Genomic DNA, 288,358 nt, shown 5'->3' with positions numbered 1-288,358 from the left:
CATATTCCAAGGCCAAATTTGCCTGTTACCCTAGGTGTTTCTTGACTTCCTACTTTTCCATTCCAGTCCCCTGTAATGAAAAGGACATCTTTTTTGGGTGTTAGTTCTAAAAGGTCTTGTAGGTCTTCACAGAACCATTCAACTTCAGCTTCTTCAGCGTTGCTGGTTGGGGCACAGGCTTGGATTACTGTGATATTGAATGGTTTGCCTTGGAAACGAACAGAGATCACTCTGTCATTTTTGAGATTGCATCCAAGTACTGCATTTCGAACTCTTTTGTTGACCATGATGTCTACTCCATTTCTTCTAAGGGATTCCTGCCCACGGTAGTAGATATAATGGTCATCTGAGTTAAATTCACCCATTCCAGTCCATTTTAGTTCGCTGATTCCTAGAATGTCAATGTTCACTCTTGCCATCCCGTTTGACCACTTTCAATTTCCCTTGATTCATGGACCTAACATTCCAGATTCCTATGCAGTATTGCTCTTTACAGCATCAGACTTTGCTTCTATCACCAGTCATACCCACAACTGGGTGTTGTTTTTGCTTTGGCTCCATCTCTTCAGTCTTTCTGGAGTTATTAGAGTTCCAAAGAATAGAAAGGAGAGATAAGAAAGACTTCCTCAGTGATCAGTGCAAAGAAATAGAGGAAAACAATAGAATGGGAAAGACTAGAGATCTCTTCAAGAAAATTAGAGATACCAAGGGAACATTTCATGCAAAGATGGGCACAATAAAGGACAGAAATGGTATGGACCTAACAGAAGCAGAAGATATTAAGAAGAGGTGGCAACAATACACAGAAGAACTGTACAAAAAAGATCTTCACGACCAAGATAATCATGATGGTGTGATCACTCACCTAGAGCCTGACATCCTGGAATGTGAAGTCAAGTGGGCCTTAGGAAGCATCACTATGAACAAAGCTAGTGGAGGTGATGGAATTCCAGTTGAGCTATATCAAATCCCAGAAGATGATGTTGTGAAAGTGCTACATTCAATATGTCAGCAAATTTGGAAAACTTAAATTTGGTCATAGGACTGGAAAAGGTCAGTTTTCATTCCAATGCCAAAGAATGTTCAAACTACTGCACAATTGCACTCATCTCACACGCTAGTAAAGTAATGCTCAAAATTCTCCAAGCCAGGCTTCAACAGTACGTGAACCATGAACTTCCAGATGTCCAAGCTGGTTTTAGAAAAGGCAGAGGAACCAGAGATCAAATTGCCAACATCTGTTGGATTTTTGAAAAAGCAAGATAGTTCCAGAAAAACATATATTTCTGCTTTATTGACTATGCCAATGCCTTTGACTGTGTGGATCACCAAAAACTATGCAAAATTCTTCAAGAGATGGGAATACCAGACCACCTGACCTGCCTCTTGTGAAATCTGTATGCAGGTCAAGAAGCAACAGTTAGAACTGGACATGGAACAACAGACTGGTTCCAAATTGAGAAAGGAGTACGTCAAGGCTGTATATTGTCACCCTGCTTATTTAACCTACATGCAGAGTACATCATGAGAAACGCTGGGCTGGATGAAGCACAAGCTGGAATCAAGACTGCCAGGAGAAATATCAATAACCTCAGATGACACCACCCTTATGGCAGAAAGTGAAGAAGAACTAAAGAGCCTCTTGATGAAAGTGAAAGAGGAGAGTGAAAAAGTTGGCTTAAAGCTCAACATTCAGAAAACTAAGATTATGGCATCTGGTCCCATCACTTCATGGCAAATGGGGAAACAGTGGAAACAGTGTCAGACTTTATTTTTTTGGGCTCCCAAATCACTGCAGATGGTGATTGCAGCCATGAAATTAAAAGATGCTTACTCCTTGGAAGAAAAGTTATGACCAACCTAGACAGCATATTAAAAAGAAGAGACATTACTTTGTCAACAAAGATCCATCTAGTCAAGGCTATGGTTTTTCCATTCATCATGTATGGATGTGAGAGTTGGACTATAAAGAAAGCTGAGCACCAAAGAATTGATTGGTTTTAACTGTGGTGTTGGAGAAGACTCTTGAGAGTCCCTTAGACTGCAAGGATATCCAACCAGTCCATCCTAAAGGAAATCAGTCCTGAATATTCACTGCAAGGACTGATATTGAAGCTGAAACTCCAATACTTTGGCCACCTGATGTGAAGAATTGACTCATTTGAAAAGACCCTGATGCTGGGAAAGATTGAAGGCGGGACGAGAAGGGGATGACAGTGGATGAGATGGTTGGATGGCATCACTGACTCAGTGGACATGAGTTTGAGTAAACTCTGGGAGTTGGTAATGGACAGGGAGGGCTGGCATGCTACAGTCCATGGGGTCGCAAAGAGTAAGACATGACTGAGAGACTGAAGTGAACTGAACTGAACTGCCTGTAAGACAAGGTTCAGATTACTTAACCTGGCAGTCAAGTCCCTTTGCAATCCAGTCCTACCTAGACTGAACTCCATCTCCTTCCTGTATACTAACCTTCTGTTTCCAGAAAGCTGGTCCCCTTCCTCCTCCAAAGAGCTCTATCCCTTTCCAGTGCTTCTCCTCCTTGACTGCTGGATCCCTTCCTTGCAGCTTAGCTCCAGCTCTTTCTATCCCACCCAGCATGTCCAACTCTAGTTCATCTCTGAAACTCAAGCCATTCATCACATCCCTACCAAAATATGGACAGTGAAATGTAGCTTGCTTTATGATACTTTTGTTTTGATATTTAACTTTTCACATATGTATTTATATTTCTCTTTCCATTAAGGCTATTGCTTCCCAACATACGCTGCATAGACATTTGTCCATCCAGCTGTTCAAACCTAAAAGCTAATTGTGTTCAAATAATTTTAGGAAATCTGCCTACTATGTTCCTCTTTAGAAAATTCACACTGCATGTGAGCATATTAAGAGATTTTAAAATACCTGTGCCAATGAAACTTTGCTTAATTTCTGATTAATTTGTTTGCTTAATTTTCTGGTTGATAATTATCAAGAAAAAAATTTCTGGCTTATAACAATGCTAATATTTCTTAGAAGAATTTAGTGCTCCTTGGAGGAGACTCTGGAAAGTGTGGAATTGGATTATAACCTCCTTACCCATCATGGTAACCCTACTATGGTACCTAGTCTACTGACTTAGCACTTAGTAGGGGCTCAAGAAGTATTTGGAGATTTGACAAATAATCATTAAACTTTAAAAACTTTTTATTTTATATTGGAGTATAGCTGATTTACAATGTTGTGTTAAAAGAATTGTTCATGTTTTACTCACTCACTGACCTAAATTCTAAGAGTTTCTTTCTGCACAGTCTTAAGAATGCTGTAAAACAAATAAATAACCTTGCTTCCATTTCTTATTAAATTTATTGGCAGTAGACTCTGAAACTAATGGGATTTCTAAGTACTTCTGTGTCTGCCTGAGAAAGACTGTCTGTGCTTATACACAGTGTAAACCCAAACAGTGCACAGAGTTTTCCACTTATATTATAGTATAGCAGACCCAGGCTTCACTTGTTGTCATTGAAATGTCTGCCTTCCCATTTTATTTCACGTAGAGGATAATTCAGGAAGAAGCTGAGAAGTTTAGACCCCTGCAAAGAAACTGACCCAGAACTTCTACACAGAGGAGTCCCACTTCTAAGCCTCATTTTTCACATTTGTGGGTTTGGATTTACTTTCACTAGCATGTGGGATGGAAAAGCTAATGATTCTAAGATAGCAAAGGAAAAATAATAATTATTTCAATAGCCAAAGCTGTGGTAGAGTTACTGGGACTTAGAAGCCATTTTAATCTTGGGACTCAAAAATAACAGAGGACTTTAAAGATGATTGAGAATAAATGGTTTTTTAAGTTAGCAGGCCTTTTAAAAAATTTTGCTTTTACTAGGTAATATAAATATAAGTATTAGCTCAGACGGTCTGCCTGCAATGCGGAGACCTGGGTTCAATCCCCGGGTCGGGAAGATCCCCTGGAGAAGGAAATGGCAATCCACTCCAGTACTCTTGCCTGAAAAATTCCATGGATGGAGGAGCCTGGTAGGCTACAGTTCACGGGATCGCAAACAGGTGTACACGACTGAGTAACTTCACTTACTGATTTCCTGTGAAAGTGAAAGTGTTAGTCTCTCACAGTCGTGTCTGACTCTTTGCAGCCTCATGACTGTAACCCGCCAGGCTCCTCTGCCCATGGACTTCTCCAGGCAAGAATACTGGAGTAGGTTGCCACTTCCTACTCCAGAGGATCCTCCTGACCCAGGGTTCAAACCTGCATCCCTTGTGTCTCCTGCACTGGCAAGTGGATTCTTTATTTCTAGAAAGCACCACTTGGGAAGCCCCTGCGATAGCTCTTCATTGTGGTACATGGTATCTTCAATCTTTCTTGTGGCATGTGGGTTCTGACATGTGGGATCTTAAGCTGTGGCACACCAGCTCTTAGTTGCAGCCATATGGAATCCAGTTCCCTGACCAGGGATCAAACCCAGGCCCTTGCAGTGGGAGCCTGGAGTCTCAGACATTGGATTACCACGGATGTCCCAAGGCATCCCTTCTTGAAAGATGCTTTTCAAACCTTCTCGAGCCATTCTATACATATATGAGGATATATTTATGCAATCTTTAAATGTTATTATACAATTTATACTTCTTACCCTTACTTCTTTCACTTAATATATATTGGAGATGTATCCATTGCAGTACATATAGAGCTGCTTCTTTCTAATGGCTTCAGTATATTGCATTGTTTGAGAGTACCATGATTTATTTTATTGTCACATTAGTGGGCATTTAGTTCATCGCAAAACTCTTTGCTATTATAAGTGATGCTAATAAATATATGTGTATTTCCTTTCACAAGTGTGTGAATAAAACCGTGTAAATAATTACTTCTTATATTCAGAAATTTGATGGTCAAGAAGTACACATACTTCTAGATTCTAACGGATCCTGCTAATTTGCTCTCCTTAGCAGCCATGTCAATTTTTAATTTCACCACCAAGGTATGATAGAGCCATTTCCCAACACCTTTGTCTACATAACTGATTATGCAACTTTTAAATTTTTTTCAATATTATAGGTGAAAACCATTGTTTATAATTTAGATTTTTTTATACAATGAGTGAAGTAAATCAAAACATTTTTATATGTGAAAAGCCTATAATATTTCCTTTTCTGTGAACTGTGCATGTTCTTTTTCCATGTTCTGTTACGGTATCATCTTATTATTGATTCCTGGGAACTCTTTATGCCCTGTCTGTGATATATATGAAAATAATGGACTTTCATCACCAGTGCTAGCTCCTGAAAGAGACTCAGACCATGATTTTCAAGAGTGTTGTTATCTTTAACCCTGGCTTCTTAAAGATATGACAGGGACTACTTCAGAGAAGATTGATTTCCTTCCTTCTGCTTTGGCTTTATAAACTTTTTCCCACCAAAATAAGACCACACTTACATATCAGTGCATTCTGTATCTTCTTTTTAAAATTAGCCAGTAGATTTAATGATTTTTTTTCTTTTCTTTTTTCTTTTTGGAAACATCCTTTCATGCCTTATGTTCTGGCAGAAGTGGGCTGCAAATCTGCCATAGCTAGAGGGATTTATTTATCTATTTATTAACAGTATCCCTAGAGCAGAGGTTACAGATTAGCCACCCAAGGGCCAAATATAGCCAACGTGTTTTTTAAAAAAAAAATTAATTAAGTGACTGGCTGTGCCAGGCCTTAGTTGCAGCATGCAGGATCTTCCATCTTCGTTGTGGCATGCAAATTCTTAGTTGTGGCATGTGGGATCTAGTTCTGTGACCAGGGGTTGAACCTGGGTCCCCTGCATCGGGAACATCTCTTGAAAAGTTACAAGATCTGGCAACATCGCGTTTCCATGTGACAAGTGGCTGGAGCTTGTGGGTGTCTGCCCCTTTCATAGGCCACGTGCTTCCACGTTCTTAACCAAGTCTGCTTCACACATCTATTCACGTCACCTGCCTGGTTCTGGATGCGTTCGCCTTCATAACCTCTGACCACCATTTGTTTCCAGATTTTCCTCTCTCTCCTCTTTAGGAGAAAGGAAAAAAATCAATCTCGCTCCGCCCCTCCCCCCACCCCGCCGCCGCCCCCCAGTGTCTTATCTCACTCAGACTCAGGTCTTTTACAGTTCTGCATTCCAGCTCCCCTCCCCTTTATTCTGTGAAAAGTTGTCTCCTTGCAGCCCGTGGAGTATTTCCTTGCACTTTGCATCCTCACATTGCCCTTTCAGCATTTCCCTCAGCTCTCAGGGCTGTTTCCTGGGAGGCCTTCCAGATGGATTTGGAATGATAAAAGACTGCTCTACTAGGGCATGAATTTTAAGACACAGTTCAACAGATTTTAGCAAAGTTTTGAGAAAGATGAACGAAAGCATATTTTCCCAGGCTTCCCCTGGGAACTAACAGATGCTTTAACCTGAACATGTGAACATGTTTTCTTGGATGGCGTCTATGACCCAGGATTGGCTTGTTCCTCTCCATTCCTACTACTTCTCAGTTCTGGATGTGTTCGCCTTCATAACCTCTGACCACCATTTGTTCCCAGATTTTCCTCTCTCTCCTCTTTAGACAAAAGGAAAAAAAAGAATCCTGTTCCGCCGCCCCTTGAACTTCAAAGTCTTTTCATCAGCATCAACTACTGCCCCAACTTCAATACTGGTCTCTGCTGCCAGTCTCTATTTTTCAGTTTTATTCTCCAGAAATAATCTTCTTAAATGTGGATCTTACTCCATCAGCCTCCATATCCTTCAAAAGCCTTCGGTGAGTGCCTGTTGCTTAGATGCGTCGCTGTCAACAAAGCTTCTGAGGTCCCTTATGACCCAGGCTTAGGGCTTCATCTCCCACCAGCTCACTTACTCATAGCCTAGGACTCTTGGCTCGTCCCTGAACACGTCTGGAGCACGGTGTTCCCATCTGATACAAATAGTGCTCTCCTTCATTGAAACACTGAATCCCTGCTCTTTTATAGCCAATGCTCTGTCCTCATCCTTCAGGATCCAAGACACTATTACTTCCTCTATATCTTCCATTTTCTTCTACTTGGTCTCTCTCTCTTGTCTATTTCTATGGTACTTAACACACAATTATCTTAAAGACTCTTTCTCCCCCATGAGATGTTAAAGTCTTTGAAGGTATGAAACATCTTATTTATCTTTATTTCCAAGATCAAACATGGTGTTTGATATATCATGGGTATTCACTAAATGTTTGGTGAATGAAAGAAGGAACCATTCATACCTTAACTTGTGTTAATTAGCCAGTCATTTGGTAGCTTCTAGAAAATGTTTTTCTCCCTTTTCAGCCAGTAGTAATTCCTGTCTATAAACTTGAGCCAGTCACTATTTTCAGTGGTTTTCAAGTGAACTCATGATAAGGAAAGTCTCACACTGTTCTCCAGTACTGTGTACCTCACTGCCCATCCAGCTTTAGCTGTTGTTATGCTCCATCTCTTCTCCAGCATCATGGAAACACTTCAGTGTCCTAAAAGAACCCTGCTGTTTAGATATGGATCTTAGCTCCTCACTCAGCTTGGGAAATCTTCCCCTACTTCTTCCTCTTCTTCATGGCAAGGCATGAGGACAGTTTGGAGGAGGTTTCCCTGACTTCACCCACCTTGGACTATGTTAGATACCCACCCCCTACTCTGCGTGCTCCCGTGTCCATGTCCTTCAGTCACTCAGTCGAGTCCGATCTTTGCAACCCCATGAGCTGCAGCACACCAGGCTTCCCTATCCATCACCTTTCCCTGAGCTTGCTCAAACTCAAGTCCATTGAGTCAGTGATGCCATCTAAGCTCCCGTGTTGATGTTGTTGTTTAGTCACTAAGTTGTGTCAGACTCTTCTGTGGCCGCATGGACTATAGCCCACCAGGCTCCTCTGTCCATGGGATTTCCCAGGCAAGAATACACGAGTGGGTTGCTCTTACCTTCTCCAGGGGATCTTCCTGACCTGTGTTGGGAAGACCAAACCTGTGTCTCCTGCATCGGCAGGTGCATTCTTTACCACTGAGCCACTATGGAAACCTTGTGTGCTCCCACAGGTCTTATCGTACTGTGATCTTTGTCTCTTCTGATGTCCCAGCCCCACCCTGACTCTAAGCTCCTCAAGGATAAGAATTGTCTTTTTCATCCTTTTACCAATGGTGGGAGCATAGGCTCTGGTCCAAACTAGATGTTCAATAAATGTTTGATGAATAAAAAGAAATCATGATAAAGAGAAAGGAATCTGACATATATAATTCTCATGACTATGTGAATGTTTAACTCTATCATTTGTATTTAAAGAGATACTTTTAAAATTCATATTTGTATAGACAGGAAAATCATTTCAGTTCAGTTGCTCAGTTGTGGCTGACTCCTTGCGACCCCATGGACTGTAGCACACCAGGCTTCCCTGTACATCACCAACTCCTGGAGCTTCCTCAAACTCATATCAATGAGTCAGTGATGCCATCCAACCATCTCATTCTCTGTCGTCCCCTTCTCCTCATGCCTTCAATCTTTCCCAGCATCAGGGTCTTTTCAAATGAGTCTGTTCTTCGCATCAGGTGGCCAAAGTGTTGAAGTTTCAGCTTCAACATCAGTCCTTCCAATGAATATTCAGAACTGGTTTCCTTTAGAATGAACTGGTTGGATCTCCTTGCAGTCCAATGGACTCTCAAGAGTCTTCTCCAACACCACAGTTCAAAAGCATCAATTCTTCAGCAGTCAGCTTTCTTTATAGTCCAACTCTCATATCCATACATGATGACTGGAAAAACCATAGCTTTTACTAGACAGAACTTTGTTGGCAAAGTAATGTTTCTGCTTTTTAATATGCTGTCTAGGTTGGTCATAGCTTTTCTTCCAAGGAGCAAATGTCTTTTAATTTTATGGCTGCAGTTACCATCTGCACTGATTTTGGAGCCCCCCAAAATAAAGTCTCTCACCGTTTCCATTGTTTCCCCATCCATTTGCCATGAAGTGATGGGGCCAGATACCATGATCTTAGTTTACTGAATGTTGAGTTTTAAGCCAACTTTTTCACTTTCCTCTTTCACTTTCATCAAGAGGCTATTTAATTCCTCTTCACTTTCTGCCATAAGGGTGGTGTCATCTGCATATCTGATATTATTGATATTTCTCTCTGCAATCTTGATTTCTTCCAGCTTGTGCTTCATCCAGCCTGGCATTTCTCATGATATACTCTGCATATAAGTTAAATAACCAGGGTGACAACATACAGCCTTGACGTACTCCTTTCCCAATTTGGAACCAGTCTGTTGTTCCATGTCCAGTCCTAACTGTTGCTTCTTGACCTGCATACAAATTTCTCAGGAGGTAGGTTAGGTGGTCTGTTATTCCCAACTCTTTCAGAATTTTCCACAATTTGTTGTAATCCCCACAGTCAAAGGCTTTGGCATAGTCAATAAAGCAGAAATATATGTTTTTCTGGAACTGTGTTGCTTTTTTGGTGATCCAACGGATGTTGGCAATTTGATCTCTGGTTCCTCTACCTTTTCTAAATCCAGCTTGAACATCTGGAATTTCATGGTTCACATACTGTTAAAGCCTGGCTTGGAAAATTTTGAGCTTTACTTTACTAGCATGTGAGATGAGTGCAATTGTGTGGTAATTTGAGCATTCTTTGGCATTGCCTTTCTTGGGATTGGAATGAAAACTGACCTTTTCCAGTCCTGTGGCCACTGCTGAGTTTTCCAAATTTGCTGGCATACTGAGTGTAGCACTTTCACAGCATCGTCTTTCAGGATTTGAAATAACTCGACTGGAATTCCATCACCTCCACTAGCTTTGTTCATAGTGATGCTTCTTAATGCCCACTTGACTTTGCATTTCAGGATGTCTGGCTCTAGGTGAGTGATAACATCATCATAGTTATCTAGGTCATGAAGATCTTTTTTTGTATATCTCTTCTATGTATTCTTGCCACCTCTTCTTTATATTTTCTGCTTCTGTTAGGTCCATACCATTTCTGTCCTTTATTGTGCCCATCTTTGCACGAAATGTTCCCTTGGTATTTCTAATTTTATTGAAGAGATCTCTAGCCTTTTCCATTCTATTGTTTTCTCTATTTCTTTGCATTGATCACTGAGGAAGGCTCTCTTATCTCTCCTTGCTATTCTTTGGGACTCTGCATTCAAATGGGTGTATCTTTCCTTTTCTCCTTTGCTTTTCACTTCTCTTCTTTTCTCAGCTGTTTGTAAGGCCTCCTCAGACAACCATTTTGCCTTTTTGTATTTCTTTTTCTTGGGGATGGTCTTGATCACTGCCTCCTGTACAATGTCACAAACCTCCATCCATAGTTCTTCAGGCACTCTGTCTATCAGATCTAATCCCTTGAATCTATTTGTCACTTCCACTGTATAATCATAAAGGATTGATTTAGGTCATACCTGAATGGCCTAGTGGTTTTCCCTACTTTCCTCAATTTAAGTCTGAATTTGGCAATAAGGAGTTCATTCTCTGAGCCACAGTCATCTCCTAGTCTTGTTTTTGCTGACTGTATAGAGCTTCTCCATCTTTGGCTGCAAAGAATATAATCAATCTGATTATATAGTATATAATCAATATAATTATATATTAATTACAATTATTATATACAATAATATATAATTATATAATATAATCAATCAACCTGGTGATGTTCATTTGTAGAGTCTTCTCTTGTGTTGTTAAAGAGAGTATTTGCTATGACCAGTGCATTCTCTTGGCAAAACTCTGTTAGCCTTTGCCCTGCTTCATTTTGTACTCCAAGGCCAAATTTACCTGTTACTCCAGGTATCTCTTGACTTCCTACTTTTTCATGGCAAATAGATAGGGACACAATGGAAACAGTGACAGAATTTATTTTGGGGGGCCACCAAATCACTGCAGATGGTGACTGCAGCCATGAAATTAAAAGACGCTTACTCCTTGGAAGAAAAGTTATGACCAACCTAGATAGCATATTAAAAAGCAGAGACATTACTTTGCCAACAAAGGTCCATCTAGTCAAAGCTATAGTTTTTCCAGTCTTCATGTATGGATGTGAGAGTTGGGCTATGAAGAAAGCTGAGCACCAAAGGACTGATGTTTTGAACTGTGGTGTTGGAGAAGACTCTTGAGAGTCCCTTGGACTGCAAGGAGATCCAAGCAGTCCATGCTAAAGGAAATCAGTTCTGAATATTCATTGGAAGGACTGATGCTGAAACTCCAATAATCTGGCCATCTGATATGAAGACCTAACTTATTAGAAAGGACCCTGATGCTGGGAAAGATTGAAGATGGGAGGAGAAGGGGACAACAGAGAATGAGATGGTTGGATGGCATCACTGACTCAATGGACATGAGTTTGAGTAAACTCCGGGAGTTGGTGATGGATAGGGGGGCCTGGCGTGCTGCAATCCATGGGGTCACAAGGAGTTGGACATGACTGAGTGACTGAACTGAATTGAACCAGGTATCTCGTGACTTCCTACTCTTTCATTCCAGTCCCCTATAATGAAAAGGACATCCTTTTTGGGTGTTAGTTCTAGAAGGTCTTATAGGTCTTCAAAGAACCATTCAACTTCAGCTTCTTCAACATTACTTGTTGGGGCATAGACTTGGATTACTGTGGTATTGAGTGGTTTGCCTTGGGAATGAGCAGATCATTCTGTTGTTTTTGAAACTGCATCCAAGAACTGCATTTCAGACTCTTTTGTTGACTATGAGGGCTACAGAAACCAGGATAGGCATTTTGAACAGAGGTGTATTAATATGCGGAATTGTTTCACAGATGTTGTAAGGCTGGAAGAACAAAACAGAAGTTGAGGTAACCAAGTTATTAATCATTATTGGAAGAAGCTGTTGATCCCAGGATAGGGGTAAACCAGCTATCTGCCTCGGGACTGGGCAAAAAGGGGAAAATGTGGACTCAGAATGAAGAAAGGAAAGAAAATCAACTGTATTAAAGACATATGTGTGTCATATTTTAGGTCCCACATATAAGTGATATCATATAGTATTTATCTTTCTCTGTCTTATTTACTTCACTTAGTATGATGATCTCTAGATCCATCTATGTTGCTGCAAATGGCATTATTTCATTCTTTTTATGGCTGAGTGACATTTCATTGTATATATAGCCCACATTTTCTTTATCCATTCATCTGTTGAATGGCAACCCACTCCACTATTCTTTTCTGGAGAATCCCATGGATAGAGGAGCTTGGCGGGCTACAGTCCATGGGGTCACAAGTGTCAGATACAACTTAACGACTAAACTACCAACCACCAGTATTCCATTGTATATATATATTTATACCACATATTCTTTATCCAGGTCTTCCCACGTGGCATAGCAGTAAATAATTCGCCTGTAATGCAGGCAACGCTGGTTCAATCCCTGGGAGGAAGATCCCCTGGAGGAGGGCATGGCAACTCACTCCAGTGTTCTTGCCTGGAGAATCCCATGGACAGAGGAGCCTGGTGGGCTACAGTCTATACTGTTGCAAAGAGTTGAACACGATTGAAATGACTGAGTACAAACGCATTCTTCACCCATTCATCTGTTGATGAATATTTAGGTTGTTTATATGCCTTGGCTATTGTAAATAGTTCTGCTGTGAACATGGAATACAGCATGTATTTTCTGAACTATGGTTCCTTCTGCATATATATGCCCAGGAGTGGGAATGCTGGATCATATAGCAATTCCATTTTTAGTTTATTTTAGGAACCTCCATACTGTTTTCACAAGTGAACTTGTCTATGAAGCAGAAACAGACTCACAGATAGAGAACGGGCTTGTGGTTGCCAAGTGGCAGGGGGGAGGGATGGATTGGGAGTTGGGGATTAGCAGATACAAACTATTATATATAAAGTGGATAAACAATGGGTCCTACTGTATAGCAGGGAACTATATTCAATATTCTGTAATGAAACATAATGGAAAAGAAAAAAAAAAGACACACCTGATTGCAAAATGCATCCTAAAGTTGAAAATGTCAAAATGCGAAGAAATAAAGAGACATGATATAAGATCTCTAATTGACAGACTGTGGAGAATGTGAAAGAAATCCAGAGTGGCTAAAGAGATTGGTTACATTTAACTGGTCTCTCTCAATGAGAATTCAGACCATGTTATCAGACAGTGTATGTGCCCAATTAAACGAGTCTATGATTCAAAGGGTCGATGTGTCTAAAACTCATATTTGGTAATGAACCTGTGTCCAGAGAAATCCACTTCTAGCCATGATGATGAGATTTAAAAAAAAAAGAGAGAGAGAGTTTGGGGCAAAGGACATCTCCAACCACCCACTGGTGCTACATCAGATTGAAAAACAGACTTCAGATCTTGCCTGGGTAGGAAGGGTAAATCCAGGGAGTGCTAACTTTGGCTAAAGATAATGCGGGGCTTTCTCTAGAGGAGGTGGGTAAACGTTAGCTAAGACAAAGAGTCAGCAAGGAGGGGCTAAAGTCTGAGGGCCAGTGAGCTGAGTCAATGTGAGAGAATCAGGGGAAGGACCTCATCCTAGAGAGAGATCCAAGTCTTCAGGTTCCTTCCTGTGAAACTCAAGAAACTTAAGTTGATGGGCCCTTTTACCTCACCAAATGCAGGGATCAGTGTTAGAAGGGAATTCGAATGAAGGAGGGGATGCTTAGCTGTGATTCCCTCCTGGAAGTGACTCACTGTTCAGTATACTTATGTGTTCATGTCTGCCTGAAGTGGAGACTGAAAAGGCAGAAAATGGAATACTGCCCACCGGTATCCTCACTGGATCCAGAAGAGATGGTGCCTATCTTCCCATCTCCTTTTCCAAAGGATTCTGGCTGGAAGTCCTGAATGAACTGGGCATTTGGAAAAGAGATGCCTGGCAGAGCTGGTAGAAAGAGCAGTCCAGAGCAGGCAAACTCGAGAAAGGTGTCAAATCAAATCTTTTTCTTACCCCATAGTTTGGACAAGCTGCCTCCTGAAAGACGACTGGGGAGGCTGGACCTCCTGGTAACAACTGACTGCCTTGTCTCTAAGGTGGCATCCCCGACCCGCACAGACAGATGTCTGAAAGTACGGAACACACAATCCCAAAGACATGGGGCTTCAGGAAACAGCTCATCTCTCATCTTCAGTGACGAACCAGTTGGTCAGTATCCCTAGCTATCTCTCAGTATACTCAGAGCAGGAAGACACCTCTGTCAAGGTACATAACAAGAAGACATTAGCTACTCTGGGACACCTGCCCACAGGCCTTGTGGTTGGTATCCGTTTTGTTTTTAATTAGTGACTTTCCCTGCGGCAGTCCCCTTGAGAGATTCCGGAATCTGCTCATTTTTTAACTACTTTCCCTCCAACCCCCACTGCGTTGCTAGATAAAATCCAGGACACTCTATTAACTTGGAAGTTCAGATAAACAATGAATAACTTTTTAGTATGAGTGTCCAAAAACTCACAGATTATCTGTGCATCCTATATTCGCTAAATCCTACCCCCAAGGGATTCCCTGAGGCAGCAGATATCTAATTCTGGCCCTGTGGGCAGTGAGTTTTGGTCCTTTCTCCTACACTGAGATTGCTCAGTGAGCACTGATTTTATTACATATGAAAACTTCCTGTGTGATCTTTAAGGAGGTGAGAGATAAAAGAAGTGACTATTTCTCAATGCTGTGGGCATACTTTTGTTTGCCGAGCACAGCAGTCCAGTATGGAAACCGGGAACAGAAATGTAGGATGACTGGGTCTCTGTGAAGCCCCCCAAGTCTTAAGTACACAGTGCTGGGGTGTAAACTGGAGGCACGCAGGGAGAGCACAGAGGTGACCAAGTCCCTGTGAGCTGAAACTGTCAAGAGGATTGTTTGACAACACCCCCTCCAAAGATGCCTTGGTCGATTAGTTGTGAGTGGGTTTTTTTTTTTTTTTAAAGCAGTGCTACTGTACTCTGGTTTTGAGAAAGCAACTTGCCCTGAGCCAGAGTGAGAATTAGATAAATGACTCCCCTCACATCAGATTTTTAATGACTGAAACTGCCTGAAGATTTTTGAAACTTTGATGAGTATAAACTGGAAAAACAGTCATTTAGCGCGACAATTTTCTACTTCATAGGAAGTAAAGATTTCGATCATCCTTTCACAGCAGAATCTTTCTTTATTAGACCCTGTCAACAGCCCCCTTTATTTCACACAAATGTAAAGCCAGTATAGACCCATTGCTTCTTGCTGAAAAGTGTAAAGTTACCATTAATCTGAAGGCCATTTAGACTGGAAGCTAATTGTTCCATTTGGAAATAAAAATTCTTGTTTGCCCAAATCAGAGCTGCCTCTGTGTACACTTTCTTTGGTTCTGGGCATTGCTTGCAGAAACTGAGGATACTGGGTAGAGAAAACAGAAGAAAAACTTGAGATCCAGATCTTATGCTAGAGGAATTCAATGGAGTTTGGCACAGATCAGCCCATCCATACTGGGCCATAGCTGTCGTACACACACTGTTATTTAAAACTGAGTTATACAGAACATACTGAGGTTGGGCTAAACTAACGAAGTAATTGTCATGTTGAGGCATATAGGGCAAGTTCACCCCCTAGTGGTAGGGGTTGGGATTGTTCCTTAAGGAATGAGAAATTCACTATGTCAATCATTCCAAGAAAGACCAAATATTAATATATCAGGATTAGGTTAAACCCCAATAATGTGTATCTTAATAATGTGTGTATCTTAAACACACAATGAGTTGTTTAATCTTTCTAAAAGAAAGGCTAGAAGTAGACAGAGCTATTAGAGTAGCTGCTCAGCAGTAATGAATGGCTTCCTCAGGGTCACAGGATGGCTGCTAGAGTGCCAGTCATCATATTCACATTGCAGCCTGGAAAGAAGCATAGTGGAAGAGGAAAAAATAGTGTGTGTAAGTGAATGTGTTTTAGAGTGAGGTCTCTGAGCTGATTCTCCTTTAAATAGCCTTTATAAAGTCTCCCAAACACTTCCAAAGCTGACTGAGGGGTTGAGGAATATTCTTTTACCTGGGCACTTTGCCACCCTCAATAAATGAGGGTGCTAGTACTGAGGCCAATATTTGGCTACCTGATGCAAAGAACTGGCTCACTGGAAAAGACCCTAATGCTGGGAAAGATTGAAGATAGTAGGAGAAGGGGATGACAGAGGATGAGATGGTTGGATGGCATCACTGACTTGATGGTCAGTGTCTTGTGGTTTGGCTGCTTTAGGAGATACCCCCTGAGCAGAAAAACAAAAGCAGGAAGGACAGACTCCCAGTCACTGTCAGGATGACCACCTTGGTTTGCCCTGGGCTGAGGACTTTCCGGGGCCATGAGACATTCAGTGCTAAAACGGGAAATTCTGGGCAACTGGGTGAGCCGGTCACCTTAATAACACACGTAAGAAAGCATCTTGTAGGGAACCTTAATTTGCCTGGGGACAGGGCTAATTGCCTGAGATGCAGCAACTGTAGGCCCAGAGTCCTGGGGCTTTTTAAAAAAAATTCTACAGAGGAGTTTTATGTTCACAGTCAAAATGTGAGAGGAAGGTAGGGAGATACCATACTGCTCCCCACATGTGCAGCACCTCCCCCATTTTCAACTCCCTGCAGACACAACATTTGTGACAACAGATGAACCTACCCTGACACAGCATCACCACCCAAAGCCCATAGTCAATATCAGGGTTCATTCTTGGTGTTGTACATTCTGTGAGTTTAGACAAATGTAGAATGACATGTAGCCACCGTGATAGTGTCACACAGAAGAGTTTCACTGCCCTAAGAATCCTCTGTGCTCTGCCTACTCATTCCTACCTCCCCAAACCTTGGCAACCACTGGTCATGGTTTCCTTTTTCCAGAATGTCATATAGTTGGAACCATACACTACACAGCCTTTTCAGATCGACTTCTTTCACTTGGTAATATGCATTTAAGTTTTCTCCATGCCTCCAATACTTTGGCCACCTGATGTGAAGGCCAACTTACTGGAAAAGACCCTGATGCAGGGAAAGTTTGAGGGCAGGAGGGTAAGAGGGTGACAGAGGATGAGATGGTTGGATGACGTCACTGACTCAATGGACATGAGTTTGAGCAAACTCTGGGAGATAGTGAAGGACAGGGAAGCCTGGTGTGCTGCCATCCATGGGGTCACAAAGAGTCGGACATGACTGAGAGAATTTAAGTGCTGAATAATACTCCACTGTTTGGATGTACCACTGGTCTTTTACTGGTGTGAACTGTAGGAAATTAGTTCTGATGATGCCTGAGGTTTATGATTCCACAAACTCTAGCCCTCAGAATAAAGCTGTATCTGCACTAGAGTACAAAAGAGAAATAATTAAACAGGTCAAAACAAACATGGCAATAAATGAAGGAAAAAATAAATCAGTTCAGTTCAGTTGCTCAGTCATGTCCTACTCTTTGCGATCCCATGAACTACAGCACGTGAGGCCTCCCTGTCCATCACCAACTCTGGCAGTCCATGCAAACCCATGTCCATTCTCTCGGCGATGCCATCCAACCATCTCATCCTCTGTTTTCCCCTTCTCCTCCCATCTTCAATCTTTCCCAGCATCAGGGTCTTTTCAAATGAGTCAGCTCTTCACATCAGGTGGCCAAAGTATTGGAGTTTCAGCTTCAACATCAATCCCTCCAAAGAACACCCAGGACTGATCTCCTTTAGAATGGACTGGTTGGATCTCCTTGCAATCCAAGGGACTCTCAAGAGTCTTCTCCAACACCACAATTCAAAAGCATCAATTCTTTGGTGCTTAGCTTTCTTCACAGTCCAACTCTCACATCCATACATGACCACAGGAAAAACCAACACGCCTTTGTTGGTAAAGTAATGTCTCTGCTTTTTAATATGCTGTCTAGGTTGGTCATAACTTTCCTTCCAAGGAGCAAGCGTCTTTTAATTTCATGGCTGCAATCACCATCCACAGTGATTTTGGAGCCCCAAAAATAAAGTCAGCCACTGTTTCCCCATCTATTTGCCATGAAGTGATGGCACTGGATGCCATGATCTTAGTTTTCTGAATGTTGAGCTTCAATGGAAAAGTCCAAATCGCACAGCACTGTGTATAGACTTCCTCACACAGTCTGTGCTTGCTCGCAGCACAGCCTCATCTCCCATCCATCGCTCCTGCTGCCATGCCCTGCCAGGTCACCTCTCAACTCTGTCGTGTCCTGAATCTATCGCTCTGCTTCCAATGTCTCTGCCTGGAATTCCTGCCCCCCACTTCATGTGCCTGGTGGACCCCAACTCTTCCTTCAAGTCATCTGTATGGCACCTTTGCTGACCCTCCACAGACAGAGCTGGGTACTCCCTCCCTGCAGCCACCTGCTCACCCTGGCATGTCTCTGCCATGCTAAACCCAGTGGCAGTTGAGTAACAGTTTGCTTCTCCCACTGACCAGTGAGCTCCCTGAGGCCAGTAAGCCCTTCTTATGTAGCAAAACTCAAGTACATGATACACAAAATAGATGCTTAATTAATGTTGGTTAATTAAAAGTGTTAATCAGCATATATTTATTCATTTTTTTCTATGTAGGGCATCAAAATATTGACTGCAATTTTCACTGGATCCTCTCTGTTCAGATTTATTTGTTAAAATACCTAAAGGATTTATTTCATGTGGGGACTTTATAAATACACACCAAAAAAAAGGTTCACTGGAAACATCACCATTGAGAATAAGTAAAATCTATAAATACAACAAAAGGATTTATTAGAAATACTATTTAATTGGAAATAACTAAATCTACAAAATGGGATAAACTATGTTATCCTTCCTTAACAACTTAAACAGACATAAAACTAGCAACAAATATTTATAGTGCGTTCAGATATTAATTCATGTTGCTTCTCCCTCTGGAATTAGACAAGTTTTGAAAAAATATAGCTAATGCATTAGATAAGACAGGGTAAGCCAGGGCTTGGTAAGAAAACATATCCACAAACCAAAACAAATCCGAAATCTCAGTGCTTTAACGCAGTGAAGGTTTATCTTCTACTCATGCAAGTCTCCTCTGTCTACACCACCTCTCACACATTGAACACCCCTGAAAGATCCCTGGGCTACCTCACTCTGCTCACCTCCCATTGGTCAGAACACAATCACATGACCCTGGTGTCTTCTGGGAATTGCAGAGAAAACCACAGCTTTTCCAGGGGAAAGTCCTGGGTCTACTGGGAGGGAGATTCTGAGGTGGACATTCGCACACAGAGCTTCTCTGAGGGAGTGCTCTTGGAGTCCACATCTATGAAAGGAGTTGGGCGGAGAGACAGATCAGGCCTCAATGTAGTCACCTCTGGAGTCTTGGCTGACTTTGTGAGGGGTTCTATAGACCAGATACCTTCAGGACTGTCCTGAGTTGGGGCAAAAGGGCTAGACTTCTGTATCCCTACATGAATACAGGCACTGGATCAGGTGTCCTGGGAAGGAGTGCGACCCTGAGCGAGGCCCCTCCGCCAAGGCAATTCCAGAGGACTGAGCCCTGAGGGCTATGTGCTGGCAGCTGGGAATAAGCCGGCTCACATCTCTGTCGGGACTCTGGGAGCCTCATTCATCACAGCCCTCAAACAGCGAGCTCAAGAGCCCCTTCCAAGCAGATGTCTCTGCATAGATGACATTTGAATCCTTTTTCGTCATCCTGGCTCTAAACCAATCATTGGCTTGACCTGTGAACCACACCAGTTGTCTCCCCTAGGAATTCCTCTAAGCTTAGGCATAAATTACATTCTTCATCCCTAACTGCTTTAGCTATCCCTGCTGGCTACTGCACAGGTTCGGGCACTGCTAACCCTCCCTCGCCCCCAAATGTTCTGCAAAATTCCTGCTGCCCACTTAACTAAAGAACAGCTTGTCCTCATCTGCACCAGCTCTTTGCCAAGATCACTATAAATCAGGGGTATCTGTCTCTCTTTGAGCTGCTTCTGGCTACCACAGGCCAGGACTCTTCTACAGTAAATAACCTCTTCCAGACTAGACTTCCTGTTTAGCATTATCAGACATCTATTCCTCCAGTAGTGGGAACCAGACTTGATTTTTCTGTTTAACCATTTGATGCCCACTATGCACTGATTACACGGAAAAGAGCACAGCCCTGTTGTGGAATGTGTGTGCAAATCCAGCATTTGTTTAATGGGTATCCTGTGGTAAAGCGTGTAGACCTGAACCCCCATGTTCCAGAGGATGCTTCTGGGACCCCACTTTACTGGATCTAACCACGTTTTTTCTGTGGAGACAATACTAATGACTGACATTTATTATAAAGTACTTTATACTTGATAATGCACTGAATTTTCACAACTAACCTACGTAGAGATACTATCATTTTTTCTGACTTACATATAAGGAAACCAAGGCACAGACTATTGTAGACACTTGCACAAGGTCATATGAGGCATAAATAGTGGAATCAGTATGGACTACCCTGGTAGGCCAACTGTGAAATTCAGGCTCGTTATCACTATGTCATACAGCTTGTCAATGCCCAGGGTCTGGGCCCATAAATCAGCAGGACATATTTCTTACCCTCTCATAAGAATCATTTAACCCACTGAAGTCCAAGGCCTACATGGAAAGTCCAATAGGGAATGAAGTCCTAGCTAGGTACTCCCTTGACAAGCCAGAAAAACGAATTAAAAGTGAGTCAAGTTAGGAAGAGGAATTCCTCATAAAAGCTTGGATCTAGTCAGTCAGTTCAGTCCCTCAGTTGTATCCAACTCTTTGTGACCCCATGGACTGCAGCACGCCAGGCCTCCCTGTCCATTACCAACTCCTGGAGTTTACTCAAACTCATGTCCATTGAGTCGCTGATGCCATCCAACCATCTCATCCTCTGTCATCCCCTTCTCCTCCTGCCTTCAATCTTTCCCAGCATCAGGGTCTTTTCAAATGAGCCAGTTCGTCACATCAGGTGGCCAAAGTACTAGACCTAGTAGTAAATTATAAATGTATGGACTTTGAGTCAGATATGCTAAGTGCTAAGTTGCTTCAGTTGTGTCCTACTGTGTGTGACCCTGTGGACTGTAGCCACCAGGCTCCTCTATCCGTGGGATTCTCCAGGCAAAAATACTGGAGTGGGTTGCCATGCCCTCCTCCAGGGGATCTTCCTGACCCAGGGATTGAACCTGCATCTCTTATGTCTAACCTTCATTGACAAGAAACGGCAACCCACTCCAGTACCCTTGCCTGGAAAATCCCATGGACAGAGGAGTGTGGTAGGCTGCAGTCCATGGGGTCACAAAGAGTCAGACACGACTGAGCCACTTCACTTTACCACCAGCACCATCATATGATATTGCTTATATGCAGAATCTTTACAAAATGATATAAATGAACTTATTTACAAAACAGAAACAAAATCACAGACTTAGAGAATGAATTTATGGTTACTGGGGGAAAGGGAGAGGGGGAAGGATAGATTGGGGTTTGGGATTGACAACTACACACTGCTATATTTAAAATAGATAGCCAACCAGGACCTACTGCATAGCACAGGGAACTCTGCCCAATATTCTGTAATAACCTAAATGGGAAAAGAATTTGAAAAAGAATAGAGACTTGGATATGTGTTACTGAATCACTTTGAAGTACACATGAAATGAACACAGCATTGTTAATTAATAATACTCCAATGCAAAACACAAATTTTTTAAATATATGAGCTTTGATGCTTTTAGTATGGGACAACTAATGAGTAGCTTTGTGAATCTGAATTGTGGCACCATGAAGCAGTAAGGTAGTAAGATACATTTAGATTTGGAGGAGAGATGGCAACCACAACTAGTGGGTATGCTCGGGCAGGGCTGGAAGAGCAAGCTGTCTCCTAAGACGTGGAGCCTTGTGTCTGTCCCTGAAGAGCCATGGCAGAGTGAAGAGCCATGTGACTACTGCCCCACCATTCTCACCCGCCTCTATTTGCACAGGAAGCCTGTCTCTAAGTTACAAGGTGGCCTCCTTTATATGAAATTGCCAGGTGAGAGTCAGGAGACGCCCTAGGAACATGATCTCAAAGCTGGACAGATCACTCCTTCTTCTTCAGGTATGATGACATGATAGAATCTGTCCACACTGCATCGCCTGGGAAATGGGGCTGGAAGGACGCTGGTGCTGGGGTTTCTTTGACAGGAATGCCAACCTGTCATGTCGGCTCCAGTGTCAGGATACAAATAGCTGTAATGAGGCCGTCAACCGAGCTTAGTGAGTCCTGCCCGGTGATGAAATGTGCTAGCAATAGGCAGGGTCTGAAGGTGATTTGGGCCTGACAGCTCAGTCTCCAAACCACATTTTCCATGTCTCAGGAAAATGAACACCATGTCCACTGCATATGGTTTTAGCAATTAGACCTTTACTAATACTGCAGAGCAGCTGGAACTAGAAATAGTCTCAAGTGCTCACATTCTTTCAACATACAAATTTCCAGAGTGGTGTCAGCTGCAGAAGCCAGGTTTATTCATCTTGGGCCAAAATTCTCATGCTCTTGACCCCAGGTTTTGGGGCCTGAACTTTGTGGCCCTGTGAAAATATGGCTGCAAAGTGCCGCTCTGGGGAATCAGATCTTCCTCATAAAAGTAAGTGTATTCTCCCCCCATGCCTTTGTTTCCCCCATTGTGAGTGGTTTGCCTTTTAGAAAGGAACTCCCCTTCCTGTGTTGGGGTTTCATTTCTCCCCCATAGGAGTGCTATTGCTCATAACGCTCTTCCTCTAGGCCTCACCCATACCCCACCAAGGTTTCTCCCTGGTGGGGAGAATTGGTCTAACCCAATAGCCTACCCAATGAGACCCTTCTGTGGTTCTGCCTCAATTTCCCCCAGGGATGCCCTTACCTGAGGGTGCAGAGATGATTTCCATTAGAGAACCACTCTGGGTACATGCAACTTCTTTCTTGAATGCCCTACATCTACTCACTTCCTTTGGTGCCATCTGTTATATCCCAATTTATATTCACTGCATGAAATAAAGGGCTTCCCTCAGATGATAAAGAACCCACCTGCCAACAGAGGAGAAGCAGGTTCAATCCCTGGATTGGGAAGATCTCCTGGAGAAGAGAATGGCAACCCACTCCAGTATTCTTGCCTGGAGAATCCCATGAACAGAGGACCCTGGTGAGCTACAGTCCATGGGGTCACAAAGAGTTACCTTCTGAGTGTCCTGGTCATTCCAGATCATTCTTTCCCCCATATTAATCCAAAGAAATAAAGGAGGGAGTTGTGAAATTAACTCTTCTTCCTGACAAAGAATGAAGACAACTTACACTTCAAGAATGAGATTCAATGTCACCTCCTCCAGAAAGTGTGTCCATTTATTTTCTCCTCTCCTGTGAAATCCTGTCATGTTAAGTACAGTTCTCCCTTGATATCCTCAGGGGATTGGTTCTAGGACCACTTCCCATACCCAAATCTGCAGATACTCAGTTCAGTTCAGTCATTCAGTGGTGTCTGACTCTTTGCGACCCCATGAACTGCAGCACGCCAGCCCTCCCTATCCATCAGCAACTGCCGGAGTCTACCCAAACCCATGTCCATTGAGTCGGTGATGCCATCCAACCATCTCATCCTCTGTCATCCCCTTCTCCTGCCGTCAATCTTTCCCAGCATCAGGGTCTTTTCCAATGAGTCAATTCTTCACATCAGGTAGCCAAAGTATTGGAGTTTCAGCTTCAACATCAGTCCTTCCAATGAACATCCAGGACTAATCTCCTTTAGAATAGACTGGTTGGATCTCCTTGCTGTCCAAGGGACTCTCAAGTATCTTCTCCAACACCACAGTTAAAAATCATCAATTTGACGCTCAGCTTTCTTTATAGTCCTACTCTCACATCCATACATGACCACTGGAAAAATCATGGCCTTGACTAGACGGACCTTGTTGACAAAGCAATGTCTCTGCTTTTTAATATGCTGTCTAGGTTGGTCATAATTTCTTCCAAGGAGTAGCATCTTTTAATTTCATGGCTGAAATCATCATTTGGGAGCCCCCCAAAATAAAAGTCAGCCACTGTTTCCCCATCTATTTGCCATGAAGTGATGGGACCGGATGCCATGATCTTTGTTTTCTGAATGTTGAGCTTTAAGCCAAATTTTTCACTCTCCTCTTTCACTTTCATCAAGAGGCTCTTTAATTCTTCTTCACTTTCTGCCATAAGGGTGGTGTCATCTGCGTATCTGAAGTTATTGATATTTCTCCTGGAAATCTTGATTCCAGCTTGTGCTTCATCCAGCCCAGTGTTTCTCATGATGTACTCTGCATAGAAGTTAAATAAGCAGGGTGACAATATACAGCCTTGATGTACTCCTTTTCCTATTTGGAACCAGTCTGTTGTTCCATGTCCAGTTCTAACTGTTGCTTCTTGACCTGCATACAGATTTCTCAGGAGGTAGGTAAGGTGGTCTGATATTCCCATCTCTTTCAGAATTTTCCACAGTTTATTGTGATCCACACAGTCAAAGGCTTTGGCATAGTCAATAAAGCAGAAATAGATGTTTTTCTGGAACTCTCTTGCTTTTTTCGATGATCCAGCGGATGTTGGCAATTTGATCTCTCTTACATAAAATGTCATAATTTGCATATAACCTTAAAACCTCCTGTATACTTTAAATCACCTCTAGATTACTTATAACACCTAAAGCAATGTAAATTTTGTGTAAATAGTTGAAAATACAATGTAAATACTATGTGAAATATTGCCAAAGTGCAGAAAATTCAAGTTTTGCTTTTTGGAATTTTCTGGATTCTTTTTTCGGAATATTTTTTACTGTGGTAGGTTGAATCTGTGAATATAGAACCCACTGGGTTACCATATTCAAATACTTCTCAAAAAGTGCGAGAGAGAGAGCGCCCTGGAAAAGCTTCTTTCCTCACAGACCTCTGAAGGAACCGACCCCACACAGACTTTAATCTCAGTCTTCTAGCCACCAAATCTGTGAGACCACAGATTCCTCCTGTGTAAGCCTCAGGCTTCCCAGTTTGTAGTCCTTCCTTACGGCACTTCTAGGAAACTAGTACAGGTGTACTAAGAGACCTTCTGTTTTCCACAATTTTTCCCTAAAATGTTTAAAATAGAAAAGTATAAAGAAGAAAATAAGCCAGAAGAAAAAAAAAATGGTTTTCAGTTACCCTGCACAGAAAACTCCTGCTGTGTATATATGTAGAATGCATTATCCCGTTGGCTTCCCTGGTGGCTCAGTTGGTAAAGAATCTGCCTGCAATGCAGGAGACCTGGGTTAGATCCCTGTGTTGGGAAGATCCCCTGGAGAAGGAAATGGCAACCCACTCCAGTATCCTTGTCTAGAAAATCCCATGGACAGAGGAACATGGCAGGCTCTAGTCTATGGGGTCATAAGAGTTAGACAAGATTCAGTGGACTAAATCACCACCACCATTCAGTTATATATATAATTTTCTGTTCTCTATATAATATAGATTATATATAACATGTATAATCCCAATATACTATATAGTACATATGTTATACATATGTATGCATACATACATACACATAAGTATATGACATTCATATATACATGTATGTATGGAATATTTCCCCACTCCAGTACTCTTGCCTGGAAAATCCCATGGATGGAGAAGCCTGGTGGGCTGCAGTCCATGGGGTTGCTAAGAGTCGGGCACGACTGAGCGACTTCACTTTCACTTTTTACTTTCACGCATTTGAGAAGGAAATGGCAACCCACTCCAGTGTTCTTGCCCGGAGAATCCCAGGGACGGGGGAGCCTGGTGGGCTGCCGTCTATGGGGTCACACAGAGCCGGACACGACTGAAGTGACTTAGCAGCAGCATCAGCATGGAATATTTGTTCTGAATTACCCAATTCAGATACTTCAAAATAGTTTCAAAAAAAAGAAAGAAGGAAAAAGAAAGGTTTTACTCCTTAGTCCCTTGTGCATGTCTGTTAATAACCACTGTGAACACTTAACCACCGATTCTCCCCATTCTCCAATTGTTTCTACTAACAACTATACATTGATCTATCTTCTTAAAATTTATGCAGAAGAAATATTTCACGCACCCTTCTTTCCCTTTCTGTTGTCTTTAAATGACGTGTTGGTTGTATATTTTTGAGATTAGTTGTTTGTCAGTTGCTTCATTTGCTATTATTTTCTGCCATTCTGAAGGCTGCCTTTTCACCTTGCTAATAGTTTCCTTTGATGTGCAGAAGCTTTTAAGTTTAATTAGGTCCCATTTGTTTATTTTTGCTTTTATTTCCAATATTCTGGGAGGTGGGTCATAGAGGATCCTGCTGTGATGTATGTCAGACAGTGTTTTGCCTATGTTCTCCTCTAGGAGTTTTATAGTTTCTGGTCTTACATTGAGATCTTTAATCCATTTTGAGTTTATTTTTGTGTATGGTGTTAGAAAGTGTTCTAGTTTCATTCTTTTACAAGTGGTTGACCAGATTTCCCAGCACCACTTGTTAAAGAGATTGTCTTTAATCCATTGTATATTCTTGCCTCCTTTGTCAAAGATAAGGTGTCCATATGTGCGTGGATTTATCTCTGGGCTTTCTATTTTGTTCCATTGATCTATATTTCTGTCTTTGTGCCAGTACCATACTGTCTTGATAACTGTGGCTTTGTAGTAGAGCCTGAAGTCAGGTAGGTTGATTCCTCCAGTTCCATTCTTCTTTCTCAAGATCGCTTTGGCTATTCGAGGTTTTTTGTATTTCCATACAAATTGTGAAATTATTTGTTCTAGCTCTGTGAAGAATACTGTTGGTAGCTTGATAGGGATTGCATTGAATCTATAAATTGCTTTGGGTAAAATATACAAGCAACTCCTACAGCTCAACTCCAGAAAAATAAATGACCCAATCAAAAAATGGGCCAAAGAACTAAAGAGACATTTCTCCAAAGAAGACATACAGATGGCTAACAAACACATGAAAAGATGCTCAACATCACTCATTATCAGAGAAATGCAAATCAAAACCACTATGAGGTACCATTTCACACCAGTCAGAATGGCTGCGATCCAAAAGTCTACAAGCAATAAATGCTGGAGAGGGTGTGGAGAAAAGGGAACTCTCTTACACTGTTGGTGGGAATGCAAACTAGTACAGCCACTATGGAGAACAGTGTGGAGATTCCTTAAAAAACTGGAAATAGAACTGCCTTATGATCCAGCAATCCCACTGCTGGGCATACACACCGAGGAAACCAGAAGGGAAAGAGACACGTGTACCCCAATGTTCATCGCAGCACTGTTTATAATAGCCAGGACATGGAAGCAACCTAGATGTCCATCAGCAGATGAATGGATAAGAAAGCAGTGGTACATATACACAATGGAGTATTACTCAGCCATTAAAAAGAATACATTTGAATCAGTTCTAATGAGGTGGATGAAACTGGAGCCTATTATACAGAGTGAAGTAAGCCAGAAAGAAAAACACCAATACAGTATACTAACGCATATATATGGAATTTAGAAAGATGCTAACAATAACCCTGTGTACGAGATAGCAAAAGAGACACTGATGTATAGAACAGTCTTATGGACTCTGTGGGAGAGGGAGAGGGTGGGAAGATTTGGGAGAATGGCATTGAAATATGTATAATATCATATACGAAATGAGTTGCCAGTCCAGGTTCGATGCACGATACTGGATGCTTGGGGCTAGTGCACTGGGACGGCCCAGAGGGATGGTATGGGGAGGGAGGAGGGAGGAGGGTTCAGGATGGGGAACACATGTATACCTGTGGTGGATTCATTTTGATATTTGGCAAAACTAATACAATTTGTAAAGTTTAAAAATAAAATAAAATTTAAATAAATAAATAAATAAATACCCACAAAAAAATAAATAAATGACATGTTGGAAACCCACTCATATCGGCACACACTGAACATCCTTATTTCTTTATGGCTGCACCATGTTCTGCCAAGTGGATGTGCATTGATTCGTGTAACCACAACTCCCAAGAGCCTGGACTTTCTGCTCTCCTAGGGTGGGTTAGGAATGTGTGGGAGTACCTTAGGAGCTGGTAGGACAAGGGAATGGTACAGAGAATGGAAGCGTGTTCCCTGAAGTGACACAGAGAACTAACAGAAATGGTTCTAGCTGTTAGGGCTGTCAAGACATTTTCTATAATTCTGTGATCATTTGTCACCAAAACAAGGTAAGGATGTCACTTCTGTAGGGGAAACACCTCATAGCTGTGCATTTACAAAAAAAGAACAAACACAAAATTTGGACACAGAAGTTCCTAACCTGTTTACAGCTCTTACAGATAAAGAGTTTTAGTGAGTTAAACACGTATGTTAAATGTACAAAAATGCAACAAGTTCCAAATAGTTGTAAAAGTAATTGATTGACATCAGGAGAACTAGAAATGTAACAACGGAATTTAAATAAAACTTTTACGTAATTGACAAATGGGAATAAAAAATGAGTATTTTGACTTAGTAAGAGCTACTACTGTTGCCCCCATTTGTATCCACAGGGGTCTAGATTTTTTGTTCTTGCTATTAGCTGTTATAATCCCTAAAACTAAGTTTCAAAATAAGCCAAACATGTAACCAGATCTTCCTATTGCTTTATTTTAGAGCATGTTAAATCAAGTGTCAATCAAGATATTTAAAACCAATGAAGCATATATTTATCCATACTTAATTACTTAAAGTATTATTAATTATAACTATTAATTTAGTAAAAGAAAAATGCTTTTTATATATTCGGACAAATTTAGCTTTTAAATTATTTCTTTCATGTATGCAGTCTGTTTGTATTTTATATATGTTGTATTTTGTACATGCTGCTGCTGCTGCTGCTAAGTCGCTTCAGTTGTGTCCAACTCTGTGCAACCCCATAGATGGCAGCCCACTAGGCTCCTCTGTCCCTGGGATTCTCCAGGCAAGAATACTGGAGTGGGTTGCCATTTCCTTCTCCAATGCATGAAAGTGAAAAGTGAAAGTGAAGTCGCTCAGTCATGCCCGACTCTTAGCGACCCCATGGACTGGAGCCTACCAGGCTCCTCCGTCCATGGGATTTTCCAGGCAAGAGTACTGGAGTGGGGTGCCATTGCCTTCTCCGATTTTGTACATACTAGTACATTAATACATATAAACTTACTAATATACACAGTAATATATGGGGCTTCTCCAGGGGCTCAGCAGTTAAAAAAGAATCCGCCTGCAATGCAGGAGATGTAGGGAACACAAGTTCAATCACTGGGTTGGGAAGATCCCCTGGAGGAGGAAATGGCAACCTATTTCAGTATGCTTGCCTGGAAAATGCCATGCACAGAGGAGCCTGGCAGTCTACAGTCCCTGGGGTCACAAACAATCAGACATGACTGAGGAGGACATTAATATATATTATGTGTATTTATATATTACACACACACTAGAGGGGTGGAATCAAAATTGGTTTTATTTATAAGGTTGCAAAATCAAAAACTGTTTGGGAAACCATAAAGTAAACTGCTGGCTAATTTATTAATAGCAATAACAGAAAACTAATAAAAAAATAACTTCAAAATGCTGAAGGAAAATAAATGACCCTTTAGAATTCTATTCTCAGCTAAACTAAAATTCAAGAGTGAAAGCAAACTAGACATCGTCAAGTAAGCAAAGGTTGAAATAATGGCCAGTTCACAGGCCCCCCGCTGAAAGAATTCTGAAATCCCTCCTTCTCTGAGAGAAATCATGGGAAGCCAGAGCTAAAGGCAAATGGAGTGACTGATAAATAACTGTGGAAGTCTAAATGAACAATGATCGCAAACCAACATAATGATGCTTTGCTTGGGGGATTATAAAAACTAAAATACTAGACAAAATATAATACTAGACAAAAGCATATAATACAAGAAAGAATGGTTAGAATGAAAGGAGGCAGGCAATGCTCAGGAGGCAGGTGAAGATACTGATTCACTTGAGGTTTCATTATGTTGAAATTCTGGTGTGAAGATGATAGCAAAAACTGGTGTTTTCTGCATCCCAAAGCATCAAGAAGAATGAAAACTAAAAGTTGACCTCCAGTTTTAGCAAAACAGGGAGACAGCTAAAAGTTGAGTCATAAAATAAGTGGAAATGCTCCCCCAAAGCTGTGGGCCGCAAGCAATGGGGTACATGAGTGGAATCATAAAGAGTATTAGTGGCTGCAAATCTCAATAAAAGTGAACAAAAGCTTCTCAGAGGTACAGTCTAAATCTTAATCCTAGAACAGTGGGAATGTGTATGGGCAATGATGGCAGAATCCTCTGGACTGGTTTAGTTCCCAGAGAAAGGAGTGGAAACAAAGGAAGAATTACTATACAGATAGGCCAAGAATTGTCCATCAGAAAGATCAAAATGTTCTGAAATTTGTTGACTTTTAAGATGATAGTCTCAAAATATATGAACTGGAAATGACCATAATGGCAAAAATAAAATCAAGAAATCCACAATCATGAGATATTTTAACACAATGCTCAATTTTAAATAGCTCAAGCAAACAAAATAATTAGTAAACTTACAATGCTTTTGAATTGTGCTGAAGAAGACTCTTAAGAGTCCCTCAGACTGCAGAGATCCAACCAGTCAATCCTAAAGGACATCAACCCTGAATATTCATTGGAAAGACTGATACTGAAGCTGAAGCGCCAATACTTTGGCCACCTGATGCAAAGAACCAACTTTTTGGAAAAGACCCTGATGCTGGAAAAGATTGAAAGCAGGAAGAGAAGAGTGTAGCAGAGGATGAGATGGTTAGATAGCATCATCAATCCAGTGAACATGAATTTGAGCAAACTCTGGGAGATAATGGAGGACAGAGTAGTCTGGGCTCCTACAGTCCATGGAGTTGCAGAGTTGAACACAACTTAGCAACTGAACAACAAAATAAAAAATTTAAACAACACATTTAATAACTTCAACATGACATTTCCTATATCTAACAATTAGAGGGTACAGATTGAATTTATTTTTAAATGACCACATGCTTGACCACAAAGCAAGTATCTAACAGTAATAAATGAATCAATATCATACGGAACACATTCCCTTTCAAAATACTACTAAACTGAAAGCAAATTACAAAAGTGTAACTACAAAAAATGGAAGCAGATGCTTGGAAAATTTCAAATACTTCTGAACTATTAATAGGTTAAAATAGAAGTCATAAAGAAAAATTTAAAGTATCTAGAGTTGCATGATCAGGGAAAAACTGCATATCAAAACTGTGAGATGTAGCTAAATAAGTGCAATGAGAGAGAACATTATGGATGTGGCACAGTGGTAAAGAACCTGCCTGCCAATGAAGGAGATACAAAAAGATGTGGATTTGAACACTGGGTCAGGAAGATCACCTGGAGTAGGAAATGGCTACCCACTCCAGTATTCTTGCCTGGATAATCCCATAGACAGAGGAACCTACTGGGTTATAGTCTATGGAGTGGAAAAGTCGGACACAACTGAGCAACCAACACTCTCTCTTACACTGCAGGTTGCTCAGTGGTAAAGAACCTGCCTGCCAATGCAAGAAGATACAGGAAACAGTGGGTTCAATTCCTGGGTTAGGAAGGTCCCTTGGAGAAGGAAATGGCAACCTACTCCAGTATTCTTGCCTGAAAAATCCCATGAACAGAGGAGCCTAGAGGACTATAGTCCATGGGGTCCAAAGAGTCAGAGACACACATATACACACATACTAAACCTGAAAAGAAGAAAGTTTGAGGAATAACGAACACATCTAATTAAAGAAGTCAGAAAAAAATTATGTGTGAATCCAAGAAAAGACAAAGGAGAGAAGATACAGATAAGGACAAAAATTAATGAAGTAGAAAAACAAACAACTGAGGCAGCCAATAAAGGCAAAAGATCAGGAGGAAAAGGAAGATGGTATAAATGAACCATTCTGGGAAAGAAAAAATAAAAAGATGTAACCATAGACATAATATATATTTGCCAAGGCATGGGACTACTATGTTTGACTTTATTATAATAATACTGATATTTTAGGTGAAATGGAAACACATCTAGAAAATATAACTCAAAAAAAAAAAAAAGAAAGAAAAGAAAAATGGAATGGACATATGGCCTTTTAAGTATTTAATCAGCAATTTAAAAATCTATCCCCCCCACCGCCCCGCCAAAAAAAGAGTTGACACCTCAGGTAGTTTTATGGGTAAATTTTTTCCCAACTTTCAAGGAAAATTGAATTACTATCTTTTGCAATCTATTCCAGAAAAAAAAAATAAAAAAGAGAGAGAGAGAAATGTTTTCCAACTCATTATGTGATAATAATATAAACTTGACAACAGAAATTGGAAGAAACATTACAAAGAAACACTAAATATAGGAGAATTTCATTTGTTAAAAAATATATACAATTTTGAAATCAAACATTAGCAAACTGAACCTAGCAGTGTTAAAATAATACATCATAATCACGTTGGGTTACTCAAAGAATGAAAACTTAAAAATAGACTACAATAGGAAAGCTATTCATGTAATTTGCTGCACACATGATGAATAAGAAATAACATGTGATCACCTCAAAAGATGCAAAAAATATATTAATAAAGTTCAATACCTATTTATAAGCAAATTCCCTTAGCATACTAGGAATAAAAAGAATAACCCAGTAAACTTCATCTACTATTAATCTATAGTGGAAATTTTACTCAACACATCTCTAAAATAATTTCACTCATGTTCAGGAAGGAGACAAGGATAACTATTCTCAAAAGTCCTTATTCACTGGTACTTTTAAAGTACTATCCGATGAAGTAATGACAATAAGAAGAAATAAAATTAATGAAGATTCACAGTGAAAAATGAGTATCATTATTTACGGATATTATCTTCAAAATTTCAAGAGAAGAGAATAGGCAACTCTTAGAAGAAATAAGGAAATTAACAAGTTATCTAATTTAAAATGGATTTTAAAAAATGGTTCCTGAATATCCGCAACAAATGTTTGTGTGTACAGTGTTAAGTCTTCAGTTGTTTCTGACGCTATGGACTGTAGCCTGCCAGGCCCCCCTGTCCCTGGGATTCTCTCGGCAAGAATACTGGAGTGGTTGCCATGCCCTCCTCCAAAGGATCTTCCTGGCCCAGGGATGGAACCCGCCTCTCAGTCTCCTGCATTGGCAGGTGGGTTCTTTACCACTAGCGCTGCCTGGGAAGCCCACAACAAATTTAGAAAACACAATTTTCAAAAAGATACTATTTATGGTATTCGTGAGCACTATAAAAACTCCACAATACAGCTAACAAAAATGTATACAGTCTTTATAGGGAAATGTATAAATCTATTAAATAATATAAACATATCATTTATCAAGAAGGCCTATGTAGAAAGATGTATTTCTGACTGGGAAGACTCCATTTTATACAAATGGCCGCATTTCCTCCTATTAATCTATCGTGATGCACTACTGTTATCGATTCCAATAGCATTTTTCATAGGAATCAAATAGCTAATCCTAAATATTGAAAGAATAATGACTAATGGAAGTCAAAACAAATTTGAGTCTATAATCAACAGTGTTGTATTATATATCTGAAATTGCTGAGAGTAAATCTTAAATACACACAAATGGTAGCTATGTGAGGTGATGGATGTGGTAACTAACATTATTGTGGTAATCATTTGACTATATGTGTATATACGCACACATATATATGTAATCATCATGTTGTACAACGTAAAAATATTATCAATTATATCTCAGTAAAGCTGGAAAACAAACAAAAAAAAAGACAAATTTGAGGACAAAGAGTGAGGGACTCACTATATCAACTGCTAAGTGTAGTTATTAGCTATAAAAATGTTAAAATTACTTTATAGCACAGGGATAAACAAATGGACCAAGAGAATGATACAGAGAGTCTAAGAACTGACCCATTTATGCACGGGAACTTGTATCTAACAGAAATGGCATTTCAAACACTGAGAAAGGCTGGACTATCCTTACGAAATGCTGAAACACTCAACTTTCTATTTGGAAAAAGATAAAATTAGATTCCTACTTCACCATATAAGCAAAAGTAAATTCCAGATGGACAAAAATTTAAATGCGAAGAGCAAAATTTTAGAATTTTAAAGAAACAATATGGGAGAATATCTTGGATGTAGAATCATGAACAGATTTATTAAATAAATAACAAATACCCCCAAATCTTTAAAAGATCTATGATTTTGATTACATTAAGTTTTAGAAATTATTTATAACAGAGGATATCATAAACAAAATAAAAAGGCTAGATACAGTTCAGGAGAAGATATTTGCAATTCAAATAATAACCAGAGTAAATAAAGGACAGTTATAAATGTATAAGAAAAGGATAAACCAGCATTTTCAAAGGAGCAAAAGATTAGAACTAGTCTCTCCCTTTCTCTCTCTCTCTCTCACTCACACACACACATACATGCAGACACATTCCTGGCTAGCAAACATATAAAAGTGCTTAAGCCTATATATAATCAGGGAAATGTAAATTAAGACAATAAAATGCCTTTACATCTGTCAGACTGGAAAAACTTAAGTCTCACAAAGGATGGTGAGGATGTAGGAAAATAGAAATTTGGAATCTGGTAGGAATGTGAATTGGTATAACCACTTGGGAGGCAATTTGTCAATATCAAGGAAAGGAAAGCATATATTCCCTGCTACTTACCAATTCCACTCCTGGGTATTGGCACTAAAGAAACTATGCACAGGTGCACAAAGATACATGCAGAGGCACGTTCACACCAACAAACACAGCAAAGCAACTGACTGTCCCTCGGAAGGAAAATGGAGAAATTGTGGTATGCTCAGCTGTGGTTGTGAACAGTATGAAAAGGCAAAATGATAGGACTCTGAAGGAGGAACTCCCCAGGTCAGTAGGTGCCCCATATGCTACTGGAGATCAGTGGAGAAATAACTCCAGAAAGAATGAAGGGATGGACCCAAAGCAAAAACAATACTCAGTTGTGGATGTGACTGGTGATAGAAGCAAGGTCCGATGCTGTAAAGAGCAATATTGCATAGGAACCTGGAATGTTGGGTCCATGAATCAAGGCAAAATGGAAGTGGTCAAACAAGAGATGGCAAGAGCAAATGTCGACATTCTAGGAATCAGCGAACTCAAATGGACTGGAATGGGTGAATTTAACTCAGATGACCATTATATCTACTACTGTGGGCAGGAATCCCTTAGAAGAAATGGAGTAGCCATCATGGTCAACAAAAGAATCTGAAATGCAGTACTTGGATGCAATCTCAAAAATGACAGAATGATCTCTGTTCGTTTCCAAGGCAAACCATTCAATATCACATTAATCCAAGCCTATGCCCCAACCGGTAACACTGAAAAAGCTGAAGTTGAACAGTTCTATGAAGACCTACAAGACCTTTTATAACTAACACCCAAAAAAGATGTCCTTTTCATTATAGGGGACTGGAATGCAAAAGTAGGAAGGCAAGAAACACCTAGGGTAACAGGCAAATTTGGCCTTGGAATATGGAATGTAGCAGGGCAAAGGCTAATAGAGTTTTGCCAAGAGAACACATTGGTCATAGCAAACACCCTCTTCCAACAACACAAGAGAAGACTCTACACATGGACATCACCAGATGGTCAACACCGAAGTCAGACTGATTATATTCTTTGCAGCCAAAGATGGAGAAGCCCTATACAGTCAGCAAAAACAAGACTGGGAGATGACTGTGGCTCAGATCATGAGCCCCTTATTGCCAAATCCAGACTTAAATTAAAGAAAGTGGGAAAACCACTAGACCATTCAGGTATGAGCTAAATCAAATCCCTTATGATTATACAGTGGAAGTGAGAAATAGATTTAAGGGCCTAGATCTGATAGATAGAGTGCCTGATGAACTACGGACAGAGGTTCATGACATTGTACGAGAGACAGAGATCAAGACCATTCCCATGGAAAAGAAATGCAAAAAAGCAAAATGGCTGTCTGGGGAGGCCTTACAAATAGCTGTGAAAAGAAGAGAAGCGAAAAGCAAAGGAGCAAAGGAAAGATATAAACATCTGAATGCAGAGTTCCAAAGAATAGCAAGGAGAGATAAGAAAGCCTTCCTCAGCGATCAATGCAAAGAAATAGAGGAAAACAACACAATGGGAAAGACTAGAGATCTCTTCAAGAAAATTAGAGATACCAAGAGAATATTTCATGCAAAGATGGGCTTGATAAAGGACAGAAATGGCATGGACCTAACAGAAGCAGAAGATATTAAGAAGAGGTGACAAGAATACACAGAAGAACTGTACAAAAAAGATCTTCATGACCAGGATAATCACAATGGTGTGATCACTCACCTAGAGCCAGACATCCTGGAATGTGAAGCCAAGTGGGCCTTAGAAAGCATCACTATGAACAAAGCTAGTGGAGGTGATGGAATTTCAGTTGAGCTATTTCAAACCCTGGAAGATGATGCTGTGAAAGTGCTGCACTCAATATGCCAGCAAATTTGGAAAACTCAGCAGTGGCCACAGGACTGGAAAAGGTCAGTTTTCATTCCAATCCCAAAGAAAGGCAATGCCAAAGAATGCTCAAACTACCACACAATTGCACTCATCTCACATGCTAGTAAAGTAATGCTCAAAATTCTCCAAGTCAGGCTTCAGCAATACGTGAACCGTGAACTTCCAGATGTTCAAGCTGGTTTTAGAAAAGGCAGAGGAACCAGAGATCAAATTGCCAACATCTGCTGAATCATCAAAAAAGCAAGAGTTCCAGAAAAACATCTATTTCTGCTTTATTGACTATGCCAAAGTCTTTGACTGTGTGGATCACAATAAACTGTGGAAAATTCTGGAAGAAATGGGAATACCAGACCACCTGACCTGCCTCTTGAGAAACCTATATCCAGATCAGGAAGCAACAGTTAGAACTGGACATGGAACAACAGACTGGTTCCAAATAGGGAAAGGAGTACGTCAAGGCTGTATATTGTCACCCTGCTTATTTAACTTCTATGCAGAGTACATCATGAGAAACTCTGGGCTGGAAGAAGCACAAGCTGGAATCAAGATTGTAGGGAGAAATATCAATAACCTTAGATATGAAGATGATACCACCCTTATGGCAGAAAGTAAAGAGGAACTAAAAAAATCTCTTGATGAAAGTGAAAGAGGAGAGTAAAAAAGTTGACTTAAAGCTCAGTATTCAGAAAACTAAGATCATGGCATCTGGTCCCATCACTTCATGGGAAATAGATGGGGAAACAGTGGAAACAGTGTCAGACTTTATTTTTTTGGGCTCCAAAATCACTGCAGATGGTGATTGCAGCCATGAAATTAAAAGACCCTTACTCCTTTAAGGAAAGTTATGACAAACGTAGATAGCATATTGAAAAGCAGAGACTAGTTTGCCAACAATGGTCCGTCTACTCAAGGCTATGGTTTTTCCGGTGGTCACGTATGGATGTGAAAGTTGGACTGTGAAGAAAGCTGAAAAAAAAAAAAAAGAAAGAAAGTTGAGCGCTGAAGAATTGATGGTTTTTAACTGTGGTGTTGGAGAAGACTCTTGAGAGTCCCTTGGACTGCAAGGAGATCCAACTAGTCCATCCTAAAGGAGATCAGTCCTGGGTCTTCTTTAGAAGGACTGATGCTAAAGCTGAAACTCCAATACTTTGGCCACCTCATGCAAAGAGTTGACCCATTGGAAAAGACTCTGATACTGGGAGGGATTGGGATCAGGAGGAGAAGGGGACCACAGAGGATGAGATGGCTGGATGGCATCACCGACTCGATGGACATGAGTTTGGGTGAACTCCAGGAGTTGGTGATGGACAGGGAGGCCTGGCGTCCTGTGATTCATGGGATTGCAAAGAGTCAGACACAACTAAGCGACTGAACTGAACTCAACTGAAGCTGTGGTTAGAATGAATGAATGAGGTATATACTGTATCCTTACAAGTTGACCAAATGTCTGAAATAAATCCTCAAGTAAGAAAAGCAAGATGCAAAAGAATACAGACAATATGATTCCATTTAAGTAAATTCTGAATGTACATAAAATGATAGTAATTGTTGTTTTGGACCTACAGATGCTTAGTAGAAGTCCAGAATCAAACACAGGATCAACATATATCAACTGGAGGCAGAGATACCTCTACAGAGGGAAGAAGGGAAGGGATAAGAGTGAAGGGGGAGTACAGACAGTGGGTAGTTACATATATTTTTTAATCTGGCTTCTGTTATAAGTGGTCTAAAGTAAATGGGAAAATGTTAAAAGCTATTTAATCTGGATGGAGGGCATATGGTGGTCTTTTTTTTTTTCTACCCTGTCAATATGTTTGAAATAGTTCTTAACTGTAAAAAATAAAATATAGAAACATTTTAAAAAATCTGAGAACCAGAATTCAAGTCTTTTCCCTCTGAATTTTCTTCAATACAATTTTATACAACAAACATTTATGCGTATTCCTGGGCTAAGTATAGGCAAGTCAGTTGTCAGAGACATGTAGTCCCAAAGTCAAAGACAACATGTCCTAATGAGGATAACAGTAATAATGATTCCTTAGCTTTTTTTTTTTGCTATTGTTTGGTACCTGCCACTGAGGGAAACAAATGTGGCTTTTCATTTGAGCTAAATATAAATGCAACAAGGAAAGGCCCATCTGAAGGGCTTTCCCCAGGGCCACACGCTTGGCTGTCAGGTCTACAGATGACAGTCACAAGCTCCCTCTGATTGCCGAGGTGTCACGGGATGGCAGCGCCTGTCTGTGCACGTGATGTAACCAGGGCCGCTGTGATTCCAGGCGGTTCACAGGCTTCCACGGAGGCCATGTACTCCCAGGATGACCCCAGATGATCGGTTTACTGGGAGAGAGAGGGAAAAAACGAGCTCACTATACACATAGTAAAAGGATCAGTGACTAACAAGGTTTCGGGGGACCGGGAGGAAGATAAACAGGCAGAGCACAGAGGGTTTTCTCGGGCAATGAAACTACTCTGTGATACTACGATGGTGGATACATGTCCGTTACACATACAAACCTATAGAATGCAGAGCAGCAAGAGTGAACCCTAATGCAGACTATGGACTCTGGGTGACCTAATTTATCAGTGTAGGTTCACTGATTGCAACAAATGTAGCACTCTAGTGGGGCATGTTGATTAAAGCTAGTGGAGGTGATGGAATTCCAGTTGAGCTATTCCAAATCCTGAAAGATGATGCTGTGAAAGTGCTGCACTCAATATGCCAGCAAATTTGGAAAACTCAGCAGTGGCCGCAGGACTGGAAAAGGTCAGTTTTCATTCCAATCCCAAAGAAAGGCAATGCCAAAGAATGCTCAAACTACTGCACAACTGCAGTCATCTCACACGCTAGTAAAGTAATGCTGAAAATTCTCCAAGCCAGGCTTCAGCAATATGTGAACTATGAACTTCCTGATGTTCAAGCTGGTTTTAGAAAAGGCAGAGGAACCAGAGATCAAATTGCCAACATCCGCTGGATCATAGAAAAAGCAAGAGAGTTCCAGGAAACCATCTATTTCTGCTTTATTGACTATGCCAAAGCCTTTGACTGTGTGGATCACAATAAACTATGGAAAATTCTGAAAGAGATGGGAATACCAGACCACCTGATCTGCCTCTTGAGAAATGTGTATGCAGGTCAGGAAGCAACAGTTAGAACTGGACATGGAACAACAGACTGGTTCCAAATAGGGAAATGAGTTCGTCAAGGCTGTGTATTGTCACCCTGTTTATTTAACTTATATGCAGAGTACATCATGAGAAACGCTGGACTGGAAGAAGCACAGGCTGGAATCAAGATTGCCGGGAGAAATATCAATAACCACAGATATGCAGATGACACCACCCTTATGGCAGAAAGTGAAGAGGAGTTCAAAAGCCTCTTGATGAAAGTGAAAGTGGAGAGTGAAAAAGTTGGCTTAAAGCGCAACATTCAGAAAACTAAGATCATGGCATCCGGTCCCACCACTTCATGGGAAATAGATGGGGAAACAGTGGAAACAGTGTCAGACTTTATTTTTCTGGGCTCCAAAATCACTGCAGATGGTGACTGCAGCCATGAAATTAAAAGACACTTGCTTACTCCTTGGAAGGAAAGTTATGACCAACCTAGATAGCATATTCAAAAGCAGAGACATTACTTTGCCAACAGAGGTTCGTCTAGTCAAGGCTATGGTTTTTCCCATGGTCATGTATGGATGTGCGAGTTGGACTGTGAAGAAGGTTGAGTGCCGAAGAATTGATGCTTTTGAACTGTGGTGTTGGAGAAGACTCTTAAGAGTCCCTTGGACTTCAAGGAGATCCAACGAGTCCCTTCTGAAGGAGATCAGCCCTGGGATTTCTTTGGAAGGAATGATGCTAAAGATGAAACGCCAGTACTTTGGCCACCTCATGCGAAGAGTTGACTCATTGGAAAAGACTCTGATGCTGGGAGGGGTTGGGGGCAGGAGGAGAAGGGGACGACAGAGGATGAGATGGCTGGATGGCATCACTGACTCGATGGATGTGAGTCTGAGTGAACTCCAGGAGTTGGTGATGGACAGGGAGGCCTGGCGTGCTGCAATTCATGGGGTTGCAAAGACTTGGACATGACTGAGCAACTGATCTGACCTGATCTGATACATGTGTGGGGGGTGCAGGGGATATATGGGAAATCTCTGTACCTTTCTCTCAGTTTTACTGTGACCCCCATAATGCTGTAAAAAAATAAACTCTTTAAAAAAAAGAAGCTCACAGTCTTCTTTTGGGGAAGATAAAAGATGGGGAAGATAAATATATAGACCAAGAAACATGGTCCATTAAAAAAAAAAAAAGGTAGAAAAAATATATTAAAAGAATTAGGGGCAGGGGAAGAAATGAGATTGCAGAGGATTTCTTGGAACTACCAAAATTTCAGATCAGCCTTCTTTCTGGTCAATGACCACATGAAGACTGATCTTCAAATCCCTCTCTGAAGGTTCATATAGTATCATCCCAAGTTGCTATTGAGTGAGGATGCTTTATAGAGGTGGCAGGAATCTGATAATTGGGCTTAAACGACTATTCCACTCCCCTCCCTTGCCCACTCTGTCCACACCCCAGGCCATAGCATGCCTAAGAATGTTATTCCAGCATAGAACAGACAACCACCAAGGTGACTGAAGACACATAATTTGGTGGGTTAGAGGGGTAGAAAGGAAGAGAGGGAGAGAGAATGAGTTCTCGCACTAGCAGGTAAGAATTACTGTTGTTTAATAATAAAAGCCAGAATTAAGAAGTAGGTTTCCCCAGAATTGAAAAAGACACATGTACCCCAGTTGTTGAGGTCCTTTAATGGACCAGAACCTGGTGGTCTGGAGTCGTTCGATAAGAAAGTAAAGGAGAGAGAAAGAGGCTGATATTCCTTGGTTTATGCAGAAAACCAATAAAGCCCCTGCATGGGGGTTGCTCTGGTTCATGAAGGCCTCAGGCGCCCTCTCAATGGGGTGAAGGTGCAGAGCACCTTCTCGAGAGGGTCTTAGAAGCCGGGTCAGGAAAGTGAACTCAGAGGGCCTCTGCTCCAGGGGATCAGCCTGAAAAAGAGGAGAGAGGGAGAGAGAGAGAGAGAGAGAGAGAGAGAGAGAGAGAGAAACACAGGGACCAGAGCTCTAATGGAGCAAAGGTGTTTTATTCAACATTGTGTGAGTATTTATACTGTCTTACAAGGCAGCTATTTTCAGCAGAGATAAAATCAAAACTTACAAGTTATCAAGGAACCATGAGGTCATCCATATGAAAGAGAGAGAGTTGTAAATAATCACTTTTACCATATAGTTCATAAAAAGGAAGAGGGTACTTATTACTGTATAGAAAAACTAATGAAGGAAATGCCTGGATTCCTCAGCCCCTGGGAGAGGCTTGCCTCTCCTCTTAATTCCTGGGTATTCAGGAATTAATCGGAGAAGGCAATGGCAACCCACTCTAGTACTCTTGCCTGGAAAATCCCATGGACAGAGGAGCCTGGTAGGCTACAGTCCATGGGGTCACTAAGGGTCAGACATGACTGAGTGACTTCACTTTCACTTTTCACTTTCATGCATTGGAGAAGGAAATGGCAACCCACTCTAGTGTTCTTGACTGGAGAATCCCAGGGATGGGGGAGCCTGGGGGGCTGCCGTCTATGGGGTCGTACAGGGTCGGACACAACTGAAGCGACTTAGCAGCAGCAGCAATTAATAAGAAACAGAGAATTCCTGAAGATCCAAAACAGCACACAGGAAGCCTCCTGTTAAATGCTTCCTGACACCCAGCGTTCACTGCAGCACTATTTACTACAGCTAGGACTATTGTAGCAATGGAATAATGTACAATGGAAGCAACCTAGATGTCCACTGACAGATGAATGGATAAGGAAGTTGTGGTACATATACACACAATGGAATATTACGCATCGATAAAAAGGAACACATTTGAGTCAGTTCTAATGAGGTAGATGAACCTAGAGCCAGAGTGAAGTAATAGCACTTCAGAGCCAGAGAAAGACAAATATCATATATTAACGCACACACCTGGAATCTAGAAAGATAGTAATGATCACCCTACTTGCAGGTTGGCAAAGGAGACACAGACATTTTGAACACAGTAGGGGAAGGAGGGGGTGGGATGATATGAGAGAATAGCATTGGAACACATACATTACCATATATAAAACTGATAGCCAGGGGGAGTTCCACGTATTCCACAGGGAACCCAAAGCCAGTGCTCTGTGACAACCTAGAGGGGTAGGATGGGAAGGAAGGTGGGAGGTGGGGTTCAAGAGAGAGGGGGCATATGTATACCTAATGCCAATTCATGTTGATGTATGGCAGAAACCATCACAATATTGTAAAGTAATTAATCTCTAATTTTTTAAAACGAAATAGTTTTCCCAGCTGAGACCAGGCTAATTGGAACAATAACAAATGGACTGCAAAAAGAAGATCTGGAGGCCGCCTCACTTTCAAGTAAACAACTATAAACTACACATCGAAATCAGAGTGTGTGTCCCCCAGGGTTTACTCAGTGATTCTGTGCAGGCTAAACAATGACCTACAAAGATATCCAGGTCTAATCCCCAGAATCTGTAAATGCTGCCGTGTATGGCAAGAGAGACTTTGCTGTGGGCTCAGATTTAGGCTCTTGATGGGAGATTATCTGGGATTATCCAGCTGGGCCCTAAATGCAGTCACAAGTGTCCTTATAAGAGGGAGACAGAGGGAGCTCTGACACAGAGGAGAAGGAATGTGACCACTGAAGCAAGATGCTCTGTGGCTGGCTTTTGAAATGGAGGAAGAGGCCTTGGGCCAAGGAATGCAAAGAATTCAGTTCTTGAAACTGAAAAAGGCGAGGAATGGATTCTCCCCCAAGAACTTCCAAAGGGAGCCCAGCCCTACCAACACCCTGCTTTTGGCCCAGTGAAGCTGATTTCCGGCTTCTGGCCCACCAAGTTCATTGTATTAATAATTTGTTACGGCAGTCATAGGAAACTAATGCAGATTTCTTTGGTTGTTTTGATCAAAAGAGATTTCTAGGCATTTTGATATGGCCTAGATGGTGACGGTCATTTGACAAGAGTCAAAATTCTGGCCCAGAAGAAGGTGAGAGGGAGTGTGTACTGATATTCTGGGACAAAAATTTGCTTGTAAATCTGGGGGGTTGGGGGGGCCCTCTGGGGAACACCACTGTACAGGGGTGAGGGAAGCAGGCTGGGCAGAGGGGGGAATTGTACTTTGGGGCAGTAGCACAGAGGCCCCAGCCATCCCACAGGGAGCTGTGAAGTTGGGGTGGCCCTGCAAACATGTCCTGAATTGAGCAAAAGGGCCAATGCTTTTTACCCCCAATAATGACCAGCCATCAGACGCAGGTTGTTGTAATCTTGAGTGATTATCAAAAGATAATCCCTGGGGAGGAACTCAGCTGTGGGCCATCTACCGCCAACACTGCTCATACCTCCGGGAGGATGTGCCTTGGTCCTGAGGTGAAGATTGGAGCAGCATGCGTGGCATCTGCTGGTCCGTGAGAGCAGCCCCCACCCAGCACAGGTTTATCTGATTAAGCCCCTGGTGCAGAGACGCACAGGAAAGTTTCCTATAGAGCCTGGACTCAGACCATTCCTTCAGAGACAGTCCAAACCCTGAGTCTGTGATTCTTTGAGAAGCTTGCTGAAAGCAGCTCAGGGACACTTTGAGCAAAGAGGCTGACATAACTCTGAGTGCTTTGGTCTTGGACTGAGATTTGAAAATAAATCTCCCCATGCAATATTTGGAAAGCCTTCTGAGAAAGCCCCTGAATAAATACCGTCACCCCTTGCGCCATTGGTCACAATTGTTTTGGCCTGGTTTTCTGGGACTCGCACTGTGTCCTGGCTGATAAATGAAGCCATGTGGAAAGCACGGGGAGCCCAGGGCCAAACCCTGTCCCCACCATCACACCACACCGGGCACCAGCCAGCTCTGGCTTCACACACCAAGGCCTGAGGCTCCGGGACAAAGCAGAGTTGAGGTTGATTTGCTGTGAGCCTACCCTCTGGAAAGACCTGCTGTCAGAACAACCTTAAACAAGCCACAGGCCTTTGATTCCAGCTTTTGTTGCTCTACATCCTGCTAAAAGGGCCTGACTGCACTCATCTGCTTAAGTACTGCCCTGAGCATAATTTAGTGGTACTTTAGTGACTTGGAACCAGTCAAGGGCTCAGAGGTATCACTCCGAACTGACTGTGGTGTCTGAAAGTCTGGGGTCTGGTCTTACTTCTGACACTTCTTACCTTGGATAAAGCACTGCTCTCTGCATCTCTTCCCACCCCCACCCTCCAACAGAATGGGTGGCACAAAATTATCTCTAGTCCTGTCTCATCTTCATGCTCAGGGAATCTGTCTCCTATGGGCATGGAGGTTGCAGAGAATGACATGCATTTGTACAGATGCTGGTACATGCAAAAATCTGAGAATTTGGGAGCAAATTCCTGCCATCAGCTTTCTTTCAAATGGATGAATATATGAATATTTCATGTTGACTTGCATCGGCTGCTTTTGCTCAAAATCAGCAGCTCAGTATTTACTTTCGTCACCGAAATGGACCCCTGTCATTAGCCTGTGAATTTTCCAGGGGCTTGTGCATGAGTGGCCATTACATTTTCTTTTTTAATCCACAGGATTATTTTAGTTTAGTGGAGTGGCAGAATAGAAAGCCAGATAACTTATTTGTCAGAATGTTTGCATTGCAAGCGGTGCCAATGACTCACCTTGTGACACTGGCAAGTCATTTAATCCCACTGAGCTGCTGATAGGGAAGCTGGTCAAGGTCACCCCTGCCTCTTTCACGTGGTAACTGCAAATATCAAATGAAATGGAGCTCAGAAGAGAACTCTGGAACCCTTATCAAAATTTAAGCAATTTCTATTATTCCATTAACACCTTCAAAGCCACATGACAGGAATCTCTTTCGTCAGTTGCCTTTGTTTGGGATAAACCTTTCCTCTTTAAAGGAGAGGTTTTTAGTCAGTGTTATCAGAATATAAACAGAGCACAAGATATACTTTGCCAGCTTCTGAGGTTCCCAAGAGAATGATTCCCAGCAGTGAAAGTTGCTAAAATGGTTTCTGAGGTCACCTGCTCTTAGCAACTGAGATTGGTGGGGAAGGAACCAGCTCCGAATCCACCCAAAGGACCGATGCTCACGCTTGGCCCTCCAGCTGTAAGGGCAATTGCTTATGCAGCCTGCAGCGCCCAGAGCCACATTGGAATAGGCAGTTCTATTGGCGCCTTCAGAGCACACATTTGTCAAGTGGCTCTTCTAGTTATGAGAAAGACTGCAAATGTGAATATGGTCACAATACAACAGTCACGATCCTTCAGACTTGAAAGCATGATTCCTTCCAGTTTGCAGCAAGGTCACAGAGCAACACTTCACCTGCTCTCTTCTCGCCAAGATGGACTCTAAGAAAAACCCTACAAGTGAAAAGACAACTCCAGCAAAAGGTATCACGGCCATAAATGTGGCACGATGCTGCGTCTAGATCTGAAAACATCTTGAATCAACTGCCGTTCAAAAAGACTATTGCAAAATATGTCACTGCAAGGCAATGATGGCCGATTTCCTAATCTCGCTGTAAGCTTTCAAGAACCTAGATAAGGCAATGGTGAAGGCAATACGAACTGCGCCAAGATTAGAATGACTTACAGAAGCTCTCCTTTTATTGACATTTACTGATTCTCCATTTTCCTCTTTGCAGCCGTGGGAAACACTGATGCTCAGTGCTGGTGTCTGGGTGGGGACAAGCCTGGGCAGGCTGAGGGCTGGGCAGAGTCGGGGCAGATTGGCAGGTGGCCTAAACTCAGAGTGAGAGGAAACTCTGGGGGCACGGGTCTGTTGTTATAGAAACCAGGGTCTTCCTGGGTGCACACAGGCAGGGGCAACAGGTCTCTGGGAACACAGAGCAGATAGTCAGGCCTGGAACGGGGTGGTAGGATTCAGTGCCAGCTGACAGGCAGACCCACGCACAGTGCACCTGAGTGTGATGGCAGAGCACAGGTGAGGGGCTGGCACTCCTCTGCTGGGTTGCAGTCCTGTCTTCCTTCCTCCAGGCAGATATTGGCTGCCAGGTGTACCCTGCTCGGTCCTCAGCCAGGCAGAACTTTGCAGGTGCTTGTGATTACAGAGCCAGCAAACGTTAGGTCCTCTGGGAGGTTCTTAATGGCCCTAATGTCAGTTCCCTGTAGGTTTCTTTTTACCTTCAGCCAATTAACTAGAGTTTCACATGATTTAAGGTAAAACTTGGAGCCACTTGAGTTACCTTCCTCTCTCCTGGTCTGGATTTCACAAACATGCAGACACACACATGCAGCTACACAGAGTAACACAAATACACACAATGAACCAGACACACACTCTAACACAGTCACATTCTCATAAACCCACTGTCATGGGCCCCCCTACACAGACACATTTCTGAGGTTAGCCAAGGCTTCTACTTCAGAGGATAGGGCTTAGCTTTGTTTAAACATCGTGGCTGGCAAGGGAGGTTTGTTTCAGACTTGAGAGGTTGCCAAGTTCACAGGAATTTGGGTTTGAAGTAATGAAGCTCCCGCCCTATTTAGAATAGCTGGGATGCCTCGGTTATTGTTGTTTGTTTTTTAACTGCCCTGAGATTTGTCTTGGTGTGTGGTTTTAGAATAACTCTGCCAGGGACTCTGCGTTTGATGCCTGCTCACTCACTCGTTTTTCCAGGCTTGAAGAGAGGTATGTAGCATGGCACATAGGAATAAATCTGCCCAGGGTGGCCATCCTGAAGGCGAACTCCTTCTTGCTCTGTGTCCTGGGCCGAGAATCTTGACCTCAGTTGTAAGACTCTCCCTGCCCAAACACCTCATGTTAGAAATACCCAATATGGTTCTTTAACCCACGACCTTATAAATGGCCAACTGAGAATGACTGACTCCAGTTATGAAGTGAGAAGGATGTGCAGTTTGTTACAAGTCTCAAAGTCATCCGTAATAGACAGCCTAATTACGGAATCTGTTTCCACATTCTTTTTCACCAAAGATTTGTCTGTGTATCTCTATCTGATTCTGTTCAGATCTTTTTTCTTTTCATTGTCTTAGTTCTTGTCTATGTGGTGCCCTCTTCAGTGTCCTTTACCATTGAAATTCTAAGATTGTTTATGTTGATAGGGCAGAGAGATTGCTGTGTGTGTGTGTTAATCGCTCAGTCATGTCTGACTCTTTGCAACCCCACGGACTGTAGCTCGCCAGGCTCCTCATGGAATTCTCCAGGCAAGAACACTGGAGTAGGTTGCCACTTCTTTCTCCAGAGACTGCTGTATTTACCCTAATTCTTCTTTTTCTCCCAAGCACACTGGAAAACTCATTTCCTAGCCTCCCAAGCAATGGGAACCATTCACTGAGCCCTGGTGATGACATCACCTCTGTGATCACCAGGAGTACAGTCCCCCAACCCCCGCCCCACACAGCTACTATCTCACCGTGACAGAGGCAGGTGTAAGGTTGGAGGCTAGCTTGTTACAGCACTCAGAACAGACTCTTTCATAGACCAAGGTTAGAAATACTAACTTTGAAGAATTCGTTAACTGTGTCTACTATGGCTCAAAGATTAGCCTGAGTAAATCCCTTGTTGACCAAATATATACACACAGTTACTGCATCGGTACAATGGCTATTGTCTGGTGACCCCAGAATGGCTTGCAGTGCTGGAGTTGTTCTTTTCCATGCCACCCTGCATTGCATTGCATGGCAAGGGTTTTAAGTAGCTCATAGCATTTTCGTGCACATAATATGAAAAAGTGTTTCCCGTGGTGCAAAATCAAAATTCATTCCCCTCTGGTTCCTCCTGGGTATTGGTATCAACCAAAGCTCAGACTTACCTTTTATTCCTGAGAGATCCTTTCTGTTCATCTTCAGCATAAGGGAGCATCAGGGCAAAGTTATAAACAGTGAGGCAGTCGTTGGCCACCTATAAACTGAGACCTCTCCCAAGCCCAGTATGTTCAGAACAGTTCCTTTATTGCTGAGAGCTAGATAAATAGGACAATACAGATTAGTGAAAAGGCACAGAATTAGGTTATTGAGCTTAGTTATTTTTTTTTAATGTGGACTTTTTAAAGGTCTTTATTGAATTTGTTACAATATTGCTTCTGTTTTAAGTTTTTTGTTGTTTTTTTTTTTTTGCCAGAGGCATGTGGGATCTTAGCTTCCAGACCAGGGATAGAACCCACATTCCCCTGCACTGGAAGACGAAGTCTTAACTACTGGACTCCAGGGAAGTCCCAATTATTATTTTTAGCCTGAATCTTAATCCAGACTCTCCCACTAACTTGCTGGGTGACATCAAACTAGCTGCAATTTCACTTGGCCTCTATTCTTTTATTTTCTTACCTCTCATAGCATGTAGTCATTTTCTCTGGATAACTTAATGGGGTTCTTGAATTATTATAGAACAAAACAGATAACATATATAGAAATATGAGGAAATTATATTGGGGAAAATGTAAGGAATTATTTAAGGAAAACACCTGTATAGTCAGGCAGTTATAGACTGACCAGACTGCTGTCAGAAAGAGCTTCTCTTTGCAAATGGACATTATTTCTGGGGTTCACTTGATGGTTTTCCCACTTTATTACACATACAGAAGTGTGGTGCATTGGTTTATGAGTGGGATACATATCACCACTTTTCTGGCTAGCTTGTCAGATTAGAGATCTTACTCAGTTCCAGTGTCTATTGAAGAGTACTAAAAGTTAAGGACTTCCCCGGTGGTACAGTAGGTAAGAATCCACCTGCCAATGCAGGGCACATGGGTTCGATCCCCGGTCTGGGAAGATTCTACTTGCCACAGAGCAACGAAGCCTGTGCGCCACAGCTGCTGCATGTCCTGCAGCTACTGAAGCCCACGCACCAGAGCCTGTGCTCTGCAACAAGAGAAGCCACTGCAGCGAGAAGCCTGTGCACTGCAGCAGAGCTGTCCCCTCTCACCACTACTACAGAAGGTCCGAGTACAGCAACGAAGACCCAGTGGAACCAGAAGAAAATTAATTAATTTTAAAAAGAGTATTAGAGTTAAGTTTGCCTATGTTAAAAATGATTAAAACCATGGTTAGATAATTCCATGTTTGGGAATTTACTCTTAGCAACCCCATGGACTGCAGCCTACCAGGCTCCTCCGTCCATGGGATTTTCCAGGCAAGAGTACGGGAGTGGGGTGCCATTGCCTTCTCCAATATACAGGTGAGAAATGAAACATATTAGAGGTTCTTTAGTGTTTGGGATAGTAAAAGGGTAGAAACATCTAGATTTGCACTCTAAATGAGGACTAATTAAATCAACTGTGAGCCATCCATGCATGGCAAAATAGGTAGCTATGAATGCTGGAACTCTGATATGCTGATCTGAAATGCTCCTCAATAAATTTCATTAAGCTGAAAAAGCAAACTGTAGAGCAGTGTAAGTTTGATACCATTTGTGTCAAAAAACCCACTTTTTTATAAGTATTTGCTTGTGTCTGCATAAAATATCTCTGAAAGAATACCAAAATGCTGGTATTTATTGTTTGCCTCTGGAGAAGAAAATGGATTGGCTCAGAAGGACAGAAGAGGTGCCATTTCGTTTTTTAAATTTAAAATCTTGTGAATATATTAACTGTTCAAAATAAAGCAAAACAAAAACTAGGATTAGATTCACTTTGTCCATTTGTTTGCTTTACAACAGTAAAAACATACATAACTAAAATTTACCATTTTAACCATTTTTTAGTGAATGGTTCAGTGGTTTTAAATACATTTATATTGTTGTGGAACCATCACCATCATGTCCAGAACTTTTAGATCCAATTTACTTTTAATTCAGAGCTTCTGTACATTTCCATAAAGGACAAGAAACTTGTATTCCTTCCCCAGGAACAGAAAGCATCAGTGGAAGGTTTTTCTGAAGACTTTCCAACTCTTTACTCCTCCTCCCCAAGGGTAGATGAATGAATAAGCTGATTGATGATTTGGGAGAAGACTGAAATTCAGCCTTCTCTGGATATTCTCTTTCACAGTAGCCTGCCTCAGGGCATGCACATTTTCTGCTCCACTGACAAGTAAACTCACTTAGGTAGACCTTGCCCCTCCCCAAGAAGGCCTGCAGTTGGGTGAGGCTCAGAAAGATATGTCTTAATTTGTCTGAGACTGATATTTACCAATCAGCCTTCTAGAAAAGGAGTTGGCTGCAAAGATCTCAGGAAGCAATTTACAGCCCCGGGCTGAAAGCAGCCAGTCCTAGGTAATCTCTAGGCTTGGATGCAGCCTCCAGAACAGGCCAGGAGAAAGGTCCTGAATCCTGGGCTGCTACAGCTGCAGAGGCAAAGCCTGAACCCACCCCTCCCCAACACCCAAGAGCCAATTATTCAAAGGGAAGGGCCAGAGTCAGGGTTCTACTATACTAGAAACTTGTGTTGTACTCTGACCACCAAATACTCCAGAGGATGGCTTGGTGTTTTCTTAATAGTGTAAATGAAAGTGTTAGTCGCTCAGTAGTGTCCAACTCTTTGTGACCCCATGGACAGAGGAGCCTGGCGGGCTACTGTCCACCAGGCTCCTCTGTCCATGGAATTCTCTAGGTAAGAATACTGGAGTAGGTAGGCATTCTCTTCTCCAGGGGATCTTCCTGACCCAGGGATCAAACCCAGGTCTCTTGTGTTGCAGGCAGATTCTCAACCATATGAGTCACCAGGGAAGCCTGTTTCCTTAAAAAACATATCTTTAAAAGTTCACAGCCTAAGAGTCAGGGTCTGTTTTCCTGGAATCTGACATCTGGCCCACTGATCATGCCTAGAAGGCAGAGGGCAGTGGGCACCCATGTCTTCTATGGCTTCTGTCTCTGTGTTTTCCTCCAAGGAATACTGCCCCCGCAGGGCTGGTGCGTCTGCTGTCTGGTCATTTGCCGTCATTTGCATGCAACATCCAAGTCAGTGCTGGTGACAATGGGCTGATATTTTCGTATTTTGACCCCTATGTCTAAATCTCTATCCATTTCAAATTTGGAAGAGGGATATGGAATTGCTTTATATGACCTACTTAAACCCTAACACTTTTTATTAAATTGCTAAAGTACGATTTTTGGCCACTGGCTTCTGTAGAATCTCTCCCAGTTATTTCAGAGAATCCCTTATAGGGTATCTGATGTCTCGTGTCTAATAACATCCTTGGAAAACCACCAAGCTCCCACCCTGCTGCCCATGGGCCCCAGGGATCGCTGTGCTGTGGCACGTGGCAGTTTTGTATAATGCTTTCATCACACTGGCCTCTGAGAAAGGCCCTGTTCTGCCCTTCCTCATTAGGACCCAAACATGTTCCAGTGCATTCTTCTTTCCCCACTACCTTGCTTAGGCTGAACTTGACTTAAGGCTGGGGGAAGCACAGGAAGAAGACTGAGACTTTCCTCAACCTGAGGGGACTAAGAGATATGGTTTCTCTGAATATACAGGCTGATATACTGACTTATAGTTGTTTAAAATTTGACCTGCCTACAAAACAGTCATCACACCCATCTGTGGAAGTACTCAAAGCATACAGACCCATCACCCAAGTCCCAGTGAATGAAAGGAATTTCTCCTCTTCTCTAGTCTAAGATCAACCTTCCCAATCCTTATTTCCTGTTCTACGATCTAGCTCTTCCCTGGGTGATTGACAGCAATGATATTCATTCCTTTCAAGAGAAACATAGCTTTCCTCTGCAGGAGGATTTCTGAACAACCACATCATAATACAGTACTCTTATAATAGTACTTTCTGGGCTAATCGATCTTCATTGATGTGATGGGCAGGAGACAGAAGTTCAGACCAGGTTAAATCCTGCCAAACTCAAACCAGTCCCCTTGGTAAGGTGAAGTCATTTTCCACTCACCATTCCCACCCTTCTGCCTTTGGCCTCCTATGAACATTGCCTGAACAAGAACACATCCATCCAAATAGAACACAAGCATCTGCCAGTGGGTGTAAGAAACCATTTTTCTGAGGGAAATATCTGCAGAGATGCAACTCTTTCTGCACCCTCAGCAGTAACCTGTTCCCTTGTCTTACAGAGGAGCTTAGCCTCTGGAGTTAATACCATCTTCATTTTAGACAGCCACACATTTTACACTTTTGTAGTATAAAGACCCATTCAGATGGCTTCCCAAGAAACAGAAGTCTGTACTTTTTTAAGTTTCTACTTTTTGAGTGACATGAAACTAGTAGTGGTTTTAAAATTTCAGTTTTTCCAGGTTGTATTCATTAAGACTTCAAATAAAAGTCACAGCCTGGGCACCACATACATGCTGCTAATTTCAGCTGGAATCCAAACTCCTTAGCACAACCTTCAAGGCACAGCACACTTGGGCCTCTCTCACCAACACACATGAATGTATCTCCCCATAGTCTCAAACATGCATATCTCTGCCCAAGTTGGGGAAAAGTCTTCCCAGAAGATGCTACACTTACATCTTTATTCATGCCACACTCCACATGCCACATGGAAAATCCTCCTGATCACTCATATCCTCCCTTTCCCACATCATTGGGTGGAGTCTTTTACTTCATTTGATGAAGTTTATTTCTACGTTTGGATTTCTCTAAGACTGCTCCCATTAGTCCACCCACCCACCTATCCAACAGGAGTGCCTCAGGGGCCTACTTGTGCCAGATGCCATATTGGCTCTATAGGGTTTCTGGAAATGGGTATCACAGGCTCATCCCTCAAAGAGCTTACAATTTTTAGAAAAGTATACAAGCAGCAGGCCACCCCTGTGGCTCAGTAGTAAAGAACCTGCCTGCCAATGCAGGAGACACAGGTTCGATCCCTGGGTTGGGAAGATTCCCTGGAGAAGGAAATGGAAACCCATTCCGGTATTCTTGTCTGGACAATCCTTTGGACAGATGAACCTGGCGGGCTATTGTCCATGGGTTCACAAAAGAGTCGGAAACGACTGAGTGACTAAGCAACAAAAACAGTACAAACAGCCAAGCCGTGTTGCTTTTCCACTCAAGAGCTATTTACGTTTCTTTTTTCACCTCAAATCTTCAACACTTTTTTCTCTTGTTCCTCATCCCCAATAGTCAGAAGAGAAGAGCTGTTCTCTGACTCCAAATGTCCATGCTATACAGAGAAAATAGATGCGATCTGATGAGGACACCTCAGTGCCCAGCACCAGATCCATCCTCAACCTGCGTTGGTAACCACACTCTCCACCATCCCTCCATCCTGGCTCTCACTTAAGCTAAATGTTTCCATCTGGACCCAGATTCCTCAGCAATTATCCCCATTCTTTCCTGCATCATCAGTTTTCTTTTCTACTGGTTCATTCCCATCCACACACAAATATGCCTGAATATCACACATTTAAAGTGAAAATCCAACTGCATTCCTTTGGGCCCATACTCCTCTAGCTACTGTTGCCTTCTTCTGCTCCCACCACAGCTACACTCTTTAATAGGGATGTTTCCAGGCATCTCCATTGCTTCCTCATCGTCCACACTCTCCCAAACTCTCCACACCCAGTTGTTCTTTATCCACCACTTCAGGGAAATGACTCTTGTCAGAGTTACCAGTGGCCAAAACCCTGGGCCAGCTCCATCTTTGTCTTTCTTGGCCTTGCAGCAGAGTTTGGCCTGACTGACCTCCCCATTTCCATGGAGTCATTTCCTCCAGGCCTCTGGGCTCCCACTTTCCTGGCTTCCCCACTCAGCTATTGCTGCCAAGCCTCTTCTCTTGAGTCTTTTTTTTTTTTTTTTTAACTAAATATCTAAACATTGATGACCCGAGAGCTCTGTCAGGAACCTGCTTCTCTTCCATCTCTATAAACTCCTTCCCCAGCTAATTTCATAGACTCTTGGGCTTTAAATACCAGCTGTGCATTAATTATGCTCAATCTGATGTCTCCAACCCAGAATTCTTGAGCTCTAGACCTATTGATTCAATTGTCTAGCTCCATTTGGATGTCTAATAATCATTTCTAACTTAACCTAGGCTCATCCCTTCCAAAAAACAAAAAACAAAAACCACTACTGAGAACCCATCCAATACCACAGCCCCCAAAACAACAACAATCTTCTGCTCCCTGCCAAGACTTCCCCATCTTGTAAGTGATGCCACTAGCCAGGGGCAGATTTTTTAGGCCTAAAGCTTAAATGATTTGCAGACCCCTCTTTACATAAATAATACAAAATTAAAATACAAATTGAGTGTGACAATAAATATTCATTTAGGCTGAGAAATAACAATGAATTGCAAATTTAAAAATGCTGACAAATACCATAATCATCGCAAAAATCAAGAAAGGTCATGTAACATTTTATTAATCACCTTCCTGACACATTTCTATCATACTTTTTCCCTTACATTTTGGCTGTGTGATCTTTAATCGCCTCTTTGTGTAACAACATTTTTATACTATTTTCTATAGTGCGAAAGATCAGATCATTTCTCTTACTAGGTTGATCAAAATTGTTTAAATTATGGATAATTTTGAAATATTTATTTTACTTTCAAAACTCCTATTTGGTAATAGTTACAGAAAATTCACGGCATATACTTTGAAGAACTGTGGCAGTAAGAATCCCCCTTCAAAAATGGAGCTAATTTTCAGAGATTTTATGTGGCAGTTTTCATGCCCGGTACATGGATGGTGATTTGGAGCAAAAAGCCACAAGTAGGATCCACATCGTTGCTTATCCAGGTAGACTTCCAGGCTGGTGCTCTTGGTCACTTAGTCATCGTTCAGTCACTAAGTCATGTCCGACTCTTTGTGATCCCATGGACTGCAGCACACCAGGCTTCCCTGTCCTTCAGGTCTCCTGGAGTTTGCTCAGATTCGTGTCCACTGAGTTGAGCCCCTTCATGGATCACAGTCTTGTGGCAAAGGGGCTTGCATAACTCAATGAATCTATGAGCCATGTCATTCAGGGCCACCCAAAACACACGGGTCATAGTGGCAAGTTCTGACAAAACATGGTCCACTGGAGAAGGGAATGGCAAACCACTTCAGTGTTCTCCCCACAAGAACCCCATGAACAGTATGATAAGCCAAAAAAAAAAAAAAAAAAAAGCAGTCAGTGCCATGACACAAATAGCTGCCCAGCACCACTGGGTTCAAATTTTCTGATGTTGAAATATGTCATAGACATAGTTAAGTAATCCCACTTAATAGAATTTATCCTACAGGTAGATTCTTTCCCTTTCTTTACACTCTATATTCATCAGTAATTCCTGTAGGCCTTTTCTACAAAGTATTGCCCTAATTCAACACCTCTTATAGCTCTATTCTTCCTCCCCTATCCTGAGACTCTGTTCTTCCCCTTGCAGACAGTTGCCTTAGTCTAAGGCCATATGCCTTAGTCTAAGGCCACCAGCTGTTTGCTGGTTTTATTCTTACTTCCGTGTCATCCACTGCCTCATATCTTAGTATCTGGAATGATCTCTCTAAAACACAGCTCAGCTCCTATCATTCTCCTGGTAAACTTTGAATGGCTATGGACTGCATTGAGAATAATAGGCAGCTCCCTCAGGGCCCTACCCAATCTGGCCCTGCCCATTTCTCTGGCCTCACTTTGCTCCACACCTCCCCCGTCCACCGTGCTCCAGCCATACCAGCCTAATTCCTGCCACTCATGTGCACCCAAGCGTGATCCCAGTGGGACCTGTGCACTTGCTGTTCCGCCTGCTTAGAACGTGCTTCCCCAGCTCTGCACGCTGCCTGTGCTTGTCCTCGGACTTCAGTGCAGTGGCACCTGTCACAAGGCCTCTCCCATGGTCTTTCTCACAAGCACCCTCCCTCTAGAATTTTACCACTGGCTGCTGCTTTATAGTACTTTTTAGTAAGTTCCTATATTTTAATAAAATGTTTTCTTCTTCACTAGAACACTGACACTCAAACTGAGATGACTATTTCATTTCTTATGTTTAATAAGTACCTTTCTAAGGGATGAGGGTATAAAGAGTGAATTTTAAGGGCACCTTTTTCTAGAGCCTTAATTTCCATGTGAGTATCAACCTGCAGAGGAGACAGTGTGCCCGTCCTTTCCCTGCCCCCATCACAATTGTGCTTCTCTGCTCTGTGTACCACTCATGCATCCTGAATCTCACAATGGGTGTAGAAGTCCAGAGCTTGAAAAAAGGGGCAACTGAAATTGATAGCTTTGAGCAAGTAAATGGCCTTAGTGATAGAATTTAAAGACTAATTTTCTAAATATTATGATGTCTAATGCTTTGCTTTCAGCTAAATTAAAGGAAGGCCAAGTAATTTTTTCAAAGATCACTAAAAATTATCTTAACATGGAACATAATGTGATTTTCTGAATATAACATAGCAGAACAGAATATATAGGAATCAAATATTTGAATATATAATGTTTGTTGCTGTTATTCAGTCATTAAGTCATTTCTGACTCTTTGTGACCCCATGGACTGCAGCACGCCAGGCCTCCCTGTCCCTCACCATCTCCCAGAGTTTGCCCAAGTTCATGTTCATTGAGTCAGGGATGCTAGCCAATCATCTCATCCTCTGCTGCCCTCTTCTCCTTTTGCCTTCAATATTTCCCAGCTAATATATTTTATATATAACATATTATATAGTAATTGTATGTTATATTAATCATAAGAATATATATATGAGCTTAAAGTCCAAAAATATAAATAAATGACTATAAATTAGAATATAATTGAGTTGAATTGAGAAAACAAAATTGTTTCCATTCCCATCTAGTTATGTGAGCCAGGTTGATCAATGCTCATATTTATAAAAACAAAAAGAAGAACTAGAACTTCTGTTGAATCCTGTCTCATTCTAACAGTAAGTAATATTCATCCATGCATATACAAACTACTGAAAAAAGTCCCATCGATCTCATCAAGAGGAACCTATTTCATAAAATGTTATTTCTTATGTTTAAGTATGTATTATAATTTGTAATATAGTTATGTTGTTTTGATCAATCACATATTAATATCTATTGTAATGAATAACTGAATCCAGTTGAAAATTTTAACACTAAGAATTTTATAGTCACAAGAATTAAAAAATTAATTTCAATTTACAAAGTGTACTTGAAGATAAATATCAGTAAAAGACTTTCACATATAAAAATATATTACATTAGAATGAAATTCTATGGAGGAAATGGAATGGAAATACAAATTGAGGGGAAGGAATACATTAAAATTTGTGCCTATTAGAGATGAACTTATTTGTACATTAAAAAAATGGATAATGACCATATAAATAAAAAGAGTTGGTAGGACACTGCTGAGCTGCACCCTGCAGGCCTATAAGGCCTGCCCTTGCCCAGCTTCAGGATCAAAGAAAGAGCTTGGAGTTGGCAACAGAGACATCAGTGGTTTAGTGGAAAGGGGAGCTTACCCATCAGAAAGGTCCTGAAGCAACACTCCACTGTGTGCAGCTGATGGCAGGCAGGACATGGCAGCAGTCTTCACTCCCACAGAGGAGGGGAAGGAATAAGGAGGTTGCTAATTACAGGGGGAACTGATTTCAGGTGGGCTCACTAGTTACCACGGAAACCAGCAGAGGGCATGCCCCTCACGCCCCCTTGATAAGAACAGTCACCAGCTGGGGTCTGGGGCAAATAAGTGGGAAGGTCAGTTGCATGCACAGAGTGCAGGGGGAGTGAGCACTGGTCAGGCAGGGGGTGTTCAGAGAGCAAGAGCCATCCTGAGCGGCCTGACCATACAGACACATACAATGCTAAAAACCTAGTTTCCAAGATTACATCCAGAGAGTGAAGTGTTACTAGGGATTTTATAGACTTCTCCGTCTCAACAGGAGCAGAAAACCTTTATTAGATACACTTCGAGGGTGCGATTATCACACATTCAACTCATATGTTGAGAAACATTTTCTGCCACCAAGCAGGGACTGCCTGGCTTTGAACTCCACTGTGCTAGCCACACAGTTAGTGCTGCAGGTCAAAACTGCAGCAAAGTAGTACCGCCTCACCCTGGTCAGAATGGCCATTGCCAAAAAGTACAAATAATAGCTGCTGGAGAGAGTGTGGAGATAAAGGAACCCTCCTACACTGTTGGTGGGAATGTAAACTAGTACAGCTTCTGTAGAGAACAGTATGGAGGTTCCTTTACAAACTGAAAACAGAGCTACCATATGATCGAGCAATTCCACTCCTGAATATATATCTGGGAAACAAACAAACAAATATAATTTGAAAAGATACATGTACCTCTATGTTCATTGCAGCACTACTTACAATAACAAAGACATGGAAGCAACCTAAGTGTCCATTGACGGATGAATGGGTAAAGAAGATGTGGTATATTTATTCAATGGAATACTACTTAACCACTAAAAAGAATGAAGTAATATCATTTGCAGCAACAGGGATGGGCCTAGAGATTATCACACTAAGTGAATTAAACCAGATAGAGAAAGACAAATATCAGGTGATTTCACTTATACGTGGACTCTAAAAAACATGATACAAATGAACTTTTATACAAAACAGAAATAGACCCACAGACAAAGAAAATAAACTGATGGGGTTACCAAAGGGGAAGGGAAGGTAGGATAAATTAGGAGTTTGGGACTAACATATGAACACTATTATATATAAAATAGATAACCAACAAGAATCTACTGTGTAGCATAGGAAACTATACTCGATATTTTTTACAAAACATATAAGGGGAAAAATCTGAAAAAGAATAGATATATTTGCATGTATAAGTGAATTACTTTGATGTACACTTTACTGAAACCCTGTATAGAAACTAACAACATGGGGACAATCAGTGGTTAATTAAGAACCAGCTCTTGCACTGCAAGGGGGCATGGTCAATCCTTGGTGGCTGGGGAACTAAGACTAATACCCTGCATGCTGTGTGGTGTGGCCAAAAAAAAAAAAAGAAAGAAAGAAAAAGAAACTAGCACAACTTTGTGCATCAACTATACTTCAATAATATAAAAAAAGCAACCTCATTAAAAAAAAAAAGAAATTCAACAAATAAAAATTAAAAAAAAAAAGAAAGAAGAAATTCATTAGATTAAAAACCAGCAACAAAAACCCTGTGTCTCTGTCAGATTGTAGGCAGGAAGACTCTACCTAGAAAAGGAAGACTCTTTCTAGAAAAATTAGGAAGGAAGCCTCCCTCTCTTGGCCCACTGTCTTCTTTGCATATGACATTGCATTAAGGCATTAAAGGATAAATGGCCTCAACAGACAACAATTCATCTAATTACCACAGAAAATTAGACATAGATCAGCTTCCCAAAGCAAAGGAATTGTAACTGGGTTATGGCCCTAGACCGTTTCGTCACCTAGAGGCGGATGTGGCAGCATGTTCCCGTTGGAGGAGTCACTTTGACCAAGCGTGTTAGCAAAGAGCCATATCCGTGACTGGCAGAACTCCTGGACTGTAAAGCAGTCCTCGTTGAGTTAGGCTCTGGGGTTATGTCATCGGTCCACTTTAGAAGACATTGCTAGAAACAGTCCCATGAAAGTCATTATTTCATTGTTGGATTTATTGTAGGAATATTTTTGAGGGTGTGATTCATTCTTTCACACGGCATCTTTACAAGGAGCCCAAAGGAGAAATTTCTTCAATCTTTATAACCAGGAATAATAATATTTCTCCTGAGCATTTGCTTCGTTTTCTTCTTCGGGGTCCTCTAATTAGTGTCAGTGATCAGGTGGCCCCTGCGTTAACTGCTATGTAGTTTGCGGTGAGTTTGCAGGCCAGTGCCAACAAAGATACTGAGTCTACTGCAAACATTTTGTGGGGATGTGTGCTCACCTTACTATTAGTCTCATTTTTCCTTCTCTATGCTAATTTTTCCTTTGTCTACTTTTCTGATATGTTGAACTAATCAAGACCCTCAGTTGAGAGGGGCTAGAAACTCAAGAAAAAAGGGGATACATTAGGACTACTAAGAAAACCCACGAATTGGTCTAACTTCCGCCATGGTTGGATCTAAGAATTCAAAAATTCTCATCAACACTTGGTGTCTTTTCCTCCATCTCTTCGCTTTGTTCTGTTCTATGGAGCCTCCATCCTCAGGCTCCTGCCTATTCCTTGAAGGCTCCTGGCAGCGTCAGACTTATATCACCATACTGACAGCAATGCCAGTGGAAGAAGAGCTTCTTTTTCCTCATGATTCCAACAAAGTTTCTAGAATTGAGTTTCTGTGGGGGACTTGGCAAAGCCACAGAGACCGGGCTGATGGAATTTTCAGATGTGCCAGGTGTAGGAACTTATGATGAGATGGTACCAGTTCCACCTGAGAGGTAGCTAGCTCTCTCAAAGAAAATGTGGACATATAAGAATAAAAAGGATTTGAGACAGGAAAAACCAAAACCCTACAGTAACAATTTATATTAAATTTTATTTTTTAAATGGAAGCATGCCCTCTTTCATAAGCTCCCTCATGTATTTTTTTAGAACAAATTGCGGTATTAATAAATACATGGAAAATCAGATTGTAATTTGATTACAATTACAGATGCTAAGTGAGGATGAAACGATATGAATGGTAACTGCGTGTATGATTCAAATATTTTATGTCTCCAGGCTCTGACAGCTGAATCATCTGTCTGCACGAGCTGGAACAGACAGGTCACACCTGAGGGTCAGCTCTGGAGACACGTTGCAGGTTCTTTCTGCCTTGCCTGTCCTTTACTAGAACTACAGTTGTCTAACCATCCTGAACTTCCTGGGTTACAGTAATACCATTCACTCCATGCAGCTTTAGACAAGTCGATGGAGCCAGAATTGCTTGGCCTTCCAGTTTCAGGCTCGGAAGCCAATCTGTTTTCTGCCAGGTTTTGTATATATCTCATCTCATCCATTATGGGCTGACTTTATAGTGTGAGTCTCAGTGCTTGGGAGGGGGATGCTGTACTTTCTGAACAATTACAAGGGAGGTAAAACATCACTCTTTTCTTTTCACAAAATGTTGTGAGCAAAGGGTGGTGGGAGGGCAGCTGGCATGCCCTTAGTTGCAGGTGGTGGGGCACACTTTGCCCTCAGATGGCCCACAGCCTCAGGTGGGGAGTGGTGGTTGTTATTGTTCAATCACTAAGTCATGTCTGACTCTTTGCGACCCCATGGACTGCAGCATGCCAGGCCTCCTTTTCTCTCACTATCTCCCAGAGTTTGCCCAAGTTCCTATCCACTGAGTTGATGATGCTATCTAACCATCTCATCCTCTATCACCCTCTTCTTTTGCCTTCAATCTTAGGGAGTGGTAGAGATGACACTAGGTTGTGGACAACACTCTAAAGATATAGGAAAGGGTCACTCAGGCAGCTTCCCTAGAAACCAGGCACTGCAGTTTCACAGGGTACCAATACTTCCTTGGACTCCTAGGGAAAGATGCTGTGTGAATTGACATTAGCTCCTGTAATCCATTGTTATGAAGCTGGCTGAACCTCCACCCTTACCTGCCGCCTATTCTTCCGCCCAGTAAGGAGGAGAAATCAGGGATAACAGGCACCTGTCAATGTCAGTTAATGCCAGGAAGCTTCACAATTACCCAGATATGGAGGGGACAAACTCTCTCAGCTCGGTAAGACCAGAATTTTTATTTCATCAGAAACAGGACCAAAGTTCTGTTCAGAGGAGGAATAGGAATATCACACTGGAGTGGATATTAGCAGAGAAAAGCTAGTCTTCTGGTTCACAAAGAGTGTGCAATTTTAGATTATCGAGGAGGAAATGAATGGCAATCTGAAATGGAAAGTCCTCCTCCTTCCCCATCCCATTCTTTCTGGTGCTTCTCCCCTCCCCTCATCCATGGGACCAGAACTCACACTTCTCCAACCTTCACCTTCCGCTCTGGAAGATCAGAGAGAACTGACTGAAGGAGAAAGAGGTGGGACAGGGGTGGAGGGGGATGTCCATGGGAGAAGCCCTGCTGCCTGCAGGCATGAGGATTTGCTCCTTTCTGGGGTATAAGGAAATTAGGAGAGGGGGGCAAAGCCAGGAGCACAATGCACAAATAACTCTCCCCTTCACCTCTGCCCTGCCCCCCAGCTTGTGCAGCTCCAGATCTTTGAGGCAATAACCGAATGTTTTAAAGACGAACAGCAGAGCTCCTTTAATGTCCAATATGTATTTAGGAAAACAGGACATCTAACAAGTAGCAGCAGCTTCCTTTCTGTGTCTCTGTGGGTCACTAGGAAGCCAGGATCATCTAGCTAGACAACAACTCTGGTCCCAACAGTTTCTACTCCCAAGCGGATCCCTGGGGTCACACATTGAGGGAGAGCAGAGGAGAAACTTGCCAGGTCAATTACCTATCTGGTCCCTACATAGAACTAAAGGTTCCTAAAGACAAATCTTACTCCTTGATGGTCCTCCTTCCTCTCCCCTCATTAAAGTGACCAGATTTTGCCCAGAGGAAAATTTTCATAAATGATTATTAATATTTTTGGCAAAATCAAGTAAATTATAAACATTTCTTGAACAGAGGGTCCCAGCTTGGCACTGTGCCAACAGTGGTAGCCAAGCCAAGACAAAGTGTTGCAGGTGATAAACACTGCCTCAAAAGAGTTAAAGAATGTAACACAAATGATACATCACAAGAAAGTGAACTGCTCAAGGCTTTATGAGAAAAACTTAGGTTAAGTATATTCCCAAGGGCATATAACTGGTCAGTGATGGAACCAGCATTGTAGCCTTCTCAAGACATCAAAGCATTTAGCACCAAAGGCATTCGGGAAGGAACTCTGTGCTATTCATCAAACTCCAGGCTCCAGGAAAAAGGTTTCTGAAAAATTAGTGTCAAAGCCTGGACTAGGATCTGGGCCTGTAACTTTTGGCTCAAATTATTGTAAGGTCTGGAAATTGTTTCCGAAAAGAAAGAAAGAAAAAAGGCCAAAGATGTCTGAGTAATAGGCACAGTTTCACTTTTTCTTACTGAAGGTCCTTTCTCAAATCTTAACATGGTTAACAGGTTCTGACCCTGTCATTATTTTTAGCCAATCCTTTTAAATGTCATCTTTAAGTCAACAGGTCAACTGTCGCCAGAATCATGGTCTAGGAACCTGGGAGTCTTCATGCCTTATTTCTGTCTTTCAGGGACTTGACAGCTTTCCATCAATGCTCCCTGTCTTGTTATCCAGTGCTTTATCTTTTTTTTATTTTTATTATTGCTGGTGATCCTAAGGCACCTACAATTTAAGATTCTTAGGCTTCCCATGACAGCAAAGGCCATTAAAATCAGAAGCACGAGTAACTAAAACTGGACTAGTTTTATTAAGAAAAAGGCTCACTGAGCTCTGCAGTTTGCCACACACTTTTCCATTAGTTTGTCAACCCTGCCTACACCTTCTCCTCCTCAGTAACAGTACTGGCATATCACTATGTGCTCCACTTACTGCGTTCTTTACAAATTGAAGGTTTGTGACAGCACTGCATTGTCAGATGATGGCTAGCATTTTTATCAATAAAGTATTTTTAAATTACAGCACGTGCATTGTTTTTCTAGACAAAATCCTACTGCATACTTAATAGGCCACAGTGTGGTGTAAACATAATCTTTATATGCGCTGGAAAACCAAAAATTCATGTGACTCACTCTATTGCAATATTTGCTTTATTGCAGTGGTTTGGAACTGAACCCACACTCTCTCTGAAGTGTGCCTGTAGATATGCAGAAAGAAGCCAAGATAAAAGACCATATAGCTGGATAGCTGATGAGAAGTATTGCCCCAGCCCCTGGGACCCGCCCCCATGGGGTCTGCTACCCCATCTGCTCTTAGGTTCCAGGAGATCCCCATGTGCCCTTCCAACAAACCCACCTTGTAGTATTAAGATCATTTTAATAGTCCTGGACAGACACCCGTGCTTACTGCTTATCCATTTGTCACTGGACTCCTTTAAGAGATTCTGTGTGTTTCAGTTGACATCTTTGCCATGCCACTCTAGTTTTATGAATTTGCTGATAAGTTTGAAGTCCAAGTTACTTGATTTTTGCTTTTATTTAATCAGGACAACATCTATTTGGCTTAAATTACAAATGGATATAACAATAAGCCAGAGAGTAAATTGGGGACATTTGAGATAGGAGAATATTATCTTGGGTTATAAATCTGAATTCTATCTCTAGTCACAAATTCTGAAGGGGATTTCCAGATAGCTAAAAATAAAGTGACTTGTTTCTTTTATTTATACAACATCAGCACATTCCGTCATCTTAACTCTTAAAAACCGGAGCTGAGAAAACCAGGCAGATGAATTCAAGGCTAATTTTAGAGATCAGGAAACTGAGTCTTAGAAAAGTTAAATGTCCCGTTGGGCTGATTGGCCCATAAAAAGTGATTTTAGACCAGAATCTCCACCCCTTGCCTTGGGAAATGGGTGTTTCCACATCTCTTCTGTTGGAAGGCATTTCCCTTATTGCCTTGGGCAGGGGCCACTCTTTCTGATGTGTGTTCTTAGGGACAGACAGGGCTCTCTGTTGCTTCATGGCAACAACTCATCCTGTACATTATGGGATGTTTTGAAGTATTAAGGGTTTTTTTTTTTCCCTCTGCTCCTGACTTTGCTTTATGGAGCAAAGATAACTCTAGTGAGATGTTAACAAGTTCTCAGAACTCCAGTTCAAACAAAGTCCCACTCTGGCTCTAGGACTACCCCTGCTGCCACCCTCCACCATCACCTGTGCAATTCAGGGGACCCTGGGGAGAAGAGATCTAAGAGGGCACTGCAGTCTGGAAGGAGCCGCCTTTAAGAAAACATATCATTTTCAGAAAGATGCTGCCCTCTCTCAGGGAGAAGGCCACCAACTGTCCCTCCCTCGAACTAGGGAAGCGAGGCCCATGAGAACTGCCTATAAACTCTGGTGGGGAGACTGCCATTTCAATCCCTAGATGAAAGTCTGTACTGCCTCTTGAGCTGCAGACTTGCTCCCACTGGTCTAAGCCCTGGGGAGAGAGCAGGGGCAGGTAGGGAGGCAAAGCATGATAAGGACACCACCCTTAAGTTCTCATTCCTCTAAAGGCACAGAAAACGGCCTCCTCTTGTGCCCATAGCCTCCAAAGGATAGATGAACGTGGGCACCGGAGGGAGGGCAGGGCTGCCAGGCATCAACACAGTGAAGGGTACAGAGATGCTGGCCCCAGAGAAATGTGGGGAGTGGGGGCAGTGGCTGGTTGGAGCTGAACAACTGCCCATTGAAGGTCATTGCATCCGCCATGTGTCCAACTCACAGAGAAGGAGCCTGGATCCAGGGGAGGACCTTACCCAAGCAGCCACATTTGAAGACATCTTGTAGTGTCTTCCATCTCCCTGCTCCACTTGGCAGCAAAGCCCTCCCAATTACTCAGGGAAAACCCTTGGAGCCATCTCTAACTCCTCTTTTTCTCATACACCACCACTTTGCATCAGAAAAATTTGGTTGATTCCACCTTTAAAATGGGGTTCGATGCACGATACTGGATGCTTGGGGCTAGTGCACTGGGACGACCCAGAGGGATGGTATGGGGAGGGAGGAGGGAGGAGGGTTCAGGATGGGGAACACATGTATACCTGTGGCGGATTCATTTTGATATTTGGCAAAACTAATACAATTATGTAAAGTTTAAAAATAAAATTAAAAAAAAAAAAGAAAAAAAAATGGGCTTCCCAGGTGGCACTAGTGGTAAAGAACTCACCTGCCAACGCTGGAGACATAAGAGACGTGAGTTCCATCCCAGGTTTGGGAAGATCCCCTGGAGAAGGGCATGGCAACCTACTCCAGTATTCTTGCCTGGAGAATCCCATGCACAAGGGAGCCTGGCTGCTACAGTCCATGGGGTCGCAAAGAGTCAAACATGACTGAAGGGACTTAGCAACCTTAAAACACATCTGTGCTCTGATCACCCTTAATCACTTCTACCCTCATAAGCCAGAGTCAAATCTCACCTATCTTATTGCAATAGCCTTCTAACTGGTCTTGCTGCTTTGAACTTTGCAGTCTATTCTCTCCAGAGTGGCCAGAAGATCTCTTAAAACTTAACATCAACAGTTGTCACTCCCACTGTAAAGTTTTATCTCTATGAGGGCAGGGACTTAGTTTTGTTTACAGTTCCACCCCCAGAACATCACCTGTGTGCTAAATCCCTTCGGTCATGACTGACTCTTTGTGACCCCATGGATTGTATAGCCTCTAGGCTCCTCTGTCCATGGGATTCTCCATGCAAGAATATTGGAGTGAGTTGCCATTTCCTTCTCCTGGGGATCTTCTCGACCCTGGGATTGAACTCATATCTCTTATGTCTCCTGCACTGGCAGATGAGTTCTTTACCACTAGCATTACCTGGGTACGCTGTTAATATTCAACATGTGAAGGTTAGATAACTTCAGATGTTATTACATATTATGACCTTTAGGTAACAAGGCATCACTATCCTTCTCATGTGTAGAGGACAATTTGCCTGAAGCAGCCCAGGATGAGAACTCGGGTCTTTACCTCTTAATTCTGTGATTTCTCTAATACGTTCTGGGAACTCGGCTGCTGTGGTTGAGGCAGGAGCTCCAAGTGGGGAAATTCAGACTCAGCTTTTCCCAGATCTCACAGGTTCCAGCTTTCATTGTTAAAGGCCGGAAGAAATACTTCTGTTTCTGTGGTTACCTACAACTGCGTCTCCTGCACAGGAAGTCAGTTAACCATGGCAGTACTCAGAAAACAAGCTGATGCAAGATATTTCTTCCCAGGTTTGTCTCAGAGCAATTCAGTTACCACTGATGAGGACGCCAAAGGAAAGAATAAACTGTTTTCAGGCATTTTCGTCCAAATCATAGGCTACCAATCTGTTGGCATGAAATCCTGAAAATCAGAGATAAGGATGAAATCCAGTGTGAACAGAGGGCATTTAACACAGATTGGTGGAGAGTTTCGGTTCTGTTAATTGTTCGCTGTCTACACTGTTAGTTAAATGTAATTACCTGAAAAATCTCAACTGTGCATATGGGGAAAAAAAAAAGAGAGAGAGAAGTTTGGTTCAGATCGTCAGTGAGAGGGATATGGATTCTCATTCTGTGGCCTGAAAGATGAACTAGTGTGGAGTGTATCCAGTGCTGGGTGGAGTTTTCAGACACTGTTAACCATTGTCGTCATATCGCCGCATTCCCTAGATTACGAGATGTCACCAGTATGCTCACTCCTCAGTTGACCAGAATACCCCAGTTCTCAAGCACTCAGGCCAAGAGGGCGCTGTCAGTATTCTCTCGTTTCCCATAATAGCATTACAGAGTTGGGTTTAGTAAAGAATGTGGGCTTAGGAACCAGGAGATCTGATTTCAGACTCTGGCTCTGCAGCTTGCTAGCTGGGGCAATGTAGTCTAGTTACCTAATCTCTGTTGGCGTCAGAGTCCCCATCTATAAAATGAGGACAACTAGAAGTGCTCACACTGCACTCAGCATGTGGTTCCCCATTTTAGTCTTTAATATTATTCATCTAAAGCATATTATTGGGCTTCCCTGGTGGTTCAGATGGTCAAAAATCTGCTTGCAAGGCGGGAGACCCGGTTCGATCCCTGGGTTGGTAAGATCCTCTGGAGAAGGGGATGGCAACCCACTCCAGTATTCTTGCCTGGAGAATCCAATGGGTAGAGCAGCCTGGCAAGCTACAGTCCATGGGGTTGCAAAGAGTCGGATGTGACTGAGTGACTAACACACACACACACACACACACACACACAAACAAAGCATATTATTAATTGGAGGGTGTCAGTTCAGTTCAGCTCAGTCGCTCAGTTGTGTCCTACTCTTTGCAACCCCATGAATCGCAGCATGCCAGGCCTCCCTGTCCATCACCAGCTCCCGGAGTTCACTCAAACTCATGTCCATTGAGTCGGTGATGCCATCCATCCATCTCATCCTCTGTCGTCCCCTTCTCCTCCTGCCCCCAATCCCTCCCAGCATCAGAGTCTTTTCCATTGAGTCAACTCTTCGCATGAGGTGGCCAAAGTACTGGAGTTTCAGCTTTAGCATCATTCCTTCCAAAGAAATCCCAGGGCTGATCTCCTTTAGAATGGACTGGTTGGATCTCCTTGAGGGTGTAGTTAAGTGTTAAAGCAATGAAGCCGTGGAGGACAGGGCATTGTATAGTGACAGTCACTGGTGTTGAACACTTGATCACACAGTTTACCATCCAGAACATTTTTATTCTGAAAATTGTTAGCATACTTTGTTCCTATAATCAGTCAATGAATCCAGTTCCCCTTTCTGCTTTGGCTGCCAAGAAGATCAGAACCAAGTCAGTGGCTTAACCCTGCTATCAGTGCAGGACTGGGAGGCCTGTGGACCTTTGCTGGGACTTTCCTTTCTCATTGATTATCATTCTATTCTGTTTACATTTTTTCCTATCATAGATTTTATTTTCCATTGTATTAAATGGCATTTAATAAATGACTTAAGCCTTTTGTGGGATAAGGTCAGGCATGTAACTAGGTTACTGAAGAGTTTAAACTTCTTGGAGTATAAACATGAAATATTTTGATTTATTTCAATGGCTATTCCCAAGTCCCTATTATACTCCATCAAATCATTCTTTAGGCTGTAACAGAATTTAGATATATTCCATAACTTTCCCTTCACTTTCAGCTGTTAAAATTTTGCCTGACACGGTATAAAACTTCAATGTTTTATGTGGTTCAAAGCTCTATACCTTTCCTCTCCAGTTGTCAGGGCTCTAAATATATACAGAGGGAGCTATACTCAATATTTTGCAATAACCTATAAGGGAAAAGCCATGAAATTAATAGACGCTTACTCCTTGGAAGAAAAGTTATGACCAACCTAGACAGCATATTAAAAAGCAGAGACATTACTTTGCCAACAAAGGTCCATCTAGTTAAGGCTATGGTTTTTCCAGTGGTCATGTATGGATGTGAGAGTTGGACTATAAAGAAAGCTGAGTGCCGAAGAATTGATGCTTTTGAACTGCGGTGTTGGAGAAGACTCTTGAGAGTCCTTTGGACTGCAGTCAGTCCTAAAGGAAATCAGTCCTGAATATTCACTGGAAGGACTGATGCTGAAGCTGAAACTCCAATACTTTGGCCACCTGATGTGAAGAACTGACTCATTTGCAAAGACCCTGATGCTGGGAAAGATTGAGGGCAGGAGGAGAAGGGGACGACAGAGGATGAGATGGTTGGATGGCATCACCAACTCGACTGACGTGAGTTTGGGTGAACTCCAGGAGTTGGTGATGGACAGGGAAGCCTGGTGTGCTGTGGTTCATGGGGTTGCAAAGAGTTGGACACGACTAAGTGACTGAACTGAACTGATAAGGGAAAATAATCTGAAAAAATAGGTATATATGTACGCATACCTGAATCACTTTGCTACCTGAAGCTAACACAGCATTGTAAATCAACTTTACTTCAATAAGTTAAAAAAAGAAAAAGAAATAAATGCATACAGAAAGAGATTTATTGTAAGAATTGGCTCAGATGATTTTGGAGGCTGGCAAGTCCCAAGATCCACAGTTGGCAAGCTAAAGACACAGGGGAATGATGGTGTAATTCTAGTCCAAGTCTGAGGGCAGGTGAAGATGAACTGATATCCCAGCTCAGAAACAGACAAAGATCCACTTCTCTCTTGCTCAGTCTTTTACTCTATTCAGACCTTCAACAGGTTAGATGAGGTTCATCTACCTTGGGAGGGCCGTCTGCTTTACTGAGTCCTTGGATTCAAATGTTAATCTCATCTAGAAGAACCTTCATAGACACACACAGAATAATGTTTAACTAAATATCTGGGCACCCTGGGGCCCATCAAGTTGACACATAAAATTAACCGTTGCAAGTGGGAAAGAGGGAAGAAGAAAGGGAAAACTTGTTTTCACTCAGCTAGTGAAGCGCCTCCCTTGCATTGCTAACTATCCAGGTCATAGTGCTCAGTGTCTATGCCGCCCATGTGACAGACATACATGCAGCAGTTCTTCGGACACTCCTGAGGAATCCCTCCTCCTCTCTAACAAAAGCAGTTAGCTCCAGCTCCATGCCCTCTACTCCACACTGGACGGACAACCCTCTTAGGTGGGATGACAGCAAGATGGCTCAAGCTCAGCTCCCTGCAATGTCGTGTTTCCAGCTGTCCCATGGGAAGTTCAAGCTCATGGCCAGGCCCAGTGGTGGGCACGCAGCTCTGAGTGGTGGAGAAGCTTTCTGTACCTCCCACATCGCTCCAATCCGCTTCGATGCAGAGATGGAAGAGCTGGTCTGCTGTGAATATCCAACCAGGGGAAGGAGGTGCCCATCTCCTTTACATGCTTCTTTAACCTCTATACTCAATTCTCTTGGCAGTCCCCCTTACCATGGAACATCTTATTATAGGTATAAATTAATTAATAATACTTAATATTATTCATTTATTGGTGATTTCTGGCTATTGGGCATGTTGGATAGTGAGCTGCTCTGTATTTTCCTTCTCACAAATTCTAGCTCTCTTCCTGTTTTATTTCTTACTACAATAGTTCAATAGTTCTTACTACAAAGGTCTCCATAATCTTCCCATATCCACTGAGGCTTGGAGCCAATTTTCTCCCTGTAGCTGAACTCTCAGGTGTCGAGTCTAGCCATGGGACAGGTATTTAAAAATACAGACTGTAAGGTCAGCAGACCTGGGTTTGAATCCCATATTTCTTCCTTCTTAGCTGTATGAACAAATTGCTTTAACCCATGAGGCTCAGTTTCTTCCTTGTAAAATAGAGAATAGTAATCTTATCTGTGTGCTTCCCTGGTGGCTCAGATGGTAAAAATTCTGAGGTGGTAAAGAATCTGAAAAAGTAAAGAATCCTGCAGTGCAGGAAATCTGTGTTTGATAGCTGTTGGGAAGATCTCCTGGAGGGGAGCATGGCAACCCACTCCAGTATTCTTGCCTGGAGAATCCCCATGGACAGAGAAGCCTCATGGGCTACAGTCCATGGGGTCACAAAGAGTCAGACACGACTGAGTGACTAAGCACAGCACAAGCACAATCTTATCTGTATTGATACAAAACTAATTAAACATTTATCCCAGAATGTGGCATATAGTGAGTATTCAATAAATGGTAATAGATAGGCTGGGTTGAGGGGAAGGTCCCATTACAGTTTAGAATTTGTCCTGCATGTGTGCCAAGTTGCTTCAGTCATGTCCAGCTCTTTGTGACCCTATGGACTGTAGCCCTCCAGGCTCCTCTGTCCATGGGACTCTGTAGGCAAGAATACCAGAGTGGGTTGCCATTTCGTCCTCCAGGGGATCTTCCTGACCCAGGGATCGAACCCAAGTCTCTTATGCCTCCTGCGTTGGCAGGTGGGTTGTTTACAGCTAGAGCCACCTGGGGGAAAGTTTCCTAGGTGGAAAGTTCCACACCCTACATAGCCTTTCCATAAGACTTAAAAAAAAATCCAACAAAACTTTCTAACAAATTTCATGAGTCATGAATTTAAGCGATAGGCTCCCCTGCCTTTCTGATTTGGATTCCTCTTTTTAAAAAAAAAAAAAAAATCACAAAAGGGAAATACAGAAAAATGAAGCTGCACCCTTGACACACTGCACTGTAGCCTGTCTCCTTTAACCCTCACTGCAACTGTTTTCTGTAGCTGAAGTTGGTGCTGTCCATTTTGAAGTTTTTTTGCAGGTTCTGGAAGGATTCAGTAAAAATGAAATCCCTAAAATGTCATAGATGTATGCTTGATTAAGCAAAGCCCTTTAATAAAAAAAGTTATTTCCCCATAGGTTGGTTGAACATTTTTCAGTCTTTTGCTCAAGGAGGACCTCGAAAAAATACTTCTCAGGTAGGTTAAAGCACAGGGAAACAAAATTATCCTTTATCCTTCACTCTAAAGAACAAGCAATTGCAGTGTTCTAGAATGTTCCTGGCATTAGCTACCACAAGAAATGAGAGGAATTCTTGACATTTCAGAACTCTGATGTGGCAATTTCTTTGAATGTTCTTTTAAAAGAAGAGTGAATTAAAAAAAAAAAAAAAACATTTTTCAATAGTTTCATTGTTGTACCTGAGCTTTCCTTTATCCAGTGGATTTACTCTAATTATCTAAATGATTCTAAGGAAGACAGTTTCCCCTCCAGTAAGGGCAGAGCAAAGTAATCCTCACAAAGACATGAATGTAAATTGCTTTGGGATGGAAAATTGACTGAATTATGACAAGTGGTGGTTGCCAACAAAGAGCCTCTGATGCCTTTTATAAACCAGGGACTGGCTATATCTCTCTCTCTCCTCCTGATCTCAGGAGCCCGGATATGAGGTGTGAGGTATCTGTGAGCGTCCTGAGTTTCCTGAGCACTGTGCAGGGTTTAAGCATTGCCTGGCTACCATGACCTCAACTCTGATTGAAACCTGTTACTGTATTTGTTCATCCTGAATGCTCACACCATTCGTAGAGAATGCATCCCAGCAGCAGGGCAAAAGGCAAAAGTAAGAAAGAGGAGGGAGACAGAGAGAGCAAGAGAGAAGGGCAAACAGCCTGTGACTGAGAGCGGTACACTGAGCTCCATGGAGACACGTGCAGAGAAGAGACATACGTACTGACCGCCACACAGGGAGTGCACACCAAGGCAGAGAGTTAGATCAGACAGGGGAGGAGACAGAGAAAAGACCACGCGAGGAATGGAGAGGGAGAGACAGAAATTAAAATCTACCCACCTGCAGTTACACACACGTATAGACATACACACATGCAATTACACGTGTGTGTGTGTGTGTTCAACCCATTCAGACCAAAAAGTCATGTTGGTCAATGACCTAGTAGGGTCTCCATTCTACATCCGCACAGAGTTTGGAAGGATTTATGGGGTTTGGACATAGAACACAAAAGACTCGTGATCTCAACTACATTAATTTTCCTTCAAGTGCTTCCAACTTATTCACTGTCTAATTTAGGCTTACCAGACTAAATAGTCTAGATTTGTACTTACTAGCTTTCAGTTTCCTTTAATATCGATTCAAATCGTGTGCCCCTCAGAAGACATCATTGGAACCTAGGTGCTTACTCCACAATCTCCCCCCTTACTAGGGGTCAGTGGGCTCCTTTCCTCCACTGACCCAAGCCCTGCTGACAAGATGAGGTTTGCTCAAGAACTGAACACTTTAGTTCCCGTCTTTTCCTTACTTTCTTCTCACCTTTGAGAAGCTCTCAGCTGCACCCTCACTCTCCTGACTAAAGCGCGGTAGATGTGAGTTGAAGTAACTGGGTTTCTGTCTTTATTTCCATTTCTGGCAGGAAGGGGTTCAATTTTCTGGCATAAATTCCTTCCCTGGATTCATGCCTACGGTCCTGGAAGAGTTTATTTAGCCATCAATCCTTTAAAGTTTGATTGATTTGTCATTTTCTGATGCTGGAATGAGTTTGTTAGGGGAAATTTATGAACACATTACCCTAACTGGCAAGGGCTTTGAGTGCTTGAGGATTTCCTGAAGAGACACTCCAAGAACCTTCTGTGGCTTTTTGTTTTTCCTTAGGATGTGGTGCGATTTTCACGGTCTATTTGTTATAATGCTTCCCTGACGTAAAATACTCATACAGGGTAAATAAACTCTCCCTGAAATACTTCGAGTCTTTCCAATCTAGAAATCTGAGCTTAAGCTCCTTGCTTTAAATACACTGCATACAAATTACATACTGGAAGAGACAGCAAGTTCCTATCGGATCCAGACAATACTTTTTACTGAGTGTACCCATTCTTAGCAGGCCTGAGTACACAGATTCGGTCTTTAGAAATTTTGCTGCTATATTGTTGACTGTATAAAAATTAATTATTGGTAGAAATTCTCGCTGGATGGTGTTTTTCATCCTTTTTAGTCTCATTTAGTGCTTTTTTGCTTTGAATTTATTCTGTCTTATACTAACATTGCCCCTTCTGCATATTTTGGTTGCATTTACATGGTATCCCCTTGTCCACCTCTTTATTTTCATCCTCTCAGTGTCATCCTGGTATAAATGTGTCTCTTAGAAAACAGCTGATGTGTACATCCATGCTCAGTCGTGTCCAACTCTGTGCGATCCTGTGGACTGTATCCTGCCACACTCCTCTGTCCATGGGAACTTCCTGGCAAGAATACTGGAGTGGGTGACAATTTCCTCCTCCAGAGGATCTTCCCAACCCAGGGATCGAACCTATATCTCCTGCGTCTCCTGCATTGCAGGTAGATGCTTTACCACTGAGCCATCAGGGAAGCCCTCGCAAAACAGCTTGGTTCATATTGTTTTACCCCATATAAGAGCAACTGTCTTTTAAAAGAGGCATTTAACTCCTTCATATTTATTGATTCGGGCATATTTCTGCCACTTCATTTCATGTTTACACCTATTCATTTACTAATGTGGTTAGCAAATATTTTCTCTGCTTCTTGTTTCTCAGATATGGAGCCTTTGTAAATTGCATTTAAGTTGTGGCTGGAACCATGGTGATGTTGATGAATAATGAAAGTGCCACTTTTGCTAGCATGCCTTGAAGAAAGAAAACTTGTCTTAAAGTTAATGATGTCCGAACTTGGTAAATCTCCTTGAAAGTGATTGCCATTGGGGTCATGCTTAGTTGTGATAGGATTTAACTACAATAAAAGTGGTTTGGACTTAGAGTCAGGCTTGGGTTTGAATTTGCCCCTCACTCCCAACACACACACACACACACACACACACACACACACGTCTGTTATGTGACTGTGGATATTTAATTAACCTCTGTATCCACTAATTTCTTCATCTGTAAAAATCCTGGGATGTAGAGATGAACTGAAGCAACACAAGAGAGTGTTTTCCACAATTCTAGGCTTACTGCAGAGTCTTAACAATGTCTATATAAAAATAAAACTGCCATCTCTCTTGGTTTGTGGTGTGTTTCCTTTTCGGAGCTGGGGTCTGGTTGGTATGCAAGAAAAGGAGAAGGCATGTGAGCTATGTTATCTGCTTGTCATCACAAGAGGAGCCAAGTGGCAGACCATGGATTGAAGCGCATCCGGAGCACTGGGGTGGGCCTGGGAATTCCACAGCGAAGACTCTGAGATAAGCAAGTGCCAAGGGTGGGGCCTGCTGAATGGTTTGGGCTTCTACAGGGCCAGGGTCTTATAGGAAGAGAGATGACGAGGGAATCTGACTTCCAGAGCTGCCAAATAAGGAAGAATGTCATCTCTCTCTCCATTTCATCCAAGTAGAAATGTCAGCAACCAGAGCAACTCACCCTGTGCCATCTTGGGACCCCCAAACGTGGTTTTGAAAGGACCTAGGATAGCTTTGAGCTAAATGGTACATTAGGAAACATTTCTTTTATTTTTCAATACGCTTTCACACCACTCAAGCTTTTTTTTTTTTCTCTTCCTTCTTTTGCAAAACATAATTTATCAAGAGGACAGCTGTCCTTTGAAGGCAGGAGTTGCTTTAAACATCACAAAGCTCCTGTGATCCCAGCCCCCTCCTCGCCCAGCCTGATGAGCTTTGTCCAGCTTGGGGGTTCTGCTCTCTTACTCACCCAGACTGCCTCCCCAGGGAGCCACTGGGTTGAGCCTTCAGAGGTCATTTCCTTGCCAAACATTCCTTTTCAGTGAGAGGACGTTTTCATCCCCTGGTAAACAATTCCAGCCCACACAAAGCAGACAGGGGTGCCTGTCCCTCTTGTTGCTCTCCACTTGGTTCTGAGCCCATTCCAACCCCAGAGGCGTCAGTCTGCTCTATAAATTCCTTTGTGAAACCTGAGCTCCTGGGCTCCAAAGGAGAGCAAAGATCTTGGAGGGGTTGCAGTTTCCCTTCTCTCTAAAGATCTGCTTGTGTTGGCAGCGGAAGGGTACGTTCTTCCAAAACATGCGCTTCCCTTTCTTACATGAATTCAGTTCAGAAAGCACTGCCAGGCTCCTCCTAAGCAAGAGAGGTAAGGTCGCCTCCCTTGCAGGTCTACACAGGAAAGAGATGACAGGCCTGGGGAGGGGGTGGGGGATTTTCTGAGGTAAAGGGTCTGAAACTCTGTCTCCAACTGTCACTATTGGGAGGGAAATGGCTCTGTTCATGGGAGGTGGGGTGAGGGGGTGGCGGCTGGGTCAGCCTTGAGCTTCAGGTGATTTCTTTTTGAGAGAGAAAAAGAAAGGAAGGGAAGAAAGAAAGGAGACAGTGAAAGAGGATAGAAGAAAGAAGGAAAAAAAGAAAGAGGAGGATAGAGACACGTTTACTGGCGGGCGTTTCACTGAGCAATTGTGTCACACACCCCAGTCCCTCATCACCAACTCCTCCAATTACTTCCAGGGCACTTTTAAAATTCATATTGTATCATTTCTTAATATACGTGTTTCCTTAATCCTAGAATTTGGAAATGAAGTAGTAAGTCATTAACTGATAGAATCTTAGGGAACTCATCTTTGAAAAGCGATGCATTGTTTTGGTGGCATTACGGGAGATAAAAAGAAGAGAAGAAGCCAGTTGTGGCCTTACTGTAAGACTTTCGATTTTCCCATTGTATGGGTCTGTTGGAGTTTGCGGTCCAGCTGGTTTTCTCCTGAGTCCATGGGGAGACTCTGAACCCCTATGTGTCAACGGGTGCCTACATCTTAATACTCTCATCAGAAACGTCCCCTTCCTTGCTGTTTCCAGTTGGATCGGCACAAATGGTGAGAAAGCAGGTCATGGGAAAGCCATTCTGGCTGAGTGACTTTTCTTTCCCCCAACCTTCTGCCCAGCTGGCAGCACCAGGCTGGTGCTGGAGCCTCCCCAGGGAGCTCAGAAGCGTGCTGACAGGCAGGGCACTGCTGGGCAGCCACGCCTGCCCCCTGGCCTCCATCCAGCCCTCTGAGCCCAAGCTGGGGCCACCTTTCCTGTTTGTTTTTCATTAAATAATGTTTACTGAATGCCTACTATGTGCCAGGGGCTGCTCTAAGGGCTTTTGGTACCCCAGTGAGAGAAACAGACAAACATACATCCCATCCCTTGCTTCATGGAGTTTATGTCCTAAGGTTCCTATTTTATTAAGAGGATTGGTTTATTTATTTTTAATTTTTTAAAGGGACATAAACATGGAAATAGTACAATGAGTACTTGTATACTCTTCACGTAGATTCAACTGCTAAGCTTTTAAAGCTATGCTCTTTCTTTTTCTTTCCACTTTTCTCTCTCAACACACAAACACACACACTGTTTTTTAGCTGAACCATTTGAGAGCAGGTATAATGACACCTCACTCCTAAATAATTCAGAATGTATCTCCTAAGAATAAAGACATTCTCCTACATTATTTCAAAGTCATTATTACACACAAGAAAACTATCATTAAATCAAATATCATGTCTAAAATACAGCCCAAATTTAGATTTCTTTAATTGGCTCTAAAATGTATTTTATGGCTTTTGTTCTTTAAATTACAGGATCCAGCCACAGTTTATGCATTTTGTCTGACTGTTCTCTTTTATGTCTTTTCATCTAGAACAACCTCTCACTTTTTGTTTGGTTTTTCAAGTCATTGACCTTTGAAGAGCCCAAGGTACTTAGTCTTTTTGACCGCCCAACACTCTAGATTTGTCAGACTGTTGCCTCAGAATCGGATTCAGGTCAAACATTCTTAGTAAGAATATTACATAAGTGATACTACTCATTGCACTTCAGGAAATGCATAACATCTGGTTGTCCCATGGGATAGACCAGATAAACAAACATTTCTTGAATGAAGGACTTATATATATGATGTATGTATTTTCCCCCATAGTCTTAGTAAAGGCAGAGTCTTTAACAATCAAACTTCTGATACCATGATAAGGTATCACACACACACAGTTTAGTCACCAAGTTGTATCTGACTCTTTTGCGACCCCATGAACTCTAGCCAGCCAGGCTCCTCTGTCCATGGGATTTCTCAGACAGGAATGCTGAAGTGGGTTGCCATTTCCTTCTCCAGGAGGTCTTCCCAACTCAGGAATGGAATCTGTATCTCTGGTGTTGGCAGGTGAATTCTTTACTGCTGAGCCACTAGGGAAGCTCTCTCTCTCTCTCTCTCTCTCTCTCTCTATATATATATATATATATACACACATACATATTTGTGTAAATCTAAATAAACCCTGGGCTGGTATTCCCGATTCTAGATAGAAATTAGAATCAGCTGGAAAGTTTTAAAAAATGCAATATCTGGTCCTGAGCAATTCTCTTGATAAACCAGGTCACTGATGAAGGGGTGCCTGCCAGATTTCTCCACTGTAAAGATGCTTTTTGCTCCTTCATATTGAATATGTAATCCCTGTGTGATTTTTATTTTTTAAATTAATTAATTTATTTTAATTGGAGGCTAATTACTTTATAATATTGTAGTGGTTTTTGCCATACATCGACATAAATCAGCCATGGGTGTACATATGTTCCCCATCCTGAAACCCTCCTCCCACCTCCCTCCCCATCCCATCCCTCAGGGTCATCCCAGTGCACCAGCCCTGAGCACCCTGTCTCATGCATTGAACCTGGACTGGCGATCTATTTCACATATGATAACATACATGTTTCAATGCTATTTTCTCAAATCATCCCACCCTTGCCTTTTCCCACAGAGTCCAAAAATGTGTTCTTTATATCTGTGTCTCTTTTGCTGTCTCGTATATAGGGTCATCATTACCATCTTTTAAAATTCCATATATATGCATTAATATACTATATTGATGCTTTTCTTTCTGACTTACTTCACTCTGTTTAATAGGCTCCAGTTTCATCCACCTCCTTAGAACTGATTCAAATGCATTCTTTTTAATAGCTGAGTAATATTCCATTGTGTATATGTACCACAGCTTTCTTATCCATTCATCTGCTGATGGACATCTAGGTTGCTTCCATGTCCTGGCTATTATAAACAGTGCTGTGATGAACATTGGGGTACACATGTCTCTTTCAATTCTGGTTTCCTCGGTGTGTATGCCCAGCAGTGGGATTGCTGGGTTGTATGGCAGTTCTATTTCCAGTTTTTTAAGGAATCTCCACTCTGTGTGATCTTTTAGTGCTATGAGAATATCCTGATGCCCAACAATCTTTTATGGTCTTCGTGTTCATAGATGATCTTTCCTTGAATCAATTATTTCATTGGGGGTTATAAAGCCATTAACTTTCTAATTGTACCCTTCTCTCCATATCGATTAGCTGGCATTCTTCTGTTAAGAAGAGACTTTCCCTTTCCTTTCCTTGCTATATTTATTTACTTGTTTATATATTCATATTAGCTTTTTGAGTACCATTATGGACAGACATGACTGAGCGACTTCACTTTCACTTTTCACTTTCATGCATTGGAGAAGGAAATGGCAACCCAATCCAGTGTTCTTGCCTGGAGAATCCCAGGGATGGGGGATCCTGGGCGGCTGCCGTCTATGGGGTCACACAGAGTTGGACATGACTGAAGTGACTTAGCAGTAGCAGCAGCATGGACTCAAAAGATTGTCTTATTCAGAAGTTAACATCGTGATTCTTTCTGACATTTGACATGTCCCAAATCTGGAGAGCAGGAGCCCTTACAGTTGCATCTTTGGGCAAGTTCCCCATGGTCTGTGAGTATCATGGTCTGTGCTTCCTGGCACAGGGTAGTCTAAGCTCATATTGAACCTCCCCTGTTCCATATATATATGAACTATAAGCACGGTATAGGAGGAAACAAAATATGAAATGATACATGTGTGGGCATTTACTCTGAAGGGAATACAGCACTAAATGTCAGCCAGGGTATCTTTGTGAAGAAAAATAACCAAGACACTTTTAAGCTAGAGATGGAGTACTGGTCTGGAAGCAGGGAGACCTGGATTGGAATCCCAACTCTGTGTGACTTGGGTTGAACCACTTAATCTCTTCTGGTGTCACTTGCTCCATTGTATTTAATTAGGGAACTGGGCTAGAGGTACTGAAACCCTTTGTATGCTCCAAAATTCAATGTTCTGAAGAGATTAACACAACCTATTTATGAGAAGGGTTTTGAGCTGAAAGTGGGGATTGTTCCTGTAAGATTTTAGGGGCAAAAACCTTACCTTTTACTTTTTCTCCTCTTCATCTAATAAAACTCATTGTAAAGAGTGCTCAGTCAATGTTTTTGGTGGTGATGATCTTTTCTGAAGCTAGAACGAAACAGACTGAACTGCCAAGATTTAGGTAAACCATAAAAAAAAAAAAAAAAAAAACTATGGTAAAAGGAGAGTTTAAGCACTGGGATGTTTACAAAGGGAGGCCTCAGTCTTTAAAGTAGGAGGATCCTACCTGCTTGAACCTGGCCCTTCCTGATGGTCAGAGAATGAACTCAATGACTGCTTGGTGTTTTTTCCTGGTCCTCAAGTTGTCTTTTCCTAAAGAATCTAAACTTAAGATGTCTTGTAGCATTTTCTCCTTTATTAGGAAACTCCAAACTACACCAAGAAAAATTTTCTTCCAACACTCCTTACTTGAAGTCAGAAATTGCATTTTAAAAGTAATTCTCTTCTGCTTTAATAAATTGGCTAAAAAGGTTAAATGGATTTTCTTTCTATGTTTGCAGTGAGAGAAGCACTTATCTCTCACCCCAAGTGAATGTCCTATGTAATTGGATGTGAATTAATTCCAAAGTTGCATCAAAATCTTTTCAGAGTGTTACTATGACAATCAGACTTCTTTTTCAAAAACCACTTCAGTGCAAACTCTTCATCATCCCACTGTCCATTCAGTACAATTTAATCTCATGAAGTCAGTTTAGCTTTTCAAGAAGTTTAGGGGTAGAAGGGGAAAACATTATGCATTCACAATAGCTGATTCTCCCACACACCCATTCTCCTCTGAGTGGTAACAGGCAATCCACTCATCCTTATCACCATCTCACAATGCTGATTATTACAGGCTCTGCCTTACATATCAGAAGAGGTAGATATAGTGGCTCAGACGGTAAAGAATCTACCTACAATGCAGGAGACCCAGGCTCGATCTCTGGGTCAGGAAGATCCCCTGGAGAAGGGAAAGGCTACCTACTCCAGTATTCTGGCCTGGAGAATTTCTATAGTTCATCGGGTCACAATTTGTATAGTCCATCGGACACGACTGAGCAACTTTCACTTTATGGGCTTCCCTTGTTGCTCAGTTGGTAAAGAATCTGCCTGCAACTGAACCAGGAAGAAAGAGAAATTATGAACAACCCAATTACAAGCACTGAAATTTAAGCTGTGATCAAAAATCTCCCCAAAATCAAAAGCCCAGGACCAGATGGCTTCACAGGAGAATTCTATCAAACATTTAGAGAAGAGCTAATGCCTATCCTTCTAAAACTCTTTCAAAAAATTGCAGAGGAAAGAATACTTCCAAACTCATTCTATGAGGCCACCATCACCCTGATACCAAAACCAGACAAAGACAACACACAAAAAAAGAAAACTACAGGCCAATATCACTATGATGTTCATCACTATGATGAACATAGATGAAAAAATCCTCAATAAAATTTTAGCTAACAGAATTCAGCAACACATTACAAAGCTCATACACCATGATCAAGTTGAATTTAATCCAGGAATGCAAGCATTCTTCAATATATGAAAATCAATCATGTGTTACACCATATTAGCAATTTGAAAGATAAAAACCATATGATAATCTCAATAGATGCATAAAAAGCCTTTGACAAAATTCAGTACCCATTTATGATTAAAACTCTTCAGAAAATGGGTATAGAAAGAACCAACCTCAACATAGTAGAGGCCATATATGATAAGCCTACAGCAAACATTATTCTCAATGGTGAAAAACTGAAAGCATTCCCCCTAAGATCAGGAATAAGACAAGGGTGTCCACTTTCACCACTATTATTCAACATAGTTCTGGAAGTCCTACCTACAGCAATCAGAGAAGAAAAAGAAATAAAAGGAATCTGGGTTGGAAAAGAAGAAGTAAAGCTCTCACTATTGGCAAATGACATGATACTGTACAGAGTAAACCCTAAAGATAGTATCAGAAAATTACTAGAGCTAATCAGTGAATTTAGCAAAGTTGCAGTTTACAAAATCAATACACAGAAATCACTTGCATTTCTATATACTAACAATGAAAAATCAGAAAGAGAAATTAAGGAATAAATCCCATTCATCATTGAAATAAAAAGAATTAACTATATAGGAATAAATTTACCCAAGGAGAAAAAAGAACTATACACAGAAAATTATAAGACACTGATGAAAGAAATGAAAGATGGCATAAACAGATGGAGAGCTATTTCATGTTCCTGGGTAGGAAGAATCAATATTGTGAAAATGACTATACTAGCAAATGCAGTCTACAGATTCAATGTGATCCCTATCAAATTACCAATGACATTTTTCACAGAATTAGAACAAAAAATTTCACAATTGAAATTGAATGAAATTCAAGCAAAATGAATTTCACAATTCATATGGAAATACCCCAAAATAGCCAAAACACTCTTGAGAAAGAAGAATGGAGCTGAAGGAATCAACCTTCCTGACTTCAGATTGTACTACAAAGCTAGTCATTAAGACAGTATGGCACTGGCACAAAAAAACAGAAATATAGACCAATGGAACAAGATAGAAAGCCCAGAAATAAACCCATGCACCTACAGGCACCTTATTTTTGACAAAGGAGGCAAGAATATACAATGGGGTAAGGACAGCCTCTTCAATAAATGGTGCTTGGAACACTGGACAGCTATATGTAAAAGAATGAAATTAAAACACTTCCTAGGAGCTATCCCACGTTGAAGGTCAGGAAGGGTAGCGGTGAGGAGATACCCCTCATCCAAGGTAAGGAGCAATGGCTGTGCTTTGCTGGAGCAGCTGTGAAGAGATACCCCACGCCCAAGGTAAGAGAAACCCAAGTAAGATGGTAGGTGTTGCAAGAGGGCATCAGAGGGCAAACACACTGAAACCATACTCACAGAAAACCAGTCAATCTAATCACACTAGGACCACAGCCTTGTTTAACTCAATGAAACTAAGCAATGTCCGTGGGGCAACCCAAGATGGGCGGGTCATGGTGGAGAGATCTGACAGAATGTGGTCCACTGGAGAAGGGAATGGAAAACCACTTCAGTATTCTTGCCTTGAGAACCCCATGAACAGTATGAAAAGGCAAAATGATAGGATACTGAAAGAGGAACTCCCCAGGTCAGTAGGTGCCCAATATGCTACTGGAGATCAGTGGAGAAATAACTCCAGAAAGAATGAAGGGATGGAGCCAAAGCAAAAAGAATACCCAGCTGTGGATGTGACTGGTGATAGAAGCAAGGTCCGATGCTGTAAAGAGCAATATTGCATAGGAACCTGGAATGTTAGGTCCATGAATCAAGGCAAATTGGAAGTGGTCAAACAGGAGATGGCAAGAGTGAATGTCGACATTCTAGGAATCAGTGAACTGAAATGGACTGGAATGGGTGAATTTAACTCAGATGACCATTATATCTACTACTGTGGGCAGGAATCCCTCAGAAGAATTGGAGTAGCCATCATGGTCAACAAAAGAGTCCGAAATGCAGTACTTGGATACAATCTCAAAAACGACAGAATGATCTCTGTTCATTTTCAAGGCAAACCATTCAATATCACAGTAATCCAAGTCTATGCCCCAACCAGTAACACTGAAGAAGCTGAAGTTGAACAGTTCTATGAAGACCTACAAGACCTTTTAGAACTAACACCCAAAAAAGATGTCCTTTTCATTATAGGGGACTGGAATGGAAAAGTAGGAAGTCAAGAAACACCTGGAGTAACAGGCAAATTTGGCCTTGGAATACGGAATGAAGCAGGGCACAGACTAATAGAGTTTTGCCAAGAAAATGCACTGGTCATAACAAACACCCTCTTCCAACAACACAAGAGAAGACTCTACACATGGACATCACCAGATGGTCAACACCGAAGTCAGACTGATTATATTCTTTGCAGCCAAAGATGGAGAAGCTCTATACAGTCAGCAAAAACAAGACCAGGAGCTGACTGTGGCTCAGAGAATGAACTCCTTATTGCCAAATTCAGACTTAAATTGAAGAAAGTAGGGAAAACCACTAGACCATTTAGGTATGACCTAAATCAAATCCCTTATGACTATACAGTGGAAGTGAGAAATAGACTTAAGGGCCTAGATCTGATAGATAGAGTGCCTGATGAACTATGGAATGAGGTTCATGACATTGTACAGGAGACAGGGATCAAGACCATCCCCATGGAAAAGAAATGCAAAAAAGCAAAATGGCTGTCTGGGGAGGCCTTACAAATAGCTGTGAGAAGAAGAGAGGTGAAAAGCAAAGGAGAAAAGGAAAGATATAAGCATCTGAATGCAGAGTTCCAAAGAATAGCAAGAAGAGATAAGAAAGCCTTCTTCAGCAATCAATGCAAAGAAATAGAGGAAAACAACAGAATGGGAAAGACTAGAGATCTCTTCAAGAAAATCAGAGATACCAAAGGAACATTTCATGCAAAGATGGGCTCAATAAAGGACAGAAATGGTATGGACCTAACAGAAGCAGAAGATATTAAGAAGAGATGGTAAGAATACACAGAAGAACTGTACAAAAAAGATCTTCACGACCCAGATAATCACGATGATGTGATCACTGACCTAGAGCCAGACATCCTGGAATGTGAAGTCAAGTGGGCCTTAGAAAGCATCACTATGAACAAAGCTAGTGGAGGTGATGGAATTCCAGTTGAGCTATTCCAAATCCTGAAAGATGATGCTGTGAAAGTGCTGCACTCAACATGCCAGCAAATTTGGAAAACTCAGCAGTGACCACAGGACTGGAAAAGGTCAGTTTTCATTCCAATCCCAAAGAAAGGCAATGCCAAAGAATGCTCGAACTACCGCACAACCGCACTCATCTCACACGCTAGTAAAGTAATGCTCAAAATTCTCCAAGTCAGGCTTCAGCAATACGTGAACCGTGAACTTCCAGATGTTCAAGCTGGTTTTAGAAAAGGCAAAGGAACCAGAGATCAAATTGCAACATCTGCTGGATCATGGAAAAAGCAAGAGAGTTCCAGAAAAAGATCTATTTCTGCTTTATTGACTATGCCAAAGCCTTTGACTGTGTGGATCACAATACACTGTGGAAAATTCTGAAAGAGATGTGAATACCAGACCACCTGATCTTCCTCTTGAGAAACCTGATTGCAGGTCAGGAAGCAACAGTTAGAACTGGACATGGAACAACAGACTGTTTCCAAATAGGAAAAGGAGTACGTCAAAGCTGTATATTGTCACCCTGCTTATTTAACTTCTATGCAGAGTACATCACGAGAAACACTGGGCTGGAAGAAGCACAAGCTGGAATCAAGATTGCTGGGAGAAATATCAATAACCTCAGATATGCAGATGACACCACCCTTATGGCAGAAAGTGAAGAGGAACTAAAAAGCCTCTTGATGAAAGTGAAAGAAGAGAGTAAAAAAGTTGGCTTAAAGCTCAACATTCAGAAAACAAAGATCATGGCATCCGGTCCCACCACTTCATTGGAAATAGATGGGGAAACAGTGGAAACAGTATCAGACTTTATTTTTTGGGGCTCCAAAATCACTGCAGATGGTGACTGCAGCCATGAAATTAAAAGACGCTTACTCCTTGGAAGGAAAGTTATGACCAACCTAGATAGCATATTCAAAAGCAGAGACATTACTTTGCCAACAAAGGTTCATCTAGTCAAGGCTATGGTTTTTCCTGTGGTCATGTATGGATGTGAGAGTTGGACTGTGAAGGCTGAGTGCTGAAGAATTGATGCCTTTGAACTGTGGTGTTGGAGAAGACTCTTGAAGGTCCCTTGGACTGCAAGGAGATCCAACCAGGCCATTCTGAAGGAGATCAGCCCTGGGATTTCTTTGGAAGGAATGATGCTAAAGCTGAAACTCCAGTACTTTGGCCACCTCATGCAAAGAGTTGACTCACTGGAAAAGACTCTGATGCTGGGAGGGATTGGGGGCAAGAGGAGAAGGGGACGACAGAGGATGAGATGGCTGGATGGCATCACTGACTCGATGGACGTGAGTCTCAGTGAAATCTGGGAGTTGGTGATGGACAGGGAGGCCTGTCGTGCTGCGATTCATGGGGTCGCAAAGAGTCGGACACGACTGAGCAACTGATCTGATCTGATCTGATCTGAACACCATACACAAAGATAAACTGAAAATGGATAAAGATTTAAGTGTAAGACCAAAAACTATAAAACTCTTAGAGGAAAACAGAGGCAGAACACTCAATGACGTAAATCAAAGCAAGATCCTCTATGACCCACCTCCTAGAGTAAAGGAAATATAAACAAAAGGAAGCAAGTGGGACCTGATTCAACTTAAAAGCTTCTGCACAGCAAAGGAAACTATAAGCAAGGTGAAAAGAACCCTCAGAATGGGAGAAAATGATGGCAAATGAAACAACTGACAAAGGATTAATTTCCAAAATATGCAAGCAGCTCATACAACTCAATGCCAAAAAAACAAACAACCCAATCAAAAAGTGGGAAAAAGACCTAAACAGACATTTCTCCAAAGAAGACACACAGATGGCTAACAAACATATGAAAAGATACTCAACATCACTCATTATTAGAGAAATACAAATCAAAACCACAATGAGATATCACCTCACACTGGTCAGAATCACCATCATCAAAAAATCTACAAACAATAAATGCTGGAGAAGGTGTGGGAAAAGGGAATGCTCTTGCACTGTTGGTGGGAATGTAAATTGATACAGCCACTATGGAAGACAGTATGGAGGTTCCTTAAAAAACAAGGAATAAAACCACCATATGACCCAGCATTCTCACTCCTAGACACATACCCTGAGGAAACCAAAATTGAAAAAGACACATGTATCCCATTGTTCGTTGCAGCACTATTTACAATAGCTAGAACATGGAAGCAACCTAGATGCCCATTGACAGATGAATGGATAAAGAAATCGTGGTACATATATACAACGGAAAATTACTCAGCCATAAAAAGGAACACATTTGAGTCAGTTCTGATGAGGTGGCTGAATCTAGAACCTATTATACAGAGGGAAGTGAGTCAGAAAGAAAAAGATAAATATCGTATTCTAACACATATATACAGAATCTAGAAGAATGGTACTGAAGAATTTATTTACAGGGCAGCCATGGAGAAGCAGACATAGAGAATAGATTTATGGACATGGGGAGAGGGGAGGAGAGGGTGAGATGTATGGAAAGAGTAACATAGAAACTTACATTACCATATGTAAAATAGAAAGTCAATAGGAATTTGCTGTGGGGCTCAAGAAACTCAAAGAGGGGCTCTGTATGAACCTAGATGAGTGGGCTGGGGAAGGAGATGGGAGGGAGTTCAAAAGGGAGGTGATATATGTATACCTATGGCTGATTCATGTTGAGGTTTGACAGAAAACAACAAAATTCTGTAAAGCAGTTATTCTTCAATGGAAAACAAACAAACAAACAAACAAAAAAGAAGAATCTGCCTGCAATGCAGGAGACCTGGGTTCAATTCTCAGGTCAGGAAAATCCCCTGGAGAAGGAAATGTCAACCCACTCCAGTATCCTTGCCTGGAGAATCCCATGGAGAGAGGAGCCTGGTGGGTTACAGTCTAAGGGGTCACAAGAGTTGGACATGACTGAATGACTAAGCTCAGCACAGCACCTGTGTTAGAGGCTTTGGAGAATCCACTCTGTGGTCCGTGTGTGGTGCTGCAGTCACGAGGGCTGTTTATTTCTATCTACTAATTCAGTGATTTTGAGATCTCAATAAAACTTTAGGGGCTCAGAAATCATTTTGTTCAAAGCTCTCCTTTGGTAATTTGAGGAGTTGAGGGGATTTGCTCAACTAGTCCCAGGGCAGAGCCCGGATTAAAAGCCAGGTTCCCTAATTCCTCACCCCACATCCTTCATCTTTCACAACTTTATACATTTATATATACAAAGGCTGCCCTCCTTGGTTTTGTGGCAGAAGCAGCATGCTATGTTGCCTGCGGTTTTCCTTAAAAAAAACTCAGTAAAACTGAAAACTCCCCGAGGGCAGGAGAGTTTGACTCTTGAAAGTATTGGTATATCTCTAGCTCTAAAAAATGCCTGACACATAGTAGGGCCAAATAAATATTGATGGTAAGTTTGATGTGTGTTTCCCACAGTCTTAGTAAAGGTGATTTCACAATCAGAATTCTGACACTGGGATAAAGATGACTTTACTGCCTCTATCTTCAAGGATATACACGTATATATTTATGTATGTGTTCATTTAAATCTGTACCCTGGAGTGGTAATCTCAATGCTGGGGGGAAATTAGAATCAACTGGAAAGGTTTTGTTTGTTGGTTTTTTCCTTTTTCAAGACAATACCTGGATATTAAAGTTTATATTCAGATTTCATTCACCTGGGTTGAGATGATTCTAAGATGCACCCAGCCTTGGAACCACCACCCAAGGAAAGGGCACTTGTGATATGCCCTAACTGGGAAATTACACTTGTCATGGTTGGTCAGCATTTGAAAAATGCTAATAAGATGCTCACACTCCAGAGGATATTACCTAAGCACTTTATCTTTATCCCTAATTAGTATTAGAAGATTATTTGTTATTTAGCATTAAAATGTTCCTAATTATTTGTCATTGAAAGGAGATTTGAGATATGTGATTTGGCTAGGAAAGACTATAAAACTCCTACCAGATGTTAGCTAAATACTTAGCCTCACTATGTGTCAGGCACTTTGCTATGTATGCTCCGTGGAGTCCTAGACCTATATATTCAGTACTAGCAATTGGTCAGATCTTGTCTTGGGTCATACATGGAAGGTTCTGTCATCTGATTGGGCTAGCAAATTAGCTAAAGTCTACTGCTAGAATGACTTCATTTTCCAGGCACTGTCTTAGAGTGTAATGGGTAGGGGCCACTTTCAGAAAGTTTACAGAACAGTCGTGTGGCTGTGTATACCTGTTAGCTGACACAATCCATAAGCGGGGCAGAATTTGGCTACAGACATAATTTATAGCAAGGCACCTGCTGCTGTAAGGTATGGGGAAGAGACCTACTGCTGCTGCTAAGTTGCTTCAGTCGTGTCCGACTCTGTGCGACCCCACAGACCACAGCCCACCAGGCTCCCCCGTCCCTGGAATTCTCCAGGCAAGAATACTGGAGTGGGTTGCCATTTCCTTCTCCAATGCATGAAAGTGAAAAGTGAAAGTGAAGTCACTCAGTCGTGTCTGACTCTTCGAGATCCCATGGACTGCAGCCCACCAGGCTCCCCCACCCAAGGGATTTTCCAGGCAAGAGTACTGGAGTGGGGTGCCATTGCCTTCTCCTACAGCCTTCACCCATCTCTACCAAAGGAAACTGCTGATATTTGCAAAAAGGCAGCTTGAAACTGGGTTGCTTACAACCCAGTGTGTATGCAATTTTTATTCAGAGCTCTGGATACAGGAGGACCTTGGTCTTGAGTCTATCCTTTGAGAGGAGAGGAAGGCAGATGCCTTCTGCTCAAAATGTTCCCAGTACTGCTCAAAATGTTCCCAGCATGTGTGGCTTTTCAAATACAGGTGATTTCATCCTTGGTTGGCAGGGAAGGGAAGGAACCTTGAACCTTGTTTGCTTCAATTCTATGACCTCCCTCTGGTATTTTTGAGTGTGTAACTGAACCTAGGCTTGGCTGGAGGGATACTTGGATTCCTACTGGGCCAAGTCAGCCATTTCTCAGAGCCAAGAGAGGTGAGGAGCAGCTGGGACTGGGAAGGCAATTAGGAGGGATGGGAAAATGAGCAGTTACAAGTGCAACAGCAGAACAAGGTGGCTTCCAGTCAGAGTCTGGCGACAGTCCTCAGAGTCCTTCCTGTTTGTATCAAGGTGGGTGTTCCGAGGGCAAGGAGTGTTAATAACCATACCATTTTGTGTGCTATAAAATACCTTGGATTGTAGCAAATAAGAGACCATTTTGGAAAACAGCCTAAATGTCCATAAATAGGAGACTGGTTAAATAAGCAAGGGTATGTCCACAGAAATCCACGTGGTGGTTGAAGATAATGAGACAGACTCATCCGTGCTGGTAGAAGATAATCTTTAAGACACATGATCAAGAGAAACACATCAAGTACCAAATCAGCACTCAGCAAGATTACAATTAAGCAACCTTCTTCTCTCTGCATTGTTTTAATTTTAACAACATATTTGTATGTTACTTACATAGTCAAGAAAACAGTAAAAATAAAAAGTCTGAGTAAAATGTAAAAATAAGTGTAAAATGTCCTAAAATTTGGCAAGACAAAATTGTCCTTGGAGCTGAGCTATACGGCACATGAACCCTGGTGGTGCTGGGGCACGTCTCTCAAACCCTGGGTGACAATAATAAACGCTTTAGACTCCACTTCTCTGCCCCTCACTTTCCTTACCTGTAAATAGGATTATAATCCTGGTCGCATTGAAATGCACAAATCCTGAGAGGAAGGAGAAAAAGCTCTTAAGATGACTCTGGCCAGTCTCAGGGACCATTTCCTTGCTCATTCTATTTGACACTGGGTTGCTAAATCATTCTAGAACCAATTTGTCTTAATTCGTCTTGATAAGGAAAGGTTATGCTTAGTTTGAGGTTGTGATCAAGTCAAATGTACAAATTTCAGAACTTACTCCACTATGGGAACTTTCATGGAAAGGAAGCTCCTTAAAAGCAAGTCACAGAAAACTCTCCTCCAGTTGCGAAGTTTGGTTCTCAATTTTGATGAATAGGAATGATTTGAAAATACAGTTTCATCTGATCTGTTGTTAGGGAGCTATGTGTATCTAGAAGCTCTTTTGAAAAGCAAAATCTTCTCATGTTTTACAATGACCAATGGGATCAATACTGGAAGCGGCGAGTGGAGAGGCAGGTAGAATTTACTCACCTGATGATACCCAGGGATCTGGCCAGCAGGCTCCTTTCTCTAAGTTCTGCCCATCCCATCAAGCCTTCCTCAAGCGTCATCCTCTGCAGTTTTCTGTAGACCTATTGGACTCTTCTGCGTAAAACCAGCCAGGTTTGAGGGGATAATTAAATGACCAGAGGAAGAAATAGGCTTGGTGTACCATCCCACCCACTTTGACTTGCTTTTTTTTTTTTTTTTTTTGAGGTGTCCTGAACATGGAAGGACCTTTTAATAGGTCTTGGTTGGGCCCTGAGTGGGTCTAGGTTTGAACTACTCTGAAAATGTGCTCTGACCTCAATGATTCTCTGCTTCTGATGGACGGAATCCAAACTCTTCAACCTAGCATCCAGCAACCAGCTGTGCGTCTGCAGCCAGTGACTTGTCACGTTTCTGCGCCTCCGTGCCCTCTCTGTAGAATGAAAGCACTGGCCTTGCTTGAACTTTGAGGGCATTACCAGCTCTGGGATTCAATATCCAAGACGCTTCAACAACTGGTGACCCTTCCCTCAAGGAGATCTCCTAAGGCTCCCCGCAGTTTGGGTCAGGCCTGGAACAAAGAGACTAAGATAAGAAACGGTAGGAAAAGTTTAATGGCTACTTCTTATTTAAAGAAACCAGTGAAAATGGTCATCGCTGTCTCCACCTCAAAGAAAACACCAGGAAATTTCATTTTCGTAAAACCCCTTTTAGGATAGAACATTAGGAGACTAGAACAGATACCCGGGTAATTGGGAGGATCCCTCTTTGTCAGCACTTTGGTCGGGGGGCAGGTGGGGGGTGTCAGTGTGTCATTCTGAAAATTTCAGCAAAACCACCCCCAGGCTGATCAGGGGAAAGAAGAGATTGGCAGCCATGTGTGCTGAGTGGGGTGCATTTGAGGGAGTGATGGACACAGAAGGTCAACAGAACATCTAATGAACACACTTCTCCATTCACACTCTCTTTCTCTCACTCTCCCCTCCTTTCTTTTACTGAAAAAAAAAATAAAAAAACATTTTAAAATGGCTTTGGAGATAGTAATTCTAGTTTCTCCTTGGACTGTAAAGAGACAGTAAACATTTTTACATAATTTAACACTTCAGAGATGAGAAACCAGGATCAGAGGTCTTTTTTCACTCCAACCCAAACAAAGCTCTTTGTTCCTCTGGCAACCTGTCTCAAACCTTCATCAGAATTACTCGAGTGCTTTGAAAAACACAGACTCCTAGGACTCAGCCATAAATTGACACAGAACGCCCCAGAGTGGGGCCCAGGGATCTGCAGTTTTCACCAGCTCCGGCAGGTGTCTTTTCTCCACAGCAACTGAGAACTGTGGCTCAATGACCTGATCAAGGTCATACTGTTACTAACAATCGGCCTCATATAATCTATCTCAGGACATTTTGAAACTTTTTTGAATAAAAAGTGTTCCAGTAAGTATGCTGTTTTAGAAGACAGTAAGCATGTCATGTGCTAATTATGGCCTGTGACACCGTGAAATAAAACTGTATTACTGAATGCTTTCAATTTCTTATAATGATGGTAAGGTGGCCTGTCATGGGGCCTTTTTAGCCCTCGACATCACTCCAGAGGATTCCAAACAGATATAGACAAGGGCCATTAGGACCTGAGTCCTTTCCTCTCGGGCTGTTTACCCACGGGAATAGGATGTCCTAAAGCAACACTTCCCCCAAGTGACGTGTTGATAAGTCTGGTTATCAGAAAGATATTACTGGCGGTGTGATACGCAGGGCATTTACATTTTCTTGATAGGGTTAGTCATATGAAAGCTGACAAAGAAGGAAAAGGAGCAGCGGTGTGGCGCAATGTCAACAGACAGCTGTCCTCTGGCTCCCCGATAAATAGGATGACTTGCATTGCTGAGCGGTGTGGTCACTGCCAAAGGAATGGCCCTCTCACATTTCTTCCTGATTCACATATTCAGTGGGGTTACTTGTCATCCCCTCCCTCCCCTGCTTCCCAGACACTGAGTCTGAAATGAAAAATTCACCTGCCTCTGAGTTGGCCCCAGGAGGGAGGGGGGGCAGGGGTGTTACTTGGGTTCCCAGGTTGGAAGATTATCTCACCCAGCTCTAGCTATATAAGCTCACTGGAGCAGATGGGCTCCCCAGGGCAACTCAAGGGTTCATTCCTCAGGAGGAAAACAGACTGACGAACTTCGGGTCAACATGATGGTTCTGAAGGTAGAAGAGCTGGTATGTAAAGCACATTATTTTTATGCAGTGAAAAATGGTGCAGCCTTGACTTTTATTTGAAAATTGAAATGCTCTTTTCTTTCAGGCATAATGCACAGGTATTCTGAAAAATGTCATATGTGGAAAATGGTTGATTTATGTGATGGAATAAGTAAAATTAGAAAAAAAGGAGCTGGCAGTAATGAATTCTCTACATATTCCCTATTTATTATCTTCTCCTTTGGTTTTATCACTAAAGTGTGGAATCATGTACAGTAATCAAAATGCCTTAGGGGAGAAGTTCTATTGCAACAATATATATCTGGAAACCACAGGAAGGCAAGGGATCATCAAAAGTACTGAAAAATGAAAGAATTTTAAAATCATCAGTGGGGATGGGGGGAAGAGGTTGGGATTTTCTTAGGAGAAATGTGATTAAGTGGATTAAAAGCAGATTTAAACACATCAACCTAACCTAAACCTTGATTTAACCAATAGAAGAGAACAAGTATCTAAAGGTATTCCTGGAACACTGGGGCAGCGCATCACAGCCTGAGCTCTGAGAGTGCATTGCTCTGAAGCAACTGTCAGCAGGGAGGAAGGGCCCAGGGACCTCCTGCAGCATCCTTTATGGAGAAGGACCCCAGGACGGACTCTGTTATTCTGACCCGGCCACCTTCTTCCCTTGTAGGTTACAGGGAAGAAGAAAGGCAGTGGGGATGCTGGGGAGTTCCTTCCTGAGGACTTCAGAGATGGAGAATATGAAGCTGCTGTCACTTTAGAGAAGCAAGAAGACCTGAAAACACTTCCGGTCCACTTTGTCAGCCTGGGGGAGCAACAGTGGAAAACTGAGAAACAGCGAGAGGCAGAGGTAAGGGCCTTCTGGGAGGTTCACTAGTGGGAGGTTGGGGAGGGCGTAGAGGACACAGGTGCCAGATAGCAAGGAGAAAAGAGAGAAACCAAATAAATGCAACCATCCCAAAGGTATTTCTTTATCAATTTCTAACTTACAAAGAAGCAACTTCTATGGAACAGGTTGTAGAAAATAATTCTTTGGCAAGACTATGACCTCTGGATTCCAAATCAATCACCGAATGGTTTTTGACTGTTTTGACTGAAAGATTTGGAAAGAGAAAACTGTCCAGTGAATTTCTGATGTCTTATATAGTCTAATTAATCCCAAGGAAGGGAGCCTTTTTTTTCCTCAGTAATGTGGTTTGTGGTTCATGGATCATTGTTTGACTGTAGCAACTTTTCGTGTTGAGAAAATGTGTTGCTGGGTGAATTTTCATTACTTACTAACCACAGATGTAGTCCCCAGACAGTCTGTTTCATGAGCACTGCTCAGTGAGCTACCTAAAAGACACTGGCATAGAAATTTTAAGAGTTTGAAACTTATTAGTAAAGTCTTTTCAATTAAAAAAATTCATGAGCATGATAAAAAAATTCTACAGAAATCTGGGGTCTGTTTATGGAAATAATTACAAAATCATTACTTAGAAACTAGATTCTATCTTCAGGAAGAAGCTGGTGCTACAAGCAAGGGAAGTGAAGATAAAGGCAATTAGCTGAAAAATTTGACCCCTAAATACTTGAATAAGAAATCACTAAATCCAAGTCAAAGATTTATTATAAATATTTTTTTTTATCTTTTTGCTCAAACTGTTCACATACTGAGCTCAGACCTTGCAGATTTTGTTTTGACACAACCAGAATGCTTGTCAGTAGAACTCACCATATTTTGAAACATGCATTTCTTTTTTAGCTCAAGAAGAAAAAACTAGAACAAAGATCAAAACTGGAAAATTTAGAAGATCTTGAAATAATCATTCAACTGAAGAAAAGGAAAAAATACAAGAAAACAAAAGTTCCAGTTGTGAAGGAACCTGAACCTGAAATTGTGGTAAGCACTGCTGGGTTTCCGTATGTTGTGGGGGTGGGAGTTGGTCGCTCAGTCCTGTCTGACTCTGCAACCCCGTGGACTTTGCCTGTCAGGCTCCTTTGTTCATGGAATTCTCTGGGCAAGAATACTGGAGTGGGTTGCCATTTCCTTCTTCAGGGGAATCTTCCCAACCCAGATATTGAACCTGGGTCTCTTGTATAGCATGCAGATTCTTTATTGTTTGAGCCACCAGGGAAAACCTCGGCATTAGGCTACAAGCAAATAACTATCTGTGGAGGGTTTGACTGAATGTCGGAAAGCCCATGGTAACTCTCACATTGTTTTCTTTTAAACTTTAGACAGAACCTGTGGATGTGCCTACGTTTCTGAAAGCTGCCCTGGAGAATAAACTGCCAGTAATAGAAAAATTCTTGTCAGACAAGAACAATCCAGATGTCTGTGATGAGGTAAGGCTTATACAAAGCACTGCAAAATCCAGCTTGTTAATTTTGTGTTTCTTATGCTTTACTGCAGCCTTGCTAGTTTGGTGCCAGAAATCAATCCACCTGAAACCGTCGCCCCAGCTGTTGCCACATATGCCAGTAGCATAACAGGGGAGTGCAGTGGGCCAGAAAAAGAAAATGCTGGATCAGTGCTATGGATTGCATTATTTTTTTGCACTCTCATTTTCTTCCCACTGCTTTTTCAGTTTGCCTTTAATTTTGAGATCTTTGGGATAGACTTTTAGTATGGCAGGACCAACCACTCATGACTGGAGAAATATATTGTTAGCATTAGCTTTGACTGGACCCAAATATATCAGCTCTACACAGGGAATCTCTAGCCCGGAGTTCAAGTGTCAGTTCTATCAGTACTCACTTATTTGATTCTTGGCAGCCAATCTGCATTTTCTGGACCTCAGTTTCCTTATCTAAAAAGAGAGGGCATTGGAGTGAAATAATGCCTAATAGTGTTCCAGCACAAATAGCCTATTAATCCATTTGCGTGTGAGCTCAGTAGTCTCCGACTCTGCGACTGCACAGACTGCAGTCTGCAGGCTCCTCTGTTCATGGGATTTTTCAGGCAAGAATACTGGAGTGGGTTGCCATTTTCTTCTCCAGGGGACCTTCCTGACGCAGAGATGGTATCTGCTGCCTCCTGTGTTTCCTGCATTGGCAGGCAGATTCTTTATCACTGAGCCACCTGAAGTGAAAGTGTTAGTTGCTCAGCTGTGTCTGACTCTTTGTGACCCCATGGACTGTAGCCCGCCAGTTCCTCTGTCCATGGCATTCTCCAGACAACAATACTGGAGTGGGTTTCCATTCCCTTCTCCAGCGGATCTTCTCGGCGCAGAGATCAAGCCTCGGGTCTCTTGCATTGCAGGCGGATTCTTTACCCTCTGAGCCACCAGGGAAGCCACCTGGGAAGCCCATTAATCCATTATTTGAAGCCAATTTATCAGACATCACTAATCCTTTTTTGACTCCTTTCCTCTATGAACTGGAATGGGGAATCATTTCTGAAGCTGAAAGAAAAATGTCTTCCGTTATCTTAAAAATGAATACTTGTTGATATTCAACCTAACAGCAATCCCAAAGGAAGGAAATGGCCTGAACTACATGGCAGATACTACAGAAATCATGAGGGCACAAAACACAAGAAAGGGAAGTGTCAGCACTTGGGTAGTTTTGAATCTTTAAGTCCATGCGCCTCGATGAAGACCTCTAATCACTTAGAAACGTGTATTGCAGGAGACGCAAATCTCAGTTGCAGAATAATGGTTCCAGTCGATAATTTTAGTAAATTTGACATTTCTAACTCATAAAAAAGAACTCAAGTTTCTATCAGCTAGGTCAGCAGAATCCCTAGCTTCCTATTTCTTAGAAAGGATTTATACTCATTTTTATATGCATTGTTCTCTCTCACTCTTTTTAAAATCTCTGACAGTATAAACGGACAGCTCTTCACAGAGCATGCTTGGAAGGACATTTGGCAATCGTGGAGAAGTTAATAGAAGCTGGAGCCCAGATTGAATTCCGTGATATGGTAAATATATCTCTTTGTTTGGAAATGAGCCAAAGTAAGTAGACTATGTGAAGCTTGAGAAAACCTACCATGAAAAATGGGGCCAATTGTATTGAAGATTGATCTGAGAGAACTAGGCAGAAGCTTATTTCTCCATACAAAGGGAAGTTGGGAGATGGACTAGGTCACGTGAAAAGTATTTTCCATATATACTGAAAAGGAGAGGAGTATTTCAGGGAAAAGAAGGAAGTGAGAGCTGTTGGACAGAATTCAATATCCTCATCAAAGACTCAGGTCGTTATCAAGTCAGTAGCCTTACTGAGAAGTAATACAGTCAATACTTGCCTTTCAGCATCCCCATCCTTCCATCATACGTGGCCACCTGCTCCTGACCTTTGGCTGCCAGCAACATCTCAGAATTCTCTGGCTGCACACCTTATTTGATAGATGCTGATTGCTGTCAGTGAGATTTGGGGCTAGACTGCACACAAAATGAATTGCATCTATGGGAAGTGGCTGCTATTCAGATTTCAGTAATTCAACCACTGTGATTTCTATGCAGACCAGTATATAGCATATCCTATGAAATGAAGATTGAGGCTGGGGGAAAAAATGCTCTATTTATTTAAATATAGCTCAATTTGACTTTTTAAGCAGAGTGGAAAAGGGACTGGAAAAGTCCAAAGGATTTGGCTAAAACTGAACCCAGAAGATAGACACACAGAAAAACAAGTAAACAAAATATAAAGTTTGCGTGGAAAGACACAAAAATTCATGAGCATGATATTTGGAGGGCCAAGGATATACCAAATTTTCTAGTATGATTAAGTGCAGTAACTACAAATGAGGACGGTGGAGGCAGATGACAGTGTGCTAGCAGAGAACCAGGAAGAGACGAGGAAAGGACAACAGGGACACAGGAAGAGGTGTCAGATCCAGATGAGTATCTTTTGGAAGGGACTACTTCTTTTCTGCCAGAATTTTAAAATCCGTACATTTGTCTAGAACTTTTGAGTTTATCTGGCAAAAGTGGTTTAACGTTCCAGGCACACTGTGGGTTGGAATAACTCTTCTGCCACTTACTAGCTGTGTTTCCTTGGGCAAAAAATTTGAATAGTTTGGCGCCTCCTTTTTCTCATTTGCAAAATGAGCACAGGAACGCCCACTTCACAATGTTGCTGGGAGCGTCCATGCGTCTGAAGTATGTGGCACCATGTGGGCACCACGAAATTCTCGGTACATTTTAGTTCTTATCCTCTCTCAAAAAGATTAGGTTTCTTGAGAACCTCCTAATGATGCAAACATGCACACAGATACATACACAGGAGAGCATACACATTCGCACATTTTTGCCGAAACATTTGGCAAGAGATTTGAACTACAATAGTTAGAACTGGCAACCTAGACCAGGACAGCCCAGTGCCATCACAGATGCCCTAGCAAACGTGGTATTCCATGGTCTTAGAAACCAAGAACTAATTCCTCTGACCAGGTTCTTCTTCCACTGAGTCATGTCCTTTCACCTCCCTCGTACAGCTTGAATCCACAGCAATCCACTGGGCAAGCCGCGGAGGAAGCCTGGATGTCTTAAAACTGTTGCTGAACAAAGGCGCCAAAATCAGTGCGCGGGATAAGGTATTTCTCCTACTCCCGTTCCCCTCCTCCCCTTCACACATGTGTTGGGGTCTGGGACAGCCTTTGTCCTCACGCCCAGGGACCCAACGGGCTTTTCGATTTCGTAGTTGCTCAGCACCGCGCTGCATGTCGCGGTGAGGACCGGCCACTACGAGTGCGCAGAGCATCTCATCGCCTGCGAGGCAGACCTCAATGCCAAAGACCGGGTGAGTAGGCCGGCAGAGTTTGGCCTCCTAAAACCTTCACTCATTTATTTGGGATCACTACCCCTGCTGGGCACCTTTTCGGGACCCACTTCCTGGCCTCAGGCCCACCTTTAGCCTATTCACTCTGTTCTCTAGGAGGGAGATACTCCCTTGCATGATGCCGTGAGGCTGAATCGGTACAAGATGATCCGACTCCTGATCACGTATGGTGCCGACCTCAACGTTAAGAACTGTGTAAGTACTCAGGCAAGGGGCCTTGTTTGCCGGCTTTCTAATGAACAGAAGTATGGCTCACATACTTGAAAATAGCCTTACAAAGGTAGCATTTCGGGGGTCTTTTGATGATTTAAATGCCCTGTTCCTTCCCATAAGGATATTGCTGACCTTGGCAAGGACTCAGGTCATCTAGTCAGAGATGGGGAAGCCATAGTGCCTCCTTTGCCCTCAATGCCTAACACAGCATTTAGGAATTCTTTTAGAATTTGGTATGGAAAATAAAAGATGGTCAAACCACCCACCTTCACAGACACAAGCAGTGTCTGCCTTGGCCTGGCTGAGTTAGGCCGGAATAGTCAGGAATAAAGACACCCACCATTCCTGAAGCTCTTGAAAATTCCACAGTGGTCAGTGCAGCCAAGGGTCAAGGAATTCAAATGATTCAACACTGAATCCGAGTAATTGTGAATAGTCCTTCCCCTCTTAAAATGGCATGAATGCTACCACTTTCTTACAGAGGTAGCCATGCATTTGCCTTTATTTTTGAGCTAATTTCTATTCATTCTCCTCTTTGGTTTAGCTGCACATCCCTCAAAATAGTTTCTTATATTTAGGCCCAGAAAATGCTTGTATAAATCCCTTTTACAAGTACATGTTAATTTAGCTTCATCTGTAAGCCAGGGAATGTAACCAGATTTTCCTCATGGTCCCAATTCCTAGTCAAGCATCATCTAATACAAGCTTTAAAAATACCACTGGGAGGAATGAGTGTAAAGTACTGAAGAAGTAATTTGAAAGAGGCTTTTGGAGAATCACTTTACAAAGAAAGGGGAAAAAAAAAAAACCCAGTCATCTTTTACTGTGAATCATTTCCTCCTCTTACTGTGTTACTATAAGACTGAGAGGAATACTTCATCATTCCAAAAAGGAAAATAAAACTGTCTTGGTGACAGGAACAAAATAAATGCAGATAGAGACTGCTTGGGTTGGGAAAGTGTTAACAGTAGGGTCCCCTCATCCTTGATATGGGATTGATCTTATCAAATAATTTAAACCATCAGAAAGAGTAGATTCAACAAAACCCCTAAAGCTGCAGAAAATATAATTTTTTTTCAGGCAGAGATCAAAAGCATATAGATTTGGAGAGACTGTGTAAGTCGCCAGGGAATCATGAGATAAATTTCAATACAAAGGAGTTTAAGGAATTCATGGAAAAATAGCCCTAAATATACAAATAGGCCTTAGAGCTCTGTATTTTCAGTAAGACCCCAGCATAAAGGTTCTAGAACTATAAATGTCATTGACCCAATGGATGGATATTTCCAAAAAAGGATGTTACTGGACACCATCTTGAAGGGAGTTGTAAACAATACATTACTGTATCATTATTGTATCATTGTCCCAAACTGTCTTCACATCTGCTGCTAAGTGTTCCCCAGGGCACATGCTACAGGGTGAGAAGGTCCAAAATTAAGGTTGCAGGGACGTTAACTCAAATCCGCCTAGGGCCCAGGCAGATCACATAAATGACTTTATGGTGGCTGCAGGCTCTGTGCACATAAGGTAGTGGTCCTTCCCTAATCCAGTCCCTTCTTGCTTCATGAAACCATGGATATCGTGCTGCCAAGCCTTCCAGTTTTTTTCAGAGAGATCACAGATTCAATTGGGAAATCTCTTAATTTCCAACTGTTGCCAATTAATTCCAGTTTTTTAAAACTCTAAGCTGTTTGGGCCAACACAGGTCTCTAGACTTATTTGCATCTCAAAGCTGCCAGTTTGCAATCTCTGGGATAAAGAGAGACTTCTGAATAGAGATGGAAAATTTTAGGACTTCTCAAATTGAGAGGCAAGAATTGAGAGGTGACATAATTTTAATTTTTGTAAATATCTTGAGACATAAAGTAAAAAAAAACTTGGTCTCAAAAATCATTGATATTATCTCCAAGAAAAATAAATTTCCTGGGAGAGCCCAGCGTAACTTCTGAGCAGCTGTGAAAAATCTACTCCCTGGAGTGGTACCTGTGTAATTAAGCCAAGGTGTTGCAGCAGCTCATATCCCACCAGTTTTTATCAGTCAGGAATCATTTTCCAAACTGATAGGAACTGGTTTTTGACCAGGTGGATACTGCTACCTCTCCATGCCCATTCTGCAGTATACTGTATAAGTACAGAGGCATCTTTTGAATTTCAGTGAGTTGGCTTAGGCTTGCTATTTAGTGTCAAGGGACTCGGGATTTTTACCAACACCTGGGATAGTCCCACAGGGGGGCAAATAAACCAAACACTGCTGATCTGCTAATTTGAAATGCCGGAAGCATTCCTGTGAGAAACAGTAAAGGCCTGGTTTGAAAATAAACTGCAGATCATAGTGGGAAACATAAAACACCTCAGTAACATACACCTATCCATTACCTCATCAAATACACACACAGAGGAGAAGAACTTATAGATGCCTTCAACCTGGAAGTCAAATTCCCTCCTCTGTTTCGATTAGGCTGGGAAGACTCCGATGGATCTGGTGCTACACTGGCAGAACGGAACCAAAGCAATATTTGACAGCCTCAAAGAGAACTCCTACAAAGCGTCTCGCATAGCAGCATTCTGAGAAAAGCGATGACAAACGATTCCATTGGCTGCTCTGTACCAGCACATGGAAGGCGTTGCCCCAAAGAGCGACTCGTAGAGAAATCCAGCTTCTGTTTATCAGCCTGTTGTAAAGTGGCACCTAATGAGGTTTGGAGCACAGGGACGTAGGCATTGACGTTTTCCTTAGTGAAACTCACTCTATTTATTTGTATTTATTCCAGTTAACTTATTTATTTATTTACTGCGATACCACCGATACTCAGATCCTTTGTGATCATTCATTTGGTGAACAAGCTTAGTTTGTATGTGACACATCAGAGCCTCCCCGTAGGTAGTTCTTAGACTATGTTAACCAGCAATGCCTATGATGTATCACCTCGCTCAGGTGAGATGTTTCAAGGTGATTTTGAAAGACGAAGGGGATTACTGCAGCCCTCTTTCCTCCTGCATTTTTAATGCTGAAGTTTGAGGCCATGGAAAGCCTGTAGCAGCAGAAGGGGAAACAGAATGAACGTGATTCTGGGAAGACAGTAAAGCTGGCTATTTGACGCCTGGGCCTGGTATTTCTTCCCAAGTATGTACCAAGGTGAAGAGAATGTCTTGAGTGTAAGTGGAAGGAACATGGGCCACTGTGCCGTGCAGAACCAAACGTGCTCAAAAAAGTGAAACTAACTGCAAATTGTAAATGTGTAAATGTGTATTATGTTGTATGTATATTTTATATTCATAATAAAAGCAGATTCTAAACCTCTTTCCTTCTTTAAGTCTGGTGGAAAGGCCATTTAGATGGGGTTATGTCTTCCAAGCTTTTCAGATTATGAATGTTCTGTAGAACTGTACGTACTTCTCAGTATTTCATGTCTACAAAGATCACCTGAGAATCTTGTTAAAATGCAGATTCTGACTCCTCCAGTGGCCGTGGGTGGGGCGTGAGATTCTGCATTACCGACAAGCCCCTGGGCGATGCAGAGGTGATGGTATATCACAGTCTTCAATGAGCAGCATGGCTGTGAAAACTATGAAGATACACAGGAGTTCAAGCTCTTTGGCCCCAGTGATGGGGAGAAAGGGACCTCTGGTGGGCAAAATGATTACTACAATTTAATGAGTCCTTAAAACGTTCCAACTGGGGTTTAACTAATCTGAGGTTTAACAATTATTGTGGACACCAGCTACTAGTATCAAAGCTGCCCAAGAAAAAATGCACCTGGCCAATGATTGTTGACCTCCAAGGAGAGTGATTTTGTCACATGCTTGGCCAGGTGCTATGACCTGTGATGAGCAAACCAGATTGTCCCTGTCCTGCCTTCCTGGGATTATTGTTGGTCTCTAAGTCGTGTGCGACTCTTTGTGACCCCATGGACTGTAACCTGCCAGGATCCTCTGTCATGGGATTTCCCAGGCAAGAATACTGGAGTGGGTTACATTTCCTTCTCTAGGGGATCTTCCTGACCCAGGGATCGAACCTTCATCTCCTGGGTTAGCAAGTGGATTTTTACCACCGAGCCACCTGGGAAGCCCCCTATTCTTAGGACTTCCTAGGAATATTAAAGAAGTGATCACAGAAATAAATACATGGTAACAATCTGCAATAAGTACAAAGAAATAACAAGCACAGCATGCTGAGAGTCTAAGCTGAGGAGGCTCATCATTCCATGGGGAGGCGCGGGAGGGAGTTTCTACAAAGACTTCTTTGAGGTAGGGACCTTCCTGGAGGAGTCTGAAGGATAAACTGGAGTTATAGGCAGCAGAGAGAATGTAGAAAAGGGCAAGGTTATGGGGGAAGTTTGTCACTTGCAGAAATGTTTGAAGGCCAGGGTGAAACATCTGTGCTGGTAGCCCTACCAAAAACCACTTTGCTGCTGCTGCTGCTAAGTCGCTTCAGTCGTGTCCAACTCTGTGGGACCCCAGAGACGGCAGCCCACCAGGCTCCCCCGTCCCTGGGATTCTCCAGGCAAGAACACTGGAGTGGGTTGCCATTTCCTTCTCCAATGCATGAAAGTGAAAAGTGAAAGTGAAGTCGCTCAGTCGTATCCGACTCTCAGCGACCCCATGGACTGCAGCCCACCAGGCTCCTCCGTCCATGGGATTTTCCAGGCAAGAGTACTGGAGTGGGGTGCCATTGCCTTCTCCGAAAAACCACTTTAGATAGTGTAATACTCATGACCTCTCAGCTATGTCGCCAACACTTTGAGGGTGTGCAGGCACAATCCATAACCAGAAGATCCTTCAGTTAGCTGATCATGGAGTTGTAAGGATGGTGTGAAATATTTCTGTGCCTTTTCTATCCGGTCTCTGAACAATTTGTAGCATCCACCTCTTGGGGGCCTCAGGAGCTTCATTCTGTTATATCCCTCCCTCTCAATACCCTTCTGTCATCCCCTAACCTCCCTAGAGGATCCTGCTGGCTCTAACCCATCAGATCCTTATGGTTCAGGATCCTTTTTTTTCCTAAGCAAAGCAGCTACTACACAGGCAGCATCTCCCTTGCTACACTGACGTCTCCCACAGCACAACTTGGGTGTGTTATTATGTGGCTAAGTTTTCTATGTCTTCCTCAAGTTCCCTTCCCCACAAGAATTGGAAGGTAAAGGAGAGAAGGAAGTAAGGGCTTAAAACACTTTTGTGTTCCTGCATATAAAGATCTGCACTAGTACAGAAGTAGGGGGCATAAGAATCAACAGAGTAAGTTTCATTATAGCAAGGGCAACTCAGTGACCTTTGCTACTTGAGAAGATAAACACTTGAGGCAACAGCCTTCGTTTCCGTCACACAGGCGGTCAACATTTATAAGCTGTCTTCCAACCCGAGCCAGCTCCTGGCCCGCAGTCTGTCACTTGTCACGTGTGTTCTTTTATCCGTGAAGGGAATGTCCCACTGGCCAGTGGAGAGTCTTGGAAGTTGTTGTAGTCTTGCTCTTGGCCTCATCCCTCTTTCAAATGACCACGGGACTGCTTACCAAGAATACTACCCAAGGGGCTCTGTTATCTGTCCACTTCCTCTCGTCCTAGGGGCCACTCCTAGTTCAGACTACCTGTCATCTCCCTGGTTACGCAATGCCTCAGCTTAACTTTCCTCCAGTGTGTTCTTCAAGTTGCAGCCAGGGTGATTTTTCTAAAATGCAAATCTGGTCATTCTTCTCTACAGAAATTTTCAGTGACTGCCCATTGCCCTCAGGATGAAATAAAAATGCCTTAATGTTTTCGAAAACTCTTTTGAAATCTGGCTGCTGTTAACTCTTCATTCTCATCCATTTCTCGTTACTTTCCTAGCTAAACAGTAAATTTCAACTCAACTGAATTTCCAGTTTCTAAAAAAAACTCTAGGTACCAGCTTTTGTTCTCATATACTGTGCCAACTCCCTGGAAGGCTCTTCTTCCCACCCCACTGCATAATTTCTCCTCATTTCCCCCTTTTGGGGTAGCTGTTCATCCTCCAGGAAGCCATCCTTGATCCTTACTTTGACTTTTTAGTCTCGTGTGTTCTTGCTGTACTTCTTTTTCTTCGTGTCCTAACGTCTATCATGCTACCTTTACCGCCTAAATGAAAAATGTCTTCTCCCCTTGAACAAGCAACGCATGCTCATTAATAAGCCGATTATGGAAATGACTAATGAAAACAAACATTCCCTATAACCCTAATTTCATGGCACTGATTATTTCTGTGCACATTACGTATGGGCACCATACACTTAGCTTTATAACTTTATTGCCAATTGAACAACTTATTCTAGACATTTTAATAAATGATAGTCTTGTTTCAATGAACAATGGATCATTTAACTAGTCCTGTCATTATTGGGCATTGAGGTTGTTTCCATTTCCCCATGTTAGACATTGTTGCAATGACTATCCTTATCCATCCTTTACACCTAACCATTTCTGAAGAAATGTGTTTATAGAAGTATCTATAAGGTTGGTATCAAATTATCCCTTAGCCTTTGCCCACAATCAAGAAAATACTCATTTTATAATCTTTTATTTTTTCAAACCAATCAGCAATGGAAAGATGTATTTTTGATGATTTTCCCAATTACTAACAAAACATTCAGCATCTTCAGGTTTGTTAAGCATTTTTCTGGGTCAGTCTTCTTTGCTCAATTTTCTATTAAGTCAGGTTCCCTGGAAGTGGCACTTGAAATGAGGATTCTTGTGTGATTTCTTGAGAGTGCTCTATAAGGGACTGAGGGAAACAGGATAGGGCAGGAGAAGAGGCATGGAGGTGGTTTCAGAAGTCTCCCCTAAACCTCATTCCATGGGGAGCTCAGAAGCATAAACTGCACCACAGAGACCAGAAGGCCAGGCTGCAATGCCCTGCATCAGGCATCCAGCAGGCGCCAACATCCAGGGGTGGGGATAAACCTTCCCAAGCATTTCTGGGACAACCAGCCCTGGACCCTCTCTGGGGGAGGGTGAGGATAAACAATTAATACCTAACATCTGCAGCAGCTGTGGGGGAGGGGTACCATCTGGTAAAAAGAACCTGGATGGACACTAGCAGTATTTGTCACGATGCATATTTGTTTTTTAAAAGCAATCTCTTTAAAAAAGCCAAGAATGCTAAACCTCGCTGGAACATGCATTGCAAATGTACCTTCCTAGTTGTTTGTACTTTTCTAACACTACATTTTCATGGAGACAAACTGATTAAGCTTTTCTATTTTCTGGCTTTGGTGACTGTGTTTAGGTCTTTTGCAATCTAATCTTATTTTTTAAAAATAACTCTTTAATCCACTTGAATTTATGATGTGTCCTGGGTATGAGATAGGGAGTGGACTTTTCCCCCTAAATGACAGAAATATAGCTCATACTTAGTAGGAATATTCTATGACAGGTTCTGCTCTGCGGCTGCTAAGTCACTTCAGTCGTGTCCAACTCCGTGCGACCCCATAGACGGCAGCCCACCAGGCTCCCCCATCCCTGGGATTCTCCAGGCAAGAACACTGGAGTGGGTTGCCATTTCCTTCTCCAAGGCATGAAAGTGAAAAGTGAAAGTGAAGTTGCTCAGTAGTGTCCGACTCCTAGCGACCCCATGGACTGCAGCCTACCAGGCTCCTCTGTCCATGGGATTTTCCAGGCAAGAGTACTGGAGTGGGGTGCCATTGCCTTCTCCAATTCTGCTCTGAGCCTTCTACAAATTTCAATCTACTTAACCCTTGCAATACCACCTCTGGGAGAAGAGAAGTGATGCAGAATGGTTACATCATTTGCCCAGGGTCACAGGCAGTAAGTACTAGCAGTTTGGGTAGCATGTCTTCAGTCTTTGCACTTTACTGTACTATGCTGTCCTGCCTCTCCTGCTAAGGGACCAGTTGTTCCAACACCACTAACTAAACAATCCGGTCACTTCTCATAACTGGACTGTTCTGGACTCCCAGCTCTTATTCATCTACATGGATTTCTGTACCAATTATACTGTTTTAGTTACTAGATTTCTGTTGTACTCTGTAATAATCACCATCCCAAGTCCCTCCCAGTGTTTCTCTACAAAATTCCCTAGCTGGTCTCAATTTTTTTCTTTCAAAATATGAAGCCTAAAAGCAAAAAGTAAACACAAACAATAATATATACATTGTTTTGGATTTTGTTAAATTCATAAACTGGGGAAGAATTTGACCACATCTCCCTTGACGTATTCCAGGCTTTAATTTCCCACATCCTCTAAGAGTTTCCTTCATGAGTTCCATCGTTTCTGGGAAACATGTCTGTGATTAGGACCATCTTTTAAAATGGTATTTTATAACAAGTTACTGTTATATTAATTAAAATTATTGGCTTTCATATTTATAACTGACCACCTTGCTGAAATAAAGGTACTGTCATCTTGTTACAATTAAACCAGTTCACGTTCTAACAAATGCAAACTTTAAAAAGCCCTGCCTGCTGCTCTTCACTGGTGACCAGCCATCATGCCCTACTTTGAACAGGATACGTGCATATTCATAAACAAAAAGCAGGTACAACTGCAAATAGATAACAGATGTATGTAAACTAAGAAGCACCTGCATTTCTCATCTTTATCCAGTTGCTTTTCTTGAAATGTTTCAAACAAGACTCACATTTTGCTGTAACTTTACTTCCTTTCCAATGTAACAATGAAAGTCCTCGATATTATATCTGGCACAGATGGGGCTAATATACAGTCGGTTGAAAACATAGATTATGGAGGTGCACCAAAAATAAGTTGAACACACATCCCCTTAAAAATTCGAAGTTAAAATATGTAAATGTACACTCATGTGCAATCTTGTGTGCACTCACAGGCTTCCCTGGTGGCTCAGTTGGTAAAGAATCCGCCTGCAATGCGGGAGACCAGGATTCAGTCCCTGGGTTGGGAAGATCCCCTGGAGAAGGGAAAGGCTACCCACTCCAGTATTCTGGCCTAGAGAATTCCATGGACTGTATAGTGCATGGGTTCGAAAAGAGTTGGACACAACTGACCGACTTTCACATCACATCATATCAAAGCCTATTCTTTGAAGTATGGTTCCACTGATGGGATTTGATTTAGGTCATACCTGAATGGTCTAGTGGTTTTCCCTACTTTCTTCAATTTAAGTCTGAATTTGGCAATAAGGAGTTCATGGTCTGAGCCACAGTCAGCTCCTGGTCTTGTTTTTGCTGACTGTATAGAGCTTCTCCATCTTTGGCTGCAAAGAACATAATCAATCTGATTTCGGTGTTGACCATCTGGTGATGTCCATGTATAGAGTCTTCTCTTGTGTTGTTGGAAGAGGGTGTTTGCTATGACCAGTGCATTTTCTTGGCAAAACTCTATTAGTCTTTGCCCTGCTTCATTCCATATTCCAAGGCCAAATTTGCCTGTTACTCAAGGTGTTTCTTGACTTCCTACTTTTGCATTCCAGTCCCCTATAATGAAAACGACATCTTTTTTGGGTGTTAGTTCTAAAAGGTCTTGTAGGTCTTCATAGAACCATTCACCTTCAGCTCCTTCAGCATTACTGGTTGGGGCATAGACTTGGATTACTGTGATACTGAATGGTTTGCCTTGGAAACGAACAGAGATCATTCTGTCGCTTTTGAGATTGCATCCAAGTACTGCATTCAGACTCTTTTGTTGACCATGATGGCTACTCCATTTCTTTCGAGGGATTCCTGCCTGATGAGCTATGGAATGAGGTTCATGACATTGTACAGGAGATAGGGATCAAGACCATCCCCATGGAAAAGAAATGCAAAAAAAGCAAAATGGCTGTCTGGGGAGGTCTTACAAATAGCTGCGAAAAGAAGAGACGCGAAAAGCAAAGGAGAAAAGGAAAGATATAAACATCTGAATGCAGAGTTCCAAAGAATAGCAAGAAGAGATAAGAAAGCCTCCTTCAGCGATCAATGCAAAGAAATAGAGGAAAACAACAGAATGGGAAAGACTAGAGACCCCTTCAAGAAAATCAGAGATACCAAAGGAACATTTCATGCAAAGATGGGCTCAATAAAGGACAAAAATGGTATGGACTTAACAGAAGCAGAAGATATAAGAAAAGATAGCAAGAATACACAGAAGAACTGTACAAAAAAGATCTTCACGGCCCAGATAATCACGATGATGTGATCACTGACCTAGACCCAGACATCCTGGAATGTGAAGTCAAGTGGGCCTTAGAAAGCATCACTACAAACAAAGCTAGTGGAGGTGATGGAATTCCAGTTGAGCTATTCCAAATCCTGAAAGATGATGCTGTGAAAGTGCTGCACTCAACACGCCAGCAAATTTGGAAAACTCAGCAGTGGCCACAGGACTGGAAAAGGTCAGTTTCCATTCCAATCCCAAAGAAAGGCAATGCCAAAGAATGCTCAAACTACCACACAATCGCATTCATCTCACACGCTAGTAAAGTAATGCTCAAAATTCTCCAAGCCAGGCTTCAGCAATATGTGAACCATGAACTTCCTGATGTTCAAGCTGATTTTAGAAAAGGCAGAGGAACCAGAGATCAAATTGCCAACATCCGCTGGATCATGGAAAAAGCAAGAGAGTTCCAGAAAAACATCTATTTCTGCTTTATTGACTATGCCAAAGCCTTTGACTGTGTGGATCACAATATACTGTGGAAAATTCTGAAAGAGATGGGAATACCACACCACCTGACCTGCCTCTTGAGAAATGTGTATGCAGGTCAGGAAGCAACAGTTAGAACTGGACATGGAACAACAGACTGGTTCCAAATGGGAAAAGGAGTACATCAAGCCTGTATATTGCCACCCTGCTTATTTAACTTATATGCAGAGTACATCATGAGAAATGCTGGACTGAAGCAGCACAAGCTGGAATCAAGATTGCCGGGAGAAATATCAATAACCTCAGATATGCAGATGACACCACCCTTATGGCAGAAAGTGAAGAGGAACTCAAAAGCCTCTTGATGAAAGTGAAAGAGGGGAGTGAAAAAGTTGGCTTAAAGCTCAACATTCAGAAAACGAAGATTATGGCATCTGGTCCCAGCACTTCATGGGAAATAGGTGGGAAAACCGTGGAAACAGTGTCAGACTTTATTTTTGGGGGCTCCAAAATCACTGCAGATGGTGACTGCAGCCGTGAAATTAAAAGACTCTTCTTGGAAGGAAAGTTATGACCAACCTAGACAGCATATTCAAACGCAGAGACATTACTTTGCCAACAAAGGTCCGTCTAGGCAAGGCTATGGTTTTTCCTGTGGTCATGTATGGATGTGAGAGATGGACTGTGAAGAAGGCTGAGAGCCGAAGAATTGATGCCTTTGAACTGTGGTGTTGGAGAAGACTCTTGAGAGCCCCTTGGACTGCAAGGAGATCCAACCAGTCCATTCTGAAGGAGATCAGCCCTGGGATTTCTTTGGAAGGAATGCTGGCTGAAGCTGAAACTCCAGTACTTTGGCCACCTCATGTGAAGAGTTGACTCATTGGAAAAGATTCTGATGCTGGGAGGGATTCGGGGCAAGAGGAGAAGGGGACGACAGAGGATGAGATGGCTGGATGGCATCTCTGACTCGATGGACTTGAGTCTGAGTGAACTCTGGGAGTTGGTGATGGACAGGGAGGCCTGGCGTGCTGTGATTCATGGGGTTGCAGAGTCGGACACGACTGAGCGACTGATCTGATCTGATCCATTGATGGGAGATCTTTGTTTTTGAGTTCCGTTCTCTTTAAAGAAGAAAAGTGGTATCTCATTTAGCTTTGATTTGAATAAGTGATATTGAACATCTCTCCATGTGTCAATTATTGGCCATCTATACATCTCTGGAAAAATGTCTATATTCAGATCCTCTGCCCATTTTTCAATTGGGTTATTTAGTGTTTTGTTGATGAGTGATATGAATTTTTAAAAATATTTTGGTTATTAACCCCTCATCTGATACATTATTTTAATATCTTCCCACTCAAAAGTTGTTTCTTTTTACAAACTTTCTTTTACACACACACACATATGATACTTTTTCAGATTCTTCTCCTTTATAGTTTATTACAAAATATTTATTATTGTTCCCTGTACTATGCAGTAGGTCCTTGTTGGCTGTCTTTGTTCATTTTTCTGGTGGGTTACTTTTGCTGTGCAGCCTTTTACTTTTGCGTGTTTCCCTTGCCTGAGGAGACAACATGCAGAAAGATAATGCTAATACCTATGTCATGCCTGACTGCCAATTGGAAATGTGGCTATTATCAAAAAGGCAAGAAATACCAAAATATTATAGAGAGGATGTGGAGAAAAGGGACCCCTCATACACTATTGGTGGAAATGCAAATAAGGAAAACACTATGGAGATTCCTCAAAAAATTAAGAAGAGAAGTACCATGACTCAGCTATTACACTTCTGGGAATTTATCCGAAGAATATGAAAGCACATATTTGTAAAGATATATGCACTAGTATGTTCATTACAGCACTATTTACATAGCCAAGGTATGGAAACAACTTAAATGTCCATCAACAAATGAACGAATAAAGATGTGGGGTGTGTGTATATAAAATAGAGTCGGACACGACTGAGAGACTTCACTTTCACTTTTCCCTTTCATGTATTGGAGAAGGCAATGGCAACCCACTCCAGTGTTCTTGCCTGGAGAATCCCAGGGACGGGGGAGCCTGGTGGGCTGCCGTCTATGGAGTCGCAGAGAGTCGGACACGACTGAAGCGATTTAGCAGCAGCAGCAGCAGCCCTTGGTGAATGCAGGAGGGTGAAGGCAGAAGCAAGCTGGCACTCAGGGAAGTGGCAGCTCTGGGGCTCAGCAGCAGTGGCCATCTGTTCTAGGGGGTGCAGCAGGCCAAACCATCATATTGCGTTCAGATGGGAGTAAAAAATGCTTTATTTTAGAATCATGATGCTTAATACAATATATAAATAGAAACAAAGGTGTATATGTGTGAAGTATTCCTATACTTGTATTTTATTAAGGGCTTTTATTATTTTTTAAATTAGGAGTACATTTTATATTTTATTTAATGTCTTACTTGCATCTATTAAGATGATTCTCATTTATCTAATCTGACCTATTAATATGATAAAGTATAGTACACTGAAAAGAACTTAAACATACTTACATTTCTAGAATAAATCTCACCTGGTTATGGGATACATGGTTTTGCCAATATTTTATGTAAGCATCTAAATTCACAGGTGAATACACAAAAATAAACTCAAAATGGATTAAAGATCAAAACATAAGACCAGAAACTATAAAACTCCTAGAGGAGAACATAGGCAAAACACTCTCCGACATAAATCACAGCAGGAACCTCTATGACCCACCTCCCAGAATATTGGAAATAAAAGCAAAAATAAACAAATGGGACCTAATTAACCTTAAAAGCTTCTGCACAACAAAGGAAACTCTAAGCAAGGTGAAAAGATAGCCTTCAGAATGGGAGAAAATAATAGCAAATGAAGCAACTGACAAAGAATTAATCTCAAAAATATACAAGCAACTCCTGCAGTTCAATTTCAGAAAAATAAACGACCCAATCAAAAAACTGGGCCAAAAAACTAAACACATTTCTCCAAAGAAGACATACAGATGGCTAACAAACACATGAAAAGATGCTCAACATCACTTGTTATCAGAGAAATGCAAATCAAAACCACAATGAGGTACCATTTCACGCCAGTCAGAATGACTGCTATCCAAAAGTCTACAAGCAATAAATGCTGGAGAGGGTGTGGAGAAAAGGGAACCCTGTTACACTATTGATGGGAATGCAAACTAGTACAGCCACTATGGAGAACAGTGTGGAGGTTCCTTAAAAAACTGGAAATAGAACTGCCATATGACCCAGCAATCCCACTGCTGGATATACACAGTGAGGAAACCAGAACTCAGACACGTGTACCCCAATGTTCATCACAGCAGTGTTTATAATAGCCAGGATGTGGAAGCAACCTAGATGTCCATCAGCAGATGAATGGATAAGAAACTGTGGTACCTATACACAATGGAGTATTACTCAGCCATTAAAAAGAATACATTTCAATCAGTTCTGAGGTGGATGAAACTGGAGCCTATTATACAGAGTGAAGTAAGCCAGAAAGAAAAATACCAATACAGTATAATAATGCATATATATGGAATTTAGAAAGATGGTAATGATAAGCCTGTACGCGAGACAGCAAAAGAGACACAGATGTATAGAACAGTCTTTTGGACTCTGTGGGAGAGGGAGAGGGTGGGATGATTTGGGAGAATGGCATTGAAACACGTATAATATCATATGTGAAACGAATCGCCAGTCCAGGTTCGATGCATGACACAGGATGCTTGGGGCTGGTGCCCTGGGATGACCCAGAGGGATGGTACGGGGAGGGAGGTGGGAGGGGGGTTCAGGATGGGGAACACGTGTACACCCGTGGTGGATGCATGTCGATGTATGGCAAAACCAATACCAATACTGTAAAGTAATTAGCCTCCAATTAAAATAAATAAATTTATAATAAAAATTTAAAAAAAGAAAATAATACAATAGATATTTCAGCATGAATATCTGAATATCAGTGGGATTGCTGGGTCATATGGCAGTTCTATTTCCAGTTAAATTCCACAAATTAAAACTATTATTGCCCTGTGTACCCCAGAGTTAAAGAATATGAGTCCTTAACAAACTAGAGAATATAACATAAAAGAAGTAGACTCACAGATAAGGAAAAGAAACTGAGGGTTACCAGTGCAGGGGGCAAGGGAGAGGGGGCAACACCGGAGGGGGGCAGCAGGAGGCACAAACTAGAGGTGGTGGCAGACGGGCTCAGGGTGCACTGTAACCACAGGGGCATGGCCAGTATTCTTTTAACAACTGTAAATGCAAAGTAACCTTTAAAACCTGTACAAAATTTAAAAATGTTTACGAATAAATAAAACATTTTTAAAAGCAAAAAAAAACACCCCAAAATAAATTCACAGGTTGAGTTTGGTGTAAAGCTTTCTCCAATTTTCTTAGTATCAATATACCATAAATGCACATACTTGTAAAAAAAGGCTACTTCTATTTAACATAATGATCCCACTATTAAAAAAAATTAGTTACAAATTTGGTTGAGTCTAGTACTTGAGATTTTCACTATAGTTTTATAAAAATCAGTATTAGGTTTTCAGGGGCTTCCAACTCAGAGGAATCCTATTTTAAGGACATCATGGAGGTAAGAAGCAGCAAAGGAAGAGGCCAAGTGTGATTTTATGTGCACTTTCCCTCTCCTCCACAAATTTTATAGCAATTGCTCTTAGAAAGGACTTGGACTTCATGAACATAATGAGAGAGGCTTAAAAGAAAAGATCAACTAAAAAGTCAATCCTTTAGCAAAGTTTTAATAGTCCTCAAAATAATCACTTTTTGAGCAGTAAAACTAAAAAACAGTAAGTCATATATACCAAGTGAAGCTGAAAAGCATGAACTTCAAAATGAACAAGAAAGATTTTTAAAGAGTCTCTTGTATTGAAAGATCTTACGTATACCTGCCATTTATCACTTAATGCAAAGGATAAACAAACTTGTCTTTGTTTTTCTCCTAAAATATATTTAAATTAATGTACGGGGACAGTCTTTTTTTCCTAATGTTTTACTAGGTTTTGTTATTTTAATGGCTTGAATATAAGATTGCTTTTATAGACTAGTGACATCTGGCTCCAAGTGAAAACAGTGAATCATACGGGGGTTCCGTTTCTGTTCAGAGTGGCTGATGGACTCTGAAAGGGGAGTGTTGACTGAGATGGACGGTTCTTTTCAGCTCTCACACTTGGCTTTTTTGCAGGCTGGAAGAGAATCATCATCTGCTTCTGATGTCCGAGGTTTCTTCACCGTGGAAATAATTCCAAAAGCAGTTTTTCTAGTTTCTATAAATCAAACAGGGAAACCAAAGTGCTTAAAGTTAAGATATGATTTAAAGAGGTGGTATAACAAGCATCCCCATGTTCAGTTCAGTTCAGTCACTCAGTCGTGTCCCACTCTTTGCGACCCCATGAACTGTAGCACGCCAGGCCTCCCTGCCCATCACCAACTCCTGGAATTTACCCAAATTCATGTCCGTCAAGTCGGTGATGTCATCCAGCCATCTCATCCTCTGTCGTCCCCTTCTCCTCCTGCCCCATCCCTCCCAGCATCAGAGTCTTTTCCAATGAGTCAACTCTTCCTATGAGGTGGCCAAAGTACTGGAGTTTCAGCTTTAGCATCTTTCCTTCCGAAGAAATCCCCATGTCACTTACAGCATGAGTAAATGATAAACCTGTATGAACTGCTGTGAGTGCTGATGCTATTTACTGCGATCACCTTTACCTGCCCCTAGCTTATACAAATATCAGTATATTATTAACATCTAGTTCATTCCAAAGGGACTACCCTCAAGGGTAAAATTACAGGGCAAGTTATCTCCAACGGTCTGTCTCTAATGGCATCTCATGTAGCCAGAAACCAAGTTTCAGAGGCTGGGGCAGCACATGCGTAAAGTGTGGTAGAGATGGATGAGCCAGGACAGCAAGTGCCACAGTCAGCCGTCCTGATCCATGGTGGTGTGTGTGCTCACTTCATTTTATGGTACAGACCATTCACTATCTGTGTCCCTCACTAGATCATGAGTGTCTGTCTGAAGAATCCATCATATTATATGGCCAACATACAGCAATGCCTGGTTATTTAACAAATGTTTAAGAAATACTTGTTGAGTGAATAAAGAATAATACACATGGTTATTGATCTCTTTTGTGTTGTTGACAATGGACAAAGAAGAATGGAAATTATTAGATGTTTAGGTCAGGCTGGCAGCAGAGTTCAACTTCAGTCTAGCTAACTTCTGCTAAAAATGTACTAAGGGGCCAGGCACTGTGTTATCTACAGAGGATTCTGAGAAGCCTAAACAGTGCTTCTTTCTACCCATACTGACAGCACATCAGGGGCAAATATAATAGTATAGTAGGAATGGAGACCCCACAAGAAGTAACCCTGCCTGGAGGAATCAGGACGGTATCACAAAAGAAACAACACTATCATAAAAGAAGGAAAAGAAAAAGGAAAGTGTTCCTTTGCAAAGATATGGAGAGAGAGATAAGAAAATAATACGTAGGAGACAAGATGACTGGTGTAAAGGAGGAGTGTGAAAAAATCAGGGGAAACAAGGCTGGAGGGGTAGTTTGTGAAAGGTCACAGTGCCACGGAGAGATTTAAACTTAGTCCTTAGGAAATGGGGAAGGATGAGGGAGGAAGCAAGACCTTTTGGTGACAAGAGATAAAATCAAAGGGACTTGATAAACACAAATTTAATTAAGACATTTCATGTAATAGAAAGTAAAGTCATTTCTAAAAAGTTAAATATTACCTTCTCACTTATCAAGATTAATTTACTAAGTCTACTAAATTTCTGTCAGTTATTTAAAAGCATTTTAATTTATAACAGGGACAAAACTTCTCTCAAGGTCATTACAACACCAACATAATGAGAGAACCTCAAAACAAACAGAAATTGCCTTAAATTTGCATTTCACCAAGAAAAATGTTACAGATGTCTATTTTATCACTATGATTATGAGTAATAGTCTAAAAATCAGCAGAATAAATATAAAAATTAAATTGTGAAAAGCAATTAACAAAAATGTTTGTAACAAAAAGGATTAGTTTCAAAATTATTTTAGTTCTATGTCAGAAATATTTTTTTTAATCACATGAACATTTACTTCTTAATCTAAGCCAACAAGATTATAAATCACTGAAAAACAAGATTTTTATATAGTTACTAAAGTAACTCTTTTAGACCCTAAACCTCTTTTCTCTGTCTTGACCTTAAAATTGCTATTCACTGGCTGCTAGAAGCCCACAGGACTCATCTAACTTTGATTCTTTATAGCAAGCCTTCCAATGTGGAGAAGGCTTTCAACTCTTCTGTTTTCTAGGTATCTACTCCTGCACTGTTTTCAACAATTGCTCTCATGATAGGGTTTTCACACCCTCCAAGAATTAACCATCTTTTGGTAGTGCTTCTGTGCAGTGGTGCCCTTAAATGTGGCACTCAGGATGACGCAGGTGCCAGTTGGGTCTTACCAGTACAGAGGATGACAGTGAGGCTTTGAATCCTCTTGCCTTAGAATAGAGTAATTCTTTTCATGTAAACTTAGGCTCTCACTGTTTCCACTGTTTCCCACATCTATTTGCCATGAAGTGATGGGACCAGATTCCATGATCTTAGTTTTTTGAATGTTAAGTTTAAGCCAGCTTTTTCACTCTCTTCTTTCACTGTCATCAGGAAACAATGGAAGCAGTCAGAGACTATTTTCTTGGGCTCCAAAATCACTGCAGATGGTGACTGCAGCCATGAAATTAAAAAGACGCTTGGAAGAAAAGCTATGACAAACCTAGACAGCATATTAAAAAGCAGAGACATTACTCTGCCAACAAAGGTCTGTCTAGTCAAAGCTATGGTTTTCCAGTAGTCATGTATGGATGTGAGAGTTGGACCATAAGGAGTGCTGAATACTGGAGAATTGATGCTTTTGAACTGTGGTGTTGGAGAGGACTCTTGAGAGTCCCTTGGACAGCAAGGAGATCAAACCAGTCAATCCTAAAGGAAATTAGTCCTCAATACTCATTGGAAGGACTGATGCTGAAGCTAAAGCTCTAATACTCTGGCCACCTGATGCGAAGAACTGACTCATTTGAAAAGATCCTGATGCCGGGAAAGATTGAAGGCAGGAGGAGAAGGGGATGACAGAGGATGAGATGGTTGGATGGCATCACCGACTCAATGACATGAGTTTGAGTAAACTCCGGGAGTTGGTGACGGACAGGGAAGCCTGGCATGCTGCCATCCATGGGGTCACAAAGAGTTGGACACAACTGAGTGACTGAACTGAACTGAACCTTAGGTTGAATTAATAATCCTAGTATCCCACCACACGACTGTCTCATTGATCCCAATGTCAACTAAAACCACGGGAACTACAATTTATCCTATAGATGTGCTATTAATTCTACAGGGACAGAGAGCATAAACTAGGACTGTCAGGGGCACAACTAGAAATGACTGGGAATGCTATTAGAGTCCACAAGACTTCTTTTAGTTTAGCTTCCATAAAAACCTAGCTTTAGATATAGCTTATGTTGAATAGCTGAGGTTCTTTAAGTCAAGAGTAGATCTTCATATTTTTCCCTATTAAATTTTTAAAATTAGTTTCCCTTCTTTGTCTTAGTCTGTTTTAGACCACTAATTGTTACCCAAAATCTTGATGATACTTAAACGTTCCCTTAAGATAGACAAAAATAATGGCAGAACCACCAGTTTGAACTATTTCCTAATTTCAGAAAATCTTGATAAAAGTTCTAATGTGGTCATTCCCAGAGCTTATATGATGGGACTAGGTTATGTATATAATAAAAGAATCTCAAACTAAAAATGTTGAAAACAAAAGCAAAATCATCTAATTCGTGGTAAGTCAATACAGCAACCAGTTCTGCCAAGCAGAAATCAGATCATTAAAATCCAGACATAGTATACAAGCCCTCAGTAACTTAACTACTCTTTTAACCTAGTCTTAACTACTCTTAAATAACCTAGTCTTTATGTATCAACCAGTTCTGAAGCTTAACACGCATGTGGATAGTATCAAGTAGACTGCTTCCTGACCATTACCACTACTACTAAAATTTACAAAGAGAATGCAGATAAAAACAGCAGATCAAAAGTACACATTTTTTTCCTTTTAAAAAGCCTCTTTTTCATTCTCCAAAGTCCTGGCATATCAAACACTTCTAATTCAACTTTTATCATCTGATGAATAATAAATTCAGTGCCTTCAAGCAGCAGAATTAGGGTAAGGAGGTAGATATATGTAAATGAAATGTGAGTTAAAAAAAAAAAAAACGTGAAGTCTATGCATACTTGAACATGGAAACAAAAAATGAAAAAAGAACCACAAGATGTAATAAATGTGCAACGTTGTGATCTGAGTTTGCTGGCTAGATCTTTAAAAATGTATTCGGTGCTTTTGTGTTCCTCATCAATGGCTTAACATGTATTTTTCACTTTTCACTTCTCTCAATCAGTGATTTTCAGCAGGGAAAGCATGTCCCTCTGGAGAAGAAAGGGCAATTAGAGGCCTATCAAAATGTAGGCAGGGATACATATGTAGAGCTTGAAAGAACGCATTCAACACTCAAGGCAAAGTGTATTCATTCCACACACTACAGAACATAAAGCCTGAAGTGAAGGGCAAGAAAAGCAATGATGCACATGGCTAGTGGGTTCAGAAAAGATGATTTTAAAGGAACTCTGAGGGGCAGGATAATAAAAGTTGATATGGCTCAACTGTTTGACAGAAATGACTGGCTCTTAACATGACCACTCTGATTCTGTTGGAAAAACGTGCTCACCTCCATGCAGAAGCACTGCCCGGCAGTTGGTGGACACTGCGGCCTTCGCATCACTTTCAGACAGCCCAAACAGCAACCCTCTGGGGGTCGTTAAAGATTTCAGCCCAGAATCAGCTGAGGACACCAGACCAACAGAAACATAACCAACAATGCCAGCTGCCCTGGCACTGAGAGAGACACTTTAATTTTACAGTTCTTAGCCTAAATGGAAAAAGCATTTGAGAAAAGACTCATTTAACTCTAAACTTTTACTCTTCCCCCCTTTTCTACTTTACCCTTCATCCAGAAAACAAAAGGATAAAGCACTTTAAGCCTGATGTAATTTGTTTTTGAAATTCTTAGTTGATAGACTTATAGTTTTAAAACTCTTGTTAAAGTTTAATATACTAAATTCAAATTTCCTAAAAGAAAATTGCAATGACTTCTTATTCAGAAAAGGATACAAGTTTGCCACATCGTATGGGCCTCTTATTTCTAAAGGCTAAAATAAAATGAACAAAAAATAGATATGAGAAAAGTTATTCATAACATTTCAATGACTTCATCTGCAGTAAATAGGATGCTTAAGTATCTAAAAATAAGGAAGTCAACTGCATAAATTTAAGTCGTTATAATTTTGATGGGTTTCTTACATTTTTGAAAATATAAAAGATCCTTGAAAAGCAGTTTACAACAATATGAAGGAAAGACTATTTATATAAACAAAATTTGAAGCCCCAAAAGAATGGGGATAAATAGGGATAAAATTGCTTTTCAGCAATTACAATGAGCAAATGAAGTTAAAAATGAAAACACAACCTTTTATTACATTACTATTTTAATTTCTACCCTAGAAACCTTTTAGTTTTAAAACTTGAAAAGTGAAAACAAAGTACTTAATGCCAGACTTACCCTTTCTGCAGCACTAGATATAATTACATTCTACAAAACAGAAAGTAATCAACATTAATCTTAGATAAATGTGGGAAAAAACTGAAGAGTCTTACAATACAAATAACCAGCAATCAAATTTTTAACATAAACACCAACTTCTTCTTAAGATAAGGTACATAATTAAAGTGATGGATGAAAGACCTCATGTCAAACTAAAAGCAGCCTAAAATAAGAAACAGAACAGGCCTTCCCAACAGATCTTAGGAAAGATGAATCAGTTTAAAAAACTAGTTGAAAAGGGCATGTAACCTTAATTCAACTCAATGATGACAAATAATTGCTCTCCAGACTATTCTTTCACAGGAGGTAAATGGCCAATTCTTTACTGAAAGATAAAGACTTTCAACACATCTTCCCCACTTCGTGTTATTTTTCCCTAGAGCATTTTTCTTTCTCTTAAGACCTGCAGAGCCTGTTGAAATGGTAGAATTTGTTCTTGGGCCTTGAGAACTTTTTGCTCTAAGGATCAGCTGGATAACCCCAGTATATTAATAATAAACAATCAGATTTGAAAACCATCCTAAAATTATGGAACCATACCTTTCCTTTGCAGACCTGCATCAAATTGAGGGCGTTGGAAATTGTGTACCTTCTCATCGTAGAGTCTTTGATAGCAGGGCTATAGAGAAGTTCAAAGCCCACTCCTCGGTCAATTGCCTTCATGGGAAACGAAGAAGAGAAAACTGTTAAGGCTAACACACACTGTCTTACTTTATTTTCACTGAACTTCCCTCTCACCTCCTTCCTCACCCTGTCCCTCCTAGCCTAACTCCTGCATGTCCAGGTATAGCTTTGAAAAAAGGCATATTTGTGCCCGGATGGCACCATCCATGGGAGAAAAAAAGACCTTTGGCTCTATTTGGTCAACAGAGTTTATCTGAGCTGTGGGGAAGCTGAGGAGAGAGCCGAGGAGAGCAACGTCCCAGTGGCGTGGCAGAAGGGCTACTACTCCATGAACGATCAAAAGGAAATCGGAGACGTGTTCCCTACATGCAGGGTAGACTGTCTGCAAATGCAGTAAACCAACTAAGTTGATCCAAGAATGAAGAACTCAAAAACATCCTAAGAACAGGAGTAGAAGGCGTCTAGGGTAAGTGATTTAGTGTGAATATGCTGAAGGAAGAAACACAAACAGCCAAGAAGTGCTATGTGCCAGGCACTGTGCTGAGAGAGTCTTATGTATTTATTCAACACCCACAATGCCTAGAAAGCACTATGGCAGAGACAGCTAACTGTCCCACTCTGATCTCCCCATTTTCTTTATTAATGGAGTCAGTATCTTAAGCGGGGCTCATGAATGCCCAGCAAAAACAAAGAAAGCAGCCTGCATCCCTGACAATATTGCCCAGCTTGCAAGCTTGGCCTTCTACATGAGAAAAAGAAACTTTCTTGTTTAAGGTGTTCTTAATAGGGTGGAATCCACAGGTATCCACAGGTAACACCTTATTTAAAAATTTTAGATAGATGAAATACAGACTCATTACCTGAGCTCCTGCTTATAAGACGATTTTAATGCGAACTGCCTTAAGCTCATCAACTGATTGTTCAGCCTGGAAGAGGTGGCAATGGGACTAAATCCACCACTACACTATTCTGCTTCCCTGAAGGGTGATTTGCATCTTCATCCATTTACAAGAGAGGGGTTTCAAGCCAGCTGTGCAAGGGAATAGTGAGCAAAAGCTTACATGGTTCTTCTCTTCTAAAAACTTCCAGGTTAGTGGGGGAGACCATCAAATAATTACACAAAAATTAAAAACTTCCACTGTGCTAAGTGGAGAAGCAATGGCACCCCACTCCAGTACTCTTGCCTGGAAAATCCCATGGATGGAGGAGCCTGGTAGGCTGCGGTCCATGGGGTCGCTAAGAGTTGGACACGACTGAGCGACTTCACTTTCACTTTTCACTTTCATGCCTTGGAGAAGGAAATGGCAACCCACTTTAGTGTTCTTGCCTGGAGCACCCCAGGGATGGGGAGCCTGGTGGGCTGCCGTCTCTGGGGTCGCACAGAGTTGGACACGACTGAAGTGACTTAGCAGCAGCAGCACTGTGCTAAGTAAAGTCAAGGAGAAGTCTAGGTGTAGGTGAGGAAGGACTTAAATCAGTTAAACAGCAGAAGAGTGAAGCACTTGCGCAAGGCAGGCTGCGGGGAGGGGTATATGAAGAGGCTCTAGGGTTGGAGGGAGTGGTGGAGCATGTGGAGAAGGTCAAAGGCTGGGGAGGAGAGAATGAGGAGAGACCTGTGGTGGGAGTGGAGGCTAGAAGAGGATGGGAAGGGCCAGCAATGCCGGTCTTTAGACCAGAGACAGAATTAATCTTAGTAGCCACACAGAGCATCTACGGATTTTCTCATGGAGGTGATGACTGGAGTCACAATGGCTGCAGTGGTCTTTTGAAGGAACAAAGTAAGTAAAGCAGGCAAAGACCAGGAGGTAGATGGGCTGAGACCTGTCCAGCTAGGACGGCTGGAGGTCTATTCCTGAGTGTAAAAAGTAATGCAAAAAATCTGTCTTCTGAATACAGACTTCTTTTCTTCCATCCCCTAATCTTCCCTTTCCTCTTCTTGCTGCCTTGAGGTGCCCAGATTTTATTTTAGCTTCCCTATATACCTGATCCTAGTTTAATTAGCATTTACACCCTGTCTTCCACACTGCAACCTCCCCCTCTCTCTTTTTCAGACAGCTTCTTCCTGCCCCCAATTCTTTGTCTTGTGTTGATTGTATCTGGGAATGATGTCTGTTATGATATTCTTTGTGGCACAAAGATATACCACATTCTCCCTGTCTAGCTTGGACATCTGGAAGCTGGCATTATGATACTTCTCAGTAACACAGAGCTGTTCTTTTATATAAAAAGCATTTAATACATTAATATTCTGAGGGAATAAATAGTAGCTTATGGAAAAGAGGTCATATGATAATGCTGTTCACTATGGATTATCCACCATAAAAGAAACCAGGGTTAACTTGGCAAATTGAAATTCACAGACAAACCAAATCATGTCTTTCAACCATATTCTCAACTATCCCCCTGGCTGTTTCTCTAACCAAAACTACTAATTAGCCAAAGAGGCTTACTTACATGTACTTCTTTTCCTCATCCCTCTAGCTGCTGAACTACAGTACAGGTCGGTAAGAGGAGAAATAGAAGATGCAGGTGACACACAGAACTAGGTGACCAGGTCCCAAAGTATTCTTGCTTCTCCCCCACCTCCCGCCCCCCTGGGGACCAGAGCAAAATAAAAACAACTTTTTTGGGCGTGGAGAGGGTTAATGGACATAATTATCCACTTAATTATTTTTTAAGAAAAAAGTTCTGATTCTGATCTTAAGTACATTAATCAAATTCACTTTTAAAATGGAAAGAAAACTCAGAAACTGAAGATAATGTGCTACTGAAGGCTGTGAACACTTCTTTCACAACACTTTATTTAAAAATTTTAGATAGATGAAATACAGACTCATTACCTGTGCTCCTGCTTCCAAGCCCATTTTAATGTAAATTGCCTTAAGCTCATCAACTGATTGTTCATAACAGCCTTGTCATAAGAAATGCCAGCGCGTGCTTGATTAGCTTTTGTTTCCATCTCTGACCAAAGGTTCTGGAATAAGCAGATATTTCTCTACTAATGAGAAGTAAGTCATAACGATGCTACAAACCAAGAGCAGGTGTGTGACATGTGAAGAGAGGTAGTGGTGGCACAATCCCAAGAACTAAAGCAAAGCTTAAGAGAAAGAAGAGAGAAAGAAAATAGGGGGCTGATTACTGGGACAATATACAGATTCCCTGTTTATTTCCTAAAAATTAGTTCCTTACTGAATTGCAAAGGAGGACACTCTTGGTGTATCATTCTTGAGACAGGTAACTCGTTCATATGATTCACTATCAAGTAACACAAGAAAGCAACAGAGAGTCTTAATTGTCTCTCTGCCCCTGTTTGCCCCACCCCCGTCTCCCATAATCACACTTATTCATTTCTTACGTCTTTTCCCAGAGTTTCTTCATACAAATATAAGCAAGTATGAACAACATCTGTTTTCCTTTTTTACCCCAAAGATAGCATACTACATTGCGGTTCTGACGTGAAGGGCTCTCCATGTCAGCTCCTACCTTCAGCACTGCTTTAGAGCTGCAGTACTCCACGGCAGAGGTAAGGCATGCTTAGCCAAGCCTCTCATAGCTTTGAGTTGTTCCAGTATATCTGTAGAATAAATGCTAAGGTGGGATTTCTGGGTATTACAGGTTGAATTGTGTCTCTTATGAAGGTTATGTAGAGGTCCTAATACTCAGTATTTAGGATGTAACCTTATTTGGAAACAGGGTCACTATAAATGTAAATTAAAATGAAGTTTTACTGGAATAGGGCGGACTCCTATTCCAGTATGACTGGTGTCCTTACAAGATGATGACCACAGGAAGACATAGAGACACGCGGTAAAGACAGGCAGAAATCAGAGCTATGCAGCTGCAGGCCAACGACCACCAAAGACTGCCAGCAAATCACAGAAAGCTAGGAAGAGACAAAGTAGGATCCCCCTACTGGTCTCAGAGGGAGCATAACCCCATATCTTGATTTCAGACTTCCAGTCTCCAGAACTGTGAGTTGACGCATTTCTGTTAGTTTAAGCCACCCCATTTGTGGTACTTTGTTATGATAACCCCAAGCAACTAATACACTAGGTCAGAGGGTAAAGCATGCATAATTTTCATAGCTGTTGCCAAATTATCCCCTCCCTCATATGGACTGCTCCACTTACACAGTTAAAATCAAAGTATGAGAACCCTTGCTTTCCCACAGCCTTACAACCATGTATCATCAAACTTCTGGGTTTGTGCCAATCAGATAGGTGATTTTTGATGTGAATTTCTCTTAGCATGATGAATTTAAGCATCTTTTCATATGTTAACAGCCTATTTGTATTTCCTTTCCTGTGAAATGTCCTTTTCATATTCTTAATCCATTTTTTTGGATTGAACATCTCTCTTTTCTAAGCTTATCAACTTCTGCATGCATGCTTAGTGGCTCAGTCATGTCTGACTCTTTGTGACCCCATGGACTGTTGTCTGTCAGGCTCCTCTGTTCATGGGGATTTTCCAGGCAAGAATACTGGAGTGGGTTGCCATGCCCTTCTCCAGGGGATCTTTCCAACCCAGGGATCAAACCCAGGTCTCCCGCATTGAAGGTGGATTTTTTTACCGTCTGAGCCACCAGGGAAGCCCTATCAACTTCTAGGAGCTCTTTATATATTAAAGAGACTAGCCATTTGTCTATGACATAAGTGAAACTATTTCCACCAGTCTGTCATTAGTCTTTCCACTCTGTTTCTGATGGGTGGTGGTGTTTTTTTTTTTTGCCACACAGACATTTTTTGATCCTGCCAAGTTTGCTGGCACTGCTCCAAGCACTAGATCCATAAAGTACTTAACATATTTAGGTTCACAGTATGTGTGATGAAAAATAAAGTTTATAGAGCAGTCACACCCAACTCAAGGATATATGGAAAGATTCCTGGAACAACCTCATTGCTTCAGATACTATTTACTGGATTTCTTTCAGTGGGGACTAATTGGACCAAGAAGACAAATGGATTAGAGTTAGAGAAAATGCTGAAGGGAAAACTTCACAAAGAGAGCATGAAAATAGCTCAAAAAACTTTTAGTTGTTGTTCAATGGCAAAACACTGTTTAAAAAAAAATCAAAATGAAGGTGAAGATAGGTGTTGCTTAAAGAAAATTCTTCTCAAAACCTGAATTCATAAAGATATTTTAAAATATGAAATTACTCTGTGCTTAACAAAGAGCTCTGCTGTAATTTTAAATAACATTTCTCAAGAGGAAAATGACAGCAGATTTAGAATCAAAGCTTGAGTACAAATCCCAAGTTAACCTTTGAGAGAGATGTGTACCTGTTGTGAGATGCAAGCTACCTGAGTCTCAATTACATCACCTGCATAATGGAGAGAATTCACATCTACCCCACCTTAAAGCTGTGGGCTGAGAGCAAGTGTGAGAGAGCTTAAACCTTAAAATGCTATTAGAGGTCATTTGGTTATCCAAGAAAAGGAGCTGAATTCAACTTTCTTGAAACCCAACTATAATACGATAAAATGATTCTATTACAAGTTACTTAGACTTTAGAGGAGGTTTGTAGGAGATTCTAGAGGGAATTAACATAACTGAAATTATGGTGCCGTAAGCATGTGGTGAAGATACCAAGAGGGATGAAAGCTGCTAAAAATTATATATAAGGAATGCTTTGGTATGTCTTAGCTCCTGGGCCCTGCTTCATAATTGCAACCTTCTTTTACTTCTTAAAGCTGTATTGAGGGATGATTGAAAAATATGATGTATATATTTAAAGTATATAATGTGGTCATTTGATATACAAATACTCTACATCAGGGGTGCCCAGGCCATGGACCAGCAGCAGTACATGGCCTCTTAGGACCCAGGTCACACAGCAGGAGATGAGCGGCAGGCCAAAGTGAAAACATCTATCCCCTCCCCAAGCCCCGAGTCCATGGAAAAATTGTCTTCCAAGAAAACAGTTCTTGGTGCCAAAAAGGCTGGGGACCATTGCTCTACAATGTAGAATGATTACCAAGATCAAGATAATTAACACAACCATCACCTGATATAGTTAACATTTTTTTCTCCTGTGGTGAGACTGCTTAGGATCTTCTCTCAACTACTTTTAAGTTACAATACTGACTATTACCTACGGTCGCCCATGCTGTATATTAGAGCCTCGGAACTAGTTCTTTTTCTAAGTGAAAATCTGTACCCTTTGACCTAAAATCCCAACTTTCTGAGCTGATAATTCTCACATGCCTTACGGCCAGGAGGTCAAGACTAATGAATTAAGTATCTTACTGCTCATTTTTTTTTTTCACCACTCCATCCAAACTAAGATCTGTACCCAATACTGTGATCCTTATAAACCAAGCCAACAACTTATCATGGTCAAAGACAAATTCATTCTAAGGGCCAAAAGAGCATGCAAGGACCAAGACTTCAGACTAAATTGTTCCCCACGTTCACTACATCTTCTATATTTTCATGGGGAATGTATTTCCATACTTTAAGGATACAGTTCCAAATCCATAATAGGTATAATTATCAGGTATAAATAATATACACACATCTATACAACTACTCTTTACCCTGTACAACAAACTCAGTAACTTTTATTGTATCAATATGCTTCTAGCTTTTAAATTTAGTTAATTTAACTTTTAATTCCAGTTTCTCTTAAATGAAAAAGAGGTGAATGAAATTAACAGGGACTCTTCTGCTTCCTGACCAATTCACACCGCAGCCTACTTATACACTAGACAAAGACTAAAAATAAGGCTGCACAGCCTTCCCTCCTCTCCATCATCTAGTTTTTATTAAACAACATATGTAAAATGTTCACACCAGATTTTAAAAAAAGCAGACAGTGTGTTAAATACTGCATATCCGTCTCACTTGTCAAATTTTTACTTTTCAGAATTCTTACATTGAAAAATGTGGGAATGTGGCCAAAAATACCCATCAAAAAATAGTACCTTCCTGACCTTACAGATGGACTGGAAGGTGGGCTGTCCTGGGGCGTCTCCTCCTCATGCCCCAGTGCCCGACTCCTCTCACTGTGGAGGCTGCCTGCTGAGCCCTGACAACAGCTAAGGGTTAATGGCTTGCAGGATTTGCTTGTGTTCCCTAAGTTGCACCTTGACAATATGAAATTAGATGTATACTCATTCAACTGAAAATTTTAGGGAGGACTCATTAAAGAGAAGGTATTGGGGTAATTAAGAAAAGACCATGACACGGCTGGTGCTTCCTAGAAGCTTACAATCTGGGTTGAACAGTACAGCAGGTTCATAAGAAACCAATAGACATCCCCAAAACTGCCACTGGGTAGCTTAGCATTGTTGTGGGATGAGAGGAATTAAGTGCTGTGAACTGCTGTCCATTCCACGGACTTGGCCTTAGCATCACATGTCACTGTCTCCTCCCAACCAAGAACACAGTATTGTATGTGGGTTTACTCAGGCAAAGTCATCTAAAAAATGGCCTTCCTTGTTCATCAGGGTAAAGAGAACAGTAAAGAAGTTGAAAGTTTAAGAGCAACTTATGGGAAATGCCATTTACATGTAAACTGGAATGGCAAACTGGAGCTGGTAAGAAGCCTTGGCAAACTTCTGGAGACAAAGCCTGCTCCGCAGGGGAGGACCAACACGTGAGGCCAGTAGGACTGTCACCACCTCAGGTACTCTGTTAGTCTGAGCTTTCAACATGGTAGCTAGGGCACATTGGAGGTCTCACCCAATGGAAATCAACCTGGTCTGTCCCAACCCTGGGTCTGAAGAGCTGTACAGCTTCTCCTTGCCTTCATTTCACCATGTTTGACAAGTGAGCTGTTAAAACAACATAGATTTCCAATTCTAAAATGTGATGATTTAGGGCCTTTTTTTAAAAGTGTTTACTCATTTATCTATAAGTACTGGCAAGAACATGGGGAAACAATGATTTGAGCGTGTTGTTATACGTATGTTCAGTATATTCTCATTATTAATCAGCAAAGAGCTGTTTAATAGCTTTTCCTTTAAATATATAACTCTAAAATTTTGAATACTTTTCAAAATATTACTCTTGAATGCTTTACAGTAGCATACATTCAGGGGTAGAACATAAGCCATCTCCAACTTTTTCCACACAGGATTCAATTTTTCCATACCATACAGATCAATTTTCTCCTCTTTACCGTCTCTGCCTATTCTCAGCATCAAGCCAGCTCCTTAGCAGCAGAGAGGGAAACAAAAGATTCTCCAGAGACAAATGAATAGGGGAGTTACCTATCCTGAAAAAAACCCATAAATTTTAAATTTTCCAATTCTGACAGGGTTGGGTATGTAATCTAGACTGTTAAACATTTTTTTTCTCCTTCAACAGCACTTTTTGAGAATGGGAAACAGCTTCAGAAGACTCTGTTCTAAAATAGCATCCTGACTCTTCCCAGGATCCGGTTGCCAATGCAAATAGTTGACAGCTGTGCCAACCTTATAGCTCCCAATGTGAAGCAATCTCACTTTCATGATAGAATAAGACTTATAAAAAGGTGTGACAGATGGAAGATAACGAGTAGAAGAAAATGAGAAAGTATGTAGAAAGGTAACGAGAAAGATTCTATAGAAGGAGTACAACGCGGGGTCACCTTCTTTGGTTATTACAAAGCAACGCTGGCTCTTTGTGTGAGCCGGCACACCTCGGTGCAGATTTTAACTGGGCACAGACTACGCCTGCTGTGCTTTCCATTCCCTGCCACCCCACTCCCCTTTCCAGTTTGCTGCTGCCATGAGAATCCTATTTTTTCCCTCCTCCTTTCTTGGCTTCTCTGTCTCCTTAATATGCAACATGCAGACTGTAAGTGTCCATTATTATTAGCTATCTGCTTAGAAAATTTCCTGAAGCCTTTCAAACACACCTTGGTAATTTACTAGTTATTTTTTATATTAAGCTTTCTTTCAGCCTTTAGTCAGCTTGCACAATAAAATCCTTTAAATTGTCTATTTATTACCAGCCTTTGATTTTTCCCCTCTAAAAACACGGTTTCCTCTGCCCCTTTCCCAGCATGTTAACCCACATCTAGAGATTCACATACAGAACAAAGTGTGACACTTACCACATTAATAGGGGGTCTTTTGAAGTAAAATGGTAGCTTCTCTGTCACAGTTATGCAGACTAAATCCACATCTAAATGTGTACAAGCAACCTGTCAAGGAGAAAACACACGTAAAACCAAAAGCAAAACTGGCACATGTTAAGAGTGTGGTAGGGTCAAACATGCCATAAAGAAATGCCAATAGATATGGCTCACTCAGTGGACACCGTAGGGTTCTGTGTTCAATGCATCCGTCCTGTTGCAAAACCAATGGTTAGCCATTCACATTTGGTTTGAATGGTTTAGCTGCAATCCAGCTGAAGTAGGGTGGTATGTCTACAGAACATCTCAACAGACATGGTCCAGAGACCCTCTAATCCACGGTCAGCTACACAAGGAGAGGTTGCTAAGAGAGGCTCAATTTCTGGAAGGTTACTTCAGATTGTTCCAGAAAAAGGAAACGGTTCTGATATCCAAAAAAAAAAAGCAAAGCTAAAAGGAACGTATGCATGGTCCACTTTCTCCAGAAATTCTTTATTTTTGTGCCAGCAATTGTCCCACATCTATGGGTCCGATCAGTCTACTGAGTGGTCAAAGAAACACGTGGCACTACCAACAGCATTTTGTTCAAATGCTGATAGAAACAAAGCATCTCCACAAATGGTCAAAGGAGAACTGTTGTAAATCAAATGATTCTGAATGCATTTTTTAAACTGTTAATTTCTCTCCTTTCTTCTCATTTTTACTATTACTTGTTGACACTCTGCATTTACTTCCAAAAGAGATCTGAAACTGCTTATAAAAAAATACATGCAAGACAAAAATAAATGGATAAGGAAACGAGGATAAAAGGAAGAACAGGGAAGGAAAATAAAGCTGAGGAGTGGTTACTAGCTTAAAAGTGCAGGCTAGAAGCTGCACATCCGGCTCTCATTTTGCTATTATTTGATTTACAGAGATAAAAAGAATTGGCTCTTCCCTACCATGACAAAAAATAAGCCTCACTATCAATGCTGGTATAGTCAGGCTTGATGAACAAATTCCAGCTGCCAGGGTGGCTGTGCTGGCAATCTAACATCAGTGGCAATGACCAAGAGAAATGGGTCGAGATGGGGTGACAATGCCCTGCAGGGTAGGCTTGACCTTTAGCAATGACAGGACAGGCACATCTTACACTTTTTCTTCAGAACCCCTGCTCCTCTCACTGCTACCCCCACCTCAGGGTTCCAGGAAGCAGGAAGTGATCCGAGGCTGCCTGGCTTTAAGACAGTCTCAGTAACTTAGTAAGCCTGGGAAGTAATGCTGCTCTGGCAGACACTCGGCTCATAAAGGACCTGTCCCATCCCAACTGCTACAGCTGTCTAACTCATAAAAGTCATTGAAAATTTGCTAAGAATGGATGAGAAAAGCTCTGAATAGCAGGTAAAACTAAAACAAATTCAGCTTCTGTTTGCCATTTTTACACTATCAGACTGGCAAAGATCATAAAGTTTAGTAATATACAGGTGACACAAGAACAAACAAACGGACTCACAGGGTTTTCAGAATCAGTCTCGAAAAGCATTTCGGCAACAGGTATCAAGATTTTACATGCACACATCAGCATATTTCACCTATAGGAAGGTATCCTACAGAGACCAGAAGTACCTATAGGAATGTATCCTATAGAGACCGGAAGTCTGTTCTATAGCTTTATACCCTATAAATGCTTCAGGATATTAGTGAAAGAACATTTGCTGCAGTACCAATCACAAAAGGTTAGACATGAGTAAACATTCCTCAATTTTACTTAAACAAACAGGGTTGCTTTACACAATAGAACATGCTGACTCCTTCTATGCAGCGAGGCACCTCTCAAATGGATATTATGGAACTACTGGCAGGTGAACAAAGCAAGGCGTCAGGAAGGAAGGCAGGAAAGGGAGAGGGGAATGAAGAAGGACTGGGTGAAAATACTCCTGAAAAGGAACCCAAGACCTTCTGACTGTGGTTGCCTCTGAAGAAAAGGGACAAGGCGTTTTAAGTAGGAGGATGGTGTACTTTTCAGCGTACACCTCTTTGCACTCTTTGAATTTATTATTACAAGCACAAATTATTTTTCATTTCAAAAAGCTGATTCATTTCTTAAAAGCCTGTAAAACATTCTTCTCCAGCGTAAAGCTAAATTAGGTTACTTGATTATGTATTGCTCTTTTTTCCCCAGGGTTAATTTAAAGAAAATCCCCTGTGTTGGTTTAAATACATGCATTATAATAAATCTTCAGTTACAAAGGACAGCTCTACTTGGCACCTTAGACTTAAAATGTCTCAAAGCGAGTTCTTTTGTTATTTAGCTATTAATCCAAATGTTCAACTGATACACTTAGGTAACTATAAAATAAGAGCTAATGTTTAATGTTCACATTATAATGAAATACTTTCTAAATAATTAAAAATGATTACATTATGTCCAAATACTTGTGATTAAGAATTTGATTACAGTGGTTTTGGCAGGTTGTATATGAATTCGTATCAACTGTTCTTAATGTTCCTCTGGGCAAAGACTCTTATGAGGATTTAAGGAAGGTATTCCCCAAATGGTACATACACACATACACTTATCTTTGATTTTATGGAACAAGGAGAGTAAGAGGGAGAAGGTTCAGTCTCCCCCAAATCCTTCATGGATGTCAGATTGGTACATCTGGTGTTTTATGCAAGGAAGAACCAGGCTTGCCAGTGAAAAGAGATGCCCATAAATGGATCCTCCCCACCTTTAAACCCATGTTTTAAAAAAAAAAAAAAATCCTCCCCTCAAGAATTTGCTTAAAATGGAGATTACCAGGCCCTACTCCCAGCAATCAATTCAGTAAGGAGGGTCTAATCACCTGCATTTCAACAAATTTTCATGGCAAATCTGAGCCAGTGCAGCCAGACCACACCTTAAAAGGAGCCTGGAAAGATCCGCCCTTTTCGGTAGCCCCAGGTGTTAGTACAAAAATGCTCTGCAAAGGGTAAGGGATGGATTTTGGGAGCAGGAAGAAAAGAGAACTTTAATTTTCACTTATTTTTAATTCCTTCTCTTAAAATATTTTGTTCAGTGTGTGTATATTATTTCATAAAGCACACTGATATAATGGAGCATGCAAATAATTTAAAAGAAAATAAATATACCCATCAAATAATTTAAAAGAAAATAAACACATATATTGGGGATGTAGGACCAGTATTTTTTCAAACTGATACAGTACACACTCAAAGTAGATTGGAGGCCGCTGGACTAAACAGGTTGAATTCTCCTCACCCTGTCCAGTCCTAAATGGGAAAAATAATGGGAAAGAATATGAAGAAAAATATGTGTAATTGAATCATTATGCCTCACAGCAGAAATTAACACAACAATCAATTATACTTCAATAAAATTTTTTAAAAAATTCCTAAATGGCAATAACTAACTCAGAAGCTCCTGAAACTTCTATGTAACTTTCTCTGCCACATTCCACAGCCACCCCCATCCCAAGAAGCCCTGGCCAATGGACTCAGCTTACAACCTTTCATCTTTGCCTTATCCCCTGGGGTAACTATAGAGAAAAAGGGTTTATCTATGAGATATCTTTCAGATACTCTGAGTGGAAACTAGTACGTTAATTCCCATGGAAACAACGCTACTTAAGGTGGTTAGATTTCATACTACTAATTGCTAACATGTGTTTAGGAATACTTTTACGATTCATTTTTGAGACCTTAGTTTTAGAATATCCTATCTACAGAGACACTTGCCTACATTTTAAATAATCAACTTATCAAACAAAATCACTTAATAGAACATAACCTGTTAAACAACAAATTGCTTGCATTTGATCCAATTTCAAGCTTTACGATTGTAAGAAAAATCTTTTTAAATGGATTTTCTATAGAAAACAAGGAGTGCCAACTTCAGCTGAATCTTAAAGAATGGGTAAGATATGGAAAAATGTTCTGATTTTAAAAACTTTTTTCTACAGTCAATCCCAAACAAATACTCTGCCAATTATTTATAGCTTTTATCCATCTTCCAGAATATTTCTGACTCTTCCACCCACTATCATGAATTATGTGTTCATATTTCTGACCTAAAATTTGAGAATAATCTGAGGAAAACAGTAAGATAAATTCACTGTATCAAATTATAATGCATTCTAACACCATAGTCCTAGTTCTATGACACGTTACCTGAGGTTTAGAGCAAATCATTTAGCCTGAGCTTCAATTTTCTCTTCTACAAAATGGCGATAATAATAAGCATTCATCCCAATTACCCCTGGGCTGTTTTCTCTAATCAAATAAATGGCTATGGAAATGTAGGATGTATGCTCTTCAAAATCAATTCAAAACACAAGGGTACAATAAAAAATTAGGTATACTATCAACTTTTAATCTACATTATAACCGAGTTGTTAATATTTAATAAAAAACTAAGTTGCTGCTTAACAAATCTGGACATATTCATGTTTCTCTTAAGGGTTTCCATACTGAATCAGAATCCCATGTGGAACTTAAAAAAAACAGATACCCAAGCTCAACCCCAAAACCTGCCTAATCAGAATCTCCCATGGTGGAGATCTGAGCCTGCCTGATTTTAAAAGGTTCCACAGGGGTCTCTGATGTCTAAGATCCACTCGATCCTACTTCCCTTTTCTCTGAAATGAAATTCTAGAAAATTACTATAACTGAGCATTTCAGAAAAGGAGTCAGCAAAAAAGGGGAATTCATTGCTAACTTGTGCTGTTTCCCTGCATTAATATAAACAATGGAAATTGTGAGTGTACCTCAAAAACTAAATTTATCACACAGAAGTCTCCTTAGTCAACAGCTCCATCTACTGGAATAAACTTAGGGAAAATCTTCTTATAATTTTAGAACAGACTACTTAAAAATCGATTATGTTGTAAAATTAAAACATTAAAGACCAGCTCCATAACACCCCTTTGGTGGATACACTTTTTGGTAGATGGCTATTTTCTTGAACTGAGACAAAGTCAACATTCCTTAATTTCTAAAAGCAGCTATATCTCACTTTACACGGTAAAACATATTCCTGAAAAACTATTATTACAGTTGATTTCTTTTCTCCTGTGATCACTAACAACTCCCAATGTGTTCTGTCTCAAGCTGACAAAATGTATTGAACATATACATTAAACAACTCTGCCTCCTAAAAAGTCACAGAAATGGCCATTTGAAAAGAAATTCATAAAGGTTCTCTTAAACAAAAAGGAACACCAGCAGACAGTTGATTCTGAAGGATATCTAGAAGACCATGATCATGCTAGCATACGGACCACGCCTCTGAGCACACAAAGGAGAAGCGAAGCAGAGAAGGACCTTTTATGCCACAGTAGAATCTCGTGCCTTTCTTCTGTAATATGCAGCAGCAAATAGCAAGGACAGAAACTGAAGTGGTAAAGAATCCACTTGCTAATGCAGGAGACACAGGTTTGATCCCTGACATGGGAAGATGCCACGTGCCACGGGGCAACTAAACCTGAGAGCCACAACTTCTGAAGCTGACTTGCCCTAGAGCTCCACAACAGGAGGAGCCACCTACAAGAGAAGCCCATGCAATACAAGGAAAAGCAGCCCCCCGCCCACAGGTAGAGAAAAGTCTGCACAGCAAAGACCCAGCACAGCCAGAAGTAGAAAAATAAACAAAATTATTTTTTTTTTAAAAAGAGGAAAACTTGATGGACTCTCTTAGTATCAGCCCATCAAATATCTAGCAGAACAAACAAAACAAAATATGCCACCCAAATACACTCTCAGGCAGTTCCAGGACTCCACATATAAACGAAAAATCCTCAATGTTTCCAGATGAGATCAAACAGGTCATCTACAAAGGTACAACATCAGACTTCTTATGTAAAATAATGAGTACTATTTTCTTTTACTGTTACTTACATGAAAAAGTTTTTCTGTCTTTGGAAAAACTGCAACAATATCATACAGCCGGACTCTTGAAGAAGTTGCTCTCTAGTAAAATGAAAAGAATGTTACCGTACAGGAACAACACAGCAACAAATGCTTATGGGATTCTGACTAGTGTCCTGGCTGCACTCACATTTCAATCTTGTACTACCTATAATCTGCCACTGACATTTTTGCCTTGCTTTGTATGTTGACAGAAAAGACTTTCTCAGCACATAAGACTCCAGTTATCAACACCCATCTCATCAATCATCTCTCCTTCCTTCCCACATTATCATGTTTTACCTGTATATCAAACATTTTGTTTGAGACACAAAAATCAAATTAGACAGCTCCTGCTCTTATAAGCTAGCAGAGGAGCTTGACAGAAATTGACTGAGCACCTGCTATATGTAGGGCACTAGGGGTACAAAATCATTTAAGGCATGTGTCTGCTTTCAGTGGAGCTTATCATTTTTTGGTGAGACGAGAATTATACATGACTAAGTATGACGTGATTAGGTTCACGATGAGAATACTGTTAAATACAAATTAAACTGCTAGATGTGTAAGAAAATAACCAAGAGCCCTCCGACAGAAGGAGAGAGATTTATCAGTTAAAGATTATTTATAAAAGAAAGTCTCAAACTGATACTGTATGTGTATGCATGTGAAAAGGCTGAAAAAATACATATTCAAGTTTACAATCACTGAATGATGAGATAATATGTGCTATTTCTTCTTTCCCTTTGGCATCTTTTAAATATTTTACCTCTTATTCTGTAAAAAGAAAAAGCAAGATAAAAATTAAAGGAGGAAACAGAACGGGTGAAGAGATGCAGCAGGTACTGGGCTTGAGCAGCTAAGCAAACCCACTGGGCAGATGCATGCCAAGACAGGGCAGGTTCTAGGTCTCAGAAAAAGTCAGGATCCAGTACTCTTTTCCTTGGCTTGACACTCCCACTTGGGATAGGGACTGAAAGGGGCCACCAGGATGTTCATGGTAACGAGAAAAATCAAAGTCTGTGACCATAAAAAGTCACTTCTATGTCTCCCCAGGCTTAGAGAACTGGAATGTAACCTGCAGCTATAAAAAACCCCAAATTTGGTTTTTCATAATTTCTTTAGCAATGCTAATTGTTAGAAAGGAGTCCAGCCCTTCCTTGATTACTCCTTTTCTATGAGAGAGGAGGCCATTCCAGCTAATGATGAAACAGCTTATGTTCTCCGAGATCTCACTCTCTCCCTCCCTCACTGATTCATCATATCAGCACCAGCTATTTGCAAGTCTCCATTTAACAAACAAAATCTAGACAGCAGGTTCTCACCAGCATCCCAAGCCTCCTGTTCCTCCATGGAGTGAAGTTGGTTAAGCAAAGTTAGCAGCAGACACTGGCTGTATTTTCTCATAGCCCAATCATTCCCATGGAAATGGCTTTTCGTAAGGCAACCAATGACCACCATGTCATTAGGGAACTTGCCTGTCGAAGACACGTTTTAGCCCTTCTCCTCAGGTACGCTGATGTTGCTCACCCTTCTCATGTTCCTCATTGTCCACCTACTCCTCAGATGGCCCGTCTCAGTTTCCCATCCTAGCTCACCCTCTACTCCACCACTGAATATAGATGTTCCTTAGGATTCTGTCCCAGACCTTCTCCTCCCATATTATACTTTGACCAGGGAGTCTCATCCATTCTCATGAGTACAATTACTCTCTACAAGGTGACCACTTCCAAATGAGTATCTTGAATTGCGGTTCCTCTTCTGAGGGCCACATCCTTTTTTTCCAACTACTCATTTGACAAGCTCCACTTGAACTCTTGCGGCTTCTCTGGTGGCTCAGTTGGTAAAGAGTCTACCTGCAATGCAGGAGACCGGGGTTTGATCCCTGGGTTGGAAAGATCCCCTGGAAAAGGAAATAGCAATCCACTCCAGTATTCTTGAGTGGAGAATTCCAAGGACAGAGGAACCTGGTGGGCTACAGTCCATGGGGTTACAAAGAGTTGGACATGATTGTGACTGTCTTTTCACTGGAACTCTTACAAGAACTTACTGTGTCTCAAACATGATGATCTGACACTTATTTCTCTTTGTATGTTTCATCTCAGGAAATGGTACCATCTACCTATCTGGCTGCTCAGGCCAAAGCAGGGAATCACCACCTTCGATCCAATCAACATCAAATCCTGTCAACCCTCCCCTCCCCCACCTTCCTTTATCCTATCCTTTATCAAATCCCTTCCTTTATCCCCTTTGATCCATTCTCTATAATGCAAATCTCATAACTGTACTCCCTTAGTTAAAACCTTCAAAGGCTTCTTCTAATTGCTCACCCAGACCTACGTTTCTAACATCATCCTAGGTTAGACAGCTCATCAGGCTCAACTCAACTGGCATTTCATTTCCCACCATGCACCATGTTTTTCTGGGATTTAGAATCTTGCATAATTTATCCTGTCTGGGGGAATATCCTCTCCCTATCTGGCACCAATAACATTCACTGATTTGTATGGCCACAGTTTGAACATCAGCTTCCTCAGCTTGGCCTCCTGTTACACACTCCCAGAACATTCCTTATTTACTATCTCCCACTTTTTAAACATTTTTCCCATTTTCCAAAGGATTATGTCTGTATTACTCATAGCAACATCACCAGTACTCTATGTCTGGGTTGTGTAAATTCAATGAATACCAGTCACTGGAAGACTCTTTAAATCTTTAAAAGCTTTAATCCTTATACATGTGTCATGAATAGAAGAGACTCTATTATACCATGTGAATTCTGAGCTAAGGAGAGCAGTCAAGTGTCATACACTGGGGGTTAGGGAAGATGTAAGAATGAGGTGAGTTGAAAAGCAAGTGTTAAGACCAAGAGAGAAGAAAAATAACTTACCAACACATTACAGTGAGACGGATCCGAAACGATAATTGTTAGTCTAGTTAAAATTTTAATTGGTTTTGATTTTCCCTGTAATAAAAAAAGCACAAAATACAGATGACTGATTTTCCTCCTTACCAGTGGAAAGTACTCATTAAAAGGTACTAACAAGACAGAATAGTGAAGATCAGTAAAACCTAGCCCTAACTCTCAAGGAATTTATAATAGAGGTATACTTTGTTTTATTGTGTTTTGCTTTGTTCTGCTTCACTGATATTGCTTTTGTTTTTTTTTACAAACTGAAGATAGGTGGCAATCTTGTATTGAGCAAGTCTATTATGATGCGTCATTTTCCAACAGCATTTGCTCACTCGCGTCTCTGTGTCACATTTTCATTTTTCTCCCAATATTTCACATTTTTTCATTATTATCATATTTGTTACAGGGATCTGTGATTACTGATTTTGCCTAAGTCCTAATCACTAGACTGCCAGGGAATTCCCTGATCTCTGATGATACTATTGTAATTGTTTGCCGTGTCAAAGACCACACACATGTCAGACATTGAACTTAATCTATTGTTGACATAACAACAAAGGATTGAGAATATTACATAAACTTTTAGTTAATAAAGCAGTGGCAGGGTATGAGAGGACTCACTCCAATTTTGAAAGAAGATTCACTGTGGGTAAAATACTATCAAACAGCGTTGCATGCTACAGAGAAACTGTACTGAGAGGTTTCATGCAGCAAATTCATCGTTGTCTTATTTTAAGAAATGGCCACAGCCACCCCAGCCTTAGCAACCACCACCCTGATCAGTCAGCAGGCTTCAGCATCAATGTAAGACCCTCCCCTGGCAAACAGATTATAACTTACTGAAGACTCAGACAATGGTGAGCACATTTTTAAGCAGTAAAATACTTTTTAAAATTAAGATAAACATTGTGTTTTTTTAAGATATAATGCTGCTGCACACTTAACAATGTAAGCATAAACTTAACATGAATCAGGAAACCAAAACATTCGTGACTTGCTTTAATGTGGTAGTCTGGAACCAGACCCACAGCATCTCTGAGGTATACCTGTATAGCTAGAGAAAAAGAGATGTACATAATGTTTCATGGAAAAACTAAGTCTTCATGGAAAGGTAAGACTGGTAGACAAAGGAAGGGGCAGTGCAGGTTAGAGAACCAAACGTATGACTGGGAATGTCTGAACTGGATGAGTACATATTATGTTTCTTAAACAAAGCACTTACCTGTACAATTGGCAAAGTTGTAAAAAGTTCAGAAACAGCTACCGGTTTTTCAATTTCCTATGACAAATAAAGAATAAGTTTTCAGAAAGCTAATTTCTAGCATGCAGAAACCATAAATAAGCTGTGTGTATGTGCACGCATGTGTTTTTTAATGAAGAAATTTGAAGCCGAGTAGGACAGGAGAACATCAATGGAAAGGGAGGATGAACAACAATTTTTTAGAATGAAACAATCTGTAAGGAACAGTTGTTGGTCTAAGGAGAGATACACATATTTACTAGTATGTTCGGAAGGGCAATCATTCAGTAATGAGTCCATGACAGTAAAATAAAAAAGATTAAATATTGTGATTACAGTTTAAACAACAACAATGCACTTTTAAAGTTACTTAACATCAAACCAACTTTAAGAATCTTTACACCATACCCCAGCACTTCACAAAAAAGTTATCATTTGCACAGATATGTATCAGCTCAACTGTTACATATAAAATAATGCACAGAGTGCTCATTTGTAGCTTCCACATTACCAATACACACAAAATAATTATAAATGCTGGTTATTATTGTCAGAAATCTATTTTACCTGTTTCTTTTCCTTAAATTCAACAACATGATTGATGGCAACAACTGAATAGCCCACTGAAAAGAAAAATTGAACATTCTTGTCAAATACAACAACCTCTTTTACACATAAGCTCATACCAATTTATGTCAAGACTACAAGGTAGAAGAATGGTTATGAGTATGGACTCTGGAGTCAGATTTGCCTGTTCTCAAACCTGAACATTTCCACTTAAAAGTTACTTAACCTTAAGTTTCAGGTTCTTCATCTGCCAAATGGTGATAATATCAGGATTCATCTCATACAACTGTCATGAGAATTAAGATAACACACGCTGGATGTTTTAGAACAGTGCCTGGCACAGACACTGGGCTTTGTTTGACTTTGGTGATGTATTATCAGCATGACAACAAAGACCCTTATCTTTGCCTATCTTCTTTCAACCATTATTCTTTTTCGTGTCCCTATGTTCATTTTCATCTCACCAAATTTATACTTTTTTCACTATCAACTTCATTCTTACGTTGTCATTTTTTTCTGTTGCTTTTTACCCTTTCTACTTCTTCAGAGACCCTTTTGCTAAGGAGAAACAGGATGACCACTAATTCACACCAATGTCCACGTTCTCCTTTGAGCTACCCACCAAGAGACTGAAAACTCTCTGAAGCCAGGGCCTGGCTTTATCAGCCTCAACACAGCACTGCTCCGGACATGTGGACTTCAAAAATATGTTTAAATCATGACTCCAATCTTTAAGCTATTTAAACACCAACGGTGACGACAGGATATTAATATTAAAAGATAACGCATATTAAGGCCAAAATAGTGGTCTCCTCCCTCATCAGTTTGTCCAAGGTCCTTTTCTTCCTCTCTCAAATATTTACTGAGCATCCATTACTTAACAGACCCTGAAGAAACCTTTTCTTTTGAAACCCTTCTATCCCCACTTAGCAGTTGCGATTCACTTCAATAATTTAGATGAGGTCTTACCTCTCACGGCTTTTGTTTCCCCTGGATTCAAACAGGAGTAACATTCTAGCCATTCTGCTCTCCTCCCACCTTCCTAGTAAGTCCTCCGCCTCCACTTACTCTCCGTGTAAGTAACATTCCAACACTCTGAACCACATGCCCCCTCCCCATTCTCAGGGCCCCCACAGTACTTCTGCATCAGTTTCCAGCATTTGACAGCATCAGGACAATGTCAAGAGACGCAGGAAGGGGCGATATAAAAAGCACTCGTGTAGGAGTACACTTGGGAGCCCTGTTTTCTTCTATCCATCAGCTGTGAGGCCCATGCAGATCCCCCGCCATGTCAGGGCCTCAGTTTCCTCAATTCCCAAGACAGAAGGAGCTGGACTGGGTAACGTCTCCCCAGTGCTTTCGAGTTTCCCGCGGGTCAGAGCAACACCGCAGGGGCATCAGTTTCCAAGGACACGCCGGAGGCCCCAGGACACCAGAACCAGGCCCGCCGGGTCTCTCCAGAGCATGGCTCGACAGCCTAGGGACAGCGAGACAGCGCAGGCACGGGGGCCCGCGAAGCCCGGGAGACTCACGGTGAGCAGCGTTCTCCACGAGCCCACGCAGCGCCTTCAGGTCGGAACCCGCCCGCAGGTCCAAATCGGCAAACACCGCCATGCTGAAGTCACGTGAACCCTGGCGCCGGCGCAGCCTCTGGGCCCCGCCCCCTCGGGCATGCTGGGAACTGCAGTTCACCGGCTCGGTCAGCCCCGCCCTCCAGTAGTCTGCGGCTCTCAGGCTCCAGCAGAAGTTAGCATATGGAGATTAGCAGCCTCGCTTCAGTCCTTCTTCGTCTTCTTCCAAATGAGAATGTCTGGTTTCTCCTAGGGTTGCGGGGTGGGAGTTCACATCTCCCACCCTTCATCCTTGGAAATAATGTAGAAAGTAATTCTTTTAAAATGGACATGAAAGTGAAAGTGAAGTCCAACTCTTTGCGACCCTGTGGGCTGTAGCCCACCAGACTTCTCAGTCCATGGGATTCTCCAGGTAAGAGTATCCAGGGGATCTTCCTGACCCAGGGATCGAACCCAGGTCTCCTGCATTTCGGGCAGACGGTTTAACCTCTGAGCCACCAGAGAAGCTGGACAAATACACCATTAACTGAGCGCTTACTTGAACCAAATCCTTTTGCTAAGGGCTGGAAATGCTTTAAAAGTAGTAGGGAACTTGTTCTTTTTTTCCCCGTTAAAGGCCATTCCGTTGTTTAAAATGGACTTAACGGAAAATGGGGAAACTGACCTAAAAGCGGATTGCCAGGGGGAAAGGTCTTTTTCCTCTGTCTGAACTGGGGGTTCACAGCACGCTACTTCCTTACACTCAACATCCTCAGCCACCAGATGGCAGGGTTCTCTCTAGGATGAGAGGTTAGCTCCATCAGGGGTTTAGCCAAGAACTGGGTAGACAAGAGAGGGGCGTAATTGAAATAAGAAGAAATGTACAATCAAATTCAACACAATTGATATTTCCACATTTTTGAACTTCGTGTAAGTGAACTCTTCTTAAATATTGATCAATGATCCAAGAACATAAAACTGTCAAACTACAGTTGACATCAGATGACATCATGTGGTTGGATGGCATCAGCGACTCAATGGGCATGAATTTGAGCAAACGCTGGAGGACAGAGAAGCCTGGCGTGCTGTAGTCCATGGGGTCACAAAGAGTTGGACATGGCTTAACAACTCAACAACAACATTAACATCAGTGCTTTTTCAAACGATCTGTGATGAAGGGCCTGGTTACTGCCCTCCCCACCCACCCACCCAATTGTTCTAGGACCCATTCCTGTTTCCTTCTGCATGACCAGTAGACAAATCTGGCCTCAAAAGTTTGATCAAACATCTGAATTCCTGTGTACTCGACTGAATAAGAAGAGTCCAATAACTAGGGACTTGGGTATCCAGATAAGGCCTAATGGGTGTGAAAGTTTCTAAACTGTTCCAATTTCTGTGCTAACTTAGCACAGAGAGTACACAGACAATCTCTAGCCTGAGGCCACATCTTGACTTGTATTCCTCTCATGATTTTCCCCTTGGTCTCAGAAGGGAATTTTAAGAGGGATCTGCCCCATGTTATTATTGTTCAGTCACTAAGTCATGTCCGATTCTTTGCCGCACCACGGACTGCAGCACACCAGGATCCCCTGTCCTTCACTGTCTCTTGAAAGTGAAAGTGTATATTGCTCAATCCTGTCTGACTCTTTGTGACCCCATGGACTGTAGCCCACCAGGCTCCTCTGTCCATGGCATTCTCCAGGCAAGAATACTGGAGTGGGTTGCCATTTCCTCCTCCAGGGGATCTTCCTGACTCAAGGATGGAACCCAAGTCTCCTGCACTGCAGGCAGACTCAAATTCATGTTCATTGAGTGACTGATGCCATCTAACCATCTCATCCTCTGCTGCCCTCTTCTCCTTTTGCCTTTAATCCTGTCCCTAGAATTGCATGTAGTAGCAAGCAATTCTCCTTTCGGCTAAGTTTAGTGAAGAAGAAATCTTTTGCTTTCCCAACACTTGATATATCCTAAGTAAGAATAAAAATTTACTTCTGCAAGGAGAACGAAGTCATATAAAGCAAACCCTTTGCTTTTCATCAGAATATCTGGTGTTAATTTCACAGGATCTTCACCAGTTGTTATGGAAACTCAAGTCCCTGTGCCTGATACACAGTGAGGCTAAACAATACCAAAATGTTGGAGTTTAGAACAGAGAAGGGTTTATCAAGGGCCATCCGAGGAGATGGGTGGCTCATGCTTAAAAACCGCCAGCAACCCAGAAGTTTTCAGCAAAGCCCTTTTCTAGGAAAGGTGAGGGAGGGGTGTAGTTAGCTGTTGCAAACTTCTTGGGGTCAGATCCTTTGTTCTTGAGGTCAGGTCATGGTGAGGTAATGGTGTTCCTGTAAACTTCCATGAGATGAATATTATTCTCTGTCCTGACAAGAAAGGACAAGATCCCAACCCACAACGTTCACCCTCTGAGGTTCAGGTCCTGGCTAAGAGGAAGCAGAGCTCAGCTGGAGGCGTCTTCAGAGCCAGGTTCCCAGACGCTGTCCAGCTGTCGTCATTGAGGGAGCCAAGTGCCCAGGGCCCACCTGACCCTCAGGCTCCTCAGGCCACCCACACGGCAGGGGCCAGGTCCCCCAGACTGCATCTTATGCAGACTGCTGCTATTAGGTCACAGAGATGGGGGTGGGGAGAGGTTCACTGCCACCTTAAGGCCTGGGTCTGGCCTGTGGGTGGCCTTGGGACAGGCTCTGGATCCCTCCAGGACACTGCCCCATGCCTGTTTCCTGGGCCCCTCCAGTTCACCGGGCCTCAGGCCAGGAAGCGAGTTTGAGGGCCCTGGGAAAAAGGCTGGGATCCACCTCTTACTTTTCTCTCTGCCTGACAGCCACCACTCTGCCTGACTGGAGTTGGCTGAAGGGGCTCACTGACCAATGGCTGAGCAGGACCCCTAATAGTTCTGTGGTAACCTTTACCTGGTAACAGGGTAGGAGGTTAATGGCACACAGCAAGGGCCGGGTGCTAAGGGCTGCACTCAGTCATACTCTATCACACTATTGTAATAGAGTGCAGCCGAGTGCAGCCCTTGGCACACCGCCATTGCTGTGTGGCATTATCCCTGCACCCTGTTACCAGGGAAAGGTTACCACAGGACCATGAGGGGTCCTGCTCAGCCATTGGTCAGCACTGCAGTGGGCCCCGCCCACAAGCAACCAACTGTCAAGGAGTGGCCGTTAGTGGGCTCATTCAGCCAACTCCAGTCAGGCAGAGTGGTGGTTGTCAGGTGGAAAATCAGGTAAAAGGTGGATTCCCTGCCTTCTCCTCAGGCTCCTCCAGCTCACCTGGTCCCAGGCCACTGGGTAAGCTGGGGAGCCCAGCAAACAGACTGGGGGTTCTGTCCTGTAGGACTCCAGAACCCTTATCATGGCCACCCACTGGCCTTGGCCCAGGCTGTAAGGCAGCAGTGAACCTCTCCCCCAAGCGCATCTCAGCGACCTGATAGCAATTACTGACCATCTGCCTGGACTGCAGTCTGTGTGACCTTATCTTCCCTCCCATTTAGGGAACCTGAGGGCCAGCTGGGTCCTGGGCATCTTGCTCCCTCAGCAGTGACAGCTGGGCAGGGAGCTGGCTCTGAGGGAGCTGCCAGCTGAGCTCTACCTCCTCTTAGCCAGGTCCTTGACCTCAGAGGGAAAAAGCTGTGCCTTGAGACCTTGCCCTTTCTTGTCAGAACAGAGAATAACATTCCTTTGGTAGAGAGTTACAGAAACATTGTTACCTGGCCATGACCTGACCTCAAAAACAAAGGATCTGACCCAAGAAGTTTGCAATGACTAAGTACACCTCGCCTTCACCTTTCCTAGAAAAGGGCTTTGCTGAAAGATTTCAGGGAATTTGGGGTTTTTAAGGCTTGAGCTGCCCATCTGCTTGCATGGCCCTGTAATAAAATTTCTGTTTCAAACTGTGACATTTTGATATTGTTTGGCCTCACTGTGTGCCAGGCACATGAACTTGCCTTTTGGTAAAACTATGACCACAAAATCTAGATTGGTCAGAAATATGACCAATGTGTAGTGAAGGTGAATAAGATGACTCATTATTTAATGCCAGCATTAGACAACAGAGAGCTTCTCTCTTTGAAAGTCATGGCGCTGTTGCTGTGAACCGTACCCTTTAGAATTCATTCTTCATCTTCATCCTGGGCTTAGATAACAAGGGGAAAAAAAAGGGCAAGAAGGAAAATGAGCAGATGACAGTCATTGATCACTTTACTGAGGGCAAGCCTATTTGTTAAGTAATTACCTATATATCTTATTTAATTTTAAAAACAGCTATGAGTTAAGTCCTGCTTTTTAGTAACATCTGCATTTTGTGTCTGAGTCACCTAAAACTTGATCATGGTAGACCTGCATGTGGATCCAAGCATCTTCATCCTGGGCTTTGGTGTACTACCTCCCGGGCAAAGCTTGGTGTACTGTCTCCTGGGCAAAGCAAGCAGAGGGAGAGTTGGAGGAAGGGAAGGGAGGGGGAGAGAAGAAGAGGGAAAGGGAGAGTGGAGGGCTGGAGAGAGAGGAAAGAAGAAGTACGGAGGGAGAGGGTAGGGGAGGAAGGAGGTGGAAGAGGGGAGGAGGAATGGGAAGAAGAAAAAGAGAAGATGGCACTGGGAGGGGAGCAGAGAAGAGGGGTCAGAATTTGGCCTAGGGGTGAGATGGGTTGGTGTAGCTACAGCAAAAAGGATAGAAGACCTTGGAAACTTCTGACTGGAAAATCATAGTACTATATAATTACTCTACATATTTCCTATCTACAGTCTGATTTAATCCATGCAACCAGCCAATGAGATATTGTTATTGCTATTATATCAAGGAGGAATCCTGAACTCAAAAAGGATGACTTTTCAGTTATTTCCTCTTTCTTAGACAGCTATGAAAGAGAAAACGGGCTTTAGCATCCAAAGCAGAGAAGGTGATGGCACCCCACTCCAGTACTCCTGCCTGGAAAATCCCATGGATGGAGGAGCCTGGTGGGCTGCAGTCCATGGGGTCTCGAAGAGTTGGACACTACTGAGCGACTTCACTTTCACTTTCATGCATTGGAGAAAGAAATGGCAACCCACTCCAGTGTTCTTGCCTGGAGAATCCCAGGGACAGTGGAGCCTGGTGGGCTGCCGTCTCTGGGGTCGCACAGAGTCGGACACGACTGAAGCGACTTAGCAGCAGCAGCAGCATCCAAAGCAACCTTCCAGCCCATCTGGGTCTCCCTGCAGACCTCTCTTTCTTGGGCTGGCCCCTCAGTGTCAGTACATGCTCTGTTGGTCTCTGCCCTTCTACTCTTCTCAGTTGGCTCACCCTTCCTGAGTGAGCTCAGAAACACTCCGCCCACCCCCCAGTCCTCTGTCAGCTTAAGGCTGAGGTTGGGCAAGGCGAGAAAGCAGTACTATAACATGACTTGCACAGGTGTATCCAGAACATCTGGCAGAGTCTTCTCTTCCAGACTGAGGGGGAGGTTTGAGAGATTTGGAGAGGACATACAGTTTACTAGAGGAGGTGATGCTTGAATTAAATTTTGACCCATGAAATTGAGGAACAAGACACAGAGGTCTGAGGTGTATCCAGAACTGGCATAAAGTAGGTGGTACTGAGTCAAAAGTTGCAAATTTAATAAAGCAACCCATGGCTTTGTGTTTATCTTCAAACCCACATCAACCCAATTGTAGCACCGATGAAGATGAAAGTCACTCAGTCGTGTCCAACTCTTTGAGACCCCATGGACGGTATAGTCCATGGAATTCTCCAGGCCAGAATACTGGAGTGGGTAGCCTTTCCCTTCTCCAGGGGATCTTCCCAACCCAGGGATTGAACCCAGGTCTCCTGCACTGCAGGCAGATTCTTTACCAGTTGAGCCACAAGGGAAGCCCAAGAATACTGGGGTGGGTAGCCTATCCCTTCACCAGTGGATCTTTCTGCCCCAGGAATCGAACCAGGGTCTCCTGCATTCCAGGTGGATTCTACACCAACTGAGCTATCAGGGAAGCCCTGTAGCACTACTGAATCTATTCAATTACCTAAACAGCACTTTGGGTAACTGAAGCACTGCTGTATGTATTCAGTTACATAAATACAGAAATTAACTGAACTATGCAATGGCACCACACTCCAGTACTCTTGCCTGGAAAATCCCATGGCCGGAGGAGCATGGTAGGCTGCAGTCCATGGGGTCGCTAAGAGTTGGACACGACTGAGTGACTTCACTTTCACTTTTCACTTTGATGCATTGGAGAAGGAAATGGCAACCCACTCCAGTGTTCTTGCCTGGAGAACCCCAGGGACAGGGAGCCTGGTAGGCTGCCATCTATGGGGTCACACAGAGTCGGACACAACTGAAGCGACTTAGCAGCAGCATGCATGTGGTAGACTGGTAGGGTACACTAGTAACTCAAATAGAACCCCCTCTCTTGTTCCCAATGATGGAGTACTTGCTGGTGCTCCTGTGCAGATCAGAAAAAGATGCCCTTCCTCCAGGCAGATTCACATTTGCCCCTATTCACCACATGGGTGGTAAGTTTGTTCAGTGAACCACCTGCCCAACTTTTCCTGGGGACCCTGGTAGAGCATACTGTGTGTGTGTTCATTCTCTCCAGTCGTGTCCAACTCTTTGTGACTCCTTAGACTATACCCCACCAGCCTCTTCTGCCCATGAGATATTCCCAGCAAGAATACTGGAGTGGGTTGCCATTCCCTTCGCCCGAAGATTTTACCAATCCAGGGATTGAACCCGTGTCTCCTGTGTCTCCTGCATTGCAGGTGGATTCTTTACCACTGATCTACCAGGGAAGCCCTTAGAAGCGTCAGTCCTATTGTTCAATTCAGGTCTTCAACAAACTGGAATGAATCCCACCTACATTAGGGAGGTTAATCTGTTGTACTCAATCTACTGATTCAAGTGCTAATCTCATTCAGAAAAAACTCAAACACACAGCCAGAATGTTTGACACTGATCTGGGCACCCAGGGGCCCAGTCAAGTTGATAGAATCATTGTAGGAATGATGCTTTGAAATCATCCCATAAGTGAAGAAAAACTGCTCAGGCAACTAAATTTTTTTTTTTGAACTGAAGACTAGTTTGTGAAGAATATTTATTGAAGGCACAAGAAAGAGCAGGTCCTAAACAGAAGTTAGTATTCACAGACAAATACAACTAAAAGTCTATTTTCAGTATGTTGGAAATATAGCTTAGAACTTTCAGGGTAAATTGCACGAAAAAGCTAGGTTATTTCTGGCATATTCTATCACAGCTGATAAGTAAGTAGATATATAAAAGCTATTGGTGTGGTTGAGAATTTTGATATGACCAAATGTCTTTTGAAAATGCTGCCCAAACGAGGCACATTATTAGGAAGTGGCTTATTTTTGTGTATGGAGAGAAATTTTGACCATTTTAAAGTAGATGTGTCAGAATTGGTAACCATGACTACAGATGGGACTCCTGCAGGGGTCAGTGTTAACATCAGACTCATGAAACCTAAGCACAATATGACAAGATTTTGTCAAGGCAGAATTTTAGCCAATTTATTGTCCTGTAGATCAGAACCACTTTGAGCTCTAAACTTAAAAACTATACAAGTAATAGCCATGGTAATTAACCATAACCCACACAAGCTGTGTTCCAAAAAGCTGCAGTGCATATAGTGGATGCTGAGGGAATTGTGAACTGCTGAAAGAAATTTACTTTACTGATGCTGTCAAGGAAAAAAGTCTCCATCTTGGTTTACCAGTGGAGGCTGGGCCAGATGTGGTTCTTTTGATCCATGCTATCACCCCTTTAAATACTCTTTCTCCCCACATTTTGAAAAATCACATAATCTGATTTATGTATAGCAAAATTTTGTTTTGGGGAAACTCATCTGACTAGGAATAATTAAGCTCATTTTTGGCCTAGAAATTGGTTTCCAAATATGAAAATTATGGTCTAATCTCATAGTGCAGCAGTAAATTGTGGAGCTGAAGACTGATCCAAAAAGTGTGCTCTGATTTAAACCTTGAAACTTTATGCTAATACTTCTTAATTTTCCCTCTTCAATTAATGTCACTAATGTAATTTTAAACTACAAAAGGAAGTTTTGCTATTTATTTTTTTTCTTTTAAATTTTATTTTATTTTTAAACTTTACATAATTGTATTAGTTTTGCCAAATATCAAAATGAATCCGCCACAGGCATACATGTGTTCCCCATCCTGAACCCTCCTCCCTCCTCCCTCCCCATACCATCCCTCTGGGTCGTCCCAGTGCACCAGCCCCAAGCATCCAGTATCGCACATCGAACCTGGACTGGCAACTCGTTTCTTACATGATAGAAAACCCCAAATATTTACTATCTGATATAAATTATGGAAAATGTTTGCTGAGCCCTTTGTTATTTTTTCAAATCATTTTATTCAAGTATGGTTGATTTACAACATTGTATTAATTTCTGCTGTGTAGCAAAGTGATTCAGTTTTACACACATACATTCCTCTTCATATTCTTTTCACACGATATTGAATGTAGTTTCCTGCTCTGTACAGGAGGACCTTGTTTTCATCTGATGAACACTTTTTAAATCAATGATCCACAACAGTGTTCATACATTCTATTCTACCTCTCAGTTAACGTTGCCAGGGTGGGGAGGGATTTGAAAATTTGTGTAATTTTTTTGCTCGTCATAGTAATTTGTTGTTGTAAGCTTATCATTGTCACTATACTCGAGAAGTGAGGTGGTTGACACTAGCTTAGAGTAGGAAGAGGCCAGAGATGTTAACTATCCTGCAGTGAATGAGAGTATCATATAATGAACACTTGTTCCTCATCTTGCATGATTTTTGAATATCCTGCCAGACATTCACATGGGGTAAAGCTTGCTTATCACTACCTAAGCCTAGACCCTAAATAGGTTTTACATATAAAAGCACAGCAATTTTTATATGCACAGAATTTTCCAGGAATATAATTATTGTGTAAATATAGGGAAGACTGTATTTTGCTTTGCTTGGACCTATAAGAGTTGGTTGGAACTATATATGAGAGAACCAGAAGAGTTGTTCCCCGTTTCAAAAACTTATGTCATTGCAGCTATGCTACTTTTATTATTTGAGTTGACAAACTGTATCAGTCTTCATTTATAGTTACATTCATGGTGATTCTTTTATGTAAATATTACCAGACATACCCACATGTACATCCATCCATCATCTTATATACTATCTAATATACGTATTTAGCCCTTACTTCAAAATGCTGGGCTTCCCTGGTGGCTCAGACGGTAAAGCGTCTGCCTGCAATGTGGGAGACCTGGGTTCGATTCCTGGGTCGGGAAGATCCCCTGGAGAAGGAAATGGCAACCCACTCCAGCACTCTTGCCTGGAAAATCCCATGGACGGAGGAGCCTGGTGGGCTGCAGTCCATGGGGTCGCTGAGAGTTGGGAATGACTGAGCGACTTCACTTTCACTTTTCACTTTCATGCATTGGAGAAGGAAATGGCAACCCACTCCAGTGTTCTTGCCTGGAGAATCCCAGGGATGGGGAAGCCTGGTGGGCTGCTGTCTCTGGGGTCGCACAGAGTCGGACACGACTGAAGCAACTTAGCAGCAGCAGCAGCAGCAGCAGTGCGTACAGGTCCACCCCAAACTCCCTAACTATCCCATCCCCACTATCCTTTCTTTTGGCAACCATAAGTTTGTTCTCTAAGCCTGTGAGTCTCTTTCTGTTTTGTAAGTAAGTTCAATTGTATCCTTTCTTTTTAGATTTCACATATAAGGGACATTATATGATATTTCTCCTTCTCTGACTTACTCCACTCAGTATGACACCGCCTAGGTCCATCCATGTTGATGCAAAGGGCATTACTTCATCCTGTCTAATGGCTAAGTAATAGTCCATTGTGTATGTGTACTGCATCTTCTTTATCCATTGCTATGCTGATGGACATTTAGGTTGCTTCCACATCTTGGTTATTGTGAACAGTGCTGCAATGAAGCCTGGGGTGCATATATCCTTTCAGATCATGTTTGTCTCTGGATATATGCCCAGGAGTGGGACTGTAGGGTCATGTGGTATCTCTTTTTTTAGCTTTTTAAGGAACCTCCATACTGTTCTCCATAGTGGCTGTACCAATTTACATTTGCACCAACAGCGTAGGAAGGTTCCGTTCTTGCCACACCTTCTCCAGCATCGACTGTTTGGACACACGTGATTCTTTATGATTGCCTCCCAACAAGTCTACCCTGGCTGTTTCCAATGCATTTGACATGACATATTATGGCAAGTCTTTCATAGAGTTATGAACACCTGTCAGCATTGCACCCCCCTGTCCTTCAGTCTATTGATGAGACTTCTGCTGGCACTGAAATGTTAGTTCTGTGAATTCTTTGGTCCCCCCAAGAACAGCCAATGCCCTTTTCCTCTGGGCTCCATCTTTGTTTCTTCCCTATGAGGCTTTTCATTCTGCACTGTATCTAGTCGGTCTCTTTCCCCAGGTAGTGAACATCTGCAGAATGGAGAATTTGTCTTAATTATTCATCCTCAGCACTGAACACAATGTATAGTTGGTACATGTTTATTGAATGACTGAAAGAATGGATCAAGGATAATTTTGCCTGGAAATGGGGACATGAACATGATGGGAATTTTCATTTCACATATTATTTTGAAGACTATAGAAGGATTGCTAAAATTATACAGAAGATTAGAAAATGTGGAATAAGGTGCATCCTATCAATTTTTAAAAGAAGGACTTTCCTATTTTTCTTTTCTGATTGTCTTTAAATATCACATGTCCCTCTAGCTTCTGCCCAATTCCCGGTTACTCTTTTGAATGAAACTGCTACAAAAGTTGTCTGCCTTCCCAGTTGCCATTTTCTCTCTTCTCCTGATCTCTAGAACCCATTCTGCTGCTGCTGCTGCTAAGTCACTTCAGTCGTGTCCGACTCTGTGCGACCCCATAGATGGCAGCCCACCAGGCCCCCCCGTCCCTGGGACTCTCCAGGCAAGAACACTGGAGTGGGTTGCCATTTCCTTCTCCAATGCATGAAAGTGAAAAGTGAAAATGAAGTCTCTCAGCCGTCCCTGACTCTTAGCGACACCAAGGACTGCAGCCTACCAGGCTCCTCCGTCCACGGGACTTTCCAGGCAAGAGTACTAGAGTGGGGTGCCATTGCCTTCTCCGGAGCCCATTCTAGTCTACTTTTATTCCAGCTATTCCACTGGAATAGCTCTTTCCTTACTTGGCCTTCTATCTAGGTCATCAATTTATTTTCCTTGACACATCTTCTTCCCCTGACTTGGAGCATCCAATCTCTTGTGGTTCACCTCCTAACTCAAGGGTCTCTCCTCGGTTTTTGTTGGTCTTTCATCTTCTCCCTGACCTCAGGATGTTGGAGCATCCATCCTAGGGTAAATTCCTCAGGCTTCTTCTCTATCTACTCTTCTTCGTGAGAAATTGTCTCCTGAACTTATATCTTACTATCTGATATCTCCACTTGGATGTCCAACAGGATCTCCAGCTTGCTGTGTCCTTTTTAAAAAAGAACTCCTAAAACAGTATCTGGGATGTATTAGATAGTCAATAAATGTTGACTCAATTAATGAGGGAATATTCATATTATCTGTTTTTCTTTAAGTTAAGGAACTTAATTTTTCTTTTAATTAATCCTTCCGGTTTGGACCATGGAAGCTGACGCTTTCCACTGAAGCTCTGTGTGGAATTTGTATGAGGAATGAATTCACCACTAGAGGGTGTGCATGTACCACTTATATTTCAAGATGGTCCTGGTAAGAAAAAGTTGAGTAATTAGGAAAATAAATGAGCGTTTTTGGATTTATCTGTTCTCTGATTTTCTCTTCATATTTTTTGTTGTTGTTTTTGAGGAAAAATTTTAAAGGTTACATTTGCTTTGTAAAGAGAATGAAAATTTTCTAAACAAAAGGAACCAATGGAAAAAAATTACATTTTTTTCTAGTCAGAATTAAGTGAAAATGCAAATGAAAGTATCACAATTAAAAGACATACATCTGAATCAAAACAAAACTCACCATTCACTTTTAAGCTGAGGAGTGATTTTAAATCATGAACGACTCTTGGTTATAAGGCATTTTTCTACACTCAATTTATTTGACAGCCATTTATTGACTGAGCGACTTCACTTTCACTTTTCACTTTCATGCCTTGGAGAAGGAAATGGCAACCCACTCCAGTGTTCTTGCCTGGAGAGTCCCAGGGACGGGGGAGCCTGGTGGGCTGCCGTCTATGGGGTCGCACAGTCGGGGACACGACTGAAGCGACTTAGCAGCAGCAGCAGTATGTGGAGGGAATAAGGAAATATCTTTATCTTTGGGGTGTTCTCACTTGGACAGAAAATCCAGCCACCTAAACATAAAAGCATAATGCAGCAGTAAGTGCTATAATAAAGATGTGGAAAAAAGTGCCATGAGAGTCTTCAGCACCTGTAAAGGATGAGGCTAGTCACGGTGCGGGGGCCTGTCTCAGAGAAGGGGACGTTCTTATGTTCCAGACTAACTGCTTTTATTCCAACTGGGCCTCCCAATTGCTAGCAAATTCCAACTGGGCCTAGCAAATTGACAGTTGCTAGGATGTATGTTCTTTCTCTGTGCTACTGCTCTACAGCCTGACAGGGTAGGATTTGATTATTTATATATACTAATCTTAGCACAATACCTATCTAAGCATTGTTCTCCTAGCCTTTTCCGGTCTAATTCTGGGGACAACACCCAAACAATTAGTTCAGTTGAATGAGCCAATTGGATGTTCAAGTAAGCAGTTGAGAAGCTTTGGGGATGTGCAAGAGTAACCCTGCAGGAAGACAGCTGCACGGGGCATTGGAAATTACTGGAGCCTCAGTCACGATGACGTCAGTATGCTTAACAACTAGTGTGTTGCCAATGAATCCTATGGCATAGAAAGCCTTATTTTTACTTGTGTTTCTTAAAGTAAATCTAGACTATCAGAGTATGCTGGTTTATGGGAAAATAAACTCTCCTAAGCTTATGTTCTCCAGATGGATATGTGTGGGTCTGCAGAGATGTGATTAAGCACATGCATTTAGATGAGCCAGATGAGTACCTACAGGAAGAAGAGCTTATAAAAAGATGATAATTCCTATTGTAGGATGCGGCTGCTCTTCTGTCCTCCCCCAGAGCAGTTTTGAGAGCAGGAGATTGCCAGTTGGAAGCCTCAGAAAGCTGTCGTTTCAGGTGCCCTCATTGACAATTTTAGGAAAATGCTGTTATAGGAGATGAGAGTCTAGACAAGAACTGGTACTTTTTAGAGTTAGCAGAGTCAAATTTTTTTAATGAAAGAAATACAAGGGATAAAAACTAAAGACATGATTTGATTTAAATGCCAACACTTCTCTTATTGTCTCTAAAATAACAGCCAGAGTAGGTTGGCAGGAGGAAAGGAAAGGCAACAACACCCTGATATGGATTTTAAAACCCCAGGAAACCAAGGGCAAAACAACCCATTTAGGTGAATGTTAGGTATTTTAATGAACATTTTGTGAAGCTGTATCTTTAGCATTTTTTGTGAGAAAATTATGGAAAAGAATAAATGAGATTTTAGCATTTTTATTAAGATATGATTATTTGTTAGCTAAGGTTAGAGGCAAACTGAAAGAATTCCAGGTTGCTCTGTCTGGATTTTGGAATGATACGATGATAGATGAAATTTGAACTCAACATAAGCAATGCTGCACAGGCTGAGATTTTCGATAACTGTGTTTATGCATTGTGACAGCTCATAAATTAAAACCTAGCAACTCTTAGGAAATACACTCAGCCATCACCAGGGATAATATAATAGAGGTGACTTCTCTATAAAAAGGGGAGTTTGGAACTAATGCTATATTGAAAGTGGAAGAGGAAGTAAATTTGAAAGTACTATTTTACCGATTATTTGGTGCATTTATATGTTTACAATGAAAAAAACAAAAGCAAAAAACGTCAGAAGCTGCTATGAAACCTAAGTGGGCTGGGTAAGGGCTGGCCAGAGTATAAGTGGCAAATTATACTGACTGTAGATTCAAATATAGAATATTGTTTTTCAGATTCTTTGTATAATTAATTAATGTAGAATATTACTTAAAAGAGCCAAGACAGAAAGTAAGGTGGCCCTGATTAGAGTTCTCAAGAAGGAAAAAGTAAGAAAAGCCAAAATGAGTTAAAAAGTCAAAATGAGAAAAGCTGAGAACATCGTGTGAAATTTACTACATTAAAGAATTTTTATGAGGCCTTGAGACAATTCTAAACCACAAAACCAAAAACCTGATCCGTTTCATTGTAGTCATGAATGATCTTGGACAAGTCACTTGTGGCAGCCTTTACTTCCCTCTGCATTGAAGAGAACGGTTTTGCAGGTGCCTTCCAACTGCAAACTACTTTTCTTCTGTCTGAAATTACCTTTAATACTAATTTACGTAAGGCTGAAGACACTTCTTCACCCATCCTCTTAACTATGAAACAGTACCTTTCACTCTTCCTCTGAATGTACTGATCCACCTACCCCAAACAGAGGAGAGCTCCTGACAGGTTCACAGTAGCGAAAGAGCTGTCAATATTGGCCCAAGATTTAGGCATTTATTTTTTTCCACTTAAAAAAAAATTGGGGGAATGTTTAGAGGGAAGAATATGAACATAGTAATCAGAATAACCTGGGTTGGAAACCTATTACCAGCTGACTGAAATAGCAACTATGTTTCCTTATCTGGAAAAACAGGATAAATGAAAAACCTTGAAGAATGGAAGAGTGTTACCCAACCCAGCACTCACTTCAGTACATTTTGAGGTTTCTGTTCCCTTTCTTCTTATTTATGACACGCTAGGGCCTAACTCGGAGAAGGCAATTGCACCCCACCCCAGTACTCTTGCCTGGAAAATCCCATGAACGCAGGAGCCTGGTAGACTGCAGTCCATGGGGTCGCTAAGAGTCGGACACGACTGAGCGACTTCACTTTCACCTTTCACTTTCATGCATTGGAGAAGGAAATGGCAACCCACTCCAGTGTTCTTGCCTGGAGAATCCCAGGGATGGGGGAGCCTGGTGGGCTGCCGTCTATGGGGTCGCACAGTCGGGGACACGACTGAAGCGACTTAGCAGCGGCAGCAGCAGGGCCTAACTAGAAAACAGATTTGCTTATTTTTAAGGGTCTTTAAAGAAATCACTGCTAGCTTCCGGTAAAATATTTGAACAAAATGGAATGAATTAAGTCTCAAATAAAAAAACCAGCTCCACCCTGACTGGGTTTCAATACCAAGGGGATTTTAAGCAATAGGGATTAAATCAACATACGTCTCCAGGATTCTTCTGGAGAACGTTAAAAGCGGTCGTTTCTTATGTGCAAGATTTCCAGAACGCCATGGAGAATTAGCCCTCATTTCAATATATTAGGCTGTGAATACTTCAATATATTAGGCTCTAAAGTCTGAACATAGGCTATGAAGTCTGAATATAGCCAAGGTCTATATTCAGAGGGGGAAGGCCGGTTTCTATACGTCTGGGGGGTTTGTCACAATGGGATTTTTAAGCTCTCTGAAGGCCCTTCTCCAGAGCCAGTAGTTCCTCCTAGGTGCCAGGACCCTAAGACGTCCCTCGCTGTCCCTTATCTCCATCTGAGCTCACCCCCGCCCCCCACATTCAGCTGCTTCTCTTTTTTCATCTTCGCTTTCTCCCATCAGTGATCAAAATAACTGGAAATTATCTGTTGCTTGGTAGAGTGCTCAGAAAGTTTTTTTTTTTTTTTTGTCTTTTTCAAAATTAAGATTAAAAATTTTTTTTTCCTCCCCAGGTTCTTCATTTTGCAGGGAGTCCGGACATCAGCTGGCTCCCTAGTCCTCCCCCACCAAACTATCTTTACTACTGTAAGGGGGTTCGGGTCTGTCGGAGGGTGTGTGAGCCTCCCGCGGAAAGAAAGATCCCCCGAGCGAGGCGGCTCGGGATCCCGGGAGGCGCGAGGAGCGCCTCCCCCCGCTCAGTGGGTTGGGGGAAGCGCGGTAGAGGCGGCGGCCCCTGCCCAGCCGGGGAAGCCCGTCCGGGATCCCGGGGCGCGCGGTCAGCGGCCGGACGCGGCGGCGGCGACGGGAACGCGGCGTGGCTGCCGCAGGGGAGCGGCGGCGGCGGCGGCGGGCGCGAGGGGCGGGGCGCACTCCGCAACTTCTGCCGCTGCCTCCCGGGCGCTCTCGGCCGAGCGGCGCGGCGGCTGAGGGCTGCGGACTGCGGTGCGGCCAGCCGAGCCCGGCCCGCCGGCTAGCGAACCCGCGCGTCCCGGGCATCCGTCGGGTGCTGGAGACGCCTCCTGCAAGTAGTCCCCGGGGCGGCCGCGCTCCCGTGTTGTCCGCTGCGGCTGCGGGACCCGGACGTGCGGAGCCGTGAGGCCGAGCCGGGGCGCCCCCCTGCGGTCAGCGCGGGCCTCATGGCTGGGCCGAGCGGAGCGGAACCGGCGAGGTGAAGCCCCCGGGCCGGCAGCCGCAGCGCGTGGCGGGGGCGCCGGCTCCATGGGCAGCGGCGCACAGCGGCACGATGATGGACGTTAATAGCAGCGGCCGCCCGGACCTCTACGGGCACCTCCGCTCTTTCTTCCTGCCGGAGGTGGGGCGCGGGCTGCCCGACCTGAGCCCCGACGGCGCCGGCCCGGTCGCGGGCTCCTGGGCGCCTCACCTGCTGCACGGGGTCGTGGAGGTGACGGCTAGCCCCGGGCCCACCCGGGACACGCCGCGGGACAATACCTCCGGCTGCTGGGAGCAGATCAACTACGGCAGAGCCGAGAAAGTTGTGATCGGCTCCATCCTGACGCTCATCACGCTGCTGACGATCGCCGGCAACTGCCTGGTGGTGATTTCGGTGTGCTTCGTCAAAAAGCTCCGGCAGCCCTCCAACTACCTGATCGTGTCCCTGGCGCTGGCCGACCTTTCGGTGGCCGTGGCGGTCATGCCCTTCGTCAGCGTCACCGACCTTATTGGGGGCAAGTGGATCTTTGGCCATTTCTTCTGTAACGTCTTTATCGCCATGGACGTCATGTGCTGCACGGCCTCGATCATGACCCTGTGCGTGATCAGCATCGACAGGTAAGGGCCGGGCAGCCCTGTGACGGGGTCCGGCAGTGGGTGTGCTGGCAGCTTAGCCCGCGCGCTCGCCTTTCCTTGTCAGATAAACCAGACTTCACGGCGGGATGAAGGGCTGCGCTTAAACCATCAACCCCCACACGTCAACCCTACACCAACCAAGCTACTTCAGTTACAGCTTAGCCTGTATATACCTTTAAAAGAAGAGCTTGAAATGCCCTGGTTTATTGTAGTGAGAATTTTAAGACCAAAGTTAGGAGTATTTTAAGCATTAGCAATTCCACCAGGGGGGTCCCCTGGCTTGGTTTTCAGAAGGAAGAAATTTGATCCTCTCTGAGGCTAGCTAACAAACCCTTGCTGTGAGTCTGAAAGAATCAGTTCTTTAAGAAACCAGCAGGAGAAAAGCCACCTTGCTTCCCAGATTGTAGAGGCTACTTCCCAGGCCAATAAAAAGACCTAGGGTGGTCCCAGGATTGGGGGGTCTCCATGTCTTAACGTTGCTGATTCTGAATCATTTTCTTTTGGAAGTCTGGTTTTAGTGTCTGGCAACGCTGTCTGTATCTACAGGCTTACTGGAGCTGTACTCCCTGTCTGAATGGTTGATTCTAGCATTTCATCATATCCCTTGGGAATCTTCTCTTGAGAACTCCCCCACTGGAGTAATTGAAACAGAGATTGACCATCTGTCAGGGATGCTGAGGAAAAAATTCCTGTCTTGGGTGTCAGATTGGAATAGGAGACCTGCAAGATTTCTTCAGACTCTAGCATTATAAGATTCTGCAATGGAGCTAGCCTTCAGTGCTAAAGATATTGTGCAATTGACAATTTGGAGTATGGTTCTAATGCTCTTTGTAGACAAAACAACTCTTTACTTCTCTTGAAACTGAAATGTTAAATCTTAATATTCACAGTTAGAATTTTGTTAGTATTTTAAAATCGGCACAGGACTGGTATCCTGTTGTGTTTAATGATACAGAGAAACAGTTGCTTATTTTCTTAGTGGACCTACGGAACCTTTAAATGTGTAGACCTTCCAGCAAAGGAGAAATAATTGGTGCCTCCACACTTAAAAAAATGTCTCAAAGGATAGTTAGCACAAAACTGAGATTTTCCTTCTTTTCCTCCCTGTAAGCACGGCTGTTTTCTCTGTGTGTGTTTTGTATATATTTAATATGTTCTGCTGTTTTACTGCTTCACCAGGGTTTACAGTTACTGAAGGAAGGGGATATTTTCAGGGAAAAAAGTACATTTAGTTAAAGATATAGATTATTTTAAAAAATTGATCCTGCTATTTTGTGTATTATATTAGGAGCTTCCGATAGCAAACAAGGAATTATTTTTAAGATTAGAACATGAACTGCCTACGTGAGAATATTAGCTCCAGACTTGACAGTTGAAGTTCTGAATTACTGTAGTTAAGCATGACCGCAAATACGCATTTATAGTCTGACTGTGGCAACAGGAACTAGGAGAGTGCACTCAATATACGTAGTAAGTAGATGCTTGAATTATAAGTGTAAAAATCTGACTGTTCATCCAGCCCAAACTGTGCTTCTTGTATGAATGGAGCCCTTTTCAATGGAGTTTAGTGTAATAAAAATAATTTCGACTGCAAGTAATGCATTTATAATCTTTGTTTTCAATTTCACAATTGATAAATGATAAACAAATGGCACAGTGTGCTTATTGTTTGCTGGGGTCACCCTGAGATTACTGTACACAAGCTAAAGGCTTTCTTTACTCATGATGCATGTGCGACTTAGCAGCAGCAGGAACATCTCCAATACAGAGACAGGTTAATCCTTCTTGGCAAGAGCGTCTAATTTCTTCTTCAACTATATATATCCTTATGATTGGCACAAGTTGTGTTAATATAGGGATGCAGAGTTTATCTCTTAGGTTTTTTTTTTTTTTTTTAATGAGAATTGCCCCATTGGTGAATTCTGCTGAACAGTTGTTTTAGAGGATGAACACGTCATTTTTTGATAAAATGAAGAATTTGTAACATTGGAAGACACAGATTGTTTTTCTTCCAAGAACAAACAGAACTAAAACTGAGGAACAGGAAAATGTGTTTGATAGCGATTGATTGCTAAGGTACATTATTTCTGTTTTTTCTTCACTTCCATCATAGAATATGGCCAACAATATAAAAAGGTGCTAAGAAAATATGAAAAGATTGAATTTTCATTAATTCATTCTTTCATGTACCTAATATTTGTTATACTGTGCTTCATGAAGCATAGGCAAAGATGAATAATACTGTTCCTGTTTTTGATCTGGATACCTGTTGGACACTTAGTCTTGCAAAATAGAACCTTAGATTTTTTCTTAATCTTTCCCCACCATGTTGGGATGCTTTCCCAGCCTTTTCCAATGGAATTTCATGCCCCTTTTCATAAGCTTCAACACTCCAGTCTCCACCCTATATCAGTAATGACCCATGATCATTGAAGACGTAGCAGCCATTGAATGGAAACTCCTTTGTCTTTCAATCACCAAACAATTTTTCCTGCATCTGTACCTTTACTTCCTTCTAGTTAAAAGCAAGAAGGCATTGTGTGCCAGCAGAGACCAGACCATCCCATCCCCTCTCACCTTCTGGAGGACCCAACCCTTAACCCCTCATCTCTCCTTTGTCTTCTGTGTTGCCTCTCAATAGGGTCAGGCTTAATCTTCTGTTTTTGAGAACTTCTCTTTGGACTCATCCCTCCCTCCAGTCACCGCTTCACTTCACAGTGGGAAGTGGAGGGATTATTGCTCAATTGTCTCTGACTCATTGTGACCCCATGGACTGTAGCCCACCAGACTCCTCCTCCTCCAGGGGATTCTTCAGACAAGAATATTGGAGTGGGCTGCCATTCCCTCGCCAGGGGACCTGCCCTATCCAAGGATTGAATCCGGATCTCCTGCCTTGCAGACAGGGTCTTTACTGTCTGAACCGCCTGGGAAGCCCTCCACTTCACCGTTAAGCTGTTCAAAGAACTATGACCACAACCTGACTTTAGATCCTTACTTCTCAGAGAGATGGGTTTGGCCCTCACCAGGTCTACTGTAATATTTTAACTGGCCTTCCTGATTTCACTTCTCATCCATTGCCTATGAAAATGCTAGAATGATTTGTTTTTTAAAAAGTGGTTTTAAGTGAGGTAACATTTACCTGTAGTGAAATGCACAGATACTAAATGTACATTTTGATGTGCTTTGACAAATGTTTTTACACATTTAACCAGCACGCCAAATAATATATAGATTATTTTGTCATACTAGGAAGTTTCCTTGTGCTATTTTTAGAATGATCTTTTAAAAACAGAAATCAAATGATCTTTTATATAAAGTTTAAAAACATGCAAAACAATTCTATATATTATTTAGGTGAACTTATATATAAGCAGTCAAAATATAAGATAGTGCGGAAGAATGGTGAGCACCAAATTTATGAGAGTAGTTATCTCTAGTAGGGTGGGGGTGGGGATAATTAGGGAGTAACATGTATTGATGATACTGGTCAAGCTATATTTTAGTGGTTGATACAGTCTTGTTATCCTGTGTGTAACTTTCTGTTTTTTTTGGAAATACATATAGAGAAATGAACAATCCTAAATGTGAAACTTGATCCCTTTCCATGAAGTGAACCCATGAATGTAACTGGATCAAGAAGTGGAACATTACTAACCAGCCAGAGGTCCCTTCTTAATCGTTCCCAGTTTATATTCTTCCCAAAGATAACAGTTATCCCGATTGTTAGCATCATAAACTAGTTTCTCTTGGTCAAAACCTCACAAAATGGAATAGTATACTGTGTACTTGTAAACCTGGCATCTTTTGCTCACTCTAAACCTGTAAATGTGATTCGTCAGGAGTTTTCAGTCTGTCCGTATTTTGTTCCTTTTTTTCCTTTAATCCATTTAATTTGATTATCAGTTCGCCTGCAGATGCACATTTGAATTGTTTTCAGTTTGTACCTGTCACTAACCATGGATATAGGAATTGGGTAAGTGTGTGTGTGCTCAGCTGTGTCTGAATTTTTATGGCCCCATGGACTGTAATCTTTAAGGCCCCTGTAGCCTTTCAGGCTCCTCTGTCCATGGAATTTTCCAGGCAAGATTACCAGAGTGGGTTGCCATTTCCTACTCCAGGGATCATTCCCAACCCACAGATTGAACCCATGTCTCTTGCATCTCCTGCATTGGCAAGTGGATTATTTAGCTCTAGCGCCACCTGGGAAGCCTTTTACTAACAGTTCTTCTATAAATATATAATGTATAAATCATTTTGTGTACATATTTTTGTTTCTTTCAGGTAAATGTAATACTGGATAATAAGATACCTTATTGCATTTTAATTTTATATACCCTCTCACATCTTTCATTTTATAGATGCATTTTAATCTACAATACACATTTTAAAAATGTATTAGAGTTTTTATTGTTACTTTAAACAATCAATATTCATTCTTACATGTTTACCTTTTCCATTGCTCTTTATTTTTTTCCTACATTACCATGCCTTCATCTGGGATCATTTTCTTATGCCCATTATACTTTTATTAGCATTTTTTCAAAGTGAGGGTTTACTGCTGACAGATCCTCTCAGTTTCTACTTATCTGAAAATATCTTAATTTTACTGTCATTTTGAATGATATTTTCTCTAAGTATGTCATTCTATTAATATATTGAAGGTTTTTTCCCAGCACTTTAAAAATCTTATTCCATTGTCTTCAGGCTTCCATCCTTTCTGTTGAAAAGTCAGTCATTAACCAACATTATTAATACTTTTATGAAGATACTGTGTTTTTTTTTTAACCTCTGGTCACTTTTAGGATTTTCTTGCCTTTAGTTTTTATCCATATTTTTATGATGTCCCTAGGTTTGGCATTATTGATTATTTTCTGTTGTAGATTTGCTGTCAACCCTGATGAAGTTCTTAGTAACTTTTGTGTTTGTGCATTGCTATCTCTAACTTGGTTGTATCTCTTTAAATACTTTTGTTGCCCCTTATTTCTCTCTTTTTCTATGTCTTCATTTACATAATTTAGGTCTTTTTCCTTTATCACACGTGTATCTTACATTCTTCTTTCTTTTCCATTGTAGCTTTTCTTTGTGCTTCAGCTTTGAAGAATTTTGACCTACCTTCTTATTTATTAATCATCTCTTCTGCTATGTCTAATATGTTGCTCAGTAGTTTTAATTTTACAGTACTAGAAATTATTTTTGATCCTAGTTTTTGCATTTGATTCTTTTTATTGATTCTAACTCTATGATGAAATTCTTTGCCTTTTATGAATTTTTCCACTTTCTTCTTATATTTCTAAATATATTAATCGTCAGATCAGATCAGTCGCTCAATTGTGTCCGACTCTTTGCGACCCCATGAATCGCAGCACACCAGGCCTCCCTGTCCATCACCAACTCCTGGATTCCACTCAGACTCACATCCATCGAGTCAGTGATGCCATCCAGCCATCTCATCCTCTGTCGTCCCCTTCTCCTCCTGCCCCCAATCCCTCCCAGCATCAGAGTCTTTTCCAATGAGTCAACACTTCGCATGAGGTGGCCAAAGGACTGGAGTTTCAGCTTTAGCATCATTCCTTCCAAAGAAATCCCAGGGCTGATCTCCTTCAGAATGGACTGGTTGGATCTCCTTTCAGTCCAAGGGACTCTCAAGAGTCTTCTCCAACACCACAGTTCAAAAGCATCAATTCTACAGTGCTCAGCCTTCTTCACAGTCCAACTCTCACATCCATACATGACCACAGGAAAAACCATAGCCTTGACTAGACGAACCTTTGTTGGCAAAGTAATGTCTCTGCTTTTGAATATGCTATCTAGGTTGGTCATAACTTTCCTTCCAAGGAGTAAGCGTCTTTTAATTTCATGGCTGCAGTCACCATCTGTAGTAATATATTAATCATAGTTATATATTAATCATAGTTAGACTCTTTTCCTACTAACTCTAATACCTGAATCACTTGTGGTTTCTTTGTCTGTGATCTGTTTTTTTTTTTCCCCTCTGGGTTTGTGCTTTGTGTCTTGACATGTTTAATTAACTTTGATTGTATACTCAACATTTTGTATGAAAAATTGTGAATGTTGTATGTGATTTTATCTCCAGAGAAAAAACTTCCAGGCATGCACATTGGGGGACTGATTATTATAATGCAGCTAGTGACTTAGCTGACCATAGGCATTGTTTTAGTTTTGATAAAGCTGTGTGTGCCACTTGCCGATGCCTCTTTCTAGGTTGTAGCCTTCTTGGAACTGCAGCTAAGAGCGTAGGGTGTTCTCAGTGACTTCTCCCCCTGGCTAGTCCACACGTCTTTTCTCTCCTCAGCAGCGTGAGACTATCAAAATTCTCGCTGAAAGTGTTTTTGGGAGCCTTCTCCTTGGCTTCTTAGCCTCCTGCCCTGCACAGCTTTAGAACTGAGCAGATGTCTAGAGGGGAATACCAGCCAAGTGCTGGGCTTAGTTTTCTGCTTCTTTTTTATTTGGATCTTGGCATCTCAGAGCTCTTAAGTTTTGTCTTTCTTTCCTCAAGAGACTGCTGAAATATCTTCTGGTATTTTTGCCTCTTAATAGCAACTGTGTTGAGGCTGTTTGCCTGGATCCTCAGCCCCTTACCCCTCCCCTACTTTAGGCAAATGTCCCAAGGGAAAGAATGACTGCAGAATTTTGGCTCATCTCTTTGTGGTTCTCTTATCACTAGGGTTTGTCCCCTCAATTACTGGTTGTCTCAAAAACTCTGTTATGCCTTTAAGCAGGTGTATGTATGTATTTGTGCTTTATCCAACTATTCTAGTTGTTTTTAGCAGAAGCATAGTCTGAAGCATTAAGCAACTCCATTATAGGGAGAATTGGATGTGTGCCTGAAAGATTTTAAATATACAGATGTAGAAATATAGCCATGTAAATTTCCTGCTTAAAAACCTTCATTGGCTTTTGGTTTCACTAGGAATATAATTCAAAGTCTTCAGCATGCTTACAGGGTCCCTGATTTGTTCCTGTCTTACCTCCAACAGCATTTTGTACTGTATTTCACCTTCCTTTTCGTAGTATAATCATATTGGCCTTTTTCAGTTTCTCTGTCATGCCAGATTGTTTCTATGTCAGGCTTATTCCGTGCAGATCCACCAACTAATATAGTTGCAATACTATGATTCCATGTCTGGAGTTCTATTCCCTAATACATGTTTTTTGATCCCAACTTGGAAAGCTTAAACTTGCTTAACCCTATAAAATGGCAGCAGTGAAAATATCTGAAAAATACCAAATATTGGCAAGTATGTAGAGCAGAGGGAACCTTTGTACATTACTAGTGGGACCATGAATTGGTGAACCACTTTGAAAATAGTTGGCATTATTAGGTAATATTAATATGTATACCCTACGATTCTGTTATTGTAGCAGTAGGTATATGTCAGGGAGACTCTTGTCACCAAAATTCTTGTACAAACTATTTATAATATTCACAAATTTGAAACCCCCAAATTTGAAATATATTAATATATAAATGTATCAATAGTAGAATGGATAAGCTGTGGAGCATTTACATAATAGAATACTATTCAGTAGTGATTATCAAACTTGAGTGTCATCAGAACTATCTGGAGGGTTTATTAACACACAGATTACTGGGCCTCATTCCAAGAGCTTCTGATTCAGTAAGTCTAGGGTGGAACCCAGTGATTTGCATTTCAAACAAATTCCCAAATGATTCTGATGCTCTTGATTTTGAGACCTTACTTAGAAAACTGTTGCTATACAGCACTGAAAATTGCTGTAGTAAAAGGAATCTCACAAAGTAATTTAAGCAAATTTTTATTATAAAAATTTTGAAACTTAAAATGTAAGAGCTAAGAGTCTAATATAAAGAGCCTAATCTATCCATCACAAAGTATTTAATGTTTACTTTGCAACTCCTTCCTCACAGTATTTTAACTCAAATTTTAGACATTGTGGCCTTTCACCCATGAATATAATGCTTTGAAGCCACAAACATGATGCTGAGCAGAAGAAACAGAGTAAAAAGAACACATATAATGTAATTCTATTCATGTGAAAATAGAAACAAGCAACATTATTTGGAGATACATAGAAATGGAAATATAAAGAAAAGGAAGGAATTATACATCATGAGAACAAGGGTAGTGATTAATTACTTCTAGGTGGGAAGAAACATGATGATCAGAGAGGCATGCTTTTGAGGTGGCGTAATGTTTTCTCTCTTGCCTGTAGAGGTGAATACAGGCAAGGTATCTTGAGGGTTCTCTAAAAGTTACTATGAAAATATCCATGTATATTTTAGGCTACTTCCTACATCTATATTTTAAAGGGACAGAAGTATTTATTTGATGACACCTTGTGAGGTGTTCAGGATTTACATCGGATGTATGGTTAATCAGGGCAGATGCAGTTACTGTTTTAATGCAGTCAGCATCTGGTGGTTTTCAGCCTCATGTGTGAGGGCAGGGCTCGTCTTTGGATTGTCCACAGTTACAGGAACTCCTCTGGCTAATTTGCAAGAGCCACAATCTTTAATTCTGACTGGTGTCTGGCTGAAGCCCTGCTTCCTCGCCAGGCGCCATGACTCATTCGCCTCAGTGATCTGAGTTCTGCTCTTGGCTTTAATTCTGCTGCAGTCAGCAGTGCAGGGTGCCGTCTGGCTTCTCTGGATCCCCTTTCTCTTTGAAGGAAGTCATCCTTGATCATCTCTAAAATTAATTTTCAGCATGTGTATATTCTTTAAGAGTTGATAGAATCCTTTTTTGTTTTTTTTTTCCTCCATCTTGTCAACTGGATAGTGAGTACAGTGGCTAGAGGGACAACCAGGGCCATGCTGGAGGAGGAGGAGAACTGTACGGGGAGGGTTGCGGGGACCCTGAGGGGTTATGGACTCTACCGGATTGCATGTCCCTGACTTCTTACTAGTGGTTGAACAGATATCGTTACGTCGTCTGTCACAACTTCTAAATCTTAGTGCCCGTTTCTTATGTGTGTATCCTTCACACTAATGTTCTATATATTTCCTGAAGCATCATTGTGAGGTGTCACTGTGCCATTCTCCTTTGGGAATAATGACTACTGTTTTTAAACATTCTTTTCCATTCTGTTTTATTTTAGAATATTGAATATAGTTCCCTGTGCGGGGCAACAGCCCCTTTTGTTGCTTATCCATTCTATATGTAATAGTTTGCATCTGCTTATCCCAGACTCCCGCTCCATCCCTCCGCAACTCTCCCTCCCCCTCGGCAACCCCAAGTCTGTTGTGAGTCTGTTTCTGTTCATAGATAAGTTAATTGGTGTCTTATTTTAGATTCCACATATATGTAATATCTTATGGTGTATGTCTTTCTCTTTCTGACTTACTTCACTTGGTACGGTAATCTCCAGACCCATCTATGTTGCTGCAGATGGAATTATTTATTTTATTCTATTTATGGCCAGGTGGTAGCTCAGCTGGTAAAGAATCTGCCTGCAATGAAGGAGACCCCTATTTGATTCTTGGGTCAGGCAGTTCCCCTGGAGAAGGGATAGGCTACCCACTCCAGTATTCTTGGGTCTCCCTGGTGGCTCAGATGAATGCGCCTGCAATGCTGGAGACCTGGGTTCGATCCCTGGGTTGGGAACATCCCCTGGAAGAGGGCATGGCAACACACTCCAGTATTCTTGCCTGGAGAATCCCCATGGACAGAAGAGCCGGCGGGCTACAGTCCATGGGGTCGCAAACAGTTGAATATGACTGAATCGACTAAGCACAACACAGCACAGTACTGTATTGTATGTGTGTACAATATCTTCTTTATCCATTCATCTTGGAATGGACATTTAGGGATAAGGGCCTTCTGTGCTACATAAATTCATAGAGACTTTACACATAATATCTCATTTAATCTTCATAACACCTTTGTAAGGGTGTTTACTGGGGCCTCTGCTGTCATTGAGGTCTGCTGGCCAAAGGTATAGGACACAGAGTATGAACATTTCCAATCCCATTTTGTAGATGAGGAAGCTGAGGAAACATATACACTGTATAGAGCAGGAACACCAACTGAATCAAAAGCCCTTATGGGTTCCTTTACTACATTGTAGCCATTGCTTGCTGAAGGAGGAGGATATTGTGAGTATAGCATTCAAGGCCTTTTGTAATTTGACCCCAGCCTCCTTTATAGCCTCAATCTGACTTAACTCCATCCTAGGTATCCTCTCTTTCAACAAGATGTCAGAATAATAGAACTAATGTTCTTACCCCCTAAACTTGTTCCTCTTACAAGGTTCCCATCCCAGTAAATGGCATTAGGCTACACCCATTTTTTTTTGCTAGAGTTTTAGGTATCACCTTTGAAATTTCCCACCCAACTGCTCACTGTCACCAGCCCATCACCAGATCCTACTGACTGTCCCTTCACTTTTCTTCTCCCCACTCCCAGGACCAGAAACTCAACCCAAGTCTCTGTCATTTTTCACTTGGACCCCTTGAAGTAGCCACCCAGGACTCTCCCTGTATCTACTCCTGCCACACATTGATAACAAAGTGTGTAACCCTGGCTATATGTTAGAATCATCTGGACAATTAAATATAGCAGGGCTCAGAGTCCGTCTCTACAGATCCTGGTGTGGAGTGGGCCTGGGCATCAGTGTGTTTGAAAATATCCCTCAGGTGATTCTAATGTGTATCCAGCCAGAGGGAGAAGCCCTGAGTTAGGGTGATCTTATAAAAATGTAGATGTGATTTTATCCATGGTTCCCAAAGTTACCTGCACATCAGAATCACCTTGGAATCTTCCAAAAATTCCAAAACCCATACCGAGGCCATGCACAAACCCAGCTGATGTACAACACTGCGGGCAAAACTTATGCATTATATTTTGGAAGCTTCCTAGGTTAGTCCAGTGTGCAGCCAGGTTTGGGCACTACTGAATTATGCTGTTCTCCTCTTCAAACTCTTTAGTGGGTTAATGAGTTCCCCTGCTTTGGGGATAAGATGCTAAATTTTTAATATAATTTAAAAGATTTTGTAATCTAGTTTCTGTGTATCTTACTAGATCAGGGGTTGGCATTTTTTTTTTTTTTTCAGTAAAGGGCTAGGTAGTAAATATTTTGGGTTTGTGTACCATATGGTCTCTGTTGCAACTCCCCAGCTCTGCTTCTGTAGCATGAAGGCAGCTGTAGACTGTATGTAAATGAACAGGCATGGATGTGTTCCAATAAAACTTTATTTATGGCTCCTGCAATTAGAATTTCATATGATTTTTCACAATGTTATTAAATATTATTCTTTTTATTTTTTTCAACTATTAAAACATATGGAAGCATTCTTAGCTGATGGGGGCTGGTATACAAAAACAGGCAGGGACCAGATTTAACGCTGCTGGAGTTTGCCGACTTCTACCAAGATTTGGTTTGATTCAATTCAATTCTCTATCTTATAGATCATCTCTCTCCCTCCCCCTGTCTCTCTTCCCCCCATATTCTGGCAACTCTGAGCTTCTTTGACTTCCTTCACATTTTGCTGTTTAGGGACTTCACAAGTCTTTTTATTGCCTGTTCCCCACCCCACACCCTGACACTCGTATGTGCCTCTTGGGCGAGTTAATTCTTATCACTCTTCAGACAGGTCCTTGACTAGATGTTATTGCCTCATGGAAGCATTCTGAGAATCCCCAGACTATCTTAGTCTTATAACTCCCTGCAGTTTTTCTTCCTTGCACTCACCTTGGTCTGTAATTACCGGTTTTAAATTAACTGTAGTGGATTCATGATTTGCGGGATTGTCCGTACAGCAGACATGGCAGGACCAAGGTCTCTCTTATTGGAGACTGTGCACCCCGCCCCCAGCATAATAGTTGGTACATAGTAGGTGTTCAGTTAATCCATATGGATTGACTGACGGAGGAAGGAAGGAGGGGAGGGAAGGTGGGTACCTCTGATTCCCAAGTATCTGGCCTTGCCTTCTTATTCTCTAGCTTCTTATGAAATATATTCCTCTTGGGGAAGTTTTTTTGGAAACCAAATTAGGGTTGGGAGATTGTGTGATGAAACAGAAGCAGTGTGGACAGTCCTGAGGGGTCATCCCATTAAGCATTGTAAACTGGTGAGTCACTTTCTGCTCTCCACGCATGTGCAGAACACTGACATAAACAAAGCCCTAGTGATGCAAAAAATTTAGCAGCTTAGAGCCCAGGAGTCAGCTTTTTATTATCACCATTGCTGTGCCATGAAGCAGTGTGAAAAGGCAGGCACAATGAAACAAAAATCCCAGACTCTTTCTATTTCAATGAATAAAACATATTTTGACTGAGCTAATGCAACCCAGAAGGAAAGCCATAGGTGTCAGGCATGATGGTGGTACCGAAGGTGGGGAGCACAGTAACTGACGGTTACAGGATCATTTACTGAGTGCATACTACGTGCCAGGCCCAGTGCCAAGAGCTTAATGTGGTACAACTCACTTCATTCCCATGACCACTCTGTGGGCACTCTCATGCCCACTGCTCCTGCTGGATGAGGAAAGGGAAGCTGAGAGAGGTGCAGTAGCTTGCCCAAGAGCAAGCTGTGAATCCCATTTGTCGGGGGGTGAGTCCCCCTCTTTTGAGGCCCAGAGGGGTATTGGCTTTCTGAACATCATTTCTGAACATGCCAAGTGATAGAAGGTATTTTCTCCTGCTGCTCAGACAGGGACAGTGACCAGACGTGTTCTGGCACATTTTCCTCTAGCGTTGGCCCAGGGCATTCCCTCACTCCAGTGCATCCATTAACTCTTGGGTTACAGTTAAAGCATTGGCCCAGGGCATTCCCTCACTCCAGTGCATCCATTAACTCTTGGGTTACAGTTAAGGTGAGGTCACTGAAATATTATGGAATATTAAGATCCATTTTGTGGCTCAGATGGTAAAGAATCTGCCTGCAATGCAGGAGAGCTGGGTTTTATCCCTAAATCAGGACGATCCCCTGGAGAAGGGAATGGCAGCCCACTCCAATATTCTTTCCTGGAGAATCCCATGGACAGAAGAGCCTGGTGGACTACAGTCACTGGGGTCACAAAGAGTCAGACACTACTGAAGCGACTAGCACTTCCCTTCAAAGATTTAAGTTGGAATCTGAGCAAGAGGCCCTAACAAAGAGGCCAAGTATGTATGTATGTGTGTGTAAAGGCGGAGGGTAAAAAGAGGGGTAGGTAAGTGGGAGTTGATATGGATGGAGAGAGAGAAGAAGAAGGGGAGGGGAGGTAACACGTAGAGGGTACATGGGTAAGCAGGTTAGAGGAGATGGTGAAGGTGATGTTTATTTACTAAGCAAACCCTTGTTGTTTGCCTACTGGGTATTTAAGTACTGTCTGATACAAAGGTGTATAAAGACACAGCCTCGTCCTCAAGAGGTTATCTAGTTGAGCATAAATTATTTTTTTCACATACCAGAACATTTGTACCTTTAAAAAGTTAGGTTGTACATATTCCTTTTCAGTCAATCCCTGTGTGGTATGACCTTTCTTGAAGGGATTCGTGAATCACATAGCTTCTGGTTGCAAACAATTGGGTGGTTTGAGCACTTCCGTCGATAAAACCCCCAGTACTCTATGGTCTGTTTTTGAGCATCCTCTCTGTGCCTGAAGAAGTCTTGTTAAGACTGCTGCAAAACGAGGGCTGCGAGGTCGGACCTACGTGCTCATGCTTCTGATGTTGCCTGTTGAAGAACAGGATGCCAGCCCCCGGGGGCTGAGCAGCTGTGGGCCTTCGGGGGAGCATCTCCAGTGCATCTATTTGGGGAGCTTTATTTTTGCCTGTTTAGCCAGTTTGTATTCTCACTTTCATCCTGGCCTCTGTTCTGATTCAAATTCTGTATTTCTGGGCATTCTGATAATATTTCCCACTCTGTCAAAGGGAGGCAGCTGGATAGCTTTCTTCCTTCCAAATGGTTCTTTTATCTGGAACATCAGGCAGAACCATCCACCTCACGGGGGCTATCAATATTTATAGTCAGGCATGTGGAGACTTAAATGGCATGCTTTAAGCCATCTATCATCAATCCAGCCCAGCTGCCTGAATATTTCAGAATTTTATTTTGGGGAAATGTATATTCTATACATTTGGTTTGAAGACGTCTCTGATATTCTCAAGAGAAGTCTTTGCAGAATCTCCTGTTTTGAGAAATAGATTGCCTCACAGTTTCATAGTTGACAGTTTTCTGAAGACCGCAGGCTTCTACCACTCTGTTCCTTTCGGGGTAACAAAGGTGATAGTCTTCTGATAGCAATTTCTTAACATAGAAAAATTGCCCTTTTTTAAGTTAAGGGAATCCTAGGGGATTCATCTATTCACATCTTCAGTATTTATTGATTACTTAGTCTTCATTGGTTACTCTTGTTTATCCTAAATAAAGCACATAAGGCCTTTGCTGTCTTGAATTTTGTATTTGAGTAATAATAAATAGGTAAGGAACAGATATACTAAAAAAAGCCTCATTCACACATGCACACTGATTCATTAGTGATAAGTGCCAGATGAAAAATTAGAACAGGATGATGTGTTACAGTGGGTGATCCTGAGGAGGTGACATATACATTGAGGTGTAAAGTAATGTGATGGATCTGGCTGTGAGAAGATCAGGAGGAAGAACATTTTAGGCAAAGGCAGCAGCTGGTGCAAAGGCCCTGGACCAGTGTGACGGGAGTAGAGAGTTCAAGGGGAAGCCCAGAAGGAGATGACAGTAGAGCAGTGGTCACAGTCGTATTGAGGTTTGGGACAGGTAAAGAGAGTAGATTTTATTCGAAATAAAGTGGAGCCCTTGAAGAGTTTGAAGTCTTGGGTGACATGATCTGGTTTATAGTCTTAATAGTTCCTTGTGGTTACTTTGTGGAGAATAAACTGGAGAGGAGTGAGAGTGAAAGTTGGGAGACCAGTGGGAAGGCTTCTGTAATTGTTAAGATAAAAGAAGATTAAAAGAGTGAAGTTGGAGAAAAGTGGAAGGATTTGAGGTACATCTGGGCTGTACATTGACAGGACTAACTGAGGGCTCACTTTGCCAACAAAGGTCCTTGTAGTCAAAGCTATGGTTTTTCCAGTAGTCATGTATAGATGTGAGAGTTTGACCATAAAGAAGGCTGAGTGCCAAAGAATCCATGCTTTTGAATGGTGGTGCTGGAGAAGACTCTTGAGAGTTCCTTGGACAGCAAAGAGGTCATACCAGTCAATCCTAAAGGAAATCAATCCTGAATATTCATTGGAAGGACTGATGCTGAAGCTGAAGCTATAATACTTTGGCCACCTGATGCAAAGAGATAGCTCATTGGAAGAGACCTTGATGCTGGGAAAGATTGAGAGCAGGAAGAGAAGAGGGCAACAGAGGATGAGATAGTTGGATGGCAGTAATGGATATGGGTTTGAGCAAACTCCAGGAAATAGTGAAGGACAGGGAAGCCTGGCGTGCTGAGTCCATGGGGTTGCCAAGAGTTGGACATGAATAACCCAACAGACTGAGGGATTAGACGACAGAGAAGGATAAAAGATGACCTTGTGCTTTGGGCTCAAGCAGCTCAATTGATGGTTATGCTAAGTCATGCTAAGTCACTTCAGTCGTTTCCGACTCTGTGTGACCCCATAGACGGCAGCCCACCAGGCTCCCCCGTCCCTGGGAGTCTCCAGGCAAGAACACTGGAGTGGGATCGATGGTTATGCTGTTGACCAAATACGAGAGTTGCAGAACTGGTGGTAAAAATAAAAAATTCTATTATTTTTTAAAAATAAATTTATTTATTTTAATTGGAGGCTAATTACTTTACAATATTGTATTGGCTTGCCATACATCAACATGAATCCGCCACGGGTATACACGTGTTCCCCATCCTGAACCCGCCTCCCACCTCCCTCCTCGTACAATCCCTCTGGGTCATCCCAGTGCACCAGCCCCAAGCATCCTGCATCGAACTTGGACTGGCGATTTGTTTCATATATGATATTATACATGTTTCAATGCCATTCTCCCAAATCATCCCACCCTCGCCCTCTCCCACAGAGTCCAAAAGACTGTTCTATACATCTGTGTGTCTTTTGCTGTCTCACGTACAGGGTTATCGTTACCATCTTTCTAAATTCCGTATATATGCCTTAGTATACTGTATTGGTGTTTTTCTTTCTGGCTTACTTCACTCTGTATAATAGGCTCCAGTTTCATCTACCTCATTAGAACTGATTCAAATGTATTCTTTTTAATGGCTGAGTAATACTCCATTGTTTATAGGTACCACAGCTTTCTTATCCATTCATCTGCTGATGGACATCTAGGTTGCTTCCATGTCCTGGCTATTATAAACAGTGCTGCGATGAACATTGGGGTACACGTGTCTCTTTCCCTTCTGGTTTCCTCAGTATGTATGCCCAGCAGTGGGATTGCTGGATCATAAGGCAGTTCTATTTCCAGTTTTTTAAGGAATCTCCACACTCTTCTCCATAGTGGCTGTACTAGTTTGCATTCCCACCAACAGTGTAAGAGGGTTCCCTTTTCTCCACACCCTCTCCAGCATTTATTGCTTGTAGACTTTTGGATTGCAGCCATTCTGATTGGTGTGAAATGATACCTCATTGTGGTTTTGATTTGCATTTCTCTGATAATGAGTGATGTTGAGCATCTTTTCATGTGTTTATTAGCCATCTGTATGTCTTCTTTGGAGAAGTGTCTGTTCAGTTCTTTGGCCCATTTTTTGATCAGGTCATTTATTTTTCTGAAATTGAGCTGTAGGAGTTGCTTGTATATTTTTGAGATTAGTTGTTTGTCAGTTGTTTCATTTGCTATTATTTTCTCCCATTCTGAAGGCTGTCTTTTCACCTTGCTTAGAGTTTCCTTTGTTGTGCAGAAGCTTTTAAGTTTAATTAGGTCCCATTTGTTTATTTTTGCTTTTATTTCCAATATTCTGGGAGGTGGGTCATAGAGGATCCTGCTGTGATGTATGTCAGAGAGTGTTTTGCCTATGTTCTCCTCTAGGAGTTTTATAGTTTCTGGTCTTACATTTAGATCTTTAATCCATTTTGAGTTTATTTTTGTGTATGGTGTTAGAAAGTGTTCTATTTTCATTCTTTTACACGTGGTTGACCAGTTTTCCCAGTGCCACTTGTTAAAGAGATTGTCTTTAACCCATTGTATATTCTTGCCTCCTTTGTCAAAGATAAGGTGTCCATAGGTGCGTATAATTTCACAATTTGTATGGAAATACAAAAAACCTCGAATAACCAAAGCAGTCTTGAGAAAGAAGAATGGAACTGGAGGAATCAATCTGCCTGACTTCAGGCTCTACTACAAAGCCACAGTCATCAAGACAGTATGATACTGGCACAAAGACAGAAATATAGATCAATGGAACAAAATAACAATTCTATTATTTATTTGTTTGTTTCATTTTATATAGTTGTGATTCATTTTATTGATGTATAGTTGATTTATAGTGTATTAATTTCTGCTGTACAGTAAAGTGATTTGGTTACACACACACACACACACACACACACACACATGCTTTTTTATATTCTTTTCCATTATGGTTTATCACAGGATGTTGAATATAGTTCCCCTTGCTATACACTAGGACCTTGTTGTTTATCCATATACTAGTTTGTATCTGCTAAGTTGCTTCAGTCGTGTCCAACTCTGTGCGACCCCATAGACGTCAGCCCACCAGGCTCCCCCATCCCTGGGATTCTCCAGGCAAGAACACTGGAGTGGGTTGCCATTTCCTTCTCCAATGCATGAAAGTGAAAAGTGAAAGTGAAGTCGCTCAGTCGTGTCCGACTCTTAGCGACCCCGTGGACTGCAGCCTACTAGGCTCCTCCATCCATGGGATTTTCCAGGCAAGAGTACTGGAGTGGGCTGCCATCGTATCTAGCCAACCCTAAACCCCTAGTCCTTCTCTCCTACACCTGGCAACCATAGGTCTCTTCTTCATGTCTGTTTCATAGGTAAGTTCATATGTGCCATGTTTTAGATCCCTCAGGTACATAATGTCACTTGGTATTGTCTTTCTCTTTCTGACTTCACTTAGTATGATAATCTCTAGGTCCATCCATGTTGCTGTGGATGGCATTATTTCATTCTTTTTTATGGCTGAGTACCATTGCATTGTCTGTATGTACCACATCTTCTTTATCCATTCATCTGCTGGTGGACATTCAGGTTGTTTCCATGTCTTGGCTATTGTGAACAGTACTGTGTGCTGTGTGTACAGTATTGTTTTTGTATTATGATTTTGCCCAGATAATGTACCGTGGAGTGGGATTACTGGATCATATGGCAACTTTATTTTTAGTTTTTTTGAGGAATCTCTGTATGTTATCCATAGTAGCTGTGCCAATTTACATTCCAAACCAACAGTGAAGAGGGTTCGCTTTTCTCCACACCCTTTCCAGCATTTGTTATTTGTAGACTTTTTAATGATGGCCATTCTGACAGGTGTGAAGTGATATGTCACTGTAGTTTTGATTTGCATTTCCAAGAGTTCTGTTTTGAATGGCAAGTTTGATATCAATAGACATTTGGATATAAGAGTCTAGGATTCCAGAGAGAAGTAGAACTGGAGATACAAATTTGAGCATCATTGGAAATGATGTATAAAGCCATAGGGTGGGTCCAGCTACTAGTTCTTAGGGAAGTAAAACATTTAGAGGTAAAGAGAAGAGAAAGAGCCAGCACAGTTTAAAACATGGACGCGAAATAGGTACATCTGGAGGTGCCATCATGGAAATTAAGGGAAACATGTTTTGACAAGATAGAATATCAATTGTGTCAAAAACAGTTGTAAGATAAGGCTAGCAAAATGGCCAGTCAATTGGGTGACCTTGAAGTCACTGGTGATCCTAAGAAGAGTGGTTTCAGTGAAAAAGTGGTATGGAAGCCCACATGGAGCGAAGTGAAGAGAGATTGAGAAGGAAGTAGAGGCAATGACTGGAATCAGCTCTTTGAAGGTTAGCTTTCAGAGTCAGGAAACCTACATTTCAACTTTGTATCTGCTGCAGTGACCCTTATGATAATTATTTATGTGCATGTCTTAAATTCTGTTTTTCTTAGTGCTTACAGAGTTTCTGGCACACAGTGGGTGCTTAATCATATTAATTGAATGAATGGGTCAATGGACTTAATGAATATCCTACTAGAGTAGAAACACTTTAGGCTCAAGACTGTGTCTGATTCATCTTCTGTAGGCTCATGTATACTAGTGGGAATGCAAAAATATCCTTGAATGAATACATGAGTCTGCTAAACTTGGGAGTAGAGTAGGGGAGCTTGGGTTAGGAAAGGTCAGAGATGCTGGTTGTTTAGACCAGGATTTCCATAGAACTGGGGAAGGGCCAGAATCAGAAGCCAGATTCCATTTCTATAACTCCTAACTGTGACCTTGTGAACAGAGGTCTTAACTGTGACCTGACTGTGACCTTGCCAACAAAGATCCATCTAGTCAAAGCTCTGGTTTTTCCAGTCATCATGTATGGGTGTGAGAGTTGGACTATAAAGAAAGCTGAGCACTGAAGAATTGATGCTTTTGAACTGTGGTGTTGGAGAAGACTCTTGAGATTCCCTGACAGCAAGGAGATCCAACCAGTTCATCCTAAAGGAAATCAGTCCTGAATATTCATTGGAAGGACTGATGCAGAAGCTAAAACTCCAATACTTTGGCCACCTGATGCAAAGAAGTGACTTGTTGGAAAAGACCCTGATGCTGGGAAAGATTGAGGGCAGGAGGAGAAGGGGACGACAGAGGATGAGATGGTTTTACATGGCAACACCAACTCGATGGCCATGAGTTAGAGCAAGCTTTAGGAGTTGGTGCTGGACAGGGAAGCCTGATGTGCTGCAGTCCATGGGGTTGCAAAGAGTCGGACACGACTGAACAACTGAAGTGAACTGAACTGTGAGTTACTAGACCTTATTTCTAAATCTCATTTCTCATGTATGATAGAAATATCTCCATGGAGTTAATGTGAGGTATAAATGAGATTATATACATGAAGGTTTAGCCAAGAGCCTGACTTACATAAAATACCCACTGATTGAAAGCAGTTATTATTATTAATGTTAGTAATGTTAATATTAATAACATTAATGTGCTAGAGAATTGAATTCTACCAGCCACCCAGGGCAGCTCTCTGGGATTGGAGAGTTGTTTGAATGGGAAGGTTCACTGCTGACTTTTCTGACTCTCCTCTTTCATCCTAAAAGGAAAAAGTAAACCAACTTTGCTTCAGGAAGAGTCTATATGGGATCTTGATGAGGCTTCAGGGAGTGCCAGCCTGCCAGCGCACCTGTCCAAGGATGCCAGAAATAGGGGCCAAAGTCAGTTCCATGATTTAGTTCAGATGCTGCTTGAGGCAAGTCAGGGGCTTGAATTCAGTCATGCTGAGTTGTGCTCAGTGGATCAGTCAAGAAGGATCAATAATTGGTACCTTATATAACGTTTTAGATAATGGGGAGGGGAGCGTTTGTGATGCACCATCACTCCCCAGATAACATCCTAGCTGTTTGCGGCTTTTGTCCTTTCTCTGTGTACCTCCTGTGTATCACAGGAAGTATTGGGGCTGCTTCCATTTTCTCCATGTCTTCCTGTGTTTTCATGTCTCAGTACATCCTATTTCCTCTGCCTGGAATGCCCTCCTCTTTTCTGCTTATTTCCCATGTGTTCTTCGTGACGAAGCTAACATGGCCTGGTTTCTAGGAGGCTGTCCTTGACACCTTGGTCTGGCTTAGATGTACCTCCCAGACTCTCTCTTAGCACTCTGAGCTTCCTTCTCTGTGATCGTCAGGCTGAAATGTAGTTGATTGTATTTCTGTGTCCACCACACCCCAAATGCTACATTCTTGAAGACAGAGGCATTTTTTTTTAAAATCTCTGTCTGCTCCCAGCTTCTGTTGATATGTGAAAGGTCTTAATAAATATTTTCTGGATAAGTGAATCAATAAATGAATGAAGCTGGGGAAAATTGAATATTTGTGTCATATGAGACACACACATTAAGACTATTTGTGACTATTTAAGACATTAAGTATGAAACAGGGAGGGAAAATGAAAGAGGGACATAGAAGCCACAAGATTTATGACTCAGTTCTGCTTTGGTGGGTATTGTTTTCTTACTCCCTTGAGTGGGGACCTCATTATACCTACCAGGCGCATTTTTTCTATGTCTTTGAAGGCACAGTTCTGCTTCTCATGATTTACAAAGCTGCTTGTGGATTTCATTTCCAGGTTGTTTTTTCTTTAAGGTCTCCCTGTAAGGATGGTCAGGTAATGAGGTTTTTGCCTGCAGAATATATTGTATAAACATTCCCAGCAGCCTTAGTGGGTTAACTACCAAGCCCCAGGGACAAGACTAGACACTGGAGACAGTATGATGGGATCCACTACAGCCATGAATATTTCAAATAAATTTCCTCAAAAAAGAAATCAAGTGATGAAGTCTAACCTTGCCTCCAGAACCTCTCTTAATCCATTTTTGATGGGTCTGTGGTGCATTTTTCCATTTCCATGCTGGTTCCTGTTTTGATTTTCTTCCAGGGAATAGCTCCTCCCCTGGTGAATTCCTTGGAGACTGTTACATTCCCCTCAAATGTTGCTTGTGGGTAGCCTTGTGATAGATGATAAAAATGGCTCCCAGTTCTTCCCAATGCTATGTGCCTTTCAAGTGTGTCTGTATAGCCCTTCCCACACTGACTCTTGGCTTGATCTTCTTTCTTGCTTTGGCTGATGGGACTTCAGCAAACATGATGTATACAGACACTTAGAATTTGCCTTCTTTTGCTGCTTTAGGGAACCTATGTGAAGGAGCCCTGTCTGGATGATGAGAGACCCATGGCTTAGGCCTCCGAGTTCCCTGGCTGCCAGTTACCAGTCAGGTGAATGAAGTCATGCAAAACTATTCAGGCACCTGCAGACCTATCACCTGAACACAGACATAAGATAATCCACTTGAGACGAACCGATCTTGCTTGACCCAGGACAGGCCCATTGACCCACCAGATATTTAGCTGGATGAATGGCTAGTGTTTAAACCATAGGGTTTTAGATTAGTTTGTTACATACCCAAAGCTAACGTATAGAAAGCCATCAGTACTTAGACTCTCCTTCCCCCTGGATTTATGTTCCCATATTGATTTGTGTTATGGCACCATGTCCATCATGTTCTCTGGATGGTTGTTTATGAGTCTATCTCCCCAGTAGACCTTGGATACTCCAAAAACAGAAGCAGTATCTGGAAGACTAATAGGATTTTCTCACCCTCAGCCTCTTCCAGTGCCCAGGACTAAGAACACAGTCTGGAAGTGTGGATGGGCCAGATGAGCATGTACAGCTCAACTGTGAAGTCTTTGAATCTTGGCTTCTGTGTCAAGAATATTCTCTTTAGTTATTTCTTGTCTACGCCCCAGCTAGATATCTAAAACCTGATGTTTGCTGTACTCGTGATGTTTTGTATGGTCACATTCTGTTGTACAGTGATCTTTTATCCATCCTTATGTTATTTTTGTGTTTCTATAGATAATTGCCCAAGTTCCCCAAGGTTTTAAAAAATAGGATTATATAGTCATTAAAGGCACTGGACAAAATTAATCCCTTTGATAGAATCCAAGTTTCCTTTTTCTAAATTATATTTTTCAATGGTATTATGTGATGATTGATTTATATCTTCTTTGGGTTTGATTTTGTTTTCAATGTGTAAGATTTATGATTTCAAAATGAACAGTTTTTCCTCTGAAAGCTATTCATTTTGTCTTGTCTGAGGTGATAACTCTTCAAACAAATTGGTTTAATGTGTAGCCTCAGTAAAAATCTGTGATTGATTGTTGGCATTTTGGGAACCCTAGAAAGTCATTTGAAGGAGTCCTTCAGAGTCAGAATGAAGGAGGAGGAAAATAACTCAGGTAATAGTCATTAACAACTCCCCAAGAAACGTTATTAGATAAATACCCAGTGAAGGACTAAAGGTTGCCTTGTATCACTCAGGCCCTGTGCTACATGCTGACCGTCTCTGAATCTTCCCAGTCACATGGTAGGTTCTGTTATCCCCATTTTACAAACAAGGAGAAGCTTAGAGAGTTTAATCGAGTTACCCAGAATCAGAACCTGGAATCAAACTTGGGTTTGATTTGATGTGATTTCAGCATTGGTATCTTAACTCTTATGCTTCACAAAGAAGTAGATGGAAAATATGGTCTATTCCTTTTAGATTATGTATTCTCTCCTAAAGATGAAAATCAAATAACATGTCTGACCTTCAGGGTTCACCTAGGAGCATGATATCAGGACCCGGAAATATTCTGTACAGGGATAGGATAGGGGCTGACCTTGCTGGGAATGTTGCTCTGTACCCATTCCCGACTGCCCAGAAGGTCCAGGTTTGGCATGTCAGTGGTCAGACGAGGTCAAGCTGTCCCCTCAAAGTGCCAGACAAACAGAATCAGCGAGTGTTAAAACTTCAAAGAGCTGTGCTGATTCCCGTCTCCAGGTCTTACTCTCTATCCTTCTCCAGTCTCTTCCTTCCCTGGAAAATGAATGTGCTCTTTGGCTCCTGGTTGGGTTCAGCCAACCGCAAGTCCAGTGGAGGACATGAAAGGGAGATCCAGCCCTTTCTGCGGGGTGGTCACCTGGCACTGACTGTACCCTGTGATGGGGAGTCGCTGCTCCTCTCATGGTGGCCCTTGCTACACGACTTCTTCCTTCTGTCCTGTAACTGCCTCCTTCTTCCTGCCTTTTCCCAAGATGGCGATTCTCCTGTGGCTTCTCAGTCCTTTGTATTTTCCCTACCTCCTGCCCATCCCTCTGTAAATAGTCTCCTTGAATTATCCTAATTTGAGTGTACAGTCTGTATCTCGCTGATTGCTGATTGACAGAGGATTCTAGAGATCATGTAGTTAAACCATTACATTCTATAAAGAGAAGACTGAAGCACGGAGAAAGTGTTGAAGAAACTGACCAAGTGGCAGAACCAGAACTTGGAAGGCACACTGGGCTGACTTCTTGTCCAGTAACTCCAGTGACAAAAGACAGTGACTGGCAGAACAGAAGTTGAGGAAGTTATTTTTTTATTTCCTTTGTTAATGGGGCGATTTTGCTGGCTCACATCCTCCTGTGATGACTTTGACCTGCGTCATTGCTCAGCTGTACTTGGGCAACTTCTCAGCTATGACTTTTGTCTTATCTTGGGTGGTCTAGAGTGAAAAAAGTCACGAATGGGCTTCTGTGTTTATCTGGTTACAAATTTAAAAGCAGTGTAGGCAGATGGTTTGTGTCCAGTGTAATTAATGTCTTTCAGGGTAGATACTGTTTGTTCTTTTAAGAAAGGTATCAGCTTATGACATCCACAAACCAATATGGCAGTGAATCAGGTTCTTACCATCAAGGGAAGTGAAGTGAAAGTTGCTCCGTCGTGCCTGACTCTTTGTGGCCCTATGAACTGTACAGCCCATGGAATTCTCCAGGCCAGAATACTGGAGTGGTTAGCCATTCTCTTCTCCAGGGGATCTTCCCAACCCAGGGATCAAACCCAGGTCTCCCACATTGCAGGCGGATTTTTTACCAGCTGAGACACCAGGGAAGAGAGGAAGACAGCATGGTCCATGGGGTCGCAAAGAGTCAGACACAACTGAGCAACTTTCACTTCACCATCAAGGGAAGAATATCATTATACCGTTTATTGATAACAATTATTGAACAGTGTTCAAGTTATAATTACTGAAACTTCGCTTTTGTCAGTGCACTGGCATAAGATAAAAAGTCAGTAAGTATTTAATTATTCAATTAATGAATATTCATATTGTTGAGTGGGAAGTGGTTTAAAGTTAGCAGTAGCATCTAATCTGTCTTGAGCAGTGCTTCGTTCTTTGACCTCTCAGGTGTTCTGTATTGGCTACTGAAATCTGATAAAATTAATTAGAATTTTATTGATGCCCTTTTATTTTCTTACTCCTTTTCCATACCTGTGTTGATGTAGAAAGAGCACTGCTTTTGGAATGCAAAGGGTTTTCTTTTAGTTCTCATTCTGTGGCTTCCTTAGCTATAAGTATCATTTCATTCTCTTTGAGCCTCAATTTCCCCGTTATAGAGTTGAGTTGGTAATACCTTTCTCATAGGATATTTTGGTGGTGAAAATAAAAATGTTTATGCAAGAGTGCTTTTTTGTAAGTTGTGGAAATTGTTGCTTTCACTACAGTGTTAGGATGTTACAACTGTCCTTTGAAACACCAACTTGGCAGGACTGTGGGGCCTATGTTGACTTTTGATCCCTGTATCTCCTGGTTTAGATGCTTGGGATCTTCGCCCAGTATCTGTAAAATCACTTGTAGTTCTTATGATTCTAAAGAAATAACTCAAGAAAATGGTCGGGAACTGCATTTCCTACAGTGGATATCCCCCTTTTGTTGGTCGAGTTGTTCTATCAGCTTCCAGGTTCTTGCTCCAAAAAAGAGTGGCCTGATTCAAGTTCATTTCCTCTTCTTATCAACTTTTTTTCCTCCAACATCTCTTTCCATGTGTTGGGAGTCTTTCCTTCCCTATTTGCCCACACCCCTAACAACAAAAACAAAATTGAAAGCCATTACTCTCTTAAGCTACCTAGAAACAGCTTAAAATAACTGTATTATTTTATTACGTAGAGCAATTTGTTTTTCTTTAGCCTCTCTCTCATCAGTTTAGCCTAGAGCCTTCCCTTTCATGCCCTAGGGGCTGTGTCATTCTAAGCAAAACAATGACATTTTCCCCCAGAAATGAATTCTTCCCTTTCTCAGAATGCAGAAGTAGCTGGAGTACTTCCCTATTTTTTGAAATAGCAAATTTTCCTTCCTGATTAATGTAGATGTAGTTATGATTAATAAAATGCAAATTTACTTAAGAGCATTTAAGCTATCATACCTTTGTGTCATTCTGAATTTTTTCAGTCAACTGATACTAGAAGTACAATGACTACTAAATGTGGGTTTGAAAAATGTTTTGACATTTATATAAAAGGGGTCCTCATTTTTGAAGGAGGATGGGATTTCCTGGAATATTCCTTTTAGCTTGTGAGATACTGCCTGAACTCTGCTCCTCCCCAGAAGTAGTGGGAAACTAGCTGGTGCTGATCTCAAGGAGGTTCTTTGCCCAGGATCTGGGATGGAGTGGAGGGTTCTTGTTTCACGTGTATGCTTTGAGGAATAAGGCTAAACCAAAGCTACCGTCCAGGACAAAAGTGAGCATGGGAACCAAGAGGACAATTCAAAGTGGGTGGACCACAGAAGTAAAGGTTAAGCCTTAATGGTGCTATTTAGGGTTGTGATTCAAAATTATCAACAAATCACTGGCTATTTGGGAGAATTTATGGGGGAACGGGGTATGCTATTCAAAGACAAGGTCCCAAACCCAGCAGATCCCTATTGACTTGGGTCCGCAGCCCTAGGCATGTCTGATTGCCATAGTGGAGAGAGAAGCAGCATTAATGAAAAGGGAGTGGGAGAGATCTTCTGGGAGGGAATGGAAGGAACATGTATTTCCGTGATGGTTTTTATTTCGTCTTGTCATTGTTATTGTTTAACAGCTTTAGTGAAGGACTTTACACGCTGTAAAATTTACCCAATGTAAGTACACAGATCAGTGATTTTGAGTGAATTTATGGAGTTGTGAATATATCCCCTCAATCCAGTTCTGGAAAATTTTCAGTACATCTCCAAATTCCATATGCCCTTATTTCCCGTTTACCACTCCTAGACAACTAGTCTTCTGCTTTCAGTATCTATAGATTTGCCTTTTTTTTTTTTTTTTGAAATTTCATGTAAATAGAATCATACAATATGTGGTCTTTTGTACCTTGCTTCTTTCACTTGGCATAATATATTTTTGAGGTTCATTTATACTATAGTATGTAGCTGTAGGTCATTCCTTTTACACACACACACACACACACATATTTGCAGAACAGTATTCTATTTTATGTATATACTGTGTTTTGTTTATTCACTTAACAATGAAGGACATCTGGAATATTTCCACTTTTTTTTTTTGCTACTATAAATAGTGGTAAGTCCTTATGTGGACATTGATTTTATTTTTCTTGGGTAAGATAACTATGAGTGGAATTACAGTCAGAGTTAAACATATTTAACTTTCTAAGAAATGATTGAACGATTTTCCAAGATGTTTGCTGTACACTCCCAGAAGCAATGAATGGGAGTTCAGTTTCTTTATGTTCATACCAGTTGTTTTATTGCGACTGTAGTAGGTTTATAGTGGAATTTTGTTGTCATTAAATTTGTGTTTTCCTACCCAGTCCTGAGTTTGAGCATTTTATTAGCCAGTTGTATATTTTCTTTGGTGAGATGTCTATTCAAAACTTTTCCCCACTTTTTAGTTGTTTGCGGTTTTATTATCAATTGTAGGAGCTCTTTATATATTCTAGATACAAGCCCTTTCTTTATCAGATATATACTTTGCAGATATTTTCTCTCATTCATATATTTTCTAAGTATGTAATTCATTTTTTTCACATATTGTTGGCAAATACTGGTTAGCACTTAATATGGAATGGATTCTGTTCACTGCATTGGGAATAGAGAATGAACAAACCAGGCCAAATCTTTGTTCTCAAAGAACCTTGGATCTAGTGGAGGGACTCATATAACACATAGACTAAGAAGTGTAGTAGTAAATAATTTGTGCTTTGCAGCAAATTGAAACACGGTGAAGCAAGGCAAAATGCCTTTTTAGTGAGTAGTCTGGGTTCCATTTGTTTCCAGTATGAAGACATTTGACCAAAGATTTGAATAAAATTAGGAGGCAAATTTTATGGCTGCCTATGCAAAGGGTCCAATCCAAGGTCTGGCCTGTGAACAGTGGGCTTTTAGGGGTCCTGATCTCACACAGACAGGCATGGAGGCTTAGCAGAACTCAAGGCTTTTCTCTGGAGCATTAACTCACAACCTGGGCTCCTGTGAAAATCATCTGGAGACTTCTTAAAAGGAACTTCTACCTGGGCCCCAACCCAGGCCAATCCAGTCAGAATATCTGCAGGTAACGTGTAAGCAGCGCTCCTTTTCCAAGCCCCCAGGTGATTCTAATGGGATCTACATTGAGAAGCCCTGTGAAGAACCCATTTTGCTTTGAGCAGGATTGTACTCAGGTCCTGAAGCTGCTGCAGAAAATGAAGATGTCCATTAGCAAATATTCCTTCTTGTGCTGCTTAAGGAAAAGTGGGGAGGCACAGCAAGAACACGTCCCATTTTTTGAGCACTCATTAAAGCATGTGACTTAAACTTTATTTCCTTTATGTGTGTGTGTGCTCAGATGCTCAGTCTTGTCTAACTCCTTGTGATCCCATTGACTGAAGCCCGTCTAGCTCCTCTGTCCATGGGATTTTCTTGGCAAGAATACTAGAGTGGGTTGCTATTTCCTCTTCTGTGTTCCCTTTATACATGTGAGCAAACCAAGGCTTAGAATAATTACTCAAGTCCACACAGTTCATAAGGGGAAGAAGTCCTCCTTTTCAGAGGATGAGCATTCATCATTTGACAGTCCTGGAAACCTTCAGTTTCATATTGTAAACAGATTCACCAAACCTGAAGAATAGAAAGGAGGCCTCCATGTTCCCACAATATATGGCCCAAGAGAACAATGGTAAAAGTCAGACTTTGTGTTCTTAGAATATTTTTTTCCATTTCGATTATGGCTATTTTTGGTATCATTGTAATAGGGTTGCTTATCTGGCCTCCCAGTTGTCAGAGGCAGAAAGATCGGAAAAGGGAGAGGTGTCAATCACAGCAGGAGCATTAAAATGTCACCAAGTTGGAGACAGAACTTTAGAGTGAAGGAGGGAACAGTTTCCTCTTGTGAGATGAGTGGGTTAAACTGGTTAATCTCTGAGTTCCCTTCCAGCTCTAAAATTCAAGTATTTAAGATAAAGGCTATAAAAAGCTGCTGGAAACACATACAAGAAGGAGAAAAACCTAGAAATCTGGACCCAGTATGGAGGAAATAATCCTAGAGAACCCAGTAGCTTCTGAGGGCATAGCTGTGTCACAGGCAGCGTAATACTTGATTCTTTTCATGGTGACATTGAGTCATCAGGAAAACATTAGATTTTGTTCTGCAGATTCTCTTTCGGGATGCAAAAAAAGCATACACATTATTTTTGAAAGATTTCATTCAAAAATACTTATCAAAATGTTAGCTGCCTGAACATGCACTGTTGGGACAGTTTGCTTAGGGGCACATCTTTCTTGATACATTCTCCATGGTTCTATGGGGCTTTTGTTCCTCAGTGGAATAATTCAGATAGTTAAGGCGGAATCTCGCGTCTATTGATTTATACTAATTCCAAGCATTTTTCCATCCTACCTTCCAGTTGGTACTTTGATAAGATTTCTAGTTCTTTTTACAGTTTATCCTTCGTGTGCAGCATGTGTCCAGTTCTTCTCCTCTGCCTTTATGGTGAACTGCCTGTAAGTAAGAACTGACTGAAGAACCGGCTGCTTGAGGGCAAGAACTGAATCTTCTTCATTTTGGTGTCCTTTGAATCTTGACAAATATGTATGAGAACAGTGAATCAGAAAATGAATCAACTGCAAAAAAGATAAAGCTCCTCAGTGGGCCTAGCCCTAATCCTGTGTTTTGTCTTTCACACAGCATGTCTCTTGCTTAACCTTGCTTTCATGCTTATCACTTCTCCCTTGTTTTTTTTTTCTCTGTACTCCAAAACAACCACTGAAAAATAACTCGCCCCATACTGTTTGTAGCAAGTTTAGAAAATACATAAATGAATACATATGAACAAGAAGAAAATCCACCAGGAGTTCTGCCATCCAGAAATAACCATCATGGACAGTTAGGAGGTATCCTTCCCGTCTTTTTTCTTAGACATTTCTTATATAACCCAGATGTCAGCTGCCACTCAGCCTCTTCTCTGAGCTTTCCTAGAAGAATCCACTTGCACAAAGTATTTAGAAGCCATTTATAACATATTGTAAATTCTCTTCAGTAATGGAGTTTTCAGTTCAGTTCAGTCACTCAGTCATGTCCGACTCTTTGTGACCCCACGGACTGCAGCATGACAGGTCTCCTTGTCCATCACCAACTCCTGAAGCTTACTCAAACTCACGTTCATTGAGTCAGTGATGCCATCTAACCATCTCATCCTGTGTCACCCCCTTGTCCTCCTGCCTTCAGTCTTTCCCAGCATCAGGTCTTGTCCAGTGAGTCAGTTCTTTGCATCAGGCAGCCAAAGTATTGGAGCTTCAGCATCAGTCCCTCCAATGAATACTCAGGACTGATTTCCTTTAGGATCGAGTGGTTTGATCTCCTTGCAAGGGGCACTCAGGAATTTTCTCCAACACCACAGTTCAAAAGCGTCAGTTCTTTGGCGCTCAGCCTTCTTTATGGTCCAGCTCTCACATCTGTACGTGACTACTGGAAAAACCATAGCTTTGACTATATTGGTCTTTGTTGGCAAAGTGATGTTTTCGCTTTTTAATATGCTATTTAGGTTTGCCATAGCTTTCCTTCCAAGGAGCAAGCGTCTTTTAATTTCATGGCTGCAGTCACTATCTGCAGTGATTTTGGACCCCAAGAAAATGAAATCTGTCACTGTTTCCACTTTTTCCCTTTCTATTTGCCATGAATTTATGGGACCAGATGCCATGATCTTAGTTTTTTAGAATGTTGAATTTTAAGCCAACATTTTAACTCTCCTCTTTCACCTTCATCAAGAGGCTCTTTAGCTCCTCTTCACTTTCTGCCATTAAGTGGTATCATCTGCATATCTGAGGTTGTTGATATTTCTCCCAGCAGTCTTGATTTCAGCTTGTGATTCATGCAGCCCAGCATTTTGCCTGATGTACTCTGCACAGAAGTTAAATTAGGTGACCGTATACAGCCTTGGTGTACTCCTTTCCCAATTTTGAACCAGCCAATTTTTCCATGTAAGGTTCTAACAGTTGCTTCTTGACCCACATACAGGTTTCTCAGGTGACAGGAAACAGGGTCTGGCATTCCCATTTCTTTAAACATTTTCCACAGTTTGTTGTGATCTACACAGATCAAAGGCTTTTTGCATAGTCAGTGAAGCAGAAGTAGGTTTTTTTTTTTTTTTCTTCTTCTTAATTCCTTGCTTTCTCTATGATCCAGTGAATGTTGACAATTCGATCTCTGGTTCCTTTGCCTTTTCTAAACCCAGCTTGTACCTCTGTAAGTTGTCAGTTCATGTACTGTGGAAGCCTAGCTTGAAGGATGAGCATAACCTTACTAGCATGCAAAATGAATGCCGTTGTCTGGTAGTATGAACATTCTTCAGCACTGCCTGTCTTTGGTATTGGAATGAAAACTTTTCCAGTCCTGTGACCACTGCTGAGTATTCCAAATTTGCTGACATATTGAGTGCAGCTCTTTAACAGTATCATCTTTTAAGATTTGAAATAGCTCAGCTGGAATTCCGTCACCTCCACTAGCTTTGTTTGTGGTAATGCTTCCTGAGGCCCACTTGACTTCATGTGCCAGGATGTCTTGCTCTAGATAAGTGACAACACCATCGTGGTTATCCCAGTCACTAAAACCTATTGAACAGTTTTTCTGTATTTTTGCCACCTCTTCTTAATATCTTCTGTTTCTGTTAAGTCCTTGCCTTTTCTGTCCTTTATCATGCCCATCCTTACAAGAAATGTTCCCTTGATATCTCCAATTTTCTGAAGAGATCTCTAGTCTTTCCCATTCTGTTGTTTACCTCTCCTTCACTGCATTGTTCATTTAAGAAAGTCTTCTCTCTCCTGCTGTTCTCTGGAACTCTGCATTCAGTTGGGTATATCTTTTCCTTTCTCTCTTGCTTTTTGCTTCATTTCCTAAACTTCTTATATCTTATGGAGGATATTATTTTATTAGTAATATTTATTGCTCAATAACTTTTAATCTTTTTGTTTATACCATCAGTCTCCTTAGAAAACAGTGGTAGTAGAGATGGTCAAGGGAGGTGATAATTTTCTTTTTCTCTTCCATATCAATGTTTTTCAAAAGTGGGTTCAGGCTTAGTTTTTTCCCCCATTTAAAAAATTGTAGTACAGTGCACATACATAAAATTTAGTTCAGTTCAGTCACTCAGTTGTGTCTGACTCTTTGTGACCCCATGAATCGCAGCACTCCAGGCCTCCCTGTCCATCACCAACTCCCGGAGTTCACTCAGACTCACGTCCATCGAGTCAGTGATGCCATCCAGCCATCTCATCCTCTGTCGTCCCCTTCTCCTCCTGCCCCCAATCCCTCCCAGCATCAGAGTCTTTTCCAATGAGTCAACTCTTCGCATGAGGTGGCCAAAGTACTGGAGTTTCAGCTTTAGCATCACTCCTTCTGAAGAACACCCAGGGCTGATCTCCTTCAGAATGGACTGGATGGATCTCCTTGCAGTCCAAAGGGACTCTCAAGAGTCTTCTCCAACACCACAGTTCAAAAGCATCAATTCTTTGGTGCTCAGCTTTCTTCACAGTCCAACTCTCATATCCATATATGACCACTGGAAAAACCATAGCCTTGACTAGACGGACCTTTGTTGGCAAAGTAATGTCTCTGCTTTTCAATATGCTATCTAGGTTGGTCATAACTTTCCTTCCAAGGAGTAAGAGTCTTTTAATTTCATGCCTGCAGTCACCATCTGCAGTGATTTTGGAGCCCCCCAAAATAAAGTCTGACACTGTTTCCACTGTTTCCCCATCTATTTCCTATGTAGTGATGGGACCAGATGCCATGATCTTCGTTTTCTTAATGTTGAGCTTTAAGCCAACTTTTTCACTCTCCTCTTTCACTTTCATCAAGAGGCTTTTTAGTTCCTCTTCACTTTCTGCCATAAGGGTGGTGTCATCTGCATGTCTGAGGTTATTGAAATTTAGTCTTAACCATTACTAAACTGTACAGTTCTTTTCATCTTGCAAAAGTGAAATTCTATACCCAGTAAATAGCTCTCTATTCCTCTCTCTGCTCATCCCCTGGTAACCACCATTCTGTCTTCTGTCTCTATGAATGTAACTACTCTCGTTACCACATATTAATGGAAATCAGACAGCGTTTGTCTTTTTGTGACTGTCTTATCTTGCTCAGCATTATATCCTTAAGGTTCTTCCATATTGTAGCTTGTGTCAGAATATCCTTCTTTAAGGCTGAATAGTATTCTGTTGTATAGATATATCATATCTTGCTGATCCATTCGTCTGTTGGGTAGCTTTCACCTTTCAGCTACTGTGAATAATGCTGCTTTGAACATGAATGTACACGTGTCTCAAGACCCTGCTTTCTGTTTTTTGGGGGTGTATATCCAGAAGTGAAATTTATGGGTTATATGCTAATTCTGTTTTTAATTTCTTTTTTTTTCAGTGTCTCTTTTATTTATTTATTATTTTTAAAATAAATTTATTTATTTTATTTTATTTTTCCCCCTAAATTTATTTATTTATTTATTTTTTAAAATATAAATTTATTTATTTTAATTGGAGGCTAATTACTTTACAATGTTGTATTGGTTTTCCCATACATCGACATGAATCCGCCACAGGTGTACACATGTTCCCCATCCTGATCCCCTCTCCCCCTTCCCTCCTCATACTGTCCCTCTGGGTCATCCCAGTGCACCAGCCCCGCGCATCCTGTATCATGCATCGAACCTGGGTTGGCGATCCATTTCACATATGATAATATACATGTTTCAATGCCATTCTCCCAAATCATCCCACCCTCGCCCTCTCCCAGAGTCCAAAAGACTGTTCTATACATCTGTGTCTCTTTTGCTATCTCACATACAGGGTTATCATTACTATCATTCTAAATTTCATCTATATGCATTAGTATACTGTATTGGTGTTTTTCTTTCTGGCTTACTTCACTCTGTATAATAGGCTCCAGTTTCATCCACCTCATTAGAATTGATTCAAATGTATTCTTTTTAATGGCTGAGTAATACTCCATTGTGTATATGTACCACAGCTTTCTTATCCATTCGTCTGCTAATTCCTTTTTTTTTTTTTTTTTACAAACTACCTACTATTTTCCATAGTGACTGTACCATTTTAAATTCTCCCTGTAGATAGAATTTTATGTGTTGTTGTTTTCTTTTAACATTGTTTTGAGTGCAGTTACCCCACAATTAAGTCATTTTTAAAAACTGTATCTTTTAGAGACTGCATAATTGTGTACCATAATTTATTTTGTTTTATATATATATATATATATATATATATATATATGTTGATATATTTCAGGTTATTTGTCATTTTTGACCATTATTAAAGAGTGTGATGAAAATACCAGTTTGCCACTCTGATTATTTTCTCAGGCTAATTTTCTGTAAGTAGAAAGTATGAGTTTGTATATTTTTAGTATTTATGGCATATATTGCCACGTTCTTCAGAAAGATTATACCAGTCCTGTTTTCACCACTAAGAGTATTTGAAGTACGTGTTTCATTGCATTCTTGCCAACATTTGGTAGTATCATTTTTAAAAAAACTTAAAAAAAGTTTGACATTTTAAGAAACAAACATAGCATCTCGTTTTGCATTTTTGATTAGTAATGTCCAATTTTATTGCATCTTAACTGGCCTTCTGTTGTTCTTTTGTGAATTGTCTTTGCCTGTGTGTTCTTCATTTTATTGATTTAGAAATAACTTTTGTTTCTAATTATTTCTGATTATAAAATTGTTCATTGTAGAAAATTTGGCATATACAAAAAATTACAAAGGAAATAAAATTCTTACTTTTGCAATTTAGAGATATGTATCATTAAGATGGTGAATATTCAAAGAATCTTTTTTCTTTATATCTCAATATCTATACTAATTAAAATTTAACTCATAGGAGCTTTCTACATTTGGAGGATAGTCCCTTTTTTGTCATACGTGTTGCAGATATATTTTTCTGAGTTATCATTTGCTTTTCATTTTTGGTGATATTTTTAGTACAGTTAAATCTGTCTTCTTTTATTTCTTAGGTTTCACTTTTGCTTAAGATGTCTTTATATATCCTTTGATAATTTAAATATTTGTGATTTATTTTAGCTATTTCGTGGATTTTTTTTTAACATTCCATTCTTTCATTGTTTTCATTGTTATAGAAAGCTTTAATACATATTGAGGTCTGTTTCTGGGCATTTTTATATCTGATTGATTATCAGTTCTTATGCCAGTATCTTGCTGTTTTAATTTTTTATTATTTGATGAGACCACTTATTTCCTTGGCTAATATCATCTAAGTATTTTATTCTTCTAGATGAGCTTAGAATTACTTAACTCATTTTGAGAAAACAAATCTCCCGTTACGTTTCTAAGATATAATTTCTATACAGACTTTTACTTTTTATTGACTAATATCTTGTGTGATCATTTTGGGATTATTAATTATGTTTTTAAAATTTATACCTCTTTTCAAGTCTCTCCCTATTTGTTCTAATAATTCCTCCTCTGTTAGGTTTTGTTGAGTTTGGTGCTTCACTTTGCTGATTTTGGTTCTCCCCTAAAATATTTTGTGGTTCTTGGTTGTGGGCTCATCCTGCTTATCTGCCGATGGTGTCTCTTTCACCTCAGTGCCCTAGTAATGATGAGGGGGGAGGATGCGTTTCCAGGTGGGCTGTCCTCCTAGTTAGCGCTTGGGGCACAGGGGTGAGTGGAGAGTGACGAATCTGCCTGTCTGTTTATACTGTGATAACTGTCCCCACTCAAATCACACCATCAGTTGCCTTGGATCCCCCTCCTATATCCGTCCTGCCTCCTAGCTTAGAGCAGTCCCAGAAGCTCCCCTTTGTTTTTCAGCAGTCATTTTTCTCAGCGCATTTTGAAATGTGGTTCCTTTTTAAATCTGATCCAGTCTACTTGGCTCAGTGTTAAGAATCAGCCTGCCAATACAGGAGCCTCAGGAGACGCAGGTTTGATCCCTGAGTTGGGAAGATTCCCTGGAGGAGGAAATGGCAAACCACTCCAGTATTCTTGCCTGGGAAACCCCATAGACAGAGGAGCCTGGTGGGCTGCAGTCTATGGGGTTGCAGAGAGTTGGAAATGACTTAGTATGCATGCATGTACTTTTTGTCTTTAAGGGATTCCATGTGAGTTTTGGTTCACTGAAGGTACCCTCTTCTTGCTTTCAAACTCTGTTTTTAAAAAACACTCTTTATACATCAAGGAATCGATGAATACATGTAGAAGCTATAGTATACACTGATCTGTAATTATGAGCTGATACTATTTTTTGTTTTTAAAAATTTCTTTTTAATGTGAATTTCTTGTATATATGCTAATATATATTAGATATATTAGATATGTTGATACACAATGATATAAATACATTTCTGAACATTATACCTGCATTCCTGGTAATAACCTCCAGCCATTATGAGTGGCTCTTTTAGTTTATTTCAAAATGTTTGTCAGTATTTTTTGTAATTTTTATGTCTCTTATGTCTATCCCATAACACTAATAACTACTTGTTTACTGGCTAGACTATAAGTACTAGGAATATAGAGACTGTATTTTTTTCTTGTGCTTTAGCATAGTGCCTATTATATAACAGACTCTATGTAACACCTATTAAAATTAAAGACATGAAACTGGTCTGTAGTTAATATCAACAATTTGTTCTTAAATGGAGCTAGTTTTTTTTTTCAGATATTAGAATTATATTAGATTTATAAAATGAATTAGATAGGTTTACATCTTTTTGTCCATATTAGAACATCTGGTTCTGGAGCCTCTTTTTCCCCTTTAATTTCCTTCACTACTAACTAGTCTATTTAGTAGGTTACTAACTAGTCTATTTAGTAGACTGTTAACTAGTCTACTTCTTCGAGGGGTTAATCTGTGAAATTTATATTTTACTGTAGACATTTCAGGCCAGCTGAATTGTATACTTCATCTGAAATTAATATGGCCATCTGCTTTTTTTAAAATTAGTATTTGCCTCTGTTTATCCTTTAACTCTGGAGAAGGCAATGGCACTCCACTCCAGTACTCTTGCCTGGAAAATCCCATGGATGGAGGAGCCTGGAAGGCTGCAGTCCATGGGGTCGCTGAGGGTTGGACACGACTAAGCAACTTCACTTTCACTTTTCACTTGCATGCACTGGAGAAGGAAATGGCAACCCACTCCAGTGTTCTTGCCTGCAGAATCCCAGGGATGGGGGAGCCTGGTGGGCTGCCATCTATGGGGTCACACGGAGTCAGACATGACTGAAGTGACTTAGCAGCAGCATCCTTTAACTCTCTGTGCTTTTAAATAGATGTGTTTATTTTAAGCTATATCTTGTTGAATATTTTAAAAGATAGTCTGAGGGTTCTTGTTAATAGTTTTATTATTCACATAAGTAATTTTATAAGTCGTATCTATTTTTCACGAGGAGTGGGTATTTTTATGGGAAGCAGAGAGTGGCTGCTATTGGAATGTTGGCCAGTGATCATTTACTGTGAGATTTCCTTGCACAACTCTGAACTTTCTGACTTTGGTTTCCTTCCCTTCAGTCTATTTTGCTTTTATTTATCCTGCCAACTTTCCCCAAACACTACTTTGATCATTCATTTTCCCTTTGAAAATCTCCCCACTGTCTTCAGGATAAGCTTAAGACCCCTTAGGTGGCATTTAGAGCTCTCTACCCATAGATGCATTTTCTCTTAAGTCCTCCCACAAATTATTATTTCAGCTGCAGAGGTCTTTGTATCCCCCGCTACTCCCTCCTAGTTCTAGTTTTTTTGTGTATCTGCACTTTGTTCAAGATTTTATTTTCCATCTATCCAAATGCTACTGATCATCCTTGATTCACGTCTGACCATGAAGTCTTCCCTTGGAAGGCAGAGAAAGAAACAGGCAGATGTCCATGGATAGATATGATAGTCTCCATCATGGTTCTTGGGATGGATGGTGTATTCATGGTGTTCCCTGTGTTTTTAAAGATAAAAAAAATAAATGAAAAAGAGAGTCATACATGGAGCAATGTTGATAATGTATTGTAAATCAAGAATTATAATTATTTCCATCTGGTATGGCTGTAGCCAATTTGATCCAGAGATCAAATTGCCAACATCCATTGGTTCATAGAAAAAGCAAGAGAATTCCAGAAAAACATCTACTTCTTCTTTATTGACTACACTAAATCCTTTGACTGTGTGGATAACAACAAACTAGAAAATTCTTAAAGAGATGGGAATACCAGACCACCTTACCTGCCCTGGGCTTCCCTGGTGGCTCAGCTGGTAAAGAATCTGCCTACAGTGTGGGAGACCTGGGTTCGATCCCTGGGTTGGGAAGATCCCCTGGAGAAGGGAAAGGCTACCCACTCTGGTATCCTGGCCTAGAGAATTCCACGGACTGTATAGTCCATGAGGTCGCAAAGAGTTGGACACTCCTGAGTGACTTTCACTTCACTTCACTTTAACTGCCTCCTGAGAAATCTGTATGCAGGTCAAAAAGCAGCAGTTAGAACCAGACATGGAATAACAGACCAGTTCCTAATTGGGAAGGGAGTTCATCAAGACTGTATATTGTCACCCTGCTTGTTTAACTTATATGCAGAGTACATCATGAGAAATGCTGGGCTGGATGAAACACAAGCTGGAATCAAGATTGCTGGGAGAAATATCAATAACCTCAGATATGCAGATGACACTACCCTTATGGCAGAAAGCAAAGTGGAACTAAAGAGCCTCTTGATGAAAGTGAAAAAGAAGGGTGAAAAAACTGGCTTAAAACGCAGCATTCAGAAAACTAAGATCATGGCATCTGGTCCCATCACTTCATGGCAAATAGATGGGGAAACAATGGAAACAGTGACAGACTTTATTTTCTTGGGGTCCAAAATCACTGCAGATGGTGACTGCAGCCATGCAATTAAAAGACACCTACTCTTTGGAAGAAAAGTTATGACCAACCTAGACAGCATATTAAAAAGCAGAGACATTCCTTTGCCAACAAAGTCCATCTAGTCAAAGCTGTGGTTTTTCCAGTAGTCATGTATGGATGTGAGAGTTGGACCATAAAGAATTGATGCTTTTGAACTATGGTGTTGGAGAAGACTCTTGAGAGTCTCTTGGACTGCAAGGAGATCCAAGCAGTCCATCCTAAAAGAAATCAGTCCTGAATATTCATTTTAAGGACTGATGCTGAAGCTGAAACTCCAATATTTTGGCCATGTGTTGCTAAGGGCTGACTCATTGGAAAAGACCTTGATACTGGGAATGATTGAAGGCAGAAGGAAAAGGGGACAACAGAGGATGAGATGGTTGGATGGCATTACTGACTCAGTGGACGTGAGTTTGAGCAAGTTCCTGGAGTTGGTGATGGGCAGGGAGGCCTGGTGTGCTGCAGTGCGTGGCATTGCAAAGAGTCGGACATGACCAAGCGACTGAACTGAGCTGAGAGCTTGTGTGGTTAACTTGCGTGACACTTAAAAAAATATTTTTTAGTGGTTTTTGTGTTAAAAAAATTGTTCCACCTTCTGTTTCATTTCATTATTTCCACAGCATCATCTAACTTTTATGGGTTATAGATGCCTTTGAAAATAAGAAACTTGAGTTACTTGATCTTATGGTTCCTTCTTTTTTCAAAGTTCTTTAATTTCATGATGTATTTTTTAGACTATACCACAGATAGCCTTGGAGATTTCTCAGGTAACTACCAAAGAACTATATGGAGCAGCTATAACCAGATACTTAAAATTTGAAGAAATAAAACTCTTGTCAAAAACTGGAATAATTTTTATGTGAGAAATCTTTAGGAAAGATCAAGAAACAGGAGGATTTTCAAGCTTTAACTTACTGGAAATTATAATGGTATCTTGGCTGAAAGAAAAAACTGGAAGGCAATATCAACAGTTCAGTTTAAACATTTTCTCTTTTGGCTCATTAGATGTATGTTAAATACCAAACGTACATCTTTATTCTAGGTACAGTTTCAGGGGCTGTGACATATTTTAATTTAAGCTCACCTTGTCTCAGAATGTTCTGTCTCCTCCCCTCCTCCCTTCAGTGGACGTGAACAAAAATGTATATATACACACTGGATCATGCATTTTTTCTTAAGCATTCTTCCTTTGAATCTTTCCATTTAATCTTTGTGTTCAATTCTAATCAGTATTCAATGCGCAACTTAAATACTCATTAAATACTAATTCCTTTAACTTTCCAGTTGAAATTGATCATCCCCCAATCTGCCTCCTCACTCCTCCAGGTATTGTATATAATTGCACACTTACTTTGTTGGCACGTCCCACATACTACCTTATTGTAAATGTCAATATGTCTGTCTCTTCTAGATTTAAACCTTGTGGACAGGTACTCAGTAACATTTTTCTTTGTGTCTCACCTAGGAACATAATAGTTACTGGCCTATGGTAATGGCTCACTAAAGAGAATAGCTTGGAACAGTTTTCTGAACCTCTCTTTTAAAAGAAATATCATCTAGGGTTCAAATATGTAGAAGAGATTAAAGGAGAATTTTGTTAGTATAAGCTGTTAGTTTGAATTTGTGACATTTGATTATTATAAAGTCATCCAAAAGATCAATGAGGCTGATTTATCAATAATAAACTTCCAATGAAATTTGTTTGTAGAAAACAGTTCTAGTCACATAAATATAAGCATCCAATTTAATCTTCCCTCTCTTTTCATTCTGTGTCTCTCTCTGTATCTCAGGTACATGCACACTCTCTTCCTCTTTGCGTGGTATTAAGCAAATCGGGGCTCACACAGATGAATAATTGCAAATGGTAGTATTTTTTAATAGCTTGCTCTTCAATTTAACTATTACAGTAACTCAAAAGAGTGGGAAGTACTTGTTTCAAGTTAATATCATAGTAGGTAACAAGCCCATGCAAGTAATTGTTAAGTTTCAGTTTAGAGTCAATTAATGGGTTCCTTGGTTATTTTAATTTGTCATCATTTGGCAAAAAATACCTATGAATATATCCTGTCGTTTAATTGAATGGAACACACATATGTTGTGGTGTATTGGCTTGTATGGTTTTCTGTGAGTAGACATGGGTAGGTCTGAATTTTAGCGAAACAAAACAAGAAAAGATCTTCTTAATCAGCATCACATTCCCATAAAGTTCAAATATATCCACGAGGAAACTTTATCATGAAGGCTCCAGAAAAAAGCAGAGATAACAAGGCAACACAAATTAAGTCACTTGGGATCTGCTTTGTGTCAAAGTTTAATCAGAACGCAAGGATGGGTGGTGCTTTATAGCGTAGCTCCCAAAAGTGATTGATACATTTTCATCAGTGATATTTTCACAGTGAAATTCAAGTCAGATATTTGTAGAACCCTGGAAGCCATGTTTTATTACTCACATGACTAGAATGAAAGATATGGGCATCAAAAAGTTTCATAGTATAAAATCTTTTCATTTTTCCAGATAGGAATTGCCATGATGTATGAATGTCTCCAGCACAGTATTTAGTGTTAGCACTAAATGTTTATTTTCTTGAACTAATGAATAAATAAATGAGATAAGATAAAGGATGATAACTTTTTAATATTTATTGAATGTTTATTGTATGTCAGACACTCTGCAAAGTGCTCATAACAAACCCAGGATTGTATTTTACTCTTCCCATTTCACAGATATGAGGCATAATGGCGGAGCATGGATTTAAATTCTGGTTTTGTGATCTCTCCAAATCCAAACATTTAACTATCACAGTATATGAGTGAGATGCGTTCAGCAAGCACACTGCTTTCCCCAGTGGCTTATTTTTGTTTAATTGTAGCTGATTTTATGTAACCATGCAAGGCTGATCTTTCTGTTTTATTTATCATTTTCATGGAACTAGAGAGATTCTTAATTGTCTGTTAACCTTCAGTAGTACATTTGCCAAGAACATTTAAAGAGACAGATCATGTCTGGGCACTTGGATTTATGAAGTGGATTTGATGTTCCTAGTGAGCCTTTCCACATTCTTTGCAGTTCAGGCAGATGCACTGATGTGTGTGGGGTGTCCTTCCTGACACAGTTTTATCGTGGGCAGAACAGACAAAAATAGCATTGAAAACCAAAGTCCTTGGTTATTTCTTCTATTTTACATTTTCAGTGATGATTTTGTCAGCAGGATTAGTTTTGAAAACCACATAAGGGAAAAAACCCACAAACAGAGAGTCAGGGTAGAGGCCTGAGAATTGCTGTGTCTTTATGCTATTTTCAAGAGCTTTTTTGTTGTGTAATAATACAAAGAATAGCTTAGGAAGAAAGAAATAATATTTGTTTCAAATGATCATTATTTACTTCTGGTTTCAGTAGTTATAGAGCTGGTGGATGTGCGGAGAAACTTCATGAGGAAGGTAGGAGAAGGATGTCAGGGCATAGTTATAATATGATGTGATATGAATCATATGATAGTGTTATTTCTCAGGTACTAGAGGGTCTTAGTCAGAGAAGGCAATGGCACCCCACTCCAGTACTCTTGCCTGGAAAATCCCATGGATGGAGGAGCCTGGTGGGCTGCAGTCCACAGGGTCCCAGCAGAGGATCTTAGTAATGAGGGTGTGCAGCTGTAGCTGGGACACAGAAGGGAAGAACGTCACAGTGGATGTGACACTTGCACGAGGTCCTTAAGGACGAATAGGAGTTTTCCTGATTAGGAAGTGGGGCTTAAAAGTTTACAGACTCTTTCTGACTTTTGCATTTTGGCCTATAACAATGTTTGCCTGCAGTTTTCATTGACTTCTTTTGTTCTTTTTTTTATTTTAACTTTTTGTCAAAGGGGAAAAGCAAATGAAGAAGATTAAAATAAAATATTCTTACTTTTTCTATTGTTTTTGATAAGAGGTCTTAAGAAGTAAATGCAATTTGTTTGGTTTATATAGAGGCTTCATTCTTATTTTATACTAATAAATTGATAGCACAATTAGCTAATATTTAGTAAAAGAATATACAATGGGTTCCTGAGGAGTAGAGATCAGAAACAGTCATATTCTTTTTGGGCTTTATGTTGCTGCTGCTTAGTCACTCAGTCATGGTCAATTCTTGGTAACCCCATGGACTGTAGGCTACCAGGCTCCTCTCTCCATCGGATTTCCCAGGCAAGAATACTGAAGTGGGTTGTCATTTCCTTCTCCAGGGGATCTTCCTGAATCAGGGATCTAACCTGTGTCTCCTGCATAGACAGGCAGATTCTTTACCACCAAGCCACCTGGGAAGCCCTTTTGGGCTTTATATCTGGACCCAATTGAATTTTTGGTCTCCAAATGATTGGTGTCATATACTTTTCATAATATTAGTACCATATATTGTAGATACATGTTTGTAGGTCTTTTCTATAAGAATTTGAGATCTTCCCTATTATGCTGTGTCCATGATCATGGGTTTTTCAGAAGAATTCTGCTTAAAATGTTCTGCTTTGTTGATCCTTTAAAAATGCTACGGCTTGATCTGATTTGGGTTTGGAATGTTAATTTTATATACTGGGCAACTAGCATTAGGTTATCAGATCAAGTGCCAGCGGTCTGTAGGATGATGGCAAGGCACCTACATGAAGACATTTTCCTGTGTCATCCGGATAATTGCTATAACCTTTGGCTACCTTTGACTATTGGTGTCAACCACTCCGTAATATAGTAGTCTTTCCTGTGCCAGGCCTCTTTCCACTAGATGGCGCTAATATTTGCTCTTGTAGCTCCAGGATAATTTAGTAGTAACAGAAGATTTGTTTATTCAGTAAGTATTTATTGAGTATCCATAAGGTTTCCCAGGTGGCACTGTGTGCTGTGTGTAGTCACTCAGTTGTGTCCAACTCTTTGCGACCCCATGGACTGTGGCCCACCAGGCTCCTCTGTCCATGGATTCTCCAGGCAAGAACACTGGGGTGGCGCCAGTGGTAAAGAATCACCCTACCAATGCAGGAGACACAAGAGACGCAGGTTCGACCTCTGGGTCAGGAAGATCCCCTGGACTATTCTTGCCTGGAGAATTCCGTGGACAGAGGAGCCTGCCAGGCTACAGTCCTTGGGGTCGGAAAGAGTCAGACGCGACTGAAATGACTTAGGACGCATGCAACCCAAACTATACATGGGTTGTGAGGGGTGGGTTCCCAAGATAACTAGGGTGTGGACACTGTCCTTGGGAGGGTTCACACTTTATTATAGACAAACAGCAAGTGGAGGAGGCCTTTGGTGTTGTTTAGTCCCTAAGTTGTGTCCGACTCTTTTGTGGCCCCATGGATTGTAGTCTACCAGGCTCCTCTGTCCAGGATTCTCCAGGCAAGAATATTGGAGTGAGTTGCCATTTCCTTCTCCAGGGGATCTTCCTGACCCGGGGATCAAACCTGTATCTCCTGCATTGGCAAGTGGATTCTTTACCACTGAGTCACCTGGGAAGCCCAGACAGGGCTATAGAGAAAGGTAATCTAATGAAGTGGATAAGCATGCTGATTCTTGGTCCAGGGTGCAGGGGTTCACATCCCAGCAAGTTCACTAGATAAATACCTTCTCTGTGCCTCAGTTTCCTGGGGATTGGGAGGTCTCATATGTAAAACACTTAGCACTGCAGCTGATGAAGTGTTGGTTCTTCATCCCCCACCCCCTCTCAGTGAGCTTGGTCTGTGCTATTTGCTGATGGATCCTAAGTGTTCCAGGCCCATTATAGGTATTCCTCCTAAAGAAATATGTTGACTACTAAGGGAAGGAAAGTTATGACCAACCTAGATAGCATATTCAAAAGCAGAGACATTACTTTGCCAACAAAGGTCCATCTAGTCAAGACTGTGGTTTTTCCAGTGGTCATGTATGGATGTGAGAGTTGGACTGTGAAGAAAGCTGAGCGCCGAAGAATTGATGTTTTTGAACTGTGGTGTTGGAGAAGACTCTTGAGAGTCCCTTGGACTGCAAGGAGATCCAACCAGTCCATTCTAAAGGAGATCAGTCCTGGGTGTTCACTGGAAGGACTGATGCTAAAGCTGAAACTCCAGTACTTTGGCCACCTCATGCGAAGAGTTGACTCATTGGAAAAGACTCTGATGCTGGAAGGGATTGGGGGCAGGAGGAGAAGGGGACGACAGAGGATGAGATGGCTGGATGGCATCACTGACTCGATGGACGTGAGTCTGAGTGAACTCCGGGAGTTGGTGATGGACAGGGAGGCCTGGCGTGCTGCGATTCATGGGTTCGCAAAGAGTCGGACACAACTGAAGAACTGAACTGAACTGAAGGGAAGGTCTGAGAATGGGCTTTGTGAGTCTAGCTGAGTGAACAAAGTGTGGAGTTGGGGGTCCAACAGGGACCCCTAAGTTTCCCAGTTCACTTAGTTTCTAGATTTCTGTCCTACTCCTTCTGAAGACGGATTGTTATCATGAAAGAATGCTGTTTTTAGGAGAAGGTTTTCTTGACAAAGTGTGACAATGCAGAAGACGGCTTTTCCCTTGCTCTCTGCTGTGGGGGAAGGAGGGTCCCAGGGAGGCCTTTCACCCGCTGAGGGCATCTCATGGAGGCTGGCCTCCTGGGGGGTTGTTGTGGCCATTCCTCTCATCTGCTACTTGCTTGCTCTTTCTCTCTACATCGAACAAACATCTTGAAGGTAAATGTCAAGACTAGGAATAAGAGGAGCTTAATTTGTCACATCGAGTACAGCTGTGTGTGGAACTGCAATTTGCATTTTAATGTCCTGGTTATTCCAGAAAAGTGGCATTTTACAGATTTCCTGTATTATTCATGAATTTCAAGGCTTTGTGGTTTAAAAATAAAAGTTCAGATAATAATCAACAATAAGGGAAGTTAGACCCTGTCAGAGTTTCTCAGTCTTCCCCATCTCATTGCTTTTCCATCTTTTCAATCATGTCTTAGCTTGTTCCTGTGTCATGGCGTCAGGGACAGAAACACATGGGAATGTTAATCCCGGTGCCACAGCTGGCCTCCTCGTTAGCTTCAGAGTTCCCAAGAGGAATGTATATGGGAAGAAAAAGATCACTGACCTGCGTAGAGAAATATGAACAGGTATCTAGCAGCAGGCAAGTTTCACCAGTCTTTTCCTATGTTTGAAGCAGATCAGTCTTCCTTAGCCAAGGCAGGGCAATCATCCTTGGCCATTTGGCATTGACAGAGTATGCAGGCCCCCACGGCAGTTATCCTGCTTGTTGGGTATGTGGGTAGATGCCAAGCAAAGATCAGATGGTCCCTCCAGGTGCTCTTCTGAATTATGTATTCTTAATGAAAACACAGGTTGTTCAGATCAGAGATAAACCTGTGCAGAAAGTGCTGAGGAATTTTCTCCCCAGAAAGACCGAGAATGAGCAGTAGTTTAGCTGGAAGCCAGGTGGTGGTAACATTCAATATCACGGTAATCCAAGGCTATGCCACGACCAGTAATGCTGAAGAAGCTGAAGTTGAACGGTTCTATGAGACCTACAAGACCTCCTAGAACTAACACCCAAAAAGGATGTCCTTTTCATTATAGGGGACTGGAATGCAAAAGTGGGAAGTCAAGAAACACCTGGAGTAACAGGCAAATTTGGCCTTGGAGTACAGAGTGAAGCAGGGCAAAGGCTAATAGAATTCTGCCAAGTGAACGCACTGGTCATAGCAAACACCCTCTTTCAACAACACAAGAGAAGACTCTACACATGGACATCACCAGATGGTCAACACCGAAATCAGATTGATTATATTCTTTGCAGCCAAAGATGGAGAAGCTTTACACAGTCAACAAAAGCAAGACCGGGAGCTGACTGTGGCTCGGATCATTAACTCCTTATTGCCAAATTCAGACTTAAATTGAAGAAAGTAGGGAAAACCACTAGACCATTCAGGTATGACCTAAATCAAATCCCTTATGACTATACAGTGGAAGTGAGAAATAGATTTAAGGGACTAGATCTAATAGAGTGCCTGATGAACTATGGACGGAGTTTCATGATATTGTACAGGAGACAGGAATCGAGACCATCCCCAAGAAAAATAAATGCAAAAAAGCAAAATGACTGTCTGAGGAGGCCTTACAAATAGCTGTGAAAAGAAGAGAAGTGAAAAGCAAAGGAGAAAAGGAAAGATATAAACATCTGAATGCAGAGTTCCAAAGAATAACAATGAGAGAAGAGAAAGCCTTCCTCAGTGATCAATGCAAAGAAATAGAGGAAAACAACAGAATGGGAAAGACTAGAGATCTCTTCAAGAAAATCAGAGATACCAAAGGAACATTTCATGCAAAGATGGGATCAATAAAGGACAGAAATGGTAGGAATCTAACAGAAGCAGAAGATATGAAGAAGAGATGGCAAGAATACACAGAGGAACTGTACAAAAAAGATCTTCATGACCCAGATAATCATGATGGTGTGATCACTCACCTAGAGCCAGACATCCTGGAATGTGAAGTCAAGTGGGCCTTAGGAAGTATCACTACAAACAAAGCTAGTGGAGGTGATGGAATTCCAGTTGAGATATTTCAAATCCTGAAAGATGATGCTGTAAAAGTGCAGCACTCAATATGTCAGCAAATCTGGAAAACTCAGCAATGGCCACAGGGCTGGAAAAGGTCAGTTTTTATTCCAACTCCAAAGAAAGGCAATGCCAAAGAATGCTCAAACTACCACACAATTGTACTCATCTCGCATGTTAGTAAAGTAATGCTCAAAATTCTCAAGCCAGGCTTCAGCAAATACGTGAACCGTGAACTTTCAGATGTTCAAGCTGGTTTTAGAAAAGGCAGAGGAACCAGAGATAAAATTGCCAACATCTGCTGGATCATCGAAAAAGCAAGAGAGTTCCAGAAAAACATCTATTTTTGCTTTATTGACTATGCCATAGCCTTTGTGTGAATCACAATAAACTGTGGAAAATTCTGAAAGTGATGGGAATACCAGACCACCTGACTTGTCTCTTGAGAAACCTGTATGCAGGTCAGGAAGCAACAGTTAGAACTGGACATGGAACAACAGACTGGTTCCAAATAGGAAAAGGAGTACGTCAAGGCTGTACATTGTCACCCTGCTTATTTAACTTCTGTGCAGAGTACATCATGTGAAATGCTGGGCTGGAGGAAGCACAAGCTGGAATGAAGATTGCCAGGAGAATATCAATAACCTCAGATATGCAGGCGACACCACCCTTATGACAAAAAGTGAAGAACTAAAGAGCCTCTTGATGAAAGTGAAAGAGGAGAGTGAAAAAGTTGGCTTAAAGCTCAACATTAAGAAAGCTAAGATCATGGCATCTGGTCCCATCACTTCATGGCAGATAGATGGGGAAACAGTGGAAACAGTGGCTGACTTTATTTTTCTGGGCTCCAAAATCACTGCAGATGGTGATTGCAGCCATGAAATTAAAAGACGCTTACTCCTTGGAAGGAAAGTTATGACCAACCTAGACAGCATATTAAAAATCAGAGACATTACTTTGTCAACAAAGGTCCATCTAGTCAAGGCTATGGTTTTTCCAGTGGTCATGTATGGATGTGAGAGTTGGAGTATAAAGAAAGCTGAACACCAAAGAATTGATGCTTTTGAACTGTGGTGTTGGAGAAGACTCCTGAGAGTCCTTGGACTGCAAGGAGATCCAACCAGTCCATCCTAAAGGAGATCAGTCCTGGGTGTTCTTTGGAAGGACTGATGATGTTGAAACTGAAACTCCCATACTTTGGCCACCTCATGCGAAAAGCTGACTCATTTGAAAAGGCCCTGATGCTGGGAAAGATTGAGGGCAGGAGGAGAAGGGGACAGCAGAGGATGAGATGGTTGGATGGCATCACCGACTCAATGGACATGGGTTTGGGTGGACTCTGGGAGCTGGTGATGGACAGGGAGGCCTGGTGTGCTCTGGTTGATGGGGTCACAAAGAGTCAGACACGACTGAGTGACTGAACTGAACTGAGGTGGTGTTTAAGCTCTTCACAGAAACGCTGCATCAGTGGTCACATGAATCTCAGTGCGGAAGCCCACGCCCAGTGGGAATGTAACATTCCCATGTTGGGTGCTTAGCAGGCTGCCCAGCAACTGTTTCCTGGGGGAGTTTGTGTGGCTTTGTATTCAGAGCTCAGTCCTTACCATCAAGCATTACAGTGTACTTTGACGGTAGTAGGAAATGTTAGGGGAAAAAAAAAACCTGATTTTAAGACTGAGTAAAGAATCAGCAGGCCTTCCCAGGTGATGTTAGTGGTAAAGAACCTGCCTGCCAGTGCAGGGGATGTAAGAGTCACGGGTTCGATCCCTGGGTCAAGATCATCCCCCAGAGAAGGGCATGATATCCTTGCTGGGAGAATCCCATGGACAGAGGAGCCTGGTGGCTATGGTCCATATAAAAAAGTCACAAGTAATAAATGCTAAAGAGGGTGTGGAGAAAAGGGGACCTGCCTACACTGTTGGTGGGAATTTAAATTGGTGCAGCTTCTTTGGAGAGTTATCTGTTCTATAAATAATAGTTTGCATCTGCTAATCCCAAACTTTCAGTCCATCCCTCCCCACAACCTTGGCAACCACAAGTCTGTTCTTTATATCTGTGAGTCTGTTTCTGTTTCATAAATAAGTTCACTTGTGAAAACAGTATGTCAGTTCCCACAAAAATGAAAAATCAAATTGCCATATACCCCAGAAATCCCTCTGGTATATATCCAGAAAAATCTGTAACTCAAAAAGGTATATGCACCTATATGTTCATAGCAGCACTATTTATAATAGCCAAGACATGGAAACAACCTAATTGCCCACTGACAGGTGAATGGATAAAGAAGAGGTAGGTACACACACATACATATGTATGTATGTTGTTGTTTAGTTGCTAAGTCATGTCCGACTCTTTTGCAATCCCATGGACTGAAGCCCACCAGGCTCCTCTGTTCATGGGGTTTCCCAGGCAAGAATACTGGAGTGGGTTGCCATTTCCTTCTCCAGGGGATGTTCCTGATCCAGGGATCAAACCTGCATCTCCTGCATTGGCAGACGGGTTCTTTACCATTGAGCCACCAGGAAAGCACATATTTGTGTGTGTGCTTGTGTATATATGTGTGTGTGTGTGTATAAAAAAGTGTTAGTAGCTTAGTCATGTCCAACTCTTTGCAACCCATGGACTGTAGCCTGCCAGGCTCCTCCATCGTGGGATTCTCCAGGCAAGAATACTGGAGTGAGTAGCCATTCCCTTCTCCAAGGGATCATCCTGACCCAGGGATCTGATCATGGCATCCGGCCCCATCACTTCATGGCAAATAGATGGGGAAACAGTGGCTGACTTTATTTTTCTGGGCTCCAAAATCACTGCAGATGGTGATTGAAGCCATGAAATTAAAAGATGCTTACTCCTTAGAAGGAAAGTTATGACCAACCTAGACAGCATATTAAAAAGCAGAGGCATTACTTTGTCAACAAAGGTCTGTCTAGTCAAGGCTGTGATTTTTCCAGTGGTCATGTATGGATGTGAGAGTTGGACTATAAAGAAAGCTGAGTGCTGAAGAATTGATGCTTTTGAACTGTGGTGTTGGAGAAGACTCCTGAGAGTCCCTTGGACTGCGAGGAGATCCAACCAGTCCATCCTAAAGGAGATCAGTCCTGGGTGTTCTTTGAAGTACTGATGTTGAAACTGAAACTCCCATACTTTGGCCACCTCATGCGAAAAGCTGACTCATTGGAAAAGACCCTGATGCTGGGAAAGATTGAGGGCAGGAGGAGAAGGGGACGACAGAGGATGAGACGGTTGGATGGCATCACCAACTCAATGGACATGAGTTTGGGTGGACTCTGGCAGTTGGTGATGGACAGGGAGGCCTGGCGTGCTGCGGTTCATGGGGTCGCAGAGAGTCAGACATGACTGAGCAACTGAACTCAGCTGATACGTGGAATCTAAAACATGACAAATGAACTTATCTGTGAAACAGAAACAGAATCTCAGAGATAGAAAACAAACTCATGGTTACCAAAGAGGAAAGTTAGGAGTTTGGGATTAGCAGATACAAACTGCTATATATAAAATAGATGAACAACGGAGTCCGACTGTATAACACAGGGAAGTATATTCAGTTCCTTGTAATAACCTATATGGAAAAAAAAGTGTCACTGAATCACTTTCTTGTACACCAGAAACTAACACAACATTGTGAGTCAACTGTATTTCAATAAAAACAAAAAATTAAAAAGCCCTCATCCCACAATTAATGAAAAGAAAAACACCTGTCTACATACTAGTAAAATATTAGTGATCACCTGATATACATTTGCTTATTGATTGATTTTATCTTTTGTCCGCACTGCATGGCATGTGGAACTTCCTGACCCAGGGATCAAACCATGCCCCCTGCAGTGGAAGTGTGGAGTTTTAACCACTGGACCATCATATTATTTTTAAAAGCTCCTAAATGAAATTAATAGAATACCATATATATTCACTGAAAAAAAAGAAAGATCAACTATAGTATTATTTAAAGTACATCCCCAAAATGAAGGCTGGAAGTGGATTGCTGAAAGTTAACGATTTAACCATAGGCAGTGTTGAGGTTGATGAGTGAAAAATGCAAGGGTGCTATTCAGTTATTTGGATAATGTTTATTTAATGACTGGGTACCACGTAGTGCCTCAATGATAAAGAATGTGCCCGCCAGTGCAGGAGATGCAGATTCAGTCCCTGGGTGGGGAAGATTCCCTGGTGAAGTATTCTTGCCTTAAGGCTCTACTTGGCTTTCACCAAGAAGATAGTGTTTTAAGTGTATGTCTGTGCCAGTTCTTCAGTTTGATTACCTCTGTTAGATATTTAGGTCTAATGATCACTGCTTGAGTGAGCAAACACCTTTGATATTTCTAATACCTCTAAATGATGTCTGTAGAAAAAAGAAGTCTTTAGTATAGTTTGTCAAGTTTCATTCATTCATTCATCCTACCAGTATTTAACGCCTGTCAGCCATTCTACTAGTGTTTGGATTTAGTTCTGATCAAGGAAAAACATGATTCCTATCCTAATATATCTTACCTTACCGAGGATCCAAAAACATGAGCATTTAATCATAGTCCAGTGTAGTTGATGTTGTGATGAGGAAGTGCTCTAGGAATTTTGAGCAGGGCACTTAGTAACTCTGGAGAATCTGGAGGAAGTGGCATCCAACCTGGTATCTAGAGAATAAGTAGGACTTAGCCCAAGGAATGGCATATTCTTGCCCACTAGCCCACTCCAGTATTCTTGCCTGGAGAATCCCAGGGATGGGGGAGCCTGGTGGGCTGCCGTCTATGGGGTCGCACAGAGTCAGACACAACTGAAGCAACTTAGCAGCACCCAAGGAAGACCACAGAGTATTCCAGGCAGAGAAGCAGCCTGTACAGTGGCTGGGAGCTTGTGTCTTCCCCAGAGTGGACAAGAGCACAAACAGCTGATAAATGAACCGGGCAATAGTATAGATTGATACCAAGTCAATGATACCAGGTCAAACAACCAGCTATTACAGATCCTGGATTTAGGCTTTCTCATGACTGACCATCTTGGAGAGTGGGTTGGCTCCACAGAGTAACAAGTAGAAGAGTGATCAGGCCAGCACACATTAACCTCCAGTCCTTAAACAAATCTCTTGGCTTCCTTACACTGTACTGATGTTGGTCCAGTTGTGCTTATACTCCATTTATAAGAATGCTGGGTATTTTTTAAAAACTAGGTAGTAATAGAATTCATTCTTTTAGCTGTTTTTTTTATTGAAGGCAACCCATGTACCAGGAACTGTACCAAGGCTTTTATAAATGCTCTTATTTAAACCCTGATATGGTTCTAGAAAGGAGGAGCTGTTATCTCTGTTGTGTAAGTGAGGACTGGAGGCTCATAGAGATGAAGTGACCTGCTGTTGGCTCTCACCTCTAAGGATCAGAGTAAGGACTCAGACCCAGGCTGTTTATCTCAGAGGCTAGGCTTGGAATCCCAATACTTGAGCTTCAGAGAAAGGACAATATGGGGGTATTTAGTATGTTTTGCAGGGGCTATAAGTGAATCTTTTCAGAGTCTTTCATGATTAATTTTAAGATAATGAAGGCATTATAGGATGTAGACAGTTATATCCCTGAGGTGGTTGGAAACATAATTAGATAGTTTTGTGTGTGGTGTATTTTATGACAGATAATGTATAAAGTGCCATATTATTCCATATCATCTCTTAAGAGTAGGACTTATCTTAACGAGAATGTAATTAATCCCCATCTTTCTTTGTGTAATTTTATGGTACCTGTCAAGAACTAAATTTCCTAGAAATCTTGCTTGAAGTCACAGAATAAAATAATAATTATGCAGTAACCTTTCTCCTGTGGGCAGACCTGGTTGGGAAAATTCGTGGTGAAGAGCCAGAGCTTAATGGAAAATGAGAGGAGGTAATAAGAGACAACTCAGACAGGTGAGTTCATGGGGGCTTCACAGTATAGCAGGAACACCATGATTATTGAAGCAGATGACAAGGAGAGGCAGATAAGTCATTCTAATCCCTGGAAACAAAATACTGAGTAAATTTTAACATCAGATTAAAATCCAGGCTATTCCTGGTTGTATCATGGAGGGACTAGCTATTTTGTAAAACTTATCTAATGTAAAACCCTAGAAATGCTGGATAAAATGTGAAAAATATTTGTCATTTAAATCACAAGGCTGGTCTGGCTAAAAAGTGAGAGAAATGCTTATAATCCTGAAATGTAGAGAAAGCAGAGAGGAAAACCAGCATGGAAGCTGGTGGCCTCCTGTGGGATAGTTGCTGATTTTTGGTGACCTAGAACCTGGTCTATAAAAACTGCATTCTGGAGGCAAGAAAGAAACCCAGGGCTTTTACAGAATGGGGGAGTGAGCTTGAAGCTACCATTGGAATTTAGGACCTTAAAAGAGTGACCTGTGGGGGTGCGGGCTTGTAAGGGATTTAGCAGGGAAATTTGCCTTTCTTAACCCTGGCACTGTGTGGTGTAAAGTGTCTCTTAAGAATTTGTAACCAGAAGCAGGCACTTCTGGGGACTACTCCTGAGTTGTAAGGAAAAAACAAACCAAAAACCCAAACTAGAATTTGATGTAAAGGGATCCTGGATTGACAATGCTGCCTGGCCTGGCAGAAATGGATGCAGATGGCCCCTGGAGAAACACATCTTCATTACAGGCTTCACAGAATCCCCACAAAGTCCCAGGAAACCCAGGCTCACAGTCAACACATCATCAAATCCTTAGGAAGCCAGGCACTACTAACAGACACGACACACAGCCCGATTTGGCCTGTAGACTTTCGATGTAGTTATCAAATACTGAACCTCAGATACCCAAGTTTACTGTGTTTAAAGATGTTAAATATGGAATCGAAAGTATGAGCAAGGAACAAAAGTAATACAAAATGACTGGGCAGGTTTGTGGGAAGAGGAAACATGGCTCCAGGATGAGTGTTAGAAAATTGTACAAGCCTCAGATGAACTCTTGGAAGCCTCAAGACCATGGAAAGTGGCAAGGCTTTACCTTGTAGTTTTGGAGGAGTCTGGGTAAGTGTAGCTGGCCATTTCAGGGCACTGCCATAGCTTTATCAGAGTACCTTTCTCTGGAAGGATCCAGGCATCTCATTCCTTGATATCTAGGAAAGTTAATGGGGCATGATTCTAGGGAGTTAATTAGTTGTGGTGGTTCAGTTGCTAAGTCATGCCCCACCCTTTGAGACGCCATGACACCAGGCTTCCCTGTCCCTCGCTTTCTCTCGGAGTTTTCTCAAACTCACGTCTATTGAGTCGGTGATGCCATCGAACCGTCTCACCTTCTGTCACCCCTCTTCTCCTCCTGCCTTCAATCTTTCCCAGCATCAGGGGCTTTTCCAACAAGTCGGCTCTTTGTATCTGGCCAAAGTTTTGGAGCTTCAGCTTCAGCATCAGTCCTTCCAATGAGTATTCTGGGTTGATTTTCTTTAGGATTGACTAGTTTCATCTCCTTGAAGTTCAAGGGATTCTCAAGAGTCTTCTCCAGCACCACAATTCAAAAGCATCAGTTCTTTGGCACTCACCCTTCTTTATGGTCCAACTCTCACATCTGTACATGGCTACTGGAAAAACCATAGCTTTGACTATATGGACCTTGGTCAGCAAAGTGATGTCTCTGTTTTTTTAATGTGCTGTCTAGGTTTGTTATAGGTAAGTCACAGTCCGAGGGCTTCCCTGTAGCTTAGACGGTAAAGCATCTGCCTTGCAATGTGGGAGACCTGGGTTCGATCCCTGGGTCAGGAAGATCCCCTGGAGGAGGAAATGGCAACCCACTCCAGTACTCTTGCCTGGAAAATTCCATGGATGGAGGAGTCTGGTGGGCTACAGTCCATGGTGTCCCAAATAGTTGGACACGACTGAGCAACTTCACTTTCACTTTCAGGCACAGTCCGAAGTGATTTTGGAGCCCAAGAAAATTAAGTCAGTCACTGTTTCCACCTTTTCCCCATCTGTTTGCCATGAAGTGAGGGAACTGGGTGCCATGATCTTAGTTTTTTGAATGTTGAGTTTTAAGCAGCTTTTTCACACCATTTTCACTCTCCTCTTTTACCTTCATCAAAAGGCTCTTTAGTTCCTCTTTGCTTTCTACCATTGGAGTGGTATCTCATCTGCATATCTGAGGTTGTTAATATTTCTGCCAGCAACCTTGATTCCAGCTTGTGCTTCATTCAGCCTGGCATTTTGCATGTTGTACTCTGCATATAAGTCAAATAAGCAGAGTGACAATATACCGCCTTGATGTATTCCTTTACCAGTTTTAAACTAGTCCATTGTTCCATGTCTGGTTCTAACTGTTGCTTCTTGAACTACATTTAAGTTTCTCAGGAGACAGATAAGGTGGTCTGGTATTCCCATATCTTTAAGAATTTTCCAGATTGTTTTGATCCACGCAGTCAAAGGCTTTAGTGTAGTCAATGAAGCAGAATTAGATGTTTTTCTGGAACTCTTTTGCTTTTTCTTTGGTCCAGTGGATGTTGACAATTTGATCTCTGGTTCATCTGCCTTTTCTAAACCCAGCTTGAACATCTGGAGGTTCTTGGTTCACATACTGTTGAGGCTCAGCTCGAAGGATTTTGAACATTACCTTGCTAGCATGTGAAGTGAGTGCAATTATCCGGTAGTTTGAACCTTATTTGGCACTGCCCTTCTTGGGATTGAAATGAAAACTGACCTTCCAGTCCTGTGGCCATTGCTGAGTTTTCCAAATTTGCTGGCATTTTGAGTGCAGCACTTTAACAGCATCATCTTTTAGGATTTGAAATAGCTCAGCTGGAATTCCATCACCTCCACTAGCTTTGTTTGTAGTGATGGCCCACCTGACTTTACATTCCAGGATGTCTGGCTCTAGGTGAGTGCCCACACCATCGTGGATATCTGGGTCATAAGACCTTCTTTGTATAGTTCTGTATATTCTTGCCATCTCTTAATCTCTTCTTCTTCTGTTAGATCCTTGCTGTTTCTATCCTTTATTGTGCCCATCTTTGCATGAAGTGTTCCCTTGGTAGCTCTAATTTTCTTGAAGAGATCTCTAGTCTTTCTCATTCTTTGTTTTCCTCTATTTCTTTGCACTATTCATGTAAGAAGGCTTTTTTTTTTTTTTTAATCTCTTCTTGCTCTTCGTGTTAATTATTTAGGAAGCCAGTAGTTCTAAAGTCTTCTGGCGAGCTCTAGCATCATCATTGTCATCATTGTTTTCATCATTATCATTATCATCATCACCATCACCATTGTTATTGTCATTTCCACTAATACTTATTAAGCATATACTAAGCTTCATGCATTGTGGTGAGCACAGTAATAGTGTTATTACCTAACTGAACTTTATTAAGCACAATAAATAATAGGGGTTATTTAATCTTTTTAAATAAGATTTTATTTAACCATATTATGAAAGTGCTGTCATTAACCCAATGTTATCAGTGAGTTAATGAAGTCTTGGGTTAAATGGCCCACTCTAGGGACCTTCCTCATGGTCTGGTGGTTAAGATTTGCACTCCCAACATAGGGGGTCAGAGTTTGATCCCTGGTCAGGGAACTAGATCCTGCATACCACAACTAAGAACCAGTGCAGCCAAATAAATAAATAAATATTTAAAAAAATGGCTCACTCTAGCTTACGAATTAGAAGTTGTGTGTGACCCCAGTCAGCCTGACCTTTGCCCTCACATTCCTGACTTGGCTTCTCTGGAAGCTGTTCCGTGTCCTCGTGGAGAAGCAGAGCAGCCAGTGTGGTACCCAAGGAGGTGGGCATGGGTGCATTGTCTCCTGCTCATGAGTATGGAGTTGGAGGTGCCATGGATCTGCTAGTGCCAGTATCCAGGAGCCTTTCCAGGTTGTGGGAGGAAGCCATCCTTGCTGTATTTGTGATGTCTCGTGAATGGCAGGAATCAACGTCCCAAGGGGAAACCAGAGCAGAGCCAGAGGTCAGTGCTTGGTCCTGGAATGCAGTCTGATCCAACCCAGACAGAAGAGGGAGAGGGCTGAGGTCTGGCACCAAAGAAGAACATGCCCAAAGCAGGGAGCTGGCCTGGGGGAACAGTCCTTGAATGAGGTGCAGGCTGCAGCTTGACTGCTGTCTGTGTTCCCTATGGCTACAGGCAGTGTTCTGCCAGGAACCTTACAGTGGGCAAAGAACTGCTGAGAGAGTTTTCCCAGCAAAAGACTGATTTGAAATGTGAAGTTTGATGCATGAATATTGCTTTTAAGCGATGGGGAAAGTGAAAGTGAAGTCGCTCAGTCATGTCCGACTCTTTGCGACCCCATGGACTGTAGCCTACCAGGATACTCCGTCCATGGGGTTTTCCAGGCAAGAGTACTGGAGTGGGGTGCCATTTCCTTCTCCAGGGGATCCTCCCAACCCAGGAATCGAACCTGGGTTTCCCACATTGTAGACAGATGCTTTGCCCTCTGAACCACCACCAGGGAAATGATGGGGAGGGTCTTTCATTCTGATTCTCTTGTTATGAGAAAATAAAAGAAGAGGCCTTGTAACAAAACTGTGTTTGAAATAAGGACATTTGAAATCATTCTTTTTTTTCCCCCAGTAGAATCACACCCACTTTTCAGGGAAAGTAAAATACTTACTTTCTCAGATTCTTAGTTTCAGTTAAAAGGTGAATGGTTGCATTGTATTGACCATATATTACCCTTCTGAGGTCTTTTGATTTTTCTGTGGAATATGAGCTCAGTTTTCTCATTGTTTCTGCAAGAGAATGTCTTAAACACTTTTTTTCTTTGAAAGATATATTTAAAAGTGACATTCCAGAAAGTTTTGGCTCATTGATTTGGCTTAAATTCCTTATTCTCACTATTCAGCTTTAAAATGAAGGAAGTATATTTATATTTACTGACAGAGACATGTCCAGTGTATGTGTTGAAGGGGAAAAAGCAAGTTGTAAAATATGTAGAGTACAATCTCATTTTTATGAAAAGATTACATATAAACATGTATGAATATAGTATGCATGGATAATTTTAAGAAGAATATACTGTTACAGAAATTTCTTTGGAGAGTAGTATTAGAAATTAAGGTTACAAATGGACAAGGAGACTTTTACTTTTGAATTCATACCTTTTCATATTATTTCAATGCTGTGGGTCTCATATTTCCAATATGAAAAATGAAAATAAAATTTTATAAAATAAAATTTAAAAATTTAAAATTTGAAGTCTCATATGTCATAGATGTAAATATTTATTCCTTTCAAGCGAGTTTTGATTGTCCTTGTTTTTTCCCCTCAAACCAACGGTACTCTTAGGAGAGAGAGGAAAGTGAGACATATGGAAGCCTATAATGCTCTGGGCTCTGGGCTATGCCTGTTTCTTGCTGGGACAAACAACCACAATACCACCTAAGAAACAAACCAAAAATCAGGTAACTTCCCATAATCTCATTAGATTTTGCTTCTTAGATTTACACATGCAGGGAACTTGAGTTTGTCATTCCTGGTGGTGGTTGATCTTCACACCGAATGGGAGTCTGTTCCATTTCCCAAGGCACTGTGCCTCCCGCTGCTCCTGGTGCCTTCTGAGCTGCTCTGTATATATTCACTTAGTCCTTTATCTCACACTGATCATCCCCTTCTATGTGCCACTTCTGTACCATGTACTGAATACCATACTCGAATTTTTAAAAGACTAGGAATGCACTTTTGGAAGCATGCAGTTTTGTGCTGTGTGAGGATATTAACATAGTTCTCACATAAACTTAAAAGAAAGAAAAAGTAGATCAGATTTACATCTTTTCTAAGGTTAATAAAATTTATCCAATTAATTAAAGGATGGATGGCATCATCAACTCAATGCACATAAGTTGAACAAACTCCAGGGGATAGTGAAGGACAGGGAAGCCTGGCGTGCTGCAGTCTATGGAGTCACAAAGAGTCAGACACAACTGAGCAGCTGAACAAAACAGAACAGAAAGGATATAAAGGTTGTCAGTATTCATTCTGCCTTTTTCAGGTAAATATCGTGAACTATTACTAGCCTGCAGTCAATTGTATAAGTGTGTTTTTGAATTAAAATATTTGAAAATAAAAAGTTAATCTAAAGAGACAATAGAATGAGACAAGATCCACCCAACATATCTGACTGATACAGGGTATTAAAGTTAGCTAGCTAAGCTAGCTAAGTCACTTCAGTAGTGTCCGACTCTGTGCTAGATGGCAGCCCATAGATGGCAGCCCACCAGGCTCCCCCGTCCCTGGGATTCTCCAGGCAAGAACACTGGAGTGGGTTGCCATTTCCTTCTCCAATGCATGAAAGTGAAAAGTAAAAGTGAAGTTGCTCAGTCGTGTCTGACCCTCAGCGACCCCATGGACTGCAGCCTTCCAGACTCCTCCGTCCATGGGATTTTCCAGGCAAGAGTACTGGAGTGGGGTGCCATTGCCTTCTCCAAAAGTTAGCTAGACCTTTTAAAATTTAAATATTCATGAAATTAAGCCCACAGATATTAAAGGTATGATATAGCATAAGGGATACATTAAAAGGAATATAGAACAAGTAGAGACTATTGTCCCAAACTTCCACGTCCAATGTGGTGAGCAGTGACCACACATGGTTAGTGAGAATTGTGCTGTGCTGTCTGCATAAAATATAATTAGATTTCAAAGACTTTATACAAGGAAAAGCTTGTGAAATATTTCATTAAAATTTTTGTATTAGTTGATTGTGGAAACTTTATTTAGGAAATATGGGTTAAGTAAAATATTAAATTCAAGCTCATCTGTTTCTTTTTACTTCATTTTTTTTTTTTTTTTACTACAAACTTTAAATCTGTGGCTCTCATCATATATTTCTGTTGGCCAGGTATGGTCTAAAACAGAAAATTGAAAGAGACTGTCAGAGATACAAGAGAAAGCTAGAGCGTTGTTCTTGTAAACCAGGGGAAAAAAAGACATTAAAAAGCTGCAGAAATTCTTGAAAAAGTCTACTTCCTAGAATTTTGTGTCCATAGTCTCTTCTACAAAGAGCAGCCTGAGAAAACATCACAAAATGTAAGTCAGTCCACATGTCCCCAGCTCAGCTCTCCAAGGCTTTCTCATCTCACCAAGAATAAAACCAAAGGCCTCATAAGGACCTTTCAGGCCCCGTAAGGACTCATTCCTGACCAGAGGTATCACTTACATCTCCCCTACTCACTCACCTGATGATGGGGCCACTCTGGGTCTTTGGCTGGCTTTCGGACATGGCGAGCGCTCATGGACAGAGGTCTCAGAACCTCTGCATCTAGGCTTCACCTTCTTTGGATCCTCATGTGACTCACTCTCACCTCTCTCAGAACTCCACTCAGATAGTCCTGCCCTCACCTTACCATCTCTCTTTGCCCACTGCACCCTCCTCGCGCTTTATCCATTTTTAATTAAGCTACCTGGCATCTAACACTGTCTGAGAAGCTGTATCCAACTGTTTCCTTGCCTCTATCACCACCATATCTCCAATGCCTAGAACACAGGTGGGAAGTAGTAGATTTTCAATAAATATTTGTCAAGCAAATGAATGAATGAAAACCTTTTAAGAGAAGCAACAAAAATAGAAAAAAGTCTGGAAGCAGATACGCCACAATGTTAATCAGATCTGTTTCTGGGGTGATGAGAGTATGATTGATTTTAACTTGTTTCTGCTACCTCTCAGAGCTCATCCCCTCTTCTTCCTTGTTAAAAGAACCTTATTTTGTTCAGGCACCCCCTCTTCTACATGTGGTCATGTTTCACTCAACCACTTGTGGTTGTCTCATATTTCTGTATGTGACTGGTTTAGGGATAAATACGTGATATAGTTCACAATTGGCAAGCCATGAGCAGAAGGCTGTGGAGAAGGCGATCTGGGAAGGCTTTATTTCTTAAAAAGAGATGCTCATGAAGAAACGGTTTGTCAGAGTCCTACTGATTTTGGTTTGTGGGTGATGCTTGGGTTGGCAGTTGCCATACCCTGTCCATTGGAGCTGCTGAGTCGAACACTGAGGATGGCAGCGTGAAAGGATGGAAGGAAACCCAGTCCCCACTGATGTCATCAGGCTGGCAAATTAAGTATCTCAGAGTCGGCCAACTTCATGACTTCTTGTTTGGGGAGATAATAAAACATTCTCATTGTTTCGGCCATTTTGAGATGATTTTTCTGAAAAAAAATTTCTCCGCAGCCAAATATATCTAACTGGTCTTATGTTATAATAAAATTCAAGTGAACGGCCTCCAAATTATAAACCTGTCAGATGAAGGTACAGAAGTCATAATAAGTGACAATAAGTAGAATCTCTCTAAGGAGTAGGCTAGAGGCACAGTTAGCACAAAATGAGTACTCGGGACTTGGGAAAAATACCTTCAATTACCATTGTATAAGTTTGAATTATAAATACAGCACAGAAATGTGAAACAATGATTCCGCTTTTCATGTAATCCATGCTGGTTCATGCACATGTGAAGTCCTGAGTTCATTTCTGTAGTCATGTTATAACTGACATATTCTACCTAAAACAAGCATGATGCCTGGAATAGCTATTATTTTTGTCCAGGAAGGTATCCTTACCCCTATTCTTATTCCATGTTTTTTGGGTGGAGTGGATGCCCCAGTCTGCAGAGTGGGGTGTTTTTCCTGGCCTGCATGATTTGTCTGGGGTGGACGTGTGAACTGATCTAGGCCAGAAAAACACAACCAGATATTTTCTGGGTGTGCTGGGGGAGAGCACATACTTTTGAATCAGATTGATCCTTGCAAAATATAACCCTGGTGCTGCTGGAATGCCATATTGCCATAACTGAACTTGAGAACGAAGCCATATTGATGGATACAGAGATGAGAGTTGAAGAGAACCCAGATTCTGGTGACATCATTTGAGCCTCTGGATTGAGGCATGCCTGAAGCATAACCTCAACACGAGCCTTCTTGCTTACTCTTGATTTTTGCTTGGGGTTCTGTCATTTCCAAAGGAAAGGACCTAACTAAATGAAAGATGTGAAAAGATCACAAATGGCTATAGTTATTTGAATAGGTGTCATATGGAAAAGGAGAAGGCAATGGCAACCCACTCCAGTACTCTTGCCGGGAAAATCCATGGACGGAGGAGCCTGGAAGGCTGCAGTCCATGGGGTCTCGAAGAGTCAGACATGACTGAGCGACTTCACTTTTACTTTTCACTTTCATGCACTGGAGAAGGAAATGGCAACCCACTCCAGTGTTCTTGCCTGGAGAATCCCAGGGACGACAGAGCCTGGTGGGCTGCCATCTATGGGGCAGCACAGAGTCAGACACGACTAAGTGACTTAGCAGTAGCATATGGAAAAGATTAAGAATTAGTCTTAGTTGCTTTAAAAGAATGACACCCATGGAGGGGAGGGAAATCCATTAAAAATGTACGTTTGTCCTGGACTTAATAGAACTTTTTAAACACTTGTGACCATCCAGCAGTGTAGATGTTTGCTTCAAGCAGCTATGACTTCTCTGTCAGTATATTAGTGTAACTAAAAGCTAGAGATGCTCAAAGTGGGAATTCCTATACTGAGTCAGAGTCAGGTCTTCTAAATTCTTTCCAACAAGACTTCCATTGATTCTTCAGTATAAACAGGAAACAGGGATTATACTAGACCAGGTATATGGATGTGGTTTGTAAGTGACTCAGTAGAAAAGTATATATTGGTTAAGAGGAGGATCTGGAGAAAAATCCATGTTTGAAACCCAGTTTTGAACTTATTAAATAATTATGTGACACTGGGAGAGTAAGTTAACCTCTTTGAGCCTCAATTTCCTCATTTGTAAAATGGGGATAATACCTACCATTTAGGGCTGTAAGAACTGAATCCAATACTCTGTTTAAGCACTTATCACAGAGCCTGGCGTGCTGTATGCTCAGTAAATATCAGCCAGTTTTATTCAAATGCTGTGAAAACATGAGGCAGAATTATTTTTGCTCTTCTTATTCTTTCAGCATAATCATTCTGGGGAGAAAAGAAAAAATATGCCATATTTCATTAACCTTACATAATGCAGAGTGGGTTTCTGGGTAGACACATGTATAAAATAAACATAATTCTTTCCCCAGTAAGTTTGTCAGTTATAATATTTAATTGGGAAGGTTTTTGCTTTAATGTAAAGAGACATGTTGAGGAGGGCAGGACAGTCCACTCCAGTATTCTTGCCTGGAGAATCCCGTGGACAGAGGAGCCTGATGGGCTACAGTCGCAGAGTCAGACATGACTGAGGTGACTTTAGCACACATGCATGCATGCAAAGAGACTTGTCATATAAAATGGGACTAAAGGGAAGAAGAGAAGAATAAAAATAGCCTCTGGACTAAAGTTGTGGTGGATTTTTAGTGGTTAATGTGCTAAAGGAGAAAGGAAGAGGAGGGGAAACGTCTCTTTTACTGCTGTATATTGTGTATCCTAGGACAAGACAACAGCTAACAGACTCTGTGATGGCTCATATAGATTATAGCACTGAATGTTATTTCAAACTATTGAATAATGCCATTTTAAGAGAAACTATTTAAAAATATGAGAATAAAGGATTAAGAGAATAAGCAGCCAAACACCTGATGCCTATTTGCTATTTTATAGTATTTAAGTAGATATGAATAAAATTGTGCTGTTATGATGTGAGAGTTTTGTTTTTAGGAATTTGTTTTAATATTCGCTGAATTTAGGAGGTTGTTGAATTTTTTTATAGTAATTTTATCATCAGTTTTCAATTGAGATTTCTTCTAAATACTGTTTTTAAAGATATAATGATTTATGGTTCTTACCAAGGGGCTTTTCTTCATTTTTTGTTTTCTGTTTTAATTTACTTAGAAAATTATTGCACTTTCCATATAATATTTTCTCTCTTTTCATTTCTTTCCTACTTCACAGTCTACAAAGGGGATTTTCAGTTTTATTCATTTTGTTCAAAACACTGGTGCATTTGGTCTTTTGCTAGCTGGTTCTGATATTACTGTTTTATTTCTGCTTTGGATTTTAGACTTTAATTTTTAAAATTACTTTATAAGTTGGAATATATTATATCATTGATTTTATAATTCTAAAACATCTTTTGTTCGTTGTTCTTATAATTATTTTAAGGTACAGATTTGGTTATAGTTAGTTCTAACGTATGAAGCTGATTATGTTTAAAACTTTAAACTAGAAAATGCATTTTGGTACATGCTGATTTATATTCTACTCTATTTCAGTGGAAATATATGAACATTTGTGATAGGCCTAGATCAGATAAGCAATTTAGTTCAGAAAGAAAACACACTGAAATTATGCATTCATATGCATACATAATGTGCTTTTGAAGATTAAATATACTTGCTAGCTGATTGCTTTGGGGGAAGATTAATGGAAATGGGCAAATTAATTAACAATTATCAACAATAATGAATAGAAAAGTGAGTGTAGAATAAATTGAATTTGTAACTTTCCATACAATTCACTTAAGGGGAAATGGTGTTTTCAAAGTATTGAATAGAGAGACATATGTCTTCCCCAAAGCTGTAGGTGCCATATTTTTATATGCTTTTTAAAAACTTGAATATTGATGGATTTAGGTTGCTATGTGTGATATTCTTAACATAGGAGTAAAGCGATGTTCATATTCAAATAGTGCAGCAACTTGGAGTATATTAAGGAAACTTGTTTTCTTTTCTTTTCTACAAGGATGCGTCAGGGACACATACCCTCAGCCTTTGCAGGGTTTTTGTGAAGTGGGCCCTAGGCTCCAGATAACGGGGCTGTTCTTGGCTAGTAGGAAGGAATGTCAGTTCTATGCCATGTGAGTGAGTGAACACCAGCCTTTGTCGTCAGCATCCTTTCTTTTCTTCAAAGGTGAACTGAAGGACTGGTAGCCACTAAATTTTAGGGTTTGAATCACCAAGATGTTATAATTGTTTTATCCTTTATATACCTGGGTGTTCACCTCTGAAGTGTGGATATCAGGTAGAAACTGGGTAATGTTGTTGATACCATCAGAATTTGTTCATCCTATTGTTTATTGGTTTGTGCTCAGTTGCTCAGTCGTGTCTGACTCTTTGCAACCCCATGGTCCATAGCTCACCAGGCTCCTCTGTCCATGGAATTTCCCAGGCAAGAATACTGGAGTGGGCTGCCATTTCCTTCTCCAGGGGATCTTCCCAACCCAGGAATCAAACCTGTATCTCCTGCATTGGCAGGTGAATTCTTTACCACTGAGCCACCAGGGAAGCCCTTTATTTATTGATTACTGGATAAGTAAGCTATGACAGAGCCGTACAATGGAATGCTATGCAGCTCTGAAAAAACATGAGGGAGCTCACAATGCACCCATGTGAAAATATCCCCAGGAGATATTTTAAAGTGAAAAATGCAAAATATTGTATCCAGTATGCTGTCTTACATGTAAGAACACATATTTCTGTTTGTTTGCATTTGTACAAAGAAAAGCTAGAGGAGTGCACAGGATTCTAATAAAAGTAGTACCTATATGAGATGAGGGTAAGGAGGATGGAAATAGGATTTGAAGTAAGACTTCTTAATATACACCTAATTTAAAATGTTGAGGTATGTGAAGATGTTACTTAATCAATGAAATAAATTAACATTAAAAATTTTAAAAAGAAAAGATTGCCCTGGATGCATGAAGAGAATGGATTAGGAAGGAGAAGAGATGTGGAGGGCAAATTTAGAGGTCGTTGCAGTAATCAGTGGAGAGAGAGTGATTCAAGAGTGGGGGCAGTGGAGACAGACAGAAGTGGATAGGTTTTAGAGGTACTGAGGAGGTAAAATAGGGCAGGGTGTGTTCATAACTGGGAGCAGGATGATGAAAGAGGAGTCAAGGATCATTCCCAGGTTTCTGGACTACATACACCCTTAGGTGGATTCATGAAGTTGAGGAAACAGAAGGAGGCTCAGTTTGTGGAGATGCTAATGCGTTTGGACCTGTCTAGATGGGGCCAGACCCATACAGAGTATTTAATAACAGTCTGTTGAACGAAGAAGGGAGTATGATATTTTAGAGATAGTAAAATAGAGACCTGAAGGAGGCAGTTGCATTTGTGGGTTTGGAGCTCCATGGGAAGTCTGGGCTGGGGATTTGAATTTGGGGATCATCAGCCAGTAGAGATTTTTGAAGAACTGGTAATTGTTGAAGACAACTAGGAAATTAGAATTAGAAGAAAAGTAGAGTTGGGACCCAGCCTTGTGGAATTTCAGAACATAAAGGTGTGCAAGGGGAGGACGGGGAGGTAAAGAGGAGTGGGCAAGAGGGTGCAGAAGACTGGGAAAACTGAGAGAGGGCGGTAATACTGAACCAAGGAAAAAGTTTCAAGAAGGAGGCAGTGAGTGCACACTGAGGGCTGCAAAGCTGTTGGGGATGATGAGGATGGAGAAATGTCCTTGGAATCCAGAGAGCATCAGTGATCCCAGCAAGATCCATCTCAGAGGCTTCTTGGGTGGATTACAGTGGATTGAGATCTGCTTACCTCACATACTGGCTAACCATTTTGCTTGTTATCTTAGCAGGAAAATCAGTGAGCTTCTTTAGTTCCTCCTTTATCTTTATCCCTGGATAATCCCATGGACAGAGGAGCCTAGCAGGCTGTAGTCAGTCCATGGGGTCACAAAGAGTCATATACACTGAGCACACACAGCATCCCACACCCTTACTAAACCATTTTCAAGTTCTAGTTACTCTGTTTCAACATTCTCTCTTGCTTCTGTCTTCTTCTCACCGCTAATAGCACCATTTCACCAATTCCGATCCGGCCGCCACTCACACCAATGAATTCCTCATATACCTGCTCTGTGCTTGTATGCTCTGTTGTATGTAGAAATAACCACCTTCTAGTCTTACTTCCTTTCATAGATCTTTGTATTGTAATCCTCTTAATTCTCTTACTGGATCACCTTATTTGCCCATTCCTTTTTTTAAAAGGGCATTTGGAGGAAAGGAAGTCAGCTATATATTATGAATGTCTGTTAGAAAGTGGGGTGAAAGCTTTAATTACATGCCTGTTCTCATGTAATTGTCATAGTGAATCACAAGATAGATACTCTTTTCCTCTTCCTTATGCATGAGGCATAGAAAGCTCAGGAAAGCTGAGTTGCTTTTTTGGAGTATTTTAGCTGATTAAAAGGACAGAGCCAAAATTCAAACCAGACCTCTCCAATGCAAGGTTTAGATTGGTTTCATTTTCTCTTTAGATTGAATATCATCTAGCCACTCTGTAGAGATGGTACCTGTCCATGCAGGCTAAGATAAAGAAGTGGGGAAGGCAATGCCACAGAAGTTGAGAGTGGAGAAAGACTGGGCAGTCTCCAATCACAGTTCAGGGAGGAAAGAAGTCAAGAGTTACTAGAAATGAGCAAAAAAACACAATTAGACTTGTCTAAAAGGGAGGTAACCTTTTAGAGTAAACTGTTTTTGATGCCGGAGAAGGCAATGGCACCCCACTCCAGTACTCTTGCCTGGAAAATCCCATGGATGGAGGTGCCTGGAAGGCTGCAGTCCATGGGGTCGCTGAGGGTCAGACACGACTGAGTGACTTCACTTTCACATATCACTTTCATGCATTGGAGAAGGAAATGGCAACCCACTCCAGTGTTCTTGCCTGGAGAATCCCAGGGACGGGGGAGCCTGGTGGGCTGCTGTCTATGGGGTCGCACAGAGTTGGACACGACTGAAGCGACTCAGCAGCAGCAGCCGCAGCTTTTGATGCAGCTGGAAACCAGATTATTGGGAGAATCAAGAAGGAAGTGGGTGGGTAGAAAATAAAAGCAGCTTAGAAAGAGGTGTTCCATAGAATTGGGGTGAAAAGGAATGAGAACTATGGAGGATTAGATGGAATATAATATATACACAAGGGCTTCCCAGGTGGCACAGTGGTAAGAATTCACCTGCCAACGAAGGAGATACAACAGACAAAGGTTAGATTCCTGGGTTGGGAAGATCCCCTGGAGGAGGGCATGGCAACCCATTCCAGTGTTCTTGCTTGGAAAATCCCATGGACAGAGGAGCCTGGCAGGTTGCAGTCCATGGGGTCGCAATGAGTCAGGCGTGACTGACTGACTCCACATACACATTATTAATGTATATACACAGTAGATGCACATGTACCCGCCCATACATTTATACCTGTAGGTGGAACAGAATAAACCTATAGTCTTGAAAAGTTAGAGGGAGAGAGAAATAATTTAAATGCCAGTCCTTAGAGGAGGGAAGAAAGCTTAGGCCCACAGTCCGTCTTCTTGAAGTACATCCTTGCACAGGGAGAGTTTAGATTCTGTTGAATAAAACTTGCATAGGAAACTCCTGCTTGAGATAATGGTGCTCTTCATCCTAAAGGGACACACCAATCTCATGTTTCAAGGAAAAGCTGAGGTCTAGACATCCACCCTGGGAGATAGAGGTGAAAGGGCTTCAGTGTTGTGATCACAGTGCAAGTCCGTGTTGCAGCTCACCCCCAATCCCACCCTGTTCCCCTCCTCTGCTTCATTTTTCTCCATTGCATTCATAATTATCTGACTCTGTATGTTTTTACTTATTTATTTCGGAGTTGTCTCCTTACCCCCTTGCTAGATTGTCAGCTTCATATTTAACAGATTTTTGTCTCTTTCATTCACTACCGTATCCCTAGTCTTTAAAACAGTACCTGGTGTACTGCAGACACTTAGGATACAGTTTTTGAATGAATAAATGAATCAGTCAAGATGGAGTCAAAGTTTCCAAAGTAAGCATGGAATGAATTTTAGAGTTGCTTCAAATACTGGTATTTGTAGCTCACTTTAGGGTCTGCAGATGTCAAGTCAAAGTGGTTGGATAGACTCATTCTTAGTAATGAGATGAAGTGCTTGCCAGCCAATCCAATTTCTAAGGTCACGTGTTAGATGAATATGGCATTGTTATGTTGTCTCAATTATCTGTGCTGAGTGCTAAGTTGCTTCAGTCATGCCCGACTCTTTGCAGCCCCATAGACTGTAGCCCACCAGGCTCCTCTGTCCATGGGGTTCTCTAGGCAAGAATATTGGAGTGGGTTGCCGTGCCCTCCTCCAGGGGATCTTCCCAACCCAGGGATCAGACCCGTGCCTCTTATGTCTCCTGCACTGGTAGATGCAGTCTTTACCACTAGCACCACCTGGGGGGCATCTACTGTTGCTTTTTAAACTACCCTGTAACTTTATTTTCATTTATTATTCTTCCTAACTTCCTGTTTCAGGAACGTGGGTAGTTATTGACTCCCAATGGCATCATGTGGGATTATGCACTTGGCTGCACTCAGCTGCTATCTAGCCTGGAAATAAAGGTCCAGGAAGGCTTTGCTTAGATGTCTGACTCCCCGGTGCTCCCCCACATGGCACTGATTTTCTTAACAGGGGTAGCTTTGGCCTCCTTGCAACATAGTGGACTCCCAAGATGGAGTTTTCCAAGCAGTGGAGGTGGAAGCTGCAGATCTCTTAAGGCTCAGCCTCAGAAGTTACACCTTATCACTTGCCCCACTCTGATGGTAAAGAGAAGTCACAGGGAGAGCTCAGAATAAAGAAGAGGGGAAGAGTTTACCTCTCAAAGAGAGAGGGGCAAAGAATACGTAGCTGTCTGTAGTCCACCACGGCTCATTAGGAGATTATAGTGTTAGGATGCTTAGAACTGGCTTCCTCTTTGATTTACTTCACAGTCCAAGAAGTTAGTGAGAATTCAAAGAGAACGGATAATTTGCCAAAATTTCTCAGAAAGTGAATATGGTTAAATTAGCTGTTAATTCCAAACTTGCCAAGTTCCTGGAGGGATTCTTAAGAGACCAACCGGCGGGTGAATGAAACGACTGGTTAAAATCATTATTTTTTAAAAGGCTTTGGTATATTTTAGAGAAATAATTTTGTGAAAATTAAATGTGCTCATTATAAAATTTTCAAGCAGTTGTAAAACATACAAATGAAAAATGCAAATAAAGCAACAGATCATCTGAACTCTCCCTATGCAGAGGGGAAAAAAAAAAAACAAACCCCGTGTTAACATTTGGTGAGGATCATTTTAGATCTCTCTTTTTTTTATTTTTAAATATTTATTTTTAATTGGAGGATGATTGCTTTAAAATATTGTGTTGATTTCTGCTATACGTCAAAATGAATCAGCCATAGGTATACATTTGTCCCCTCCTCTTGAACCTTCCTCCCACCTCCACACCATTAGACACCTCCAGGTTGTCACAGAGCTCTGGATTTGAGCTCTCTGTGTCATACAGCAAATTTCAACTGGCTATCTCATTTTACATATAGCAATGTGTATGTTTCAATGCTACTGTATCAATTCGTCCCACCCTCTCATCTCCTACCCTCTCATCCCCCACGCCCATGTCCGCGAGTCTGTTCTTTATGTCTGCGTCTTTAGGTTGTCTATTCTTATATCCACTTAGAAAGATGGCTGGCTCTCTGATTGGTTGACTCCACAGGCAGCTAGATAGAAAGTTGGTAGATAAAAACTTTTAAGAATGAAATCATGTTATACATTGTTTTCACAAAATATTAAAACTGAGTTGACTTGAATTTAAAAGAAAAGAAATGAAGAAAAAAGACCTCTAAGACCTTTATTAATTTCAGACCTTTAAGACCTTTATTAATTTCAGAGCTAGTAGTTCCTAAAAGATTGTATGAAGAGTATGAGGAAAAATATGAAAACTGTCAAGAAACTGGATTTATATAAACTCTATGTTAAAATTTTAGACAATGTTAGTTGTGCCCTACTGTGAGAGTGGACATTATTAGAACTCTAACACTCTATCATATGCCATTTCCCTCAGCTCCCGGTTCTTGTGATTTATATTATTTTTACCTTGTAAAATTTACAGTCTGTTTTTCTAATATAATTCCCGCAGGTGTTCGTTTCTACATTTAAACAGGGTCAGTGATACCCATGGTTTAGAATCATGGTTCTAAATTCTCTAATTTGATTCATTTTTTGATTGGATGAATTTTGGTTTTCCTCCCCAAAAGGGAACTATTTCCACCCCACGCCCGCCACCATTGTTTTCATGTTTGAGAAAGTATCCTTGTTGATTTCGTAACCTTTAATAGCAGGTATATTATTGTACATTCATATCTTTCTGGATATCTTTGAGTGTGTCCTGTTATGGGATGGTGCTGTTGAGAATCAGCTCGATTATTTTCCCCTTGCATATTTTTCAGTTTCTTTTTTCACTTCAGATGCCTGCATACATCTTCCTATGTTTCGAAGTTTAGTGACTTTACTTGGATAGGTCTTCTTGATAATAATTGTCATTTCTTCCAACTATTTTATGTGTCGCTTAGATCATAACATTCAGCTCTTGCATTAAGGAAAATATCCTGTATCTTTGTATACTTTGTACATATTGCATCTCTGTTTACATTTTGTTGTTCACATTTGTTGTGTTCTTTTCTTTGGGAGCATAAGTAATCTTTATGTTATATTCGCTTTGTATGTTAGTTATCGTCTCTTTAATTGCTTGAATAAAAATTTCCCCCTGTGTTTTATTATTATTATTACCTCAAGCCTTTATTTCATGCCATTGATTAGCTTTTCAAGCCTGCCTATTCTATTCCCAGTTGCTTCTAATTTATCTATTAGGTCTACAGTGGTGGCTTTTTTTAAAAAATATAAACATTTATTTTAATTGGAGGCTAATTACTTTACAATATTATATTAGTTTTGCCATACATCACCATGAATCCGCCACGGGTGTACACGTGTTCCCCATCTATTCTATTCTATTCCCAGTTGCTTCTAATTTATCTATTAGATCTACAGTGGTGGTTTTGTTTTTAAATATAAATATTTATTTTAATTGGAGGCTAATTATTATTAGCTAATATTTTATTAGCTAATTATTAGCTAAATATTATTACAGTATTATATTAGTTTTGCCATACATCACCATGAATCCGCCACGGGTGTACACGTGTTCCCCATCTATCCTACTCTATCCCCAGTTGCTTCTAATTAACCTATTGGATCTACAGGGGTGGTGTTTTGACCTCAGTTTATTTCCTTACCTTATGGTCCCTTTTTGTGCTGTGTTCTGTTTTAAAATCTCATCTTTGAGCCTCTGCTTTAGTGATAACATATACTTGTTAAGGTCTTTCACAGTGAAAAGTATTTGTAGGAAAACGGCTTATATTCTGAGAGTTGTGTTTTCTTTTTGAACTTTGATTTTCAACAGTCTTGGGCCTATTCAGTTGCTTCTTCCACTCGGGTTATTTTTGTCACATGTTTATATAGTTTCTGTAGTGTTTTTTTTTTTTTTCCCCATCTTGCTCATTCATGGGTTACTTAAAACTTAATGTTTCTTCTGACACAATGTGGTTGAACTCTTCTTGATATTCGTTCCTATTTGATTTCAGTTAATTTTATCCTTTAGGCCACCATTTACTGTATCGACTTCTCTGTAGCCTGAAAAAGGTGTAGAGTTGGGGGAAGCGAAGGGAGTGGACCTCGCTGCAGTCACGTGTGGCCTTTAATAGAGGACTGTTCTTTATTCTGACTTCTCATCCATGTCCGGGACCTGAGCACTTTCCAGTTAGCTAAGGGTTACCCCTTCCAAACCTTGGTGTGTTCCAGTTCATCCCAGTGTCCTAAAAGAGAGCAAATTATGGTGCCCCTCTAATCTTTGCTGAAATTGTGTACAATTGGTACATGATAGTTTTTCATCACTTTTTCTTTTAACACTAGTTTCTTATCACCCCAATTTGCTTGTCTCCGAAGAGGAGGGTACTAGTCAGAATTTTGGGCTTTCCTGGTAGCTCAACTGGTAAAGAATCCACCTGCAATGCAAGGAGACTCCAGTTTGATTCCTAGGTCAGGAAGATCCTCTAGAGAACGGATGGGCTACCCACTCCAATATTCTTGGGTTTCCCTGATGGCTCAGATGGTAAAGAATCTGCCTGCAGTACAGGAGACCTGGGTTCGATTCCTGGGTTGGGAAGATCCCCTGGACGAGGGCAAGGAAACCTACACCAACAGTCTTGCTTGGAGAATCCCCATGAACAGAGGAGCCTGGCAGGCTACGGTGCATGGGGTCGCAAAGAGTTGGACATGACTAAGTACAGCACAGTTAGAGTTTTGGGCTTCTCAGATGGCACTAGTGGTAAAGAACCCGCCTGCCAATGCAGGAGACGTAGAGACACTGGTTTGATCCCTGGGTTGGGAAGATCCCCTGGAGGAGGGCACAGCAACCCACTCCAGTACTCTTGCCTGAAGAATCCTGTGGACAGAGGAGTCTGGTGGGCTGCAGTCCTTGGGGTCACAGAGAGTTGGATACAACTGAAGCAACTTAGCATGCAGTATGCACAGACATAATTTCAAGGATTTTATTCACTTACCTTCTTTCTTCAGTACTGCTTCTTGGTGTGAGGTGGGATTAGAAGCCCCTTAAGACAGCATATTAAAAAGCAGAGACATTACTTTGTCAACAAAGGTTCGTCTAGTCAAGGCTATGGTTTTTCCAGTGGTCATGTATGGATGTGAGAGTTGGACTAGAAAGAAAGCTGAGCTCTGAAGCATTGATGCTTTTGAACTGTGGTGTTGGAGAAGACTCTTGAGAGTCCCTTGGACTGCAAGGAGATCCAGCCAATCCATCCTAAAGGAGATCAGTCCTGAATGTTCATTGGAAGGACTGATGTTGAAGCTGAAACTCCAATACTTTGGCCACCTGATGCAAAGAGCTGACTCACTGGAAAAGACCCTGCTGCTGGGAAATATTGAGGGCAGGAGGAGAAGGGGACGACAGAGGATGAGATGGTTGGATGGCATCACCGACTCAATGGACATGAGTTCAGGTAAACTCCAGGAGTTGGTAATGGATAGGGAGGCCTGGCGTGCTGCAGTTCACGGGGTTGCAAAGAGTCGGACACGACTGAGTGACTGAACTGAACTGAATTGAGTACAGTCACATAACTCTCTCTCTATATATTTTTTTCCTTCCTGTAATCTTCATACTTCTTGGCTAAGGTTTTATGCCATCCTTTCCTTTATTGTTGTTAGTAAATTTGGGCTCCCTCTTTGCCTTGCCATTTCTATTTCTCTGAGTGGGAAAATTGTTTGGTGGGAAAATTCAGAGTCTATTATATAATATATAATAGATAAACTGTGGAAAATTCTGAAAGAGATGGGAATACCAGACCACCTGACCTGCCTCTTGAGAAACCTGTATGCAGGTCAGGGAGCAACAGTTAGAATTGGACATGGTTCCAAATAGGAAAAGGAGTACATCAAGGCTGTATATTGTCACCCTGCTTATTTAACTTCTATGCAGAGTACATCATGAGAAACGCTGGGCTGGAAGAAGCACAAGCTGGTATCAAGCTTGCGGGGAGAAATATCAATAACCGCAGATATGCAGATGATGCCACCCTTATGGCAGAAAGTGAAGAGGAACTAAAAAGCCTCTTGATGAAAGTGAAAGTGGAGAGTGAAAAAGTTGGCTTAAATCCCAACATTCAGAAAACTAAGATCATGGCATCTGGTCCCATCACTTCATGGGAAATAGATGGGGAAACAGTGGAAACAGTGTCAGACTTTATTTTTGGGGGCTCCAAAATCACTGCAGATGGAGACTGCAGCCATGAAATTAAGACACTTACTCCTTGGAAGGAAAGTTATGACCAACCTAGACAGCATATTCCAAAGCAGAGACATTACTTTGCCAACAAAGGTCCGTCTAGTCAAGGCTATGGTTTTTCCTGTGGTCATGTATGGATGTGAGAGTCAGACTGTGAAGAAAGCTGAGCGCTGAAGAATTGATGCTTTTGAACTGTGGTGTTGGAGAAGACTCTTGAGAGTCCCTTGGACTGCAACGAGATCCAACCAGTCCAGTCCTGGGATTTCTTTGGAAGGAATGATGCTAAAGCTGAAACTCCAGTACTTTGGCCACCTCATGTGAAGAGCTGACTCATTGGAAAAGGCCCTGATGCTGGGAGAGATTGGGGACAGAAGGAGAAGGGGACAACAGAGGATGAGATAGCTGGATGGCATAATCGACTGGATGGACATGAGTTTGAGTGAACTTCGGGAGTTGGTGATGGACCGGGGGACCTGGCGTGCTGCGATTCATGGGGTCGCAAAGAGTCAGACATGACTGAGCAACTGAACTGAACTGATTATATAATAAAGTTCAGATACAATTGTAGTGATTAGCAGTAGGCGTAATGTAAGGATCACTATTGATCTCCCGTATTGTTCATTTTCATGACTTTCTGTAATTGTTTAAAAATTTCCTTTGATAGTTTTTAGTAGATGACATAGAGAGTTTTACATAACAGATGGCTAAATAAATGAGTTGACAATAAGATAATTTATATGTTTGCACTGAATGACAGAAAAATTCAGTAGAAAAGCACTGCCTTATGATAGACTACAGACAAAATTAGTCTCACTGGAAGGCTTGTCTCAACTTGAGTAGGTAGGAAATAGGTCTTTGTTGAACTCCTGTGGTAGGATATTTTCTGTATCTTTAGCTTCTGTTATGACGAAGTATTTGTGTAGGCAGAGTTCTAAGATGGTCCCAGTGTGCATGCCCTGTTTATTCCTTCCCCTTGAATGTTAGGGGCCTGATCTAATCAGGTGAGCCCTTTTCAAAGTGGGTCTAAAGATCAAACAGGTTGAGACCTGCAGCCAGTGCTGTCCTGGTATGCTTGAAGGTGGCAACCTCTGTGAGTTCTACAGCTACTGGGAAATGAATTCTACCAACAGCCACATGTGTTTGAAAGAGTACTCTGAGCTGCATATGACACCTCAACCCCAGGTAACATCTTGACTTCAGCCTCATTAAACCATGAGTAGACAACCCAGTTGAACTGTGTCCAGACTTTTGACGTACAGAACTGTGAGAACTGCAGAATTGGTGTTAAATTACTGAATTGTGGTAATTAATTATGTAGCAACAATATATGAATATTTTAAAAGTACTTTTAAGTGATTTGCTTTAATTGTCTGATTCTCTCCTTAAAGGGAAACTTGTATCTTGTTTTATAATTTACTTTTTCAAAGAAGAAAAAGCTTTTGTTACGGTTTCCAAATTTTTTGAATTTTGTCGCTTTTTTGTCCCTGCTTGTCCGCTTACTTTTTTCTTCAATGCTAAGGTCAGAATGGGGAATTTAGATTGTTTACTGGTTTTAACTATAATTACAGCTTGGACACACTGATGAAAATGGTTTAAAAGTATAGTAGAACCCTGTTTTAAAGATAGTTTTATCCTTCTTGATCGTGGTATATGATCCTTTTAATGTATTGTTGGATCTGGTTTGCTAGTATTTTTTAAAAAAATGTTTATTGATTTTTGGCTGTGCTGAGTTTTCTTGGCAGTGCGTGTGCTCTTCACGGACTTTCTCTAGCTGTGGGGAGTGGGGGCTACTCTCTAGCTGTGGTGCACGCTCTTCTCATTGCAGCGGCTTCTCTTGTTGGGAACTGTGGGCTCGAGGGCTGTCTGGCTCAGTAGTTATGGCACATGGGCTTAGTTGCCCCAAAACATGTAGGATCTTGGGGCTTCCCTGGTGGCTCAGTGGTAACTGCCTGCCAATGCAAGAGATGTGGATTCAGTCACTGGATCAGCAAGACCTCTGAAGAAGTAAATGGCACCAGTGTTCTTGGTGGTGCCAAAAAAACCCCCAAAAAACACTCCAATATTCTTGCCTGGGAAATCCCATGGACAGAGAAGCCTGGCAGGCTGTAGTCCATTGGGTTGCAAAAGAGTCAGACACAATTTAGTGGCTAAGCAACTGCAACAACATGTGGGATCTTAGTTCCTGGACCAGGGATGGAACCTGTGTCCCCTGCGTTGGCAGGTGGATTCTTCACCACCAGGAAGTACCTAGTTTGCTAGTGTTTTGTTGAGGAATTTTGTCCCCATGTTTGTAAGTGATATTGGCCTATAATTTTCTTTTTCTGTGATGTCTTTATCTGGTTTTGGTATCAGGGTGATAAAATAGATAACTTGGACCTACCATATAGCATAGGGAACTCTACTCAATATTCTGTAATGACCCATGTGGGAAAAGAATGTAAAAAAGAGTGGCTAAAAATGAACGGATCTATGCACACATACAGATAAAATATACTACCAAGCTACAGTCATCAAGCTATTATGGTACTGGCGCAAAAACAGAAATATAGACCAATGGAATAAGATAGAGAGCCCAGAAATAAACCCATGTACCTATGGATACCCTATTTTTGACAAAGGAGGCAAGAATATACAGTGGGGCAAAGATAGCCTCTTCAATAAGTGGTGCTGGGAAAAATGAACAGCTACATGTAAAAGAATGAAGTTAGAACACTTCCTAACACCATACACAAAGATAAACTCAAAATGGATTAAAGACCTAAATGTAAGGCCAGAAATTATAAAATTCGTAGAGGAAAACACAGGCAGAACATTTGATGACATGAATCAAAGCAAGATCCTCTCTGACCCACCTCCTAGAGTAATGGAAATAAAAGCAAAAATAAATAAGTGGGACCTGATTAAACTTCAAAGCTCTTGCAAAGGAAAGCAAAGGAAACTATAGACAAGGTGAAAAGACAACCTTCAGAGTGGGAGAAAGTAATAGCAAATGAAACAACTGACAAAAGATTAATTTCCAAAATATACAAGTAACTCATACAAATCAATACCAGAGAAACAAACAACCCAATCAAAAAGTGGGGAAAAGACCTAAACAGACACTTCTGCAAAGAAGACATCCAGACGGCTAACAAACACATGAAAAGATGCTCAACATCGCTCATTATTAGGGAAATGCAAATCAAAACTACAATGAGATATCACTTCACACAGGTCAGAATGGCCATCATCAAAAAGTCTGCAGACAATAAATGCTGGAGAGGATGTGGAGAAAAGGAAACCCTCTTGCACTGCTGGTAGGAATGTAAAGAAACAGAACATCTCCAGAGCATGTCTTCTCCCCTCAAGGCAGTGACACTTCTGGCCCCTGTCACCGTAGATTCGTCTTGGCTATTTTTGAACCTTGTGTTCTCTTTTGAGTTTGGCTTCTTTAGTTCAGTTATGTTTGTGAGAATCATCCATGTTGATACAGCAGTTGGTTCATTCTTGTTGTTTTATAGAATTCACTGTGTAAATGTACCACAGTTTATGTACCCCTTCTCCTGTTGTAGAACTGTACTTTTTTATTCATGCAGAATGGGTTGGTTTTATTTGGGCTTATTACCATTACTACTGCTTTGAACATTCTTATATGCATATTTTGATGCATGTTCATTGTATACTTAGAAGAATGCTGGTCATAGAGAAAGAAATGTATATATATATACATATATTTATTTCAGCTTTAGAAGATGTTAAGAAATGGTTTCCCGAAGTAACTACATCTGTTTACATTCCCACCAGCAATGCATGACAATCAGAGTTGTTCTTTATCTTCACAAAACACTTGGCATCATAATTTATTATTCTTATTGTCATCATCATCATTACTTTAAATTCTAACTGTTCTGATACATGCTGGTGTATCTCAGTGTGCTTGTACTTTGCATTTCCCTTACGACTCATAATATTTAACACCTTTCCATATGTTTGTTGGAGGTCAGTAATTTGCAAACTTCTGGAGAAGGGAATGGCAATCCACTCCAGTATTCTTGCCCGGAAAATTCCATGGACAGAGGAGCCTGGCAGGCTATATAGTTCATGGAGTTGCAAAAGAGTCGGACACGACTGAGCAACTAACACAGTTTTCAAACTCGGGACATGCTTCATTATTGGGTCTTGAAATCAATTTAGTACATTAAGACCAGATATAAAAAATCTGAAGTTGGATAGCATACAGTAGAAGAGAGTGATTTGCAAGTTGTAATGGTAAGTATGGTTTAATAAAATTTTGTTTGAATTTCATATATGTAAATATATGCATCTGTATCTATATACCTTCATAGATGTACATACATGTGCATGCATCAGTTTTAAATTTGCATAAATAAATATTGGGTTGGCCCAAAAGTTCTTTCATGTTTTTTCAAAAATCTTAAGAAAAAAATTCAAATGAACTTTTTGGCCAACTCAGTACATATATTTGTACTGAGTGATGGTGGAAAATGTATTTCTTATTGTAAAAAAATATTTATTTTTAATTCATGTCAGAAAGATTTTACAAAACTCTGCTGTGTATTACACATTAAAAAAAATCTACAACTTTATCAAGACATAAAAACCATGCTTATCTTATTTTCATTTAGCACAGTTCTGAAAGATAGAACTAATGGCTGAGACACTGGAAATGTGATTCATGATGGTTTTGTTAGACCTGACTAGAAGCACACGATTAAGATGAGATATATAAAGTAACAATAAAGCCATTCATACCGTACATGTAAAGTCTTTGTGACTGAATGAGGGACAATGACTCTAAAAGTACATGGGATAAAGAACTAGAAATATCAGTCCCAAATAAAGTGCCCAGGGTCTCCAGACCTTGAAAGGGAGTCTTTGGGTGGTAGCCTGGGAGTCTGTGTTTCAACAGCTTCTTGGTGATTCTGATAATCTGATAATTTGGGGAACCACTGATGTAGGCTGGAGATTGCCATGAATTTCACTTACTGTAAGGAAGGAGGTCTCACAGAAGAGGTCTTCTAAATGTACAGACCTTTTTAAAGCCTAACATTCCAAAAAAAAAAAAAAAAAACCAATGTATTTCAGAGTAATTCTACCCAGTTTCCTTACCCCATAAATGATTATTCTATATTAACAAAACTCAGGAGAAGCCATTTAATTAAAGAGCCATTATTTATAATTTCTATACAGTTTGAATGGAAGACAGGCAGCAGAGTTAATTTGCATTCTAATCCCTCTCCATGTATATAATAATTCTCTAATCCTCTTTTTCTCTAAACCCCATTTTAACGGAATCCCTAATGTGAATTGCATACATTTCTCAATTATATAATACTTTGCTGCCTTTGTCTTTGAGATTTACTGTACTTTCACATTTGTATGCATTTAAAAATAAGATTCTGAAGGCTTTATAAGCACCCCGCTTTCTAATTAACAGTGAGCATAAAATGTTAGTTTGACAAATGTTAGCCACGCATATAAGGGAATATTTAGAATCAATCTAGGCTGCCCCCCCCACTGATGGTAAGATTTGTATTATACAAGATTGTGGAGGATCAGTTTATAATTTGGACAAACACTTTCCTGAATACCAGTATTACTTTATATAGTAATTATAGGATTTCAGATGCCAGTAAGTTCTGTGTTCTTTGTATGAACTTACGAATGTAATAAAACACTTTTGAAAGTGAATCAAATGAAACTATCTAAGATTTAATTGTCAGACTTTTAAACCAGATTATCTCTGCTGCCAAAATCACTTATGTGACTTAGGAATCACAGAATCCTCTTAGATCTTTTATTTTGTTCTTAGAATTAAAATGACTTAAAAAAAATTATGTAAAGTTAAAACTTAAGCATAAAAAACAAAGAGAAAGAATTTTTAAATCTCCAAAACTCAGTTAAAATTCTTGTTACTATCTTGGTAGATATGTTTCTAGACATCTCAGTACATACACATGCACACACACTCATGAAAACACATAGATTTATATAAACAGGTTAATACAACATATGATATTCTACTACTTGTCTTTTAGAGCTAGTCATCATTTCCTATCCACTTCTTGTTGGGCTTTTTAATATCAATAAATAGATATATATCTCATCATTTTTAATGGTAACATGATATATATACCTACACATTTTGTGTGTCTGTACCTACACACAAAAAAATATCTATTGATAGATGTTTAGATCGCATCTTTTTCCTCCTCTCTTTCTTATATGTTTAGTGAATATCCTTGCACAGTAACCATTTTGCACCTGTACAATTATATTTGTAAGTCAGATTCCTAGAAGTCTTGATTGCGGAGCTAAAAGACAAATGCTGATGTATATTAATTACCAAACTGCCCTCCCCAACTTTTATCTCAGTTGAAACTCCCACTGGCAAAAAGATAGCACACTTGTTTTTTACATTTTCCCAATATTGGGTTTTGTCTTTCTTAAAAGTTGACAAGTGATTCCAAATTCTAACATTATTTTAAAATTTGCATATCTTTAATTATTAATGAAGTCATACATATTTCCGAGTGCTTATAGAATATTATTTCTTTTGTGTTTTATTGCTTCACTATTTTTATCAGGATGGTTGTATTTTTCTTACTGACCTGTAAGAGATCTGTGAATATTGATATATTGTTCTTTGGACTGCAAATCTCTCATTTGACTTTTAATTCTGTGCATAGTGATTTTTGAATTAAATAAAATGTTTCTTATTTATTTGTATTTTCGTGTCAAATTTTTGTCAAAAATTTATCAATAGTTTCAAGCTTATATATCATTTTATAATATCAAGCTTTTGTATCCAAAGGTTAATAATGACCTCTGGCAGGATTGCAGAAATATCTGTATTTCCTTGTAGCAGTCTTAGGGTTTAATTTTTTTACATGATAATCTTTCATCCATCTGGGATTTATTTTTGAATAAGAAGAAAGATAATTCAGATTTATTTTTTACCTCAATTGCTAGCCAGTTGTCAGACTTCATGAATATCTAATCTTATACTCTGATTTAAAATTACTTACTTTCTGATATTAAATTCTCTTATACTTTTGAATATACTTCTGGGATCTATCTTGTTCTATTGATCTATTTATTTCTGAATAGTTATTATTCAGTTTTTATGTCTGTGGATTTATGCTATTTTTTATAAATATGCCTTCATTTTTCATTGTTTTTGGATTTTGTCTACTTTTGTATATTTACTTGATGAACTTGAATCATTTGGTCAAGCTAACGAAAGAATTGCTAGGATTTTCAACTAGACTTCTATGATATTTTTACATTAATTGAAAGTGGCACTTTTATAGTACTGGATTTTTTTATAATTTTTTTCTTATGGATTCAGGGATTCTCTTAGGTCTATCAGTAGCATTTCATGTTTTCTTTTATATAGGCCCTGATCATTTAAAAAGATTTATATAGATATTTTAATTTTTTGATTGTTGTGAATGAAATTATTTTCTTCCATGAAATTATCTGTTAATCCTTTTTTAGAAAGCTATTGACTTTTGTTTATTTATTTTATTTCCAGACACTTTAATGAGCACTCATATTTTTTCCTAATCATCTTTTGGTTGGTTTTAGCTTTCAGAAGTCTTAGATGGTACCCAGGAGACTAAAGAAGAAAATATAATTCCCTTATTGTAGAACATTACTTGAGGTGATTATAGAATAGAGCCTAAAATAGGCAAGTTTATGGAATATAATTTGTATATCCAGGAAGGACTGAGTCCTCATCACTGAAATGTAATATAAGTCAGACTAAATATATTAGAATGAGTAAGTATGCTGTTATTATAAGATTATTTAATATTCTGATGTGTCCTTTGATACTCAATTAATTAACCTCTCAGGATTAATCTTTGTGGATTTGATATTACTTAACGTAAGAGAGAAGCTAAATTTAATTAAGCCTTAAGGTATAAGTTCCTTTTTAAGTAATGAAAATGTGAAGGATGGAAGGGAAAACTGAACCGACTTCCTCAAGAATTAGAGTTCACCAGGTTGTGAGTTCCAGGCTTGCTAATTTTTTATATGACCCCACAAATACAGTATAATTTCTCATCTTGTCATGAGTAATCCTCCTTCCTCCTTCCAGCACTTACTGCTCCAACTACCCACCATCCCAACCCCCAGTAAGATGGTCTGACAGTGCCATCTGGTGGCCATGTAAGAAACTGTAGGAACTAATCTCTCTCATTGGACCTGCAGCCTGGGTTGATACAATAATCCTGGAAGCCAGTTCCAGGCTTGGTTGGCATTTTATGCCTGTGGCTACAGTCAGAGGGAGATGATCAAAGTCCAAGTCCTAGCAAAGGCTGCCTAGGGAATCTTGGAAAGAGCCCAGGCTCCATCCACAGGAGTTGGTAGAGGGCAAAAACTAGGTCCAAAAAGAGAGGTCTGCAAGACAGTTTTAGCAGGAAAAACTTGGAGAGAGCCCCTGAACCAAAGCAAAGACAGAGAGAGGTTTTATTTTTTAGTGGAACCTCTGCATTCAGCCATAGGGCACAGATGAGCTTGATTTTAAGCTTCTCGTCAGTTCTAACATCTTGCTTCAGGGGTTTCCTTATGTACCTTCCCTGCCCGCCCCCCCCCCCCCGCCCCATAGCTTAAAACTCAGATAATTTCAGACATTTCCACATAAGGCCAAAGCTGCTGCTGCTGCTAAGTCGCTTCAGTCGTGTCCAACTCTGTGCGACCCCATAGACGGCAACCCACCAAGCTCCCCCATCCCTGGGATTCTCCAGGCAAGAACACTGGAGTGGGTTGCCATTTCCTTCTCCAATGCATGAAAGTGAAAAGTGAAAGGGAATTTGCTCAGTCGTGTCCGACTCTCAGTGACCCCGTGGACTGCAGCCCACCAGGCTCCTCCGTCCATGGGATTTTCCAGGCAAGAGTACTGGAGTGGGTTGCCAGTGCCTTCTCCAGGCCAAAGCTACTTCACACTAACCTACTCTTGATCTTCCTCCTTTCCTCCTCCTTTCTCTTTTCCCTCCCTTTTCAGCTCTCACTGTTGAGTTCTCAGGAAAACCCCTTTCCTTCTCATCCTTCATTCTATCTGGGAGGCAAAACACAATCCTAGTTACAGCTGAAAACCCTAGAGATTGTGCTCATGGGCTAGCTTTATTGTGGACAAAGGAAGGCAGGAGTGAGGATGAAGAACTGGTCCCACTGACACCTGCATGCTTGGGGGGAGGGGTCAGGGGTCACTTTACCATGACCACAAGCTCAGTAGTCCCGTTCACCCCTGCAGGATTTCCCCATGTGCCTGCATTCAAGGTTTGTGTCTCTTTCATTGGTTTCATATTTCCAGCGTTTAAAATGGCACCTGGCATATAGAAGGAACTCTGTTGATATTTGTTAAAGGGATGAATGAATGAATATTGTCACTGAATAAGCAAATCTGGTTGCTGCTGCTTTTTTTTTTTTGTTACTATAGTTCAATTTTACATTATTGTAAGTGTTGCATTGATGCTAATTTTCATTATGAAAGTGACTTTTGTGAGATAATTCAAGCATAATGTGTGAGGGTATTTCTAGCACAAAAACGATTATTTTTTAAACTCCAACCCGTCAAGTGACAGACTTTCAAGAAATAACATGTTGGTAAGTTGGTCATTCTCTGTACCTTTCCTTTTGATGTTTCAAGAATGGCCAGGCTTTACTTATCTTGGCTTATCAAGTGCTCTTTGAATCCCTTCTCAAATAGAAGCTAAGACCATTAAATATAGAGAAGAAAACAGGTTTGGAAAGCTGAAAGCTACCAAGCATTTGGCAGAACATCTTGCTGACTATGTTTTCCCTGTTTGCTTAGTCTCTCTTGCATTATAAATCCTTGATAACAGACACACAGAAATATTTATTCTCTGTATAGAACTAAGCACAGAGGAAATGTTGGGTTTGTCTCATATTTTTCAGAATTACGCTTTTCCTTGTGATCCTCCTTAGAACTGGAAAGACAAGGCAGGCTGTTTTTATTTTCTAATGATTGCTCCTAGGACATTACTCTTGTGTGAGAATTTTTCTGGGGATAAAAAAAAAAATGATCACTTGCTACTTTCCATTCCCAAACCCTAGGATTTCCTAAATATCTCACAGATCTCTGTGATCTTAGAGAAGTGCTTTCATTTCAGTGCAAAGGGGAAGTGAAAATGAATTCAGAGCTGGTCTGAATTCAGACAGTGGAGATCAGTGGGTGAATAATCTCTGAGTGTGGTAGACCTTGGCTAGCCTGTGAGAGTGTATCGCAACATCCCACCAGGCTTGACATTTTGTTCCTGACTGATTTCAGTGGCAGCAGTCATGGGGCGAAGGCAGATGTTGAGTCTTTGGTCCTTGACCACACAGACTGTGAGAGGCTGCAAGGTGTAAAAAGAGCATGGCCCAGCATTACAGGCAGAGGGCTCAGGCTGAGTGCTGGCAGTGCCTTTGGCTGGCTGTGTGACCTGGAATAAAATACACCGCCTCTCAGAGCCTTAGTTTACCTTTCTGTGAAATGGGAAGACAGATGCCTGCCTAGAAGGGACTGTAAGGAAGGGAGCTCCTGGGTTCATAGCCTAGTGGTGCTCCCCAGTCGATCAGCTGTGATCACGGCAGTCATGTGTTCTCTTCCCACTTCTCTCCCAGGTACCTTGGTATCACGAGGCCGCTGACGTACCCTGTGAGGCAGAACGGGAAGTGCATGGCCAAGATGATCCTCTCCGTCTGGCTTCTGTCCGCCTCCATCACTCTACCGCCGCTCTTTGGCTGGGCTCAGAACGTCAACGATGGCAAGGTGTGCTTGATCAGCCAGGACTTCGGCTACACGATTTACTCCACCGCAGTGGCGTTTTATATCCCCATGTCCGTCATGCTTTTCATGTACTACCAGATTTACAAAGCCGCCAGGAAGAGCGCCGCCAAGCACAAGTTCCCTGGCTTCCCCCGGCCGGAGGAGCCCGACAGCGTCATCTCCCTCAACGGCATGGTGAAGCTCCAGAAGGAGGTCGAGGAGTGTGCAAACCTTTCGAGACTTCTCAAACACGAAAGGAAAAACATCTCCATCTTTAAGAGGGAGCAGAAAGCAGCCACCACGCTGGGCATCATCGTCGGGGCCTTCACCATGTGCTGGCTGCCGTTTTTCCTCCTCTCGACCGCCAGGCCCTTCATCTGCGGCATCGCCTGCAGCTGCATCCCGCTGTGGGTGGAGAGGACATGTCTGTGGCTGGGCTATGCAAACTCTCTCATTAACCCCTTTATATATGCCTTCTTCAACCGGGACCTGAGGACCACCTACCGCAGCCTGCTCCAATGCCAGTACCGGAATATCAACCGGAAACTCTCGGCCGCAGGCATGCATGAGGCCCTGAAGCTCGCCGAGAGGCCCGAGAGACCTGAGCTTGTGCTGTAAGGTCATTTATCACTGTTCCCTTCTATCCCCCCAACCCTTTCATGGACCTCCTTTCTGAAGCACATGGCAGAAAGCTTCCAGAACCAGTAGCAAGCTTATTTTCTCCCAAGTGTATCAGATTTGAGTCCAGAATACTGTAGTCTTCCACCCCATAGAGTTCCAAAAGCCAAAGATAGGTATTCAGTTGGATTGGAAGAAGAGACTGATTTGCTGATGAATCGCAATTGATGCCATGGCTGACAAGGAAGGTGATGTTTTTCCTCCTTTCTCTGAAAATAACATTCACCTTAGGTCCTTATAGCTCTAATTCTTGTAACAATATCATTTTAGTTGCTATTACTCTTACATCTGGTAAAGAGAAAAGAAGTAGTCTGAGGCAGTAGGGAGTGGTTAGTGTAGGGAAATGCCAGGGTGGGGCAAAGTCTTGATAGATAGAGTTTTCAGAAAGTGCGACCCAGCTTTAGGAGTTGGGAACTGATAGAGAGTTGTTGAGTTTGTCTAGGAAGCAATTAGTGACTTTTTAAGAAGCAATTACAATAGGACGTTGGAATCTGGAAAAGGACCGCAAAGAGCCAATGGTGGTAAGGAAATATAACACACGTGGATTAATTTGGTATTGTAAAGAAGGAAGGAGACAGCATAGCAAAGTCATCAGGTCCAATGAAGGTCTTGTTTTAAATTTGAGGTAGAGGAGACATTTTCATATTTGAAAACTGAGGGGAAATAAACTAGATTGAAGAAATAGAAGGTGCTGGTTAGAGAATAGATCAGTGTTGAATGTGAGACAAGAGGTGTCCCTCTTCACTGAACCTTGTTCTTTGGAATTGGCCAGAGAACCCTGGACCACTGTAGCTGAGAAGGACCCTCCCCGTCATTGTGGCCAGTCCCTTCCTTTGACAGAAGACATAACTGGGTCATGGCGAGTGAGCTATCATGCAGTGATTAGTGGTACCTCGGGGTCTAGATCCCACATCATGTGAATCTTACCTCCAGATGCTGTCCATATACTAGACTGCTTTTATGTGTAATCAAGGTGGCCAAGGAGACCTCTGTGCTCTCAGCTATCTCAGGGGAATAGGGTCCCAAAGTACCCTCATGGGTTATGGTAGACTCCAGAGCTCCCAACTAGGATACACACCAGACGACTCTGAAAACCTCAAGGAACTCAGCTTGTTCTCTAACTCATCACCAGGATGAAGGAGGCAGAAACATCTCCCTAATATGGATAAGGGAAACCAGAGATCATCATTTCCTGTCCTAGGAACTCAAAGTTGTAAGACTACAGATATGCTAATTCTTGAGCTGTGAAATAGCTTCACAGGTATTTATTTTTACTTCTATTCTATACCCTGTTTTGTATATAAGAACTTGTTCATAATAAAAAATTAGATTTTCTTTTTTGAAAGAATACAAGGACTTCCCTGATGGTCCAGTGGTTAAGACTCTGAACTTCCGTTGGAGGGGACACAGGTTTGATTCCTGGTTGGGGAAATTCCCCATGTTGCATCAAAAAATAAATAAAATTTCATTATAAAAGAATACAGTCTTTTGGTTTCAGAATATATGCAATGAGCGACCTATATTCCCAAGGATCTTTCCAGGTTTATAAGATTCTTACTGAATCAGCCTCTAGTGCTTATCCACCAGGACCAGGTTCTAAATTCCTTCAGGGAAAGAGCCATGTCTTAGCCAAATTTCTGTTTGTAGAATCTTGTGCCTGACACGTAATAGATAATCCAAGTAATAATTTTTAACAATTGTTGAGTACCTACCAGATGCTATCAGGGTGTTTATCATTCTACCTGTAAACTAGTTGCTTCTGGCACCCCCAGTTTTCAGAGGAATAACAGGCTTGGGACATAAACTAACAGCCTAAGATTACATAGTCCGAGTGGTAGGTATGGTATGAATCAGCCCAATGCATGTGCTCTTAACACATGGGTAGCACTACTTGTCAGATGACTTCAGTCTATAGTAGCAATGAGCTTGTGGATGTTTTGAGCTAGGGATTTTAACCATTAGTTCACTAAGAAGATGTTTAGAAAAACCCATTAATAGAAGTAAGTTAAGTTTATTAGACTTACTGCAGTTTAAGAGGACACCTCCTTGACGGAGTCTTGGTCATTTCTCTGATGAGGACATAACAAATGTTATTGATAGAGTTTGGGAGCTTGGGCTGGGTAGTGCTAGGGCAGAGAAGTGAGGACTGGGCAGAATTTATTTGTGATAACTTTGGATTGGTGGGTACAGCTGAGTGAGGACCTTGAAACCACTTTTAATGAGCAAACTGTCAGTCTTGAGGAGTAAGCTGGTTCAGTTGGTGTGCAGTCTTATGTTTTAGAAGCAACTCTTTCCTGTAACAAGTACTGGGTTCTTTTGCCTGGCTCCAGAATTGTTCAGCGCAGGAGCTGGAAAGCGTGTTGGTTTCAGTTCCCAGGAGTAACATGCTGAAAGGTGTGTTTGAAGAAAGTCTCTCTGGCAGCAGTGGGAAGGGCAGATAAAATAAAAAGACTGATGGCAGGGGGTCCAGTTAAGCAGCCAGTGTAGAAACTAGGAAAGAACCACTGAGGTGCTGAACTAGAAAACACCACTGTGTTAGTTTTCCTTCTACACAGTCAAAGAACTCGGGGATAATTTTATCGATTACTTTAGCTAATAATCCACACATAATTCAAAAAAATGCTAATTTTTCAAACATCATACAAATAGGTTTTTCAGTTTAAAATAATAGTTACCCACATTTATTGATGATTCACTCTCAGATATTTTTCTAAGCACTCCATGTGAGTTATGGCATTTAAATTCTTAAAACCTTATGGGAGGTTGGTTTCCTTTATCTTCATTCTGTTGGGGAGGTCAAATAATTTTTCAAAGTCTACATGGGGAGCTGCATTTGAGTGCAAGACATCTGTGTTCAAATGTATTTTTAACTTCCATGCTGCTATGACTTTTATAAAAGTATTTAAATCAGCTAACATAACATCAAAAGGTATTTGCCTTCGCATCTTTAGCTAGTGTGGAGTCTTAGGTATTAGTTTTCCTGTTAATCTAAGACAAGGATCAGCAAACTTTCACTTTGAAGGGCCAGATGGTGAATATTTTAAGTTTTCTAGTCATATGGTCTCCACTGAAAATACTTATTTCTGTCTTTGTAGTGAGCAACAAGTCCTAGACACAAGTAACCAAATGAATATGGTGGTATACAAATAAAACTTTATTTGCAAAAACAGGTGGCAATCTGGGTTTGGCCTACAAGTCATAGTTTGCTCTCCCCTGGTCTCAGAAAATGATTGTGTCCTCATTATATCTCTTTCTGTTTAAATGTTTAATTATTGATTTTATTTAGAATTATGGAATGTTAAAATTATTTGGGATGATGGACCTAAGTATTCATTAACTCTAGGAGATTTCTAATTAGTTGGAATAGCTGCTACTTAAAAAATTCTATGGCAGGCAGTTTTCTTTTCCCTTCCAATGTGGGAGGACTCATTTTTGAATTCTTGTTTATAACTGTGTCAAGCATTGAGGAGGATACAGAAAACATACGATGTCTTTCTTGCCATAGCGCATGTATTTCTATCGTACAGACTATATGTAAACACACACACAAACTCATTTAGTCTTTTTGTGTTGAGAACACAAGGAAAGTTGGAGACAGGAAAAGCTATAAGATTCAAAGGAGAGGAAAATAACTCAGTGATTTCCTTACCTCTGACCAGGGAATACTTCCTAAAGGATATGGGCTCAAGTATGACTATCAGGGTCAAAGCATTTATGTCTACAGGAGACTAGAGATGACATTCCTCATGAAGGGGACATTTCTTATAGAGGTGTCAGTGTGAGACTTTATGCAAGGGACAGGCTGACTGAAGCATTGTTGTAGGGGAGATTTAGAGATCATAATGGAAAGATCAAATAAATTAAATTATGAAGGATCTTCCATTCTAGCCCCAGAAATTTTAGGGATTTTTTTTGTGTAGGCAAATGGTTCTCAACCAGGGTTAATTTGCACTCCAGGGACATTTGACAATGTCTGAAGATGTTTCTGGTTGTCTCAGATAGGGAAGGGGAAGACCTCCTAGCATCTGGTGGGTAGAGGCTGAGGATGCTGCTAAACATCCTATCTTACTCAGGCAGCCCCCACAGCAAATAATTACCCAGCCCAAAATGTCCATAATGCTAAGGTTCAGAAATCCTCCTGTGGGCAGAAGGAAGCCATTGGCCAAATCTCTGCAAGTAAGGAAAACGGAGTCACCAAAACCATGAGACTGATTTGGTGGTATCATGTGGAATGAATTAGAAGGTAGAGGTTGGAATTGAGGCATCTCTTCATTGGCTTGTTTTCTCCAGAAATATTTGAGAGCCTGTTGTGTACAAGGCATGGCACCAGGCATGGCAGTGATAGAAGGACAAATGAGTGGCAGTCCTTGCCTCTGGAAGCTCACAGAGCCAGTGGGCGGGGTGGCTGTAGACGTGGTGGGAGTGGTGGCTAGTAAATGACTAGTGACCAGAACTCTCCCTATGGTCCATGCTCTGCACAGCCGCATTCAAGTAAACACCAGCTGGAGAACCCAAATCAACTCTAACTCTACTCGAGTCTCTGGAATAATGATCTGGCATCCAGTCCATAGCTCACAGCAAATCTTACAAGCCTTTGTTCCCCCTCCCTGTCTTTCTAGCACACACATTTCTTGGCCAACCTAGAGACTCTGGGCTGCTCCTTCCAATCTCTCCAGCCCTCTTTCCACCACCCCCCCTCCCCTGGCTGCTTAGGTTCTAGTCTCTTTTACTTTTGCCCCAACTCCATCTTCTTGGCTTTCTTTTTCCTCCTATATAATAGTTTTCCTCCTTTCCTGTATAAACAATCTACTCCATCTTCTTGGCTTTCTTTTTCCTCCTATATAATAGTTTTCCTCCTTTCCTGTATAAACAATCTACTAGCCTGTGTATTGCTACTTCCAAATATTTCCCCATTTTTTTGATCTGCATAACGAGAGGCTCAGGAGTCTGGCAGGCACTCGGGAGTCTTCCTTGGCTAGGGAGTGAATAGAGGGAAAAGGCTATAAATACTTCACTGGTAATTATAATGTACTACCCTAAATTACAGTCTTTGTCACCTTTTCACAAGTATTCAAATACTGATAATATAAAACCAAATGTGATAATGTGATAGAAGCAGGGACTTTTTTTTTTTTTTTTAATTTGATGACTTTATTTATGGATTTGCTTTGAATTGCCAAAAAGTGAAATGGCTTTTAAGTGTCACATTTGGATGACTTTTGTTCTTCAACACCATTACTGTGAACAATATTGAACAGCAATTTCTAAAATACTTCCGTGTAAAAAAATTTCATAATATTGTTTTCAAGTAGCTCTGCCTTCCCTTCTCCCTTCTTCCTAGCAAAGAGACTCTTACAGTCCCTAACCATTGCAGTTATAGCAGAGTTATCTTGAGTTCTTGTCCTGAATGCTGCTCCATGGTGAGTACTGAAGCTTAGGAATTCAGAGTGAATCTGCCTTGTCTTTATGGGCAAGGAATCACTTAGGAGTGATTATAAAAAAATAAGATGAAATGGGTCCTGTTGAAAATTGGGAAGATACATCACGGCTCTTGAAACCCTGGATGTCTGTGGTAGGATGTTATCTTAAAGACAAAGCCAAACAAAAAGTTGGTTGTTTCATTAATTTTCTTTCCCCTGAGTAGTATTTTCCTCATCATTGACTAGCTGGAATTCAGCTCTTTATTTTTATTAAATCATCAATTAGTACTAATAATAACTTGTTCACTTCCTGCTTTGTACTTGCCTACATTTTAACTTTGCAGCATCTCTTTAAAGTAAGAAAGGCAGGCAATTGACCTCACTTGCTTCTTTCTAATATTTTTGTTTGTTTTCTTAGTAGACAGTAAATACACACAGCACGAGATAAAATCAAGTAGTATAAACATGTCTACAAGAAAAATAAGCCTCAGGGGGATGTCTTAGGAAGAAAGTATCCATGATGAAGGGAATATCATCATGAAGGAGATGATCTTTGGGGTGGGTCTTGAATAAAGAGTGGGATTAAGGGATGGCAGGGGTCGAGGTGGGTTGGGGGCTACTCCGAGAAGAGGGGACAGTATGGACAGAGGGACTTAGAAGTGGACAGAGACACAGTAAGACCCTTGGCTGTGTCTTCAGTAGGACCTGGAAGCTGGGTAGATTGGGGTCAACTTGGAGGGCATGTGGGCAACGTGGGCAGGGAGAGAAATGAAGGTTTTTGAGCTGGAGTGAGAAAAGATCTACTGGATAAATAGGAGTTCACAGTAGGAGAAGGGAAATGGGTAGGAGACCAACGTAAAAGTGATGAGGCCTGCCCGAGGAAGGTGGGCATTCAGACTACGAAAGAGACCAAGGATGTCTGGACATTTGGAAACTAACAGGTAGGTTGTGAGGAAAGCGGAGCTTCAGAGATGGTGCTGGAGCCTGGTGGCATTCAGTAAAGCTCATGAGCCGCTGTGAGCCTCAGGGGAACTGCAGTCTCCTCTGTGGGGAGGAGGCAGAGGCCCTGGGACAAGAGTAAGTGTGGAGCCCTGGAGGGGACACAGCCTCTTCTCAGTGCCTTTTCCTAGCTGCCCAGCAGCCTGGAGCCGGGGGTCAAAGCCGGAGCACGGTGCTTCCCCTCAGGCACCGTGGTGGGGGTGAGGAACAAATTGAGTTGGTGTCTTATGGAGAAACTGATCCTGTCACCAGGGAGACTCACTCATCAAGTCTTGACAGCCAGGTGAGGAGGCACTTTCAATGGGACGGGGAGGCAGAGGCCCCGAACCCTCTTAGACCCAGCTCTCAAGCACGGAGATGTAGTTTGGTAAGTTGAGACGTCTTGTGAAGGTACTGAGTTAGAGGCGTTTATCTAGAGGGATTTGGCTCTGCACTAAGGAGAAAGGGACTTTTCTTCAGCTGTTGGCCAAGACTTCTCCTGACTCACGCCATTTCTGTCAACCTGGGAGGAAGGAAGCTAGGAAGGAGGGGCTTCTCGGCCTCTACACACAGGGTTTACTGTAATGCATCCTTCTAAGTTTGAAGGGGAGGACACTTCCCATTGCAGTTACCATTATTCTTTTCGGGTACAGCAAGTGCAGTAGTATTTTGAAAGGATTATTGAGAATAGAGCCATTTGGGGCTGTATTATAAAAGTGAACTCCTAAATGGGTTATCTGGAGCTGATTTGCAAATATATTAAGGCCTCTGCAACTTGTAGATGTTATGAAATGTACGACAAAAGTCATAGCACTTTTTCTTCCCTCTTAGATGCTCATATCCCCTTAGAAACCACAAATAATTCAAATTATCAAATGCTGTAAGAATTAAATCCACCCACCACAAAACAACTCACAATGACAGTTCTGCTAAATCATTTTCTTGCGTCCTCTTTCTCTCTCCCTCTCTCTCTCTTTGTAGACAAAACTCTGACTACTGTAGAAAAAAAAGTCATGATTCATGATCAAAAGCAGAATAATGGAGATGAAATAAACAAGGCAAGACAGAGGTGGAAACAGAACGCAATCATTTGCCGAGACTTCGGAATGGAATGCGGCGTCTGTCCTTTCTTGGGATGGCTAAGACATGACCAGCAAAGTATATCCACTGTTCAGAGTGTATCGTGAGAGGGATGGTGACCTCTCCTTGTTTTCTGTGGATCCGTGCTATTGTGTGCACGTGAAAATGGCCTGATCGGCTCAGCTGTAAGCGCACACACAGAACTGAGTTCCAGAAAGAACACAGTTTCTGGTGCTTTGCTTCTGTTCAAGTCTGTGCAAGTGATGAAGTTCCCGTGCACACTTCTCATGCTGTTGAGTCTAGGCCTTGTGGTGAATATTCAGGAATCATTCATGAGACAGATGTATTTTGCTGTGGGACAGAGGGTGTTTTCCTCAGCCCACTGCGGTAAGCCTAGTGATGAATACGCTGCATGTCCACATTAGAAAACAGAACCCTGTCATCAGCCACTACAAATGATCTCCCAGAGCAGCGTCTGTTCAAAGCTTCTGTCAAACAGTTTGGCTTTTTTACAGGGTCCCTGTGATGTCCCCACCAGCCTCCTTTCTTTGTTAACTCGCTTCTCGTTCTGGAGTAACTCAGGAACAGAGCTCAGGATGGAGAGAATCTTAAAACCTGAATAAAGCTTTTTTTTTTTTTTTAAATCACGCTCACTCTTCTTCTGGGGGCTCCTGAGAAGGGAGGGGCATTCCTCCTGTGAGGAGTTTTCCCTGGATGGAGAGCGAGAGCTGCCTCCCTGCCCTGGACATGAACACGATGGTTGGCACAGAACTTGTGACTGTCCTTTACACCTCGGTGCTGTGGGCCTGTGGGCTGGCTGCTAACTCTGAGGTTTGGGGGAGAAAGGATGGTAACAGTGGGGTTTCCATGCAAGGCCGTGATGCTTTTGGAGATGGAGCGTCCTTGTGCTAATTCTCATTGAGCAGCGGTGTATGTGTGCCCCGGCGGTCACGTGGGGCAGTGCTGGGAAGCCTCTGTAGTACCATTCTGTTCCGTCTAGAGGGTTGGTATTTGTGTTCTCTGTATCTGAAATCACATGTGTGCCTGGTCAATTCTGTTCTCGTCCCCGGTCCTTCCCAAAGTGGTAGATATTCAGGGCAGGTCAGGACATGGAAAAGTTCCCTTTGTACCTGGGATTTTTTTTAATGGTTCTATGTAATATTATGAGTTAGGGAGACAGAAAGTAGATCAGAGAAGAGTACTTCTAAGGGGACGAAATGAATGCAAACCTTCATTTGACAAGAGAGAATGGAAAGAGAATATTATTTTCCTGCAACATGTGTAGCTGTTTTCTCACAGGATAATGTGGAATTCCAGCAGGGATGGCAGATTTCTTCCAACTTTCACTGACTTCGCTTCTTATCACACACAAGGAAGGGTCTGCCTCTTTGAAAGGGGAGGTGGGCACTGTCCTTTCTGATAAAGCTTGTACCAATTCCTGAACCGCGGATTTGCTGAAGTAACTGTATATACTTATATCCATAATTTAACTGAGTCGTCCTGGTCAGGTAAATGTTGTTAAATTTGAAAATGTTTTATTACATTACATCAAATAAAGTTTATTTGTAGCTGTAATAAAGCAACTTAAATAATGACTTTTAATTGATGGTCTGATGTTACAAATGTCACTCTATGTAGACTAACACAATGGCAGACTTTATGTATTTGCTGCAATCCTAACAGGTAGCTAAGGTAGTTCTGTACTTAATTGCATCCTTTTTGTAACTTTTTAAAAATAGTGACCGTTCATTCCTTGATTTGATTAATAAGCATTTGTTAGGCTCCTGCTGCATTCAGCACTGGGGACATTGAGGGAACCAGGATGGTAAAGCAAGTCCTTACTTTTGAGGAATTTACATCAGAAGGCAGACTTTTCTCAGCTTGTCACCATGTCGTATAGTAAGCACAACAGAGATTTTTAAGGAGCGACGTGTTTCTTTCCTGTAGTTTAAGTCAGGGCCTTATGGTTAACTGGATTGATTCAGGTTTTCATAGGTGTTTAATTTTTTTTATTAGGACCTTAGTTATTAAAATTGGTTCTTTATCCTGCCTGACTTGCACTCTCTGCCTCATCTTAGTTACAGTGGCTTGTCACTGGATACTGTACTCTCCATGCCTAGCAGCCAAAGGAAAAGAAAAAGTAGAAGCTGGGAGAGAATGAGAAAAAATGTCAAACAATTTATACTATTTCACCTATGATGTAATTTGTACCAAAGGTACAGCTTTTAACTAAGAATTGGGAAAATCACTTAAAAATTTTATATGTATTTTTGGACGATTCAGCAACCATGACTATTATAACGAATCTCTCTTCTGACTCTAGGGTATCAGTTATTTTCTGGTAAGACCGAATATTGGGAAATGATAACTTTGGAAGTGGCCTACTTAAGAAGTAACTTAGTGACTGTTGCCTTAGTGTTTGATTTTATTTTGTAAATATTAAACAGGGGGCACTCATAGAACCTAGGTTTTCTGGAAACTGTTTCATAAATTCTTAAAGCATTTACCGTGGTGTCACGTGCCTGAGATGCCTGTAAATGCTTCTGATGATCATATTTTCATGTAATTTTATTAGATTCATCGATTATAGACATTACCTCAGCAAGACAAATAGAAAATTCAGGCAATTTTTCAAACAGTTTATGCATTGCGGTAATAATAGTTTTTCCTGGTGGCTCAGTGGTAAAGAGTCTGCCTACCAGTGTAACAGATGCATGTTCAGTCTCTGCGGGAGACGCAGGTTTGACCCCTGGTTGGGAACATCCTCTGGAAAAGGAAATGGCAACCCACGCTGGTATTCTTGCCTGAAGAATTTCATGGACAGCCAACTACAGAGAGCTACAGCAGGCTACAGACCATGGGGTCACAAGAGAGTCTGACGTGACTTAGTGACTAAACAACAATAACAACAAATATAATAATGTCTGAATGGCATCTGGGGATGATGAGAATTTTCCTTTTAGCATTTCAGTTGTCCTGTGAGTTCTCATTCAATGGATAGAAATGTTTACGAATCTATTGAATTTTTAAAAACAGTCCATGCTCCTCCCTATCTGAGTATCTTCACACATGTTTTCCTCCTCTGCCTGGAATTTTTTCTTTCTGTTCTCAATTATTGATTTTATGTATGTTTTCTCATTGTTTAGTAATTCTTCAAGGGCATGAACCGCGTCTTTTTTTTTTTTTTTTTAACCAATATTCCCAGCACCAAGCACCATGCTTGGAACTTGTATAGAAGGCAAAAAATATTTCTTTTTTTAAATTGAAGTATAGTTGATTTATAATTTTATGTTAGTTTCACGTTTACAATAATGTGATTCAGTTATATATATATTTTCAACTTATTTCCATTATAACTTATTATATAAGATATTAAATATCATTCCTTATAATATACAGTAAATCGTTGTTGGTTATTTATCTTATATATAGTGGTGTTTATCTGTTTATCTCATACTCCTCTAATTTATTCATCTCCCCCATCCCTTTCCCTTTTGATAACCATAGTTTCTTTTCTGTGTCTGAGTCTGTTTGTTTTAGAAATGGATTCATTTGTAATATTTCTTAGATTAACATGTAAGTGGTATCATATAAAATTTGTCTTTCTTTGATTTATTTCACTTGGTATGATACTCTCTCAGTTCACCCAGGTTACTGCAAATTCTTTTTATGGCTGAGTGATAATGTAGTGTGTGTATTAGGTTGGTACAGAAGTAATTGCAGTTTCAGACCATGAATTTTAAATCATTATAAGTAGGCTCAGGCACCTCTTTATTAATCAAAACAGGAACCACTACAATCAACATATTTTTGCTGACAAGAAAGAAGTTTGTTTATTCCTGTAATGTAAAAATCCATGCTTCGGGATTTCATGAACGCTTGGAAAGCATTTTCTGCCTCCTGTGGGTTGTGGACGCATTTTCCCTGCAAACAGTTGTGAGATGCTTGAAGGAGTTGTAGTTGGTGGGTGAGAGAGAGGTCAGGTGAGTATGGCAGATGAGGCAAAACTTTGTAGCCCAGTTCGTTCAGCTTTTGAAGCGTTGGTTGTGTGATGTGCAATCGGGCATTGTTGTGGAGAAGAATTGAGCCCTTTCTGTTGACCAATGCTGGCTGCAGGCTTTGCGGTTTTCAGTGCATCTCATCGATTTGCTGAGCATACTTCTCAGATGAAATGGTTTTGCTGGGATTCAGAAAGGTGTAGTGGATAAGACCAGCAGCAGACAACAAAACCGTGACCACGACTTATTTTTTGGTGCAAGTTTGACTTTGGGAAGCGCTTGGGAGCTTCTTCTCAGTCTTACCACTGAGCTGGTCACGGCTGGTTGTCATATAAAATCAACTTTTTGTTGCATGTCACAATCCCATTGAGAAATGGCTCATTGTTGTTGCATAGAATAAAAGAAGATGATATTTCAAAACAACAATTTTTTAAATTCCCTGTCATCTCATGAGGCACCTGCTTAATCGAGCTTTGTCACCTTTCCAATTTGCTTCAAATGCTGAATGACCGTAGAATGGTCGATGCTGAGTTCTCTGGCAACTTCTCGTGTAGTTGTAGGAGGATCAGCTTTGATGATTGCTCTCAGTTGGTCTTTGTCAGCTTCTGATGGCTGACCACTGTGCTCCACATCTCCAAGGCTCTTGTCTCCTTTACAAAACTTCTGAAACTACCACTGCACTGTCGTTCATTAGCAATTCCTGGGCCAAATGCATTGCTGATGCTGCAAGTTGTCTCTGCTCTTTTACAACCCGTTTTGAACTGAAATTAAAAAATCACTCAAATTGGCTTTTTGTCTAATGTCATTTCTATAGTGAAAGTGAAAGTGAAGTCTCTCAGTCGTGTCCAACTCTTTGCGACCCTGTGGACTGTAGCCTACCAGGCTCTTCCGTCCATGAGATTCTCCAGGCAAGAATACTGGAGTGGGTTGCCATTTCCTTCTCCAGGGGATCTTCCCGACCCAGGGATCGAACCTGGGTCTCCCACATTGGAGGCAGATGCTTTAACCTCTGAGCCACCGTGTAAGATAAATATAAAATGAACAGCAAGTAATTACTCATTAGCAAAAAAACATAAAGTGAGAAATGCTCATGAAAATAATGTATAACATAATGACATTTATTTAAGAATGTATTGCAATATCAAACAGCAAAGTTCAACAATGTACAACCAGTTACTTTTGCACCAAGCTAATGTGTGTGTGTGTATGTGTGTGTGTTTGTGTGTCAAATCTTTATCCATTAATCTGTTGATGGATGCAAGTTCCATGCTTTGGCTATTATAAACAGCACTGCAATGAACACTGGGTTTGTGTATCCTTATTGCTGGGTCATATAATCGATCTTTTTTAAGTTCTTTAAGGAATCTCCATACTGTTCTCCACAGAGGCTGTACCAATTAACATTCCCACCAACAGTGTAGGAACTCCCTTTTCTCTATACTCTCTCTAGCATTTATTATTTGTACACTTTTTGATGATGGCCATTCTGACTGGTGTGAGATGATACCTCATTGTGGTTTTGATTTGCATTTCTCTAATAATTAGCAATGTTTTGCATCTTCTCTGGGTTTTCCTGGTGGCTCAGGTGGTGAAGAATCTGTCTGCAATGCAAGAGACTTGGGTTCAATCCCTAGGTTGGAAAGATCCCTTGGAGAAGGGAATAGCTACCCATTCCAGTATTCTTGCCTGGGAAATTCCATTGACAGAGGCACCTGGAGGGCTACAGTTGATGGGGTTGCAAAGAGCCAGACATAACTGAGCGACTAACATACACACACACACAGCATCTTCTCATGTGCTTTTATGTCATGGTCATCTGCATATCTTTTTTGGAGAAATATGTTTAGGTTTGCTGCCTATTTTTTGATTGGGTTGTTTCTTTGTTTTAAATTAAATTGTTTAAGTTGTTAGTATGTTTTGGAAATTAACCCCTTGTCAGTTTGCATCATTTGCAAATATTTTCTCCCACTCTGTAGGTTGTTTTTTTCTTTTCGTTGATGGTTTCCTTTGCTTTACAAAAGCTTTCAAGTGTGATTAGGCCCTATTTGTTTACTTTTGTTTTTATTTATTTTGCCTTGAGAGACTAAGAAAATATTGCATTGATTTATATACAAGAATGTTTTCCCTATGTTTTCTTTTAGGAATTTTATGGTGTCATGTATTATTTTGTGTATGGTGTGAGGGTGTGTTCTAACTTCATTGATTTACCTGCAGCTGTCCAGCTTTCCCAAACTACTTGCTGAAAAGACAATCTTTTCTCCATTGTATATTCTTGTCTCTAAGATTAATTGGCCATGGGTATATGGATTTCTTTGTGAGTGTATGCTCAGTCATTAAGTCATGTCTGACTGTGGTCCCATGGACTGTAGCCAGCCAGGCTCCTCTGTCTATGGAATTTTCCAGGCAAGAAAATTCCACTGGAGGGGGTTGTGATTCCTCCTCTGGGGGATCTTCCTGACCCAGGGATCCAACCGGCGTCTTGCATTTCCTGCATTGGCAGGCGGATTCTTTACCATAGCACCACCTACAAAGCCCATGGGTTTGTTTATGGGCTCTCTGTTCTGTTCCATTGATCTCTATGTTTTTAGTGCCAGTACCACACTTTTTTTATTTTGGCTGTGCAGGGTCTTCATTGCCATGTGGGCTTTTCTCTAGTTTCCGTGAATGGGGGCTTCTCTCTAGTTGTACACGGGCTTCTTATTGCGATGGCTTCGTTTGTTCTGAAGCACAGGCTGTGGGGCACATGGCTTCAGTACTTTAGGCACATGGACTCAGTAGTTGCCACTCGCAGATTCTAGAGCACAGGCTCAATAGCTGTGGCACATGGGCTTAGTTGCTCTGTGGCATGTGGGATCCTCGCAGATCAGAGACCGAACCTGAGTTTTATGCATTGGCAGGCAGATTCTTTACCACTGAGCCACCAGGGAAGCCCCAATACCACTCAGTTTTGATTACTATAATTTTGTAGAATTGTCTGAAGTCTAGGAGGGTTATGCCGCTAGCTTCCCTCCATCCTCCCACAGAATGCTTTGGCAATTCTGAGTCTTTGTGATTCTGAATAAATTTTAGGATTATTTGTTCTAGTTTTGTGAAAAGTGTCTTGGGTGACTTGATAGGGATCACATTAGAGTGACGGATTGCTTTGCACAGTATGGTCATTTTAACAATATTACTTTTTCCAATCCAAGAGAATGGGATATCTTTCCATTTGTTTGAATCATCTTCAATTTCCTTTATTAGTGTTTCCTTTTCAATGGAAGAACTTACACTTAATCCTTCTCAAACTATCTCAAAAGATTGGAGTGGAGGAAACACTTCCAAAGTCATTCTAAAAGCCACCATCACCCTGATACCAAAACCATACAGACAATACAGAAAAGAAAATTACAGGCCAATAGGTTTGATGAATTTAGATGTAAAAATCCTCAACAAAATTTTAGCAAATTGAATCCAACAATACAGAGAAAGGATCGTACACCATAATCAAGTTGGATTCATTCCAGGGGTTGCAAAAATGGTTCGGCCTACACAAATAAATCAGTGTGATACATCCCATCAACAAAAGACAAGATGGAAGCACATGATCATCTCAGTAGGCACGCAAAAAACATTTGATAAAATTTAACATCTATTCCGGAGAATGCAATGGCACCCCACTCGAGTACTCTTGCCTGGAAAATCCCATGGACAGAGGAGCCTGGTGGGCTGCAGTCCATGGGGTCACTAAGAGTCAGACACGACTGAGTGATTTCACTTTCACTTTTCACTTTCATGCCTTAGAGAAGGAAATGGCAACCCACTCCAGTGTTCTTGCCTGGAGAATCCCAGGGACGGGAGAGCCTGGTGGGCTGCCGTCTCTGGGGTCGCACAGAGTCGGACATGACTGAAGCGACTTAGCAGCAGCAGCAGCAACATCTATTCATGACAAAAACTCTCACCAATGTGGGTATAGAGGGAACATGTCTCAACATAATAAAAGCTATTAATGATAAACTCACAAGCAATGTAATACTCAACAGTGAAAAGCTGAAAGCCTTCCTGCTAAAACCTGGAACAAGACAAGGATGCCCATTCTCACCACTTCTATTCACCGAAGTATTGGAAGTCCTAGTGACAGTAATCAGACAAGAAAAAGAAAAGGTATCCAAATTGGAAGGGAAGAGGTAAAATTGTCATTGTGTGCAGATGATAAGATAATCTATACAGAAAACACTAAAGACTCCAGACAAAAACCATGAGAAATAAATGAATTCAGCAAGGTGGTGGGATAGAAGAATAATATAGAGAAATCTGTTGTTCTTTTATATAGTAATAATGAAGGCGATGGCCCCACACTCCAGTACTCTGGAAAATCCCATAGACGGAGGAGCCTGGTAGGCTGCAGTCCATGGGGTGGCGAAGAGTTGGACATAACTGAGCGACTTCACTTTCACTTTTCACTTTCACGCTTTGGAGAAGGAAATGGCAACCCACTCCAGTGTTCTCGCCTGGAGAATCCCAGGGACGGGAGAGCCTGATGGGCTGCCATCTATGGGGTCGCACAGAGTCAGACAGGACAGAAGCAACTTAGCAGCAGCAGCAGCAGCAATGAAATATCAGAGAAATTAAAAAAAAACAATCCTGTTTAAAATCACTTCAGAAACTAGGAAGAAACCTAAAGAAGGAGATTAAAGATCTTTTTGCTGAGAACTTTAAATAAAATACTAATAAATATTCCTTCATAGGGAGGAAGAAATAAAAAAAGAGAAAGGGAAGGACCTAAGGGAAGGGAAGGAGTAAAGACAGTGTTGACTTGGTACTCTTTTACTTTCAGGTGAGGAATTCCAGGAGACTTGTGATCAAGTGCCACATGCAGTGAGTGGGCAGAAAGGACCCGGAATTAAGGTCTCCTGTGTGTAACTTGGGCAGGCCCTCCGCTACATGGTGCTGCTTCTTTAGCATGAGTTTGTCATATCAAGAGAGTGACCTTTTGTTAATTTTCTGCACTAGTGAAGCAGTGCTGTGTATGTGTTAGGGCCCATATGTTGAAACTTGTTTATCTCCAGCTAGCCAGATGGTCCCTAACAGCGTACAAAGAAGCCATTTGGAAACTTTCAGCATCTCAGTGCATTTTGAAAGCACTGAGAGTAATGCATATCGTGATGTCATTCCTTACTTACTCTAAGCAGTGTAAATCCAGAAAAGCAGGCCTTGTTAGTATTATGTGTGAGGCATGCAGACCTTGGGATTTTGTGTCCAGAGACAGAAGTTTATTTAATTGGGTCTCTCTTTCAACTTGCTTTGTCTACACTTTCTCTGGAGAAGAAAAATAATTTCTTAAACACTTTTCTATTTAAACTCCTGCTGGCTAAATACATTAAAAAAAAAAATTCCCAAACCGTGCTTATGCAGTGCAAGCAACAGAGATGTGATATGATCATCGATAAAAACATGAAAGCAAAATTCATGATGGGTAATCCAAAAAAAATGAGAGAGGCTGATAATTTACCAGAAATATATGTAACAGATGACAGTTATGTTGGGCATTTGGCACTTTATGAAAAGCTGAGAAAGAACTAAGACATCTTGTAATTATGGTTCCCTCAACAGACATATGATATCTTAGATTCTATTCAAACTATATAATTTGTGCTCAGAGATTATGGATCAAAAGGAAGGTAATGGACCAGAAATACTCAGAAGACTATAAAAAAATGAAAGACCAATCCATGTTTCTTCTTCTAAGAAATTCATTCATCCATCCACTCATCAATCAAATAGATATTTATTAATATGTCCAAAGTCTATCTAAACACTAGAACCCAGGGATAAGACAGAAATGAATCCCATTCTTGTGAAGGTAGATGTTTAGCAAGGGAGCTGAATGGTACACAAAGATTATAATAATAAAATGTGATGTCTATTATAATAAGGCACATACAGGAAAGTTCAGAAAGAAATGCATACTTCAGTATATTGATATAAATATTTAAATTTCAGTGGGGAAGAGAAGTGGTAATTCAAAATAGGAGACAGCAAGAATTATCTAGAATTTATCTTTGATATGTAGTATGTGATATTTTTGGTGCCAATTACCTTTCTTAATTACATTTTGATTGGGCTATTATTAAAGTGTTCTTTATTCTCTCGACCCACACAGTCTCACAGTGGGAGAGATGGGGAAGAGCTATGAGGAGAGGCAGCAAAAAGTCAGTTAGATGTAAAAGTTTGTCATGGATAATTGACAAATAATCTACCTGTAGGAAAATGAAATGTAACCGTATTCACAGAGCATTATAGACCTAGAGAATCATTTGTATACCATTGTGTACCAATGGTACATTTGTGTACAATTCAGCTTCCTTGCTAAACAGTTACCTTCACAAGAATGGAATTCATTTCTGTCTTACCCCTGGGTTCTAGTGTTTAGATAGACTTTGGACCTATTAATAAATATCTATTTGATTGATGAGTGGATGGATGAATGAATTTCTTAGAAGAATCATGGCTGTCTGTGCTTAGTCGCTCAGTTGTGTCCAGTTCTTTGGGACCCTTTGAATTGTAGCCTTAGGCTCCTTTCCAGGGGATCTTCTTGAGGCAGGGATCGAATTTGGGTCTCCTGTGTCTCCTGCATTACAGGCAAATTCTTTACTCGCTGAGCCATCAGGGAAGCCCTCAGATGAAAGCAAAAGAGTCAGGAAGATCCCACAGAGATACAAACCCCTCCCAGTTAGCAAGTGAGAACATGGTAAATTAGAACTGTGTTTTGTCTAAAGTTGTTGACAAGATGTGATACGGGGTAGTGTCTTGCAAACTATCTTAGGTGAAGGAGTGTTTTTTAAATATGTTACACAGCTATGTATTTGAAAAAGTAATAAAAATGATTATTATAAGAAAAGTGAAGTGCAAAAAATACAAAATGTTAAGTTCCGTTTTTTCCTTTAAGTTCAATAAAGGTAAAACTGCATTTCAGTAAATACGGTCAGAGCAAACATCACAGAGAAAAAGAATCACAAAAATTGACTGTTGTCCACTGAAAGTGTGCAGTTACTCAATGAAGGAAATCCTAGCACTTCCCCAACTGAGAAGTGACAAGTGCAGGACACCAGGTGTGCAAGACACGTGTGCAACGCAGTACAGAGCATGGGTATATTGGGAGGGTATACTTCGGGGAAGGTGACTGCTGCTGCCGATGCTAAGTCGCTTCAGTCGTGTCCGACTCTGTGCGACCCCATAGACAGCAGCCCACCAGGCTCTTCTGTCCCTGGGATTCTCCAGGCAAGAACACTGGAGTGGGTTGCCATTTCCTTCTCCAATGCATGAAAGTGAAAAGTGAAAGTGAAGTTGCTCAGTCGTGTCTGACCCTCAGCGACCCCATGGACTGCAGCCCACCAGGCTCCTCTGTCCATGGGATTTTCCAGGCAAGAGTACTGGAGTGGGGTGCTATTGCCTTCTCCGGTGGGGAAGGTGAGGAACAGCTCATGTCTGAGAACTACCCCTGAGATAGCAGAAACATGCAGAGAAGTTACCTGTGGTCACAAATCAGAGCCTTTACACAACTGAACGTTCCCCCTCTGTGTTTCTGCTCTTCAATTATCTACAGCTAAATTGAATCCAGAATGCTGACCTGAAGCCACAGAAAAGAGTTTAATTTTTTGAATGATGCTATTAACTAAATTTTTCTTATGTAAGGCAAAGAAAGGGACTGGATTTTGATAGCATGTCAACCACAGAGTTTGAAGGTGAAAAGTTGTAATATGAGAATGTTAACTCTAACATTAGCCATACCACCTTATATCTTATACCCAGTGTTTTTCTAAATTTCAGTCTGAACAAGAGTTATCTAGGGAGTTTGTTAAACATAAAGATTCCTGGGCTCCATTTACAGAAACTCTGATTCATTGTGTCCCGGGATGCCCTGGAGGGTGCCTACCAGGTAAGATTGGGCTCCAGATCATATCTGGGTTCCAGATGTTGAGAATTGCTCTTCCCAAAGATGCTGGAAAACCAATTCATCTGACTGAATCTGTGTGAAGTTAGTACGAAAAGCATGATTAATGTGAAATAATATCTAAACCATTTGTATATGGTTATAGAATCTTGTCAGAGGAATCCACAAGATGCTCACAAACCCTTTCTTCAGTGCCCTGTAGGACTCCATGCTACTATTGGTACCAAAAATCCAGCAAGCTTGTGGAAGGAAATAACCCATAGGTCCCTGTAGACAGTTTTCAGTTATATTTAGACATATGAGTTTTAAGTACAGACCGGGCTAATTCCTACAGTATTGAGTAACTACTGGCTTAACTAATATTGGCACTTTGCACAAAGCTGGCTAAGAATCATTGCATCAGATTTCTGTCCCCATGGCCAAGTAGCTGATCAGAATGTTTGTCAACAAAACAAAGAGTTGATCTTTGTCAAATATGTTATCGCACTCATTGAGCGTGAGATGTTGACCTTGGCCAAGGTCCACACTTTGGCCATTGTGTGTGTGTGTGTGTGTGTGTGTGTGTGATTATAGCAGCTATTAATACAGCTCACATTCATTGATTATTTATTATTCAGTAGTCCTTCTGCTAATCCTCAAAGCAAATCTAAAAGTCTATTAAATCCGTTTTTTGGGGAAAATGGACTGAGGTTTGTGGAGCTCCAGGACATTGTGTGTTGCTCAGTCATGGCCAACTGTTTGCAGCCGCATGGACTGTAGCCTGCCAGGCTCGTCTGTCCGTGGGATTTTCCAGGCAAGAATTCTGGAGCGGTTGCCACTTCCTACTCCAGGGGATCTTCCTTACCCAGAGATGGAACCTGTGTCTCCTGCATCTCTTGCATTGGCAGATGGATTCTTCACCACTAGCGCCACCTGGGAAGGCCCTCCAGGACACTAACTTGTAAGTAAAACATGTTAGCTCACCAGCTGATGTGTGCTTTCCCTGACATTCTCCCTTTCACAGAATGCGTTTCACTGGTTACTGACTGTTTTTGTGGGCTTGAAAATATGCATCTGTACTCAGAGGGGACTCACTCTTATTTCTTACCTCCTCTTACACTGAATACCCCAAAGTGGTTGCTCAAGATTAAATCCCAGATCACTGTGAAGGGAACAAAGGATGTGATTCCTGCTTCCTAATCTTTTTCTTGGATTCCTGCATTTCCAGGTACCCAGTATCTCAGTTGCTTTTCCCCGGTTATCCCTTTCTATTGCAGCCTGCCTATGATGGTTAATTTTATGTATCAATTTGAGTGGATCACAGGGTGTTCATATATTTTGGCTAAACATTTTTTTCTGGTTGTGTCTGTACAGATGTTTCTGAATGGGATTTGAAGCTATAGATTGAGTAAAGCAGATTGCCCTCCCTAATGTAGGTGAGTTTCATCCAATCTATCGAGGGCCTTGAATAGAACAAAAAGATGGCAGGTGGAGAATTCACTCTCCATCCAACTCTTTGAGCTGAGACATCAGTCTTCTCCCATGCTTGGACTGGAACCATCAGCCCTTTGTTTTCAGGCCTTTGGACTCAAACTGAACTGCATCACCAGCTCTTCTGGGTCTTCAGCTTGCAGATGGCAGATCATGAGGCTTCTCAACTGCCATAATCATGTGAGCAATTCCTTATAATAATTATTTTTATATGCATGTGTATGTGCTTAGTCACTTCAGTTGTGTCTGACTTTTTGTGACCCCATGGACCGTAGCCCACCAGGCTCCTCTGTCTATGGAATTTTCCTGGCAAGACAGATATATAGATCAATGGAATAAAATAGAAAGCCCAGAGATAAATCCACGCACATATGGACACCTTATCTTTGACAAAGGAGGCAAGAATATACAATGGATTAAAGACAATCACTTTAACAAGTGGTGCTGGGAAATCTGGTCAACCACGTGTAAAAGAATGAAACTAGACCACTTTCTAACACCATACACAAAAATAAACTCAAAATGGATTAAAGATCTAAACGTAAGACCAGAAACTATAAAACTCCTAGAGGAGAACATAGGCAAAACACTCTCTGACATACATCACAGCAGGATCCTCTATGACCCACCTCCCAGAATATTGGAAATAAAAGCAAAAATAAACAAATGGGACCTAATTAACCTTAAAAGCTTCTGCACATCAAAGGAAACTATTAGCAAGGTGAAAAGACAGCCTTCAGAATGGGAGAAAATAATAGCAAATGAAGCAACCGACAAACAACTAATCTCAAAAATATACAAGCAACTCCTACAGCTCAACTCCAGAAAAATAAATGACCCAATCAAAAAATGGGCCAAAGAACTAAATAGACATTTCTCCAAAGAAGACATACAGATGGCTAACAAACACATGAAAAGATGCTCAACATCACTCATTATCAGAGAAATGCAAATCAAAACCACTATGAGGTACCATTTCACACCAGTCAGAATGGCTGCGATCCAAAAGTCTACAAATAATAAGTGCTGGAGAGGGTGTGGAGAAAAGGGAACCCTCTTACACTGTTGGTGGGAATGCAAACTAGTACAGCCACTATGGAGAACAGTGTGGAGATTCCTTAAAAAACTGGAAATAGAACTGCCTTATGATCCAGCAATCGCACTGCTGGGCATACACACTGAGGAAACCAGAAGGGAAAGAGACACGTGTACCCCAATGTTCATCACAGCACTGTTTATAATAGCCAGGACATGGAAGCAACCTAGATGTCCATCAGCAGATGAATGGATAAGAAAGCAGTGGTACATATACACAATGGAGTATTACTCAGCCATTAAAAAGAATACATTTGAATCAGTTCTAATGAGGTGGATGAAACTGGAGCCTATTATACAGAGTGAAGTAAGCCAGAAGGAAAAACATAAATACAGTATACTAACGCATATATATGGAATTTAGAAAGATGGTAACAATAACCTCGTGTACGAGACAGCAGAAGAGACACTGATGTATAGAACAGTCTTATGGACTCTGTGGGAGAGGGAGAGGGTGGGAAGATTTGGGAGAGTGACATTGAAACATGTAGAATATCATATAAGAAACGAGTTGCCAGTCCAGGTTCGATGCGCGATACTGGATGCTTGGGGCTGGTGCACTGGGACGACCCAGAGGGATGGTGTGGGGAGGGAGGAGGGAGGAGGGTTCAGGATGGGGAACACATGTATGCCTGTGGCAGATTCATTTTGATATTTGGCAAAACTAATACAGTTATGTAAAGTTTAAAAATAAAATAAAATTAAAAAAAAAAACTAAAAAATAAATAAATAAATAAATAAATAAATAACAGAGATCCTAAAAAAATAAATAAATAAATAAAACATTTGGTCACAAAACGCAAAAAAAAAAAAAAAAAGAATACTGGAGTGGGTTGCCATGCCCTCCTCCAGGGAATCTTCCTGACTCGGGTTGAATCCACGTCTCCTGTATCTCCTGCATTGCAGGCAGATTCTTTACTGCTGAGCCACCAGGGAAGCCCTCTTGTATATATATCTAAGTATATACAACTCTCTGTCTCTGTATATGTGTACATTTATGTATACACACATATATATCTGAGTAGAATATTGGTTGATGTGTGTGTAAAGATATATCTATATCCATATATATATATGACGTAGGTACAGGGTTCTCTAGCAGCTCAGATGGTAAAGAATCTGGCTGCAATACAGGAGACCCAGGTTCCATCCCTAAGTGGAGAAGATCCCTTGAAGTAGGAAATGGTTTCCCACTCCAGTATTCTTGCCTGGAAAATTCCGTGGACAGAGGAGCCTAGTGGCCTATAGTCCAGGGGGTTGCAAAGAGTCAGACATGACTGAGTGACTATCACTTTCACTTTCATGCTGTATGTGTATTAATAACCTATGTATAATATATATAAAATAATACTGGCTCTGTTTCTCTGAAGACCCTGCTAATCTTGATCTTGCCTTTCATGTGTGCCTTTCTTTCTTTTTTTTTTTTAACATTTTCATTTTGTCAGTTCAGCCATGTTCTGGGAAGTCACAGTTTATTCATTTTCATTGCCGTATATACCAATACATGTTTTTTCTGAAAGGTTTGCTTACTTACTTATTTAGCCATGGTCCGAGGGATTTAGCCATTAGGCCTGAGGGATCCTAGTTCCCTGACCAGGGATGGAGCCTGCCCCCCTTGCAATGCAAGTGCAGAATCTTAACCACTGGACCACCAGGGAAGCCCCAGTGTGTGCCTTTCTGTAGTCTCTTCATTAAAACTTGCCTGTCCTGTGTCTCATTCTCTCATCTTTTTCTCTCTCTTGACTGTCAGCCAGTTCAAATACCCTAATCAAATACCTTAGTCCATGTTTCAGAGGCAACGACCCTTTTTCACAAGGTACATAGTTGCATTGAGGCAGACAGTTCCTTGGATCAGTGTCTGAACCTGAGGGAATATTGAGAGAAATTTCAGACCATGTGACAAGTTGGTGTTGGTGACAGCAGCTCAAACCAAACCGGGTTCAGTTCCTTGCAGACCCCCAGGGTCCTCTGCATCTGAAACACGCTGTTAACCAAACCCATCTACACCATGGGCCAGGTCTCTCTCCTGCTGCGTTGGAGCTGGGAACTGAGGGAATTCCCTAGCTTTTTAAAGCAAAGATGAATGAGGGTAATTAGGTAACAGCTGAGGTTTGTCAGGAAGATTTGGCCAGTTGCCCTGGACCCTGATCTTTGGGAGATCTGCTCCTGTGAGACAGCTTTTGCTGCTTTTCTGGCTCAAGACAGCAATTCCTGTGAGGAGTGCTGCCTGTCACCCCCGTTACTCCGTCAACTTCCTCATCAGTGGCTCTCTCTGCAATGCTAGAATATATTTTAGACATGGAGATGAAATTAACACCTGAAACTATTTCCAGGTGCATTGTCAAATTCTAGTCTTTATACTTGTTTGCTTGGCTCTTAGCAATTTAATTGTAGCACGCTTTTCAATATTGGCTTTTAACTTATCTGCAAAAATAAAAGATTTATTAAATTAAATCAATTAAGGGAGAATTTGGCCTAATTCCCAATCATCCATTTGGATCATGCAAAGCACAGAGTTTGGGATGTAAACCATCTCTTCAATATTATAACATGAATTGCAGTGCGGTGGGAGATGCAGTTTTACAGCAACACTAACATACACTGAGGTAAAATGATTTCATTTCTGTTTCACCACAGTGAATATTAGAAAAGGGCACCAACTTAATTAATTTATCTACCATTGGTGAGGACAGCTGAGAAAAAGCCATATTTTCTTGAAATCATAACCAGAGTTTTAGAATGATCTTATTAGACACGATTGATCTCCTGAAAGATGTTAGTTTGAGTTGGGTTTCTGACATGAACAACTAGGAGAATCCTGCCTTATAGAGAACCTCTACTGAAAGAACATTGTAAAACCTTTCTCAGTCTATTTCTTGGGTCTCAAAGTTCAGATTTGTGAAACTGAACATTTTTGTCTCACCAACCACATTGTATTACATTTTTTATTTCTGTACCTATTAATTATGTTGAAATGTATGCTTCAAATATTACATATGTTGATAATTAGAATTCCTGAGACTATTTCCCCAGAGTTATTGTTGCAGGTGGGCTTCCCAGGTGGCTCAGCAGTAAAGAACCCACTTGTGATGCAGGAGACTCGGGTTCAATCCCTGGGTTGGGAAGATCCCCTGGAGGAGGAAATGGCAACCCACTCCAGTATTCTTGCCTCCACTCCAGTATTCTTGCCTGGGAAATTCCATGGACAGAGGAGCCTGGCAGGGTTGGTCCATGGGGTCGCAAAAGAGGTGGACATGATTTAGTGACTAAAGAACAACTGTAATAGATAGGCGGGATTTTCTAGACCTGAATAATTTAAAGACAAATATATATTTTTTAACTTTCATAACTATGGTTATTAATCCATTCACAAATGAAAGTAGACAACCCTCAGTATGGGATTATTTTTCAGATAATTCTCATTTCCAATATATTTTTTAAAATTCTGAAACATTAAAGAATTATCAGCCCGGAGAAGTTCATCTCAAGGGAGGTGGGCACCTTTGCAAAATGGAACATCACAGCTCTATAAATACCCAGAAGGAAAAAAAAGCCAAGTAACAACTGCTGCAATTGTGGAAGCAGAGATCTTTGCATATAGAGGATTCTTATAATTTGGGAAAGAGACAAGTTAGTAGAGAGGGAGGGAGTTGAAAGAGCTCTTCCAGTGTAAACAGTGCCAAAGCTCTGGCTCTCCTAATGGTCCTTGTTAATCTCTTTTTGGTAATATAACATATTTTTTGACAGATTGCAGTAATTAGAATTATTGAAAAGAGAGTGTGCATTTTTGTTGAAATAACTTGACAGTCACCTTTGAAATAATGTTTTAGTCAAAAGTGTTAGCTGAATTTTTATAAAGCAGGTTCCCACAACCAATTAGAGTCTGCACGCTCTCTTTTGGTAAGTTTCAGAAGAATCAGTAATACATCAAATGAAAGCAAGAGCATGACCCTTTACTCACTTTCTACTTGAAAGGAATGTGCCTTGTTTTCAGTGCAGTGTATCACTGGTGTATCTGGCAGAATTGAAATGGCTAAAATTGTTAAACAGATTTCAAGATGATTTGGAAGTTCTGGCTTGCTTCCCATACAGAGATATGACTAAGAGTGGGCTCATGTCCAAAAATGTTCAAGAAATAGGCTCACCTAAATAGGTTTGAGGACTTCCCTGTTAGTTCAGTTGGTAAAGAATCCGCCTGCAATGCAGGAGACCCTGGTTTGATTCCTGGGTCAGGAAGATCTGGAGCAGGGATAGACCACCCATTCCAGTGTTCTTGGGCTTCCCTTGTGGCTCAGCTGGGAAAGAATCTGCCTGCAATGCGGGAGACCTGGGTTCAGTCTGTGGGTTGGGAAGATCTCCTGGAGAAGGGAAAGGCTACCCACTCCAGTATTCTGGCCTGGAGAATTCCATGGAGTATTAGTCCATGGGGTTGCAAAGAGTTGGACGTGTCTGAGCAACTTTCACAATTAGATTTAAAACTGTATGAAAACCAGGCATCTCCAGCTTTTGGGAGCTTCCCTCTCTTTTGAGACCCTGAGTCACATACAGCAGCAGAGCTTCCCCAGGTATCTGGGATCCCACAGGGAAATCATCCATGTCCTCCTTCATTCTGACTCTTACTCATCCCCTCAGTCATCTGTTTGTATATGAGCATTCTTCATCCTTCTTAGGTCATTTCTTGCTTGGGCAACAAGTCTCTCCTTCCTACTGATTTTCTATTTCTTCTACACAACAAGGGGAGGTTTGGGCCTTGCTTATGTCATAGATAAGATCAGGCTGTAACATCAAGCAAACATACCTGAAGGGGTATTTGTAGTACAAGAGAATTACAACATAGAAAATATTACAGTGGGTCATGCCCTTAGAGCCCAGTGGCCATGCCTGTCTGCAAGAGGGAATTGGCCCAGTGTCTCTCCCCTTAGCTCTCTGCTTCACCAGCCCACCTGTCCTCAGTAGAAAGGCTTTGTCCAGGCCAGTCTCTGTTCATTCTGTTAACATGTAAAGTGAAGTGAAGTCAGTTCTGAAGTTGTATTTATTCTAAGATGCCATTAGCTGTAAGGTGCAGCATTATTTTATACACCTCTTGACCAGTCAAGAATTTATTTACAAAGGCACTAGTTACCGAGGTGTAGGAGAACCACCACGAAAAGTGTAGAAACCTAGGGCTAACATCTGAGGAACTGTCACCACCTTCACATAAAAGAATGAGGGGTGGGGGATATTACTGGAAGGGGAGAGAATTGTAGAGTGACCACCAGACTCAGGTGAGCTCATGGGCAGAGAACTATGTGAATGTATACTCTGCTCTTCCCCTCCTTCCCTCCCTTCCTCCCTTTTGTCTCCTGGTCTCCTGCCAGGCTGCTCCAAGTGGCCCAGTCCAACCTGAAGCCAGTGGGCAGAGGAGCACATCCACAGAGGGCAAACTTCAGCTTCATGAGAAGTGTGGAAAGTGGATGAATGGAAGACATCTCTGCAACAGACCCCAAGGAAGAATAAATTCTGCCAATTAAACTATGAGACACTGTTCCCTTGTCACTTGAAATTTCTGTGTTACACCTACTGAAAGAGCTGTTAGACATATAAAAGGAATTTGTTTTTGTCATGTAGTACTTTTCTGGATTTAAGATAACTTCACATTTCAATACTGAACAAAAGTACAATTTTTTGGAAAACATTTTGTGGCAAATATTTTTTCCCCAAAGGTGATCACAATAACAGCTATTGCCCAACATGTGCTTCTGGCACCTCACGACTGCCACACTGAGAGGGGAAGTCTAGTTTCTCCTCGCTCGAATCTAGGCTCTTTTGTGACTTGCTTGTAACCGATGGACAGCATCTGACACGGTGCCTCATGACTTCTGAAGCCAGCTCTGAAAATGATAGTGTAAATTCCACCTTGTTTGCTTGAATAGTTGCTCTGGAGCCCAGAGCTTCCATGTTAACAATCTGACTGGTCTCTGGCCACCATGTTCGGAGGAACCCAAACTAATAAAACTCAGGAGGATTCCAGGGAGAAGTCTTGGGACTAGTGAAGAGAGATCGATGCTTTGCCAGTTTCCAGCTTCTCCTGCTCCCTGCCTCAGTTGTTCTGGTTCCAGCCAATCTGGGACTGCAGTCTCATGAGAGATGTTTTAACCAGAAGCATCCAGTCAAGATTTCCTGAATTCCTGCCCCACAGAAAGTGTGAGATGATAAAATGATTGCTGTTGTTTTAAGCCATTGAGTTTTGAAGTGATTAGCTACGTAACAAGAGTAACCAAAGCAATTTTGAATGCCAGTTATACTCAACAGATGTAGTGCCAGTGATGTCTGTAATTAACTGAAGTGATGACAGTAAGAATAACTATAACCAAGTTTGCACAGGTGGTGATAACTATGTCATCTTGGCCAGTATCCTGGCCAAAAAGGTTTGTGAAGTGCCATACATTTTAAGATGCTTCCTAGTGAGAAAGAAAATGCAGTTTAGTATTGACAAAATGTGGTAGTATTGGTGTTGAGAAAGGGACAAAACTAAGTAGGGTTGGGAACTGGTTGGTAAAGTGATTTTGAAAAAGCTTAATATTTAATAGTTAAGATGATACATACTCATTTACTCAATAAATAAATATCAAATGAGAACAACCTATTTAGGTCATGAAACCACCAAATGTAACCATCCAGAGATCAACATTCAGATTTCTAAAGGCACATGGATGCATTTATAGATATGTGGACATATACTTTATAATTGAATTCATCCTTTACTGCAGCCTACTATTTCACCAGTCAAAAATGTGCTAACTTCATGTTTCTACCTCAAAAGATGCAAAACTACATTCTTTTATTTTAATGATAGCAGAGTCTCTCATTTACTTTACCAATCACCCAGTGATGGACATTTTGTTTTGTCTCATTTCAGGGTTGCTTTATCATTATTAAAACAACGGGCATGTTGATGCCCTCCCCCCACCCCCCACCATTTTGTAGCTGTCTTTTTGTGGAGTTTTCTACATATGAGATCTTTGGGTTGAATCAGATGTGCCATTATAATTTGGTATGGATTGACGAAAGTGCCTTCCAGAAAGGCTGTATCCATTCTTACTTATATAAAAAGTTTTGGAAAATGCCAGTTTTCTTTCTCCTTTGCCGATGAAGGAGTTCAGAGTGTGTCACCCCCATAATACATGATTTATTGATTATTTTGCATTAAAGTCACTTGAGAGATGGTGGATGCAAGATGGGCGTTCAGACCCTCCTTTTTATTCCTGAAGGCAAGAGATAAAACTCCCTTGTGAAAGGTGCCCTTTCTGTACCAGGAGAAAGGAAGATGTTCTTATCACCAAAGACACAGAACTGAGGCAGAAAGAAATCTGTACACACAGACCTTGTTCAAATAATTCTTATCTTCCTTTAGCCTCTCTATATTGTTTAGTTACTTTTCTCATGGAGAAGGAGATGGCAATCCACTCCAATATTCTTGCCTGGAGAATCCCGTGGACAGAGGAGCCTGGAGGACTACAGTCCATGGGGTGGCAAAGAGTCAGACACAACTGAGCCACTGAACCACTTTTCACAATTGCTTCCTTTTTTGGGGGGGCTAACATAAAAGCATGTAGGTTCTGCTATTTCTTTTACTCTGCATTCCGTATGAAGGCTCCCATGTCATGTAAATTTTAATATGAGTGTGTATACTTTTCTCCCTTAGTCTATCTTATGTCAGATTAATTCTCAGGCCATGCTGAAAAATCCTAAGAGGGTGGGAGTAAAAATCTGCCTCCTCCATACCAACATTTGTTTTTTGTCATTCATCTGATCCTAGTCCTATGGTTTAAAAAGATTTCTTTTTTGTTGTTCTTGTGTGTGTTTTGGAAAATAATGAAACTGAACATCTTTTCCTACTTTTTGTCCATTTTAATTTCTCCTTTTGTGAATTTATTATTCATAGTCTTTGACCATTTTTTATAGTTGATTTGTAAGGGCTCTTTGTCCATCCTGTGTGTTACTAAATAGTTTTTTCTAAGTCTTTCACACCTCTATAACTGTGTTATTTTGTTTTTGTTTTTGCTGCCAGGAAGTATTTAATTTCTCTGTAAATTCATTTTCTCCTATGGTTTCTGGCTTTGGTGTCAAGTTAGGAAATGCTTGTTCTACTCTATTGTTTTTTAAAGTGTTTACTTAGACTTTTGTTTCACTTTTGACATTTATTAAAATTTTTAATCTAACTGGAATTGAATTTATGACATTTAATTTTTCCCTTAAGGTTCCACTTGTCCCCAAATTATGTGTGAATAGCAACTGTTCCCCCTGTGATTTGAAATGCCACATTTATCATACATTTTCTGGAGGAGGTCACAGAGAGAACGTGACAATTGACCTGCAAGCTCAATCCGGACAATCAGAGGCTCCCCACCTCCTCCTCTATCCTTAAAATGCATGTACCACCTGCCCTCCCCACCTGGAAGCCCTCAAAGGACACAGCTTTGAGAGAGTTCTGTGTTGAGACCATCTGGAGTGTGTACATGACTGAATTCAGTTCAGACCTCTATATAAACCTTTAGGATTCTGGGGGGCAGGTGCAGAGAGCCCCTCATTTGGCAGCCACCCACAACAAGCCTTGTGAGGTCCCTTCCTTATTAAACTTGCCACCCACCAATAGGGAGTGGCTTGCCTTTACATGGGGGGCGGCAGTGGGCAATTTCACATTGCACCCAGGAAGTTCCTGAGTTTGCAAACCAACAATACTCTCATGATACTTGAGTCTGCTTCTGGAATTTTCTGCCCTGCGCCTCGGCAGTCTGTCTTTTCCTACATCATTGCTGCTGTTGTTACCACTATTGCTAAATACAAGATGTTACTACCTAATAGGGAAAGCATGTGTCCTCTTCCTTCCATTCCTTTCTCCTTTTTGTTATGGTCTTTGCAGATGAACTTGAAAGTAATTTTCGTTATGTTGTAAAATAATCCTGTTGGATTTTGATTGGAATTGCATACAGTTGGTAGTCTATTTTAAAGAGAATTGACATCTTACAACACCAAGTCTTTCCACCCAGAAACAAGGTATGTCTTGAAATTTATTTTTATTGAAGTATAGTTGAGAAAATATTGTATTAGTTTCACGTGTACAACAGAATAATTCAATATTTGTATACATTGTGAAATGATCACCAGAGTAATCACATTTGTCACCTTGCATAGTAAGAAAGTTTCTTTTATTGTGACGAGAACTTTTAAGATCTACTCTCTTAGCAGCTTTCAGATGTGCAATACAGTATTATTAAATAGTCACCATGTTGTACATTACATCCCATGACTTATTTTTTAACTGGAAATTTGTACCTTTCAATCCCCTTTACCCATCCACCCGTACCCACCCCTCACCTCTAACAACCATCAAACTGCTCTCTGTATCTATGAGACAGACTTTTTTGGTTTGCTTTTTTTTTTTAGATTTCTCATGTAAGTGAGATCATATGATATTTGTGTTTCCCTGTCTGACTTACTTCACTAAGCATAATGCCCTTGAATGCTATCCATGTTGTCACAATGGTCAGCTTTCCTTCTTTCTAATGCCTAGAATATTAACATTGTACGCATATATATTACATATATCACATATTTTAATATATTCATTTATGGATGGACACTTATGTTGCTTCTGTATCTTGGCAATTGAAACTAATGCTGCAATGAACATAGGGAGCATATATCTTTTTGAACTAGTGTTTTGTCTTCTTTAGATAAACACCCAGAAGTGGAATTGCTGGATCATATGGTAGCACATATCATATGTAACCTTCATACTATTTTCCTTAGTGGCTGTACCAATTTCCATTCCACCAATAATATACAAAGTTTCTTTTTCTCCACATCTTCACACGTTGTCCTTTGGATAACAGGCATGCTAACAGGTATGAGTGATATCTCTTTGTGATTTTGATTAGCATTTCCCTGATGATTAGCGATATTGAGCATCTTTTTATGTACCTGTTGACCATGTGTGCATCTTGTTTGCAAAAATGTCTATTCATATCCTCTGTGCATTGAAAATTGGATTGTTTGTTTTTTTGTTATTGAGTTGTGTGAGTTCTTTATATATTTTGAATATTAAATCCTTACCAGATATATGATTTGCAAATATTTTTTCCCATGCTCAGGTTGCCTTTTTATTTTGTTAATAAATGTCTTTGTTATGCAGAAGCTTTGTAATTTGATGTAGTCCCAGTTGTTTATTTTTGTTTTTGTTATTCTTGTTTTTAGTATCAGATTGAAAAATCATTACCAAGACCTATGTATTTCAAGGAGCTTACTGCCTTTGTTTTATTCTAGAAAGTTTACAGTTTCAGGTCTTATGTTCAAGTCTTTAATACATTAATTTTGAGTTAATTTTTGTGTATTGGTAGAGCTTTATAATTTGTATTACTGCATATTTCTTTTTACTTTTCTATTTCATTTTCTTTGTTGTTATTGTAAATGTAGTAGTTTTCTCACTAGTTATCATTGGTAAATAAAAAGGCTGATTGAATGTTTGTATATTTATTTTAAAACTAGCTACCTTACTGATACTCCTAATAGTTCCACAAGTTTTACAGTTTGTTCTCCTGTCATTTAGAGGTATATTAACTAAAAATTCTGACAATTTTGCATCCTCCCCTCAAGTATGTATACCTCTTATTTCATTTTATTGATTAATTACATTGTCTTGAATGTTCAGAACAATATTAAATAATTATGATGATCTAAGGTATCCTTATTTCTGACTTTAATGGAAACATTTTCATTGTTTATCCACTAAACATAATACTGAGCTTAATTTTCAATATGTATTTATTTTATTTATTCAAGCAGTAATCATTCCATCCTACCTTACAATTAAAAAAAAATCAGGAATACATTTGGAATTAACCAAATGTTTTTGGCAGGTAAGAGAGTATATATTATGTGAACATTTACTTATATTATGTTATCCTTGCAGTCTAGAATGAATTATACTTATTTATGATCCACTACTATCCTTTCAGTGTCTTATTTGATTCTTCTAGTAACATTTTGTTTAGGATATTTTTTGGTTGATATTCACAAGTGAGATTGGTCAGTAGCTTTCTTTTAGTTCAGTAAGATTTAGCAATAGTGTCAGGATGTTTATATCACATATTTGGAATATTTGGAATATTTCCTTTTTCTTTACACTGTTCTAGGCTCAGTAGCAAACTTTATTCTATATATGTATATTTAAATATTTGCTAACAAAATGATTCTACTAGGTATTTTTGATAAGTAGCTCTTAAAAGCTTTTTCATGTTCTTCTGGTTTTGGTTTTAGGTTAAGAAAGACTTGTTTTAGTCTAATTTTATTAAAAGTGATTATTTATACTTTTGTATTACTCTGTTAAAATTTTCTATTAGTGAATTTTGTGCTTGTTTTCTTTAAATATGTGTTGTATTTAAATATATTATATTTCTTTAAATATATACGATATATTTTGGGTTAAATACTAATCATTTTATGCTAACATTTTGATAAAGAATGTATTTTTCAAGCAGCACAAGTTGGACAGCAATAACAAAATACTTGGCTGAGTTGCCCACACCTGAGCTAAATTTTACACAACAGAAGCCCTTCCAGTTTCACAGTAGGATATTATTGTATAAGAATAGCTCAAGATATGCAGCTTTTCCTCTTTTTGGAAATTAAAAAGAAAGATTGTCCTTATCTTCTTTGGGGGGTACGTGAATGTCTATATGCCAATTTCCCCCACTTTCTTTCCTAAACCAAGAAGACAAACAACCTTGTGAAAGAATCTGCCTTCATGCAACAGTGAAGCCTCATGGGCAATTTCATAAAGACCTATCTGACTTACGTGGGCATAACCTGGTGGCTGGTGGCCTTGTGCTTCCTGGAGACAAAGAGACATCCCAGTGTAGAGGAAAAGAAGCATGAATAAAGAGAAGGGACAAAGAATGGCTTCCACTGAAACCGAGAGCTGAACTGACCACAACCCAAACCCAATACGTGACTGAAGGCTCACTAATGCGACAGTCACACTTCTCTTGCCATCCGTCCTATTGCAACTGAGGGCACAGCTTTCTGGAAAACTCACACTGTATCTGAAGTTTCTGGAAGGATTTCCTCACTTATGATTAGATTCACTAACTTTAATACTAGTCTGTGTGGTGAGTGCTGTTTGTTTGTTTGTTTTTTACTATTACTTACAGAGATGAAAACACAATTTCTGAAGCTGAAATGAAATGTGTATCATAGGAAAAGATTTTGTATCAATCTTTAAAAGACTAAAATACATAATTAGGGTTAAAACGCTTTTTAAAGCATATTTGGTCTAGATATTTGGCTTAGGGAGATAATCAGAAATAAGTTAAAGATTTATGTACAGATCAATTTATCTAAACATTACTTCTGTAACATTTATAAGGCCATCACTCAAAAGTGGTGATATGAGTGAAGAAATGCAGCTTAGTACTAATAACAAATGAACATAATTCCAAAATAGTTCAAATTCTGTGTTAGTTATAAACAACAAAAAATAACTGTGGCTAACAGACAGCAAAGTAATTTGTTATAAAGATGTGGGTAGATTATGGATATGAAGGAAAAGTTGAATATCTAGTTCTTGTAAAAGATGATTCCAAAGTGTATGCCCAGTATGGGATTGCTGGGTCATATGGTAGATTTATCCCTAGTGTTTTAAAGGAGAAGTCCACAATTCTAAAAGACATGTACCTCAGTGTTAAATGTAGCACTATTTACAATAGCCAGGACATGGAAGCAACCTAGATGTCCATCTACAGATGAATGATAAAAAAGATGTGGTACATATATACAATGGAATATTACTCGGTCATAAAAAAGAATGAATTTGAGTCAGTTTTAGTGAGGTGGATGAACCTAGAACCCATTATATACAAAGTGAAGTAGGTCAGAAAAAGAAAAAAGCAAATATAATATATTAATGCATATATATGGAATCTAGAAAAATGGTTTTGATGAACCTGTGTGCAGGGAAGGAATGGAGATGCAGGTGTACAGAATGGACTTGTGGACACAGTGGGGAAAGGAACGCGTGGGACAAGTGCAGAAAGTAGCATCAGTTTATATACACTGTCTCGTGTAAAATAGATGGCTGGGGAGACGTTGCTATAACACAGGAAGCCCAGATTGGGGCTCTGCGATCACCTAGAGGGGTAGGATGGGAGAAGGGGAGCGAGGCTTAAGATGAAGGGGATATATGTATAATTATGGCTGATTATCACTGTTTATGGAAGAAACCAACACAACATTGTAAAGCAATGTTCCTCCAATTAAAAAAAAAAAAAAGATGGTTCCAAGACTATACTGGGTGGGGGGGTCCCCCTTGCAGAAACAAATGAAGAGTTATTACAGGGCATTGCCATCAGAATGAATAACCCCCAAATGTTTTCCTCCTGACTGAAGATTCAAATAATTAGGAAGGAAAGAGATTCTGAATAGACTTACCTGACTGGGCCCCCGTGTATCATTTGGCCAAGAGGACACAGATGCCCTGAGGAACAGTTTTATCAAGACTTTAGAGAATAGGAAGTGATAACAAAAAGTAGTCACCTCTGGGACACAGATCAGATCAGATCAGATCAGTCGCTCAGTCGTGTCCAACTCTTTGCAAGCCCATGAATTGCAGCACGCCAGGCTTCCCTGTCCATCACCAACTCCCGGAGTTCACTCAGACTCACGTCCATCGAGTCAGTGATGCCATCCAGCCATCTCATCCTCTGTCGTCCCCTTCTCCTCCTGCCCCCAATCCCTCCCAGCATCAGAGTCTTTTCCAATGAGTCAAGTCTTCGCATGAGGTGGCCAAAGTACTGGAGTTTCAGCTTTAGCATCATTCCTTCCAAAGATATCCCAGGGCTGATCTCCTTCAGAATGGCCTGGTTGGATCTCCTTGCAGTCCAAGGGACTCTCAAGAGTCCTCTCCAACACCACAGTTCAAAAGCATCAATTCTTTGGCGCTCAGCTTTCTTCACAGTCCAACTCTCACATCCATACATGACCACAGGAAAAACCATTGCCTTGACTAGATGAACATTTGTTGGCAAAGTAATGTCTCTGCTTTTGAATATGCTATCTAGGTTGGTCATAACTTTCCTTCCAAGGAGTAAGCGTCTTTTAATTTCATGGCTGCAGTCACCATCTGCAGTGATTTCGGAGCCCAGAAAAGTAAAGTCTGACACTGTTTCCACTGTTTCCTCATCTATTTCCCATGAAGTGATGGGACCAGATGCCGTGATCTTCGTTTTCTGAATGTTGAGCTTTAAGCCAACTTTTTCACTCTCCTCTTTCACTTTCATCAAGAGGATTTTTAGTTCCTCTTCACTTTCTGCCATAAGGGTGGTGTCATCTGCATATCTGAGGTTATCGATATTTCTTCCAGCAATCTTGATTCCAGCTTATGTTTCTTCCAGCCCAACGTTTCTCATGATGTACTCTGCATATAAGTTAAATACACAGGGTGACAATATACAGCCTTGATGAACTCCTTTTCCTATTTGGAAACAGTCTGTTGTTCCATGTCCAGTTCTAACTGTTGCTTCATGATCTGCATAGAAATTTATCAAGAGGCAGATCAGGTGGTCTGGTATGGCCATCTCTTTCAGAATTTTCCACAGTTTATTGTGATCCACACAGTCAAAGGCTTTGGCATAGTCAATAAAGCAGTAGATGTTTTTCTGGAACTCTCTTGCTTTTTCCATGATCCGGTGGATGTTGGCAATTTGATCTCTGGTTCCTCTGCCTTTTCTAAAACCAGCTTGAACATTAATCAGGAAGTTCACGGTTCACATATTGCTGAAGCCTGGCTTGGAGAATTTTGAGCATTACTTTACTAGCGTGTGAGATGAGTGCAATTGTGCGGTAGTTTGAGCATTCTTTGGCATTGCCTTTCTTAGGGATTGGAATGAAAACTGCCCTTTTCCAGTACTGTGGCCACTGCTGAGTTTTCCAAATTTGCTGGCATATTGAGTGCAGCACTTTCACAGCATCATCTTTCAGGATTTGGAATAGCTCAACTGGAATTCCATCACCTCCACTAGCTTTGTTCGTAGTGATGCTTTCTAAGGCCCACTTGACTTCACATTCCAGGATGTCTGGCTCTAGGTCAGTGATCACATCATCGTGATTATCTGGGTCGTGAAGATCTTTTTTGTACAGTTCTTCTGTGTATTCTTGCCATCTCTTCTTAATATCTTCTGCTTCTGTTAGGTCCATACCATTTCTGTCCTTTATCGAGCTCATCTTTGCATGAAATGTTCCTTTGGTATCTCTGATTTTCTTGAAGAGATCTCTAGTCTTTCCATTCTGTTGTTTTCCTCTATTTCTTTGCATTGATCCCTGAAGAAGGCTTTCTTATCTCTTCTTGCTATTCTTTGGAACTCTGCATTCAGATCTTTATATCTTTCCTTTTCTCCTTTGCTTTTCACTTCTCTTCTTTTCACAGCTATTTGTAAGGCCTCCCCAGACAGGCATTTTGCTTATTTGCATTTCTTTTCCATGGGGATGGTCTTGATCCCTGTCTCCTGTACAATGTCATGAACCTCATTCCATAGTTCATCAGGCACTCTATCTATCAGATCTAGGCCCTTAAATCTATTTCTCACTTCCACTGTATAATCATAAGGGATTTGATTTAGGTCATACCTGAATGGTCTAGTGGTTTTCCCTACTTTCTTCAATTTAAGTCTGAATTTGGCAATAAGAAGTTCATGATCTGAGCCACAGTCAGCTCCTGGTCGTGTTTTTGCTGACTGTATAGAGCTTCTCCATTTTTGGCTGCAAAGAATATAATCAATCTGATTTTGGTGTTGACCATCTGGTGATGTCCATGTATAGAGTCTTCTCTTGTGTTGTTGGAAGAGGGTGTTTGTTATGACCAGTGCATTTTCTTGGCAAAACTCTATTAGTCTTTGCCCTTCTTCATTCCGTATTCCAAGGCCAAATTTGCCTGTTACTCCAGGTGTTTCTTGACTTCCTACTTTTGCATTCCAGTCCCCTATAATGAAAAGGACATCTTTTCAGCGACTGCGACCAGCGTGTTAAAACTTAGGCGGCTGCGCCCAGCACGCTAAAGCACGGCTGAGAGGAGCCACCCTACGTCTGAGGTCAGGGGCAGAAGCCAAGAGCACCCCATGCACGAAGGGCGGCGGCCAAGAGGAGTTACCCCACGTCCGAGGTCAGGGGCAGCGGCAGAGAGTACCAGACTGCGATGGCGCAGGAACGGCCGAGAGGAGCTACCCCGTGTTCAAGGTTGTGGGGGGAGGGGGGAGGGTGGCCGAGAGGATACCCAGCATCTGAGGTCAGGGGCGGCGACGAGAGGAGTTACCTGGCTTCCGAGGTCAGGGGCCAAGGGCGGGAGGAGCTACCCCACGCCCCCACGCCGTGGCCTGGGGCGGCGGCTGGGAGGACCAACTACGCCCGAGGCCAGGGGCAGTGGCCAGGAGGACCAACCCCACGTCCAAGGAGCCGTGGCTGCGCGGGCCCAGGAGAGCCTAGAGGAGCTATCCCACGATGAAGGTCAGGAAGGGCAGCAGTGAGGAGATACCCCTCGTCCAAGGTAAGGAGCAATGGCTGCGCTTTGCTGGAGCAGCCGTGAAGAGATACCCCACACCTAAGGTAAGAGAAACCCAAGTAGGACGGTAGGTGTTGCAAGAGCACATCAGAGGGCAAACACACTGAAGCCATACTCAAGAAAACTAGTCAATCTAATCACACTAGGACCACAGCCTTGTCTAACTCAATGAAACTAAGCCATGCCCATGGGGCAACCCAAGATGGGCGGGTCATGGTGGAGAGATCTGACAGGATGTGGTCCACTGGAGAAGGGAATGGCAAACCACTTCAGTATTCTTGCCTTGAGAACCCCATGAACAGTATGAAAAGGCAAAATGATAGGATACTGAAAGAGAAACTCCCCAAGTCAGTAGGTGCCCAATATGCTACTGGAGATCAGTGGAGAAATAACTCCAGAAAGAATGAAGGGATGGAGCCAAAGCAAAAAGAATACCCAGCTGTGGATGTGACTGGTGATAGAAGCAAGGTCCGATGCTGTAAAGAGCAATATTGCATAGGAACCTGGAATGTCAGGTCCATGAATCAAGGCAAATTGGAAGTGGTCAAATAAGAGATGGCAAGAGTGAATGTCGACATTCTAGGAATCAGCAAACTGAAATGGACTGGAATGGGTGAATTTAACTCAGATGGCCATTGTATCTACTACTGCGGGCAGGAATCCCGCAGAAGAAATGGAGTGGCCATCATGGTCAAGAAAAGAGTACAAAATGCAGTACTTGGATGCAATCTCAAAAACGACAGAATGATCTCTGTTCATTTCCAAGGCAAACCATTCAATATCACAGTAATCCAAGTCTATGCCCCAACCAGTAACGCTGAAGAAGCTGAAGTTGAACGGTTCTATGAAGACCTACAAGACCTTTTCTGGGACACAAGAAGCTACATTTCAATTTCCCTTGAGGCTAGATGGGGTTTACCTGACTGAATTCTAGAAAATGCAGTGAAGCAAAGGTGATGTTCTCCACCTCTAGGTCTGGCCCATTAAACCTCCTGCAGAGCACCACCACTCCTCCGTGGTGCTCTCTCTGCTTCCTCATGTCCAGGCAGGATGTATAAGGACCAGTGCCAAGCTCAAGAGACCCTGGGGGATGTCAGATCCACCACAAGAAGAAGTGGAGTTCCTATGTCACCACCTGAAAGTCACCCACTGAACACCCTAATGGACCATGACATGTGTGAGTCCTAAACTTTAATGATGTTAAACCACTGAGATTTGGGGGTTGTTTCAGAAGTTCATTTCAGTTGCTCAGTCATATCCAACTCTGCAATCCCATGAGCTGCAGCACAGCAGGCTTCCCTGTCCGTCGCCAACTCCTGAAGCTTGCTCAAACTCATGTCCATTGAGTCAGTGATGCCATTCAACCATCTCATCCTCTGTCGTCCCCTTCTCCTCCTGCCTTAAGTCTTTCCCAGCATCAGGGTCTTTTCCAGTGAGTCAGTTCTTCACATCAGGTGGCCAAAGTATTGGAGTTTCAGCTTCAGTATCAGTCCTTCCAATGAATATTCAGGACTGATTTCCTTTAGGATGGACTGGTTTGATCTCCTTGCAGTCCAAGGGACTCTCAAGAGTCTTCTCCAACACCACAGTTTCAGAAGTTAGGACACCCTAATTGTGAAGGATGAATGTTCAGCAGCCAAAATTGCACCCCCCCCGACCTGATTCACTTCAATTTTTGTACTTACATTTTAAGAACGCAGTGAAGAATTTACACAGACCACTGCCAGTACTTACCTCCCATCTAATTCTCTCACATACCTATTCCCCCATCTTGTCCTCCAAAATTCTCAGAAAATTTCTCTCCTACGCCTAGTGCCCACACACCTCTTGTTCTTCAACTTCAGCTTTCGAAAGTTTCACCTTCCTTTTAAAATCTGCATAACAAAAGCTCAGAGTCTCTATAGGCAAAATAGAGCTCTCCTCTGAGAATGGGAGAGAGAGACAAAACAGCTGTTAGATAAAGGGGAAAGACTGGGGAAATCCATGCATTAATAATATTGTAACATTTATGAGGGTGAAAATTTGTAAACCACCTAAATATCAGACAATTAGAAAATGGTTAAATAAATAATGGCATACTTGTTACGGTTATAGTAACAAGATAGTTTTAATTTAGTCCCTGTGTTCATGGAGCTTATCATCTAACAGCCATTAATGATAAACAGATTTTGGAAATACAGTTAATAATAGGTTGAGCTGTACCCCACAGGCCTATGAGGCCTACACTTGCTTGGCTTTAAGACCGAAGAGCTTGGAGTCAGCAACACAGACACCAGTGGTTTAAAGGATGGGAGAGCTTTTCTGAAGCAAGGTCCTGGAGCAACAGCCCACTGCGTGCAGTAGAAGGCAGGAAGGACTTAGCAGCAGTCTTTGCTCCAGGGGAGGAAGGGGAACTTGCCAGTTATAGGGCAATTGACATCAGGTGGTCCAGGGAAACCAGCAGAGGGGCATGCCCCTCACCACCTCTTTGATAAGAACAAGCACCAGCTGGCGCCTGTGTGTAGGACAATACCTAGGAAGTGCTGGGGCAAGTACACAGGAAGGTCAGCCCTGTGTGTAAAGTGTAGGTGAAACAGGCATTGGTTGGGCAGGGGATGCCCAGAGAGCAAGAGAACAGCTGTCTTGAGTGGCCTGACCATATATAATACAAAAAGAAAATTAATGGTACAACTTCAAGTGAAAACCCCCAGGTAAGAAGTTGCATTTTCATATATAGTAGTAAAATCTCAATTGAAGGAAAGCTTATATATGTAAGTCCTTGTGTATGTGTCTGTACAAACTGTTTAAGTGGTTGTCTCTTAATATTGACATTGTAAGTGATTTTTATTTCCTTTTTTATACTTTTCTATATGTTTAAAATGGTAATAAGTATATTTCTAATAATAAATGGGATTTATGGGGCTTCCCTGGCGGCTCAGCAGGAAAGGATCTGCTTGCAGTGCAGGAGATGCAGGAGGTGGGTTTGATCCCTGGGTGGGGAAGATGCCCTGGAGAAGGGCATGGAAACCCACTCCAGTACTCTTGCCTGGAGAATCTCATGGACAGAGGAGCCTGGTGGGCTGCAGTCCATGGGGTCTCAAAGAGTTGGACACAACTGAAACGACTAAACACAATAGCACAGCAGCCTATTATTTTAACTTTCTTCATAATTTTCTGCATTTTCCAAGTGTTGATAGAATGTGTAATTGGAAAAAAGCACCAATCAATATACAGTATTGATATCACTGTGTACTGAGACTGCCGAATTAGCTTCCTGATTTAATAGACTTTTGCCTTCCATAGCTCTATAGATCTAAATGTGTGTGTGTGTGTGTGTATTTATATTATAAATGGATTTTTAAAACAAAGTGGATTATTCCCAAAGCTCAGTTTGTATATGCTTTTCTGTACTGTTAGCATGGACTCTAATGAGATTGAGTTCACCTGCCCTTCAATATATAGACACTACAATTTTATCAGATGGCTTTTAAGCAAGCAAATTCATGTCCTTAAAATACAGAGATGTAATGATTAATAACCCTGGGCCATTCAGTTCAAATGTATTTAGTAAATTTGCTGTGCTTTCCTCTTGTCAATAGGGAAATCTATAGAGATATTAAAATGCAATATGTATATTGTGCTTAAAGAAAATAACTTTTGCTGGATACAACACAAAGGCACTGAATGCTAACCTCCTGACATGTGCCCCTCCCTGAACTATCCAATGCCATTGAGAGAAGTGAGTGAATTATCAGGGGTGATTTTAATTTAGATTACTAAAACATTTCCATAGACATAGAAGTCTGAGTTGATTAAACTTTAAACTTATCTGATTATAGCACTTATTATATTATGGTTGAAGTTACAGGAAAGTACTTCAATTGATTGGATAATTATGAAT

At 41.2% G+C, this 288,358-nt stretch overlaps 3 protein-coding genes across 8 annotated transcripts; 2 read left to right on the top strand and 1 right to left on the bottom strand.

The window, feature by feature from the left end:
* The first annotated feature begins 93,281 nt into the window (after positions 1–93,281).
* ANKRD1 (ankyrin repeat domain 1) lies at positions 93,282–102,668 on the top strand. Its single transcript, XM_061402775.1, has 9 exons — positions 93,282–93,388; positions 94,059–94,238; positions 95,133–95,270; positions 95,609–95,716; positions 97,197–97,295; positions 98,811–98,909; positions 99,017–99,115; positions 99,251–99,349; positions 101,826–102,668. The coding sequence occupies exons 1-9, from the start codon at positions 93,362–93,364 to the stop codon at positions 101,934–101,936; spliced, it is 960 nt and encodes a 319-aa protein (XP_061258759.1). The 5' UTR covers positions 93,282–93,361; the 3' UTR covers positions 101,937–102,668.
* A 12,015-nt stretch (positions 102,669–114,683) lies between these two features.
* RPP30 (ribonuclease P/MRP subunit p30) lies at positions 114,684–145,081 on the bottom strand. Of its 3 annotated transcripts, XM_061402778.1 has the most exons (12): positions 144,930–145,081; positions 142,498–142,827; positions 140,966–141,021; positions 140,381–140,437; positions 139,135–139,209; positions 136,236–136,307; positions 130,341–130,430; positions 121,217–121,333; positions 120,635–120,664; positions 120,187–120,224; positions 119,744–119,823; positions 114,684–115,224 (listed from the first exon to the last, which is right to left on the bottom strand). In XM_061402778.1, exons 2-12 carry the CDS (start codon positions 142,577–142,579, stop codon positions 115,115–115,117), a joined length of 807 nt encoding a protein of 268 aa, XP_061258762.1. In that variant the 5' UTR covers positions 142,580–142,827; positions 144,930–145,081; the 3' UTR covers positions 114,684–115,114. The 3 variants fall into 3 exon arrangements, 2 of the variants coding, with proteins under 2 accessions (XP_061258762.1, XP_061258761.1); XM_061402777.1 differs by lacking the exon at positions 144,930–145,081 and having other exon boundaries at positions 142,498–143,063; XR_009733748.1 differs by lacking the exons at positions 120,187–120,224; positions 144,930–145,081 and having other exon boundaries at positions 115,206–115,224; positions 119,744–119,944; positions 142,498–143,064.
* Positions 145,082–159,020: 13,939 nt separating this feature from the next.
* Positions 159,021–256,822, top strand: HTR7 (5-hydroxytryptamine receptor 7). Of its 4 annotated transcripts, none has more exons than XR_009733747.1 (3): positions 159,021–159,571; positions 245,097–246,107; positions 247,052–247,398. XR_009733747.1 is itself a non-coding variant. In XM_061402772.1 (3 exons), the coding sequence occupies exons 1-3, from the start codon at positions 159,027–159,029 to the stop codon at positions 253,339–253,341; spliced, it is 1,347 nt and encodes a 448-aa protein (XP_061258756.1). In that variant the 5' UTR covers positions 159,021–159,026; the 3' UTR covers positions 253,342–256,822. The 4 variants fall into 4 exon arrangements, 3 of the variants coding, with proteins under 3 accessions (XP_061258756.1, XP_061258757.1, XP_061258758.1); XM_061402772.1 differs by lacking the exon at positions 247,052–247,398 and adding an exon at positions 253,299–256,822 and having other exon boundaries at positions 245,097–245,855; XM_061402773.1 differs by having other exon boundaries at positions 245,097–245,855.
* The last annotated feature ends 31,536 nt before the right edge of the window (positions 256,823–288,358 follow it).

The sequence above is a fragment of the Bos javanicus genome, chromosome 26 (assembly GCF_032452875.1).
Source record: "Bos javanicus breed banteng chromosome 26, ARS-OSU_banteng_1.0, whole genome shotgun sequence".
NCBI lineage: Eukaryota > Metazoa > Chordata > Mammalia > Artiodactyla > Bovidae > Bos > Bos javanicus.
The sequence above is the reverse complement of the archived record's forward strand: the minus strand, read 5'-3'. Positions and strand labels throughout refer to the sequence as shown.

Bases quoted from the DNA above. Each gene is read 5' to 3' on its own strand.
- ANKRD1 (XM_061402775.1), top strand. From the start codon at position 93,362: ATGATGGTTCTGAAGGTAGAAGAGCTG. The intron at 95,271-95,608 runs GTAAGCACTGCT...TTTAAACTTTAG, and splicing joins AACCTGAACCTGAAATTGTG to ACAGAACCTGTGGATGTGCC. The intron at 95,717-97,196 runs GTAAGGCTTATA...AATCTCTGACAG, and splicing joins ATCCAGATGTCTGTGATGAG to TATAAACGGACAGCTCTTCA.
- RPP30 (XM_061402778.1), bottom strand. From the start codon at position 142,579: ATGGCGGTGTTTGCCGATTTGGACCTGCGGGCGGGTTCCGACCTGAAG. The intron at 130,431-136,235 runs GTAAGTAACAGT...TCTCCTTGACAG, and splicing joins AGACAGAAAAACTTTTTCAT to GTTGCTTGTACACATTTAGA. The intron at 120,665-121,216 runs GTATGGTTCCAT...TCTGTTTTGTAG, and splicing joins TGCAGGTCTGCAAAGGAAAG to AATGTAATTATATCTAGTGC.
- HTR7 (XM_061402772.1), top strand. From the start codon at position 159,027: ATGATGGACGTTAATAGCAGCGGCCGCCCGGACCTCTACGGGCACCTC. The intron at 159,572-245,096 runs GTAAGGGCCGGG...CTTCTCTCCCAG, and splicing joins TGCGTGATCAGCATCGACAG to GTACCTTGGTATCACGAGGC. The intron at 245,856-253,298 runs GTAAGGTCATTT...CTCTCTTTGTAG, and splicing joins GAGAGACCTGAGCTTGTGCT to ACAAAACTCTGACTACTGTA.